The sequence below is a fragment of the Cyclopterus lumpus genome, chromosome 3, assembly GCF_009769545.1.
Source record: "Cyclopterus lumpus isolate fCycLum1 chromosome 3, fCycLum1.pri, whole genome shotgun sequence".
Classification (NCBI taxonomy): Eukaryota; Metazoa; Chordata; class Actinopteri; order Perciformes; family Cyclopteridae; genus Cyclopterus; species Cyclopterus lumpus.
The window spans coordinates 17,935,014-18,150,941 of NC_046968.1; the positions used below are offsets into that span (position 1 = coordinate 17,935,014).

A 215,928-nucleotide genomic window follows, 5' to 3' on the forward strand; every position below is an offset into this window, starting at 1 on the left:
AGCTGCTTTACCTATTCTGAACTTGACCCACTTGTCTTGAAGTTGAATGTTCATATTCAAAACTGTTGATCGGTAGAGCTTCAGGTAATTTCTCAGGTTTGGGTGCAAGTTGATAGCCTGGTAATAATACAGAATTGCTATTTTATTTGCAATGTAAACAAGAAGAGACAATGCAGTACAAAGCACATCAACATAACACCAAAAAAAAGAGGGCGAAAAAAAGATAGAACAGATGACAATAGCTTTATATCACAAACAAGCACATAGTGTTTTATATACAGTTTGAAGTGGTCTCATAAAGTTGCTCTGAGTTTTTCTAGAGTGGAGTGATCTGACAACATACAAAATGGATCAATTTGCTTTATTTTTCCCAATGAGTAACATGCTGCTCTTATCCCCAGATAATGCTATTGATAATGGTTTAGTTTTATAGGAAGAGCAGAACATCACCCATCTGAGATATGGTTGGATAAAGAGGGTTGCTGGGGCGAGGATCTGGGATAATCTACTCTGTACTGAACTGGTGTACAAAGCAGAGAAGGAATGACAGTAAACATGAATTGCATGTGGACTGTGATAGTAATCATCATGGGGTTTCACTTCAGCTAGTGAGTTGTCTTATGAGCTCTGTATGGGGAAGTTTTGTATCTACTTGACAGGGTCTGGAATTGCAAGTTGCATTATAGTATGGCAATTTATGGTGGGATGGCCATTAATCAGTACTTAACTTGCTGGAAAAGATCAGAGATGCAGGTGGCAACTCAGAAGTCTAGAATCTGGATAATGAGCTCTATATAAAAAATGATTCATCTGTTTCATCTAATTTTATGAAGTTGTTATGTATGTGCCCCGTCAAGCTTGCACACTGTTCAAACTTGGTTTGATTAGGACCAGGCTCAGAGTAATTGCTCCTGGGAGAAGTCTGTTTTATAACCTGCACAAGAAAAACATACACCCAATATATCTGTATGTGTACACATACAGACATGCTTTTTATTCATGCCGCTGTGTATATCCTCTATATGTGAACACAGAGGACCAGAGGTGCTAAGATGTGTATCCTGCGTCCTATTTTCAGTTGAAAGTGTCTTGGGTTTGTTTGCCTATCACATTTAATCTTTTCAACTCCTTACATTACTCTTCCTTCTCCCCCTTCTTTGAGCTCCTCCCCCCCCTATTGCCTCCCCACGCCTGACCAAGGCTTGACTCAGGAGAAACAGAGGCAGATGTTTCCTAGGAGCACCACGACTGCCCCTTCTTCCCCACCCCCCCCTCCTCCCCCCCTTTCCCCCCCCCCCCCCCCCCCCCCCCCCCCCCCCCCCCCCCCCCCCCCCCCCCCCCCCCCCCCCCCCCCCCCCCCCCCCCCCCCCCCCTCCCATTTGTACTGGATCAGCAGTTAACCCCCGGAAAGAATTGGCCATACAAGCACGCACACACATACATACAAAGAACACCTCTGCACAAATCTGCACTGGCTCAACAGTTGTCCAACTGAATGAACAACACACACACACACACACACACACACACACACACACACACACACACACACACATACACCAAGTGCTGTCCAAATCCCCTCAGTGTCCCTGATAGTAGCCACCCAGGGGTCAGGCCTGGTGTCAGCGTCCAGGGCCCAGGGTCTCTCTGGGCAGCTGGCCTGGCTAATCCTGCTGCTGGAGGCCACTGGTTCTCAAACTAAAGGCCAAGGACCCCCAGGGGGCCGCAGGGCAGGGATCTCAGGGAGCAGGCAGTGTGCGATTTGTTCAAAAGTTTTTTTGTTTGTTTGTTTGCTTGTTTTTATAATGTTAAACATTATACATTAAATGTCACAGTGAAGCAATACTTAAACTGTGACAATGGGTAATAAAAAAGTGCTAAAGTCATCAACACAAATATGTTTCATCATTACATATTTCTGTTTTAAAACCAAGAGTTGTCCAAAACTAGAAAACATGTAAAACTAGGCACCAAACATCTTGAAATTCACAATTTAATGTAATGTTATAGCCATAAAACTAAATAAATGAATTTTATTAGTTCACTCAATGGCACAACTGCAACTAATGCTTATTTTCTACAAATCCTCTGATTGTGTCAATGAATTTGCTGATGTCTTGAAATTGCAAATGTTGTCTAACTAACAATCTAAAAATGCTAAATAATTTGATTTGACATGACATAAGACAACAGTAAATCCTGTCCTGACATCACAGACACTATAACTAAGTAATGTTTTGCAATTTTGCTTGCTAAATGACTTAAATGATTAATCAGTTATCAAAATATTTGAATATTTGGTCTCAGCTTTCCTCAATAGTAACACACATTTAAAGAAACAGGCAGAATGTGAAAAATGTATTACTATCTGATATTGAAGATACTGCATGTGACATTTAGGAGGAAAGTTGGAACTAAAATGACACAATCTTAATACAGATACATACATATTTTCTCCCTAAACTGACTCCCTATCTTTCATATATCAGTCAGTGTATCATATATGTACTGTAACACAGGTATACTACAAGTTTGTGTCACACATTGAGGCTAACAGGTGGTCTAAGATGCTACATTCCTGACTGGGATGGTAGGTGTCCTCAGGTCTTTGTGGCTCTGATAGGGAGGGGAGGGGACACATAAGTCCTGAGTTTCTGACATCCCAGTGTTGTTGCTGGTGGGGTCTTAGCGGCCCGGCCACACGACTCTACCATTATCATTATAATCAGCGCAGGAATTATCCTCACCTTTATCTCTATCTATCAATCTATCTATCTATCTATCTATCTATCTATCTATCTATCTATCTATCTATCTATCTATCTATCTATCTATCTATCTATCTATCTATCTATCTATCTATCTATCTATCTCTTTCCATCTGTCCATCTATCTATCCATCCATCTAGCTATATATCTATCTATCTATCTATCTTTCCATCCATCCATCTATCCATCTATCCATATATCCATCTATCCATATATCAACACAATGTGATGGAACAAATACATAATGCATGCAATGAATCAGACTAATGAAATAACATAGCAGCACTGGAATTTAAAACACTTGTCTAATTGAATATTAGCCTCTATTCAGCCGCCCTTAAACCCTTTCAGCCGGTGCACAAATTAAATATCTCAGTCAGCACCCCAGCTGATTAAAACCAGTATTCCCTGCATGTGGGAACCCAAGCAGCATAGATGGAGTTACATTTGTTCTGGCTTAAATTGAATGATCCAGAGTCCTTGTGAACTCTAATTTTTATAACTAGCTATAGGCCAAAGGCTGCCATGCTGCAACACTGTGTGTGTGTGTGTGTGTGTGTGTGTGTGTGTGTGTGTGTGCGTGTGTGTGCGTGCGCTTGCGTGTGTGTGTGTGTGTTTGTGTGTGTGTCATCATGTGTTTGTGTGTGGGTAGTTGGTGTGATGGCGATATTGTGGAGGTTCCCACGACGGCCATCCATCCATTTCTTGGCACACACACACACACACACACACACACACACACACACACACTGGCCATATGGCCTGTGGCCACCTCATACTCATTGCATTGCATGCCTCCACTGTGATTTGGCACAGGGTCCCATCAAGCAACTAGTAGCTTTACTCTATGAAGGCATTTGGCCTGTAAATCAGAGGCTGAAGAGAGAAATAAAAGAGGAAGAGTTGGAGGAAGGACATAGAAATGAAAGAAACAGATTAATAGAGTGGGGAGGAAGAATAAAAGGATACAAAGGTGAGACATGAAGAGACTCTATAGAGAGATAGAGATGAGGGAAGACATTTGGTAGTTGGTTGGTGTTGTGGTGTTTGGTGAGCAGATGGCTGGGCTCGAGGAGGGGCGTGTCTTGTCCTCGCGACCCTTCACAAATCACACGGTTTCTCCCCCGAGGGGCTCGCGACTCGCCGTTCAATAAGAATCAATGGGAATTACTTCGCAAGAGAAAGGGATGAATGGGCGGCGGGGCGCGAGACCTCTTCCTTTGTTGTCCCCCTGCGTGTCACAGAGCTCCTGGTCACACACACACACGCGCTCACACGCAGGGACACGTACACACATAGACAATAGGAAAGCACTTCAGTTAAACAATCGACCTCCAGTTAAACAATTTTTTAACCTCACACACGCGCGTGCACGCACACACACACACACACACTCACAAAGAGGGATCAGTTGGGAGGAGTTTCTACTTTCTGCTGTTTCCTTAAGACACAATTAGAGAATCTGCTGGCATAAATTATGTTTTAGGGGAAAATGTCGACTTGATGCTGATGAACGAGAGAGGGGGGTTACTTTCCATCTCACCATGCCTTTCAGTCACGCTTTGGCGGCGTAATCAGAAAATGTGTGCCACGTCATGGTGATGAATGACTGATAGTATATTGGCCTAATACAGAGAGGGAGAGAAAGAGCACCGGGGACCTCTGAAAGTCGGGATGAGTGTAAATAAAAGGCTTCAAGAGAGGGATTTTACGCCACGCCACATAGGAGCATTGTATGCTATTGAGAAGGGGGCTGAAATCAACTGGTTAAATGAAATGAGCAGCTCGGAGCAGCGTCCTATAGCTAAACACACATACGGGTATCTGGGAAGACGGTGGCAGGCACGGATAATAGTGTTAAAGCTTAAGGTTAAAGGCCTTTCAATCAGCCTCAAGGGGTGTAAAGAGCACATCATGGACACGCAACCACATTAGACATAGGCGTCTCGTTTATATATGCATTGACCCTGAGGGAGCTGAGCAGGGTCATCAAACGTATGCAATGGTAGGACAACATCAGCTCTGCACCGCAATGTGCGCTGTGTGTGTTGACATGATATACTGAAAGTTGTCTGCGGGTATAAGATGAATTCATATGAATGAAAGCCTTGTTTAGGGACAGCAGCAGACCAGAGATGCTGTGCAGACACCAGCCTCAATTAGAGTTGTTAATTAAGCCCCCCTCCCTCCTCCTCCCCCCAATGCGCCTGTGTGTGCATGCTCAAACGTGTAAACGTTAGAAGATGCTCTGTAATGTAGCTCTTCAGTGGACTTCACTGCATCACCAAATAAAGAAATCATTCAACTCTCATTTAGCACATTTGGCCGAATTTAACATCTGCAGTTACTTCACAGCCAGAGAAAAGCTCACAACAACATCATGCCAACAAGTGCGAATTCTTGCCCACATTTCTCTACAGATACACACAGTTATGCAAATTAGACAGTGAGTCCATGTGTGGAGTAAGTGTTATGTTCCCACAGTAGCCTATAGTATTCTTTTAGGGACTATAGTGTGCCCACAATAGACCTATGCCTATAATTGTTTTATATATGTTTGATTGTTTGGAACTGTGATATTTTGTTATCAAACATATTGTATTACTGTTTATGCAACCGGCCATGCTCTCTCTCTATCTCTCTTTCGCTCACTCTCTGGTGATGTATTATTGTGGGAGAGCAGGTGCTGCCGGCCCAATTACCATACAGCTGAAAGCACAAAGAAAAAAAACTTTACTCCCTCTATGCCCCCCACCCCCTCCTCCTCATCCAACTCTCCCTCCTTCTCCTCACAAAGTCCCGTAATGACAGCCACGCGAGTGACACACCACCAAGTCTTTTTTATTGCATCTACCAAAGAGCAAGTAAGGGAAATACAGAGAGGCATGCGGTGAAAAAGGTGTTGGTGTGTTGGCCGGCAGCCAGTGTGCGTATTTATGTTGGTGTGTATGCGCACTATACTTGGTTTAGATTGTTCGGCTTCAGAGTATTTGACCTGCATCAATAGAAATCAAACTATATATGTGATTTTGGGAAGTCATCATCATGAACAAGTCATCATCGTTAACATCGAGATTTTTAGAGATGGGGTGATCTATACATCTATAAACCTGTTAATTCTTCGCATAAAGGGATGTTGTTCATTTACATGTTTTTAGGGAAACAGCTCGAATTGATCAATCAAATAATCTTAAATTTTTTTTATATACCATTAAATCTGTAGATCCGAGTAGGCCTACCCACATTTAAATAATGACACATTGAGATAACACACTGTAGAGCCGGACTAGGAGGGTATGGTGTAGGGCATGCAACCAAGAAATAAAGATAAGGTAATAGGAACAAATCGACTTGTTTTGAGGGGTGTGAACATGTGAAAACCTCGGCAGGGGTAACACCATAGGAATGTGGCGGAGCAGATGGTCGTTGTAACGCAGTTGGGGCGGCTGGCAGCCGGCTGGCCATGCAGGGAACAAGCCAGCCAAGCTTTTAGCATATCACCCCAAAAGGCTACGAGCAGCCACCGTCAGACTGCGCTGCTGCTGCGTGTATAAATCACTTAATGCTGAGATGTGGAGGATTTCGTGCAGAGGTTAAAGAATTTGTCGGAATGTAAATGATTCCTGTGTGTTTCGTTGTGGAGGAGGGAGGCATCAGGGGAAGCAAGGGGTTGTTGCACATTTAACAGCTCACTAGCCATTTGGTCTGTCCCTTTGAGAGAAAGAGGGGAGGGGGTGGGGGTGGGAGGGGGGGGGGGGGGCGGGTTTAGAAAAGTTGTGTGGTGCACCCCCCACCCCCCTCTTTCTTTGTGATGGCCCCGGGGCGGACTTGTGGTGGTGGTGGAGGGAGGGGAAGAAGAGGAGCAGAGGGGCTCATTTGCATCTTATTACCCTTCGCCTGCTGGCTCGGTATAAAACCCTGTGCAGGGCAGGAGACTCATCAGACATACGCACTGCTATTCCGAGAGAGGCACAGAGACGAAGACTTAGCATCAGCATATCATTATCTATCAAGTGGGGAAATAAACACGGCCGTCAAGATCAGCCTCTTCACTTCCAACGATTGACTGGAATTAACTATCTTGTATTTCCATCGGGGATTTCATTCACGCTTCTCCAGGGGGATCCTTCTGCTGAGGATTACTTTTCACTGTAAAACTTTTTTTCCTCTCTGTCAAAAACTCGTGCCTCGCATGGAAAAATAGAGGGGCATAAGACAGACGCACCAACGGAAAAGTTTCACCTCATCTTCACTCCTGCGCGTCAAGAGTTCACCTTGACTGTGACATAACGGAGAGACTTTAAAAAAAAACTTCTTCCATGATTGTTTGAGTCGGGCTACACGGACCTGTGGAGCTTTCACTGCTTGTTGAAGGGCTGTCAACACAATGGGGCGCCTGTTTCTGCTCCTGGTTGTCACTCTCTCCCTACTCACCTGCCAGGTAGGTTCAATAAGAGTGCATGATGATATTAAAGGCTATTAAAACGCACGTCGTGTGTGTTTGCATACTTTTATGGCTGTAAAAAAAAGTTTTAAAATACTTTGGATTTAACTTTTTAAACATCATGAAGTTACCTGTTTCAAACACACTGGGCTGATTGTGTGTTTTAGGTTTTGTGCTCCGGTGTGTTTGAGCTGAAGCTGCAGGAGTTCCTCAACAAGAAAGGGATACCGGGGAACTCAAACTGCTGCCCCGGGGGCTCTGCTCATCCGCAGGGCCACAACCAGCAGTGTGAGTGCAAGACTTTCTTTCGGGTTTGTCTGAAGCATTACCAGACTAACGTCTCCCCCGAGCCTCCCTGCACCTATGGCGGGGCTGTGACTCCCGTCCTCGGCTCCAACTCCTTCCAGGTGCCGGAGACCAACGCAGACAGCTTCACCAATCCAATCCGCTTCCTCTTCGGCTTCACATGGCCGGTAAGTGTTTATAAACATCTTATGAGAAACATTATTTACAATAAGGTATTTCTGCCCCAATGATACCACGACAATGACCTTTCCTGCAAGATTATTGAAAAATTATATTTTTTTAAACGGCATTTAAAATGTGTTTTTTTTTGGTGTATATTATTTGTGTCATGTGGTCTTTGATTATGATTGCTGTCATGTTTAAGTAGTAATGGTAACTGTTAGACTGTAAAGTTATTACAGTCTTACTCCATTGGGACATATTAGCTTTGAAGAGTGCAAAACGCAACAGATGCTCACAAACTCAACACTTGTGAGGGTCTTTGTCAGCGCTGTGTGAGAGGGGCTATTGTAGTATTTCTGTGCTCTTTGGTAGGATAACACGGGGAGGGGAGGAGGGCGAGTGTGTGTGTCTGTGAGAAGAGGAGGGGGTGTCACCAAACGCTCCTCTCCTCCGACCAGGCGTGGTGGGAAATTTAACATCCTCTGAGTTGGCACATCATTGGCAGCGCAGCGTGAAATTCCGCCTCGTTTGGTTTTACGGCTGTGTCAGAGTGTGATAGTGGCAGGGTGTGAAAAAATGAGCAGGTAGTAGCCCCTATTAGGACCCTAATCAACACGGGAATTAGACTCTGAAGTTTATTGGGAGGCCTCCTAATGGCCCTCTGCTGCTCTGCGGAGGGAGGGAGACCTCCAGGCCGAGCAGCTGTTGACTCTCTCTCTGTCTCTCCTCAGGGGACGTTTTCACTGATCATTGAAGCTCTGCACACTGACTCCCTGGACGACCTGGCAACAGGTGGGTGACAGCCAGAAAAGGCAGCAGTGTAACTCAAAGACAGGCCAGAAGGCTAATGGTGGCCTGTTTTTTTCACAGTTGCATGTTTTTCATTTAGCGCTCAGTCATTAGTGCTAAACAGGGCATCACAAAGTTAAATGAGTGTTATAGAGCAATTTGCTGACAGTCTTATCAAGAGCAAATTATATACTCTTCTGTCATACATATATTTCAGTAACCTACATAAGGGCATATAAACTTTTTTGATAATAAATAACTTGATTTAAAGACATTTGTTTATTTTTTTTACAGCTGGAGGTTTATTTAACATCATACGATAAAAGCCACCCACAGTTTTTGCAGGTGCCAGTTGAGATTTTCCACTACAGATATTCACTTAATGTGATCTTAATGTCATGCTCTTCTCACTAATGATAACTAACTGACCTTAACATGGGAGTGTGTGTCTGTGATCGTGAAGATAGTGAAAAATCTATCTACAGGATATCTGTAATCTACACTTTATTTCTAAATGAGAAGGCACAATTCACATTTTAAAATGTTTTTATTTTAACTTTATTCAGGCAGCAGCATCCACCACTTTACTGTCTTGGAACCATAACAAAAGTATTATCATTCTGGCATTAAACCCCCGGCCCAAATAAAAAAAATACTAAGATATGTGACTGTCTTTCTATAAAAGGCCAAACAAAGAAATCTTCATTATAAAAAGAATACAGATATCTATCTATAAGTATCATCATTTGACAATGACAAGGTGTCACCTCCCTTGGGCACCTGCAGAACATCATGTGATTAGCACTCAATCATAACACTAACAGTATTAGCATATGACCAATAACAAGCTGCATTGTTGACTTTTGCAGACAACCCGGAGCGTCTGATCAGCAGGATCACCACTCAGCGCCACCTCACCGTGGGAGACGAGTGGTACAAGGATATGCAGACAGCCGGCAGAACTGAGCTGCGTTACTCCTACCGCTTCCTGTGTGATGAGCACTACTACGGCGACGGCTGCTCTGTCTTCTGCCGGCCCAGAGACGATGCTTTTGGGCACTTCACCTGCGGCGAGCGCGGGGAGATCATATGCAACTCTGGCTGGAAGGGACAATACTGCACTGAATGTAAGTGTGTTTGCTTATTAATCTGCCCCAATACACAAGGAATAATAGCAAATGCTTTTCATTAGTATTGGCTCAGAGCGCTGAAGATTGCATTATTTAACTCTCATAACTAAGGAGCTATACATGAACACTTATGAGGGAAAGACTTTCTGGATTTCTGAAAAGCAATTTTCAAAGTTAATCACTTGCCAATCTTTATTGTTGAGGGACTTTTTTCACCTCGTAATGCAGGGCCTGTGTGCAACAGGCGTCAGTTAGTTATCCCATAGCACCAGAGGCCTCAATTCTAATGAGCCGCAGTGGCTCCTCAGTAATTCACACGCCGCGTGCCTTCCATTAGACCACTCGGGCCTCCTCACCCCGAACCTCCTCCCCGATTGGCCAAGTGGGGGTCCTGTATTGTTGCTGCTCAGGCTGGTGATTGGCCGAGCAGGGTTGTGTATTGTTGTGGAGGGGGCAGCTGCTCGGTGAGAGGAGACAATGGAGCAGCTGTCTGGTGGTTAGCTCCACACAGACCAGCTGGCCCTGGAGGGAGGAGGAGGGGAGTGAGGAGAGATGGGAGGAGTGGAGGAGGGAAAGGATGAATTTGGAAGAGGAGTGGAGGAAGAGGAGAGGAGGAGAAAAGAGGGGATAGGTCGATTGAAGACGAAGGGAGGAGGATCAGAAGTAAGAGGGTAGAAAGGGGGGAGAAGAGGAGAGGGGCCAAGGGTGAGAAAAGGGACTTCTGACCCACAGTCAAGGGGAGAAAGGAGGCTTTGTGTGGGATGCTTTTGTATTGGAGAGAAACCATGTTAAAGGAGAGGACTTGTTGGCTGGTTCCCCCATTTGGTGACCAAAGTTGCATGTAGACTGTTGAAGCTAAAAGGTTTACATTTTCATTGAAGAGACCATCACATTTCAGGATGGTCAGGAATGACCTGATGACCTTCAATGTATTATCCTTTCCCACTTTAGCAGCTAAGTTTGGTCCAGTGTGTCTTTAACAACCAAACATGAGCCACTGGGTTTATGAGGCCTCTATGACAAACAGACAGATAGGTGAGCAGGTGAACTAATTGTTGAGACACAGGCCAACAGACAGGCTGAAAGACAGACAAACAGATAAGAAGGTTGAGGCGCCAGCCAGACAGGCAGGCAGCTGTTTCAAAAGGCCCTCTGTGAATGGGAGACTGATGGAGGGCAAACACATGTTTCCAACACTGGATTTCCCATGATTAACCTGTCACTATCTGTTTTCTCCCTACAGCAATCTGTCTTCCTGGTTGTGATGAAGAACATGGCTTTTGTGATAAACCTGGAGAGTGCAAGTAAGTCACGCTGACAATGAAAATCTATTTGTAATATCTGGGAGTTGATTAGATGGATCATGAATAGATAGATCTATTGTTATTAACCATATTTAATAATGTTTGTGTTTCCAGGTGTAGAGTGGGCTTCAGTGGCCGTTACTGTGATGACTGCATCCGTTACCCAGGCTGCCTCCATGGCACCTGCCAACAGCCCTGGCAATGTAACTGCCAGGAGGGATGGGGTGGGCTCTTCTGCAACCAGGGTGAGTTCACTAAGAGATTTACTACTTTGTTTGCACTCAATCTGCTCTCTTTTCTTCTTTTTTTGGCTGTATTATTTATGAATGTTGCTCCTTGTTGATGTTTCCAGATCTGAACTACTGTACACACCATAAGCCCTGTCTTAATGGAGCCACCTGTACCAACACTGGCCAGGGTAGCTACACTTGTACCTGTCTGCCTGGATACACGGGTTCCGGTTGTGAGATCGAGGTCAACGAATGTTCTGGAAACCCCTGTCGCAACGGAGGCAGCTGCACTGTGAGTATCAATCAAGAGATGTCATGACAAAAAACAAGTATATTCACTGAATCAAGCTTGTGTGTAACCACTCTTTCCATTATTTCCATTAAAGGACAACGATAACGGCTATAAGTGCACCTGCCCACCTGGTTTCTATGGCAACAACTGTGAGTTAAGCGCCAATACCTGTGCAGATGGGCCTTGCTTCAATGGCGGGCGTTGTGCTGACAACCCTGAAGGAGGCTACTTCTGTCAGTGCCCGATGGGATACGCTGGCTTCAATTGCGAGAAGAAAATCGATCACTGCTCCTCTAACCCCTGTTTGAACGGTATGTTGTCCTCTTTGTTCTATGTCACCTACAAATCAAACATTAAACCCAGAATTAAAGAATCTCGGGACTAATCCTAGCTCTTTGTTTCAATCCCTCTCCCCGCTGCAGGTGCAGAATGTGTGGATCTGGTGAACTCCTACCTTTGTCAGTGTCCTGATGGATTTTCAGGTCCAAACTGCGAGGACAGCAGCAGCATCTCTGGATACTGTCTGTCCTTCCCTTGTCAAAACGGTGGGACGTGTCAGGAGGAAGTGAATGGCTACACTTGTAACTGTCCCCCAGGTATGAGAGCACACTAATAGTCTTGATAATGTTGACATTATTTGTTTTTTATGAAGCTCCATCATATCTTTGTTCGAGACTCTTAAACTCTGCTTCTTCTTTAGGATATACAGGTGAAAACTGCAGCTCCCCCATCTCCCGCTGCCATCACAACCCCTGCCACAATGGAGCCACCTGCCATGAGCGTGGCGGTCGCTACGTGTGCGCCTGTGTGCCCGGCTATGGGGGTCACAACTGCCAGTTCCTCTTACCAGAGGTTCCCAGGGGTCAGCCGGTGGTGGATGGCCCGGATCGGCGATATTCTTCTCTAGAAAATGAAAATATTGAAGACGAGGAGGATGACGAGCGTGGATTCCCCTGGACCGCTGTGTGTGCCGGAGTCTTCCTCGTTCTTGTGATTCTGATCGGCTGCTCAGTGCTGGTGGTCTACATTCGGGTCAAACTGCAGGAGAGGCACAGTCACCACGGCGACAGTGTCCACAGCGACAGCCACGAGACCATGAACAACCTGACGACCACAAACAATTGTCTCCGCAGTGACAAGGAACTGGGTACTATGATGACAGCGTCAATTAAAAACACCAACAAGAAGGTGGATTACCATTCAGACCTCGATGGGTCACTGGGGGGTCTGAGTGGAATCAGTGGGCTTACCGGGTCAGAGAAGAACGGCTTTAAGACCCGCTACCCCACTGTGGAGTACAACCTGGTTCATGAGCTCCGGCCTGAGGAGCTGTCGCTGTGTAAAGAAGAGGAGCGTGATGAGCCAGAGGTTAAATGTGAAATGTTTGATGAGTCCGACTCGGAGGAAAGATACAGGAAGAGACAAATCAGGTACATACAGAATATACACTTAGATGGGTATACTGCTTGGAAATTTGGTATTGTGCCTGCATTAAACTGCATGGATAAAAATGTTGGCCTCGATGCAAGGATAGCATGTGTTGTGTGAACGACGCCGTTTTTTAATTTGTTTGTGTTTTTCTTCGTCCCACAGTGACGCATCAGAAATGAAACAAGTAGACGAGTCACCAAGCTGCAGCGAAGCAAAATATCAGTCGTCCAGCGAGTTGAACTATCACGCAGCAAGTGATCTTAAATACCAGTCAACCAGCGACGTAAAATACCAGTCAACCAGTGAAGTTGAATATCACAGCTCCAGTGACAGCAGGCACCACTGTGCCAACGGCACCAAATACCAGTCTGTCTACGTCATGTCGGACCAAAAAGATGAATGTATCATTGCTACGGAGGTGAGTACACAAAAATAGAATCATCTGCCCAGCAAATATACAGATTAATTGTAATTTGCCTCAGCACACATGTAAAAACACACTAAAAACAGACCTTTCTTCTCTCTGTATTCCAGGTATGATACCAGTCCAGACCAGATCAGACCCGTTTCCTGTGGTTGATGGCGGTCCACACACACCAGCCCTGAGCAGTAGAGCTCAGCTTGTCTCCAGGAGGTTTTACTCCTGCTGTTTGCTGCTGTTCCCTGGGATTTACCTGAGGACTTTGAGCTAAGGTGCTACTGAGCCAACATGGAGTCAGTAACGACTTGGCAAGGACTTAGTACTACAGTAGTACTACGGGCGAATACTTGACATTGTTGAGCTGCGATGGATGTCTAATGCTGACTCAGTGCTTTGGATGAAGCAACAGAAGACAATGCTCGCACTCGTACAAACTTTGTACAGAAACAGTGCTGAGCAAGTACTCATGCAGCAGTGGAAGAATTACTGCTTGTCCCAGGATGAACTATGGAGTATTGACTTGGATGTTGACCGATGATATTGTAGTACCATGGAGTACTGGTTGAATGAACAGTGTAGTACCTTTTGGAGTACTGAGAAGTGTTTGAAGTACTGTTGTAGTACTGTTATGTGCTGTGGTTTTACGATGCAGTGTAAAAGCTGTTGTGGATATTGGACAGTTCATGTTCTGTGCAGTGCTGCAGAGTAAAGGATGAAGTAATACTAGCAGTACCTGTACTTTGCTAGTACTGCAGCTGTTGCTGCTGCATGTCTATGTATTGTTAAGAAATTAATTTAAATCTCAATTTGCCTGACAAAACAAAAGTAAAAACAGTTTCTGCAGCAGCTGTACATCTTTAGCTTTGCAGCACTGACAGAGACAGTGTTGGCTGAGCTGGTTCTCAGCAGAAAATAGAGAACTGAAGACTCCAGTAGTGACTGCAGATCGATCCAACATGGATCCTGTTGGGCCATACTGGCTCTCTGACCCCTGAAGGTTGTGATACACAGGGCAATGTTTTGGACAGGGCAACTTAGGAACACAACAATCAGAACAAGAGAACGAACGATGAAACAAATCAGACAAAACATAAAGGAAGTGTGATTATACAATTACATCATTTTTTTCTTTTGCCGCAATTTATTGACAAAAGTACCTAAAAGAAGTTGCTCACTAAATCTCCTCCAATGATGCCGTTGTGTTTCCAAGCAAGCCGAGCTATCAAGGACTAGTCTTAACTGCCAAGACCTCATTGCACTATGGAGGTGTGCGTGTGTGTGTTTGTGTCTGTGTGTGTGTGTGCAGTAGAGGAGATGATACCTGCATGTGGTGTCAAATGTATGCACTGCCCACTCCCACTCCCGTCACTCCCAGTCTTCCACTATTAGCCAATTAAAGGACGCCATCACTCTGCCTGTCGTTGGTTAAGATAATTTGCTTGTATTTGATATCTAAAGATGTATTCTTTTAATTTAATAATGTAATTATTGTGTTCCACTTTGTTGTGAATTTTTTTTGTTAAACATGTTATAATTTAAGTTGGATTGTTTTTATTTGGCAGATAATGTATGTATGTAAGAATGTATGTATGCATGTATGTGTTAGGCACTTGAGACCCCTGTGACTGTGTTGTATTTAAGAGAAAAGTCGTATGTACAGAGCCTGTCATTTTTATTACTGGAAATCAGCGCAATATTTTTCCAAAATAAAAGAGGAATGAAATATAGCACGATTGGTGTTGAGTGATTTTCTACTGATGTAAATATGTGGTTGCTTTTTCATAGTGAAGATTACATTTACAAGGAAACCAAATAGAATGATTATGACAGGGGCTTTCCATTACAGTAATATGTTATTAGCTGTATTTAGGAGCTTTTTGTCATGAAAAAAAGACTAAACTATATATTAGTCTCATATGAAGTCTCATATGTGTAGTTCCTTATAGGGCAATTTAAAATGTAACATATTTAAGCTAATGGTTTGGTTGTCTCTAAGTGATAGTGTATTGGTATTTGCATGTATGTACGCGCGTGTGCATATGTGCGTGTGTGTGTGTGTTTGTCTGACGCAGCAGAAGACTGTCTCCTTGTGGAACCACTAAATGAGACAAAGACACACCCCGTAATCATAGACCGCTTAGCCTCCTCTGAGGGCAGAGCCATCTCTTTGTGTGTAAGTGTTTGTGCGTGTGAGTGCAAGGTGTGTGTGTGTGTGTGTGTGTGTGTGTACGTGTGCACTTATATGTGCATGGCTACATATGTATGTTTGTATTAGTCTGTGTGTTGATTTGCTTGTGAATTAATGTTTTTGTTCTCTGTACATAAGCATCAGTGCTTGTGTGTGTGATCTTGTTTTAAGCAGAGGGATATTTATAACTGTAGAGAGAAACCACCAGTCTGGATTTAGTCACGGTTGCCCCTGACTGACTACTCTGTGTGTGTTTGTGCGTGTGCGTGTGCGTGTGCGTGTGTGTGTGTGTGTGTGTGTGCGACCACTGGGAGTGTAGCAGTAGTCATCAAAGAATCTCATCTGGTTTGCAGTCTCATGTAAACACACACACACAAGAAGGTGAAATTGGATGATAGATGATCAAGAAATGTGCTAAAATTACAGAAGCAAAAGTTAATTAAGTGTCGACATTAGAACACTCACTCACTCACTCACAAACACACACACATACACACACACACACACACACACACACACACACACACACACACACACACACATATATATATAAACACATAAACACAGTTTATGGCCTTGCTGACAAAAGTAAATGTATTGGAAAGGATGTCAAGTTAAGATCATTCATTCCTTTATATAATGATACAGAATCACATTATATGAAAGTCTAGTTACAGACTGACATGTTGGAGCAGTGGCCTGTCCAGTTGTTGTAGCCCTACCAAAGACTGCGACTGTGACTGCTCAAAAAGTATTTGCTTGTATTACACAAGCGGCAGGCAGTTGTTAGCACATACCATGCTAAGCTTTTTAACTTAACTTTTTTTCACTGCTACAATAGCTTTTCGCTGAGTTGGAAAATCACAGGAGACAGGCTTAAAGCTGGTCCTTTGTTGTTGTTAGGCTGTCCTCCGGCCCCGAACAGTCGCACACACTCACATCCTCCCTCTTTGCATCGCTCTGGTGTCAATAGTCAGACAAAGCCCTGGTCACTGGCTGCCATATGCGCCCGCTGCACATAAAGCGCAGCACTCTTTGAACTTCTGAGGGGGGAATCAAAACTTCTTCAGAGTAAAATATATATAGCATGAGTGTTATTAAATCAGTCACATATTCACAAAGACGTGTTTTTCATTTCCACGTGGTGCTCAGTTCAGTCAGTTTCCACAGGCTTGTTAGTTTTTAAAATGTATGAATTGTACCATAATTTGTCGTGCAGGATTTAGAATATACTTTATTTAGTAAAGAAAACATGGATGATGTTTAATGTTGGCACCAACAACAAAAGCAACGGAAAATGTGATACACAGATCTGAAAATACGTAAATATGTGTGTTGGATAATATATTGTCTCTTTTACTCTCCACCCTCTTTCTCTCCGCACACACACTTTTTATTCTGACAGGGAGTAGGCAGGACCGTAGCTAATCCAGAAAACAGGCTGTTTAAGTGTGTCTCTGCTATAATCTGATTAATCTGGCCATTCATACGCTCCTCTCCTCTCGCAGATCTGTTTAAATGTATATGTGTGTGTGTGTGTGTGTGTGTGTGTGTGTGTGTGTGTGTGTGTGTGTGTGTGTCAGTGTGTAAGCATACAGGTTAATGATCGTTGGTTTGTGTCTGTGTGTGTCAGTGTGTGTGTGAGAGAGAGAGAGAGAGAGAGAGAGAGAGAGGGAGGGAGATTGCTGGGAAAAGGGCGACAAATGGGGAAGAAGAGAGACGACACTTTGCCACTGACCCTTCTTTCGTCCACACAATGGTCACCTGTTATACACACACACACAAACACAAACACAAACACACACACGTACAAACACACACATGTACACACCAGTACTGTGCAGAATGTTAAAGGTGAAGAAACTGGGGCGCCCTCTTGTTATTGGGGGTTATGGTGCCGGTCATGGACCACAACATCCTTTGTTGCATGTTGTTCCCCATCGTTGGACCCCACTCGTTTCTTGTCAGCCTCTCATGAAGGCATACATATATATTCAGTATATGATATATATTTGTATATTTGTTGAGGTTCAGTACAGAGCATCAGCAGCATCATAGATAGGCAGTTTGATCCCCTCCAGTCCGCATGTAGAAGTGTCCTTTGCCAAGATACCGAAACCCAAATTGGTGTCTGTGTGAGCATTAGTTTAAATCTTGATGAGCAGGTGGAACCTTGTATGGCCATCAGCATATGGATGTGTGCGCGAATGGCTCAATGTTGACATGTCGTCTCGGTGCTTTGAGTGTGCTGAAGACTAGAAGGATGCAATATAAATGCAAGTAATTTACCATTTACTAAACATTTACATAAACAGACATCTATATACAGGGCAGTAGTGTGGGGAATAGTGCAACTAACTATGCAGTGCCCCAACATGGTGAGGGTCAAGAAGCCTTGAATTACATGTTTCACACATAAGAGGGACACACACACACATATTGGTGTGTAGGTTGAACTGAGCTAGCTAACATCACAACAGCTGTCTTGCTGATGAATGTTACCGCCATCTTCTCATGTTGCTGAGGATGTGAGAGAAAGGTGAGCTCATAAGAGATTTATCAAGCAGCAGTTAGCAGCAGTTTACACTGAAAGGGGATTTGCATCAAACATCAAGAGAGAACACACCTTATTCAGCAACAGATTCAGTTTTTGTTTATTATGGAGTAGTCCTTCCTGAAAAATAATCCCTAATCTATGTGTGTATCTATAGTAAAGACCTGAACAACCATGTAGGAAATAATGTTTGACAAGACAAACTCAGTAAACCTCAAAAGTGTCATGGAGTAATAGTTGATTAAATGTGGAATAAAAAGACCCCATTAATAACCACTAAAGATGCAGTTATTTGTACATGTATGAGACTTGATGTATGAAGACATTTTCTGGATACAGACCTGTCTATATAACATAATGTAACAGTATTCATGGTGTTCACACAGGGAATCTGTGATTCTTCTTTTTCCCTCGAGACACAAACTTTGCCTTTCTGTTTCTGGCTGAGCGTGTTGTAATTGCTTTAATTACTAATGTTTGAGATTCTAATTTGAATATGCTACCTGACCACAAAATACACAACGGAAACAGTCTTTCCTACAAGTTAATAGAGTTGTTAAAACACAAAGTACATGTTTAACCTTTTTCTTCTCTTCATGTCTGAAACAGCATCATAACATTGACTCATTGATTTTACATCTCTTATTAGCTTTTCAAATTGTCCCCACACAAACTGAGCATCACTTTTTTGGTGCCAAAGCTTGTGGGAAAACAAAGATTTCTCTCTCAGCCTTCCTCCATTGTTGAGTATGAACAAACGAATCGACCACAGCAGCCCGAGTCACACAATGACAGACAGCTTATTCAGCTACTTCATCTGTCGCAGCTCCCCAGGGATCAGGCTCTGATCTTTTCCCAGAGCTCCATCTCTCTCTTTCACATACTGCTTCTCCCCCTTCTTCTTCTTCCTTCTTCCTCTATCCCTGATTGTCTCTCTCCTCTGACTCTGTTAATATCTGCACAGCATGACTCTATTAAATTTATTTTCCTTTTCTAAAGTTAATGTACATATATTCTTTATTGAAATCATAGTTTGGGGGGTTTGTAATTGGAAAAGGGATAACTTAAAACTGAACACATTCCTCAACTTGAGTAGACGTTAGGACTTTTTTCATTTTCTTTAGCACAGTTATTATTTTATTTGTTGACATTTCTCGCTGGAGGTTAAAGTGGTTGTAAAGACGGAGTAATTCCTTCAGAGCCACCAGCTCCCATCAGCGCCTTCTGGTCATTACTGGTGCATCGTGGGAACAGCTTGGCGAGGACAATGATTGGCTAGAACAAAGAAGCTGGGGGGCAACACAAAGGACACGCCCACTGCATGATGGGAAAGAACAGCGGAGGAAGCAGATGTTGCCACAGTGGACACACAGGAGCAGAGAGAGAGAGACAGCAGATGTCTCTCTCTCTCTCTCTCTCTCTCTCTCTCTCTCTCTCTCTCTCTGATGAGTTTAATTTGTGTTCACCTCTGCAGAAACAGGTAAGAAGACACAACAGCTTTACCTGCGTTACCTTTGCGCTGCTCTGCTGCAGTCGTGCCTCTCGGTTGCTGTGGCGGTGTGGGATATTTCACCAGACAACTACAAGGATCACAATCCTTAACCCTCTAAAGCGCGTCACTTCCCATTTAAATGCCCCTTGTTGACATGAGAACAACACGATAACCACACTGAATGACAATATCACATACAGAGAGTTGACCAATTAAAGGCAACGTCTGAATAAAATGAGTGGAGAAACAAAACAATGAATGATGAGGATGCTTCCCTGATAAACCAAACTAGCTGAACGCCTAAGGGAGATTTTAAAGTGATGTGTGTGTGTGTCATCAAAACTGAGAAACCATTTCTTGGAGAAAGAGCTGACTCATGGAGGCCCGACACCTCAGCCAGACACTTTAGCTTGGTTTTAATCTAATGTGTCTTTCATCTGTTGGTATTCTGTTTCTTCCAACTTGATTGAAGCTTTATGATGCTAACAAGTAGTAAAACATTCAAACTCAAGGCTGCATGTTTTTGTCTATGAACGAACCATCAAATGAAACCTGTAAATGTCTTGCGCATGATTTTAAACACAATTCCATGCATTTTCAGACTGAAATATTCAGTATCATTAACATAACTTTTTTGCTCTCAACTTTGACACATAAAGTACATTTTGTGAATATAATCAGATCAAGTAAAAACTCTTTTTTTCTGAGCTGGTAAACTATTAGTAGCTCTTCTTGAACTTCTGACATGTTCTTTGGTAAACAGGGAGACTTTCTTGGTTCTACATCTCAGGTACCAAAAGTTACATCTAACATAAAGGTGGCAGCTAAAATAAATATGTATCTATGTTATTAACAGTGTTTAGTTGGGATGGCACTAGAAAGCTAAACTTTAAATCAGTCTGCTGAGAAACCAGAGGAAACTGAACTGACATGCAGTCTTGATTGTGTCATTCGTTTTTCAAATGTACCATTAGTAATATCACTTATTTGAGTTGTTATTGCCGTCTCTGGCTCACATTGTAAAAGTGACCTGTCTTTCTATAGTGAGCTTACTATATGGGAGCTGGTTGGACAGTAAGGTGTTGGCATTGATGTTTGATATTATACAGTAAAGGTGTTAAGAGTGAAAATGAATCACTGTTCACACAACAAAAAAGGAAACTCGTGCAGTCTTGTGTCAATATTTAAAATCAAGCTTTTTTGTATGTAATGAATGCTTTTATTTGTTCTTGCTCAGGCTGCAGCAGCTCTGTCCCTTCCTGCCTCAGATCACCCATCTTGAGCTCATGCACAATACAAGGGCTCGGATTGAAACTTAATTCAATTCAATTCAATTCAGTTTATTTTGTATAGCCCAATATCACAAATTACAAATTTGCCTCAGAGGGCTTTACAATCTGTAAAAGATTGACGAAAAGACAAATGAAACAAATGTCAAGATAACTTAAGAAGTGAGACGTGAGGCTTTTAAATGGCATTATCTCATAACCATATCACTTTACAGCTTGTATTACTTCTGATTTGACCCATTTTAAATGACTTATTTTGTGCCACAGTTTCTCTCTGTTTCTTTTGTGCTCTCTGCTTTTTACCTGCCACATTTATTTGACTATTCTTGCTGTTATAACTTTCTTCAATGCAGTAAATCTACATTATGCAATGTCTTTTATTCATTGTCCACAACAAGGCTTGCTGGTTTACCTCTTCACGCTCATTTACACAAGGTATAGTCAGTTCAATAGGCATACACTCTTCTCTTCAATGTGGCCATTCATGATGGCTAGACAGATTAAACAACAAATTCACACAATAAAAAATCCCAATTCATCCCATGAAGACAAAAAAAGAGAACAGCTGATGAGAACAAATGTCTCTGTGTTCACTGACGGTGCCACCAGGGAACAGTCATCACTTAAAGTAAAAAGCAATTGAGACATCACTAGGTTGCCAAATTTGATAGACAAACATTTAGATTGCCAGGTCTGATCCTTTGAGACGAGAGGTGTGGTCGAGACCTACTAAAGTGTGCTGTGGGTTGTTTCTGTGATTAGGCTCTGTGTCTCTGTGTGTATGGTCTTTGTTTTCATCTGTGTGGTGTGTATGTGTGGGAATGGACCCTGGTCTGACTTGTTGATTAATGGCCAGTGTGTGTATGTGTGAAAACGCTCCCGGTCCTGTTTCCATGCTAATGAGTAGCAGCAGATGGGAGAGAGGAGACTGGACCAACAATGAACAAACACACCAGCAGTCGCACAACTTAAAAATCCAAACAGACCCTGCTGTTGGGCTTGTTTCCTCACACACAGACACCCTGATATTATGACTTGGAGCATGTAAACACTGATTACAGTCAACTCTATCCTGGATGTGATCATGGCCATGCTCTCTTAGAACATATTTACAGCCTTTAATAAATGTCCTCTACAAGTTGTGGCTTGTACAGTCTGTTCCAAAATGTTCTTCAAAAAGACTTGAATTAAATGGGTTTTTTTATGTGCAATTTTGAAATGTAATGTGTTTTGCTTATTGTTACTGCACACTTTGTGTGTATAACTTTCACTGTGCAGAATAATGTTACGTGCAGATTTTGATACTCAAAGGTTGTTTTCAAAGTCATCAGCTGAAGGGGTAAACTATCTCTGAGCTGCCTGAAATCTGATGTATGACATCTCAGCTAGTTTGTAAGCCAATCACGGCCCATTATTCAACTTACACAAGTGTGACATGGAAACTTCAAATCTCTACTGCACATGTCTGGAAGGGATCTTTAACGAAAAGACAACAGGGGGTGACAAGCAACATGAGCTGCAATTTTGTTTAACTTTGACAATTTATATAGAGACAGTTTCCTGTCCGTCCCTGTGTTTCAGCTGAGCTATAGATTCAAATATTTGTTTAACTTTTTGTACCTTTAAGGCTAATTCAATTAAAGAGCAGCTGTGGAATTAACTGTGTGGAAACCAAAATATAAATGTAGTACTCCTGTGTGTGTGTGTGCCTGTGTGTGTGTGTGTGTGCGTGTGTGTGTGTGTATTTGTGTGTGTGTGTGTGTGTGTGTGTGTGTGTGTGTGTGTGTGTGTGTGTGTGTGTGTGTGTGTGTGTGTGTTGCTGCCAGCCCTGTGTGGCGGTCCAACCTACTAGACAAATATAAACACTTCCCCTTGTAAGGCAAGATAATACTGCCACTGATTAGCGTGTGTGTGTGTGTGTGTGTGTGTGTGTGTGTGTGTGTGTGTGTGTGTGTGTGTGTGTGTGTGTGTGTTAACACCGCAGGAAACAGTGCCTGTGTCCTGCCAGGAGCCTTTTTTATTTTTCAATCTTTCTTTCTCCATCCTCATTCATTTCCTTCTCAGTCTTTCTGATGCCTCTCACTTACTTGTGCAGCATCAGGCTATGACATTAAACGTTCCCTTTACGATATTCAGGGAATTCATTGAGCACCAAACAGCTGTAAAGATATATTGGAGTCATGTCTACCTGAACAGAGAGTGAAGTCGCTCTCCCTCTGTGTGTGTTGTAACCTAGCTTCTTGTTGCTTTGTTTACATGTCCGGGCCGGCCACATGTGCATGTTAAGTCCCTGTTTGTGTGCCCCACTGGCTAGCTATTAGACGCTGCTGTGCCCATACAGCAATTGTAGCTGATAACATCGTCCCGACCAACAGCATTCACCGTCCGGTTCCCCGAGGTTAGCTATGTCAGCACTATTCACGTTTGCACTGTTTGTGCTGTTAACACAGTTAGCTGCTCGCGGCCGTCATTATGTTGAGAGCCATGTGGAGGCAACCCCTTAATCACAGATCTTCTCTGAATTCTGCTTAGGGCTACTTTAATTATGTGTGTGTGTGTGTGTGTGTGTGTGTGTGTGTGTGTGTGTGTGTGTGTGTGTGTGTGTGTGTGTGTGTGTGTGTGTGTGTGTGTGTGTGTGTGTGTGCGTGTGTGAGTGTACGAGAAAGAGACTCCTAAGGAATGCTCTTAGTGATGTTGTAGTAGCTGTGAACAGGAAATGGATTCCGAGAGACAGGAAGTAACTTCGTTGAGAGAGGAAGTGTTTGCCAGCATCCGCCCTCTGTCTGCTGGATTGGGAAGGAAGGAGAGAGGGTTGCTGTGGAGGGGGAGGGGGAGGGGAGAAAAACGAAATAGAGACTTAGAATAGGATAAAGAAACCTTTTAAAGAAAATACTAAACTAAAATGACACTGTCCTGATGACTGCTGGGGTATTGGACATAATGCACAACATAAACATCACAACCTGCGAAGCAGAGGTCAAGCACAAGTGTAAGATTGGCTTGTAGCTCCGTGAGCTAAACACTCAACAAAGTCACAACTGTTTGCTGTGCTGGCTCCTCAATGGTGGAACGAGCTCCCCATTGACATCAGGACAGCAGAAAGTCTCTACACCTTCCGTCGCAAACTAAAAACACATCTTTTTCGACTATACCTTGAATAGGGAAGGAAACGCTGTAGTAGCACTTCAATAATATTCTGCTACACTTTTGGGAAATACCTTTGTTGTCAAGTCAATTTTATATAACAACATTTCACAAATTAGCCTCAAAGGGCATTCAAATCTGTACAGCAGATGAAGCCCTCCCCAAAAATAAACCTCTAAGGGGGAACAAAATGGGGGGGGGGGGGACTTAAGAAAAGCAATATGGAGGAATGACAGAAATATCTAAAAATCTAATAAATAAAATAAAAAATATATAGAACATATATAATATTTTCAATCTGAATGACAGATTGAAAATATTTAGGACTAAAATAAAACGGTCCTTTCGTTTGGTGCAGAAAAACTTGACTTCAACCCCATCAAACACCTGTCCACCGACTGTGAGCCAGACCTTATCGTCCTACATCAGTGTTAGACCTCACTAATTCTCTCGTGTCTGAACGTGAGCAAATCTCTGCAGACTTGTTTCCAAAATCTTCTGGAGAAAGTGTAAAAGCAGCAGATTAATGCTCATGGTTCATGAATGAAATGTGCAACAGTCTGTTCAGGTGTCTACATACTTCTGGCCATGTAGTGTAGTGTAGTGAGTTACACGACACTCTGAAGTATAGGTCACCTCCTCGTTCTCACACTCCACAGGGAACTCAGTCTTGAGACAGAAGTTGCTGCATGTATGGAGGTTATAACATGTGTCACACTCTTAAAAACTCCCTAAAGACGATAGAGATTGTTTGAGGTGAAAGGTCAGCGGTGTGTGTGTGTTCCTGGATGCATGCCTGTCTTGGTAAGTGGCTGAGGAAGTTTGCAGAGTTCAGAGCAACACACACACACACACACACACACACACACACACACACACACACACACGCAGTCCATCTTTGACACATTGCCTCTGTTTTGTCACCAACATGACTTCTCTGGACTTGTTCCCAACTGTCACTCCGTCTCTAAAGACAAGGAAAGTCTGACTCAGACGAGGTAGAGAGTAAAAGCTAAAGATTATAACTGGAACTTTTACTGTAAACAGCCAACTAACACTAACCCAGTCCGCTAATCGCTCGGTGGAGACGAATACACTGAAAATGAACTTTTGTACTCAGATGAATAGTACACAAAAAGTCAGCTCTGTCGAGGCATGTTGTTTTGAGGGAGAAAGTTTAAAGTGTGCGTGCGTGCGTGCGTGCGTGAGTGCGTGCATGCGGAGATGGCACTCGATGGACAGATGGTCTTTTGTGACTCCTGACACCTGCCAGCTGCTGCTCTGCTCCTCTTCACCTCTTTTTCCTTCTCCTCTCACCTCATCATCTCTTTTCTTCTCTTCTCCTGCTCGGCTCTACTTGTCCTGCCTTTCTTCTTTAACTGCTTAAAGGCTACTGTATGAAGTGGAGCAGCGGTGGTTAGCTCGATGGTAACTAGAGGTCGACGGAATAACCTGCAGCGATAAGGATGTTTTACAAACTTCTTATTGGTGGAACTGGGCTCCAATGGCTGCACCGCCTCCATCAATCACATGGTGACACACATCATCGATTTGATAGGGGCTGCACACAGAAAGTCCATGTGTACCTTACATATATTTGAATGAAAGTTAACTTCAAGATAGCTTCATTCATAAATGATGAGGTTGCTGGTTATAGTATGGCCTCATTAATGATACTGAAAATAACTGCTGTTCTGCCAAAAGCATGCTGTCGCCGTTTAGCTAGCAAGCATGGTCGTTATAATCTGGCTAGCTGTGAAAGCAAGCCTAGCACGACTATGCGCCATATCGGATCATTTGAGGGCCACTTTTGCTGGAAATATGTGTGCGCACGTGATTACCGCTCCAAACCTTTGTTATGATATCGACCTCTAATTGTAACTTCAAGGTTTTAGGTTCAGATTCCTCAACAGTCTTACATTCCCTGAACACCAACCACCTGCTACTGTTGAGCAAGGCACAGCCACCTAGATACCACAGTGTCTGAAAGCAGAGTCGCTGTTGTCACTTTGAGAGGCAGGTTGCACAAAGCACTCAGCCAATCAAAAGAGAGGTCCGTTACACACTAATGTGGCTAAATCTGAAATGTTACAAATGTGTAACCACTAAAAACTGATATTTCTTTCTTTTCAAATGATGGTCTAAAGAAAAGGGTGTTTTGCAATGCTGAGGTTGACAATCATGTGATCACAGGCGTTTGACCAGTTTTTGAGGATCTGGACTTGCCGTCATAGTTTTCTTCTTTCATGTTTGTTCTGTAAACAACAAAGAATGCCAACAAAATAGCAGAAATCTGCTTGGCTGACATTGCACAATGCTGCTGGCTTAGCTTGATTGTGTCTGTGATTTTCAAACATGCAAAGATCTTGCTTTGCATGTCTGAAAATATGTGAATTCAACCTATGCTGATCACAGAAGCAGCATCGCATTTTATATTTCAAGCTAGGGTAACTGTGGCTTATTTTGAATAAACAGGCTGATAATTACACCACGAAACACCATTCACAATGGCAAATAGTAGAACTTAAAGAAACTGCAAATAATATATTATTCTTTTTATCAGAAAAAGACATCAGAACAATGATCACAATGACAGGATATCTGAGGGACATTAGAAAAAAACACCACAATAAAGTGGCCATACAAAAAGATCAGAAACACCTGGGCCCTATTTCTCGTACCTGGCTAACGTAGTTAGCGGGATCATTTTCCGGATGAGATTACACAAGTCAGGGTTTTTGGTTCCTCGTAGCAAGTTTGGCAAAATCACCATAGCAACACATCCAAAAATGTGAACCTGCTCCAGCGGAGACTCATTCAGTCTAGCTGGATAAGCTAGCCACTCCCCCTGAGAGCTATCGATTCTGCCCACAAGGAATCATTAATTAAAGACCTTCTCGAGCCGTACATTGAACACGAAACGCCGCAGCCGGTCTCAGACTGTATGCAGAGCCTTGTGGCACATTGTTCTACAGTGTTTAGAACACATTGTTCTACAGCGATGCAGAACATCGGAAAAGCTGCTGTATGCCGTGGTTTTGGTGAAACTCATGGATGTGTTCATTACGTTCCCTGGCCATGTCCGAGTAAATGCAATAAAGGTTCTATATGGTCATCTCCACATACATGAATATACACATATAATGTATATTATCTACTTGTTCTGAAAGAGTTGAGATAGTTATTTTAGATCTCATAGGATGATGCATGCCATTAAGCCAACTGCCAGCAGGCACATTTAAAGAATGAGGCCGATACATTTTCCCAACACTTATGCTGCGTTCACACCAAAAGCGTTGCGAGTAGATTCCATGAAAGTCAATGCACAGACGAATGGATGCGAATAAAGAGGATTTTCATCCAGTTATCTAACTTGGACGTAGTCTGTGAAAGTCACCGAGCTGTGTGAGCCTAGGGGTGATGTTATGTAAAAATATATATATATATATGATATTAATGTTATGAACCCAAACACGAGGGCCTTTGATGTTCCGACGTTTGTGGGATTTACACAACAAGTATAAAGCAGAAATAGTGGTTATTTCTTCCATGGTGGATGGCGGAAGTTATAACGGTTTCCATGGAGATAAGCCACGCCCCCTCTCCAGCTCATGAATGAATTAACGGGATGGTTTGAGCACGGATCAGCCTTTGAGAAACCGGGATAGCCTGATGTCAGTCATCGTGTTAATTTAAGCTGGCTATTAGGACATTTGATCGACTTAGTTGAGCCACGTACGAGAAATAGGGCCCTGAACTTCAATAAAAGACCAAAACAGAAAAGAAAAAGTACATTTTAGTAGATGTTTCAGCTCTTCTGAGGCTTAACCGCTAAGCTAGATGTGAGGCTAAAGAAAAATGTGACTCTTATTCTGCTGCACCAGAAAAATGACAACATAACATTGTTGTCACTTTATCAGGTTGACACACACATTAGCAAAATAAAAGCGCGAGGGAGGCCACTTTAAGATTTCAGTGATAGAAAAGGAAGACGCTTGGCGTCTGTTAGTTACTGTTTTCTTCACTAAATGGCAGCCAGGACATGTGATCGCTCAGAGCTGTTTAAGGAGAGGAGGGTTTTTTCCTCCTCATTCATGACATCACACGGATCTACAGTTGGAGGAAATGTTTGAAATAGGAAAAGAGGGTCTGCTGCTGGGTGTTGGTTTCCCTGCTGGGTGACACGTGGGTTTAAAGAAGTCCAGACTCACTCTCACAGCCTGAGAAAACATTTCTGTCTGCCCGTCTGACTGTCACTCTCACCTCCTCTCTGTCTCTGTGTGGGACAGTCAGTCGGTGCATGACAGCTGGCCGGCTGAGTGTGGATGCATATCTGTGAATGTGTAGGTATCTGGGTTTATGTGTGTGTGTGTGTGTCGCTCTCTTTGTGTGTGTGTGATCCTCAGAGGTCAGAGGTCAAGCTGTGGTTCACAGAGAGCCACGTTGTTCCCCTCCTAACAGGAAGGGAGGGCACTGTCCATATGCTGTCTTCACTCACACACACACACACACACACATATAGATTCACACTTTCACACACCATACAGATTGGTCACAAATTCCAGCTGGTACACACAAACACATACACACTCTGAGACACAATGTACACACTCATACATTGATGTAAACACTTGATTAACAAATATGAACAACTTCACACCACTCAAATGTCAACACGTGCACAAACACACACAGCAGCTCACACTATGTTGACACTATGCAGGTCAAATCTAATAAACATCTCTCCGTTTTGATCTTTCAGCCCACAAAGTGAATTATTTTCATTTTAACGGTAACGCGTGGTGTTTTTGACCACGAGTTGCACTGTAGAGCAATGTGTTTACAAGTGGTTCCATATATATATACATACATATATATATATATACATATACATACATATATATACATATATATATACATATACATACATATACATACATATATATATATATATACATATATATATATATATATACATATATACATATATATATATATACATATACACATATATATATACATATATATGTATATATATATACATATATATATACATATACATACATATATATATACACATATACATACATATATATATACACATATATATATACATATATATGTATATATATATACATATATATATATATGTATATATATATGTATATATAATACAAGAAGTAATATTAACAGCAGTGCCTCATAGAATAACATTAAAAGTAAGATACATAAAAATTAAAAAAAGGTAAACTAAAATAGAAAAAGAAACCATAAAGGTTGACCTTAGTTCCATAGATCATGTGGTGACAATGGAGCGAAACACTGTGAAATGTACTTAAAAGCTCAAGAAACAGTGGACCTTAACTTCTGGTCACCTGTGTTCACTTCTTTTAAATGGCATTACATCATGCAGCAGGTATTGTTTATTTGTCAGGATGACTATGAGCACATTATACATTCAGATAATTATGAACAGAAACAAAAAGAAATAGTTGAATCAACAAAATCAAGGAAAACTTTATCAAAACAACCTCAAAAGTGTGGACGCATGTGGTTTTCAAATGTAAACAGAGACCACATGAACTCTCAGAGCCAAAGCTGTTCAGGACAGCAGTGTGAACGTTTGGGACTCTGCTGTAAAATGAAGACACTAAACCTTCTGTCTCTGCTGCGTCGCCCTTCAAATACAAACACTTTCACTTCTCCAACACACTCACTGACACTTGTTTGGCTCTCTCTTGCTTATTAGACACTTCCCCTCAGATTACTTTATTCTTTCTGCCAGCAGGATGAAGACATACGCACGAAGGTATGCAGCCAGCTGCATACAGCTGTGTCCTCATATTCTTTGACGACATCTTTTATAGGCTTTAGAAAGTATGACATGCACATAAGGAAGGCAGAGGTTAGGATTCATTGTACGCGAACATAAAAAACAGCTGACAAGTTCACACACACACACACATTGTTAATATACATACAACATAGTAAGTTCTGAGCAGAACATGACGAGACGTGAGTGGGAGTGCATGTTGTGACTCCTAAAAACATAATCCATGGTTACAATCTCCTGTTGTTACTCTGCAACGATGTCTATCAATAGAGACCATATGGTGTATTGTCTTCCTTTGTGTCCTCATCATATCAATTTAAAAGAAATCTACAATGGTCTCATATAAATAAATCAACAGTAAACTGTTTGAGTCAGAGGAAATCAAACAGTAGCTCCACTGGATGCATGTGAATGGTTGTTGTAAAGTAAATAAAGATTCAGCGTCAATCTACTACTTTATTTGGGATAAAACTCATCTATTTATATGTAATACCATATATAGGTGGTAGTTTATCATACAAAACTGAAGTATGAAAAAAACGTCATCATTACATCACGTTTGCTTCTATTTTATTTATTCTAATTGTTCTCAATCTGGCGATAGAGTTGAGTGCAGATTGGATTATCTACACGTGTCTTATCACACGCCAAGAAGTCCTCCCAATACTTCTTACACTGACATAACACAGGATAAGCTCAGCACAGACCATTTGGAAGCTGTCCATGTAAAAACATCTCGATCATAGAAACCACTGAGCGGTGTTTCTGGATTGGATTTATAAATAATATTGGCATAACTGCTTCATTGTCCCTACAACACTCACTGAATAGAGTGTTTTGTGCTTTTGGCTCATTTCAAACAGCACAGAGAACACACACTCTTTAAACTGAACACAACAAATGGTTTGACAAGTTATGTTTGATTCTTGAATCTGCCTCGGTTGTCTTTTGGAGTTTTTATAGCAATACAAACAAAATAAAACTCCAATCAAGCAGTCACATTCCGTAACATCACTATTCCCAAGAAATACTGCTTTACTGGCATACACAAACCAATAAAATAATAGGTTGTTCTCACACCTCCCCATCTGGACCGATCATTTATCACGTTAATCACAACAAGCAGGTGGGAGGGAGGGGGCACACACACACGGAATGTTAAGACAAATGTTTAGTTTACACTGCACCTATTGTTGTTTACGTTCAGTTGCACATGTTGTTGTTTGGGGTAGTAAATCTGACATCAGCAATAACAATTACAGCAAAATTCCTTCTCCATCAAGTTATGGATATGTTGTCCTCAAAAGATTATTCCATATCACAAGGTTAATGGATACCAATCAGAATCTGGTTTATTACCAAGTAGTTTTCATGTATCCACATCGACGCAATATTTTCCCAGATGACAGCGAGAATAAGTCCACGAACAAATACATGTCTCTCACAAATCATTGTTCTGTCTGGAGATACGGTTTGCAAGTAGATATTAAACACATGTTAAACTGCTGTGATGAACTGTGTGCTTCATCATACTGCACAAGACAAATAAATAAACACTAGCGCCCCCAACGGTCTAATCCATGTGGCTGTGAAAACCTGATGTTTTTTAAGTGAAAAAAGTTAAAGAAATTAATCCTGCTTTGTTACATTAAATGATTATGGCATGCAGATATTACAATGTGGAAACACTATCAATCAGATGTATCTGTTGATGGCTTTCTTTCTCCAGATATGTAATTTAGATTTATTATTTAAAAGCAATGATAATTACTTATTTTAAGGAAATAGGAATGAGAATCAACTATACTGTTAGAAAATGTAAACTTCTGACAAACCCAATTCTAACAATATATATTCAAAATCACAACTCTAAAAATAGTTTGCTGTCCATTTATTTGCCTAATTATGCAATGTAAACTAATAGTCTTACTCCTAATTTCACAGTAATTTTGTTTGCACAATGTACAGTCTAGTGAGTGATGTGAACTAGTTCATTTTATTTGGAAAAAAATAGTCAAATCAGAAAACAGAATCATTTATTGGACAAGTACGTTGCCCATAGAAGGAATTTGACTCGGTAAACTGTCATGTAAAGGCTGGATAAAACAGAATTGTAAATTTACTTGTAGGTTCCACCAGTGTCTCCCACTTTGATCTTTTAATTACAAAACCTTGATTCTTAGAGGCCCTTTAAGCATGTTCAGTTGCCAGTTTATCAACTGGATTAGATTGGGTGAGTTACATTAACATGCAGAGAGCGCCCTCTGCTGGGTATCACTGGATCTAAAATCTGTAGATCTCAAGACAGTGAGAACAATGTCATCAACAACTCAATCAAACCCTATCCAGTGAAATCCAAAGAAACAAATATGAACACCTCCAAGGTATGAATCAAGTTATAAGAGTAGGGTTTTTTAGAACATTTAGAGGGATTGAGGTGGGACTGTAGATGAAGGAAACCATCTGAGTATTAAAAATCAGTTAAAAAAGGGACAGAGTTAGATTTATTGGCTTTATTATTTACAGTACATTTAAAAAAGGTAAACTACCAATACTATTAGCTGACGTTGCTGTTGTGTAGTTACTAATTAAATTATGATGGATGCTCAAAAAGCACATTTTGGAATAATTGTCTTTGTCTTCTTTTCACAGGGAATGAACGTTGTATTCTTTACAAACAGCCAAAACTGACTGTCAAAGTACACAAAAAGTCTCAACAGAAGCCTTGGCCTTGAGGAAAAGTTGCTGATAATGTTCTACAATATTTACATAGTTTGTAGCATTAATTCATTAATGATGCATCATCTGTTTATAAAATTAAACAGATTTAAGTTCAGCTTAATGAGGCGCCTTGTTGCAGACCTCCCCGACAGCATCCTGCAGCTTCTTAACGGACTCCATCACTAGCCGGAAACTGTCATGGAAGCTGCCGTTACCTTCCTTCACCCAGGCCGCCTGGAGCTCTTTGACCCATGTCAGAATCCCATCCAGCTGTTTCTGCACCTCTCTCTGCTCCTCCAACTCAGCTAGCAGGGCTTGCCTGGCACATACTTCTGCTTCGTAGGCTCTCTGGAGGTCAGCAATGGACGACTCTCGCCTCAGCACCTCCTTGGGGGAGCAGGACCACAGACATTAGATACATTCCCTGTTTTCAACAACATATGCATAGATTATAAGTATAAATACTATATTTGATAACAAATGCACTGTAAGAATAAACATATAATCATCAATACTGATCAAACCCTAAAAGAACTGGGGCAACAGACACAAATAGGAATACATAAAAAGGTGTCACATTGACATTTAAATCAAGTGAGGAACGTCTTTTGATGCCAACAACAGATACTAAGGTTAGCTTTCAGACATCAGCAGCACAAAGACACAAACACCTGTCATACTTAGGTCATGCGAGACAAACTGAGCCATCTCCCTGAAAGTGAAGTGAGTTAAAATTATTTTGTCAAACTCTAAATACGTTTTTTTGATCAATTTAAAAACTCTTTGATAATTCCTTCTCACTGATCTCAAATATACACATATATATATATAATATATAATGATTTAATAATAAAGCTTGTGACAGAGAGAAAGTATATGTTTTATATATATATACATACATACATACATACATATATACATACATACATACATGTATATATAACGGCATAGAATAAAAGGTGAACGTTTTATGTTCCAATTATTTACAGTAATGTACACTATTTAGCTATGAGTAACGTTCACGTTATAAAGGCTTAATAACAATATGACGAACTGTATTGAACTACTTCTCCACCCACCTGAATGTGTTGGGGGTAGCTCTTGTGTAACTGGTCCTCCGGCAGGAGGACATTCGGCGGCACGGAGAGGCAGCGGTCGGCCAGCAGCGCGTCCATCCGCTCGGATAGCTGCTTGAACCGCTCCTCCAGGAATTGCTGCAGCTTCCGGCTGCACTCCCTGGCCCGGGACCGGAGGAGCTCCTCCGCCTCGGCCGACTCGCCTTTGCTCAGCTGCCTCACGCACACCTGCTCAACGACGAGTAAAATGTCGCACAGGCTTTCCTGGAAGGCGCTGTAGACCCGCAGCATACATGTATGCGGGGTGAAGCCGAAAAACTGTGTCTCGTACAACTTTAAAGTCGACGGAGGCATCCTGTCCGCCTCTTCATCGACCTCTCCGCGGACATCAGTCTCCATCTTTTCCCGGGTTTCCCGCGCGCTGTTGAATCGCTGACGTTTACTCTTCTTCTTCTTCCTCTTCTTCTTCCTCTTCTTCTTGGAACGTTGTAAAACAACGAGGTGGCGCTCTGTCGCCATCTACTGGTACGGAATGGTACCGCGCTTTACAGGAGCACGGTCCAGAGCTAGATGCTGCTTGTCTCGGCCGCATACCCCCCTTTTATTTTATTAAATATTTATTAAAGAACTATTTTCTAAGGCTTTGTGAATTTCTGCTAATTTTATATATATATATATATATATATATATATATATATATATATATATATATATATATATATATATATATATATATATATATATTTCAATCTCACATACCCTGGAGGGCCTTCACGTATACCCCGAGGGGTACAGGTAACTAATCTAGATTTACATAGTGGGGAAGGGAAACATGGTAGTATCTTACCTGCAACTCTGAGACCCATAACATGTTAACATTGTAATACTTGTTTTAGATTACATTACATTTCAAGTCAAACTATAAGTAAGTGCCATTTAAGTGCGACTAAAAAAGTGTATTCAAGATTGTGTCCCCCCCCCCCCCTCCCCATATCCACTAGATGGCGCTGATGTCCTGTCATTAGGCTGTCAAAAAGTTTGACAAGGAGTCAAATATAATTCAATCTTACTTTTTTGGAGATTGGAGGAGCTCAGTTCGATAGCAGTGGTGGAAAGTAAGTACATTTCCACACAAAGTATTGTATTTCAATAGCCCTTTTTGAGTTATTTGTGTTTTTGATACTTTCAATCTTTATTTATATATTAATATTTTTTCTCCATATTAAGATACTTTCTAGTGTACTTCAGAAGGACATATTGCACTTTCTACCCCACTTAATTTATCTGACAGCTATATTGCATTGTAGATGAGGACTTTATTATTATTATTGCTATCATTATTATTGTTATTGTTATTATTTTATTATTATCCTTTCTCTCTTTCTCTCTCCCTCTCTCCCTCCCTATCTCTCTCTCTCACTCTCTCTCCCTCCCCCTCTCTCTCTCCCTCTCTCTCTCTCTCTCTCTCTCTCTCTCTCTCTCTCTCTCTCACACACACGCACACACAGTGTGATGTCATTTGAAGGGGAGTTTGGGACGGGTCTGTCCACTGGTCGACAGAACGGACACAGACTGTAACAAACACCAACGTTAATTTAATCCCCTCTCTTTTGACTTGATTTCCTTAAATTCAACCATGACGCTTGAAATGGACGCAGAGTCCGCGTTGAGTAGAAGTTCAAACTTCTTGTGATCTAACTATGGAAACTAAAAGGAAGCGGACAGCAGCGACAACTACAAAGTCAGTCGACAACCCGCTCCCTCACCCGGCAGATAGGAACGGAAGAATGGACGATGTGAAAACTGGCCCGCACCGGGACTGAACCTCCTGCCCGGGTCTCCTCCGGCTACATGTCCCCCTCCTCTCCGTGCCAGATGCCTCTGCGGGGCGACGGAGGCTACAAGTCGGCCCCGGGGTCCCCCGCGCCGCCCGTCCCACCGAGGAGGGTCAGGGGCTGCGGCAGGACGCGGCGGTCCGGAGCAGGGGCAGCGGGGGCCGGAGCAGCGGAGAGGCGGGTGAAGTGCGTGCTGGTTGGAGACGGAGCTGTGGGGAAAACCAGCCTGGTGGTGAGCTACACCACCAACGGATATCCCACCGAGTACGTCCCCACGGCGTTTGACAACTTCTCAGGTAAAGGAGCTGCTCTCGTGGGTGGTTTTGTTATTGGGTTCTCTCTGTGTTTGCGGTGTAGATACATGAATATCACATAATAATACACATCTGGATACAATACATAATGTTCACAGCTGAGCCACTTTGTTTGTGGACCAGGATTACATGTATTTAATTAGTTAATCTTTTAATCTGTAAAGTCCAATATAATTCACATTTCAGTTCATGTGAGGTTAATAGTTTATTTCAACCACTTTGAAGTGGTGACTAGAAATTGATGACACAATCTGATGACACCAGCTGGTAACTGTTCAGATTGTGTGATTGTTGTAAGAAAGGAATCGGCCATATATGGGTTTTTTCTTCAGCTAATCTTCAGTGTGTGTGTGTGTGTGTGTGTGTGTGTGCGTGTAGCGGTGGTATCAGTGGACGGTCAGCCAGTCAAACTACAACTCTGTGACACAGCCGGACAGGTCAGTGATCCCAACACAAACACACACAGCAGACACTCAGAGGGGGAGCGAGAGCAGCAGCATTTCCTGTTGTTGTTTTACTTGCGTTTGAAACAATGCCTCTAACCGGAGGAAGTGATGGAACTATCCTCTTTCTCTCTTTCTTTCTTTATGGTCTTGGTCTTAAGTAGTTTACCGAAACACAGATTTGTTTTTTATTCTATAATTGACAGTGGAGAGCTACACAGGACACATGGAAAGAGAAAGACAAACTCTAGTTGATACGTTTTTGGTCATGGCAACTGTAAAAATGTTGGTACAAATGAGTTTTCATATAATATTAAGTTTTGCTGCTCTATCCACATCTATTTTTATATGTGGATATATTATATTATTATATTTATATATATAATTGTGACAATTTAGCATGATGTGCAACATGATGTGCATGAAGATAATTAACACATAGTTTAAGATTAGTCCTAAACTAAACATGTTTTACATTGTGTTACATACAATGTTGTGTTACCGTTGCTGGACTCCAGGAAACTGTCCAGGAAACTGTGTGGTTGGTCTTTCCGGGGGAAATTGATCTGTTAAACAGGAAGTGATGCATTTTACATCCCTGTTTATAACAGAAGCAGCTGTTATCTGAAATAAAGGGCAACTGTCTTATCAGAATAAGCTACAGCTGGTTAGACAGAGAGCTAATGCGTACCTTGAAACAATAGCTATCTGATACAACAAATCCAATAATTAAAAATAATTTAGTTCAGCACTCCTTGTATAAACACTCAAAAGCACTCAGAGTCAGAGATGAAAAAAGGGAGAAGGAACTAGTCGTATCTCATAGTTTATTACCAGTAATTAAAACAGAGCACTGTTTTAATTACCAATAATTGAGTCAGAATTATTAGCAGAATGCTGTTGATTGCTGTTTATGCTGCACCAGTAAAACTGTATTGGTCAAATACTCCTAAAATCACTATCACTATTGTGCTGATTTAACAAATCCCTTCATCCTCAACACTTCTCTCTCTCTCTTGAACTTCCCAGGATGAGTTTGACAAGCTGCGGCCTCTGTGCTACACCAGTGCGGATGTGTTCCTGCTGTGCTTCAGCGTCGTCAGTCCCGCTTCCTTCCAGAACGTTCCTGAGAAGTGGGTTTCAGAGATCCGAAGACACGCACCCTTCGCTCCGCTCGTCCTCGTTGGGACGCAGTGTGACCTCCGAGAAGACGTCAAGGTGGAGTACGATCTGCTTTACGGCCCTAAAAAATACCCACGAGCATTAAATAGAGGCTAGACGTCTATGATGATCAAAATGACAATTTTACAGTGCTTTTCCTTTTTAATAAGAAAAGTAGCAGCTCATCTGACATAAAAACACATTGGAGGATTCTTACCAAAAGTCTGAAATTCTAAAATGGTTATTGATGGAAGAACACATGGCAGGTGTACTTAATAAATCAGCAGATACAATATCTCCAAAGGTATATTAACATGTTCTCTTTAGGTTCTTATTGACCTGGCTAAGTACCGGGAGCGACCCGTGGACCCAGCAGATGCCCGTGACTGTGCGATGGATATTGGAGCTGTGTCCTACATGGAGTGCTCTTCCCTGACCCAAAAGAACTTGAAAGAAGTGTTTGACACGGCCATACTGGCCAGCCTGCAGAACTACAGCTCCCATAAGCACCCGAGAGGGAAACAGAAACGGAGAAAAAAGCAAAGGCAGAAACCAGACAAGATGAAGAGTCTGTCCAAGTCATGGTGGAAAAGGTACTGCTGTGTGGCCTAGAGCAGTTTGGGTCTAAGACTCTGAGCTGGGTTTGGGTTCTGCCTGGACTAGCTTTCAGTTTGGGTTTCTCTCTGATGTTGACTGAACCGTTGCTGGGAACCAAAGTAAGACTGTCACGGATCTAATTTTGTAACTTTTTTTTTTTTAAAGTGGGGTTTTAGTCTTATCGTGGAAGAGATTTACAACTGAGCCCAGCCTGGTTCTAACAAAAAAAAACTGGTTTCAATCTTAGCTTGCCTCCAGTATGATCCATCCTGCCTCTCTTGGAATCCTGGTATGCACTAGGACTAGCAGGAGACCCTCTCCATGTCATGGTGGAAGTGACAATGTTGCTCTAGACCGGTCTAGATTTGAACAAGAAAAAGTCTTGTCTGTGGTTAACAAATATAATGGAATAGTCTGGTGTTCTTGTAACAACCTTCACCAACCTGGTATGGATTGATGCTTGTCATGTAACCTGGAACGGAGCTTGACTCACTGAAACTGCATCTGAACTTCCTTCGTCTAACATGTTTGTTGTAACACTCATGATTAGAAATAACTGCTGACTGAAATAGAGCGTCCCTCTGATCAGAAATTGTCCTCATTTACATTATTATAAATGATAGTAATTTAGTATTTTCTGTCATGATCACCAGGTATGATTGAAGTCAGAAATCAGTCAACAACTCCACTTCGAACTTCTTGTTATAACTGGGATCATTGTTGCTCTAATGGAAGATTACGTAGCTAATCATTGGTCACATGCTCAGTTCACCAGGTGCATCCTATAACCTTAATCTGAGACCTGAATCACGGTTTACCTTTTATTTTAGTCTCCGTCCGAACTTTTCATGCAATTGTGTCTGGCTTAGTTTTTAGTGTGGTTTTCTTCACTTCCTGCCACTGTTGAATACCAAACATCACCGAACGTATTAACTGCCTGCTGAATGCAGCCAGACAGTAAACATGTTTGGTGAGGCTGAGATGTAAGGCTCATATTGTGTCTTATTAGAAAATAACTAACGCTGATGTCTTTTCCCTGTTAGGGTAAAACGTGGTCCTCATCCTTACCTATCCTACATTAGTACTGAAGGACTCTGCCGTCTGTGCCTTATTAACATGGCTTGGTTAACCATGTCTGTCCTGTGGTAGACTATAGACTGGCTAGCACTTGACCTTAAGTGGGCAGGGGGACATTTTGACAATTTGAATCTTCTCTTCATCATGATCATACTGTTCCACAAGCCACAGCTTGGCAAGTGACTTCTGCCAACCAGTAAGTAACCAGTAAGTTGCAAGGCAGCTTAATAGACAGTTAAACAGCCTTACTGCAAGTGGGAGCACTTAACAGAATTAGATCAACCAAGTGCTCTTTCAAAGTGACAAAATGGAGTCTGCTGTTTATTTCTGTTGGTTTGTAGCCAGAAAGAAACTCTGAAAAATTATGGGATTTTATTCCTCAGCTTTTCAATGCAATTGTGTATCTAAGACTGTGAAGTTTTAATTATGTACATATTCAGTGAACTCTGTTCTTTGTAGTTATGAACTATAGTTAGATTCATCATGTGTGTTGTTCTGCGTTTGTTCCTTTTACCCAAAATATGCATATTATTATGACAGTTGTAACCATTGATCAATTCTATCTTTCCGCATCCATAATGCTTTAATACTAGACATCCTTTGTCCGTCCTATGTCTTGTATGCTCCAATAGATTCAGTTTCATATGTTGTAAAGCAGAAATAAAAAGACACAAAATATGTGGATGTCAAACAGTCAGCAGCCACACCTTCCTTTGTACATTGTAGATACTAAAACAAGAACAAAACCCAATAATGTATCTACAGTGCCTTCATCTGAATGTCTCTTTGTGTAAGAGCCATTTCAGCAGAACGGGAAAGGGTGCAACCAGGTCTTAGTCCGTAACCAGGTCTTAGTCCGTAACCAGGTCTTAGTCCGTAACCAGGTCTTAGTCCGTAATGAATTCAAGGCAGATCTTCCTAATATAAGCTTTTATATGGATCAGGCACAGAACATTATTTTCATTCTAATATTTCTAAGCCCAGGGACGATCTCAACTTTGACCTAAAGTCCTGTCGAGAAAGAAATCTAAGGACAAGCTAAACCTTTGTCTGATTAGTAAACCAAAGGTTATAAGACAAGGTTAAAGGTTGAAGGTTAACATCTTCGCAGTGTTAACAACATTTCATTTGACCGCTAACATTCTGCTGCTTTTGTTCTAAGTCATTTATGCCAGTTATCTTCCCCCTGTGTTTCTTTTAGTCAATCCTGGGCAGAGAGCACAGTGTAAATCCTGTAAGCTTTACAACATAAGACTGTGTGGTTCAAAGCTACTTCTCTGCTGGTGCTAAATGGAGTGATCTGTGATGTGCCTTAAAATTCAACAAACAATATGTTTTTTAATTGAATGGTACTCAGAAGAAAATATGTTATGTCAAAATTGAAGAAATGTTCACAGTTTGACATTCATGCAATGTTTTCAGTCTAGTAATTGCAAAGTGAGATGAGACTGCCAGAACATGCACAAACATAGTAGAGGATTCGTATGACAGACGTGTGGAATATTTTCAACCATTTATTTACTACTTTCTTTTAAATATTTCTATATTATGCACTGCTTTAGGGCCCCGAGACACTGAACACAACTGCAGCTTGATATTGGCTCCAAAGTTTGGTTCTTACTAGACTTATCTGCAAAAATGTCCTGTAACTCAAACTGATGATTTAGCAACAAGTATTACGTACAGCATCGTTCTCTAGGAGCAAACTGAGAACGTAATCTAAAATGATTTTAGGCCTGAGTTTAAAACTAAGACTCCAGATTAGCAGACAATGCTTTACTGGATCTGTTTGGTAGTTTTCTGCTGAAGACGTTACAACTGCGACTGAATGGGTTCACTGTGTCTCGATGTTTTACTCATGATAGCAAATGCATTGTTTCGTGCTTTGGGGGAAAAAAGCATAATAAGTTGCTTGTCTTGCAGTCTTGGCTAATGTTGGATCTAAGTAGGGTAAAGGTCACACAAACCCTTCTGATAGCTGGCATTTCCTGTCAGGTCGGATCCATTTTACCTACATGTATAATTTATAGAGAGCACATGAGTTTCTCATCACAGTCAGTGTGTTTAAATACAGCATGTGGTTTGGGCCTGTTCAATACAGAGACAAATATAAACCTGTTGTGTCAGTTTATTTCTGTCTAAATACATTATAACAACATAAATGATGACCTGCATGTTTCTGACAAGGATTTGAGGAGGACGCCATCTTTGTTTGGTTCTCCTTTGGTTTCTCCTTCTTTGTGCTTTATCCTCTAACTCCAGGTAAATTACGCATATGCTATAATTCTTAAAAGCGATCCCCTGCTCTTGTCGCAAGTGATTATTAGTTTAATAGTTAAAACAATGTTTTTAACTGAAGTTAGCCAAAGCTACTGGTCATACCAGACCAAGTAAGGCTGCAGCAGTGGAACAATTGTGCTTTTTCAACTTTTTATGTGTAATGTAAGATTTTGTTATTTCCTCTTTCAAAAATGACATTGTTTCTCTTTAATGTTTTAACTGCTTGTCAATACCCAGACTCGGCTTGTTGATCCACAGCAGTGTATGTGTCTGGTATGACAGATGAACGGCTTTGTTATGTTGAACAGATGGTCTCTGAAAGTGAACTATTGTGTTTAAAGAGAGTCAGAGAAGAGACGTGAGGGGGACCGTCCACACTAGGTAGACAAAGTATTGTGCTGCAAAGTCTGTGTTTTGTTGAAGGTTACACAGAAATGTTAATGCTCTGTTTTAGGGACAGGTGCAAAGTCTGTATGTGGATTAGAAATATATAAGTATGACTGCGATGGCTAACTAGCTATTGTGATTAATGTGGGGGTTGGAATTTACAAACCAAATACAAAATGAAACAGTGTCTGTATGTGAATGACCTCGGATTACTGGAAGCAAATCCGTTTTTATAGACTTACTTGTCACTTAATTCCCACACATTGAATACACAACAGTATCCCATATAAAGTCCAGTTTAAACCAAAGCAGACAGCCTGGGGAAACAGACAGAGTGGTTCATTCTTGAGATGTCATTGTTATATTGGAGTTGATACCCCCTAAAGCACACCTGAGCTTACTCACATGGGCCACCAGCTGAGAGCTTTTCACCCCACTCAGCCTGTGTGAAACATCATTTTTCGTGCATGTAAAAACATTGTAACAGAGAGCACGCTGCTGTAATCTGCTCACACTGAATTCTCTGTTTAACCAAGTACGTCAGTCAAAGAAAGACGTGTTTGTACAGAAGTTTTATAGCCTGAGAAATAAAAAATATTTGGTATAACACATGCTGTGTTTTGTCGATTTTGAAGCTTGGCGCTCAGCGGTGGAACTGGGAATGTGTGTGTGTGTGTGTGTGTGTGTGTGTGTGTGTGTGTTTTTGTTTTTGGGACATTGTGAACTTTGAACTTGTTTTTTTTACGTTGTTGTGGCTGAAATAATGTTTTGGAATTGTACTGTGCACTTTGTGATAACAACAATGATGTGCTCAGCTGACGCACATCAGAAGATAGTTGATAAGATGAGAGCGATGTTTTGGGGCATGGTCATACACACACACACACACACACACACACACACACACACACATGCACACACACACACACACACACACAGAAAGTCATCCAACTTCTGACTGGATCATTGTAAACAGACTCTTCAAACAGCTTCCAGGCCCTCATGGTTACGCAAGAGCTTTATTTTGAAGGCTGTCATGTGACATTTTGTTCTTGGCTTGTCTCTGTTCTTGGAGGCAGTGCGTGTGTGGGGGGTGGAGGGGGCATGCCCTGATTAACTCTGTCTGGGAAACAAACTGCTTTGCTCTACCTGACAACACAGAGTTAGTACATAATGAGAAGGACAACTTTGTTCTGGTTAGATTAGTTGTTCTACGACTCAAGCGGTGCCAGGTCCTTATTGATACAAACACTACCGGATGCATAGCTTGTTTTCCCATCATTGTCTTTCAAAACCGAATTATCATGGATTGGAAATCTGCTGGGAAAACAACACCAGAAAGACTTTATCGTCTTGCTCTCCAGTCAGCAGATTTTCAGCTTTTATTTGATACTTTTTGTTTGCAAATTATTAAATAAAAACAGGACATAATCAAATATTTAGGCAGAATGTAATACAATGTCCCCCTAAATAGGTTTTGGATCCTATCAGAACCATGTAATGCAACCTCATAAACTGAGCAGATGTTGATACAACAAATTAAACATATGTAAGACACGTAGCACCAATATGAAAGTTGAAATGTCAGAAGTTTTCTAGAGCTTCTTCCAACATCATTATATGAAGTTGGGGCCTAAGATGTTTGCGTTATTCGATCAAAATAGTTTTCGAAAGCTCTTGTTGTGTGTTTTCACCATGTCATCATGTTATTTAAGTCTTGTTCTTGTTTAGAAACACAAACTTCCCACATCCTGTGTTTGGATGTATATAAGTTGAGTTGTGTCCTTTCCAGACTTATAATTGTGGAAAAACAGCATAAATGCATTATCCAGGGATCTATCATGTTGCAGCTTTATTACCCAAACACATTTACTCAATCAGACAGGTGTTTTATTATTGTGGTGGTATTCACACATGGAGAAACAAGGCAGGAAAGATAGGTTTACAGAGGGACATAACCTATCATTGTAACATACAGTATATTTATGTTTAACTTCTTATTGCGAAATGTTAAAGTCACATGTGCACGCATTCACACAAAGCTGCCAGTACGGAAGGCGGCGGTCTAAGGCTCAGTTCCAGCGCATTTTATAATTTTATAGCCTCTCTCTCTGTCTGTCTGTGTGCATGCGTGTGTGTGTGTGTGTGTGTGTGTGTGTGTGTGTGTGTGTGTGTGTGTGTGTGTGTGTGTGTGTGTGTGTGTGTGTGTGTGTGTGTGTGTGTGTGTGTGTGTGTGCGTGCGTGCGTGCGCGTGTGTGGGGGTTACATAACATAAAGAGGGGCCAGAGTGACATCAGTGCTGAATCTTAACGAGCAGAGCTGAAATACAATCTCCACTTTCCTAACAAGCTATGAACCCAATCAATGTGTGTGTAGACAGCTGCTCCATGTATGCGTGTGAGTGTGTACTCATAAAAGAGACAGTGGTTAAGAGAAAGTGAAGAAAAAAACGTTAAAGGGGGTGACAGACGGAAAGGAGGAGAGAGAAAAATCCTACAAGATAAATGATCTTGTAGAAAGTGACTCAGAGAAAGAAAGAGACACAAAGTTCCACAGATGACCACAACATCAGAAACTATTGCTGCTACATTAATCAGTCTGGGAAGCAGATTTGGGGATTCATGGACAGTAAATGTTCTTGAGTTTTTGACGCAGCAGTTTGATCAGACCTTTAACATCTGTGAAAAGTGAAATAGTTCTTTAGATTCAAACCCTTTCGGTGTAATAATCACTACGTCTAACTCAAACATTTACTGCAGTCCCTAGTGCTGACTTTTTGGGACATTTTCTTTATTGTGTGAAACCATATCTGCAGCTTGACAGGTTTAAGTTTTGACACCTTGTTTTAATTTTTTTACTAAATTGTTTTCAGTTTCAGGGTCTTCATTGTGTGCGTGGTGGTTCACTGTCACACTGGGACACTTGAATAGACCAACGCAGTCTAAATGTCTGATTTAAAAAAATTGATTATTAAATATTTAAGATTCTCTGTTACCTGACCAAGTGAATGAAAAAATAAGTGACCCAAAATAGAGACTATTTGGCTCATGGCACTGGACCAGGAAAGGACTCAACAAGGGAACACTGACCAGACCACTAAGGCATTCACCTCGGCTCTGTTCACTACTGGTCTTAATCCTGAATTGGGATGTGAGTCCTGGAAGTGGGACAGAGTTAACAGATTTCCTTCCTCACAAGCTACTACCTAAACATGACACACACTGTAACTTTTACTGAATGTGCTTTAACGCTCTCTCAACTTTTACTCTCGTGCAAGCACACTCTTTTCCTTCCTTTGCGTATCACTTTTTGATGCTTTTTCTGTATTTTTCTGTCAAAGAGTCTCTTTATCTCACTAGGTCTCTCTCTGTCCTTCATCTTCTCCTCTCATCGCACTACCTCTCAATGACCTGTTGACGACATATGTGTGTGTTTGCATGTGTTCAAAGTTCACAGAGTGTGTCATGTGGCATTTACACAGTTGAGAAACAGTGTGACACACACACAGTTGACACCCCCACAGCTCCCTCCCACTCTCCGCCTCTCCACATACATCTTTCCTGTGGACTGCTAACAACAGCTGACTGCTGCGTTTTCATCAGCACATTACTGTAGATAACACAACACACATCCCAGTCGAGGTCGGCATGCACTACATTTTTCACATCCCAATCACAGCTCTGTACTTATGAATGCACAGAACATGTCAAATATTTCTACGGAATATGTGCTCAGCAGAGTAAGGTACAGTATTTATTTACAACATTTTACATTATACAACACCTCCCAGCTGCTATATTAGGGTTTCTTAGAATAACTGAAATAACACCACACAGAAAATATGTCAAAAACAATCTTACCGCTCAAAATTAAAACACTATTTTAAAATATTTCTTGCAAAAAATACCTGTTTACTTAATTAATAGAACATGTATATTTCTAAAACTAGCTTAAAGGGAAACTTACAAATGTACATGATAATATACAGTTTAATACGTTTGTTTAAATTAGTTAAACCTGCAAACCCACACAGGTGTTTCCACTTATTCTGGCTGATTAGACCTCTGCACAGGTGGACAGAGCTATGATTGGAATAATGAGCAGTTACTAGATTCACCAATAATCTTTATGAAGCCAATATCTCTGCCTGTCTGTCCGTATGTGTGTATATGTGGAAGAGATGTCCTTCGCATCTCTCGACAACCGTTTACTTACCGTAAACCGTTTACGCACTGTTAGCAATGTTCAAGCTGTTAGCACTGTTAGCTGATAGTCGCCATGTTGAATTGTGTGAGGCGTTAATCTAGGTCAACACTGATTGAATAATTATTAATTAAATAAAGTTAATAGTAAAACAAACAGAATAGAGCATTGTAAAAGTCCTGAATTATTATTATTATTTTAATTCCAAGTAAAGAGTGAAAGCGGCATTATCAGAGCAGTGTCTGTTCAAGACATGGTGCTTTCAATTATTTTTTATGCTGGATATTGCATAATATAATAATGCATCATATTTTAATTGAATTTTGTGAATCAAATCTGAATCTGTAATATTTGTCTGTCAGGTAAATGTAATACTCCAATATTATTTTCTCTGAAGTAGCAGTATACAGTATGAGTGATGAGAGACGAAGTAGACTAGTTTTAGCAGATGACTGGTTCAGGTGAAGAGCTGAGTGGCAGGTCTGGAATAAGAAGGGGTGGTTAGCACAGAGTTTAATCAGATAAAACCAGAAGCATAAGAGGAAAGAGGAGGATGAAGAAGCTGCTGCCATGACATTTATCAAATTTAATTCAACAACGCATTTCTCAAGATTGTCATCATCTTAAAATCTTCAAATGTATAATTTCCAGTTTGTTAGTTGTCAGTTGCAATAGTTAAATTTGTGTTTCATCACATGCGTATTGTTTTAAATACTCCTGATGAGGTTGAATTATTAATGTTAATGTGAAAGTTATTTGGATGGTAGGGACCTCATGATCTATCTCTGAGACACACACACACACATACACACATACATACACACACACACACACACACACACACACACACACACACACACACACACAAGCACACTTGTGGGAAACAGGGATTAGTAACTGATACTGAGAGGTGGGAGAAAGCAGCCTCCCTCTGTGGCCTCTTAAACCAGATGTAACCAGCTGGCACACACACACACACACACAAACAGTGACAGGCTATTGGCCAGAACTTTTGTCCTTTTCTCAACTGTGTGAGCTGATGAGAGAGAGAGAGAGAGAGAGAGAGAGAGACAGAGAGAGAGAGAGAGAGCAAGAGACAGAGAGAGAGAGAGAGAGACTTTCAGCTGCGCAGAATTCAAAGACGGAGCTTTCAATGAAATATTGTGTCAGAGGACAACAGCTCTGTGAAGATCTTTAACAGTTCGACTGTCTGATGGTTGAATTAAACATTTGAATCATTATCTTAAAACAGGAATAACAGACAAGTGACTTATCAGAAATCAAATCATCAGATGCAGAGAAAGTGATGGGATGAACTATGAGTGTGTTTGTGTGTTCAGAAAGATGAGAGAATCTGTGACGAGCAGTCAGTGGGGGAGAGAGCGGCTGTGATGTGATGTTGAGGTAGTAACTTCAGGGAGTCAGGTTCATCAGATAAGCTCCATGAGTCATGGGAGGCTGGTCCTGGGAGCAGTGGGAGGATGACTTTCCACAGTTTGTGTGTTTCTGTACGCAGTCTTGATTACTGTAGAAATAACTGTGATTTGTTAAAATGTAATAAGCAGTTTAACTTTCCTGTCTAGTTGAAGTGCCACGTAACAAGGCACTGATTCAGTCATGTTTGTACCAACTAGATAATCTGGCTGGATATAGAAATATTAGGGTATTTCAGTTGCTGTATAATACATTTAAAATTTATATTTTAGGAAAATGCACAGCCACTTTCTTCATGCTCTTCCTGAAACAGCTCACTGATCCTGTATGTCAATACCGCAACTGCTTTGTCCTATTTTAACTCATTAATTGTTTGCTATAAAATAATCTAAAAGAGTGTACAAGGTCACTTTTCTTGGTTAAATAATTATGAACGATGGGTTCGGTCATGAGATATTAAATGTCTGTGATCCAGAGTTGTGCTCCATATACAGTAGACCACAGATCTGTTGTTGCTCTTACTGGAACCGGGGTTTTCAACCCGGTCACAAGATTATTCAGCTGTGGAGAAGCAAGACTTATTCAATCACAAGATGGGCAAGAAATATCTATTTCTAATTTTGTTCAAGTCCCTCTAGTAACCACAGTAAGTGTTGTATTCTTGTTTCAGTGGACAATTAACGAGTGACCCTTGATTGTAAGATAAGATCTACTTCATCGTCCCTCGGAGGATAATTTTGCTCGGCCAACATACTTAACGTTCTCGCTCTGCCTTCATGTTGTGACAGCTGAACAACTTCTTCCAGAAATAATTGAGATAAAGGAACATAAAGGAGCTGTGACATGATCATATGGCCTTTAATGTATTTTGTCAGTATGAAACACTGAAAACCTTAATTGTGGCTGTTGAAAGCAGCATTTCTGGCTTCATTCCTGATTCTGATTTATATTTTGGTTAGGCTGCTATTAGTGTAAAGCAAAGTCATATTACTGTGTGCACACCTAAGCTTAGATAATGTTAAAATAGGAACCAGTGTTTGAATGAGAGAAAACTATCCGTACTTGGTAGGAAAAGGGTAAATATGCTGAATAATCAGCGAAATGTTATCAGGGGAGTTAGTATGAGGTGAATATAATGCTGTGAAAGAGTGAAGATAGATAGAGTGTAACGGAAGAAATGTTCAGTGGTATAAGAGCAGCAGTGTTTGCGCTGATCAGACAGCTGCTTGTTTCCACTTCTCTCTTATCTTTGACCGCACCCTGTGTGTGTGTGTGTGTGTGTGTGTGTGTGTGTGTGTGTGTGTGTGTGTGTGTGCGTGTGTGTGTGTGTGTGTGTGTGTTTGTGTGTGTTTGCCTACTGTACATACTGATGTCCTGATATGTGTGAATCTGTTCTGTGTTCTGTGTTTGTGAATGATCAGCTGTGTGTGTGAGTTTCAGGTCTTGGTATGTGCTGCCTGACTTAATGTTTGTATTTTTAGATTTTGACTTAATTAAACTAATTTCAGGGATGTTTTTAGCAATTATTGTTGTTGTAATTACCTCCGCTAGATGTAAGCCTATGGAGAAGATATGTGTTCAGTCATACGTGTGACTGTATGAGTCCTTATGGTGGTGACTTAGTGAGTGTGCGCCTCTGTGTCTGTCCATGGCTTATCTCGCATTCTGTATTTTGGGTGCCTTATAGGTGCTCAAAAATCTCTGCTTGTTTTGAGTTTGGCAATGAGCAGTTGGTCGTTGCAGACACACCTGGTGGAGATCTGCACTCTATTGAGTGCACCCTTCAAGTTGTTTCACATGTTTGTGTATTGGCTCCTATTTTGATTAGTTGTCTCAGCCTAAAACTTTTGAATAAAGACCTTTTTTAATGTGGATTTGATGCCTTACATAGGTCCATTACTGAAACACTTACTTTAATTGGGGGGGTATGCTGCTAGACCCCCCCTAGATGGTTACTTTTTCCAGCTGGCTTGCTACTCAATATCCCTGGGGAAAGCCACATGATTACTAGCTTTAGATAAAACAGTGTACGTTATAGCTTACAATCATAAAGAACATTTATATTTATATTGATTATATCGCTAGTTATTAGAGCCCAACAAACATCTCTCACAAAGAAGAGATGGAAAAAGAGAGGAAGTGGAGTGAAGAGGCGACAGGAAGTGACAGTGGGTGGAGAAGAAAAATGGGAGGAGGGCTACAAGAGAAGTGAATGGGAAGAAAGGGGGGGAAAAGGATGTGTGGAGCTTTCCTGTTATTCCATCCAACATGCTGAGCTTGATGTTGATGAATTACACATTAACACACACACACACACATATAGAGGATTAGAGGATGTGTCTGGAACTGACATAGTGGTACATCCTCCCAATAATGGAACAGCTGACTGTGACATCTTGTGTGTGTGTGTGTGTGTGTGTGTGTGTGTGTGTGTGTGTGTGTGTGTGTGTGCATGCGCGCGTGTGCATTTTAAGAGCACGACAACACACACGCTCAAGCACATGTACACGCACATGCACTGTTGCAGCCCAGGTCTAGTTGGACTTCTGTGGCTCTCTTCCACAGCCATCAGTCAGGTTGAAGCTTCATGAGACAGAAGCAACTCCCCCAACACACACAGCTGGACAAGGCAGCCATTGAGCTACACAGAAGTAGCCTTTTAGAAACATTTTCGTAGTTGCTGTCGGGAAAAATGAGACTGGAACAGCTACCTACAGTGGCCTTTTGAGAAACAGCCAGACATGTCTTCCAAGAAAACCGTTATAGAAATCAAAACATTATAGGTAACAGCCAGTGTCCATTGACTGGGGAAGAGTGAGTCATGTATCTTATTTTTGGTATGGTAGCCAAGAGCAGAGTAGTTTTAAATGTATTCATTATACATCGGGAAAGAAATAGTGCCGTTATCAACAAGAGAACAAACACCCAGACTAACAGACTTTGCTTGGACCACTAAGCAATTAATCTACATGCAAGAACAAAAAGCATCCTTCCTGTTAAAGACAGGGATAAAATGTGTGTATTCTGGTGTGTGTGTGATGACATTTTTAGATTCCAAGGACAGGGTGTGTTTCCTCTCTTGCTTTCTATTGTTCCTGCAGCAACACTGATCCTCAGGGAGCAGAGCAGCCACAAGGACTGTAGAGTAGCAGCCAATGGCAGAGCAGGACAGAGGCCCAGAGGCTGATGGGAACTAAAGTCTGTCCTCTTTTGCTTTCCTGTTTCTATGGAGATTTAAAGTACAACATGCCCACTGCGTCTTCATGAGAAGGACTTTGATCATGTGCCATGGAGGCAAATAGTCTTTATTTGATTGAAATGGGGTTACTGTCGGGTATGTCCTCTTGGGCTGAAGGTGTGTGAGTCTGTGGAATCAGGGGCGGTGCTCTCTGGTCAGTATGAAACCCTCCAGGCTCTTTGCCCTTGATGGCACGTGGCTACATCATCATCAGCATTATTGGTCCAAATGTCTTTGCTGCCATCTGTAGGACTTTGTGTGAGCACACTGTCCTACAAAGAACAAAGGTCTGTCCAGCAATGTTTGGAGAACTATTGGATGGCTTGTCATGACATTTTAATACTCATATGTATTGACCTCTCAGAATGAATGGTAATATCTTTGGTGATCCCTTAACTTTTCCCCAGGTCAGCATTTTTTATTTAAGATAAAGCCTTCATTCATCCCCAGGGGGAATTCAGCTGTTGCAGCAGCACAAAGACAGAAATAAGTACAGATGAATAGAGAAAAGTAAAATAAATAAGTAAGAGTATATAAAATAAGACATTTAAACTTGTATTATATACATAAAGTGCTGCGATCAGTGTTAGTGTAGTTTTGTTGTCCAATACTTCCCATCAGCCTCGGTTGCTCTTTGTGTTTAGATTTTAGCACGCTAAACAAAGATGTGAGCATGGTTAACTGTATACTTGCTAAACAGCTGATGTTAGCATTTATCTCAAAACACCACTATGCCAAAGTGTAGCTTCACTATATCCTATATGGACAAAGTGAGAGCTACTAATTATTAAACCTGCTTTTAGACAGTTTGATTTTGATGTGATCATTAACTCTTTAACCATAGGTCTCCGGCTCAAGAGATAGTCATACGATTTCTGCAGAGGTGTAAGCATCAGAATATACGTTAGTGTATATGCAAATTAAGATAGAACCAAGCCTGACACAACTGTAAACTTTCAGGGTGAATATCCTTTTGGAACAAAGCAGTTTCAGGCCAAAACCTCTAGCAATCAATATCACAAAATATGAATGAATGTCCTAAACAAAAGCTCATTAAGAAAGAGTTCATCCTTAGAGGAACATGAATGTATAATCTACTAAAATATAGGTTTGTATCTCAGTCTGGCTGGTAGGTGTACCAAAGTGCTATGTGAACAGATGAACATTGTTGCTTAACATTTGCGTTGTATTATCTAGACAACCATGCATTTAAACTATTTTGTCATGTACGATGATGTTCAATAACCATCAAACATATTGAGGATGCTGCATTCTGATTTACTCAAATTTAGTTTGACTGGCATTGAAAAATGATGCCTGATTAAATGTTTCGGTTGATTATATAGAGCAGAATTTCAACAAAACAACTGGTTGTTTTAAATAAACACAGGAATACGGTTCTCATTATTTAAAAAAATGTATTTGTATGTACTTACATACTGGTGTCAAAAGAGTATGCACCAAAAATGTCACATTAACTCACAATTACAAAGAAAGCATTTTCTTTTTCTTCAATTACAAGTATTGAAAAAACTTTGTACAGAAAAAAAAGGGCATGGTGACAAGATGGTACAACAAACGTACAGTCACACAATGTGGTTTTAATGAGGCTTCTGCAAATAAAGACAATTATTCTTAACAGCTACACTGTCTCCGTACTCTGAAGTTCAAATTGTATTTCCACTCAAAGTTGTCCTCCAGTTCAGCGTCAGGGCGTGTGCTCACAAAAATGTTTTGCTTCATAGAAATTAATTGCCAATAACTGGAAATACCCTACCCCCCTTAGGTTAAACACATGTTCTAAAGATGATCTTAAAAAGGTGTTGCAATAGAAACGGGGAGAGTGGAGAACGGTGGAGTCCTGGAGACGAGCTTAGTGTGGAGGGTCAGTCCTGGGCTTCAATCAAAGGCGTACTCTGGATGGACACACAGACATGAAAGGAAACAAGTCTTTGTGTCTCTGCCCGTTTCCCCGCTATCAGATCCTAGACACAAGCTCACAAAACCCTGGCCTTTACTTTGTCTGGAAATGTGCAGATTTTGTGAGACACAAAGCAGGAATGGAGAAAAAGGCTAAAGTAGGTGATTGGGCTGTTGCGTGACCAGCAAGACTGAACAAATTATCCTCATGTGAATGGTGCTAATAGGGGGAAAATATAAAATGGCACACAAGAGCAACAGGACTATTACTGTAAATCCTTCTGTCCCTCTTGTTTACTGAACCAGCGACGCAACACATTCAATGTCACACTGGACGAACAAGCGCACTCTTGCTGCATCTTTAATCTTGGATGTAGGCTACAAAAGACAATAATATCCCCTCATTCAATCCCTTTTTCTACCGTTACACCTTTATACAATGCAAATTTATCTGCAGCCATTTTGGGTCACTAATTTGAGGTTATGATATGGTGTTACAAAAAAAGAATTTAGGATTGTTATGGCACTTTGAGATACAATGAATGCCTTGTAATTTGACCACAACACACAAAGGGCATTGTTGCAAAACTGCAATGGAAATGCACGTGTCAAACCGTAGAATCAATCAGAGGCAGGTCACTACGAGAGCCATCTTCAAACTTCTACTAAAACAACATGGTGAAAATGCCATGTGTGGAAAAAGATCTCAACAGAGCAGTGAATGTCTGGTAGACTGTTTTGTTCTGCAGCTTCCTTTTAGTTACAAAAAAATGGAAAAGTATGTGCTATTCAACATGCCTTAGAGTCGTTTTTGTTAAATTTATGAAGTAAACTTGTGTCCAGCTTCTTTCCAACTTGAGCGAAAACCTAGAAACTGGAGGGGGTGTTAAAGTGAGAATCGGCTGAAAACGAAGGACAAATAACTATACTGATGATCTTAATTCAGCCGATCTAACTTTTAGCAATCGTAATATCTGTTTTAGGGTGAATTCATGTTTGTGAGGTAAGGATTAAACAGAATGCGTCTCTGGATAGCCCAGGACCAGCTGCTCCCTCTGGGACAGTTTCTCTTTGCCGTTAGTCGCTTTTAGCCTTTTTGCCATCGCTTCCGTTCTTCTCTGGCTCGGCTCCCTCTGCCTCATCCTGGTGCTTCCTCTTCTTCTTGTCATCTGGTTGACCAGGGGATGGGTGTGGCCGGAGGGTGATGATGATGCAGGTCATGTTGTCACATCCTGTCCCGTCTCCAGATGTGTCGGGGGCCAAACAGTGGTCCAACAGCTGTCAGGAGGACATATCAGGTTTCAAATTAAAGAGGCACTTGTTTGAGTCAACTAAGGCTACAAGCTAGATAGCATAATGACTCACAACAAGACAAATACAAGCTAAAATACATAACATCTTTTGAACAAATGTCCCATCATCCTCCCTCTTATTGCGAATGTGGGTTCTCTCTCTGGCAGAGGGAGGAGGGGCTGGTTTGGGAGTGGTGTTATGCATGTAAAGCATTAAGTGTGTATTGGGAGCTCTCTTACCTCTTCCACAATAGCTGAGAGGAGTCTGACATTGCCGCTCTTGTCTGGTTTGATCCTCTCGCTAATGAAGTCCACAACCTCCTGACTGCTCAATACATTCCTGCACACAACACATATGGTAACAGGGCTCACCAACAACTACACAACAGATAACAAAAGAAACCTGACATGCGTTAACATGGTAACTGGCATGTGGAAAGCTTTCATATCTAAGACTACGGCTTATTATGAATCATGAATAACCAACTTCAAGGAGAAACTGCCCATGAGCACAAACTCACCAGATTCCGTCGCAGGCAATGACCATGAAGTCGTGGTCCGCGCTAAGAGTCAGAACTTTGACATCTGGCATTGAAGAAATCATCTGCTCCTCTGGAGGCAGAGCCTTGTTCCTCTTGTAGAAGTGATCACCTGAGAGTCAAAGTCACAGTTAGAAACACATTCCGCTTAGAGGAGGCTGTCATCTCAGAGCACAAACATTTTAAATGCCAATTTGAACCCCCCAAAAAATGTATACATTATTGACCTAGAGCTTTTGTTGGGTTTAATTATGCTGCAAAAAAATATGAGCGCTTACAAGGCTAATCCAAAGGTCACAAAGAAAGGCATACCAATAGCTCTAGAGAGGTTAAGTCCACCGTTGACTCGTCCATCCATGGTCACTTTCCCTCCAGCATGTTTGATGCGAGCGAGTTCCACCTCGTCCTCTGGCTTGTGGTCGTACGACATGTCGACAGCCTTGCCTACAGAAACACAGCTCTTACATTTAATACAACATTATTGCGGGGGAATGACGTTTAAACATTTATTTGTAACACCAAATAAGTTGGACCTACCGCGCTCAGACACCACGCAGCGAGAGTCTCCAGCATTGGCCACGATCAGCTGTTTTCCTCGGATCAGAGCCACGACAGCTGTGGTGCCGCTGTCTGAGCCAGGCTGGGAATACATGAACATGGGCGATGTGATGCACTTAAAACCTCCATGATGTTTTACGCCAACAAATCTATCCACAACATTTAACAATCTTTGAATGTTTTTTCATTCCATGACTGAAATGAACGACTTAAAAACGTTCAGACATTTCTCTGCAGGCAGCAATCAAAGCGTCTTCCATTTACAAAAAGTCATCACAAATCGCTAAACTTGGCTTCTGCTGCAATGAGGCTATCCAACACCTATTTATTTGCGTCACAGTTGGAAATTCCAGCTGAGCTCTTTAAATGGCTTAAAACAAATTACTGCTACATGCCCAGCTCTCCAAAAGTAAATTTTTTTGGGATCATGTAGAAAGTGTTAATGTTTCAATATGACCAATTCTACCAATTAATATTCGCACCTGACAACACTTTGCCGTGTTAGAAGACAATTTATATCAAAACTCTGGGACATGTTACCAGTTGAAAGATGTCCTATATTTTAGTGATCAATGTCAACTTATTCAAGAGGTACTCGGAGAGTCCAAACTATGACAACAAATTGACTAGTTTTGATGATACGAAATGTAGTTTCTGTACATTAACTCCATAAACACAGCATTGTTGTTCCCACTCGTAACTTCACCAGGTCACTCAATTACATTTATATTATACACGCAGTCAAATCTATTGTTGTCCATGGATAATATTTAATCCATATTTTACCGTATTGTGCTCTAAACAAACATTGGTGAACATAAGTCTGATGAGTATCACCTTCTACCCCAAACCTAATTATCACACTGAACAAAGGTAAATTAATGTGTAAGCCAATCATCATTATATAAATAGTTATACTCCACCCACAGGACATGTTCACTGCAATTCATCTTTTAACACAACAGCTAAAAAGTTAAGAAGTAAAATCAGCCCATATCCCCAGCACAATTCGTTTCAATCTCCTTTGTACAGACCTCCTCCTTGCCATCCATTCCAGGTAGGCACATCTCCTCCTCCTCCCCCTCCTCATCTTCAGAGTCTTCCTCGCCCTCCTCTGTATCCTCTTCTTCTTCCATCTCACTGCTGTCACCCTCTTCCTCTTCACTGCCCTCCTAATTAAAAGAAAAAAGTGAGAATTACAATTTCAATCCTTTCAAGTCATCAGAGTGAGAGCTTTCCCAACTCAATAGGTCAGATTATTCTGCTCTCACCTCTTCATCACTGCCCTCCTCTTCTCCCTCACCAGACTCCTCACTGTCATCAAAAAATCTGGACTTGGAATCGCCTGCATCCTTAGTGGACAAAGAGGAGCAGGAGGGACCTGCGTCTCCTTCTGCCTTACCAGCCTTTTCTTCTCCATTGGCGCTTCCTGAACCTCCACAGTCACCTGCTGTAGAGAGGACGGTGGTTAAGTGCTCAGATAACGATGGTGTGCATACTCACCTAAACTTTTTTTTAACACAACAGTAAATTCCGAAGATACATTTTCAGTATTTGAGTAGATATTTTTCTCTTTTCACATAAAAGGATACAAATAAAAAAATTCTGCAATTAGTTTTAAACTGGAACAATAACACATACGTTTTTTATTGTTAATTTTTCTTTGAGGACAACAATGTACTTTTTAAAGACTCGTTAATCTCAGTTCCCGTACCTGGACCACTGCCTTCACCTCCTGTTCTCCGACAGGCTCGCAGCTTCGACCCGCATGCCGCTCCTTCGCCTTTTTTCCCCTTCCCATTGCTCTCCTCCACCTCTCCATTTATCCCCTCCTTCTGTTCTTTCCCACCTTCCTCTTTGTCTTCCAAGACCTCAGGCTTCGAAGAGGACGCTTTCTTAGCAGCCGCACTAAGAACAAAACACGAGAAATAAAAGAGAGCCGACCACATCTTAAACTTTAATTACAGTTTGTTTTTTAAAAATACAAGAAATCTGCACTCAGGGTTACTAAAGCCAAGAAATAGGTTCCTGGCGTTCAGTTGTTTGAATTCTTTTAAATTAAAAAATACAGACTACATACAAATGTGTCCAAAGATAAAAAACAATGTAGCCATGTAATACTACCACTAGTTAATTTATGTGATGTATGTTTTATGTTCAAAAGAGGCAAGACATCATACAGTAAGGTAATCAGTTAAACAGCCAGAAAGACACAAACGTTACAAAAATCTCTGATTACTGTAACGGTTGACTTGTTTGAGGTCAACTCGGCATCCTTTTTGAAAAGGAACATTTGCAGGAAGGTTTCACTGGCTATTTGAGGCTCAAACTCCACTTCTTCGTTGACACATTGGGTGTCCTTTTTATGAAAATTCCAAAGAAAAAGTGTGTTTGACTACCTGATGGCAGCGGCATGCTTGACAGCATTGAGGTTCTGGCCATAGCGTACCAGCAGCTCCTCTATGGTCATTGTGGCTTCCTCATGGAGTAAAGCTGCCTCCTCTGTGTCCACTGAAAGGAGTGTAGAAACATGGAAACATTTAGATGTCATTATAATTAGGATTTGACATTCCCGTCATAAAACTACCTGCAGTGTACATGCATACATTTCAGGATGTTTTGTATTCTTGAAGTCATAATTACTTTTCTCTTGGTTTATTACCTTTTGCTGAATGCCAATACTCTCATTCCTTTGTACTATTCAACATCAATGTGCTTGTTACATGTTCCTTACAACACATCGACATCAAACATTACTACATACATCTCATTGTTAGGGGTGTACTCACAATCATCCTCCTCTGCCACCTTTTCAACGGGCGGCGCCTCAGTGGGACGCCCAGCGATCTGGACGAGCTCCTTAATGACATCCTCTGTGGTCATTCTGCGGTCGATGGCCAAAAAGGCTTCCTCCAGAGCCTGGAAACATTATGCAAAAAGGTGTCAGCAAAGTTCAGGAGTCAGTGCAATATTGGTGGATGGGAATCATGTTGCGTTCAGTGTGTATCAGTACTGTGAAACAGAGGACACACTCTCAAAATACATTGCCACCTTAATTGTAACTATGCCACAGTTAAGCAGCAAGCCTCTGGTTGTGACGACATCTGCTCTGTCAAACTTGTTTAAGACAGGTCATGCCATTGAGCCTCACCATTTGAAGTTTGCCATCTTTGTAGGTCTTCTGCTCCTTGATGATGTCAGGAAGGTACTTTGAACAGTATAGAGCCACCTCCTCACCTGAATGGTACAGCAGGTTGAATACATTCTTAGGATAGGTTGGTATACAAAGTTCTCAGAGGTGTGTAAAACAACAAGAAAAAAAATCCTCAGAAACACATCACAGAAATTAAATTGTGATCAAAAAGGGAAGAGAACATTTGGATGTCTGACTGCTGTTTGTGATGCGAAAAAATTTGTGCGCATTGTCCACATTAGGGTTAGGTCAAGACTTGGCTGACGCAAAAATAATTATATATATATATATATATATATATATATATATATATATATATATATATATATATATGCTTGACATGCCGCAAAATAATGTTAACGGAACACAGTGTGTATGTGAGTTACCTCCATGTCCATCATACACAGAAAACATGGCTGTCTCCTCCCCATCAAATTCTGGGATACAATTGTGAGCATCCTGTGGCACAACAAACAGAATAATGCACATTAAAATACAGACAGAAATATCAGAAATACAAACAGAAATATCTCTTCTAGTAAAAAAAGCAACCTCTACATTATAAACCTATATAAATTACCTCATTTTGTATATAATTGAAATGCTTATTGTTGCTCATCTCACTGTTATCAAGCAACAACATGTTATCATTACACAGATCCATACATGTATCTGGTAAGCAACCTTACCAGTTAATGTCTTGTTGAGAGCTGTATTACTGCTAATTAACTGGTTTTCTCATCACAAGTGACATAATATAATGAGGCATTGGCACTGCATTTACAAATGTAGTATGTTGTAATATACGTATCTTTCTTATAAGACCAGACAACGAGTCAAACAGCAGGCATCAATGACATGCTCTCCTGTTGTGGGGGGAGTGATTACAATGCAACTCGGCATACAAAAAAGACCCTGTGGCTTAACTACGGATTTAATCCACCACTACAGCTGATGCTTAGTGAAAAGATAGTTACGGTGTGGCGAACTCTGTCTACTGAAAGATCACAACCAGCCTGTGCAAAGAAACCTCTCCAGAAAGAGGCCTCAAACACCCCCCCCCCCCCTCTTATCCCGCCATTTACAGCTTAAATCAAATTCTCTGTTCGTTGCGTTCAAGAAGGGGCAACATTGTAGTCTTTGATCCGTTCAATGATTTTCCGCCTCACCTCCATGGAGACGCGCCAGCCCTGCATGGCCGAGAAGCCGTAGCTCATGTTGCCGTTGCCGCCATCGGAAGAGGTCTTGGTCGTGTTAGGTTGCGACAGATAAGCCCCCATGGTCGTCGGTTACTATGGCTTCACACCTGGAAAGAAGATGACGCGGGGGGAAACGTCACATTTTAGCTCAACGGACAGAGACGCGACGGTTTTCATTTGTCCCACTTCAACCAGCCTGCTAGCTAGCTAACGTTAGCAACACCACAACAAAAAGTAGACGCACTAGCTAGCTAACATCATGCTAACACAGCTAAACTTCCAGCCCTAACCTCTGCCCCCCTCCCCCCCTACACACACACACACACACGCACACACAAACACACACACGCGCAAGCGGCTGCGCAGTTGTAGAAAGATCCAACAAAAATAAAGATTTAACTTACCTCTTCCGACAGATCAGGATACGTTTTATAACCGTGTTCCGAGGAGAGAGATTCACATAGAAGAGAATGCACGTGTGAAAGCAGAAGCCGCTATCAACACGGGCGGAGCGAGGAGAAGCAGGAGCTGTGGAGGAAGTGAGCGCACGCGCACGTCCCTTTCGTTCGAACTAGGGGGCGTGCCCCAGATGTACGTCGCGCGTCATGATGTCAGTTTTTTTTTTTGTATTATCGATTTTTGTTTTTAAATCAATGAACAAGCTTTACAAAAAACATACAGGCACAAGATACAGAAAATCCTCAAAGCAGGCAAGTAATATAATGTAATCAAAGTCATTTTTGTGTGCAGAGTTATTGCTTTTATGCACCAAAAAGCAACCAATATTCGCAACGCTTTTGGTGTGAACGCAGCATTAGCATTCATAGTGTTACCCCTTTCTACCAGTAGATGGCAGTGTAAGTGTATTTAAACCATAGATTTAGTCATATTTGCCTGTGTCTTTGATACTTAACTAGGTTAATGATACAGATATATTCAATGCCCTTTATTTTCTCTGATATTTAATGTTCATGTTTAATTTGCCACCTAGTTATATACATCATGTATTTACTTGTTATATTTGTGTAATTTTAGAACCAAACATTATTACATGGAAGAGTGAGCATGTGTTGAACACAAGGCAATAAATAATGACAATTAAAAAATAAAGAGACAGTTGGTTTAGTCTTACCTGTGCTTCCCATTTTTACCTTCATTACTATATCATAACTGTTACTGTCATAATCATTCAACATCTAACCTGTTTAGTTCTAACTCTGCTGTCAGTGTCTTCGCCCCTTTGACAAAATCACATCATCATCATGTAGGCAGTTTGGTCTAAAGAATGATATAGCACTGTGCTTGTTTGTGAACATTGTGGTCGGAATTGACTACACTTCACGTTGATTCTTATTATATAAATAGCAATATATTAATTGAGGTAGTTTGCTGTTCCTGTAAAACTGAGCAACAGGGCCATTTGGTTCCCCAGGTTACATGTCGGTCACTAATACATTTACATCAGCAGGTCATGACCTTCCTTAGCTAAGAGCAGTAGTTCACATATACTTACTTCTATCTGATGACATCGGCACACGTCTAGATTAGCAAAGAAAGACAATCTTTGGTATTTTCTAATTCTATATGTCAAGCACAAGTTAATACTCCCCTAGAAGCAGAAACCTTCAGAATTAGTGGTGGCATTGCATTGTGATTACATCCTGTGAAACTGCCCAACTGCAGTGATTTTTTTAACTTTTCATTAACTACTTGATCTAATCTGAGGTTTGGTAGTTTTGTGTTCTTGATTTATATTTAATTTCTGTAATTTATAAATATATGAAGTACAAATTCATATTCACGCATAGGGCTAATAGCCGGTGGTTGACTAACGTTTATTTGATCACCATTATATCGTATTACAGTGGTTCTCAAATGGGGGTACGTGAAGGAGTATGTGTATTTAAAAAAAAAAAATATTTAAAATTAGCATCAATTCAAAAATCCTTTGAAAATTGTTTTAAAATAAATATTCAATAACATAAGTGTAAATTAATAAACTGAATTGTATATATTCTATATTAAATCAGACACTGCTGGCACAGCGATGTGTATTACATTTTAACCTAACATAATCTAACCTAAGCCAATCCTAATCTAACCTAAACTAATCCTAACCTGACCTCATTAACATGTTTTGATATTTGGGTTTAATCCAACGGATGCAACTAACGTTACTACACGATCGCATACTTAGCTACTTACTATAAAATCTGAACCAGTGAATCAGTATAAAGTATAATAGGCTTGCGGAACGAAACACCACATGGCAAGTGTTTCCTTACGGACCCTTTTCTGAACTGCACTCGCATTTCATGTGTTGTGTGGTGAGAGTTTGGAAAATAATCCGTTTATTTTGTATAATTATCTATCTTGACATATTCCTGTGACATACACAGAAACACCCCTGCGGTATGTCCGGTGATCCCAGCCGGTCCTCGGCGGAGGTAGATCTGGGTTTCCTGGAGGAGGCGGAGCCGTGGCGGCTTCTCTCCCCGCAGTTCCCCAGTAAAGTCGGTGGGAAACCGGCGTGGCTCAGCCAGACAGGCCTGCCCACAGTGCCCGAGCTGGAGTGTGACATATGCCGCCTGCCTCTGGCCTTCCTGCTGCAGGTTCGTATCCACGCTGCACGCTGGTCAGTGATAATGTCCCCTTGATGGTGGAAAATATATATATATATATATATGTTGACTTTCTTCTTCTCAGCTGAACCTCATCCAAAAAGTATCATCTGCTGAGTCTGATTTGTCTTCTCTATTATTTCTTGTTTAAAACGGTACAATCAAGACCGGAGTATTCCTAGTCAAATATTTTAACCTTATATTCCCAGAAAACACAGTATCTCACACAACGCATCGTCACATTAAAAGAGTAAAGGTGTAAAAATGGGTTTTAACATTGCTCAGGAGCAGAAACATCATAAATATAATATCAGGCATATTTAGACATATTTATAAGAGACCCTAACTGACAATTGCCTTAATCCTGCAGTAGTTAACTTCTATGTACCCCCTTCGTTATACAACTAAATAAAGTACTAAAGTACCCTCTCCACCTTTCGTGCAGGTGTATGCACCAATTTCTGGTCAGGACAGAAGTTTCCACAGAACACTCTTTGTGTTCTGCTGTAAAACTCGTGAGTGCTACACATGCAACGATAGCCGCTGTGTGAAAGGTAACCTGTCACCTTTATTGTTTCTTTAATGTTTGTCATTCGTCGTGTCACTCTTCAGTCTTTTTGCTCTGCTTCCTCTCCTGTCCACATTTCTTAACACTATTTACTCTTCTAACTATTAAAAAAAGCGTAAATATAATGATGTCAAGTTTTCTGACCGCTTGTGTTCTCTCCTCCTTTCCTTTTTAGTTTTCAGTTGCCAGCTGCCGAGGAGGAATGAGTTCTACCCCTACGATCCTCCAGGTTGGTGTGTTTTGCAGGATGTCAGTAAAAGTATAACTCTTTGTCACCTCCTACTATAAGTAAGAGTTGAGCTAAGAGGTTTCATTTATCAATACTTATACCATATATTTAGTGAGCTGATATACAAGTATTGGTACATTATGTTCGGTATTATGTAATGTGCTTACGCAAGCTTTTTAAACTGATTTGCAAGGGGATTCTTTTCAATTTTAATTTTAATTAAGAATTTATTTTTTAATGCATTTCAACTTTGCTTTGCTATTATTCATTAATTCAATTCAATTCAGTTTATTTTGTATAGCCCAATATCACAAATTACAAATTTGCCTCCGAGGGCTTTACAATCTGTACACATACGACATCCCTGTCCTAGGACCTCACATCGTAAGGTCCTAGGTCCATCATTACTCTTTCTTTTCCTCAGAGGATAAACCCTCCAGCGATTGTGAACCGGACCAGAGTGTGTTGCCTGTCTCTGGAATTAAACTATGCTGGGTGTGTGGTTGTCCCGGCAACAAAGCCTGTTCCCGCTGTCACACTGTAAGCTACTGTGGAAAACACCACCAGACCCTCCACTGGAAACACACACACAAGAGGGAGTGTTGCACTCAAGGTGAGTGTTTTATGCATGTATATTCTTATTCCTGCTTGAGTTTAGAGTCGCAGAGTTTCGGTCAATTTGACTTGATGTCTCTGCTCTGTCTTTGTTTGTCTATATAGAAGCGTCCATTGTCACAACTTCAACCTTCCTCTTCCCTGAGTCTGAGCTGGTCACTGAACTTGAGGAGAAGGAAGACACAAAGAAGGATGTAGAAGAGAAAGGGAGTGAAGAGTGTCCCTCCTTAGCAGACAGTGAGGCTTCAATTATTACTTCCAACTATAACAACATTGGTCACATGAAGTAGTTCACTAATCTCTCCTGTCTCTTCTGACTGACTGTTCTCTATTCAGCTCTGGCAGAGACGGACCTGGAGGATATGGCTATGCATGAGACTGAAGACAACAAAGTGTTCCAGCGGTTTAAAAAGAGGATCGCACCAGAACCACACCAGGTTAACTAATGACTCGCAAGGAAAAAGACATCAATGAAGACAATCGAGTCGAGTCCCTCCTCACACTGACAATGTGAAGTTAGAAAGATCTTACACAGTTTCCTCTGTGAGCGTCTCAAAGTGTTTTGTTTGTGTTCAGGTGGTGCGTTACAGTCGAGGGGGCTCCCCCTTGTGGGTCTCTTTTCAGCAGATCCCTTGCGATCAGGATATCCCAGCATGCACCTGTGGCGCCAAAAGGACTTTTGAGTTTCAGGTAGTCCTTTCTTCTCCCTCGATCTTCTGTTCCCCTGGTTTTCCTTCTTACTCACAAGTCTTAAATGCCAGCATGCTATTATTCTGTGCCAAGTATATAAAGTTGTCTATGCAGGTTTGTGATAAACGTGCCGAGTTAAGCTTTACTTTAATATTAGGAGTGACAAAGTGGACCGAGTTCTGTCTTTTAGCTGTGGAAAGGTTTAGTAATGTCCAACATGACAATAGCAATGGTTGATTTAGTCAAAGTTCAGTCCGACCACTGTTTATCTTGGAAAACTGTGACCAGAGGTTTCTTATCACAGTTCATTGTGAGCAAGAAGAATAACCCCAAAGTCGAAGACGTTTGTGATTTTTATTCATGTGGTGGTTAAATAACTTATATAATAATATCATGGTGGTAATGTGCCAACATTACATTTCATTTAGCTGACACTTTTATCTAAAGTGACTTACAATAAGTGCATTAAACCATGAGTACAAACTCAGAACAACAAGAATCGAGAAAGTACAATTTCTTCAATAAAGTTAAACTACAAAGTGCTATCAGTAAGAGCCATTTAAGTGCTACTACGGCGCTTCCTTACCTATTCAAGGTATAGTCGAAAAAGATGTGTTTTTAGTTTGCAACGGAAGGTGAAGAGACTTTCTGCTGTCCTGATGTCATTCCACCATTAAGGAGCCAGGACAGCGAACAGTCGTGACTTCTTTGAGTGTTTAGCTCGTAGTGACGGAGCTACAAGCCGATTGGCAGAAGCAGAGTGAAGTGAACGAGCTGGGGTGTACGGTTTGACCATGTCCAGGATGTGGACTGGACCCGATCTGTTCGCAGCACGGTACCAATGTTTTGAAGCGGATGCAATATGTATGAAAAAATATATAAAACACTAAATATCTGATGAAAAGGAGAACAAGTTCCTCAGCCTTGTTTGAACAACGCAGGGTGCTGCATTATGTTTGTGTCAATGTCTGATGGTGTGTTTCATACACATGTAATAACCATGCGTGTGTCTTTAGGTGATGCCGCAGCTGTTAAACAGTCTGTGTGTGGACTCGACTGCAGCCAGTATCGACTGGGGGACACTGGCTGTCTATACGTGCTCTGCCAGCTGTAACCATGACGACCAATACCGCCCCGAGTTCATCTGGAAACAGGACTTCAGCTCAGATCACACGCAGATGAAGCCCACATAAGATCTTCCTGCTGCTGGACAGAGTTCAGGGTGCATGTGAAAGAGCAGCAGTGAAGAAACTGTTTTTCATTCGTCGTGATGTTGCTCCCCATTTAGTAGAATGGACATCTGCTGCTGCTCGTCTAACTGATGACACACAGATCAAATTAAAATCAGTGTCATTAAGCTGGCCGAGAGAGGAATCTTTCTAAGACTGTCGAGGACAATAAAGATGTTTTTGGAGTGCAAAAATTCACCATCTATATTAATTCTATTAGAAGTTTAGACAGGATTTATAGTTCTGGTTTCTTAACACTTCCAAATATTTCCTATTATACTTTAAAATTCTTTCTGCTAAGAACAAGGTTTCTGGTGGTATGTCTGACCTAAGTGGTTTGTGGGTTATGTGCTACATACCATACCATACAGTAAGCCTATTGAAGCAAATAGTCAGAAAGACAAACATAATAACAAGCATTCATCTGCTTATTAACATTTTTCTGTTTGTTCGAGACAAACAATTTAAATATTAGCAAAATACTACTTGTCAATTCTATCATAACATTGGTCACAATAGATAACGTTTCCAGTAATAAAAGCTCTATAAATGTCACTGAATGATTTTTCAATACATTTCCAGCAAATATTCAAATTAGTTCATCACAAACATTGAACATCCCAAACGTTATAGAGAGAGATGGCTTTCACTGACAGGAAGAATAATCTATCTATGTAATCTGGTGAGTAACTAGTCCAGCTGAGTACAACAATGAATAATCAATGTGGAGGATTAGCCTGTATAAAGTAAAATACTGGTACTGTGAGTGTGTAGAGTACATGAGTACACACACACACTATACAGGTATTTGCATTGAACAATGGAAAAGAAGTAGTAGCATCACAAGTGTCCTCGGCTCATTATCATGTAGTTTAACTTTATTGAAGAAATTGTACTTGCTTGATTCTTGTTGTTCTGAGTTTGGACTCATGGTTTAATGCACTTATTGTAAGTCGCTTTGGATAAAAGCGTCAGCTAAATGACATGTAATGTAATGTAATGTTAGGCACTGGGCACCAGTCCCCAGACATCTGATAATACTCACATGTGTGTCCTCTGCTCATTGAAGTGTTGGGGGGGAAAGTGTTTGGCATCATATTGGGCACTATCGCCCCATATTATACACTATTGCCCCATGTTATACACTATCGCCCCATATTATACACTATTGCCCCATGTTATACACTATCGCCCCATTTTATACACTATCGCCCCATATTATACACTATTGCCCCATGTTATACACTATCGCCCCATATTATACACTATTGCCCCATGTTATACACTATCGCCCCATGTTATACACTATCGCCCCATATTATACACTATTGCCCCATGTTATACACTATCGCCCCATGTTATACACTATCGCCCCATGTTATACACTATTGCCCCATATTGCCCCATATTATACACTATTGCCCCATGTTATACACTATCGCCCCATGTTATACACTATCGCCCCATATTATACACTATTGCCCCATATTATACACTATCGCCCCATGTTATACACTATCGCCCCATGTTATACACTATCGCCCCATATTATACACTATTGCCCCATGTTATACACTATCGCCCCATGTTATACACTATCGCCCCATATTATACACTATTGCCCCATGTTATACACTATCGCCCCATGTTATACACTATCGCCCCATGTTATACACTATTGCCCCATATTATACACTATTGCCCCATGTTATACACTATCGCCCCATGTTATACACTATCGCCCCATATTATACACTATTGCCCCATATTATACACTATCGCCCCATGTTATACACTATCGCCCCATGTTATACACTATCGCCCCATGTTATACACTATCGCCCCATATTATACACTATCGCCCCATGTTATACACTATCGCCCCATGTTATACACTATCGCCCCATGTTATACACTATTGCCCCATGTTATACACTATCGCCCCATATTATACACTATTGCCCCATATTATACACTATCGCCCCATGTTATACACTATTGCCCCATATTATACACTATTGCCCCATGTTATACACTATCGCCCCATGTTATACACTATCGCCCCATGTTATACACTATCGCCCCATATTATACACTATCGCCCCATGTTATACACTATCGCCCCATGTTATACACTATCGCCCCATATTATACACTATCGCCCCATGTTATACACTATTGCCCCATATTATACACTATTGCCCCATATTATACACTATTGCCCCATGTTATACACTATCGCCCCATGTTATACACTATCGCCCCATGTTATACACTATCGCCCCATATTATACACTATCGCCCCATGTTATACACTATCGCCCCATGTTATACACTATCGCCCCATATTATACACTATCGCCCCATGTTATACACTATCGCCCCATGTTATACACTATCGCCCCATGTTATACACTATTGCCCCATATTATACACTATTGCCCCATGTTATACACTATCGCCCCATGTTATACACTATCGCCCCATATTATACACTATTGCCCCATATTATACACTATCGCCCCATGTTATACACTATCGCCCCATATTATACACTATTGCCCCATATTATACACTATTGCCCCATATTATACACTATTGCCCCATATTATACACTATCGCCCCATGTTATACACTATCGCACCATATTATACACTATCGCCCCATGTTATACACTATTGCCCCATGTTATACACTATTGCCCCATGTTATACACTATCGCCCCATGTTATACACTATCGCCCCATGTTATACACTATCGCCCCATATTATAAACTATCCCGCCATATTATACACTATCTCCCCATATTATACACTATCGCCCCATGTTATACACTATTGCCCCATGTTATACACTATCGCCCCATATTATAAACTATCCCGCCATATTATACACTATCTCCCCATGTTATACACTATTGCCCCATGTTATATACACTATTGCCCCATGTTATACACTATCGCCCCATATTATACACTATTGCCCCATATTATACACTATCGCCCCATGTTATACACTATCGCCCCATGTTATACACTATCGCCCCATATTATACACTATCGCCCCATGTTATACACTATCGCCCCATGTTATACACTATCGCCCCATATTATACACTATCGCCCCATGTTATACACTATCGCCCCACGTTATACACTATTTCCCGTGACACACGGGTGTCCTCAGCTCATTGCAGTGTTAGGGCACAGTGTTCTGTTCGGCACATGTCTGAGAACACACACATTACCAATATATTCAAAGTTGTTGAGCAGTATTTATAGGGCTCCAATGCACAACCACTCAGGGTGCAACTGTTTTTATCTGGCGGTTCCCGTGTCTGACATATTGTCAGATTCCCCTTTAATAACTTTTGAATACATTTGGCTCAAAATGAGAATAGTGTCTTATGTCGCCAGTCACATAATTAACAGGACATTCGGAAGGGGTCATTTATTGGCAGTATGAACATGTCCCGTTCTTACAATTACTGTTGGAGAAACTGTTGGAGCGAAGAAGAAAGAGATTTTATCTGTAGGGTTAATTATACAGTTCATGTAGCTGGATGCCTGTACAAAGCATGCTGCATGAACATTATTGACTGGCCATGTGTGGTCTGTGATGTGCAGCCCAATGTAAGTAGTGGAAAATGAACTGAGGTCAAAGGTCACACGGTTAGGATTAGGCATGAGTTCCAGATGGTGAATACAGTGAGGACCTATGATGGTTGCAAAGTTCAGACTGTCAGGTTTTTTCTAAAATATTTTAAATCCACCAGTATTCAATTTCTACAATGTTGGAACAGCATTAAATAGGGTTTTCTAATGCGTTGCTGAATGGCTGCAAGAATACTATAACTCAAAAGATAAGCAGTCAAACCTCCGAAAAATACATATATAAATAAGGGACTTGACTTTTTTTTTTCAAATTTTGATGCGTTGGAATTAAAATGACCACTGCATTGATGTGTTGCATTTTACTGCTGCAGATGTTTAAAGTGCTGCTACTTTATATGCTGCTGCTATGAGTACCACGTATCTCTAAAGTCAAGTTTTCCTGAGCTTGGAATAACAGATGTTTTCAGATGGTGCATGTTCCAGCTGAGGGACAATGATAGCTTTACAGAAACTAGGAAACAAAGCAGGTTTAACAAGGGAGCTTGTATGTACACATTTATTAATGCACAGTGCAGCACATTAACAATTTCAGAAGAACAATTGCTTTGAAATGCGTGACGGGGCTTTCTGGTCTCCTGCTGCTTAACTCACGAGTCACAGAGGAACGTATTGATTATCCCTTTTGTCTTCTGCTGCCCATACAGACGTCAGGGTGGAAGACGCACGTGGTGAAACTCATGGTCACCACAACCAGCTCACAATGAAGTGCCAAAAATGTTCACTACTTTTTGGAGTGTGTGGCTGAGCACACAGTATAGACAACCGATACACATTTTACAGAAAAATGGGCACAAAAAAAAAAAACTTAACAGAATACAAAAACATGGCAAAACAATGCTTAGTTTATCAGACATCTTTTAGTGCTCCTGAATAAAAGATGCAAGATGTTAAGATAAGTAAAAGAAGAGGCAGTCTAATCAACAGCGTCTTTTCTTCATGTTTTGGTTCTGGTTGATTTATAAGTACAAATGTAGTCCAAACCAGGTGACGCAAAAGTCAAAGAATTAACCAACAACTTTAGTAGCAGGACTTGGATCAATTTAGTTGACTCCTGTCTAATCTAATATTAAGAGCATCCACCTTCAGTTACAGACTAGACTGCATCTCTCATGTCAAAATCTTTGAATGGAGGAAAATCCACTTTAAGCATTCATGCAATTAAAACACCCAAAAAGCTGACAGATTTGGTTTGAGATAAACAGTCACTCAAACTAAAGTCTTGAAAATACTATTAAGAGGAATGTGGGGCTGAACATGTCTTGTTATAACTTGGGGGCAGAGTGGGCAATTTCTAAAAACGCAACGTACAAAACTATTTAAAATGGCTTAAAATAAAAACTTATCACAGTCCTAGTCAGACTGTTTCTCTTCTCATCAGCACTTTTTACATTTCTTTACAATCTTATATACAATCAGGGATGTGAACGGCAAAACAGCAAAATCTGAAATAAACGGGGCAAAAAAAACAGGGCAAAAAAAAAAAAGAACGGGTTTAAAACGAATGGAGGTCTGTGTGAAAAAAAGATACAGCCGGAAAAAAAAAAAAAAGTACAAATCCTGAAAAAAAGCCCTGTAAAAATCTGAAACAAAGAAAAAAAAAAGGAAAAAAAAGTGAGAAATAGACATCCCTGTACAACAGTCCATCTGTAGAGGTCAACATATAGATGATTCTTCTTGTGAATAAAAAAAGAAATAACAGTACAAAGAGTCGGTGATAAAAAGGTACGCAGGTTCTACGTTGTCTTGCGGAAGCCTTTCAGGATGGGATAGATGTTTTCAAACGCTTCATAGATCTCTGCTCTCACCTTGGCACCTTAAACACAAAACCAACACGCATCAATACAACGAGTTATAGAAGAAATCATGATATGCAAAGTTCTGATCATGTCTTTTTGAAGTGGTTGGCCGATAGCTCAACATGGTCAATATATTACAAGGAATTGTTTCTGTCTTTATTGTAACTGAACACAAAGACTTGAGGACATTTAGAAAGTGTTGAAAGTTAATCTTTAAAGAATTCATATCAAAATTATATAATTTTTTACTCTAAAATATTGATTCCACTATGCACCTCAAGCAACCTGCACAGTACAGCTCTGTATGTTTGACCTGAATAGTAGGCATAACCGACAATACTGTCTCCCAAGTACTAAAACTGCATAATGTGTCTCATTCACCGTCTATGAAAACTAAACCTCCATTAACTGCTCCTCCAACAAGGCTGTGATTAGAACACTTTGTTGAGTGTACTGATGAGTGAAGTGAAGCCATTAGCCGTGAGGATCAGGTCTTACCTGTGAGTACAACTTTCCCAGAGACAAAGATGAGCAGGACAATTCTAGGTTTGATCATTCTGTAAATCAGTCCTGGAAACAGCTCCGGTTCATAGCTGAAACAGACAAATTATTTTATAATAAGCATTACGAGTATTAGCTCGGTCATTAAATTAAATCCATTTCAAGTTGAGAAAAGTCCTCTTAACGCTCTACATAATGTCCTTCAAGTTGATGAGAATAAGCCCCATCTAGCCTTTCCTCATGTGCTGGTGCTTTTTCAATGAAGCAAGACAATAAAACCAAAAGAAATTACCTGCTGAACTGCTGATGCGTGAGGACTAATCCTTCCAGACGAATGGGGAACTTCACATCGCAGCTTCCCACCATGTTCTGAATCTTGAAGTCCAGGAACTTAGCAGGAAAACCAAGCTTCTGCACCACACGAGCGTATTTTCTCGCAGCTAACCTCGACTGCTCCTCACTAACGAGAGAAACGAGGCAGAGGAGAACATTTAGTATTCAAGAAAAGAGGAGAATAATTCAGATACAAGGCAAGAAGGTAGAGGAGATTTTATTCAAAGACAGAGCAAGGCCAGCATCCTTCCTAGAAGATACAACTTATCTTCAGGTTATTAAAGGTTAGCAAATAAACAATATTATGACCTCTTGGCTCCAGTGCAGACCATCTTCCCAGAACTGAAGATGAGAGCAGTGGTTCTGGGTTCTCGTATTCTCATGATGACCGCAGCAAAACGCTACAAAAGAAAATAGAGCGGGAATTACAGCCATTAGTCTTTCTACATAAATATCAAGTAGGGCTGGGTAATAATTCAATATAATTTATCTTTCAATGGAATCATATTGTGATGACGTAATATATCAAGGTATCTTTGTACACGATAACTTTGTTTTAATAATAACAAAAGATTATCAAAAAATCTGAATTTTCTGATTATAAAACCATGCGATTAATTCATATGATCAAAATGTGTGCCATAAAAAAAGGTCAATAAAAACTTATCTAGCTAATAATTTTGCTAGGCACACAATCCCAAATTACAAATGGTAGCTGATAAAAGCACATATAATAAATAAACCAACATGCAAGCTGACCTGGATGCAGATCCCTATGCAGTTAGCCTTTGTGGCCATTTCAATTGACCAATTTCAGTGTTTACTGTGGTCACCCTGATATTTGTGGTTTTGCAATAAACCACAGTTCTCTGTATCTCTACAACAGCGGTGGCAAATGCAGAGTTAGCATGACCCATAATGTCACTATAGCAACATTTAAGGGAAATACAGCTGGTTGAAATGAACAGAAATGTTCCCTAAAGCCCTACTGCTAAAAAAGGTAACAATGTTGAACAACAGAGATGATCACAGTAATATGTGGCACTGCAGTCTCACCTTTGGGTTGTACTCTGCATTCCTGGCTCTCAGGGCAATAGTCTTCAAGTCCAGTTTACAGCCCAAATTTACAGTAGATACTATGTTTCTAAAAGTAGGATAATAAAAAATTTTAAAACGCAGAGAGAAAACATTGTAAGAAACGTATAAGAAAACTGTTCAGTTGGGAACTCAGAACTTTAAAATGAAAGTTTAAGGAAATAATGGCAACTTTGGTAGTAAAAAAACAAACAAACACACACACCCTGAAGACGTCTCTGAAACTATATTCATGTTTATGGCTTAAATAAATTCTAAAATCACTGTGAGCACCATTTTGTTCCTTGCATCATTTCCCTATGGCAATTAACATAACATAAAAGGAAAAAGTATGTGTATTAGCTGTATTGATAAACTGGAACTTTGACCATTCTTTGGATAAAAAAAACATACTGTAGCTGCGGTACTATTCCAGAGCTCTCAGAGGCTGGTGTGGCCGGTGTGACGGGGGTCATGGGGGTCAGTGGAGTGCCGTAGAGCGGGGTGTTTCCTGGCAGCGCTGTGGTGGTCGAGCCTGCAACCGCCTGGGAATGATAAAGCTGAGGGGTCTGCCCCGACGTGCCAGGAAGTCCTGGAAAACAATTAATGTATTTTTTTCTATAATATGAACAGATGATAAACATCCACTATGGTTCCATGTTTTCAGAGGAGGACACCAATTCTAGGGATGACATTATGATCTCTCTAGGCTTAGAAAGGGTGGAGACAATTATGGCAGTAGCGAGTGTTGTACCTGCGTTTGCCTGCTGTGCCTGTTGCTGCTGCTGTTGCCTCTGCTGTTCCTCCAGAATAGCCAAACTATTGGTGTTCTGGACGGGCTGGGGTGTCAGGCCTGAGCCATATGGCATCATGGGACTGAATATTGACATGCCTGGGGTCATGGCACCCTGCACAAATAACACACCAACAAAATAAAAACATGAATTTGGGACTGCACAGGAAAGTATGATAAGTATCTAAATACAAATGGTGTATGGGTTGATTTTTTTAGGTTGAAAATGCAGGCTGCACAGCAATGATACATGTGAAAGCAACAGTAGTAGCAGCCATACAACATTGACACAGGTTTGACAGTTAACAAAAGACTGCTTTAAATCATGAATCATTGCAGCCACATGTTTAAGTTTGCTTGCTATTTTCAAATATTCCATGAAATGAATTGTCAATACCAGAAATAGATGTTAGTCAGGGTGTAAGCATCTGTTGCAACCTGTGAGCTCATCGCATCTTGTAAACTTGAAAGATGTGGAGCTATGCCTTGGTTATGTTTGCAGCACCCAGTTGTGGCTCTAACACTTCTCATGCCTGTATGTGACATTATATGCTGGGTCTACAGTGACAAAGCCCATTTAACTAGGCTATGTGTCTCGTACTGGCAGTGAATATAGTCATTAAATACAAATAAGCCGCAACACAGAAGCTAAAGCTGCAGGATGGGAGCTGATGTTTAGCAGAAACAAGCTGGTACCTTGAAGTATAAACCAGATTTACTTGAAACCGGTGTTACCTTCTGGCCGTTCCAAAGTCAAGGCTTAAATCAAAGGGTGACCGTGCTTTTGCCATCAGAGCCCCTCGACTTTGGAACGACCTACATGAGGGGATAAGACTAGCAGAATTAGTAGCTTCTTTTAAATCACTTCTTAAAACCCATTTTTATAGAACTGCTTTTAAGTGATGTCGTCCTTTTTTATGCAGTTTCCCCTTGTTTTAGTTTGTCTGTTCTGCTTTATTTTGTATTTGTAATTTTCTATTCCTCTATTGTGTGCATTGCCTCATGTATTTTCTGAAATGTTTACTTGTATTGATGTTATGTTTTACCTTGCTTATATGTAGAGCACTTTGTAAACTCTGTTTTTAAAAGGTGCTATATAAATAAATGTATTATTACCTGAGGGGAGGCCCCCCCCTGGAAGGGAGGTATACTGTTGTTCTGGTCCATCTCTGAAGCTCCTCACGTTAATTCACTGCCACCCAAGAGCAGGAAGTAACTTCACACAGCAGGTGCCTCAAAGCTGTGCGTGTAGAGTCTATAACAGTAGAAAAGCACCAACAACCACAGCGGACCGGCAGAAACACCCTCTTCTCGTTTCTTCTCCCTGGCAGCTATGTCGTGCCTGAAAAGTGAGACAGAACCCAGGTTTACTCGGATACACACTTTATTACTAGTGAATACACAGCACCGTGCATCCTCCCAAGTTTGAGTGAATAACTTACAAAATGACCTGAACCCAAATGTGTGGCGCGAACACATCCATTGCTGGCTAATCGCCACATTTAGCTTTTACTCATGCATACTTCAGCTCGTTCATTCAATTATGCCCAAAATGTATGATGCATAATTTAAAATGGTACAATGTGCAAAATACTGGTGACAAATGTGTCTCCACCCGAGTACCGTTTGCCTCCGAGCAGGACGTCTTGACAGCCTCCAGCATGATATCAACACATCGGCGAACTGAAGTTAGCTGAAGAGCTAATATTAGCAACACCCGCTAGCATGCACTCAAACGTACTGTGGCCACAGTTAAAGCTTTGTGCGCCAAAAAGAGTTGCAAATAACTTTGGCATTTACCAGTGCACCACAGCTCCTTGCCCGCCCACTCACACTCACACTCTCACAGTTCGGACCCGCACAGGAACCGAAATAATTCAGCTTCTAGTTTGTTTGAGCCGCGTTCTCGTGCTTCGGCGCCTGCGAGCGTCGTCCGGTACTTCTTCTACTTCTTCTTCGTTATTTGCGGTTGGCAAACAACTAAATGGTACACTACCGCCACAAGCTGGTATGGAGTGTGAATCAGAATGTCTGGTACATATATTATTTAAATTAATAAAATCAATGGGAAAATTCCACTAATATAAATTCTACAAAACAAACAGACTGAACTAGCTAACGTTACACTTAAAAAAAACTATTTTTAAAAAGCGTCGTCGGTTACATCCGGAAGAAGACGCTTTATGTTCCGCCGGGTCACAGTTCAACGCAGTTAGAGCAAAGATGGCGTCGCTGAGTGACAAATCAGTTTGGGACGAAGTGGAGGATGGAATCGGCGAAGAAGTATTAAAAATGTCCACAGATGAGATAGTTCAGCGGACTCGTCTCCTCGACAGCGAGATCAAGATCATGAAGAGCGAAGTGCTTCGGGTGACCCACGAGCTTCAGGCCATGAAAGATAAAATCAAAGAAAACACGGAGAAGATTAAGGTGAACAAAACCCTGCCGTACCTTGTGTCGAATGTGATCGAGCTGCTGGATGTGGACCCCAACGACCAGGAGGAGGACGGGGCTAACGTGGACCTGGACTCTCAGAGGAAAGGAAAGTGCGCCGTCATTAAGACCTCCACTCGACAGACCTACTTCCTGCCCGTGATCGGGCTGGTGGACGCCGAAAAGCTGAAGCCCGGAGACCTGGTGGGTGTCAACAAGGACTCCTACCTGATCCTGGAGACCTTGCCCACCGAGTATGACTCCAGAGTCAAGGCCATGGAGGTGGATGAGCGCCCCACGGAGCAGTACAGCGACATAGGAGGGCTGGACAAGCAGATCCAGGAGCTGGTCGAGGCCATCGTCCTGCCCATGAACCACAAGGAGAAGTTTGAAAACCTTGGCATCCAGCCACCCAAAGGAGTCCTGATGTACGGTCCACCTGGCACAGGGAAGACCCTCCTGGCCAGGGCCTGCGCCGCTCAGACAAAGGCCACTTTCCTGAAGCTGGCCGGTCCACAGCTTGTCCAGATGTTTATCGGAGATGGAGCCAAGTTGGTGAGGGACGCCTTTGCTCTGGCCAAAGAGAAAGCCCCGTCCATCATCTTCATCGATGAACTTGACGCCATCGGGACCAAGAGGTTCGACAGCGAGAAGGCAGGAGACCGAGAGGTGCAGAGGACCATGCTGGAGCTGCTCAATCAACTGGACGGATTTCAGCCCAACATGCAGGTCAAGGTAAAGATGCTGCCACCAAAAAACACCTTATATATTTATTTACAATGTCATTCTTAAGTATTTCAAAAGTTATATTTCAGACACTGTTTGGGAGAAATCAGAGTAATTGCTCTGGTTAGTGTTAATGCAAACACCAACATTGTGTTAACATTTAAATATGAAATATAGGCACACACAGTACACCACACTACATATTTGAACAAACTACACATCAACAAGTGTAATGGATGTACAAACAAACTCAAAACAACAAAGTTAAAAAGTTAGTTCTACTTTGGGTGAAATAAGTTAAGCACCAACTTTTTTAATGTCTGTCTTTTTAGTCACCGCTGTGGCATCATGTTACAGAGTGACGACTACAGTATAACTACATGCATTTCTATTTTCCAGGTAATTGCTGCCACCAACAGAGTGGACATCTTGGACCCTGCGCTGCTCCGTTCAGGTCGCCTGGACAGAAAGATTGAGTTCCCAATGCCGAACGAAGAGGCCAGAGCTCGCATCATGCAGATCCACTCCCGCAAGATGAACGTCAGTCCCGACGTTAACTACGAGGAGCTGGCTCGCTGCACCGACGACTTCAACGGAGCCCAGTGCAAAGCTGTGTGTGTGGAGGCTGGCATGATTGCGCTGCGCCGCGGGGCCACAGAGCTGAACCATGAAGATTACATGGAGGGAATCCTGGAGGTCCAGGCCAAGAAGAAGGCCAACCTTCAGTACTATGCCTGAGGACACTTTCTGTGTCTGTATTTGTGTGTGAGAGAGTCTTTGATTATTAAATCAGTTGTTGGGTAAACACTTGTTACAGTTACTGATTAACTTGGGTTAATAAAACATTTTAAAAAGGTATTAACTGTTGTCTCTTCCTGCTGAGCTTTAATATGACAGTCTGTGTTTTCACTCTTTCAGGTGGCGAAGAATAATTGCACTGATGGGAAATTAATAGTTGAAAACTATATGCTTTTGCTCACACTAAAGACCTTTTTCTTGGTACACATTTCAGAAGACAAAGAGCAGGTGTAATTAATACCATTAGAATTGACTGCATTATTTTATTTACATACAAGTTTATTTGACAGGGTCAAAATATAATAAAAATACATTTTAATTGTTGAACTCTAATGCATTATGCAGAGATACAGCAAGAAGCTCATTACCATTAAAGTGTAACAGTTCCACAGTGCTGCTATAGACACTAACTGTCCCAAACCTATATTGCATACTAATCATATCACTGTTTTAGCATTTATCTCAACAGGAAATGGCGAGTGAGGTGAAATGTCAATCAAACTGCAGCATTGAAAAGCCATTTAGATTTCACAAGGATGGATCAAAAATATTTTGTATCCATGATTTATATTTGGAGTTGTTTAAAAATGTTTAAATGTATTAACACTTCAGTTTTGAGCAGCTCTTCCTTGCACATTGCATTGAGGGAGAATAGTATCCATAAACAGCACACTCAAACATCAAAGTATTTAGTATACATTCTGTCTGCTATTCTTAAATGTGTCCACATATATTGTGAACACAACCCATACTGTATCTAGTCTGGATTCAGGAGGTATCTTCTTTTGTTTGACATGTCTTAGCAGGAAATGCACAGATGCAACGCATTCCACTTATGACAGCCTGTCTTCAGCAAGTATCCCAGTAACCCATCCCAGTGAGCCCACTCGCACAATACCAGAGCAGTGGAACTGGAACATCTAAACTGAATGCAGCCATCTTTAATGTTATTAGTTTCAACAGTCAAAATCTAAATGTATGCAGTGAGAGACACCTACGTAGGAGTAATGTTTGATGTGTTTTAATCAAGGGCAAGATGATGTTTCTGCAGATGTTCAACACTGTACACCTGTATGTGCACTGAGATAACCTGCTGTAATACGTGGTAGTCACTTATGAAGCCTGAACATCTGGGGATGTGCATGAATGGATGAAATCAGAGCGGTGCTGCATAATCTCAGGGGCTGCAAGCAGATAGTTTATTGTTGTTCATTTAAATCACCTTGTTGTGCTCACTAGGACAATGCATAAATGAGTCTTCAAAAGTGACAACACAACAAACTAGTACTGAGTAAAAAGAAAGATTCATTAATTTTACTTAAAACTCCCATCATCTCTGACCAGGTTTAATTTGATAAATTATATTCTATGAGATTTTCATGTTGCTAATGTCCAAATGAAACAAACTGTACATTATGAAATGGTTTGTGTTGAGCAAATGTGGGAAGAAATAAACCCCACCATACCTTCCCACCTGCAGTTTGTGTTCCCAACCATATAATGTGATTGAATCATGAATCTCTTATATTGCATTTGATGTCAAATGAAAGTAACTTTGCACTCTCACATGTGGTTAAAGTGTAAAAATAATGCAAAGGAACATATTAAAGTAGTCAGGGCCCTGAGCCTGGCAATACTTTATCAACTCTTTCAAGTTTTGATTGGGCATAAACTTCTCAGATTGAAGATCATGGCTGCAAGAATACTGAAAAATCATCTTCAATACTTGCAGCTTGCAAGATTGTAAAACCTGTGAATGGTTTTCGAATTCAGATCAGTGTGTTGATTTTATCAAGAACCGTGAAACTTAACATGACTAAGAGGTTCAAGTAAATTAAAGTGCAGCCTATCAATCACAACTTTGTCAAATTAAACTGTCCACTTGATGCATATTGTTTGTTGATCTATAACATATTATAGTAGATTTGGGATTATAAAGACTAAATCAGGAAACACTATCCTGAGCAAAGATAGTCTTATAGTAGAAATACTTAAAAATGCCACAATAGCACATATTTAGGGCAACTCTCAGCAGCTACCCAAGCTGGAGTATCAATGTGTGGACAAGCAATGAACAAGACTTTCACTTCTTTACATTTATTAAGAATGTAAAAAGAACAGAGCATCCTTCCAAAACATAATGAAAAATCCAAATAGAGGAAGTCTAGGCATATTGAGAAAGAGTCCTTTGCTTCTTAACAGGAGTGCTGATCTAGAATCAGGTTTCTAGACCACAAACAAGAATGGAACAACAGCAGCAATTGAAGGGGATGACTTTGGAAAGGAGGAGAAAAGTAGATTTCAATTGATGCAAATTGTGAGTGGATATAAAAAATGGAAAATCCTCTTCCCGGGAAAAGCATGACTTAAGAGGGCACAAAAAGCAGATTCTGGATCAACACTCCTATTTTTAGAAACTTGTTGTTTAGGAGCAAAAACCAAAGAGGTGAATGTGGAAACAGACTGAAGAGAAAAACAGAGAAAGGAGAACATTTCCCTCCTCAGTCCTTCCTCAGTGGTACAGTCTGCTCACTGATGCCCTCCTTAGTGATGATGCAGACACGAAGAGCATCTCCGGTGTAGACATCTCTCTCTGCGGCCGAGATGAAGACATCTTTGACCAGCTGAACTGCTTTTTCCTGAGTCAGAGGAACGTGCTGCACACCCTCCATGTTCTTGAAACCAATCTGTATGTGCATGTTGGAAAGAGACCAATATGAATGTACCATGTCCAAAAGCAAGCAAACTTAACTGGCACACTATATTGCCTGCATACTTAAACACAAAGGGATCAATCCATTAAGGAAACAACAGGTCAACCTGCAGTGTGTCATTTACCTGGTTGTCCAGTAGGGGCTGTAGCATGGCACTTGCTGATCCTCCAGCCTTGTAGGTGTCTCTCTGGTAGGAGCCCACTGGGTCGAAGCTGTACACCGCTCCCTTGCCTTCATGCATACGAGTATTGCACATAAAAAAAGTCATTATTTCCATCTCAGACACAACAAAAATAAAAATTACTGTGTGACACAATGAAGCACAATAGAGGCAACAAGCTATTTTTAGCTAGACTAAATATTAAGTTGTCTTGTTAAACTTACACAATCCAGAGCATATACATACAAACGTGATACATTTACTCCACTTAACGTCGGCAGGATTTCTACACCCACCATGTCCAACAAGCTATTTTTAGCTAGACTAAATATTAAGTTGTCTTGTTAAACTTACACAATCCAGAGCATATACATACAAACGTGATCAGTTACTTCACTTAACGTCGGCAGCATTTCTACACCCACCATGTTCATCCAGTCCTCCGATGATGTTATAGACGTAGTAAGGGAAAAACCTCCTGCCGTACAGGATGGTAGACAACATGGCTGCAATGGCGCCGCTGGTCATTGTCTTATTATTTGAGTGTTTGTACATCTGAGAAACAGGCAGGAACATTGTTTCAGGTGTTAACAACTAAGTGACCTGTGAAATCCTCTGTGGGTCTGCAGAACTACACACAGTGAAGCATAAAGAGAGGTAACATAGATAACATCTTTAGTGTTAATTAACTGTGCTGACACAATTAGATTTCTTCTGATTAGATACTTTTTTAGAATAATAGATTGAAAAAAAAAAATACAATTATCTTCATTAAAGACAGCAAGAAACATCAGCCTCATGTCAACCACTAGAATCAACAGACGCCATAGTTTTCAAGCAGCGGCAGGACAGTGAGCCTGTCAGCAGAATAAGATCCTTTTTGAAGATGACTTAAAAGGTGAAACCAGAAGGCTCTGCTGCACCAGCCCACCTTTAGTCTGGCATCAATGATTTTAGTCAGAGTCAAGCAGTCGCCATGGAACCCGCTGCAGCCAACGACGGTTGTGTCTGTCCTGTGAGGGGAAGCACACAAATATGTGAGAATCAAGAGTAGCATATTGTTCATTTGACCTCGATTCATGTAGCAATAACAGATTTTAACGATAGATACCAAATTATGCTTTCATGAGAAGCACTACAGCAAGTCATTGGGCACCAAGCAGGAACAATCTACAGTTCTCATCTTCAGAGATAAGTGGAGTTGAGCTGCAGTGGTCTCACTCCATAGTTATCTGTCTTTCAAAGGGTTTACAAATAACTATGGAAGTAGTATGTGAAGTCACCAGATATAGATTTAAAAGTTGACATGGACTCTTTATACTCCCGAACTTGCCTTAGTTGACTGTGGTGGAAGGTGACAGTGCAAACTTACAGCTTGTAGCATTTTGGAGAGTCGCGGCTGTGGATGGAGTAGCCTTCACTCAGCCGGGTGTCTGACGCTACGATGGCGAAGTCTTCCCCAGCAACAGCTAGTACGGTTCTGAAAAACACAACGCACACTAGTTTACTCATCTTAAAACCCACCAAATCCAGAGGGAGACGTTTCTCCAGACACTTGCTAACGGAAGCTAAGCTACCGTTTCGAAACTGAAACTCTAGTAAACGTTTATCTTTATCTTTCCCGTTATCGTTATTTTGAGATTAAGATGATATTTAATGTCCTGAACAAAGAAAGCCTGCTCTGTTCGCGTACTTTTCCTCAATTCAACCTTTGTTTAGTTTGATATCGCTGAGCCGGTTCGCTAGTTAGCACAGCCCGTTTGTATGTAACGATAGCTAGGAGGCTAACCAGCCCACGGTTTAAAGCACTCTCACCCTCCGTTGAACGAGTAAGGAGAGAAGCGGTGCTCCACCGGACCGGTGTAATGATAATCCCTCATCTTCCCGGGATCTCCAAACGTACTGGAGGAAAGCATTGTTGTTGCGGGAAACCAACGGTGTTGAAGCTTGAGTCGCGTAAAGTCGCTGTATCACCGTAATGTGGCAGCCTCTTCTTTTACGGTCAACACACCGGCGTGTTCGGAGGAAATTTAAGCGAGAGCGCCCCCACAGGCTGTTTGGTGGTGGAGCAGGGCCATCACAGTGAAGGAATGTATTTCAGAATTTAAAAAAGAAAATAAATCTCACATTTACAATTTAGAAATAGGTAATTTTGTTCTGATAACAATTTAACTGCAATATTAATTAAATGATATGCACATTAACTTAACATTAAAACATTCTTTTAACCATTTTTTTAACCATTAAAAGTTTGTCAAATTCATAGAGAATGTAAGAATTTAAAATGTAAGAATAAAAAATACTTCAATACTTTTTATTCTTCTGCACTAACAATTATCTGTTTCTTTGGTATCAAAACGGGGATTCAATTAAACATGGTACACAATAGAGATAAACAGGAGTATTTTCCAATTAGCTTTTATTAGAAGAAAACAAATAAAAAATGGAAACACACAATTCAGTGACTATGACATTATTACGAACAAATATGTCTTAAAAAAAACTCCTTACTAAGGGACAATACAAAATAATATATATTTTTTAAACTTTCAAGCTGACTGCAAACATACCAGTTATCTAATCATTACTGTGGATGTTGAATTTCAATGTCATTACTGTGAGTGGTTACGTTTTTGTACAATGATGAATAGTGGAGGTTTGACAAAATCAATAGGGGAGACACTATCATTCAGTAATCAAGACTGGAAAATAAATACCTGCTGCAGGCATGAGGTCCACTAGCCAGTGTCTGTTACATTTCATTACACTAAATCACAAGCACCATGTCATCATTTAAGACTTAATTTAAATAAGGTTGCTCTTTACTGGCCTGCCTCGTTAAATAAACGTTCATTTAAAGTACCAAAGATACAAAGCCATGCAAACAGTTTTCTATGTAAAGTAAACGATTTACATCAGTGAGTTTGTTTCAGTAGTACCGGATCAAAAGCACCATTTGTTTAACTGAAAAAAATGTCCCACTGTAGAAATGTTGAGACAGAAACTACAATATCAGTTTAATAAAGTAGGAATGCACTGGCGCCGTTAGTGGTGAGCAGATCACAGGAGTTGATGCAGCATGGATTTGACTTACAGTGTTAACATTATTTATGTATGATGTCAATGTCTACCATTACAAAACAAGGGTTGCTCTGCTACAGTTACTGTATAATCTGGATTATGTTGAGCATGTACATTTGAGGTATCGCATACAATATTCAAAGTTTGATTTGGAGATGGCAAGTAAATTCGGTGTTTAACTGATTGTGATTCAAATGATAGGCCTGCCTTGCTGATGTCATCCGAGCGCTCAGAGAAAAGCTCAATACACTTCTTTACTAGTGTTAACCTGTGTATTTACAGACCTGTCACTCAATAAAGACTAGCAGCAGGTTAAGATCTTGTGTTTGAATTGTTGGTATTTGGTAGGAGGGATACGCTTTTGTTTATTTTTTATGTTATTTTAAATGTATAGCTTCTGCAGATGATTGAACAAATGCAATAATGTGTATTTGTGTTGAATGTGGTCAAGGAATCGTGGTTATTTAGGGTGTTGATCATTTTTGAGCCGATTTTGACTTTTTGGGTGTTTTCGCTCCTCCTTTCTTCTTGGGTGTGGTGAAATCTTTGTCGCAAACCTCACATACCCAAAGTCCTGAGGAGACAGAGAGAAGTCATTTATCAAGATGAAAGAGACAAACCAAAAACTACAAACCTACATTAAATAATAAAAAATAAAAAAGGTGAATGACTAATTTTGTGTGTACAAGTCCGCTTTTCTCTCGTAGTGTTTGTGGTCCAGTCACCGAGTGTGTGGTTGCGTATTTGTCTGCCCATATAACAGATTCACTGTATGCTTGTGTTTGTGCCCATCCACTCACCAGTAGGTATGGAATCCATGCCCACACAGAACGTGTGGTACCCTCGGTCACATTTGTCACAGAACATCATCTCGTCCTCATGGTGGGGCTGCTGACACACGATGCACGTCTTACACTCCATACACTGCCATCGGTATGTCTGGATCACACCCACCAGCTCCTTGCTCATGTCCAAGCAGGACGGGTGGCCTAAAGTGTGCGGACACAGAGGCACATGGACAGAAGCAAACATGCATACAGAGCCACACACACACACAAATAATTACACAACGCACAGACATACGTAAGCAAGTCAGACCAAAACACAAGGGACACAAAAACAGACAAAGTACACACACACACACACACGCACACGCACACGTTAAGAATACTTAAACATATATAGGAGTTAAAAGGGTACCCATTGATATTAATCAGAAGCATCTAAAAGCCAATAAATAGCCATTTTCTCCATGTTGTTGATGTATAATAGCAATGATTCATCAGTCAATGATAACCTCTTGTTTTTAGGATTACTGTTTATCTTATAGTAATTATTTTATTCTGGGGAAAAATCGATTATTATAAAAAAAACAAATACACCTGGCATTATAAGTGAATACATTTAGTTGATGTTGTGTATGAAAACAAACAGGGAACGGTCCTTTAAAATCAACAGTGTTAACTTACCGCTGTTATCACATTGGGAGCAGTGAATGAGGGCCTCTGGCTTGCCCCTCTTGTTGGCCTCTTTGCCCTTCTGGCAAATGCCACATATAGCATTGGGAATGACCTTAGGCTGCAAGGGCAGAATAATGCTATAAAAAAACATGTGTATCCTGTAGTCATGGACAATATATTAGTTAAACAAATGTTTAATGCCTGAAAAAAATTACTCTAGCTTGCCTAACAAAGGCTACTCTACATTTGGCGGCCCACTATATGAATTATATGCTGAGTACTTTACTTTATACACAAACTGCATCACATGGCATCAAAGCTGCTGTCTTACTAAGTTTGATTGTTTTAATTGCTACCAAGCTAGTTCATTGTTGTTTTCTTTGTGGCAAGGAACACCCAACAGAACTCTTCACAATAAGTACTGGTTAAGTACCAGGACATTAAAGTATATCTCGTGGTACAAATAGAAGGAAGGTGTAGGGTGCCAAACAAACAACTCTTGCATGCATGTGGCATCTGTAATCTACAGCAGATTTATTGTCACTCTAGTCAAGTGATGGCTTACTTGGGAGCAGATTGAATTAAAAGATCTTGCAGTTGCTTTCTATGCAACTTAGCTTTCAGTTTAACAGGGTCAGAGGAGAAAGATAAGGAGGTGTGGGGACATTTTAAGAAGGATGTCACGGAGACGAACAAGAAACATGCAATACTTTGAACACATGAATTCCTCTGTAGGAAGCCACACAATTAAAACATGAAAGCTTGAGCAAGGTTTTATATTTGGACTGCAACAGTCTTTAAGAGCATACAAAACATTTGTGCTACGGTAAGTGTTTTATGGTTAAGTATTGTCACCAAATATAACCAAATCTGATCTGGGAAATTAACGTTGCTTTCCAGTTAGTCAGGAAGTTATCAGTCCGTTTACTTCGAAAGCCTAAAGACAGTAACATCCTTCATTAAAATGTCTCCTCACAGGAAGTTAGCAGGTTACACTAAACAGCCATAGGTACAACACTTTGGGTCAATAAAGGACGTGGTTTGGAAATGAGGAAAATTCAAGACTTGAAACAAAGCAGAGAACTAAAGTAATAGACAGACAGCAGCAGGAGGGGGGAAAAGAAAAAAGTAGAGCCGTGTAGATTTTCATACATGCTCACGATGCATATGCAAATATATAGTCTCATCTATACTTGTACTTAAAAGTCAACAGTTCACACCTTTGGCCTGCGAGCTGACTCTTGACAACTGTATAAATGTATTTGTGGCCACATGAAATGCTTCCATTACAAGCAGTGTCCAGCCATCATTAAGTGCGATGAGTCTACTTGATGCCTGCACACTCAAAACATTTCTTCAGTGGAAACATCCACACAGAAAAATAGAACAGGAGCAGTTCATGAGGTTGAATCCCGTTTTATTCTAAATTAACTGAATTTGGTAAACACAAGATATGCTGTATTTTATGCACATAAAAAAAACCTGGTCAGAACTCATTTTGCTGTTATAGGAGCTGGTAGCTAGTTTTTATTGCGCCATATAGCTTTAAACATTACGTATAATTCAGACACAGAGGCATACATACTGAGACCCAACTAAGTCAACTAACTTTATAGATCAGCAGATCATATGGTTTAAACATCATGTTTTTACTTTGATTGAGATTTCTGTAAACTGATAAGGTAATGCTAACCCGTTAGCTGTGCCTCACAACTTCCCATATGTGTTGGCCAAATGCACATTATCTAATGAACCTGGACTCTACTCAGCCGTGCAACTCTTAGTGAGAACAATGGACCTCATCAATATCTTTCGCTCAAATCAATGTTTGACATACAAAATAAAAAATATTCTGAGCTCTTTCTAAGAATCAAGCCAGCACTGCACGTTCTCAGGAAGAATAAGAGCGATAAAGTTCAAAAATCTAAATTAATATAGTATTACTTTATGCATCTGTGTAACACATTGAACACAATACTTTTACCTCCAAAATGTCTCCTCTATCTATAAGCTTCAGAAAGGCTGTTGAGCCACAGCTTTTCGAGTGACTGATTTCCTCGAATCACTGAACAACATTAACACGTCATGTTAAATGGTGCAATATATATTTAACATGTTAACATGCAACATGTATCACATTGACACGTTCTGAACAAAATACTGATGAAGAGGCAATTAGTTAAACTAATTCCTTTGTTGTTCAGAATAGTTTTTATTCATGAGCCGTTTATGAAATACCACTCTACTAATCACGAGGTCATCATTAACCACTGCACATACTGGAGATGGTAGTCAGACCAGAGCGAGGTCACGTTAATCAGCTCGCGACCTGCATCACTTACTGGAAGTTTTGCTGTCACATGTGGTGTCTTTTGTGGAGACAACAATAATTAGGCATCCGTAAACCATTAACTTTGAAAACTGGATGAAAACGCTACCACTAAAAGAGTCTGGTACATTCCAACTTTACAGGTATTTTACTTTGGCCGATTTACCAAAGCTACAAAAATATTGATCATAGTTGACTTCTGTATACAGAATTTTCTCAAATTAGAAATGCCTGAAGGGTATTAAATATCTAGGTCCTATTGTGCTCATCACAGAAACAGTACAGGGACATTCTTTTACTGACTAATAGTTAACTAGTTCATTCTGGCTACCAACATGCCATGTCTGCAAGCTCAAAAGCATATATGCAAAATGATCTGATGACTTAAAGTCAAGTCAAACGTAAACACACTGAAACTGGTAACAGACACTAGAAAAGGACCATGCCCACACCACAAAGCTGAGCTGAACTTGACCATCAAACTCATTAACGGTAATATACCTGCATATTTTAGGTATTTTCTTCTGCAAGGTTCTAAAATATAAAAATTGATCAAATATAAGAGTTTCTAGCCCAGTGGGCTGTAGGGAGCAAGTGAGACACTAAATACTCCCCCCCCCACCATCTAGTCATTTGAACATTTAGATTAAATTCAAAGTATTTATTTAAAATGAGTACCAACGACGTGCCATGACTGGTATGAACAAAAGGTAAGCTGATGTGGGGGTTGTCCAGCAGAGTAAAAACCCAGACAGACATCATACAGACTACTTCTAGCTTAGCTCAGCTCAGCAACAGTGTGAACAAGGTCAGCATGTCCTCATCTCTCCAAGATGACATAATAAGGATAGGAAAACTCATGTCAAACAGCTGTTTGATACCTATTAACAGATAAACAGCACATCACATGATGTATAATGAAAGCATATTATAATACCAATACACACTCAAAATATTAGGGTTAAGTGCATTCTACACTTAAGATATAAATGTTAAAAGTCTCTAGTGTTAACATCAACTACTTTTTTTTAAAAGCAACCACAAATTGAATGTGGTTTATATTTTTTATATCAGAGTAACGAGACTTTTCTTTTTAAAAAGGAAAAAGGAAAACTAGCAGCCAAAATATCCACTTACTTGTCTAGGAAGAATCTCTATTTGACAAGTGAGGACAGACAAGAGGTATATTGAAGACATTCAAAATGAAAAACTTTTAAAGTTCAAATTTGTCTTCGCTGAAAAAACAAAAAAGTAAAAGTGCAGTGAAAAAGAAACAAGTGAACTGTTCCTTTAAAATGTTCTTATTGCTTACAGTCTGGTACGAAGAGGGGAAAAAAGCCACCAGGCAATCATAATAAGAACAAAAACTGGAGGGAGGACCCCCAAAGTGTGACTGTGCGTGTGACCGAGTGTGTGTGTGTGTGTGTGTGTGTGTGTGTGTGTGTGTGAGAGAGAGAGTGTGGTATGTGAGTGTGTGGATCAGGTTGTCCCAGCTGAAAAGCTGACCAACGGTAGAAGCCGGAGAACAAAGTGAAGAAAGCTAGGGAAGGGTGGCGGGATGAATGGAGTAAAGGAGTGGTAGTAGTAGAAAGAGGAGGAGGGGGTAGAAAAGTGCTGCTGCTGTTGTTGGAGAAGAGTTCAGGTGCTTTTGTCCTCTACCTTGTACCCTGGGATGGTTTTGTGGGAGGCAGAATGGCGCTGGCTGCTGTCTTTTCCCGGCGTGGACGTCCTGTCTTTGGCTTTGGACTTGGGGCCCAGTTTCCCTGCTCCCTCTTGGCTCTCCACGTCTGACGTGTTGCCTGAAGAACTGTCCTGCAGAGAAACAGAAAAAAAAAAGGAGAAAGAGTGAAGGACAAGGGGCTTACGAGTGAAGTCATGTAGATAATCGAGTCTAGATTAGTCGAGGTAAATCATGCAGTTGCTTGCATAATTGCACAACAGACATCTACCATTAAGCATCTGTACCACTAATCCAAGATGGACTTATTATCCGACACAAGAGTATTTGTACACGGCTGAATGTCTTACAGAAGAGTTCTTGATCTTTGTGTCACCCTTGCCATCCTCGGGATCATCTGAGTCGGGTTCAGAGTCCAGCGCAGGGAGCTCTGGATCCAGCGGAGGCTCAAACAGAGCTGTGTTTAATGGCAAGTATCGCAGCTCATTGGGAGAGTACCTGTCATGCACAAGACATTGTGGCATCAGGGCAAAACATTCAGCACGGTAATATAGAATACAGGAACATAAACTATCCAGTTTCACCCAGAAAAAAGGGAACAGAATGTGGGGTGTGTCATCCTGAATAGTGTGAACTGTACCTTTTGTAGTAGTCTTGGAACTGCCCTGGTATGAGAGCCACTGGGTAAGGCCCCGTCTTTGTCAGCTCTGGAGCCAGCACCTTGAACCTGCCCTGGGGCACCTGGATAATCTGAGAAAACACAAAGATCATGTAAAAACTTTAAAAAAAATCAGAAGTATACAAAGGTCTTTTCTGAATCCAATTTGTGGTTTGACATTTCCACATCGATAGAAATCACTATATTTCCCCAAAAATGTTGTTCAGGCAAATGGGGAAAGTTAGCAGGATGTTAATAAAGCCAGCATAGTCTTAATGCTGCTATGGCTGTACTCGGTCATCAACATATGGCTTTGTGTTTCTTAAACATTTTGTCTTTTAGACCTACTACCCATCAAATCAAAGCCTTTGATTATTTAATAATGAGCACCCAATCACGTTTCTGAATTCATGTATAATCTCAGTTTTTCAAGGTTGGACTTGCATGTGTCTGAAGGTCAAAGTAAGCTCTCCTCTCTTCCATACGCTCCCTGTTGAAGTTACTATTGAACTCCGCAGCTTTTTTAGCTGCCTTCTTAATGTACTCAGGGACCTTGCTGGCCTCCACCTTCTGAGGGTTCTGCTGCTGCTGCATTTGCTACAAAAGACAACAGACAGAGAGCGTAAGAGATGTGTTCACACATGTATGTGGAGGATTATCATTAAATGAATTACTGTAAAATAAAACGTCACAATAATCATCAGCCTTCTTGTATTCCTTTAGCGTGTATACTTACAGAGTACTCTTTAGCTATTCTCTGCCGCTCCCTCTCCTGCAGTATGACCGAATACTCTGAGTGTTTGATGGGATACTCTTTTATCATCAGATCTATCACCTCGTCACTCCGCAGAGCTGTCAGACCTAAAAAGAAACAAAAGATACACTGACACACACACACACACACACAGACATACTGGGACTGCACCAAGATACCGGACTATTTGCACCCAAAATGCACCGGGGTAAGAGAATGTAGTCAAACAATTAGATCTGGTCTCAGAGTGTTTGGTGTGGCTCGTACCCAGAGTGCACTGTGTTTCTGTAATGACATTCTGTTCACGCAGGTGAAGCTTCTCTTTGTGAGACAAGTCTCTTCTCTCCATATCTACAGAGGGACAAAGAAACAACATCACTATCCAAAGGATTGCTTCCTTCATCTGGGAAGAACTTGAGTAAAAAGAGTGACATCGTCATCAGTTGGACACCAGACAAACAGCGCTATATATATATATGTGTGTATATATATATATATATATATATATATATATATATATATATATATATATATATATATATATATAGAGAGAGAGAGAGAGAGAGAGAGAGAGAGAGAGAGAGAGAGAGAACCACTTTTTCCTTGAGCACTTAAACAGTTAACCGTTTTAGATGTTGACTTCAGTCTTACCGGGGTACTTCCTCTTGAAGGATGTGACTCCCAGATACTCGCTGACCTGCTCCTGCAGCATGTAATACTCTCCTGTGTCATCTGGAGGCCACTTGTACTCTGTCAGGTTCTCTGCTGGGAAATAGGTTGGGCTGGAAGGTGGGGGGGTCGAGAATAAAAAACATTTTTCAAAGACCGTTCTTTGGCGGTATCTCATAATTAGGGTTGAGAATATTATCAGAAGCTGAGAGAGACTAAGAGGTTTTCAGCTAGGACAGCAAATTCAACCAAACAGACAAAATACTATGAATAAATTGTATTTTAAAATAATGTATGTTACATCTTTTGGTTTTAACACATATATTATACATCATAATTAGAGGATAACAATGAAACCATGTGAGCCCATAACTTATAATTAAGCAGTGCCAATTTATTGCTCCTTGCCAATGATCAAGCCAACCCACCCAAGGTCTTGACTGGAGGTGTCACAGCTTCGAGAGCTGTCTCCTGAACACATTCTCCTTCTTTTGGGAACGTGGCTGCCATCATTGGACTCCTCTTCAATTGTATCCTCCTACAGAGGAAAATTAAAAACATAATTATTGACATATCTTTTCATGTGATATGTTGAGAAAAAAAATTAAACAGCGAGATCAATTTTTTAAGCCCCCATATCTGTCACTGTTGTATTCATTTTGCTGCTCTTTAGGGGTCACTTTGTAGCTCATTTGTGGTTTGACTTTTTTACAGAAGGTCACCCGATCACTATATCCCAATTTTGCTTTTGTTGTTTGGGTCAAATGGGGCAAGTTCACAGGGTGCTTATTAATAAAGCCAGGAAAATCATAATGTTGCTTTTTCTCTTTTCAATTTAAGTAGAAACATGACTATTTCTTCATCATCTTTATCCGTTGAACCTACAGCCCACACAAGCACAGCTCTTGCTTCTTCAGTAATTAGACAATAAACAGCGATAAACTGTACAGTTGGTTGCCTGTGTCACACACACACATATAAATACATTCTAGCAGTAGAAGACTGAAAGTACAAGAACATTATTGAAACAGATTCATAAACATGCAAACACAATAGTCCGCCATATATTAAAACCGTTGAATGTTGAAGTCATAGACTGTAGATAAGATGTTAAACCATTAAGTAATAAACACACTAAACGTTTTGACATCTTCGGACCTCAGCATCACCTCTCAAGGAAAATGGCATAATTCATATAAGACGTAATAGTATTTTCTTTAAGTATTTTGGTCCAAACGCAAAGAAAAAATGGAATACTTCAAAAACAACAGTAGCTTACATTAAGGTGTTCACATTTGGGGATTTAGCTAGCTAGTTCTCCTCTGTAGGGTTCTGCTTTTAGTTACATCAGAATAAGGATATATCTGGTTACCCATATGGAGCTATTTATTAGGTACAAACAACACATGAATCTGTGAAAAGGACGGCAAATTTAGGGAGGTAGCTAGTAAAACAAATACATGAGCATGTATGTAGAGATGTCAAGGCGGTAACTGGGAAGGCAAAGACACAGACACGCTCACGTTTCCACTGTCAAACCTCTAATATCAACACAGTTTGACTTTGTGAATTCAGAACTGTTAGTGAACACGGCACAGAACAAATAAACCAGCCTGATGTCCAAGGACACACTTGAAAACAAAAGGGCCAGTCATAGACGCAGGGAGCGACCGTCGGACAGATAACGAGCCGTTAGCTGAGGAGCCTTACGTGAACCGAGATCAGTATTATTCGTGTGGTTGTTGTTGCTGTTGTTCGGGGAATATAAATGTTACCTTGATGGATTGTGCTCCAGGAGTAGCGGGATTGCTGTCGCAGGGCGGTCTGACGGGGAGCACAGTAGCCATATTTCCCTAAATAAAGCCTGCAGCGAGGCTAGCCCACTAGCCACTTCTTCTTCTTCTACTTCTTTTTCTTGGAGGTTTATTGGCGGTTGGCACACGGACCTAGCCGCCGCCTTCTGGGCTGGAGAGTAAGTTGTAAGTGAAGTATTTCCTCGCTACATCCTAATGATTGATTAGTATTGCCATTGTATACACAATCATTACATACTTTGTTGATTTTAATATACATTTATGAATATGCGTATCACAAAACTGGAATGGTATTGAAAGAAGTCTGTGTCAGAAGCCTCAAACCGCTGTTCCACTAGCGCCACCCTGTGGCGGTCTGCAGACATTACCTCACTCGGCTCGGCTTTTATTTTGAAGAAGGAAAAAAAAACGAACCACGTACGGGAAGTCGGGGGGGATAATCAGCTGGAATCCGCGGAAATCATCAACAGGAATATTTTCCTTAACTTAGCGAGCTATCCGTCTTGTCCACTTCTATTTCTCATTTCCTTCCCGTTTGCTGTCAAAACGCCAGCCTGGCGATGTCGGAATCATACGGTAAGGAGGCTGTTTGGACGAAGGGCCGCCGTTGCTCATATGTTCGCGTAGCCACAGACACGGGATGAGGCAGGTGTGCCGAGAGAGCTTTTTCTCACCGTAAACAGATAGCAGACAGGCTAACGGAAGGCTACTGGCCTTAAGAAATGGAATGTCAGCCAAAGTAATACCAAAGAGCTTAAACAGTAGATTTCACTCTGGCTGTGCGGATGAAATATTTGGTTGTTGAAGGTTACAACTCCCCACAGAGGTTAGCGGACATCAGGGGAATGATGGACTGCGGATGATGGAGCTGAGATGTGTATCCTGTAGTACAAATACACGAGACGCAGGGGATGCATATCGAGGCGATGCATTGGTTCGTGGGGGACTGGTGTCATAGTTTCAACATTTTACATGAAGATGATCAGGATTTAAGGAAGTGGAGCTACTACTACTATACACAGTCACAGTGTATACGTGTACATACTTAAAGCTGTGTGCCACTATGCTGTATTCTGTTCCTGTCTGTATTAGGACGGCATGGGTATAGATTTTTGAGGGTAAAAGTGATATCCCGTAGCTACTATTTGTATCTTAACACAAACACTCAAAATAAAAATATGGTTATTGAATAATTGTGACCAAGACATGTACTCTGCACAACATGTTACTGTTTTAAATAACTGAAAACAAACTATATAATGGTGACAGTGTTTCTATCTCAAACACATTTCTGACAATTTCTTAATACATATCAGATGGCATGTATACATTGATATCAATATAACTGTGATAAGCTGATATTGTCCAATAATAATGGCACCGCTGTGGCTCTAGGTATGACAATCATGTAAGCTGCAAAAAAACAGACGGATATTGTGTTGGATGTGCACATGATCATTTCTGTGTTTTCTCACCTCAGATTTCCTGTTTAAATTCCTGGTTATTGGGAATGCTGGAACGGGCAAATCCTGTCTGCTGCACCAGTTCATAGAGAAGAGATGTAAGTCAGAAAGATGCAATGTATTGTTCATTATTTATGGTTAACAGACAGTTGGTCTGACCACTATAGTAAGTGCAGTATTGTAGTGTTTAGTAATCAACACATATTAACATGTGAAAATTAGATGGGCCTTTTTCAATGCCAATGTGTTAAATTCCTCACTGAAAAGATACACTGTAGGTTATCACTATGTTTTGCATCTAATAATAAACCCATTTTGTTTTTCAGTTAAGGATGAATCCAACCACACAATTGGAGTAGAGTTTGGCTCTAAGATCATCAATGTGGTCAACAAAATGGTCAAACTGCAGATTTGGGACACTGCAGGACAAGAAAGGTTCAGGTAGGGAAAAATACATAAAAACAACTTCCTATGGCCAAAAGCAAATGTAATCATCTTTAATCCCCTCTTTCTCAACACATTTCAGAGCCTATGCACATCAGTCATTTCTATTCAACCACGTGCATACTGTTCAAATCTAATGTAACACACTTGACTACTCTGGTGAAAGACAGAGATAACAGATACAAAATGTCTGCTTTGAAAAGGGGGGGTTGTTTGTGTTCCAAAGGAAAGAAGGGCATCATGACTCGCTCACCAAGTCTGCTGCTTTTGACTGTTTCAAGCAGTCCTTCAATGACAAATCAGAATGTGGGAACCACTGATGTCTCTCAGGCCTCTTGGCCCTCATGTACATTTTCATAATATCTGACCACATGCTCACATTGACTGTGAGTTTATCTGCGCGTGTGTGTGTGTGTGTGTGTGTGTGTCAGGTCTGTTACCAGGAGTTACTACAGAGGTGCAGCAGGAGCTCTGCTGGTCTATGATATCACAAGGTAAATCAGCCTAGCCAATCCCAGACCATGATTTCAGGTTGCCCCTCTCCTTTCTACAATGTAATCCTTCTGTCTCTGTACACTGCAGTCGAGAGACCTACAACGCTTTGACCACATGGCTGACTGATGCCAGGATGCTGGCCAGTCAGAACATCGTCATCATCCTTTGTGGAAACAAGAAGGACCTGGATGCGGACAGAGAGGTCACGTTCCTCGAGGCTTCACGCTTTGCTCAGGAGAACGGTAGGCTCAACAGTTTATAATATAGTGATGCTTTGATAGTTCCTCTCAAAACCTCTAATCATAACTGGGGAGCTTGTTTCTCTCAGTAGAAGGGAGCTCCAGGCGTTGACCTATTATTGTTAGTGGAAGGATTGTTTGGGCATTTAATCAGCATCTAGATTTTTCTGAAATTATTGCAATTTACTTTGGTTCTGTAAATAATTATGCTGCTTACACTAAATGTGTTTTAAAGATGTCAAAGGACTGAACTGCCATGTGTGTGTTTGTGTGTGTGCGTTAGAGCTAATGTTCCTGGAGACCAGCGCTCTAACAGGAGAGAACGTTGAAGAGGCTTTTGTCCAGTGCGCTCGGAAAATCCTCAACAAGATAGAGTCAGGTAGGAACTGCGATCCTCACCTATAACCATAACCCCGACTCTAAATCCCCTCTTATCCTCACAGGATCAGGCTAATGTATGACTCCAGACTGCACTGTAGCAGTCCTCATCAAGCATTTTCAAAGTTAAAGCCAAAACAACATAATTCATTATTAAAAAAAGGATTATTTGCAAAAAATATGGTTGCGATCCCATCATGAAGCCCAGTCTCTCACGTCTCTGTCCTCACTCGTCTTGTCTGATTTTCAGGGGAGCTGGATCCAGAGAGGATGGGTTCGGGTATCCAGTATGGCGACGCTGCACTACGACAGCTGCGTTCTCCTCGTCGTGGTCAGCCACAGGGCACCCAGGAGTGTGGCTGCTAGTGGACGTGCCCAATAACGCACGCAGACAAGGTGAAAGGGCCAGTGGGCTTGGACTGTGTGTGTACTACGTAAGATGCTGATATTAATTATGCCACATAATAAGGTTTTTCCTTAAGAGTGCCAGAGCTTATGAGCTGCTTGAAGTGACTTGACATTCTGCTCGTTGCTCTCAGCGCTTTGCATCTGCTGCACTCAGCCACTCCTCGTCTGCTGTCGCTCATCTTCAGATTGACCCCAGTCTGAATACAAAGTGGAGGGATGGTTCTTTTTTCTAAGAGCATTTTTAATTTTGTCGAAAACCTATTTATTTTGCTTCATCATGAATAAATGTGAGAGGAAGCATCTTTGAGATGCCCTCATTACAGTTCTTCTGGAAGATTAACATGCCGGTAATCATTTACCAGTCACTGAAAGGATAAGGCTGTATTTATTCTATATTTTGTTTTTTTCAACTAGACCAATACTATTCCCCAGCTTGTCTGGCTCTAAGCTCCATATCCATATGTTGCTATTGAAGACTTAAATCTTCACACAAGAGTACTTATTTCATCAAGTAAGAGGCTAAATACTTTCATAAAACAGCTGGGCACTGTAGACTTTAGGAACAAGAATAAATAGGGTATTTTTAGGGACTATTACCAGCCTCCGCAGCAAACCACCGTCATTATGAAGATGTGTGTCAGCCAGTGCAATGCTCTCTGATATGCTTTAATTGTTTTTGGATCACAATAAAGTCCACAACAGAGAGCAATAAGCTATTCTTCCCCCAATAATGATTTGATAAGAGTTGCTCATCGGGTCAAAATTGTCAATAATAAATCATTTGTCGATAAGTCAAAATTAAGTGATTATGTTTATGTCTCTCTTTGTGCGTGTGACTAGTGTGTTTCTGACGGGTTTGTGAAGACCAGGAGGAGAACAGCCATAAGGTAACCAGGGTTCAGGTTGCTATGCTGGTGACTCCTCTCTGACCTTTGACCTTTCAAACCAATCTTCAGCACCTTTGTTGTTATGGCTGCACCTCCCAGCCCCCCTCAGAACTCTGAGCATCTCCAAGGTAACCAGAGACAGCCCAACCTTCAACTTTCTGCTCCACTATTGGACGAGACCTTTCCTCGCCCTCCAATCAGGATGTGCATTACTGACATGTACGGAACTTCTCTCTCTCTCTCTCTCTCTCTGTGTCTCTCTCTCTCTTTTCCGCCCTTACACCTGCTGACTTCCCATCTCAGTTTTCTCCTGTATCACTATTCCCATATACCTTCAATCTGGAATACTTAAAAGACCAGTGTGTAGGCTTTAGAAAGATCTGTTGGCTCAAAAAAAACTAAAATGAATTATTATGCTTTCAGTATTTTGTTGCAACCTCAAAGCGAGATCTTACTAAATCCTACCCACTTTAAAGGAAAAGGTTCCATTTTTGGGTAAAGAAATATTTTTGTGATTAGACGGCTTTTAAGGCCAACATTGGTAGGTGGATTTTTGAATTGTGGATCTAGCCAGACTAACCTGGTCTGCTTCTTTGCCTCTTGGCTCCAGATGAATACTTGATACATAGACATAAGGTATCAATCTTCTCGCATAACTCTTGACAAGAAAACACATTTTAAAAACTATTTCTTTAACCACATGCATATCCAAAACCCCTCTACTATGGAACTTCTCTTTGCTACCCACCTGCTCTGACTTCCTGCTTTAAACACACCACAAACAGCCTACTGACTGCATCAGTACTCCCTGTATCCTTTCTTACTCACTTACTCTCCCAGTAAAGTATCTCTGAATCTCCTATGTCACCCCACAGCATCTTGTACACTGTACAATGTTTCTGTATATAGAGACTGACGCATGTTTTCTCAAACAAAATATCAGAGTATTTCATTATGAAGAGATATTATATGTATATTAAAGTAGATATCATATCCAACATCAGTTTTATGCTCCACTGTATTAATATCATGTTTAGCCACAATACACTGGCAATTTGTAAGCAGTATAAATGGGCAGTACTGTTTGCAGCAATTATGTTTATTTCTAAATGGGACAAGCTGATGTGGATTACATTATGGACTGTTTTATCAAGCTCATAGATTGCAAAAAAAGATATATATTGTGAGCAATGGTTTATTTAAATAATTTGTGTGAAAGTCACAGCATCTTTTAATTTACAGCATGTTCAGCATTTACCATTCAGTTAAATGACTTGTGTGACAGTGAAACACACTCCTTTACCCAAAAGATTCCAATAATGACTCATTAATAAATGATGCCTGTTTACATGAATACCTCGCCGACTGCTGCCGGCTGTGGGATAACACTAACTGAATGCATTTTAAGTTTGAGCAATCATATGAAACTATCTGATGTGTGTTTGATTTTTATTTGTCCCCAAAGATACTTTATGTTCAGTTCAGCCACAGGAAACTCTCGACACAAAACAATTCAACTGGGGAATTAGATATAGGAGTGTTTTACATAGGTGTGTATTCAAACATCACAACAACACTTTTGTGTTTTTAATCTTTAGAACATTTACGACCCATGACAATTATGCATTACACGTTGAAATCAAGCCCACTTCAAACTGTAGAAATATTTAATATTAGCATTCATCTGATAGTGGCTGCGGCTGCTCCACATCAGGACGCCGTCTTGTGTTTATGTCCTTTGTCTATTTATGGATGTCTGTTTTTCTCTTGTCATTATGAATATCATGGATTTTTAATTTATTGTGTATGATAAAAGCATATGTTTTTAAAATAAAAACTACAACAAATATTGCGTTATTTATATTTTTCTTCAGAGAGATTTAATTTCTTATTTTCTAAATGATATGTGTAATGGTGGAGATGAACAGATGTAAAAAAGTGATTTATTAAAAAGCGTTGCGCCACACCATTTAACTTCAACAGTCTTTTACTCCACATCAAATAAGAAATGTACATAGTCAGTTGAAAGCCTAAAATGTAAACAAAATGTTAAGTAACATCATTTTACATTATTCTGTAATCGTTGCGCCCCTAATGTCATCAATTAAATATGTGAACAGGAGAATCTTTTTCACTAAAGCCAGACTCCACTGTGGAGTTTGTCAAGAGGTAAAACGTACTGTAAGTACTTCTGGTGCTTTATTGGTCATAACCTCTATTTCTTCTTCCTTATGCCTGATTACATTTCTTGAGTAGGATGATCATATGTGATGAATATGTCTTTTCTCAAAGGAGTATTTGGGCTTGATGGATCTCTGCTATACATTGTAAAGAAAACTGAGAAACGCATGTGACAAGAAGGAGGGCTAAATCAACATTGAGATAATCTTAATTTAAAAGTTTGTTCTTAGTACCTAACATTTAAAAAAAGTAAAGTCGGTCTTATTCCACTTCTGCTTTCTGAGACTGTCAAAGTTCACTACATCTAAAAAAACAAACTGGCTTGAAGGCAATTATTCAAAGTATCATAATACTGCATAAAATGTCACATGTTTTGTTTGATTTATATTCCGGTTTAACTTAAAAGCACCGATCAACTAAATCATTACAATAGTGAGGAATGTAATACTTAAAACAATTCTGAGAAAATGTTAAATGTCAACCCTTTTTTTCCGCACAATATTCACATCAATAACATCAATACAGTTGTGCAAAGGAGAAACGGTCTTTTCTCCAGTTTTTATGGAACAGCGCTGATTTGATCATGATTACTGACACGAGGAAACACAGGGATCGGATTCTAGTGGTTTTGATGATGAAAAGGCCAGATCCATTCCACAAAGGATTAAAAGTCCATTTTTGTTTTCTTATGCAAGTACAAATAACATTTTACACACATAGAACAAATGATAGAGATATAAACGACCCGAAAAGCCAAATGGTAGCAAGGAATTCTGTATCTACATTAATATCTACAGATTATTACAGAACGGTCACTATTTATCAAAGTGCTGTGGTGCTCCTGCTTTAGAGTGTATTCTGCTTTAAACAGTAAGCAGTAAATCAGCAATATGTACTCAGGTACTTCTGACGCTCATTTAGCGCCAGCTTAACGTCCATCATTGTTATGGTTCCACTTTTGGTTCTAAAGCATATTCAGAAACAGTAATGATGAAGATTGTGGGCCTCAACAATTGATTGTTATGCTTAGTAGGAACCTGAATTAGCTGTATGACATTTTCTATATTATATCTTTTGTGGTAGAAAGAGTGCCATGACGAGTCAGTATGACAGAAACTCTGCAGTATCCATAGCAACACAGACACAATGTTCAGACGTCCAATGGCTTTGAAAGTCAAACATGTATTTTCACACTGCAATAATGCTAAATAACTAAACTAAAGAACAAATGCAAATGTTGTGATGAGAATATTTGAAATCAATAACACTGTCCGACCACAGAAAAAGCCGGTGAGAAAAACTGTGATTTGACAGAGTTTGACGGAGTGTGATTCACTATTTATCTAAACAAACTCAGTCAGGATTGATCCATGAACTTCTACAAAAAACATTAAACCTACAAGACCCAGGTCACAGAGCTCCAATATCTCAAAGTACAAAGCTGTAAAACTCTTTAACAGACATATTACTGTAAGTGTGTTTAGTTGTGTCTATGTATACATAAAACAAGTGTATGCACATTCTTCATGTTAGTGGTCGCACATTAGATCTCAGAAGCCTTTTTATGAATGTGGTTGAATCTATTCAACCATGTGCCGTCATTACCCCTGTTAGTCCACTGGTTTGATATCCCTGTAGAAAAGACATGCACATGTTTTGTACAGCCTCTGTTTAAAGGGATTGCACTAAAGTATGGCTGTAAAATGCATTTTAGACTCTTCATTCTAATCAAAATAGCTAACAAATCTATTAAGTATACTTACACTTTCAATCCATCTCTTACAAGAGTCTCTTATACCCTGTAAAATGGTTATTGTTGTATATACATAATACAATTGATTTATGTAAAAACATGATAGTACACATCTGGGGGAATAAGCCACACAGTGAATTTCAAAGTGTTGTCAGTTTCCACCTTCAACACATTTAAGAGCCTTTGATTGAATCAATCCACCCATGCTCTATTCTACGGCTGTGGGTATTTAAACTTTAGTGACGGTAGGCAGTAATGGCTTTCATTTTGTATTTTTTTTAAATTTTGAGTGTGTGTGAATGTCCGTGTGTGCGTGTGTGTCCTATCGTGAGCGAGCAGAGAAGCAGCGCATGTACTCTGTGATCCAGGGGTTGAATTCTGGTTGAACCAACTTTCTGTCCTTGTCCAGATCGGCAGACTTGGCTCTCCGGCGTTCAGTCGTCTGGGTCTGCATCTGGTGCTCCACCTCCCGCCTGACCTTAGCACGAAGAGCCGACTCATGGATCTACCGGGAAAATAAACGCCAAGATAAACTTGTCAGTTGCTGTCGTCACAACACATGTTACCAGGTGTAGCTCCTCAGAAAGAAAGAGTACCTCAGTAGTCGAAGCTGCAGGGCCAACATTGTGTGTCTTCCTGCTCGCCATGTCTGCTTCCTTCTCTCCTGACCCGTACAGAGCGAAAGGATGCCTGCGGTCTTTGCTGTCGTCCCTGGGCTGCTGTGTTGGCGCAGGCCTGACCCGCTGGGAGCGCCATATTTGCTTTGAGGATTTGGCGGCTTTACTCTGCTGTGGTCTGGTTCCTCCAGTGTCTCTCTCTACAAATAGAAAAGACCAACAGGTTAAAGCATCACCAAAATACATGATGAAACTGGTGAATAAAAATGTATCGACATAAATTCCTTGGAGAAAGATCATCTGCAAGAAACAAATCATTCTGTCAAGATTTATGAATGAATAGTGAGGCTGTCTTGGATCACTCTGCATATATCCAATTTGATATATTGTATGTTACTTGTTTAACAATGTGACGTTAGTATTGTTAATAGCACAACTTTGCTACATCTCTATATAAAAAGAGAGCATTTGGTGAAACTTCCATGACCTTTCATAGGTTTGTAATAAATCCCATGATCGGTTTTATTGTTTATTTTGATCAGCTGTGACGCTCTTCCTGCACTAGGTGGCACTGTTGTGGTTTTCTTGGTTGTTTGTTGCGGTTGTTTGTTGTTTGTTTGTTGCTGAATGGAGGGTGTCTATATTTGACATGTCATTTTGAGGTTTGCAAAATCATTGATGATTGATGCTTTCCATCTCCACATGGGGAAGTCAGCCTCTGTGTCATCACCCTACTACTCATCACATCTATGTTTGCTTGTTTCTTTCATGTTGACAATGAATCTGACTCCACCTCAGGACTTATGCACATTTACAAGGCACTGACGAATGCACACTAATCAAGGACAGTGCTTTTAATTACCTCGGTCTTGGTTGTGAGCCTGCTCCTCTCTCTCCTCCGGTGCTTCTGTCTCTCTGGCACCTTTAAGCTGAGAGCCTGAGAGGAGTGAATGCCATATGTTACAGATGAGCAGCTTGTAAACATCCCACTATGTTGCACAGTCCCTAAACCACACGTATGGCAGCTCATTGTTACCATGGACGGACACCTTGTCCTCCTTTGGAAGAGGAAGCCTGGATACAGACCCGGAGTCTCTGCTCAGCTGCTCCTGCTTTCGCTCCATCCTCGCCCCCTCACACTCCTCCAGCTGAACCTCCATCCCATCTCTGCTGGTCTCGGGCTGGACCTGGTTCTTACTGGGACGAGGGGGGCTTCTTCCTCCAGATTCTGAATCACTGTCGGTGCCACTCCAGAACCAGGGGTTGTGCGTGTGCTCCAGCAGCCTGCGGGTCAGCCTGTACTTCAGCATCTCCTCGTAACACTTCGTGTAGGTCTCCCATTTGGGGTCTTTGAACTTCTTCATGTACTCCGAGCGCATCCTCTTGGTCACCATCTTGAGCTGAAAGCCATCAACAAACAGACCGCGACGCTGTAAACATGCTCCACTTTCATGAAAAGCTCCCGTTGCTTCACACACATGACACGTCTGCGAGGTGTGTGATGTTAATTTACACGTGCAGTAACAATGTGTTATACGCAGAAGCAACAGCTACGACGTTTTCAGCATCCGCAGGTTTTTGAGCATCGACGTCACCGCCAGACATTTAAACCGTGGAGTTGAGAAAGTGTCAACCAATGGCGGAGCAGCTGGAGGCTCCCCGCGGCTACCAGACCCGCCTACTTCCTCTTCTAGCCGAGGATGGGCTCCTGCGGGGGGACTCGCAAGTCTAGTTTTGAGGAAGTCAATAACTCGGATGTGTACGTATGTGTTCAATCGGCGTTGCACTGTTGAAAATCGGCTGGAATTAAAATCGCCGTCACAACGTTAACAGCAGACATTATTAAACGCGATGACGTAGCGGTCGTTTCCTCCTCTGATTGGCTTCGGCGATCTAAACGACTGTTGAATATTCGGCCCAACCGTAACGGTTGTATTAAAACTCGTCCGGCTATAGATAACTGACAGGCTTACGGTTGTGCTACACATTCTCACAGATGTATTTCAGTATAAGCGTCACTGAAATGCGGCGTTGTTGTGTCCACAAGCTTTCAACATGCGCACATAAAATCGTCGTCATGGATTGTATCTCATCAACTCCGACACCGTAACAGGGTGTCAATATATTGGTTAAACGAAGTGCCCGTTGCTCCCCGTTATACCGTCATCATAACAGATGTGTCCGGGTTAATTATAGATGTGAGCCCATCAATATACAGCACCAATAATCGCATAATAGCGCTTGCAGATAATAGCCACGACGTCATACATCACTCCACAATCCGCCCCCACTCGGCCGTAACAGTGCACGGCTTGACAGCAGACATTCAGAGAGCGGTAGGCCTACGAGTCTAAATGCGTGGACAGTAAATATACTTACACCGGACTCGGGTTTCACGGAAGCGGAGCAGAACAGATGGCGTTCACGGCGCTGCTGTAATCTGTGCTGCGTCCCGTAGCTCCGCCCGCTTCAGGACGCTTTTAAAAAGCCAAACACACCCGCAACAGGTGGCCCGGACCGGGATGTCAGGAATATGTGGCGTTTATGAACGATTTTGCTGATAATTATTTATATTGTTTGGTAAAATATGATGAAAAGACGATTAGTTGTATTGTATTTAGACTCAATGCACAGCTTCGAGTAATAATATAGGTTAATTTAGTAACTTGTCGCTTGTTAAATCGGGCTGCACAGTGATAGGTCAATATTAATAATGTGCGCGCAGGGGGGCACAGGGTGTTGCGCGCCCAGCATACTCCATTGTGCTTTAAGGCCAGACGCAAACCCCACACCCAGTTAACCTAATGAGCTTATATGCATATAAGGGAAGGGCTGCGGGTCCGGTCTTGCCTAAAGATGGTCTGGGAGCCGGAGCTGCTCGGATGGTCGTGCAGGGCAGACAGCTCAACGGGATTCACAGCCGGGTGTCGGGTGTCCCGTGCTTCTGATCCGGGCGGTCTAAAGCGGAGCTGCCGCTCCTGCCCTGGCACATTCCTGGCAAGTCAAACTCCGACTGTCGGGACCTTTCAGGCGTCACCTTTCACTACCTCTGTCGCCCAGAAGCCCCCAGCCAGTAGTGACTGGTGGGGCAGAGAAAGAAACCCTCCCTCCTTCTCACCAGTCCAACTATCGACCTATGAACTTCCCCTGGCACCTGCTCAGCGTTGGTTTATGGGGTAGAGTGTGTCAGGCACACTTGTGCTTAAGTCAATTAAGCCTCTCCCGGATTTAATTGATGTGATGCCTTTTGTTACTCCCCCAAATTAAGAAGATGTTCATGGTTTTGAGGGCAACCTTCATTTTTGAATGGTATACCTTTATGTTAAATCGTCCACATTCCAGTATTTATATTTTCCCAAAGCTTTTGTTTTTCACCCTCTCCCATACCCTCCCTCTAATAGAAAAACAAGCCCAGGGTCGAAAATACCAAATAATGGACTTTAATAAATTATCAATATGTATATACACTTACATTCACATGTATTGGGCAACATGTTGTTATTCTTTTTTATTAAAGTTTTCTTTTGGGTGGATGCATGGTTCAGTGGTGGATTTTCACAGCCGTTTTCCGTGCAACAGACAACAAACAGCTAAACAATATGCACATTTTAAAAGAATAAAAAATGCATATGAATGTCAACAGCGCAGACAGACAGTCCATTGACAGCAGAGTGTTGCTGTGCCGCAGACGTTGATCCTCCTTTTCGCTTGATCTCCAAATAGCTGGTGGTGTAAATAATGGAGAAGCTGCAGATGAAGATTTAGAAGCACTTCCTGTGGACAATGCTGGGACCCGCCTCGTCGTACTCCTGCTTGGAGATCCACATCTGCTGGAAGGTGGACAGGGAAGCCAGGATGGAGCCACCGATCCAGACGGAGTATTTCCTCTCGGGAGGGGCAATGATCTGGAGGAGAGAGAGGGAGACAAAATGGATCAGTAAAGTGCCAGTGCTTCACATTTGTCATGCATAATTATTCATTTAAAATATTTCAATTTGGGGATGAACTGTAATGTTTTTGCTGTCATAATATGTACCTTGATCTTCATGGTGCTGGGGGCCAGAGCAGTGATTTCCTTCTGCATACGGTCAGCAATACCAGGGTACATGGTGGTACCACCGGAGAGCACGTTGTTGGCGTACAGATCCTTACGGATGTCAATGTCGCACTTCATGATGCTGTTGTAGGCGGTCTCATGAATACCAGCAGACTCCATACCTGGTCAGATGAGAAGGACAAGTGTAAAGCGGAGGTGGGTGCCTGGTTTGGCACAATAACTGCGGTGCGTAATAAATAAAGGAGTATCGTTATTATTCTGACGTACCAATGAAGGAAGGCTGGAAGAGGGTCTCAGGGCAACGGAACCTCTCGTTTCCGATGGTGATGACCTGACCGTCGGGAAGCTCGTAGCTCTTCTCCAGAGAGGAGGAGGAGGCAGCGGTGGCCATCTCGTTCTCGAAGTCCAGAGCCACATAGCAAAGCTTCTCCTTGATGTCACGCACGATCTCACGCTCAGCTGTTGGGGGACAAGTTGATGAGAGTTAGTCCGGAGTGACAAACGAAACACAGACACCGTGTGCGCAATTAACTGGGCTGATCTACGAAAGCTGGAAAGCGAATTGTTTGTTTTTCTTAAACACACATCCCGTTTTTACAGAGTCTGTTAATCGACTTTAATAATTAAAAATAATATGCCTAATTTTCAGCATTATCGGGAACTGTGTAGACGATGTGTTGCTGGTCAAATAAAAAATAGAGTTTGATGATAATTTAGATTCCACTCTGTCTGCCTAAAAGCCCTATGGATTGCTTCTTTCTTTCAGCTGCTTTGTTTTTGGAGTAGACTGAGTTCCTTACCGGTGGTCACGAAAGAGTAGCCACGCTCAGTCAGGATCTTCATCAGGTAGTCGGTCAGATCGCGACCAGCCAGGTCCAGACGCATGATGGCGTGGGGCAGGGCGTAACCCTCATAGACTGGGACGTTGTGGGTCACACCATCACCAGCATCCAGCACAATACCTAGGGAGAGCCACGGTGAGAGTTTAGTAGAGTCCAGGCGATAACAAGGTCCACAAACATATTAGGTTTGAGCGTAAAAGTGTGCCTAAAGGGGGTGCTTGAATGAGAATGTACAAATACACACTGCAGGTATATGTCATAAGAGAACCTAAACAGTCCCAGAAAGGCTGTCCGACTGTGCGTAAAAGCTGTGCGTAAAACGGGCACCATATTATGTGTTGCAATTGTTATATACTTGTATCAGTTGCACAAGTCAGTTATATTGTATGTTCTATAATAAAGGCGACTTTCTTTTTGTATTATGTATATGTATGGTTGTCAGTCTTACCGGTGGTACGGCCGGAAGCGTACAGGGACAGCACAGCCTGGATGGCCACATACATGGCGGGGACGTTGAAGGTCTCAAACATGATCTGGGTCATCTTCTCTCTGTTGGCCTTGGGGTTCAGGGGGGCTTCAGTGAGCAGGGTGGGGTGCTCCTCTGGTGCCACTCTCAGCTCGTTGTAGAAGGTGTGGTGCCAGATCTTCTCCATGTCGTCCCAGTTGGTAATGATACCGTGCTCGATGGGGTACTTCAGAGTCAGGATACCCCTCTTGCTCTGGGCCTCGTCGCCGACGTAGGAGTCCTTCTGACCCATACCGACCATGACACCCTGAAAGCAAGATAATGGAAAAGTTACGTCAAATTATCCAAACAGAGGTATGACCTTCTTCTGGTCAGATTAAAGTCTTTACTATGTGATGCAAAAGGCACGTTGACAATTGCGTGGATGTGCCAAATGACAGCTTGGGTCACAGGGACAGACAGAGAGCAATTGTATGACTGTCAGTACACGTGTGACTAATTTAGTCTCAAAGAGTCAAAGGCCACATTGCTGGTGGTAAAGGGAGCCACATTTACACGGCTCACGAAACGTAATGCCACGCGTTTATCATCTAATATTATTATAACAGCGCAAAATAACTACATTTTGATACTAAAATATCAAAATCTCAGCTAAATTAATTAACACTCCTATAGGAGTCTGTAGTCAAAAGAGTGTATAACTGCCTGTAAGAGTGTATTATAAATGTATTACATTAAGAGTACAATATATTTTTTTATGTAAAGTATACTGTTCACCGAATTGTTTTTCTATATTGGAAGAATTGTGTAATTATTCCAGTAATTGTTGTTTTTTTCTTAACCTTTTCAGTTAGTCTCTTCTATTAATATATAGGAGGATTTTTTCTGCTGTTTACCTGGTGACGGGGGCGGCCGACGATGGAGGGGAAGACGGCCCTGGGGGCATCATCTCCGGCGAAGCCAGCCTTTACAAGACCGGAGCCGTTGTCGCACACAAGGGCGGTAGTCTCCTCGTCGTCACACATGTTGGATTCTTTAAGAGAGGAGGGAGAAGAAAAAGAGTTCAGCTCACTCAATCAAATCCACGTGGTGAAAGAAATTAATCTCAAACTTATGTTTTGGTTTACTCGTTTCTCGTTTCCTACAAGCTCACACCAAGTGTCTAACATTTTGATACTAAAAACATAATTTATTAGGAAATAACGAACATTTACTGGAGCATGAACCTGGTCAGACCCATGCCTCACGCTAAACGTGTCCATAGCACACTGACAGCAGGCCATTACGCCGGGATAGAAATCACATTGAAAGTAAACAATTTGTAACTTCTCTATTTGTTGTCCTTCAGACATGTTTCTGAATTTGTGTCGACTAATATTCTGTCATTTATGTATATATATTATTCTAAATGTCCCTGAAGCAAAAAGTGTGTTAAAGTTCAGGTAAATCTAAAAGCATTTTCTCATTATCAACTTTCTCAGGTCCGCTATCCTGCTTTTTAATTGGTCTGAAGGTGCATCGCATCTTGCTGCATCCGCACCTTCTCCGGATTCAGTGTTACATCTATAACCAGTCAGTCTACTTTATCTATCGACCTATTAATTTAACTATTTAAAAAAATGTCCCAGCAGGACAGTTCAGATTAGAGCTTCTCCTGCCCAGCACTGTATTTCTATTCTACTGCTCAGACTATATTTACAAAAATGTCCCTTCTTCTTCTCCAGCACCAAGCCTCTCCTATCAATCCTATCCTCCAGTGGAGTTGCCCATGTTGGCTCGAGTGGTATCTGGTCCTAGGCGTCCTGTCGCTGGCAGTCCTGCCTACGCTCCATGCTCCATAGCTGTTCTGGTAAAGGCCTATAGTCTTGTGTCCCAACCTGGATGGGAGACTTCAGGAGTTCTAGCAGGGTCTTACCTTAGGGGGGTGTCTGCGGCTCGGAGAGAAAGACCCAACCAATGCGATTGCTGAACCAGCTACAATCTTCCTTGCTTGCAGGTCCACCTTATATACCCAACCTCCACCATTCACAAACCTCAGCACCGGACCCAATCCCGGCCCTCTGCCATATTAGGATGCTGACAGGCCGAGGGTGAGGAGTGGGTGGGGTCCAGCGCGGAGGCGGAGGGAGGGGATCCATTAGGTTTGAGTAGAGGGTCCGGACTGACGCTGCGCGTGCCCGACGAGGAGAGAGCGCGCGCCATATATGGAACTGTCGCTTTGACCTCCCATCAAGCCTCGCGGTCCCACCTCGAGGGCCGTAAAAGGAGCGCGCGGTTCAGTGGGGGTTTTCTCGGGGAGACGCCAGTTGTTACCAACCAGGGTTGTAGATTTGCTGCTAGTAGGCCTCATCCAGCCTTAAAATGGGAAAATGCTGCCCTCATCTGAACAGATTTAGACCAGGGTGAGAGCCAGCCCCCGATCTATGACTGACACGTCAAAAATGGCCCTGCAGCCGGAAAGTGCCAATTAAGAGTTCAATGCACGTTATGGTGATCAATACGAATTGACACAAGTCATTTGATCAGACCTGAGATTGAAGATTTGGTGTGTAAACAGTTAATATGTGCTGCTTCATTATTCCAGTCGTGACAGTTCAGTAATAATAACAATTTAAGAAGACTATTTGTAATTGATTGCACTAAATGCTGCAGCCTGATTAACTGAGCCCAATATGGCACAGGAAATCAAAGGCCTTTTTGCATTTATAGATTGTATGTATTTGTATTTATTTAGCATGTTATGACCAAAAAAAAGGTGAGCGTGTGTGCATAGACAATCTTGTTCTTCTAAATTAAGAGATTGCAAACTTGAATCCCTTTTCTTAATTATGCTCTACTTTAAACAATTGGTTTAATTCAAACTGTGCTATTGTGCAAACCACATGGTCTCATATTCACACAGGTCCACACAGTCTTATTGAATAAATAAGGAGAGAACCCCCGAAACAGCCAACAGCTGAAACCATATCTGCAGGGGCTACGCTGCTCTGTCACTGGAGCAGTTGGATTAATTATAACTCTAATGGAGGAGGGGGAGCTAGTGTTCATGTGCGTGTATGTGTGTGTGTGTCTGTGAGTGAGTGTGCATGTCTGAGTGAGAAATGGAGTGTGTGTACATACATGCACATGTATGTTTGTGTGTGTTTAGTGGCATGAGACATAACGAGGAGTGAAAGAGGAGGTGCAAAATACCTTATAATACACTCAATGGAAGTGAGGAATGACAGAGGAACAGTGTGAAGTATAGAGAAAAAGACAGGGACACATCTAAATCTGATTTGGTAGATGAACAGCAGAGGCACAGAGAGAGAGACAACTAATGACACCTGGGGACAACTGGGGATTCCTTAAGCAACTAATGTCCCAATGTATTCATACAAAGTAAGAATCTATGCAAATGAATACTGCTGGAACTTCATGTGCATAACAAGAGATATTCAATTTTTTTTTCATATTTTTGTCACAGAAAGGAAAATGGGAAAGCATAAAAATGGGAAAGCATACAAAAATGTGTGGAAAAGTGCTTCTCGTGTTGGTTTCAAACACATGCATTATTATTTTGCTCTCATGCCATAACCTAACGCTGGATTTATGTGGGAGCAGATAAATGTTAACATGTAACATTTCATGGCCTGAACCTGGAGAGAAAAGTTACTAATAGGCAAAGAAGTTACATCTTCTGTGCTTCTTATATCAGCAGGAATTGTTAGTTGTAATGAAAAGTTGCCTTAATTGGCTCTGGGGGTTTTCAGAGAATATTGTTTCTGTGGTGTGTGTATTTTTGTGTGGGTGTGTCTTTGTGTGTGTGTGTGTGTGTGTGTGTGTGTGTGTGTGTGTGTGTATGTGTGTGTGTGTGTGTGTGTGTGTGGTGGGAGGGCGTCAGGGAGTGGAGGGGCGGCAGAGCAAGGTACAGCTACTTTTATGCACTTGTTGTGAGCCGTTTCGGACCCGAGGGCCTGTGAAACGCCTAAAATGTAAAGGGGATGGCAGTTGTCAGGCAGTGGGAGACGGAAGGGAGGGGAGTGGAGGTCAGAGGGGCCGAGGGGGAGGAGAGTCCAGGCAGTCTCCTGGAAAGTCTGCTACGGGGGAGGACAAAGAGGGAGGTGAAAGGGTGTGTGCAGCAGGTGGGATAAAAAAATAGTTCAGTTTGTCAGAAGATATGTAACCCAGCCAGCTGAGCGACTTTGGACAAACAGTGTATTTCTCAGTGTTTTTTAGAAGTACAGTTTGTTTTTGAGAGTGTCTGATAGTGGTTACACGTCAGTTTAAGTACAAGACAAGAGAGAGAAGTGGAAAGGTAGAGAGACACATGGATGTTTTTTATTTTTATTTTTTTGTTAGCGCATGCTCAGTCTTCCACGTTTCTACCTACTCAGTTAGATTTGTATTTCAGTCAACACACTGTGTCTCTCATGAGAGCACAGAGGGTCAGAGTGACAGAGAAAGGGTAAGAATAGCACACGCCTCGGCATTCAGTCGCTGGAACCAATACATTTGCTGTACACAAGTGTCCTACCTTTTTAAGTGTGGCAGTGTGCTCAACGACAGAGGCTACCGCGGTGCATGTACAGTACAGAACCCACAGGAGGCGTGTTGGAGATTAGTTATCTCAGGTGATACACTGAAGAAAGTTTGTGGATACTGATACTACTGATACTACTGATACTCAGGATATTGTAAATAGAAAGGTAAAAGTACTTCAGGGAGAGTTTTAAAAAAAAGTTTGTTGAAAATAATATCCTTAAATAAGTAGTACAAATTGTGTGATTTGATCTCATGAAGTTTAATTCTGCTTCCTGTTTAGCCTCATTTTGTTTGTGATGTGCTGCGCAAATCAGCTCCTTGCTAGGCATGCACTGCTTTCTAATGCTGCTTTCTATCCTCCTGATGAACAAGACTCCTCGTCTTCTGCGGTGTCTATCTGTTCAAAAGTTTCCTGAAGTGAATTAATCATTTTAATGTAATTTGTAGAAGAAGGTGCTTGGTTTTTGCCTCAAGAAAAAGTGGCAGTAGTATTTCACGAGAAAGGCAGAACTGGGAGAATGATGACTACTGATCAGTGAGACTATCGGGCAAAAAACACAAGATACTACTGCGCCTGTGAAGTGCAACTTGTTTCAAAGTGGTAGGATGTCTGATATTGACAGTCAATTTGTTATAAAATAATGCTTAATGTGCTTTATGAGACTCTGCACCATTAAACTTCTGCATGGTCTCCTACCAACCGCGATGGTGTGTTATGGTTGAGCTCAACTGAAATGCAACACTTACAAAGATGAATTTTATTTGGATATTTATTTTCCTATCTATTGCAAGACTTTGAGCCAGATTTTTCTAGCGAAAAGCAAAGAAATTATATAATGTTTTTGTTATGGAAGGCTGAAAAGGGTCAGAACCTCAGTTCCTGGAGTTCTTCAAATAGCCCGGGCCAGATACAGTGAAAAGCGAAGGGAGCTGCAGCACATAGAGCTGGAATTGGAAACCCTTGCAAGGCTGAGCAGCACCTGGTGAGCTGCATGAGCCAGCTGAGCCGTCCTCTGCAGAACAAGAACAACTGCTGGAAACTCTGTTTAGTTTTAAGAAGACACATTTTACTGATCACAGAGAGATCACAGTGTCTGAGAATCTAGTGAGAATAATCTTTAGAGCCAAGATCAAAAGTCCTACACCATATATACCGTTACCAAAAGGTCCAGAATGAACATGTCTAAACAGGAAGTTTAATTCAGTTTATATATTTTCAGAATGTATTTTCCTCTTTGATGCCTCTACTGTTTTGACATCACTTTTCCATCATATCAAACATGCGGCTGATCTTGATCCAACTAAATTGGTTAGTTGAAGTTTACTCAATTGATCTTGATATAATCTTAACCTATCCCACAAGAGCAACAATCACGTAGAAGCAGAGATAAATCAATTGATTGCATTCATTCAGGGCTTTGCCAGGACTCGTCTATGTGCCAGCAGATGGGACAATGTGCAGAGTCTACTTGCATGAGAAGCTCACAACACGGTCAGCACAACCTGCAGCAGCTGAATAAACACCACTCATTACCAGGAACATTTATTTTGGTATGATGGATTGAATGAACATTGATCCCACTAACCTGCAGGGAGCAGTGCACACTTGTATGAAGCAACAGCACCACCTACTGACAGCATTGACATGTTAATTTGTGAGACAAAAAACACACTTTTACAGTGAATACTGAATGAAAATGTCAAGTTGAATGAGGAAACGTGATCTGGTGCAAGCCATGAAATAAAGTCTACATTTAGCAGGAGATAGGGCATAAGTGGGTCTCCTCTTCCTCTCATTTGTGTGTGGTTCTGTAGGGGACTGGTGATCTTTTTTAAATATACAAAATATAATATATGGATATAGGCAACCCCTTGGAACTTCACAAAAATCCACATTTTATAACTCATTTGAATATGTTGGATGAAATACTAGTGTACACTTTATGAGCCGACACAGACCAACACAGCTTAACAGACAAACATCCACAGACAAAATCTTCCCACAAATAAGAACTATCAATATCTCACTTTATTTACCTTTACATAGAAGCATAGTAATTTAGCAAACACAAAAATAAAAAAATCTATCATACATAATTTTCGGTCATATTATTTATGACATGGATCCATCATTAATGCACAGACTTTCAGTGTTTACTTTATAAAGTAAGTGGTGAGGAGATCTTTTAGAAAACATGATGTTTCTATTAAATTTGAATGGGAAGGGTTTGGTAATATCACCAATGTTCTTTCACACAGGAACCACAACACAAGTCTGGACATAAGATGTTCAAGGCATCATATGAAAATTACATTTTAGTTCAAAATGAAGATGTACATGTTGTGAAAAAATGAAAATATTTTGTGATCACTCAAATTATAACAAGAAGCAAAAGGAAAATAAAGAGCATGCAAACTTTCTAATGTTGTATTCATGAATCTCTTTTTTTTAAAATATTGTAGAGTGAGTAATTCAGATGTCTGTAACATGCCGTTGTTACTGTGACACTGTTTCAGAGTCTCTGTGCGTCACTGAGTTATATTCACAAAAATCCCCTGTAAAAAACATACAAATAAGTCCTAGAGAAATGCACACAGGTGCAATTAGATCAAATTAATGTGACAGAAAGCTCCTCCAACATACTATCTGACCTCTTTTTTTGAAATAGACAATACAAATATAGGAAACATAGTTTTGGATAGAGACCTGACTTAAATGTTATGTGATCACTTGTAAATTAGAGCTTCTCTTCTAGTTGTTTCTCACAAGCAAACCATCCGATCCACAGTCCCTTTTGAATTCAAGTTAAGCTTATTTGCATGTTGGGTGTAACACTCTGCTCCACGGTTCCCCTGAGCAGTGAAGAGGGCTTTTCACATGCCTCTCTGCCAGCTATAATAGTAAGCTGGCTCAACAGTGCTAACATGCATGTGGTTTTGAGTCAGGAAGTTGTAATGTTGCTTTTTTGTTTTTACACCATGAAAGTTGACTGGGATTACAAGACAAGATATAAGACCTCTGACTTTGATGACTTGTCTCCTGCACCCACCCTCCCCGGGAACAGCAGAACTACCAGAAAAGACACTGTTTAGACACTTCAATAAAATTTCCCAAGTAACTGTGCACATTTTATTTAGTTTGACATATAAAGATTGATGGAAGATGAGCTGTTCCTGGGCAAAGCAAGAAAAACGAATTGAACCTAAACATATTGGCAAACCCATCCCATTGAAATGTGTTTAACTGAGACCAAATCCTTGGAAATAATGTTTTTATATGTGTAGCTGTGAATTACAGGATTACTCATATTTTTCATGGCAAATGTGCATACAGAGTGTTCAGTCCAACAACACAAATAGCTGCTTCATTTGGCTTCAAAATGGACTGTAAAAAGTCTCTGCATGGATGCTTCGAGTTTTAAAAATCAATGTTACGTGGAAACAAATACACATTTAGCAGTTTTGTATACATGACACTGGACTGTTTTTTTGGTTTGGTTATGAAAATTGTGACATGATAACAAACTACAAAAAAGGAAAGTCATTCAAACCATCACATTTTCATTCTGCACACTTACTAAGGTATGCATTCACGATATAAAACAGGATTTGGGCTTTTTCCCAAAACTATGGTTTAAAAAAAATGACATGTAGGCTATGAGCTTCCTGTGTGTATTCATCATTTCTCATTTTCACTCTCATTCAGTGTTGAATTAGATAGTTAAAAAATATAGCATCTCTATGAACTCTCCATCCATGTTTCAGTTCTGAGGTCTGTTTCATGTCCAAATGGTTCTCTATGTTGTGCTAAATAGTCACTTCAGAGAGAAAACATTGAAGAAAACCCATTTAATGTTTCTCAATGGTTTACATTCTCCTCCTTCTCTGGTGTCCATCTGTAGTCCTGTAGAAAGCTCAGCTTTCTTTCAGCTTGTATCCATCTCTAGTTCTTCTTTTCCCCCTCTGCTCCCACCCTTCTGGAGCAAAGGCACTTCTTCCCAGGCACTGCCCCCTACAGTTCTGAGATCTTCCTCATCCACTCGTCTTTACTCCCTGTGCTCTCAGCGAAGTGCTTGTTGCTGCTCATCTTGGAGAAACGCCTGCTTCTCCATCAGTTTTCTGAACAGCCCTTGCCTGTTGCCCAGCAGCTCAGTGTGCTGCCCACACTCAGCAATACGCCGCTGGTCCAGTACAGCAACGGCGTTCGCATTCTGGATGGTGGACAGACGGTGAGCGATGATTACGACTGTCCTCCCTGTTGATCGGGTGAGAAGGGCAGAACAAAATAAGTTGCGAGAAACAAAGAGTGGCATCGATGCACCAGTACTGAAGCTTTATCGTGAAATGAAGACAGAGACGTCTACCTTCCATCAGACGCTCCAAGGCCTCCTGGACCAGGAACTCATTCTCAGCATCCAGTGCACTAACGAAAGATGGTTATTTAGGGTTTTCTTCAACAAGAAAAGGCAGTGTTATCATCATCATTTTCACAGCTCAGTGCTGTGCAGAAGCGTTTATAAAGGCCAACAGAGTAAACAGTAAAAGTATTGTAAGTAAAGCTGTTTTGCTAGCCGATCAACAACAAGTCTTTAGTCTCACTCTTTCTCACCTGGTAGCCTCGTCTAACAACAGGATCTTAGGATTCTGTTGAGACAGAACACAAATAGAGTTATACAATCTAAATCAGGTTTCACAGAAAAAAAGAAGTGTAGATCATGGTTCCACTTTATATTTTAAAGTTATTTGTGGTTGAGTGAATATGATGATTAGACACAGATGAAAACAGTCTGTGAGCAATGACAGGAAAAGCCAGTCCTGGTTACAATAGATTCCAAATGTTATGTGCTGATGTGGATACACTGTAAATGACCATGTTGTTGCACTCACTTTGATCAGAGCTCTGGCTATTGCTATCCTCTGCTTCTGCCCTCCTGAGAAGCAAACACACAAGTTAAACGTGTCCGGACTACGCCTAAACAGACCCAAATGTCTCCTGTATGCACGCTGCCATGAGACTTAATAGAGTTGTTCATTGACAAAGTATGAAAACACACTAAATACTCAGTAGAACAACTTGGAAACAACATGTGGTGTTGTCTCTTAAAGATGTAAAACAACCATTTATTTTGTTAATCGAGACTTAAAGGAAATGTCTTAAAAGGACTAAATGAGCACACTCAACATATATTTACAACCATATGAGAGTGACTACCAGATGAAAAAGTTCTCATTACACGGCTCATTAAACAAAAATCACCCTCAGTATCATCAGCCCCCCTAACTGCTTTCTTGCTTCCCCAGTTTCGTACATTTTGTGATCATGACTGTGTGCCTGCCTCTGTTCCTCACCTGACAGCAGCACTCCTTTCTCCCCCACTATAGTGTCAAAGCCCTGAGGAAAATCCTGGATGAAATTAAAGGCGTTGGCCACTCTGGCTGCTGTGTAGATGTCCTCTGTGGTCACAGCGTCTGGGTCCACTGCGCCATATGCAATATTATCTCTTATGGAGCAAGAAAACAGCACTGGCTCCTGGGAGAGAGGTGGGAAGACGATCTTCACTCAAAGGCTCACAGGCAATATTGAATGTCTGCTCAGTCTATGTGCGTACAGGAACATAAACAAATTAAAGATGAATTCATTACCTGGCTGACAGTTCCTATGTGACTCCTGAGCCAATAGGGATTCAGTTCTCTGATGTCATGACCATCTATAGTGATGATACCTGCAGAAAAGAGTTCATTCTTAGGAGGTAAAACAGCCATCTGACAGAGGCTTGAACTTTTAAGTTGGTGCCTGATTAAGTATTAGACAGAATAAGCTCGCTCTCACCCGCTTCGGGGTCGTACAGCCTGAGCAGCAGTGAGACCAGGGTTGATTTTCCAGAGCCACTAGGTCCCACCACAGCCATGATGGTACCAGCTGGGACCAACAGACTGAGGTTCTGGAAAATAGGAGCCTCGTTACGGGTCGGATAGGCAAAGGAGACATCAGAGAACTCCAACTGACCCTTCAGCTGGTCTGGAGGAAGCACAAGGCCTTCTGTGGAGAGGGACACATAGATAGAAACATTATTTAGATGAACTGCTAGATTGGAGAAATGAAATCAACATAAATGAACAAGGAAAAAAAACAAAAAACGTCCTAGATTATTTATCTTAAATTACAAATTGTGCATTGTTAACTAACTGGGCAGAAATAACAAACAACAAGCAGTAAGTCTTTATAGTTAGTTACATAAAACAGCTGACAGTGAATATACATCTAATTACACAGAGAGAACTTTGAGACTATTGATGTGAAATTCCCCACCAGGCACAAAAAACAACAACAAAAACATTATTGTTTTCTGGATACATAATTCCAAGAATGATAATGATGGGTTTGAAGGACAGCATTGAGAGAGAGAGAGAGAGAGAGAGAGAGAGAGAGAGAGAGAGAGAGAGAGAGAGTGTTCTGACCATTTAGAGGAAACTCAGGCTTCCTGTCCAGCAGCTCCCACAGTCTGGTTCCTGCTCCAAACCCCTTCATCAGCTCAGAGTAGAATGAACTCAGACCTACACATCAAGCCGAAAAACATAACATAAGCCATCTTGGACACACACACACATACACGCAGTATGCACAGATGTAAAGAGTACAGATAAGGAGATTTGTATACTAGGAAATAGCACATGCATGTATGTGTGTATATTACCTGCAATGCTGATGCCCACCCAAAAGGTGTACATGAGGAACGACGACAGCTCTCCCACCGTCATGTGCTGGCAGGCCATTAAGAGGCCTCCTTTGTACAGCACTGACAGGATCATGATGTTACCACTGAGTCCAGTCTGAAACCCACACACACACACAGAAACACACACCCCTGGTTATTTGATTACCACAACATCTGGCATCACTGCTACTCCCTGACACAGCACTGATGATACTGATTACAGTCCATTTGGAAACCTGCTCTTGATATCTGAACTAGACTTCATTGAGCGTGGAGTGCATTATTTACTTGATAATATTTAAAATAGAGAGAAACCGCCGAGGAGTTGGAGATGCAGGAAAAATGACACAAAGAGCTTATTTTTCACCGACAGACTGAGCCTTCCTGACAAATACTTTCTCATAACAAACAACAAACTAAAAACCCATAATATATGATAACATTATACTTTCTCATACAGTAAATGTTTTTTATACACACTGTTTTAGATAGGTGTTTTAAAAGCTGATGTTTGTGGTTCTGATGAATTGCACTACATTATATTCCAACTTAACATGTGAAAAACGCACACATAAGTTCAAGTGTTAAAGAGATAAAAAGAAAATACTTGTTTAAGAGCTGTAATCCAAGTTGTTTCAACACTGTCTTAACCTTTTAGAGTCCATAGATGGGTTTATGTATTCTCTGAACTTGTATGGATATCTCAGTACTTTTTTTCTGTGAAACATCCGATGTATATCGCTATGTCAGTTACTGTGGAGATGTGACTAAACAGGGGAAAAAAGCAGAAGCCTGTGTGTAATGTTTTATTTCCAAACTGCTGGTTTGTTTTGCTTCACTGACAGGACACACTGACAGGACACACTGACAAAACACACTGACAGGACACACACACACACACACATACCACTCCAAAGAAGCCCGCTCGTAGTACAGCTTCCTTCCGGGCCAGGCTGAGGACCTGGTCTGTCTTCTGTGTGTACGCGTTGACTTCTGACAGCTCTTTACCAAAAGCTCGGACCGTCCGCAAGTTGCTGATACGCTCCTCTGCCAACTACACACATGCAAACAGCTTTATCTATTGTAAATAAGATATTAACATAGCAAATGTATTCTATCTGCAGATTTAATTAAGCTACCACAGGCAGTGCAGCGTTTATATCAGACAGTATGGCTTCACTAACCAATCATATAAACTGCCATGTTCAGTATAGAGCTTCACTAAAATCATATAAAAAGGCAAAGAGACTGGCTTGATTGACATATAACATTTGCAATTAAGTTTTGTCACAGCTTCCTTGTTTTATAACCACATCCTCAAATAATGTCTTCAGGCACATTAACATCAAAATGTGATTTTGAAACAAAAAATATAGAAAAGAGTACGACACAACGTTCAAACCATTTAACTTTATTTGTGTGTTTTTGTGCGCTGTACCTGTGTGGCTTGAGCGAGTGCGTCCTGTGTGCATTTGGAGATGGAACGAAGGTATCGGCCATAGACTACAGCCAGACCGGCCACAGGAGGAACAATCAGCAACACAAAGCTCGCAAGACTGGGAGAGACGTAGAACTATGAGAGCAAAGATAAAAGTAAAAATACAGCAGTTATTGGAAATAAAATGGTAGCAAAGAAAGGAGGAGGGAGTGAGGAGGAAGGTAAAAGAATGTGGACACCCAACGACAGCAATTACAGCAATGACTTCCATTAACTTTTATGTTTATTACACCAATAAATAATTGAGCATGCATTTTGTTTTATGGTTTTCTTTGTGAGAAAATACAGTTGAATGGAAGTTAAAGGAAGTTAAAGTTGGTCAGCAAATCTCCGATCCATGCAGAAAATTAGACATAGAAATGTTGAGACTGGTGACAGAATGTAGTCAGATGAGTGTAATTTAGTTTACTAGCTCTGAGAGAATTAGTATCAATTTAAGTGTCTGTTCGTCAATACTGAATATCAGTGACTTTCTCCACTACCCACTGTTTTGTGGCTCCGGGTGCGGCAGGCATTAGAATCTACTCACTGATATCGTAAACCTGTTTCACAAACCGTTTGCGGTAAAGCTCAGCTCACATACCAGCTCGAACATAATGGAAAGAACAAACAAAGGATGCAAAGAAAATCCAAACTACTTCCTTGTACTGAGTTGCAACATGCAGCACACACACACCTACACCTGAAGGAAATCTGTTGAGTCCTCATTCAAACCTGTTCCACAGCAGACATCTCTGAGGGACGTACTTACCATCATACTGACGCCAGCAGCTGCCTGGGCGACGGCTCTCAGTCCATCGGATAGGTTGTCAGTGATGGAGCGGCCCACCACGCCTGTGTCAGCAGAGAGGCGGTTGATGAGCTCGCCGGTCCTATTCCTGTCAAAAAATGCCACTTCCTGTCTGAGGATGGAGGAGAAGACGGCGGCTCGGAGATTGCGAACAATCTGTTGGCCTGAAGAGAGAAGACAAAAAGACTTTAGTGAGGAAGTTAGAGATAAGAGACTGTTGCAATGAGACTTTCAGTTAATCGTCACAAAATGAATCAATTCCGTCTTTTGTGAGCGAATCATCGTTTCAGACATTTCATTAAAAATAAAAATAGTGCTGTTGGTTACAGATTGAGAAATGTTGATAGTTGCACACATTTAATAACATGTTTGAAGACATTACATTAGGCTTTGTAAACTTGTGATGGGCATTTGTCATTATATTTGTCATTCTGTAGAAAATGCAATAAAAACTGCTGCAGCCGGCAGGCAGTTAGCATAGTTTATCTCAAAGACGGGAGACGGGTGAAAACAGCTTGCTGGACTTTGTCCAAAGTTAACAATAAACCCAACCTGCATCTCTACAGCTCACTCACTAATTAACATCCTGTCATTTTAATCAGAACATAAACATAGATGTTGCATCCATAAGGTTTCCAAGAAGTTAATGTGGATGGCCACTAAAAGATAATTACAGCCACATCTTGTTGCTGCTCGTATCCGGATTAAAGAAACAAGATCGATCATGTTAGTTAATGATCTTCTGAGGTGCTGGAAGGTGTTTTTTTAATGTATTTTTTAACAGTCAAGTTTAACCTGATTCTAGTTTATATGTTAAACTAAACAGACCATCTCTTGACTCTAGCTTCATGTTTAACACACAGAAACAAGAGGGAATCAAAACGCTTATGAACATTTTCACCAGTCTTTCAGAATATTTCTGCTCATTGACTCAGACATCAGTGAGTTTGTGTTTAGTGCTGGCTGTGTGCACAGGGTTGTGATTATCTCGGTGTGTATGATGCCTGTGTTTCTTCAGCTAACCTGAGGTCTGCATGAGGTAGACTCTGGCAGCATTGGCTGCCGCACCACACAGGAACACTCCCGTCAGCATGATACATAATGATGTCAGGGAGGCGGTCATTGTCTCTGTGTCCGTTCCAGTAGTGTAGATGGTGTCAATCACTTTACCCAGGAGGAATGGAGCTGACATGGTTACAGCACTGGAGACCGTTAGGAAGCCCAAAGCAGCTGACGTGGATACAAGAAAAGACAGGAAAAAAGAGAATGTTAATACAAACAAATGATTGTGGAAAGCAGGCCTACAATCTATGAAAGGAAGTTTTAGCATTACATTTTGATGGTGTTATTCAGCCAAATCTGATGAAATAAACTGTTTTTCAAAGCTTAAAAGTAATTCATGTAATTTGACTTAATGCTGAATATTTAAATCTGGGACAGTCTTGAAACAAGGTAAGATCCGACTACAATGCAACTCACAGTTACTTAAGTCACATTTTGGAGGGAGGCTTGAAAACAGTTGTGACTGATAAGAAAAACTAAGAAATCATGGCTGTACACAAAAGTACAAAGTCTACATGTCTCCTACATTTTTACTTTTATCTAATATATATCGTATATGAGACAAGTTGGAACAAGCAATCATATCATTTTTCCTGTGTGAATTTAGTCAAAAACTTCTTTATGCATGGTATTGGAAAATGATGATGCAGAAAGTTCCCTCTAATATTTAGACCAGGTGCAAGAAAACAGATCAATTGAAGGAAACAATTTGCATGCTAGATTAAAGCTCCAACATCATTATTGGACTGACTACCGTATATGTCCACAATATATATATATTTTTCCCTACAATGGGAAAAACATAATTTACCGTTTGGAGACCTTTTGTGATGATCTAATCAGGGATACATCTTAAAAAGGTAATAGAACTTAAATTGGTGAGTCAATGGTTATTGGAGATGTGCTGTGGATTTGTTACGGCCATGGTGAGACAAGGGGACAGGTACATGTAAAGGGGCTCTCAGTACACACAAACAGTTTACCTGCCAGGCTCCATCTCTCCGGGTGAGCAAGTTGCAAAATCCTTTTCACATCATCCAGGGGGACCGTGGTCGGCGTTTGGCCGCTCTCCGTGTCCGTCTGGGTCTTCACTGATCCGGCTGACGAGGTGGCAAAGGCAACAGGTGTGTGTGTGACTGGTCGGCCTGTCGGTGTGTGTGAACGGAGTATGGAGAGACCTCTGAGTGGACTGCAGGGCCAGACAGACACGAAGGGGCCGGAAGAGGAGAGCAGGAAGGCAGGTGTCGGGCTGCCTGACGACGTGACCCCGGTCGACAGCCTCTTCCTCCGGAGGGCAGCTGAGGGAGTCGGACGGTGCTGCAGCCACAACGTCCTCGGCTGCGTTGGCTTGAGTTTGGACACATGCGCTCCATGCGAGCACCTCGACAAGCAAATTAAGAGCTGCATCGTCCGAGTTGAATTGTTGATAACAGCTCAACAACAAGTCACAGGAAGTATAAGTATTGGCCTATTGTCCTTAGTGGTCAATGAGATTCAGTTCAGTGTGAACTGTTAAGTCCACTCGGAAAAAAACATGTTAGCCTTTCCACGGGGAGGTCAACGCACCGTGTCCATGGCTGAGCAGCTGCTGGGCTTCTTAACGCTACATTTTCCAGTTTAGACCGTTAATATCCGTTTTATCTGCGCCTGACAGCCGCCTTCACCCAGTTTATCTCTTATCGCTGAACAGCTAACAACACCCTGCCTGTCACTGTCATCTGTCGCTGAATATCGGTTTGGGCAGGCAGGTGAAGTGGAAACATCAGCTGCCAAAGACCCACTAACACCAAACGCGCTCTGATGATGCCACCTTTTATCTCAGGAAAGAGACAAAAAGGGTAAAAACAAGAAAGGTGACCCTGGTTTGGTTCTCATGTAACGTTACACACGATTCCTCCTCTCCACAGGAGAATCCAATGGCTGACGATGTAAGCAAACTTTCCCAGGCATAACCAAACACCCCCAGATCGTCATTACGATGTAACGTCTTTAGTGAAAGAGCTTTGAAAGGTTAACAAGCAAAATGTCTCTCCCCCCCCCCGGTCTGTATGCACTATATACGAACACTATTAGACACAAGTCTAATAGTGTTCGTATATAGTGCATACAGACACAATAACAGGATGCAACGGATATTAGCTCCATTATTGTTTCGACGAGTTTTCTCGACAAACTGCATTTTCATTTATTTTGAAATCCACTGCAATTATAATGATCAGAAAACCATAGAGGAAAATCATCCATTAGATATTTTTCTCCCAGGGTCTGCGGTGAGTGAATGGTGAAGACAAAAAGCACAAGGCCGATACGTTAACTCCTCTATCGATTGCTTCTGCCTCACCGGCAGGGTGAAAGTTTAAAGTTCGTCCACATCTGAAAACAGGAGGCACGTGCGGGTTAAAAAGTCGTAAGTCTAACTAACTAAGTGATCACAAGTGTGTGTAACTGCCCTTAGACAAGGAACACTGGAGACCAGGGATGGGTTGCTTCCGTCTGGACAAGAACAAGCTCCAGTATTAGCTGACGTTACTTTGAGTACAGCAAGAACATGCTATGTAGCTAGCTAGGTTAACTGACGGAAGCTAAGCGAGTCAGTTTGTTAAAGCCGCTATATGAGGAGGGGTGACGCTATTAGACCGACTGGAAACGATCTGTGTTAACGTTTTACCAATCTCTAGTTGAAAAGTTGTGTTTTTTAAGAGGTTACTGCCGGTTACAGAGATATGTACATATTTACAGTCCTGGGTGGGTGTTTGCGCATGCTTTTCAATGTAAACACCTCCAATGTCCATTGCTATATGAATACAGATTCTTTTAACCTCTTCTCTAGTCTGACCCATTTAGTGTATCACTGTTAAATTAAATGAATACCCACCAACACTATTATACTAATAATGACTTTATTAGGGCAAAAGATAAGATCCATATAATACTAAAAAACTTACAATTATTCACCTTTGACCCGATGTTGTGTTACCTCCTAACTCCTCTTCTCTATCCCCTCTCCTCAGGCTCGGGCTGCAGCGATGGCTGCCTTTTACTCAGGTATCCATCTGAAACTGAAGAGTTCTCAGACTCCATGGGAGGACAAGTTAAAGCTGGCACGTTTTGCCTGGGTCTCCTCTCAGTGCTTGCTACCTAACAAAGAACAGGTAACCACTGAAGTTGTGTAACAAAGATGGTTGTGTCCTCATAGAATGATAATGATTATGTTTGCCTGAAACCTCAAGCCATGAGTAGTTGTAGATGTTCTGTATTCAGTTGCCCACCGTAGTTTTTCACTATATGACTTAAATCCAGAATGTAGACCAATACCATTGTCTGCACTTAAATTACAGACATTAGTCTTGTTGATTATTTAATTAACATTGGCTGTAGATATTATGTATCCAACACTCTTTCTTCTAAATTAAAGCCTTCACAGACTTGTATTTGCATCAATCTTGGTGCATGTAACTTGATTCTTTTTTTTACACCAAATGTAGTCTTCAGGATTTGTACATAGCTATCTTTTCGACTAGTTGATTGCTGTTCATTCATTTGAGAAGTTTATGAAAAAAAACATCAGTGTCATTTCTGGAATAGGAAAAAAGTAACATAGTCTACCATCTGTCATGTCTGTCTTGACCCTCTTCCACTGTAGGTGCTGTTGGACTGGTGCACTCACGCCTTGACACGGCGGTACAATCAGAAGGTGGAGTTTTCTCAGAATGTTCTGGAAGGACTGTGGTTTTATCTCGACGATCTGCTTCACAGCCGAAAGCTCCACTCTCTTCTCAAGCAGGGAAAAACCATCAGCCTGAGGCTCAACATGGCACAGGTGTGCTCCAATACTGCAACAACATTGTTTTTTCCTTTTGTGATTATCTCATATTGGACTAGTATTTTCGTTATAGTACATATTCCCAAAAGAGGGTGCGTTGACATTAATATTTGAAGGTTTTACTGACACCTCTTTTCTTTGTATGCCTCTAGCTGCTGCTGGACCGTCTCCAGGAGTGTGCACGTGTTGGCCCTAAGAATATGGTGTCTGTGTCCACCATACTCAGTGTGTGTCAGGGCCTTCTCTCTTCTCCTGTGCTCTCATCCGTCTTCACCACCCAGTATGAACTCATTGTCGATCTCCTGGTTAAGCTCTGCACTCTGGCCTGCCGTGAGCTACAACAGCCATTGCTCACAGAACCCCTGATGACTGAGTCCATTACACGGCAAGATGAGGTGATGACTGAGTGTCTTCAACCTCAGCCTACTAGCGATTTGGACAGTTCCCAAATTGAGCTGATCATTGAAACTTCTCCAGATCAGCCAGCGTTGGATGCTAATACATCCCCTCCAAGGCCAATGGAGAACATCCGTTCAGCTAATTTGTTTGAGGTCTTGCTTCAGGTGCTGTCATGTTATTTGTCAGTTCAGCGACAACAAGCCAATCCCAACAGAGTCTTTACTATGGTAACCAACCAGCTGATCCAACCTTTAATCCTACTCCGACACCTGCTGACCTCTGGGGAATTTGCAACCTCTCACACACATCTGGGCCTCCGTCAGCAGCTTTCCAGAGACATCCGAATCAAGATAGACGCCATCCTTCAGTTAGCTCTCTTTCCCTCAGAGCACCTGACCTCGTACACGGAGGAGCTCCTTCCATCTAAAATTGATTCTGGGAAACGTGGTCCTAGAGGGGCTAAAGGCACCGTGAAGCCAGTCAGTGCCATACTATCCAAACTGAGTGCTCTGGGCTACTGTGAGCTGCCTCTACACTACGCTGTGAAGTCAAACACACTGTCTCTGCTGTATAAGCTCTTTCTGGAAAGCTATGCAAAAAAAAGAGGAAGTGAGGAGGCCCACAGGATGCTGTGCTTTTACTTCCTCACCAGGTTGGTCCCGGCCTTGGAAGTATGTCTTGATGGACAGTCACCCTCACCTGCCAATGCAGACCAGCCAGTCTCTGTGTCCCCTGGGCAGACGTCTCCCCCACTCTCCCTCTGTTCCCCAGAGAGCTGGAGCCTGGCTCTGCTCGCTCTGGAGTCCCTGCTAAGCCAGTCGCTGTCAGCAGATATTTACAATGTAGCAGCAGACAAGATCAGACATGAAGAGGTCCAACTCAGATTTTACAGAGCTTTGGCACAAACGCTCTTCAACCAGGTCCAGCCAAGGTGTGTGTGTGTGTATATTCTGAATAATCTTAATGCTTTTTTGTGTAACCTATTTCTTGGTCATACAGTGAAAACATTTCTTGTCTTGTTCTATAGCATCCCAGCGTGGTACCGCTGTTTAAAGATGCTGTTGTGTCTCAACCATTTGATTCTTGAACCAGACTTGGACCAGCTGTTATCTTCAGCCTGGGTTAATTCCGAATGCATCGAAGCACGAGTGCAACGGGCCAGACAGGTAATGATTTGAATCCTCAATTGCGTTCTGTAATTATAAAAAAATCTACTGAATAAAATACTTGCAAATGCAGAATTTAAAATGTGTAGAAGACTAGTTTTGACTGAGACAAAATGTTTGTTTCCCAACAGCTCATGGTGTGCAGTCTCCTCCAAACGTACACTAAGCTCCGTCAGCTGCCTCACCTCTTCTCTGAGCTCCTCTCTGTGATCTGTCAGCCAGCACTGGATGACCTACGACCTCTTCTGCTATCTGAAAGCGTCTCCGCCTCGCTCAGGACTTGTCTTTTGGACACTCCCGCTTCCCAGAGCCTAGAGATCTGCTCATTAGTGTTGGAGAGCATCAAGAGATGTATACTACCTGGACTGGTGAGGGAGGCAGAGAATATGGAGATTGATGGGGGAGGAAATGATAAAGTGGAGAATAGAGAAATAAAGGTAGACCTAGAGAGAGATGATGCATCTATGAAGCTATTCTCCCTCAGCCATATGCTTCATGTTGTTTTGTTTAGTCTGAAAACTCTAGACACTGCCTCACCTCTTACTATAGTCAGGCAGAGTCAAGGTTTGATGGAGGTGATGCAACAGGTAGCTATGGAGTTACTGCATCTGCTGTCAACAGAAAAGAAGGCTGGACAAACTAATATAAGGTTAGCTAAAAGGACACCAGGGAAAGGCAAAAAGAATTTGGTGCCCAAAGAGTCAGAGACGGCCTCAGAGTTTAAAGTGGGAGCACTGTGGGAGCAGAAGACTCAGGAGGCTGCTCTCCTCCTCAGATACACCTGGGTGGAAGTAGACACGCTCTTTAGTATCCACTGCAGCAAATACAGATCTCTCCAGACAGCACCAGCAAGTCAGACTGAAGACGGTGCTCCTGTCCTAACCCAAATAAAAAGTCTCCTATCTGGTGAGGTTGTTCCAGCATGTTTACTGCCGTCTCGCAGACCCATGAGCTGTTTGCTCCTGAAACTCCTCACTTTGCAACAGATGAAGAAAGCTTTGTTAGATACCTCCTTACTCTCTGAACCCAGCACTGCAGCACTGCTAAACACAGCAGCCCAGTTTATTTTAGCGAAATCAGAGTTGGAGGCGAGTCTGGATGGCGAGCAGGTATGGGACGGTCAGATAGCAAGTGTGAACGCCAACTCCAACCATGTAGCACACTGGCATCTTGTCACATCCAATTTGCCTTTGATTGTTCCTTACCTGAGTGGAGAAGATGTGGGCTGCGTAGCAGACAAGCTTGTCAATTCACTGCTCAACAGACAGACCAATGGAGGGAAGGCCCGGCCGACCGTCTGTCTTACTGTCTCGCTCATATCTTCACAACTTCTCCAAAGTCCCGTTCTTGCTGAGTTGCCTTCACTGTTCTCTGCCACAATGTGTTCCCTCACACAATGGATTGTCAGTGTTCTCAAGGCAGCTCATGTAGCCAAGGCTTGTCCTACACTCCTGAAGTTTCAGGAAAAAGGATTTGGAGCTAACACTTCAGAGAGTGATGCCAGTCAGCCTCCTATGTCCACACACAGAGAGGCTATAGTTCAGGATATATTGGCATCCTCAAAGACTGGAGAGGCATTTGTATTGCTGACTGCCGCCCAGAGCAAAGAGCTGGTAGACATACTCCAAATCTTAACAAACCTTAACCCAGATGGGATGAACTCTGAGGATCTCTCCTCTATTTTCCTCCTCCTCCTCTTCATGCTCGCCTCCACCTCTAGTCAGTTAGACCAGATGGCCGTGGACCCTGCTGGATCTGGAGATGATGCCCTCTTCCTACTGAAGCTGCTCAAGATTATGACTTGTCTTCTGGAGGGTAGAAACTTCCAAAGTGTTTTGAAGCTCATCCATGGTGGTACTTTGCTGCAGGCCTCTGTGTCCTCTCTCCTCTGGCAGAGCAGCAATGGACGATTTCAAGCCACAAGCAGCTCTGACTGGTTGGATTTTATCAAAGCAGTGCAGAGCTTCATCAGGTCCTTGGTCCAATTGATTATAAACAGAAACAGAAGTGTTCGACTTAACCTAGAGCAGTTTGTCTCCTATCTTACCAGTAAGGAAATGGCAAAGGTGCAAATTGTGGCATCCAGTTCAGCTGTGGCAGATAAACCAGGAGCGTCTATTTCGTCTGTTCATATCCTGCTGGCATCGCTGACCTCTTTCTCCCAGGCAATGACCTCTGCCCTGGGGAGAAGTAAACCAATGGATCAAACTTTAACTCAAATGCTCACAAGAATGACTGCTTCACTGGGACCAGCTGTTGAATCCGTCCTACAGCCCCAAACGGTCAGCCAGTCAGTCATCCAACCAGCCTGCATCCTCGGTCAAGCCTTTATGGTCGATGTTGTTACTGTCATGTTGCACTGTGAACTTTCCTCACATTCAGTGGAGGATGAGAACAAGCAGAATGACACCCAGCTCGCCCTGAGTCATATGACCCTCTATCGGGGCTTCTGCCACCAGATCCTCAAAGAAATAAGTTGTGCTCACAGGCCGTTGGACTTCCTGGTTTCCTCTCTCCATTTCCTGTCCGCTTTCTACAAAGCAGTGGAGAAGACGAGAGAAGAGAGGGATGAGGAGCAAGGAAAGGAGAAGGCAGAAAAGGAGTTGAATGAGCTGTACATGCAGATACTACAGAATGTCCACAGACTGCTGACAGGTACATGGACTTTATTAAAGAACAAACGTATACCTGTGCTATCAGTCAGTGTTTTTTTAAATATTAATTACATCTGCGTGTTGCATATATTGACTTAAGTTTACAACTGATTACATCTAGTGTATTCTATGACAGCTGTTTTGGATAATAAGTGTTAATGTTGAAATAGTCTATAGAGTTCTTTTCAAAAGGAGACTTAATATTTCACAAACAACTAAAGCTTATAAAACAAAAGTCTCATTGCCGATCTTACTGGATGGAGATTTGCATTTCAGTTACGTGTCATCCTAAATGTGACACATTTTTGCTTTCAGCTTCTTGGCTTTCTGAGAATGATGTTTGTGAGCTGGAACCAGCTGTGCAGGAGCTGCTACGCCACCTGGTGGAGAAAAGTACGACAGGACGATTCAACCTGCTGCTGCTGATGATCAGAGAGGGACTGGTCACTGGCAAGCTAAGGGCAGGAAACTACAGGGTGAGGCTCACTCCTGATCACTTTTACATCTTGTTGTCTGATGTTTAAATACCCCAGAACTGTTTAAATAGATTTAAATTGAATTTCATTTTGGGATGCAATTACAATGTTTTACCTGAGCAGATCTCTCACTTATTGGGAGGGAAGTTCTGCCTTGTTTTTTTTCCACAATTAATCATATTTGCTGTGACATTGAATATCTAGTATATAAACTGTTTTCTCTGTCTCCCTTTTCTCCGCCTGTTCTCCAGGAAGTGCTATCTGCTGCAATCATCACTAAGCTGGTGTCCTGTTGTCAGTTACCTGAGCCCTGCGCTAAAGCTCTGTGGCTCATTGCACCACAGATTATATCTGCTATGGTGGTGAGAAAAACACACACACACAAACACAAAGTAGAATGCTGCATACACATCAAATAATTTGTGTGTGTGTGTGTGTGTGTGTGTGTGTGTGTGTGTGTGTGTGTGTGTGTGTGTGTGTGTGTGTGTGTGTGTGTGTGTGTGTGTGTGTGTGTGTGTGTGTGTGTGTGTGTGTGTGTGTGTGTGTGTGTGGTGTGTGTGTGTGTGTGTGTGTGTGTGTGTGTGTGTGTGTGTGTGTGTGTGTGTGTGTGTGTGTGTGTGTGTGTGTGTGTGTGTGTGTGTGTGTGTGTGTGTGTGTGTGTGTGTGTGTGTGTGTGTGTGTGTGTGTGTGTGTGTGTGTGTTTGCGCGCTGTCTAAATGCCCTTTTTCCAAAGACAGACCATATCACGTTTGAAATCCCTGAATTGAGGATGTAAGACAGTAATATTTGTAAAACACACCTTTTTTTGAGGCTTGCTCTGTACATGTTTTAGTCAATTCTTTGAGAAAATGGAGTGAGTTGTCTTAATAGTGCACTTTCTGGATAGAGGTATTCCTGTCATTACATTTTTATAATCTTGTGATTTAAAATATTTCTTCCATGTGAAGACAAAAGGTAGATCATAAAGCACACATTCTCCCTATGACTTGCACAGGAATGTTGAGAGGGGGACAGTAACACGCTAAGTATTTTACAGCATGTTCTTAAAACGGTAATCATTTTAGTGACAGTGTGCTGGAAGTACATGTGAAAGTGGTCTTGAGTGACTCAGTCAAATAACAATCCCAGTCTGCTGATTTACGTTGGAATGCCTGTTCATTGTAAATTCCACTGAGGCTCTTTTTGGTCAATGTGTTTTCCATCAGGCCTTCTGGTGGGTGGAGCAGACAGACAACACAGCAATCTGCTTAACTACACACACACACACACAAACTCATGAGCCCCCCGAGGCTTACATCTGCCAGAGATTTAAAAAAAAAAATGGTTGCCTGTTGGTGGTGTTAGTTTATTCATTTTTGTATTGAATTTGATATGAATTACTTTTAGAAAGCTTTAAACCTGTCTGAAATTACAGCTACTTTCTCTCTCAGTTGTATCTGAAAATGTTTCCCTCTTCTAACTCTGTGTGTGCATATCTCTCTTTGTTACAGTTCCTCGTAAAATCATCCACTCAGGACGCCTCGCTGACCCTTCCCTTTACTGTTCCTACGGTGACGTCAATGACCTCACTGCTGCGCCAGGGGGAGGGGCTCATCAGCAACCCTCATCACGTCACATTGGTCCTTGGAGCGCTCCAGTTGTTGCCCCTCGACCACTTGACCCCATCCGTCTACCAAGCTGCGTTCCTGGCAGTTCATGAGGCGCTGTTTGCCATCATCCAGTGTCATCCTCAGGTATGAAGAGGTAGATGGGCGGGGGTGAATGGGTGATGAAGCAAAGCAAGAGGAAGTGACAGGAGATGAATGTAAATGTAAATATGCACCGTGGAGCCATGAGTGTATTAGAGAGCATTACAGAGGACGGAGAGACCGTTTAAAAGAATGATGGCACATATCTACACTCAGTGCCCGTTTCTTAGGTACACTTAGCTCAAACTACTGTGGTGTAATCCTGCAGACCTGTAATAAACCTTCATGAAGGTTTTAATGTTCAGTTTTTGTTGAAACTGAAAGAGCAGTGTTCATTCAACTGTATTGTCAGTTTGGAGGCTGTAGTTTGTGATGCAGTTGGTTATTATTATGTGTCATACTGAGAAATGTTTCTACTATTATGTGCCACCCATTTCCATTTATATCGTCGAGGGTTGGCTGAACACTTCTCTGTGTAATGATGTCCATAAGTCCAAGATAATGCATTCAAAGATGGTTCTCTTTGTAGTAAAGATACTACATTATTTATTGAGTACTATAAGAATATCTGAACCCATTGTGGCCCTCCACTTATGAAACCAAACGTAACTCTTCTGTAACGAAATTCATTATAGCTCAAGGCTTCTGGATTGACTACCTGCTTTGAAGAAAATGTGGTTTGAAACTTTGCTGCTCAGCCCACAGGATGCCTCAGAGGAATGTCGCTTTTAAATAAAGGATACTGCAATTCACTAGTCATGCTCCAGCTACACGAAAACCTTATAAAGTCTAAAAAACCTTTTCTTTATAGAAAGACATTTGACTAGAAATGCTAAACATTTAAATTGGAATCCACATTCCAACACACGCACACCTTTGCTCTGTTTATGCGTTGCACTTATGTTACGATAGTGTTAAGGTGATCATTTTTTGAATCTTGACACTTCTTTTGGTTCAGAAACAAAGAAATGATACGGCTGAAACGGGACAGCTGCATTGAATCAAACGGGCAAGAATCCGCTAACTGATATCAGATGTTTGTGGACAAAAGACTGCGGTACAGGAGAGGAGACGGGGTGGGGGAGATAAAACCGAGAAGAGGGTACATTCATAGAGGAAGATTGGGGCATGAAAATGAATGGTGAAGTCGTAGGCCGAGAGCAAACGACAAGATCTGATTTGAATGCGATGCACAAGGGAAGTTTCTGGAGAAAGTAGAAAAGCAGGGGAGTAAACTGGAGAAAGGAGGCGTGATGGGACGGGGGAAGGATAGAGGAGAGCAGAGGTAGGGGAGCTGGCAACGGTGGTTGGCATGGAGCTGGTTTAAGTCAATGGAAACCATTACCGAGGCCCAATTAGAGCTGTGACATAATTTCCCCTCTTTTATATTCTCTCTCTCTCTTCATCCCTCCACTGTCGGCCTTGAATAGAGAACAGAGGGAGAGGTGTGGACAGAAATGCAAACGTAGCTCTTGTGGGAATCCAACTTTTACCTCAGTCATTTATTGGACTGTAAGTTTATGGCGGTTATCACTCAAGCAGTGCAAATGATGCAATTTGCTGACGTTGCAAAGTGGTTTTTTTTAAGTGGACGTGTTCTGCAAGTCTTCTGTACAATTTTCTACAAATTGCCCTGTAATCTAACCTACATATTTGTTTTCTTTTAAAATAATCAAATCTCCTCTACAATATAAAGTGATGTCATGAGAGTGTACAATACTCTAGAGCTACTTTATTTTAAGAGATGGGAGATGGAGAAGTTGGTGTGGCAGAGTGGTATTCATGTGAATGTGAAGTCATACTGTAGTCAGTCGGATGTCCTCAACAAAGAATTTGTACATCCGTCTATATAATTGAGATTTTTCATTCATAAACAAATTTTTTTTTTGTGGCCTTTTATTGATAAATGAAAATGCAGAGGCAGGCTGGGCACCGAGGGGTGAAAGAGGGGAACCCAATGCGACACAAGTCACATGCCCTGTAACCATTCAGCTGCAGAGTTGCTCCATTGGTCAGCTTTTCTACCATTTGTCATGCCTGTGACCACATTTGAGCAGATTTGCAGGCTTCAAACAGAGAAGAAAACTAACAACTCTTCAACACGAGTGGTTTATTCCACTCATTTCTACTACAAATGTTTTACTGTATATATTTATTGTATGTTTCCTTCTCGGATGTCTAGGTGATATTGAACGCAGCTCCGTCATTCTTAAATGTCTTCTATCGTCTGGTGGCGTCCATCATGCAGGAGGGTCGGCAGAGAGGAGACAGTGACACAGGTGACACTTACAGACTCTATTAAAGACTTGTTATATTACGATACAATAATGTGAAGAAAAATGTTTGGAGCGAAACACTACTTCGAAAAGCAGGTAGTTTTCTCTTAAGAGTACCCAATGCTTTTCCAAGTAGGCTGAGCGAGAGTAATAGGAAAGTTTATTAAAGTCCAAAAAGCCCTGGTGGAATAAACCCTGAAGTTCTTACATGCTAACAAACATCTACTGTTCAATCTGGGTCTGGCTTGTGTTTGATGTCCTGTAACAAATTGCACTATTCAATTTCTAAATAAATAACTGGAAAGTAAGTTTGATGCTTTATAAAGTCTTTCTAATTTTTGTTCCTGTTACTGGAAATTACTGTTACTGCAACTAGTCGGTAGTAGCCTTCCAGGAATAGACAAATGTTATAACGGTTAGTCTTTTCATTATAAATCCACTGTAAACTGCAGACATCTGTTGCATAAATCTCTACTTGGTTAACACACACAATTATAATAATAAGCTAATCAGTATGCTCTTTTTGCAAGTCTGTGAAGAGTATGTGCAGCCTATTCTGTGCTCCTCTAATCACCTCATTTCTTCATGACTTCATCACATGTAAGCTGTAGTAGTTCAATTCATGTGTTGTATGAGCAACATTGTAGACACATGCTACTGAAAAGCCAGTCCAATGAACAAAGTCCAAGCTGTAATTCCTCTTCTATACCTGGGAGTGATATCTAAATTGACAAACCATATTTGTATTTCTTTCAAATGAAAACTCTGAACATCAATTTCTGTTTCCTTTAACGTCCAGAAGGTGACGTTTATCTCCAGTGCTCCAGGTTGATCGAGAGGATGTACTCTCACATTGCTGCTACAGCTGAGAGCTTCACCAAACTGTCGGCCTTCATGGTGGCTCAGTATGTCACAGAGCTGCAGAAGGTACACACACACACACACACACACACACACACACACACACACACACACACACACACACACACACACACACACACACAGTCATTGTATCATCTAGAGTCAACATGGTTCCTAACCCTTCTCCACAGCCATGCACACACACACACACATGAATGAATGAGGCAGCAGGATCTCAGCTGATCCTTTGATCCAGCACAGTTTGTCTGGTGGTGCTTGTTGAGCTTGCGGAGTGACAAGAGATGCTGACGCTCAGAAGCAGAGAACGATGGTATTTCCATTGGCCAGATTGTGAATGTTCACAAATCTGAGTGAACTTACTGTAACTCCATGTGCTTTATGCTAAATATTCCCACAGAGCAGTGAGTCACGTCTGGTCGGTGAACGTGGCTCCTCTCTGCTACGAGACGGTATTTAACATGACGCCAACCTGACGCAGCAGTTTCCACATTGAGAGGAAGACAAGAAAGTGCTCAGACAGACAGATGGACAGAGAGACAGACCGAAATAAACTGTGAGGAAGAGGTGTTTGGGATCCTTTTGAGCTCATCTAATAATCCTAAAATTGGATTTCTATTGTGCTTCTAATGGGGATTTTCAAAGATATGGACCTCTTTGAAAGTCTGAGTAATTTAGCCATCTCTGTGTCAGAGCTGTTTCTCATGGCTCTTAGCCGAACTGAACCGTCTGTGCAGCCGCCAGGTGTTATTAAACCAGAGAGCTGCAGTTAGAAAAACAGTTTTTATGCTGGTGGAGTTTGTGAATCTAGGGATTTGTCTCACGATGGACTTGCTATTCTATTGAAAACCCTATTTTTTATATATATATATATATATATATATATATATATTTTTTATTTTTTTTTTATTTCAGACTCATAAGTCCATATAGCAACAAACACAAAAACAAGAAAAAGCCGTCAGAATGAAAAAAAGTAAGTAGCAATGCTACAAAGTAATCATAGAAATACAGAAGCAGCGGAGATAAACTACAGAGGATTTAATGTACAATATAACAAAATGTATCATACGTGCTAAGTATAAATTATCAGCTGCTGCTGGACCCTGGTTCTCTTCAGGTATCGCAGGAAGGTCCGATAACAACACCCGGGATCTAGATAGTTGGCGTATCAGTCACCAGCACAGAGAGTTCTGTCACACGGGTAGAATTGGAGTGTGTGTGTGAACATTTTCTGAACCTCAACATGTTTTTAAAATGAAATCGTCCATTTTTCAGTCTAGTTCAGAGCAACCATCACAAAAACAAGAAGAGTGAATGATAACTATAAAGTTAATACCACATCGAGAGTACAGAAGGATGAAAATAAGCACAACGACAATATGGTGATGATATTTTATTGAGCCTCTTTAGGACGTTTTTCTTTCTGATGACCCCGGGGTTTATATCCAGGTTCATGGACTATTTCTTTATAACCAACCCTCTTCTCCGTTTGCCTCATTAAATATTTGATGTTCCTGCTCCAAACGGGAGTAATTAATTGATGATTAGTCTCGTCCCTTCGGAGTTCTGCTCTTAACATTTGAATTAATGTTTTGCCAGGATAGATGTTGTCTGTCTTTTAATGCCATTCAAATTGAGACTCATGCTTATGAAGCTGGATGTGAGACTTAAATTAATATTCAACTATTGTGGCACATAATTTGTGGCTTGATAGGTTTGCCTCAGGCGGTCCCTCTGGCTGTGTCTCATGTTGCCAGTGATAAAAACGTGATCCGGTTAAAGTGTATGTGGAAGAAGAGATGAGCCGCTGCCTGGTGTAACTAGGCACATGGATGTTGGAACAAAGCTATTATTAAGGAAATGGATTATGAACATGGTTTGACCTCACCATTTAAACCCCTGTCTTTCCTGTTTGTCTCCTCTGCTCTCTTCTTGTTCTTGGCCTCTTCAGGTTACTCTGCGACCAGACGTTAAGCTGCATCTAACTGAGGGCATCTATCGGATACTAGACCTGTGCGGGGAGCAGGATATCAAGTTTCTGGTGGCCGGACTGCAGATGGGAGTCCGAGTGGTGTTCAATGAGCTCTACACCAGCTACACCCACTACCACAAAGCACAGAGGCAAGGAGAGGAGAAGTACACCGTTTGAACTCAAGCACAACAAGCACTCTCCAAATTTACTTTAGATTTGTATTTGATTCAATTAGAATAAATGTTCTTGCTATGAAAATACTGTGTTTATATTCAATTTCTGCTTTGAATGGGATGAAATCTTGGGGTGGGATGAATATTTTGACTTGAGACATGGCAGCTTGTGGATAAAATATAATGTACACAGTTTAAACACAGTTGTCACCAGTTTTTTAAATTGGTAAATGATACATCCGTTTATTGTTTTGAATTCTGCACATAAATACAATAATCAATAAATACAGTGGCATCCCAAAATTAAAGGTTGTTTATACCTTCACTTATTTGAGTATTTTAATACATAAAGCTGAAAATGGTTCAAAGGAGGCATCCAAAATTGCTCCAAAATGTCTTTTTAGTTTGATTTAACCACACCCGTAGGCATCATCACTGCCTGATCATCAGTAACTGGTTCATATTTGTTGCCTGCAAACACAAAGTTATCAACTCTTTGGTTACACCTTCAACATACAGCCCACGGCTGACTGGAGGAACAGCCGTTAACTAGAGGAACAATGGGAAGAATGACTCGCTGCATCCATGACAAATGGTGTGTGAAATATTGTGTTTTATAATTTAAAGATAGTTTTATTTCATAAAATGTCTTTAGAAAATATGGATATATGTGAATTATGCTTTATGTACTGTATATTTCTGCCCATTGTTTTTATTAAAACTTAATGATTTAACACACCATTTGAAATTCAAAGCAGTCTCGAGCGTGTTTATTTGCCTATAAGATCAGAAAGGAACTGTGTGGGACGATTTTAAAAAGGACAATATGGGAAGTATCCATCTTTAACTGGCATGTCCACTGTGACAACATCACAGGATTATGATTTTTATTTCTAGTAAAGAGGCAGACGAAATGAACTGTTTTTCCTTAGACACAAAACAAGACCCAAATGATTAATTAGGATAAAGACTCACAGCTCTGTTGCTGTAAAATAACTAGAGGAAATTGTATTCAAGGAATGATGTATCAGATAAATATAGTGAAGTAGAAAAATATGAAACGGCCACTATGCCTGCATGCACAATAAATGCTTCGTAAATAAGGTTTTGATCATACCAGCTGAAATATTTCTTACAGGTGACAATGTTTCACCTCAAGGTTTATGGAAAAATGCCTGGAAATGGAAAGATTATAACTTTACAGAATAACGTTATCAAAGAAAAGTGCACACCTTGTTTCCCCGAAGAGCATCTTTGCCTCAGTAAAATATTCTCAACTGAGGAATTTCAGACAGGAAATGGCTTTAACATACCAGCTGTCAGAAATGCTGGATACCTTTTTGTTCTGACTCGTCTGTTCAGTTCGTTCCTTTATAAACTCTGAAGTCTGAGCTGAAGACTCAACGGGTTTTCAGTCGACAGTTCACTCTTCTTTTGACAGTTTTTGCAGAAAATGGAGGCTTGTTTTTTTTAGGGTTAGTCACGAGGTTATGCCAAACAGCAGTGTAACCGCCATTGACTTCATAGTATAAAACAATGTTCAGAGATCTTTTATATGTGACATCTGACAAGCTGTCTCAGACCTTGTCATCGCCTGTGTCACAGCAGTTTTCTCTTTGCTTTTGAAGTCTTTCTCTCTATTTAAAGGATAAAGTAAATGTATATACGCTTTGTGTTTATACAGCGATAATAAACACACCTGTTAAATGTAGTTGACAGAAAATGTATAAAGAAGAATATTAATCTAAGACATTTCAAGCAGGATAGGTGGAATTGTACTCATGTCTTGGTTTTATTTTCTTTCTGACTGTTTTGTGCAGTTACATACAAAATTAAACTTTCACACTGATGTTTCCAAAGCCTGAGATTTAAATTACTCAGCTAGCACGCATTTGTTGTTTTCTGCTGAAATTTGATTAATGAATAAGGTCTCTTTTGCACTTCTAGCGCGAATGTTTAAATGTTCCTTCCTCATAGTTTGTCTGATGTTTTAAGAATCCATTTAATTTAAATGTACAAGATTTCAGTTTTAATCTAAACAACAAAGCTGATTTCAATTTAGTTATGATTATACTATTACACCAGGAAAGATGGTTATGAAATGCATGCATGTTAATCTTATTTAGAGTAACTAATTACGGCCATGACATTACAGTTAAGATGGCCGTCAAGCTCACAGCCAACAGGCAAACTTGTTGCCTCTCTTCTATTTCTGGAAGAGCAGAAAGCCAAACTGAGCCATTCAGGGGGAATGTGAGACACTCGTAAGAGTTATTCAGGACGACCAAGGCAAAGGGTTAAAACTATTTCACCTCTGCTGCTAACTTTGCACATCTGTTTCGCTGCTTCTTACTGCTCCACCTCTCTGACTTTGGTTTGACTTCCATCCATCCAGGCTGTAACACTACTGTAGGTAACATAAACACACACTCTTCAGGCCACTAGCAGCAATGAATATGTGTGTGTGTGTGTGTGTGTGTGTGTGTGTAATACTACTGGGACACTCTTTGGCGTTACAGCATAAAGCGTGTATTGATAGCTCTTTTTTTTTACTGTGCTCTCCGATCAAAAATGACATTTTGTCACCATTTAAATAATAAATGTCAGAGGCAGATTGAACCACGCTGAACACGAACGAGACGTTTTATTTTGGCCAAAGGTGATCCGGCTGAGCTCTGTGTGTCACAGAACATATGAATATCAAGTGGTTTGACGATGAATGGCTGACTTAAATGTCTCACAATATTTATTTTATTTCACAGATGCTTCATGCATATAAATAAAGGTTATGACATTTTATGAAAGTCCATTTCCCGCAGCTTTAAGGGGCCCTAAAATCTGTTTATTATTTTTTTAATCAGCTTTTTATGATGGTGGAGAAGTATACACATAATTTACTTAAGCACAAGAAGTAATGCCACACTCAGGAAATGCTCAATTACAAGTATAAGCCAATAAAAGTACAAAGGTATTATCATCTAAATCTGCTCAAAGTATCAACAAGGTGATACTTCCACACATGGCTGTTCGGCAGTTTTAAGAGTTGATCTCTTGATAAATAATGACTTGCTATTTTTTTAAACATTGGGTTTGATTGTCGCATATTTGATACTGCTTGTTTTGTCTGGGGTCCATTCCAAAAGATACAAACAAAAGGAGAGAGAAGGGGAGAAATAAAGGATCGAAGAATTGAGACAAGGACGGAAGGAAGACAGTGAGGAAAGAAAAGAAAAGGAGACGAAACTTGTACTCTTCCAGCTTTTCCGGTTGTATCTAACTTTGATAGCCTGGTTCAGAACCAGAGAAGACAAAGGAAAGGAGGCGACAAGGAGACGAAGGAAGAATGGAATGAAGAAAGAAACAAAGGGATGAAGGAACGGTAGAACTGAGGAAAAAAGTAAAGAAGGGAGGAGGAAACGCAATAAGGCAGGAGGGAAGGGTGGAAGTAAAGAATTGTGAACTAGGGAGGGAAGGATAGAACATTCAGGAAAGAACGAAATGAGGAATGGGAGAAGGAAGGAAGGATAGAACATTCAGGAAAGAAGGAAATGAGGAATGGGAGAAGGAAGGAAGGATAGAACAGAGGAAGGGTGAAATGAAGAAATAGAGGGATGAAAGGAAGCACCAGGACCAGTGAAGATTAAAAGAAGAACCAGAAGATAAAGTATTTAACTCGGGTTAAAGTGTCTCTGGCGCCCCTCGCGTCTCCTCGCAGCCCGTGCAGCTCCACACCAGACAGTGACTCAATGTATAACGGTGATCATAGATGTTTCTCCCAGCTCCCGGAGCCACATAACTGGGATTTTACAACAATCATTTTCTACTAGGACTGCCCCCGCCCCCTCCACTCGGGTTTAGCACGGAACCGCACGGCACGGCTCGACTCGCTGTCAGCCCCGGCCCTCCTCCAGGGCTGCCTGAGCCGGCGTTTGATTGGATTAGAGTCGGCTAGCCTTTGCCCTCTAACCCCGCTGATGTTGGCTGGGTGCTTCCTGCTCCCTCTGACCGACTGACGAAGCTCGCCGAAGCCGCACGGCGAAGCGCCCTGCACGGACACAGCCGACCGGGACGAGCCGCTACACCCCGACCAGACAAGAGTACGAGTCACGCAACGCACCGGCAGGCGGACGGAGAAAACGAGGCAGCCATGCGGAGGAAATCGAGGATATTGTTATGCTTTGCGGTGCTGTGGGTGCTGGGGATAGCCTACTACTTCTACTCGGGGACAGTGTTGAGTCGAAAGGTAGGATTTCCGTTCCTCGATTGCTTTTTTTTTTCTCCGGAGACGCGCTCCGTGTCGGTGTCCGTGGGGAGCTTTTCTCCCCGGACAAAGCGAAGATGGAGCGGTGTGCTTCGGCTGCTGTTGTGTTTCTTTTCGGGGGCTCCGTTTCTGCAGCTGCACCGATGCTGTGAGGAATGTGATAAAGGGCCTGCTAGTATCAGTGGGCAGGCATTGATTCGCTGGAGATGAGTGTCGACAAGGGCAGCAGGGTAGCCGGGCTGGCTGGTCGGCGTGCATAGACCTCCCGCTGCGCCGGCGATTGCCTGCTGGTGGAAGTGGGAGAGGAGCCCGTCCACGCCGGGCAGCCTGTCAACCACTTCAACGTTGTTAATGTGACAGCTGAATAAAGGTGAAAGCATGCATAGTGATTGTTATGAATATTAGGCTGCTGGCCCTGCTCACAGGGCCGGGGGGCGGGAGGGTGAGCCTGTAGAGCACGTCAGCACTAACTGCTGCTCCCAGAAATGAGCAGAGATCAGGAAGTGTGCAGATTAGGGACGAGTTAAATCACTGATACGCCATGCTGTCGGGATGGGATTTAACAAAAAGGCTTTAAATCTTTCTCCTGGTGTTTCTCCTGTGGGAAGAACCGAGATTCAGTTTAACCGGATTTCTGTGATGTCCAGATGTTATGGCCCAGCTGTGTCGTTTCAAATGCCAGATGTGTTACAACACAAAGTTTAATTTAATGCAATCTTTAATGTTTTTATGATCTGCAGTTTTTGTCCGAGCTTTTTTTTAAATACGGCATTACGTTTCTAATATATTGTCTCCCCCATTAATATAAGTGAATGACTAAATATTATAGCTGGAACAATTGATTAGTGAAAATGTGTTTATAATTTAAGTAATTTCTCAACCAAACGATGACAATCAGTACATTGTTCCAACTGATCAGAATTAGCTTATTTTCCCTTTTTATTAAAATATATTAAACTGAACATCTTTGAAAGAAAAAAAAAAAAAAAACAGACATGAAGAAGCCACTTTTTACATTTTTCTGACGTTAAACCTAAAGATCAATCAAGAAATAACCTGGCAGATTAATCGATGATGCAAATAATTTGTAGTTGCAGCCCTATTAGTACCAATTATAACTCTATACAGTTCAACAGCACCACTGACAAACTACATCCTCCAAACTGACAATGAAGGTGAATCAACATATATCTACAATAAAAATGGAACATTATAACCTTTATGAAGGTGCAGGACTGTATTAGATTGCATTAGTATTAGGGAGGTGTAGTTTTATATACTATGTAAGCCATTGCTTTATGCGGAAACACAACATTAAGTGTAATATGTGGCTACTTATTGTTCCTGTGTGTTTCATGTAGTTGGTTTACAACAACTTCTTACATTAGTCAGCCTTCATGGTAAAACTACAGGACTCTAAACCGTAACTGGTAATGGACTTTGTGCATGTAAAGGCCTGGATTCCATTGACGAAATACCAGGTCTGTACATGCAGTAGTATGTTATGTGAGAAATTTAAGTTAAATCTCCTGTAGATTAAGACATGTTCCCTGTGTGTGTGTGTGTGTGGGTGTGTGGGTGTGTGGGGTGGGGTGGGGGTGCGGAGAGAGACTGCACACGGTCACTTATTTGTTGGGGCAACATCCAGCTTGGATTTATTGCGTGTGTCTGTCTGTGCTAATGTAGGCCAGTGTATCCATGTGTGTGTGTGTGTGTGTGTGTGTGTGTGAAGTGCTCTATGTGGGTGGCTGTGTGCACAGTACACTCCCTATGTTACCCCTTTTTAGATTTGGTTGGATGTGTGTGTGTGTGTGTGTGTGTGTGTGTGTGTGAACTCCCTGTGTACACACACGTCCACCTGTCTCTTGTCTTGTACTATCTGTCTCTCTATGTTTGCTTTGTTCCAGTCAACCAGAGCAGACCTTTTACTTTTCCATTAGGCCGATAGCTGTGTGTGTCTGTGTGTGATTATGTGTGTATATTTGTGGTTGTTGAGGGGGTCAAAGGGACACTCCACGATAAGCAACTTTTACTGGAGTTGGATTGCAGGCAGCATTAACATGGTGTCTTTACACAAAGTGAGGTTTAATCTGTGAAAACAAAGGTGGAGATGCACAGGTTAAGTGCTGTTTTCCATCACATCTTCATCCCCATTGAAAAGTAGAGGCTTTTAATAATTTCTCACTGCTGCCATGACACAAACTTTGTAGCTGTAGGTTAGTGAATTTTTCAAAAGCACTCAAGATTCACACAAAAATAGATAGATGGACTAAATCTACTGAACCGAGGACTATGAATGTATAGTAAATTAAAAACTTTGAATTTGTAGTTTGTGGCTTATGAGCTGATTTGGAATATTGATTAATCTGCAGATAATGTATTCTATTAATTGTTTAGTCTACAAAATGGTCTTGCAATAAGGAAATGAAATGTGTGTCAGAGGTTTTGAGCAAACCTTCCGCACACAATGTTCCTCATATCTTTGATCAAGAATTTACTGGAAAAGTTAGTCTTTCTTTTGTTCTTGTATACAGTGGTACAGTGTTCATGAGCATTTCTCTGGTTTACTGGCCTGACTCCCAGTGTAAACTGAGAGGATAGGAGCAGAGACTTGAACTGACCTATATTTCAGGTTTACCTATCCTTCAACAACATGCAACCACATTTTGTAAGTACTTAGAAATATATGGAAAATGTAAAAATGCAGCAAAGGCCCGTGTTTTCTTATAAAAACATGCCTTTTGGCGTCTTTCTACAGTCTTGTATAATACACAGTACTTATTCTTGCAGGGTGTAGTTTATGGATGGAAATTAAGTTTTCCCTTTTTTTTCTTTTTTTCTTCCATACACAATAAACAGTATTTAGAAAGACAGGAAATGTTGGGAGGCACCCAGCAGCCAGACTCAGTACAAACATGTGCCTGTATCTGTATTGTTGTACACAGGAGGGTAATGTTGCAATCATGAGCCTGCTGGCTCCCCAGGATGCCCCATTAAAGTCTTCCTAGTTGGACAGACCTCAGAGGGCTTATCCTGCCAGCTCTTGAGAAACCACTGTTGAGTCCACTTTGCTGCTAATCAGCGGCGTGAGAGGGAAGCTAAATGGCAGATAGTGAAGGGTGGCACCGAACCACAGGAAAAACCAACAGACTTGGTAGGAAAAGTTATCAGCCGTTTGATTAAATCTGCCGACAAACGGCAATTGGATTTATCAAAGTGGTAAAACAGTGAGTGTTTTTTAAATGGTTCAAACCTTTATTGCATGTCTTTTCATAAGAATGTATCAGTATAATGTAATAATGATCTTAAATATAAGAAACTGCGGTGAACACAGTCATGCACACACTTTTAACTGTTGATATGGAGCTCAGCTCTCACCCAATGGGGGATCGCCGCAGTAGAAGTATTTCTCAGAGTGTTGTGATTAGCCAGAGGTTTGGATTAGTTTCTAGTTGGTGGGAGAGGGCGTAGAAGGGAGTTCGGTGCAGCAAACAGCAGAGAGGCACACACATAAACGGGGATTCAGGGAGCTTTTAACGCTGGCTGTTCCACAGCTTGCGAGTGAAAGTTGCAGTCTTTGTTATATGCAGCTCTAGGCCTCCAGCTTCAGCCTGTCCGTGCATGTCTTAATGAACGGCTTTATCAATACATCTGTCTGCACCGACTGAGCACCTCGCACTCTGTCAGGGTGAAGGTGATAATGGTGCATTATTAGTGTGTGTTTGGTCTTTGCCAGGTTATTTAGTGGGAAGTATTATATGGAGCGAGGTGGACACTGGCCTCTGCTCCTCAACACAGAAGCCCGCACTGTCTGTGTTGAGGAAGACGCAACATCATCATCAGCGCTCACAGTTGCAGCAGTGCAGCTATAATCTTTACAGTCAATCCTTTATTGTATTTGCACGTTAATGTGCGCACACACTGCTTTTCGCATAACACTGATTACATGTGTTAGAGTTCCTGCTGTTGTGTAACTGCAATACAATCATCAAGCTGAATGAGCTGTGGCTTTAACGCTTAAACGCCACTTGAGACCTCACAGTTCAATATGTTTATAATGCCAAAATACAGTGTCATGTCAGTCCGCAGATTATTACAAACTGACTAAATGCAATTCTACTGTGTGTGTGTGTGTCATAGGTGTGTCGGGGGGGGGGGGGGGGGGGGGGGGGGGGGGGGGGGGGGGGGGGGGGGGGGGGTCCTGTTGAGCTTTCTTATCATACTTATAAGATCAGGGCTAACTGGTTCTAAACTGCACTACAAAAGCATTGCCTCTTTATTTCCATATCTATGTGGATCATCAGCTGCACGGTGAGAATTTATGTAGCTTAAGTCTTTTAGCAGCATATCACGTAGCCATAAAGTCCATATTTAAGAGCCTTTTAAAGGTTTCTTGTTTAATACAAGTCATGGAAACAGTAAAATATTTTATTTTCCACTAGTCAGAAGGAATTAGTCCAAATCTGTCAGCCCTGAACCCCAGTGACTGACTGCCGAGAACATATGGACAGCTGGGCAGTTATCAGGAGATATAGATTGAGACATCACCACGAAACTTAGTTTAGTTCATGGCACCATAAAGGGGGGCGTTTAAAAGAGCAGTTTATATCTGTGGATTCACTACATCCTGATCAGTGGCATGAGAACTCTTTATCTCTTTTATTTATTCTGAACGTCTGTCTTTTGTATCCACCGATCTTTGTCTCGGGTAGTTTCCTTGTGGTTAAACACAACATCATGTTGCATCTGTGCGTGTGCTCTCGACTGGATTATTGTCTTCTTATGAGGATTTTCTTCCCTGGCAGACGATGAGCATTCATGGGAAAGTTGAAAGGGATGAGGATATTCATTGTTCATGGGACCAGCGCAGAGGCAAGAGCTTTTTCAAAGATCTGTTTTTTATTCAGACATCAAGAGAAAACAGAGCCACTCTCTTTCATTCAATTTGTCACTGAGAAGCAAACTGTTGTATCTGCTTCACTATGTTGACATTTTCAGAAATAAAAAGTGAAGCAAATGGTCAGGTCAGCAGTAATCTGTGCTCCCGCTATACAGCTTAACTATTCAAATGGGCCTGATATGGAGCGCAGGTGGCCATGATGTTTTGCCTGTGCCCTCTTTGTGGCAAGGACATTCAAATCTCTAAATAAAGGGCAGCAACCACCCAATACATCTTTTTCATTGAGTTGGTGCATTTTCAGTCACTGCTACAGGACTGTGTACTGCTGTAATGCAAATGCTGCTCGGTTCTTTCTGTGACTGGAATAACGAAAAGGATGTGCATGATTTTTGAGAATGAATCAGAAAGATTTATCTCTTCAAATGTAAACGTTTTGCTATTTTGTCTTTTCTTATGTAGCTGCACTTGCAAACCAACTGACATTACTTTATAAGGATTTACAATGTTAATATTATTTTAACCACCTGAGGAACAAAGCACTGCACTTACATGATGTCAGAAGACTAAGAAGTTGCGCAATCTATGATGGGCAATTCAAGGGCAAAGACAGTTGTGTGTTTTCTGTTTTTAAGTTGTATCAAAAGACTAATAGTCTGTATCGTCATATGTGTTGATTATTTAGAGAGGACACAACATCTCTGTCTAAATATCTGTTTGTTGCTGCCGACTTACAAAACAAATACAACGCAGTGCGGATTGAGGTGCATGCAAACAGGCCTCCTGGCCGCCCACGTCATCCTCAGAAAACACTCACAGTAGACGTGTGCAGATCCGTCACATTTGGGTCACAGAATCCTGATGCTGACAATGTGCATCGGCCTCAGCCTCGAATGAGGTGCAGATGTTTCTTTGTTTTGTTTAACTTATCTTTTCTGAACAGAATTTCTGTGCCTTACCATCACAATTTATACTTTAGTATGTAATGGCACCAGCTGAATGGAAAATCATGTTGATTAGTAAAATCCATTTTCAATTGAAGTAATAAGATTCTCTAATTAATTAAAATATGTTGAGGGTGATTGTATTACATCATTCAGAAGACAATACTGAAATTAGATGGTCGAGGCCAGTCTTTCCGTGTTGTTTGTAGAACGGCTTCAACGGCAGCTCAGCAAAGGCCCCTCTGTCTTGAAACTCGGCAGCCTCGAGCAACTGATTTATTTTTTCTTTATGGAAATAAATGTCCAAATAATGTTTGACTATCTGCCAAAGTGGTGGGTTGATAAACATTTTTTAACACTGGTCTGGTGGGAAGTGTTAATTTCTCACCCTGCATCACATCATGGCCATTCAAAAACCAGCCGACATTTGTTTCAGCTTTACTCTGTAAAAATGTCGCCCAGTAGGAAAATAATTCACCAAAAACATTCATAGTAATGTAAAAACAGCTATTAATGAAGAACTTTTATCTATCGGATGTTTCTTAAAATGATTAATCTGCTTTAATTAGTCTCACATTCATGCTTTTATTGTCTCATTACGTTACATGTTTTTGGCAATGCTCAGCCCCGACTGCACTCTGACTGTTCATTGATATTTGGATTAAGAGCTACACAAACTTAACTAAACTAATCTGCCTTTTTTGTTCTGTAGTGACATCGATGGTAAACATCCGCATTTTGCACTGATTGTCAACAATTTACACCGGGGGAAATAGATTCATGTATAACCAATGTTTCCTCTGACAGCACTTTAATGCAGTTATAAGACTGCTTGTGTTTCATTTTGGTGCAACCCTCAGACATGCTCTCTTGAGGTTGCCAGAAGTAACTCTGGGAATTGTAGGAAAGAAAGTAATTGCAGGAAAGAGGTGCAACAACAACGTAAAATACAACCCATAATATATAAAATAGTGCCCATCATATGTGGAATAAAGGTTGACAAAGATGTTTCAGGCACACAAACACCCATAAAACGGGAAAGGAACCAATTCCACAGTAAAGTTTGTTATTGGTCAATAATAGTAAAGAAAAAGTGTCTTTTTAAAGTATGTTGAAATGTTTTTCAGGAAGCAGAGGTGCTGACTCGGCTTTACCGGCTTTTTTCAGTTGAAATGAGGGAGAATCAGACTGACTGCTGAAATAGTTGGAAACTAAAGTGACCAATTTATGCTCAAGCTTCCATTTACTGCGTGTGTGTGCGCGTGTGTGTGGGCGGGCTTTTTTTCTTTGGGCTCTCCTCTCAGGGACACGTCAGCAGATTTAGTGCTTTTGTGTTTCTGTCTCAGACTGTCCCGTGTTTAGATACCAACTTATAACACAATTTGGTCAAACAGAAATGTTTTTTTTTTTTCCCACTCATCCTTTCAAGTCAAGTTGCCGTGTCTGACCTGGATGGCTAAAAAAAGCAGTAAAAAAGCAGCATGAACAGAAGTCATCTGTCCAAGTGGTTGAAATACTGAAGGAAAAAGTCTTGAGTAAGACTCTGAGACAGCACAGCTAGTCTAGAGCTAAAAACAGACTTCTACGGTTTGGTATATTCCTCTGGTAACAGAAACCTTAGATGGCGGTGCTGTAAAAATAGATGCATGCATTTATACGTTTAACATGATGCCTCTGTTTTAACATAAACCCTCTATTTTAACATAAACCCGCCCTGCCTTTCCTATCAGCAGAGGTTTTTGTGTAACGCCAGAGTTCTGCTGCCTCAGCACTTTACAGTCTGTGCCAGCTGTAATTGTATGAGTTCAATTACAATGATTCATGGGAGGAAATTCTTTGTTACTCCAAATAAGCTGCCGAACCAGTCTGGAATACCAGCAGTTTGTAACAGAGTGGCAACTATTGAAACAGATTGTAGGCTCTTTTCTTAGATGTAGCATTATTTATTAAGAAAAGTCACTAAAGTGTTTAGGTTCCCTGTAGGTAATAAATATATAGGCTGACCGTTGGCTACATAATAAAAACAGGAGTAGAAGTGTAAGGAATGGATTAAACTGTCTGCTGTAATGTAAAACCAGCGTTTTTTTTCCAAGGCATGGGGCAATTCATACTACATCATTTTATGTTTTTTTTTAACTTAAGCACATGTGTGCGAGACGCTACTATATCAGAGTTTAGGCTAACATTAGTAGCTCCTTTCTGTTGACGTTTACCAGCAACCGAAGCAAACAAGATCAGTGCAGTGTCTTTATTTCCCTGTCTTCTCTATGGATCATTACCTGCTCATGATACTGACTTTTTGCCTCTGTCTTTTAGCACAATATGATGACTGTAGCCTTTGTGTACATATTTAAAACCCCATTATAGGGTTCTTGTTTTCAAATGAGTCAGCTGGAAATTTAAAAAAGCGACTAACTTTCCCTGACTCAGGAAATCATTCAGTGTGCGTTGATGTTAACTCTTCACGTTCTGTCCTATCGGCCATATGGTAATAATTTCTTCTGGTTCTGGTTCTGCTCCCCCTGGTTCTGTTTTCATACTTTTAGTTTGTTTCTTTTATTCAGTGTGTTTGTTCTGATTTAAGTAGGTCATAAATTCAGTTGGTCACCCTGGGGGCCAATTATTAGCCGATTTATCTGTGCTCTCAGCTCGGTGGGGGTGGAGCAGATGTGATTGTGTCAGGCCCCATCAAGACGGGCTAAGAATAGCTAAAACTATCTAATACCATAGCTCAGGTTGTTTTTAAATGGTTTGTTTTACACCCGCTCTGCTGCATGTTATCATGGAGTCTAACATCATGTTGGAGACGAGGCCAAATGTGCCGCTAACACACAGTTCACAGAAGCAGGTACGGCTAGCTGAGGCCAAGTAGTTGGAGTACTACGGTTGTGTTAGACTTTTAGACGGTGTATTTGTACTACCCTCTCTGTTTGTGAATACTTGGGGACTGTTTCATTATCCCTCTGCTGCCGTTCATTAACAACATGGCAGCTGCAGAGTGTGTGATGCTCTGACAGATCAGAGTTCACCATCCCACCCTTCCTGACAATGATTGACCCAACGGTGTGTAACTACAACAGAACCAGGATCTGCTGCCATAAATTGCAAGCAGAGGCTGTGTGTGGCTCCTGTCAGCTGACTCATTAAAATGTATGAACACAGCTAAATGAAATTACACTTTCAAAACTGTAATGGCGGGATTGAGATTGTGGTTGCAGAGGATTTGTATTCCGGCTGGACTGCTGTGTCCGCTGTTTCTTTTGTTGGCTGATTACTGAGCTCTCTCACTCTATTACTCACTGTTCTCACAGTTCCTATGAACACACTAGAAATCAAATATCACGTAGTTATTGCTCGCAGTAGGAAAATTGTGTGTGAAAGTAAATGTCTGTCCACTGCAACATGATCTGTTTATCGAATACTTCAATTTGTGGCTGAATTTCTAGACAGGAGCCGATTTTTTCCTGTATGGTCACAGCATCGTATCCTCTAACAGCTTCAGTCAGTCTCGGATCGATTCATCTTTCAAATGAGCAAATGTCCGTGGGGGAAATAAACCACAAACATTTGTCTCAAAGGACATTGAAAAAATATATGAGACCAGTTGCAGGTGATGTATTTGTGCCACTGAATCGGTTATGGCCATCCAGGGCAGTGCAATACATTGTTATGATCATAAACTAAGGGTCTAAGAAAATATACACTCCGTATTGCAATATTATTGTTTTCTGATACTTCATTGATTCCCAAAAACTGTTTCGGTTTTTAATTAATAGCTTACATGCACATATTTGTGGTAAACAGTGGCTCAGATTGTAATACAAGTATTATCATGATGTTGGCTGTGTCGGGGACTAAATGTGATGAATCCACATGCAGATTCACTCTTATGATTGGCACAAAAAAAGTGTTTTATAAATATTTTGGTGTGTTCTTTATATTATGACAGTTTTTCTAGAATTAGATAAAACAATATCACAATGTATTGCCTTGCATACACTAATGCAATTATAACTCCTGTATCATAATTGTATACAGTCTTTCCAAAACACAGCCCTCGCTTTAACTAACCGGTTAGCTGATGAGAACAAGCTGATCTGTTGTGATTCATTGTGGCATGAGTTATTTCAGCTGCATTGTTGGACAGTTTTCAGATCAAAATTTCTCAATAATATGATCATGTAATTAAGTAAGTTTGTAACTTCGGTCACTAACCGGGTATTCCAATCTAAATTATACTTTCCTCACTTCAAGAAGTACATTTCGTCATTTGCCTGCAAACGTCTGCACAGTCAAAACATGTTGGGCTGAGTGGAAATCCTCGCATAGGGGCCCTGTACTGGCACAGTTGAGGGGAAAAAGCAAAGATTGACCCAATGCGTTTACATTACATACCTCCGATTGCTGAGTTGTAATCGTTGATAACTTGACGGATGAACAGGAGATGCATAATGTTCTGCAGGTTCATTGGACCGACCTTTATCAGCCTACCAGTTTGTCTGCTCTTCAGTGAGCTGTAACGTTCACACCTCTGGATATGATTCAGCAGCAGCAGCAGCTGCTTCATGTTTCAAATGAAGACATTAAGTTGTACTTGCTGTTTGCATGTCACAGATGTGATGAAATGATTAGGACTCTTCCAGCCGCTTTTTGAAATGGACGATGGCCCAAATGTTTGAGTAACTGAAACCAACTGTGAACAACACTGCCTAAAAGGCCTCTAAACTGTCAGAGTAGCTCATTAAAATGGCTTTATTAAGGTCCTGCAATATGTCACTGCCTGGTTACTGAAACTTACAGGTCATAATTTAAATGAGATGACTTCTTCCCCCGGGCAGAGCTGCATGATGAGAGTAGCAATTTGTTTCAAAGGGCCTGTATCCCATTACAGGGAGAACAAAAAATCTCCTTTGAAAACGGGCGATAGACACTTTCCCCATTGCCAGTAGACGACTGTGCCTTTTTCTGGCCATGGATGCTCCTGGAAAACAGGGTTAGTTAACAGAGAACATTTTATAGTTGTTACTACTATTTTAAATCAGTTTCTTGTTCAGTCTTTCTTACAAACACTGAATCCCTTAATGTGCGTTGCATAGCATCGTGCCAGAAAAGGGCTGGAGGAACAATCATCTCTGACTGTGCTGCTTGGGTTTGACCACCTGCATGTGATTGAGCTCAGAGAGGGATACAAAAAACAAGGACTTTGGTTGAATATGCTTCCATTTCAATCTCGATCGCCTCAGGACTCCATACAGCAGGTTGATGTTTACATCATGTCGCCCTCGTTGTACATTAATGTTGGATTTGATCAGATTTGAGCTGCTGATGTCATTGGGCACTCTGCATTGTGTAATGTCTGTGTGTAATGACAGAAAGGCTGCTTTGGTACTTTTGAGAGGATTTATGCAGTACACGCACAACTACATACTGTAGACATCTTGGCTTTGGTTCAACCTAAACACACACACACACGGATCGACATACACACATTACCCACCTCTATGCACACATACATACGTGATACCCATTCATGAAAACACACACCTTCTTCTGCTGACTTACAGAAAACGTTTCTCCTTGTATGGGAAAGAACATATGTATAGACTTAAAGCCCCTACAACCCCCCCCCCCCCCCCCCCCCCCCCTCCTACTGTAAATTAATCCAAAACCTTACTAAAACAATTTTCTTCTTTTTAGAGCAAAACTTCACTTCATATGCTCTTAAAAATTAAAACCACAAGCTGCAAGTTTAACAAATCACGATAATTTCTCGTAGCAATCCACAACATTGCCGGTCGTCTTAGCGAGAAGGATCATTTCTGGTGGTAGTAATCTCAGGACCGTCGCTGTGGCCGAGGAGGGGACAGCCATTTACTGTTGGCAGTGAGGAGGGGGAGAGGCATATAGAAAGCTGGGAGGAAGAGGAGCTGTAGGGAAAGAAAAGGGATGAAGCAAGTTGTTGATGAAAGAGTTTGTACAACTGAATTAGGGATTTTTACACATACACACACAATTCACTCCATCTCCCTCCCAGCTTCGTCCCTCACCATTTGTCTCCCTCGCACCATGTCTTTCGGCGTCTCCCACAGCGCCTTCCCTCTCATTTGTTCAAAATAATTCTCTAACTCAGTGGAGAACAAGCAAGCGTTCACAATACTGAAGATAATCATTACCACCTGGTGAAAATCTGACATTTTAAAAAGATTGTTTTTAGACTGATGTCAGTTTTTGACTCTAGTGTGTTATGACTCCCTTGAGTGCAACTCAGTCGGCACATAAATGATCATCTTTAAATTCACGCAGAGGGATGTAGACCACATAGTTTTACATGATAACAGAGATGACTCAGTCTGGTGTCGCGTCCCTTTCTCGTTCATCGGCCCTCTTGATTCTCACAGATCTCTTCACTGCTTCTGTCATTGTCTGTAAATCAAGTGTACTCTCCAGCTTTCTTTCCTGCTCTCTTTCTCACTTTTTATGTCCCGCTTGTGATGCTCTTTCATGTCCTCCTGCAGTCCAGTAACACAGAAGATCAAGTCTCTGACCCGTTTCTCTCAACATGAAAAGACTTGTTTGTGTGCGTCCTCAAAGGCATGACTACTGTGCTACAACAAAAGATGTAATGGACACCATGACACCATGAACCTGAGCTCAGTTAATTGTGTCTGTTGGACCGTCACTGACCCGACAGACAGACAGACAGGTGAACGGATGGTTAGTGGTCCTGGCAACAGAATACAACAAACAAGTGTTTGGTATATTGGCCTCGTCATTTATTTTATCAGGAAATTGCTGTCATTAACAGATAAAGGAAATATATCAATGGACAGTACTTTCACTGTTTGCATTAGAGGTTCATATGGTGTTTAATGGCAGTAGAGGTGCATTGATCCAGGTATTTTGATCAGTCAACCGTCATTATTAAACACTCTATACCCAGGTTTAAGCTTGGCATATTTTCTTCTACCCACACTCTTGCTGAGTAGATGATTAACATATGTAGTTTCTGCTTTAATCCAATGAAATATTTTCAACTTTAATAAAATAAAATCTTACAGCTGCATCAATCAATTAACTGTTTGTTTCACGTCATGTTTTGCTCGTTTTGTATATATTAATTTTTTTCCTTTCTGTGGACCCCAGAAAGATTAGCGGCCGCTATGGCATCAGCTAATGGGGATCCAGTTAATAAACTAAACTAAACAAATCAATTGTTGAATAGTGATTAATGGATCATTTAGGTAGTTCAAAGAAATAAATAATTGTATACATATTGTGTTCATCCTCCAATCACGTTTGGAAATTCTTATAGGAAGCTGCAATGATGAAATGTTTGGCATATTTGACTGAAAAATTACTTTGAACAATGAATTAATGATCTACAGTGTTGCAACTAATCATTACAGCTTGAGTGAAACTAAAGCTTCCCTGTGTGGAACTGTAACCAGAAGTCCACTCGCTTCCAGTGTCGTTAAGCTGCAGCTGTGCAGAATCACTGCAGCAGACGGCATAAATGCGTAAAACTGATTTCCCCCTGAGAAATGCGCCAACAGCGCATTTGTCTTTCTCCCCAGTGGAGTTGTGGCGCAGTGGAAGATATCTTACAGTCAAACAGAACATTTGAATTTTTCCTGAATGTTCATGTTGTGGTTTAACTTTGCCCGTTCACCAGTTGGTCGCAGGTTAAGAGCTAAGAAAGTCTCTTATTAGACGTGTGTGTGTGTGTGTTGCAGATGGGGTTTTGGAAGGGGGCCAGCAAACACATTGCTTCATTGAGCAAACTTGCATCCCCCCAAGGCGCTCTCTTTCACTCACTAGCTCACACACCCTGGTGAGACTTGTCACAGTTTGCTCAGTGCAGTCTGAGTGAAGTCGAAGGGACGTCAGGGTTGAAGTCTTGTCGATTTTACAAATGGCCCCTTCCTCCCGTCTTCGTTTTGTTCTGTTCATTTATAGAGGTTTTATTATTTTATAGTAAGCCTAATAAGCTCCTCTAAGTGTTTGAAGTGTGTGTGTGTGTGTGGAGAACTTTCCTTCTCTATTAAACGTCATGGAGATGGACAGACGGAAAGCAGCACTGTTCTTACATCGTCACAGAAAGATTTACTCTCTCATCCTGTCCTCGCTCTGTGTGTCCTCCTTCATATGGTTCGCATGAATTCTTTATTTTTAATGTTTTATAATCGTACACATGTCGTTGGATGAAAGTTTACATCCAATAATGTAACAGCTTAATGGTTGATTGAGGTCACTACTGTGCATTGTTTAGAGAAGTAGCGAGAGGAGACGGGAGGAGATGCCGCCACATGACAAAGGAGGAGAAAGGAGATGAGATTCAAATGAAATGAAGTTCGAAGATGTTGGAAAGATGTTGCTGCAGAGGAACAAAAACAGGTTAAACTTCAACACAGCATTGCTTTGAAGCTCTGCTGAGGCAAAAGAAAAACGATCGCAAATGCCTAAAAAAAAACCTCCATCTGCTTCATCCCTCCTCTTATAACCTTGCTCTCCTCCTGCGAGGAATGACATCCCAGTTATGGCTCTTAACACTTTTCAGCAACAAGCTTCTTTCACTCCTCTCATCCTTTGATGTTGAACTAATGACAGAATATGTGTCTGTGCACGTGGCCCGAGGACACAGTCTTTGATTACAGAGGAAGAAAAATGTTGACTTGTTTTTAGATTCTTGAATAAACAACTTGCCGTGCGAGGCCAGGGAGGACAGTCCGAATCACAGATATTAACATAGTTATAATATAAGTGTCTCTTGCAGATTCATACCATGTCCCCAACTTTGTTCCCTGCTCAATACATTGAGGGTTGGATACCGAGCTGGCGTGTTGCAAACCTAAATTTAGTTTGTCCATCTTGTTCGTTGTCGTCTAGCAACCACTGTTCGTCGTGATTGGCCACGAGACATTTACTCGGTCACATCTTCACAGGCCTGCATTAACTACAAAAATTTCAGGAACTGCAAAAAAGAAATCCCTCGGGCAAGTTTGCTTTTTAATTGCTTTATCTGGAAAACTGGGGTTTTTCTTTGTTTGATAATGACTCTGATACACGTTGGTAAAATTTACTTTGTGTTTAGTGCGCATTAACAATTACAAGCTAACACGCATAAACTAAGATTGTGAACATTGGAAACATTTTACCGAAATAAAGTCTCTCGGAGCTGTGAGCAAGTGGACTTCGTCTTTGCAATAACTCAAATGATGGATTCTCTATTCCAAAGAATTAAATGTGTCCATGTGACTTCATGGTGAAACAAATGATGCGTTTGTGTGTGTTCTACCTCCTTTTTCTTCTTCTGTGGTTATTTGTTCTTGATTTTGACTTTCCAGGTCAAGTCTGAGGAGGTTAAAAGCATCCTTCTGCTGATGAAAAAATCTACATACAATTTACATTAATGCATAGACTGGTTATTGCTGGGTATAAATTCATTATTAAGATCAATGAATTATTTTATTCTTAGCCATTGCTGCAGTTTAGTGATCTGATCTGGGTTCAGTGTCTTGGTTAAGGACACTTCAGCAGATGCTAGCTGTCAGTAGTCGCACGCCCTCTGGCTAAAAGCCTGCAAGTGGCATATGTTGCACAGAACAACATACTTAATAGAAAACCAGTTGCATTGCTTTCTGGGTTTTGGTGACATTAATGAGTAGGAGACATGAGATATAACATTTTTAATTTCTAAAATCTGCACTAACGTGAGGGGTGAAGAGCAAAATGCATGTTTATTTATTTAATGTATTTTTAGCCTTGCTCGTGGCATCACTTTGATGTCGGTCGGTTCACTACTTTGGTCTAGACTGCAATATCACATCAGCTATGAGATGTATGGATATGTTTTTTTTAATCAAACATTCATGTTCCCCAGAGGATGAATCCTAAAGACTTTGGTGATCCTGACTTTTCCATCATTAGGCTGCACTTTTGGTCTTAAGTGAACATGTCTCAACAAATATTAAATGGATTTTCTTTCAATTTGACAGACCTTTATGTCCACTCAGGATGAATTGTAATAGCTTTCATGATACCCTGACTTTTCATCGAGCACCATCATCAGGTTAACGGGTATTTTATATATCGTAGAACAAAACTTTAGAATCGCTTGCATTAACCACAGACCTCATTTCAGGCATCTAACCAAAAACTTCCAGATGAGAGAACCAGAAGTGCTAAATGTTCACTCATTTCCGGGTTTTAGGACTAATTGCTGCAGCACCTAACCTGCAAAACTTCGGCCTCAGCAGTACGTTTAGTGATGATTATCATGCTACACTGAGATGGTGAACATGGAAACCTACTAGCCCTGCTTGGCATCGACATGATAGCATGTCACTGTGAGCATGTTAGCATTCTGACGTTAGAATTTAGCTAATACTGTAGCCTCACAAACTCCTAATCCGCTTTAGTAATAAATTAGTTTCCTCACTAATTTAATTGTGTTTTGCACAGTCTAAAATCAGAAGGCACTTCCTGTTTTCAGGTCTCCAGGCGTACAACCACAAGATGTAGCCTAACAGTGTAATACAAAACAGAGAGACGGGTTTAATTTAAACACTGTTTTAAATAATGACAACCTTCAGCAGCATATTGCTCCATCACTGCGTTTCCTTGCCTACTCTCTACGCTGCTCTTAATGATGATGCCCTGCAGCGGACTGTACTTAAGCAATTGAGCTCCTATCTATCTATCAATCAGTGGGTGTGATCAGATTACTGTGGATTATACTCTAACTGTTAGAGGCTTGACCAAGATTGGCTCAAACACAAACAAACAGACACCATGCGTGTGACCAGAATGACACACTAATGCATGTGAGCTCAAAAACCCTACATACACAAATTTGAGCTGACACTGATTTGCACGCACACACGCACGCACGGACAGACGCATGGACACACGGTCTCATCTCTTGGGTGTTTAAAGTCCATCCCATTACCAAAGAAGCAGGTCTGAGAGCTATTTTGTAGATCTTCCAGTTGGGAAAATAGTTTATTTGGGCTTGTGTATTTCATGTATATTGTATGTTAAATACATTTTGTGGATTTTGTGGTCTTTTCCATTCATGTACATTCTTGAATGATTTGAGTCTGTAACGTAATTATCTTGAAGACACTGGAGGAGAGGTTGAGAGGAGCAGCATTCAGTTCTCTTCAGAGTTCATATGAAGTCACGACACGTAGAGCCAGAGAGGCGTTCAGCACAGTCGGGAGTAAAATGCAAAATAGAAATTGCTATTTTTGACGTGTGCAACAGAAAGACTCTTTTGACATGATCCGACTAAAAATTGAATATTGAAATTAATTCTGGTAGGCTCAGTGTTTGCTCACTGTTTATAGTTAGTTGAGTGCAGGTGCTTTGACATGCAGTATGTCGTTGATGACCTCTCAGGTGACTTTTTCTCACTGGCCCTTAGTTTCCTTTCACCCTGCAGCATGACATAAAAAGCCCCAAAATGGTCTTGATTGCACCGTGTTCAGTAAGCCGCTGCCGTACATAAACCAACAACGAAGTACTGAGATAAACACACACACACACACTGCAGGGACAGGAACACCCACGAGAGTTGTCAGGGGGCTCAAACCGGGGAAAAAACAAAAACGCTACCGGAGACAATCATAAAAAAGGCAGATTAAATAAGACTAAAGGATAACTAAATGTAAATAAGCTATACCTAGCCTCGCATATATTTAAGACCGCCCTTTACATGCCTTTTATAACATAATTTTTTCGCAGTGGAGCATTTACGAGATTAACTTCAGCTCTTCTCTCACTGACCAGAGAGCTGGACATAAACTGACTTTACACCACAGTGACAGACTGTAACTGTCCTCCTCTGAATGAGCACAAGTGCGTCTGTTTGTTTTTTAATTCAATGTGTGTACAAAGTGTTTTTTTGCCTGTATGTGTCATGACCATCTGTTAGATGGCATACTAACCAAACGGTTGCCAAAGTGACAAAAAGATGTGAAGGACGGAGAGAAGAAAGGGATGAGGTACAGAAAGATGGACGGAGAGATGAGAAGAAGAAAGTTCAGAGCTGTGCTTGCTGTTTCCCGCTATTTCTAGCAGTGATAGATAAACTAAACGACTGCTGGATGTAGCTTAATTTCGGGCTGTAAACAAACAAGCGGATTTTCCTAAAATGTCTAATGTCTATTTCTTTAAACACTGACCAGCTAATGGGTCGGCCATTAAAAACTAATGCTGTGCAGACAAAGTTTGTTCATGTAGTTGGTTTAACCCAAACAACGATCTCCTAAACCTAACTAGTTGTTTTGTGTGAAGACAGAAGTTTATTTTTAAAAGACCGTATGCATGCAACGAGCGGACGTTGACAGATGGCGCTGTCTTTTAAAGGAAAATGCACCAAAATGAGGAGTACCTTTTTGTTAAATATCATACAAACTGCTATATGAGGATATGTTTATTGATACATTGCCCAGGCTTAAAGGCGCTACAGAATATATGATGCTGTCAGACACCTGAAGGGGAAACTGGATGTGAAGGGGTTAACAGTTGCTCAAAAACTGTGCTGTCTTCCAACATCTCTGTCTGTAGCTCATGTTGTGAGTTTATTGTGTCTTTTTGTGTGTGTGCACAGTTTTAATCAATCATGTTTGTGTTTGGAGAAAAGGCAGATACCAGCTGGCCCATTATCACTAAGAGGTTTTCAAAGCAATTCATATGATGTGAGTTAAAATAATATCTCTCCTACATCGGGTCTCTACACTTTTTATATTATGTTTCAATCAGCAATACGTCATATTTATAGCAGCAACCATTGGTTGACCAATCATGCCTACGGGTCCTTACGGCACTGCATTGTTGTCATCTTCTGCTAATGCTTTCTTTCTTGGTACGATCTGTGATGGACTGCAATACCCATAAATCACAGGAGGGGTTACATGGGAAGAAAGCAGCACGGATGCAGATGTACTTTCTCTCGCATTACTTTTTTTAATTCCCTCTTCTTTCCCTTTTGTTCCATCATCAGCTCCAGTTTCTTGTTTTCTATCGTCGCCTTGTTTTTCTCACCTGTCTGATCATTAAAAAAAAAAAAGAAGCTATATGATGTAGTTAAAAGTGGAACCTAGAACAGCAGTCCGAAAATAAATATTTGGCATTTACAAGCACAGCAAGGAAAAGTACATGTAATTTAACTCATTAACAATTTTTACATATTCATATGATGTTTTAAATCTGTGCAGTCGTCAAGAGAAAAAGAAACTGAATAGAAAGTGTGCAAGAGAGACTAAAAATACAATACTAGATATTCAGCAGGCTGTTGTATGCTTGTTCTGCCAGCTGTCTGTCATTTAAATGGTCTTCTCATGAATTTATTGTAAATTGAGAGCAGCTGCTCAAACTATCGTACCTATCAAAAGCCTTTTTTTGGACCGTCAGCAGGTTGGAGTTACACAGAGCTAGTTCGTTTGAAGTAAACTTAGGTTGTTGCCTGAATCCTAATAATGTTGACAGAATGTGATCATATTATGGATTTATATTAGTTTAGACTTTAATGCAGAATTAAAACAATGCAGTTCTCCCATGTAGCTGATATGCTTCTTTAATAGAGGACATTCTGACTTGTCGAACAAACACAGGTGTTACTAATAACATTAATTACATCTAAGTGTGCCAGCTGCAGGATTGCTGTTATGGCCTATATATATATATATATATATATATATATATATATATATATATACACACGTTTGTTTAATGCCACAGCAGGACAAGCAGAGGTGTAAATAACCTACTTAATGATGGCTGAACTGTAGAGACGTGTTAAGAAGCTTGATTAGGATCAGAGGAAACGGACGACATGACAAATGTGATCAACCTGATCTGATAGACAGAAACATACACTTTAGCTGACTTAATCAGAAAGACAAAACAGCCCAAGTCCAAAGCCAATTTTGAGAATTATTTCACTTGAAAACATATCCTGTTTTTCCCTCAGAGCCTGTCATACTGTATTTTTCACAGAAAATGTACTGTCAGCTTTAGTTTTCACCCTAAACTGAGCATTACCATTTGACTGTTCACTCAGTTGTCATGAAAACATAAATACATTTTTATGTAGTGTCTTTATAGTAGTTGTAGGTGTTGGACAATCTAATCTTTTTTCAGTCAATGAAAAGTGGGTATATTTTAAAGCAGCTTGACTCACTCTCCACAGTAGATGAATGGAAAAGCTGGCACAGAGTGACCTGATGTGAGAGTCACAGTAAAAACAACAGCAGTTTCTGTGTGACTAGAAATGCAAAAGCTTAACAGGCATGAAAACAAATTGTGTTTGCTTCTCTCAGGTGTAGAAATGAAGTGTTGAATAGTGTTTGTGGTGGTCTCTAAAGTGACACTGTCATTGGCAGACAGCGTGAACACCGATCAATAAAGCCTTTTGGAGAGGCTGAAGGTGAATGGGAGCTACAGAGCAAATGGAGTTGGACAATAGTTTTCTAGTCAAGGGCAGCAGCCTGGACGGGGAATGAATGGCACTAATTACTCTGCCTCCACTGTATCGATCCAATGGGAACACGGTCATCTGTCTTTGGGTAAATGGAGAGGGCATGAACTGTGCTCTCTCAGAGGACTGGTGGAGTGGATGAATGAAGACCTGATGAAAGGACATGAGCAAGTGCAAGGAAACAATAAGAGTGAGCGTAAGAATGGATGACTTGGTCTGCTTCCAGACTCACTGCACACATCTTCAATGATGAATGGTGAATGAAGTGAAACTAAATATTTGTATTCAGTCTGATTATCTGGCAGTGGATCAGTAAATCTATGATTTGAATGGCATTAAAACTTGTATATAAATTGATGTATTAATTCAGTGCTTTGCTCGACAATTTGATTTGTTCTTGGGACGATAAAATCACATTCGTTAGGCAAATGATAATCCCAATTATTTTGTATGTTGAGATAACAATTATTTATCATGTTTAATAATGATGATTTTTAGGGCAAAACATGTGTATTGTACTTTCACATATAAATAAACAGAGCTTTCCCTTTCATGTTTAGCTATGTTCCTGCTAATGCCCAAATATTTGGGTCAAAATAAGACTTCTCCTCCTGAATTCAGTGCATTTATGTTTCTCTACAACAGAGAGCAAACTCGCAAAACTAGTAATACAGTTTATTACTCTTCTACTCCGGACTGCAGCCACAACATTCAGGAAAGGAGTGGCTGGCCGTTAGTTCAGGAAGCGCTTGATTTGATATGCAGTTTTCTATAAGTGGAGCAAGCAATTTAAATGTCAATATTGCAGTCAAGTACGTTAAATGAATTGTGGGAAGCTGAAATCAAGATGCAGGTCAAATTCAATTAACTGTGCAGCCCTAAACCTGTGTGGACTCTATAGACTCTGGTCTAATGTGATTTTTCTTATTATGAACAGAAACAACGTATCTGAAAGAGAAAGTTTCCATCATGTTAGTGCTCTTCAAACGAACAAAAAACAGAATGGTCAGAAGAGTTAAAATCATGTGAAACTTGTATCTTTACATGAAGCAAATGAAAAAAGATTAGTTTGTGTATGGTGTTTTACAGTCTAATAACCTTCACAATACTGAACTTTGTACAGCCAAAATGCTCTAATTGATATCTTTAGAAAATAAGATGGGTCTCAGCTCTCTGTTTGTTTGCTTTCAGATTAAACTGTGTGCATCATTGCTTATCTGTTTGTGTGATGATGTGTTTGCTCTGGTTGTTTCAGGATGATTGGGGCTCCAGTGACTCGTCCATTAGGAGCAAAGCTCACATGTCTGACGACAAGACTCACGGCTTGGAGACTCTGCCACCAGGTAGGAAGCTTCACTTCCCATCATGCACTCCAACCAAAGATGCTTTATAACAAAGCATTACAAGCTCAGCCAATAGTTGGACATGATATACACTTCCTGTCTCCTCAGTGGGAACAACTCCCACACCTCATTTAGAGGTGGTGTGAACATCGTGTGGATGGATGAAAGCAGATTGGGTTATTCTTGCATGATGTATTTATATTTTCTTTGACCAACCATAGATATGTACACAGCTAACAGCATTACAAAAAATACTTATCTCAAGAGTTTGCCAACTTGTGTTGCGAGAGAGTATGTTGCTGAGACGGAGAAAGTCTGGATCATAGGTAATTTTGTTCTGATTTGGGTGTTTGAACATTTCAGTGTCGGAATATTCTAAAGATATTTGGCTTGTAAAAAATTGGGTCCAATATTTATTTTGGTGCCAGTGGAACAAAAGAATTGGTCATTGGAGTCGATCGACTGAGGACCTGCTACTAGTCTTCTAAAGGGGCGGGGCAGTGGTGAAACCCACGTGACAGTTACAGGAAACCAAACTGTCATCTACAACCACTTTAACTACATGATGCCGTTAATGTCGCAAATGGGTGAAATACTACTTCTTAGGATATTTGTTTGAGTATTTTAAGGGAAGGAGCTAATCAAATATCTTTTTTCATATTCAAAGTCAGGATATTTGACCAGACCTCAGGGTCAGTTCTGTACCTCCATTGTTTCTGCTTGAGATTATACTTGAGGAAAAGGACGAATACATCCCAGCTGTAAATCCTGTGCATGGTTAACACTGAACACCACAGTCATGTATGCAAAAAGAATTCCACATGCTCCTACAACCCAAATAATTTCCTCTTTTGAAATGTGGTAACACAGTGGTCTAGTTTTATCACCAGTATAGCATGAACACCCTCTTTAACCATGTCTAAATATCCACAGAGGAAGAGCAGATAATTTAACACGGCAAACAGTGTGATTCAAATTCCAAACGTTGGATCTGTCCAAAATAATTAATGTATTCATTTTAATCTCGTCACAAACCCAGCTATGCGTCTCCTCCCAGGCTTTGAGAAGCACCGTCTCAGAGTCGGTAGTGTAGAGCAAGAGCAGGACAGTCAAAGCAGACGGAGCATCTGAGCCGGGATTTCTCATTCAGCTTTCATCCTCATCCCGACTCAAAGCAGCCGCCCCCCTCACAAGCCTGTGACCTGCGAAAGCTGAACACACTCTTATCTGATCCAACGCTGGAAGTGGAATCCAATTTGAATGTTGAAGTGGGTGCAATTCAACTTCAGGGTGACTTTACACGATTACAAAACCGTAGCGTATCACAACATCACCTTCAAAACACACACACACACACACACACACACACACACACACACACACACACACACATACAAGAAGAAGAGGGAGAAGAAGAAGAATGGGAGAGTGAAGGATACAAAAAGATTGAGTATAAAGTCATGAAAGAAAATGGTGGCAGGGAGCGTGAAGGAGTGAAAGCTCAGGAAGCGCATCAAGGCTCTTTATAATACAGTCACCAGAATATGTGCATGTCTCCAGTTTCTGGTTCTGTGGCACTTAATAAAAAACAATTTCTCAAATCTTCCTTTTAAAACATTTAAAACATGGCAATGCAAGTCGATTGTAAGTCGCTTTGGATAAAAGCGTCAGCTAAATGAAATGTAATGTAACAAATTGACTAATCTATTGATTGGCTAATCATTTCAGCTCTTCCTGTGTTTAGATTGTTTTGTCAAATTCCAAAACTGCACCGCCTGAAAATCTAATTTGTTGACCTCCAATGGTTTGACTTCTCACTTTGCTGCAGTGATGTAGAAATGTACCCCGGGACACTGTGACATCACTGTTGGGTGTAGCTACATGTGTGGAGAAGCACACCTCTCAGCACACCCATCAATTATTCTGTGTTTGCAGCATGTTCAATTGCTCTTCAAGGTTTTGTTTGGATAATTGTGTGTGTGACCGCGTCAAGGGATTTCCAGAACGTGTTGCAACAAACAAGACTACACATTTGACCAGTACAACAAACCACAAGATGGGTCTGGGTGACCTGCTAAATAGAGTATTGGAAAAATGTGAGTCAGGACCGTTAATCTGTGTTGAGGGGTTCAGCAAACAAAAGAAAAGGAGGCTTGAAAGGGATAAGATCTCAGGGGTAAGACAAGACGTTCAAAGTCTGAGCTAAACACTCTAGAATAATTTAACTTCATTAATTGCTTGTTACCACTAAACATAGATATCAGCAAGGACATCACACACCCTGACACGTACAGCAATGTCTCAGACGCCGTTCTACAGTTGCTGGCGGATCATTGCAAGCTTCAGCTAATTAACATGCCAGACACATTCACATGCTGGCACGCACACTCCACCTCGTCAGGCTCCGTTTCTCTGAGTCTGTCTGTCTGTCTGTCTCTGCCTGTCATACACACACTCATCCATACTGAGAGGTAGTGTAATCTCACACGGCCATATGCTTAACACAAGTCATTAGCACAGCAGCTGCACCCGGCTAATTGGTTGCATTATTATTCGTGTGTGTCTGTCTCGGTAGTCAATGATAAAGTGTGAAATTAAACATGACGACTTCCTCTGTTGAGTGCGCAATGATCTACATAATCTGGACAGACAGACAGACAGACAGACAGACAGACAGACAGACCGACCAACAGTGTAGTGTGTGTGTGTGCATGTACGTTTGATAATGGTTCATGCTTTCCAAATGTATATTTTAGGCTGCAGTAAATGGTTACATTGAGTAGGATTTATTCTCTAACTCAGTGCAGTGTATAGAAAATCTTCTTTTGTGTATTCTAGCTTTACTAAAGTAGTCTGGCCCTGTCCTTCTGAATTCTCTTCTCCACAGCTCCTCATACAGTATATGCAGCATCAGTCTCACGTCAGCTTTCCTCATTGCCATGTTGCCGCCTTGTCAAGCAGCAGCTTGAAGCAGCCGGGTTTCCTTCCCATCAGTCGTGAAGGATTCTTGCATCAGCCAGGCTGCTGCCTACATTTCATATTCTCACTGATGTATAATCCCATTCATTCCTGAGACACATTTGTTCAGCCTTTGTGAAGGTTTAAACTTCATGTTTGGTGGCAGCTTTTATTTTTGGATTTGCTCTGTTTATTTATTATGTAGTTCACCAGACTCACACTAAGAATGTGTCTTCTTATTAAAACAATTTGTTTATCTGAAAGTTAAATGAGTTTATTTTTCAACCAGTGTGCTCATTATCTACGTATTCGACAATAAAGGATAAAAAGATGTATAAATTAATCCTGGAACCTGTCAACTTTAAGGTCAGCGACATGGTACAATAATGTGTTTTTGTTCACCAAATGGTCTGTTTGTTTTTTCCAAATAGCACATGGTGATCATGAAGTCTGGAATTACTGAACCTTTCCATCTCTGTTAAACCACAAATGAATGAAACGAACAAGGCAACACTGAAATGGTGTGTGCATTCAACTTCTATGGACATGTATTAGCTGTTTATTCAATGTGTATGTGTATGTGTGTGTTTGTGTGTGTGTGTGTCTAGGTAAGGTGCGCTGGCAGGATTTTGACCAGGATCTATATGTTGGCGCCACAGTGGTCCGACCGGGTCAGGATCCATACGCCAGGAACAAGTTCAACCAGGTGGAGAGCGACAAACTCCGTATGGACCGAGCGGTGCCTGATACGAGACATGACCAGTATGTACCTCTGTCATTACACTGACTGTCTGCGTCATTCTGTCCTCAGCTTTTATGGTTGCATGTGAAATTGCAGGGATTCGTCTGTACATACCATCCTTTGCTGTTTGTCTATTGAACTAGTTGGTGCTAGACCGGATAGAAACTCCCTCTATTGTCGGCTTCCAGATAATAACGTGGATGTAGCAGCAGAGCAGACGTGCACTGTTCACCGTCTGCTCCATAAATAACAAAAAAACGTCTCCCAATGGCTGTAGAGTGGTTTGTTGGTTAAATGGATGAGGAGGCAAAAACAAATGATGGCACAATATCTATTGGATCCTTTATTAGAATAACATTTTAGTTTGATTCTTATTTCTGAAACAACATTTTCTTTTTTCCTTCCTAATTATTTTCCTAATATGAAGGATATTGGTCATGCTCAACAAATTAACTGCCTATTTTTAATCAATGATGCCATTTACTTCAATATAGTTTAGCCATAAATCTAAAATCTGCAGAACCATACTTTTTGGGGGTTTCTTGTCCCTCTTCGTGGTCTTCTTTGATACAGCTAAAATCTGTTGATGTACATTCCGGGCAAATGGTTGTGAATGCAGCAGTGTGTTTCTTTAAGAAACATTTTAAATAATTCCTTGACCAGACCATGAGAACAAGGTGGTGTTGTCTAATTTTGAGTCTTACCAAAACGAGATTGGGAATGTCCCCAAACAAGTTGTGGAAAGTGACTAAGTGTGAGCTAGCGTGTGAACTAGTTTTCTGAGTAAGAGGAAATGGTCCCTGCTGGAATGGGCTTTTTATGTTGCGTACATTGAACCACAGAAAATCAAATTTGACGCAAAATCTTAAGGCCTTAATCAGAATGAATTAGGAGTATAGATACAATACCAAAATTCACTAAAATAAAGACAAACTAATACATCTCTTTATGAGTGGTGATTTGACTTTGTGATTTGAAAGTTCAGCTGTCCATCAACTTTACACACAAAGAAGTGAAAGTGTTTATGTATAAATATTTATGTAAAGGCTGTGGTCTGGCCCCTCTCATATAATAACCTAACTTAGACAGCTAGAGCCATTAGCCAGCTACAAGAGCAGGGATGTGTCTCTTATTGATCCGGTAGTGATGAGTCATCTGCACGGCATTCAGCAGCACTGATTTGTGAAGGTTTTACAGAAAGAAACAGCCTTTTTGTTTTTCTTTCAGGCCGGGGCTGCTTCATTAGTGCTTTCAACTCGAGAATAAAAAAAAATAATAGGTGTAATTCTGGTATGTATTGAAGCCTCTAAGGCCAAACTCTCTGCTGATGAAGGTTAATTTCCTAAAACAGGATTGTGGATTATTTTTACACACACACACACACACACACACACATCTGCTCATATATGTATAGCGTGTACAGGGCATTACTACAGAATGTATTCATCCTCCCCTTGGATCCTTGTGTCTTGTATCATCCATGTTCCTCACTTTTAAGTCGAGGCAGGATTTGTCTCCGTTCGACACACACAAACATACGCAAGTACACAATCTCATGGGATTTCTGCCCTGCGGTCCTCAAAACCCACTGTCAGTCCCAGCTTCAGCAGAGCGTGTGCGTGCGTGTGTGTGTTATTTCATGTATTCAGAATCTGTTTAGAGAGCAGTTCCAGCTCGCAGCTTTGCTCACACATTCAGCTGTGTGCTTCTGTGCGTAGGAGTGTTTGTGCATTTGTACACATTTCTGCTCTTCTGTATTTTTTTTATTCCTAATTGCGATGGTTTCTTGTGTGTGTGTAGTTGCAGACATAAACAATGGAAGTCAGACCTGCCGGCCTCTAGCGTCGTCATCACCTTCCACAATGAAGCTCGCTCTGCTCTGCTGCGGACTGTGGTCAGGTAGGTGAATGGTGTGTGTGCTGTCCACTTAAGAAACATTTCCCATTTAGATTTTTTGACATTATGTTATATACATTATGTACATATGTTATATGTTTTATCTTCCTATAAATTGTCTCTCCCCCCGGTTTAGTGTCCTGAAGAAAAGTCCTTCTCACTTAGTCAAAGAGATCATTCTGGTTGACGACTACAGTGATAATTGTGAGTAATTCACACCAACAAATTGTACAACGAAACAAACCTAATAGGTTCAGTGAGTATTTACAGACTGTGTGTGTTTCAGCGGAGGATGGAGCGCTGCTGGGGAAGATTGAAAAAGTGCGTGTGTTGAGAAACGACCGCAGAGAAGGTAGCTAAAAGAAGAAAGTTTTATGTCATTAAAAAAAAAGAACATCTCGGCGCTGTTTGATGAACGCAATTATTCCCCCGTGTTGATGGTTGGGGGTGAACTCATTCTAAATGTATATTTCCCTCAGGACTGATGCGTTCAAGGGTTCGTGGTGCAGATGCCGCCACGGCACCCGTCCTCACCTTCTTGGACTCCCACTGTGAATGTAACGACCACTGGCTGGAGCCACTGCTGGAGAGAGTGGCTGAGGTACACACACACACACACATATACATACATATATATATATATATATATATATATATATATATATATATATATATATATATATATATATATATATAAATAAATAAATACATTAAATAAAAGACACACTTTTTTAAATTAGTAAAGTATATTATTATACATACAAATAAAGTAAAAGATGAATGAGTCCAACCAAATCAACAAGCAAAGGATTTTTAAGGTTGTGATGTTAACTTGGACTTCTTTTTACATTCCCATTTGTCACTTTGATACAAAAACAAGAGAAAATAGGGTTCTCGTTAAAAAAGAAAATGAAGTTGCCCTTTTTAAGCGTGACCTTTGAGCCACAGTAGTCTTTAAAAGGTCAAAGTGTCTGATACTATAAGTCTGTAAACACAGACCCTCTAGAGCAGCTCGCCATTTGGTGACTTCACTCTGATTTGACCTCCTTCTTCGTCTAAACAGTTTTAGATTAGTTTTATTTTCTTTTGCTTCTCAGGCATGTTTTTGTTTTTTTGTTTTTCAGTGAAGATATAATACATGACAGTAGTTTTTTGTTTTAGCACCATTGTAACTTTAAAACGATGTGACATCATGTAGTTTGACTTAAGAAAACAAACAAAAATGGAATTGTTTTCAAGATGCTTGTTTCTTGAACAGTCTTTTGATGTTGCTTCACAATGTCGATAATTCATATTTGTATGTAAATTGTAAATTAGCTTTTTCCTTCACTCTTTCACATAGAGGTCAGGGTCAACTACAAAGCAGCTCCCCTGGAGCTGGTAGTCAGTCAGTGTCTTGTTAAAAACAAGGAGCGCATGACTTCAATAAAACAGGAATGTTTGGACCCCTTCAGTATAAAAGCACATTTTTACAGCTTCAAAAGTTCACATTTTCTTTTTCTGACGTGGTTAAAATGTCCTATGATTCAGTAGATCATAACTTGCTGATGTTGACCTTTTTTATTTGATTTATTTTAGGAAAGAGAAAGTAATCATCAGTCAGAGCTCAGAATTATACATGAAGATGTCAGTCAGCATTTACTCCCAGGATCAGTACAGTCTTATAGAAAAACAGTTTTTCCACCAGGTTTGTTGATTCAAAACAGCGAGCTGTAAAATGAATTTGCTCTGACAGAATAAACATAAACTCCATTAAAGATTAAGTGTGTTAAGTCATTCAGTAATGACTTGAGAGGGAATCTCTTTATTAAATGTAATCTCAGTCTGAAGTGGGACACTGTGTAAAATGGAGGTTGTTCTTTAAATATTTATCTAATATGACTCAAATACTCTAATTGTGTGTTTGATCCTCCCAAACGCAATGTGTTGTTGTTCCCTAGTTAATAAACGCCTCGAGCCAAATCGAAAACATTTCGCTGTCAAAGTAATCGACTTTGCTTCTGTTCGCTTTAGTTGCACCTCTAAATAATGAATCACTCAATTCAAACAGAAAAAGGGAAAAAGGCAGTCTGTGTGGGTGAAACCTCATGTGCCATATCAAAAGGTTTCAAACCAAAATAAATAAACTAACTCGGTGCCTGTGAGGCCTGTTTCTGTTTTTGTCATTCTGGTCACAGGCCTTTCTCTAAACTGCTATAAGATGTGACGCTGTGGGACTCATTTATTGTAGAAAAGACAGCTTTACTTTCAGCTCTCTTTCATAAACACAGAGATAAACTAAACATGTGAGTCATTGGGTGTCGAGGGGAATATTGAACTTCTCTACTTTACTTGCCTTGACTTTAGTACATATTTATTGTTGAGCCAGATTTCCTGTTATTCCCATTCTGAGTTTGTTCAGGACAAATTGATTATTTTCATTCTCAGGACAAGACCAGAGTAGTGTCTCCTATCATTGATGTCATCAACATGGACAACTTCCAGTATGTTGGAGCCTCGGCCGACCTGAAAGGAGGTACGGTGCACACGATGACGTTCTGTGTGTTTTGGTACTAGAACCTCTAATACCTGCCGTTCTACTTTATTAACAGTTTTCACTTGAGGCTGTTGTGTCTTTTTCTCACACACAGACACACTCCTGCTAAGTACACACACAGCATGTTTAGTTTGACCGCTTACTGCACATCAACTGTGTCTTCCACACTGCATGCTAAGTGAACTGGATTTGTATTGAGAGAATTACTTTTTTTTCCCCCCTCCTTTGCTTTCTAGTATTACAACTTTATACTGTACATTGTCAGGTTTAGGAGTTGTACTCTCTGTGCTGACACAGCGACATCAGGCAACTGCCACCTCATCTCAAGGTCATAATTGGAGTTGTCCTTTCGTGTGTGTTGTGTGTGTGTGTGTGTGTGTGTGTGTGTGTGTGTGTGTGTGTGTGTGTGTGTGTGTGTTGTGTGTGTGTGTGTCGTTGTGTGTGTGTGTGTGTGTGTGTGTGTGTGTGTGTGTGCATGTGTGTGTGTGTGTGTGTGGTGTGTGTGTGGTGTGTGTGTGTGTGTGTGTGTGTGTGTGGTGTGTGTGTGTGTGTGTGTGTGTGTGTGTGTGTGTGTGTGTGTGTGTGTGTGTGTGTGTGTGTGTGTGTGTGTGTGTGTGTGGTGTGTGTGTGTGTGTGTGGTGTGTGTTAATGTCGTTAGGTTTTTGACTGGAATTTGGTGTTTTAAATGGGACTATATGACTCTGTATCAGAGACGAGCCAGACAAAGCAAACCCATCGCTCCCATTAAGTAAGTCATTCACACTCACACATCCACTCCAGTGATCATACACGACAGACACACTTTTGTTTGCCAGTTTCCACTACTCCTACTGATCTCGCTCTTTTCCTTGCTCCATCCACCTGCCCCCTCTCTTCTCTGCCCCTGCAGGACTCCAATGATAGCAGGGGGTCCTATTTGTCATGGATAAAGATTACTTTGATCTGCTGGGAAAGTATGACATGATGATGGACGTATGGGGAGGAGAAAAACCTTGGTGAGTGCTGCTAAAGTCTAAATGCAAATTCAGTTGAGTCACAATGGAGCATGAAGTCAGTAGAATAACCGTAGTCAGATGATGGTGGTTAGAAGATGAAAATATGCAGATGAATTGTAATTATACAGGTGAGTGAAAGAAACAAAGTGTGATTTAAAAGCGGCAGGTATAGAAAATTAACTGTCAGTCTTTACTACAACACTTCTCTGCTGTAATGTGTTGCACCCTAACTGTCTCTGAATTCCCGACTATCTGCTTCTAAACATGATTGATGTGACAGGAGTTTTTACCAGAGGCATTAAAGAAATAGTCTAACATTTTGAGAAATGCAATTTTGAACCTGCTTGCAAGAGTTAGATGATAACATTGACACCAGAGGTCTCATGTCTGTACTTTTAATATGAAGCTGCCGCCAGTTAGCTTAGCACAAAGACTGGAAACCATGGAAACAGCTTGCATGTCTTTGTATAACAGTAACAAAATACGTGCACACTTTAACACGAAGCATCGCATTCATATAATCCCACCAAAAACAAAAAGGTTAAAATAACAAGGGGGCTTGTCTTTTTGACTATTTCTTAAGTGCAGGCTGGTAGCACTAAATGCTTCCCTCTGTTTCCAGTCTTAATGCTAAGCTAAGATAAGTGACTTGTAGCTTCGATCTTTTCATCTCACTCAACAAAAAAGTAAATAAGCGTATTTCCCAAAATGTCAAACTATTCCTTAAGTCTTAAACGGGCACTTTTGTAACTTCTTTCTTTTGGCTTGAAAAACAACAGATTTTTTGTGATGCGTCCCATGCTGTGATTATTTTGGGTTTGTGTGCAAGAAAATCCTTTAGGAGACTCTTTTACCAAGAAACAACAACTAAATTACTAGACTAGAGTTGATCTTTAGAAAATTACAGTTTTAATGTGGTAATAACTATAGTGCACACAATGGAGATCTTTTGCGAACAACTTAATGAGAAAATAACAGGTGTGTCTCACTGTTGCTTTTGTCTGAATTCAACTGGGAATAATCAAGAATAAAGAAAATGATTCATGCTTCCCTCGAGACGGCACAATGATTCCGAGCTGGATTGACAATGAAGATACTAATTTACTTGTGTGCTCATTTAAACAATATGTATTCAATGCAGACAATGTTGGAGAGGGAAGCTTACTATCAGCAGACAAAAACCTTAATGAGGTGCAGACGTCCTGAGTTAACAACCCCACAAGACGTCTACATACTGCTCATAATAATCCACTGTGATATTATTATAGAAACAGTTTGTTGGAACGTGTGTGTGTGTGTGTGTGTGTGTGTGTGTGTGTGTGTGTGTGGTGTGTGTGTGTGTGTGTGTGTGTGTGTGTGTGTGTGTGTGTGTGGTGTGTGTGTGTTTGTGTGTGTGTGTGTGTGTGTGTGTGTGTGTGTGTGTGTGTGTTTCAGAAATCTCATTTCGTGTGTGGCAGTGTGGTGGCAGTCTGGAGATCATCCCCTGTAGCAGAGTTGGCCACGTCTTCAGAAAGCAGCATCCATACACCTTCCCTGGGGGCAGCGGGACTGTGTTTGCAAGGTAACACACACACACACATGCACACACCATTACTAAAGAACAGTATGTCCCATTCACACATGTTGCATTGCTGCTATATTTGTTTAGTGTGTACTGGATATCTAGTGCGTCCTCAATATTAGAAAATGTAGAGCTCTGATGCATGTCACAACATAGTCAGTGAACAGTAGTAATGGGAAACTTGATCCATGGAAAGATATGGATCTCTGCTTTGAAACTGTCTCCAACCACAAGTAACCACCCTGGAAAGGAGCTCGACAAATTACGATTTGATTACGAACGTCAACAAACGAATAACAGGGAATTTAAAGTGGCTGCGGTTCCCCGGCTTCCACATAGCACGGTGGAGCAAACAAGAAATGAAGGGCGTCATAAACCAACATGGTGGAGTATCTTTGGAATTAGCTCACCTGGATATTAAGTTGGTGTCTGAAATAGTCACTCTGAGATGCTGAGGGACATTTCTGATGCCAGCTGCAGATGAAAATGACTGAATGTTTCCTGACGGCTAGTAACCAACAGTAAAGTAAGAACAACTCTTTAAACCACTAACATACTGAGGTCATTCTTCTGAATTGTGAATGGACCCTAAGCTGGATGAATCCAATCCTGTGCATATAAACTTCAACATTAGATCAAACCGTCTCAGAGCGTATTATATCGAGCTGGCTGTCGATGTGGCTCTGCCATTTCAGCTAAGGTCTTAAAAGTAGTTGCATAGCCCTTTCCCACATTTCCAAATATAATGTATTAATGGGTGGAGCGGCGTTCTCTTGTATCAGCCTCAACAACAGTGACTCGCCATGCAGAGCAGCTTCATCTGTGCTTTGAGGCTGCTTCAGTTCATCTTCTTGCCCTTCAGTCTTGAATAAAGGCTGAAAGCCTCCACTGGCGGTGACCCTGTGGAGCTACGAGACGGCGCCTGTTCTGCCTGCTTGGATGGCTTTAGAGTTGTTCTGAGAGCAGTAATTCCTAAATATAAACTTCAATACAAAGACTTCTGCATAAGGTGACACTAGTTGCATGCTGAAAATAGTAAATACTGTCGGGGTGACGGCCCCACCATCAGAATTTTGAGTTTACTGATGTTCAGATGCCAGTGTTGATGTTTTTGGGGTCTTTTAGTTTAGTAAATGGATGTTGTAAACATCTGGATATTCATTCAGGCAAAACTACGCCTCAATGTTTGAAACTGAGACATTCACTGGACCAGACGTCACTGTGTTGATGAATCATTACATCCGCTCTGAGTAACAAAACACAGTTTCAGTGCTGGCTTGTTAGTAAGAATTAACATTTTCTATTGATTACACTATAGTCAGTTATTTGTCTTGTGCCACAAACAAAAGCAATGCACGCAGCTTCCCTTAAACGTGTGTCACCACAGTGCCTCGCCCTTTACTTGTCTATATTTATGACGAATCCCGGATCATAACACCTGTCAGTCTTTGCAGTCACAACTTTTTCAGATGTTGTCAGCTGTCTCATGATGTACTATTAATAAAGATAAGAGCTGGAACTAACAATAATTTTCATCATCGATTTAATCTGACAATTACTGTCTTGATTAATCGTTTGGTCTAGAAACTGTCCGACAATGTCTATCGCAATTTAACAAAGCCTAAGTTCACGTCTTTGGATTGCTTGTTTTGTAGAACTGGCAGTCGAAAACCCAAAGATCTTCCATTTATCATCAGTAAAAACAAAAAAAGCATCAAATCAAAACTACTCAAACATCAAATTGTGATTTATTCTGTCCTCGACCTAAGAAATATTTAGTCAACTAACTTAGTTTCATGAAATTAAGACATTCAGCATGGAAAATGCATTACAAAATGGCTAATCTTAGACGACTAAGGCCAAACCAACAGCAGCCCCCCACAGCTCCCAAGCAACTTTGTCTCAGTCCGCCATGAACCATTCTCTTAAATCGGCCTCTCTGTCCCTGTTCTTCCTCTCTGTCTCATTCTCTTCTTCTATCTCTCTCCTGCTCCTCATATCTTCTCACCTACTCTCGGTTTAATGTCTCTTTTTTGCTGTCTTCCATCACACCTCTCCCCATTATCTTCCTGTCCATCCCTTCCCCTCATATTTCTTTTCCCACCTGTCTCTCAGGAACACGAGGAGAGCAGCAGAGGTGTGGATGGATGAGTTTAAAAACTTCTACTATGCTGCCGTCCCCTCAGCGAGAAATGTCCCCTACGGAAAGTAAGTACCATGAAGTATGAGCCCCACAGGAGTCGGACAGCATAATGTAGCTGGATCATAAAACTACAAAACCAGCCATGTGAATGGGCGTATTAATTGGATTGCCAATTAGCAGCATGTCAGCTGTGAAAGAAGTCAGTTACTCCTTTCATTAAAGTGACATGAGGTAGTAAATCTGGCTTAAAAGAAGGAAAAAGTCCAAAGACTGACGTATTATTTGACGCACGTCGGGATTTGTGTTAGATTGTCAAAGCAAAATAAAATTATGGACATGCAACGCATTGTTAAAGAGGAGCCAGGATCCATAATAACCAGGCTAGTTATCGAGGGTTTAGTCATGCCATGCAGGACCCTTGTTGTATTCTTAATCTTCTCCATGATCGTTTTTGTTTTTCTACTTTATTATACTTTTATCTGTTGGCCAGCTGACCGCTGCTCTGTGGCTTTTTGCCCTTTTTCCATTTTTCTCAGAATAGGCCACACAACAATAAGTCCTCACATCCATGCAGTGCAGCTGGACTAAGATAACAATGCTCATTTTGTGACCTTGTGGAACACTCTTGTCATCTCCCTCCAGTGCCAGCCGAAGCAGTTATTTTCCCCTCGGTCTCCACTATCTGCCCTAACAGAGAGGCTGTAACTTAATCTCTCTCTCTCTCTTCTCTTCTCCTCTCTCTTCTCCTCTCTCTTCTTCTCTCACTCTCTCGCTCAGTATCCAGAGTCGTATGGAGATGAAGAAGAGATTAGGATGCAAGCCATTCAAATGGTACCTGGAGAATGTCTACCCTGAACTGCGGTAAGAAAATTGGAGCGTATAATATGATATTATGAAATAAGACTTAAATGGCATTTAAGAATACCTCCCACCTGAGTTTCAGTAATACAAGGGCTTGGTTTGAAAGAGGCCACAGCTCTGCCATGAGTTTCTGAGTGACTGTGATCTCCTTTGTGCTCTGATCTAATGTTTCATGCTTTAATAAGACTCAGGAATGACTGACACTAATGACTAACCCATACGAGCAATTATGCCTCTGGCACATTATTAAATTTTGTCTGGTTTGCAATTTTTCACTTGTATGAATGAGATTAATAATGTATAAATGTAACCTATCTTAATAATGTCTGATGTAATTAGGTTGTATTCTCCTATTTGTCAGAAGAAAATGGTACCAAAACATTGTTCTCTCCATTTAGCTCACCCTACTTCTGTCCTCTTTGGTGTTACCTTCCATTATACACTATTACATAATGAAGCCTTAATATCTTTACAGATTGGATACAGTCATGATAGAGTAATAAACCTGTTAACAACACTGTTTGTGTGTGTTCAGAGTCCCAGACCACCAGGACATAGCATTTGGAGCGTTGCAGCAGGGAGGGAACTGTCTGGACACCTTGGGTCACTTTGCCGACGGTGTGGTCGGCGTCTACGAATGCCACAACGCCGGAGGAAACCAGGTAGCGTTACTTCGACGACACACACAGGTCAGCTTGTCAAATTGTTTGCTCTAAAGACACCTTGGTGGTAAGTGGTGGCACTACTGTTGAATGTGGAGGATTTACAATATGTGTGTGTGTGTGTGTGCATAGACTTGTATTTGTGTCTGCAGTTTCTCAAATAGTCCCTTTCTCAAAATAGAATGACAGGCGTAGTGAGTTTTCTTACTTGGGAAGACTGGAGTCACATAAAGTTAACAGGTTTACCCCCATCATACTTGCATTATTGCAAAAAAAATCGAGCTTGAAATTAATAGACGCTCTTTTTAATTGGACATGTAATTGACAATGCAGCTCTTTAGGCAATATTCGAGGAGGCATGTCTTGATGCTCACTAATAATTATTTCTGTGGGTGTCAGTTATGCTGTAGAGGACAATATGACACAGATACCGACATAAAGTTACCCAACCTCTATTATCTATTGCAGTTTGTTAAATCAGTGCAGGCTGTAAGATAAAACATCAGATATTTTGATTAGATTGGCCACGACTAGGATCATTGCTAGCACAGGACTTCCCTAACCCCAGTATGTTTGCATGCAGGAGTGTGTTTATACTAATGTTGTTATTCTTGTTTGTAAAGGAGTGGGCCCTGACCAAGGACAAGTCAGTCAAACACATGGACTTGTGTCTGACTGTTGTGGACCGAACGGCTGGCTCCCTCATAAAACTACAAGCCTGTCGAGAGAACGACAGCAGACAGGTAAAAATACACACTTTGCTTGGACTGTTTACCAGAGCTTTACTCTCACCTGCTCATGTCGTGACATTGTTGTGTATCACCAGAAATGGGAGCAGATTGAGTCCAACTCCAAGCTTCGTCATGTGGGCAGTAACCTCTGTCTGGACAGCCGCAGCGCCAGGACGGGCGGACTCACTGTGGAGGTCTGCAGCCCGAGCCTCAACCAACAGTGGAAGTTCACCCTCAATTTACAATCATAGGGGGCGCTACCAACCCCAGAAGAGCTGGATAGAGACACCAATAGACTCTGAAACACGATAAAGAGATGGACACAGACTTGAGGAGAAAGACCAACTTGATGGATAAATGGATCCTTCTCGCTCCTCCTACTCCTCCTCAGAGGTGCAGCCAGTCGTCTATACACCTCTCCCCCACCCTCACCCCTCCCAAGATAACCAAGAGCCACACCTACTGGGGGAGGGACTTGTAGACCATAATGGAGTAAACAGGAAACTGACTGTTTTTGGTGGATGGATTGTGACAGTGATGATCATAATGAGGATAAACGCGATGAAGAGGCTTTCCATCTAAACTACATACCTCAGTGTTTTTTCATTGATGGTTCCAGAGGCTAATTTTGTTCTTTTACTTTCTTTAATGCTGGTGAGGTAGAACTCTTTTTACTTTGTAATTATTTTATTTTATTATTAATATTTTTTATTTCTTGCTGTTAACTCTTTGCGAAGGTTTCGTAGGAGTTTTCTTCGTTCTTGAAAGAATGGCTCGAGCTCGGGCCGAGAGCGAGAGTCTGTACCGGCAGATGGAGGCTTCAGGTTGTGATTTGGGTGAGGTTTGGGTGTGGAGGGACGTGAAGGGAAGAAATGGACTCGAATCTTTGAGCTGTTCCTTTTTACTCATTTGTTCACAGGATCAACAGAGAAAATAGAGGCAGAGGGGAGAGAAGAATGCTGTGATTTCTGCTTTAATTTCTACACAGTTTTTCTACAGCTTGTGTCTTGGGGCGGGGGTCCAGGGAATAGCTTCTCTGCTTTGGATGTGGCCTGACATCGATTTGGTTTGGCCGACCAGGAAGTGTCTTGAAGCCACCCCTCAGGATTTACTGTTTGTCGTCCGACTGTAGCACTGGCTGCCACAGTATCTTCACTTCTACACCATTATGTCTCTAAAGAAACAATACACAGAAAAAAAATCTCTTAACAAAAATCTCTTTTTTGTTGTTTACTTTTGTCAAAAAAAGATGGAAACCAAATTTCAAATGGATGTTTTTGTGTTTCAGGAATACCAGATGAGTGATTAAAAGATTTTTTTCTTTACTTACTCTCGCTGCTCTCTAACTGCTCCCTGTGGAGCAGCTCAGTTTATACATCTTCTTTTCCTGCACCAATATATTTCTTTGCCTGTGTCTAATATTGCCATTGTAGGAAGGTTACGGTCTAACAATCACACCCAAACAGGAGTCAATGTTGCAGCTTTTCCCCTAAAGGTAAACGGGGTGTTGCAAAAGGATAATTGTAACATTTATAATACACTTTCAACATTCACCTGCCCGCTCTTGCATGGCAATAGAAGGAAACACTAGCGCTAATATGTGGCTACTATTTCGACACGGTCCCACTTGTTGACAAGAGTAAAACCTTGCTTATTCCAGTCTGTGAACAGATATGCAAAAAGAAAACGGTTTTCTGGCTGTAGTCAAACTGCAGGAAATGTGCATGCACATGTGTTCTGAAAAGCTCCTTCTAGCTGCATGCATCAGCTCCCACTCGGTTAGAAGTGGTTCCCATCAACATGGTTTTTTCTTTCTTCATTGGCCTGTTCGATGAGCCATCTGTTTAGAAGTTTGAAACTGCAATAAACAAGGTTTTACTGTTTGTCCTCACTCTGTTCCTGCTAGAAGTGAGCAGGTTTTTCTGATGGCACTAGCAGGACTGCGCAGTTGTGGCTGATACACAGTACCAATAAGAACACTTCTCATTGGTAAGATTTCAGTGTCCCCAAACAGCATTGTGCCACGTTTTTTTGTTCCCTCAAAGGGTTACTGATACCATTTATCTGTTTGCTATAATTCATCACCTGATGCCTGCTCTGCATCTTTGCAACACTAGTTTTTCCTGGGCTTCAACATGGGTTTGTCTTAACTGCTATGATCCTCTGTATTGTTAGTCAAGGATGGTGTAGTTTGATGAAATTGGTTCTGATTAAATTTGGAGCGACTCATCACTTGGCAGCGACGAACACTAAACATCTTTGACTGGATATACAGAAATGGCTTATAAAAACCACGTAATCTATTTCTGGGTTTATTTAAGTAAGAAGTTGCAGCCTCAAGTGTTCTTTAATGTCAAATATCCTCGCTGTTTTTCAATATGTCTCTCCATCTCTCACATTTCCATCTTTACCTGTAAATGATTTCTTTGATTTACTGTGTTACTGAAACTGACAAAGACAGCTGTTCATGCTTGATGTGCTGTCTGATACTTTTTCATTCTCTGTTCCATCACTTTGTTAGTTTGTTTATTTGCCATTGTGTTCCTTGTACCTGATGTTTGCCTTGTCTTGAACATTCACATGACTTTAGGCAGAGTTCGCGGAGTTGAGACTGCAGCTGGTTGAAAAGCCTATCCTGTGACTTGACAGGCCGGTACGATGAGGCCAGAACCGAGGGTGAGCCTGGATGTGAGGAACGTTCCTGTAGACATGGTGACCAGACTCAAGGGCCCAAATCTGATTTACGCCTTCAGTTAGATTGTATGTGAAGCAGGAGGTGGAGTTTCCACTGAGAACTGGAAATGTGTTTTTGTTTGTTTGCCATTCTTTTGAGAAACTGCAGAAAAATTATGAAACACTCCACTGTCTTAATTTCTTAAGAATGTTGCAAATCACTAATTTTAAAAGCTGATTGATATGTATGGTATACATGTTCTTCAATTTAGCATCCAACCAGTATTTGCAGTCACATCAGAGGCTTTGGTGAACAACGGCACATGACACACACATGTTGTAGATCAAACAGCTGTTTGAGCCTAATGGGTGTAAACTTGATGCTGATTTATAGGGCAGGTCTGAGGTTTAGGGTTTCTTCATGTCCGTTGGGTGTACTATGATTTTTTTTATTAATTATTCCTTTACGTCCCCTTGATATTTTAGATAAGGGTTTGTCAGGACCTGACCTGGTAATGGGGTACATACACAAATGTTGGCTCCTAACTTGATTTCTTTTTGACATCAAACTGTTTGGCAATTCTCTAGTCTTAACATTTGTCATCAAATTTTGATGCCTAAATGTTCTTGATGAGAACCTCATACTAGACGGTCTTAGTTTTCCAAGTCCCTTGTCCCTGTTGCGTTTCTTTTGTGTGGAGTACAGCGCCCTCTATTGTAACACTTTGTGTTAATCAGTAAAGAACCAGAACAGGAAAGAAAAAGGGTCTCAAGGTAGTAAATATCTGATGCATAAAGCACAACTGAGAGTTTCAGACCTTTTTTTTGTCTTGGTTCTTTCTTGTCATTCAACTGTAAACAGGCAGTACAAACTGAGCAAGCATGAGAACCAAACTGCACACAGCTGAGAAACCATGGCATGTCTGCTACAACGGTTCAGATATGTCTAAATCATTTAATTTTTAAACCAATCTTATTCTTGTGAAGTTGAAAAGATTGCTATTTTACTTTTTATTATTTATATGTTTTGCGCAGAGGAAATTACTGTAATAATGAAGTAGTCCAGCGCCTCGTTTTGATTGGATTATTAAATGTTTACATCTTTAGCACAACGTGCCAAAGTTTTCCTTCCGGTTCTCTGTGTGAAGAAGAATGAAAAGGGTTAAAAGTCTTTGGAAATGCAGAATGAGACGCAGAGAACTCTTTGCACATTGGCGGATCATATATGTTGTGTATTTCATTCTTCTTCCATGTCTCAGTTAGACCTGCAGGACATGTGAGGACATCCCTTAGCTGCTGATCTGATGTCCATCTTATATACGGGCGTCTTCATCAGCATTAAAAGGGGACGTATAACTGAACACCAGTCAGTGAACAAGAGCGTCTTCCCCGCTGAGCCTGTACTGTTCTCCATACTCATTGTGTTTTGAAGGAAAACAATCAATGGCTTAATTTGATGGACTTTAACAAGAAAGGAGGTGTAAAGGTCAAGCTTTGTGTTTCCCTAAAATCAAGGAGCATAGTTTTTTCATGATTTGTCCTAACAAGAGGTATGTCTTCCCCCTTCAGTCCACCTTAAATCCCCTTTTAGGATTAACAGAAGAGCCCTCTCTGATACGTGAAAAGCCCTGCTGAGACATCCGGCTCAGAACTGCTTAAGCTCCTCCATCTTTTGCTACTAGTGACTGTAACGTTGTGTGTGTGTGTGAGTCGGGATATGAGAGAAACTTTACACGCACATGACACAAAATACTGTACAAGTCTCATCAACCAGTCAAGATGGATAAAAAGGTGAAATATTAATCAATGGTTTAAAGGGGTGATTATGTGTTTTATAAGAGGAGAGTGGCTCCTTTGAACGACAGTGGTGGGGGATATGGCACGAGGGGTCACACATGTAAAAGTGTATATTTTTGTATATACCTACATCAGTGTGTGTACAGTATGTACATATTCACAGTGTACTCGGCTGCAGTTCCTAGTTTTGTTGTCAGACTGTACAGCGCTTCTAGCTGTTCCGTTTTATAGATACTGCAGAAATTCAACTTTGAATGAGGATAAATGATTAACTTAAATAAATGCATTTCTATATAAATATATATATAAAAACTGAACAGTGTCGAGTATTTTGGTTCGCTTCAGTGGTCAATGGTGGGAGCTCACGATGGATGCTGTACAAAAACACAAACATACCCAGAGAATATTTTGACGCGTCTGTCAAATATCGATCTGGTTTGGTTCTTATGAGTGAATGGCAGCCTAACGTCCAAACGTTATGTGTTAATTCTGCAGCATTATGGGCCTTATAAAAACCATGGTAGACCAATTAATTAATTAATTACATGGCATCATATTGTGGTCCTCATGCCCACATAATACACTGTACACTATTCTGTAATGACTAATCTAAGTATCTGCTAAGCCCTAAATATGAGAACAATTCAGTTGGGTAATATTACCTCTGGAAGAGACGCTTTACTGGGCAAAAGCAATATAGTTAATGTGACACATTTATAGTGCATTGTGAATTTTTGGTCCCAAATAGTGTTTTGTACCAACTGGAGAAGACCAGCTGTGGTTCTGTACCGAATCAGGTTGTTCCTCTGAGATAACATGAAAAACCAACGTATGTGGACATCACTTTATGTAATTGTTCAACATGTCTTTTTCCATGCTGCTATAACAGTTTGCACTCTTCTGGGAATGTTTTCCAAAAGACTTGGTAACCTGGCTGCAGAGATTTGCCTCATATGTGCATTAAGGTTGGACACTGATGTTGGGCAAGGCCTGACTCCCAGTCAGTGTTCCAGTTCATCCCATAGGTGTTGGATGACAACACTAACACTATAAACAATTTTAATATGTTATCTAGATTGAAGATTCTGCTGCTGGAAGCAGCAGCCATGGGCCCCAGAGCCAAGATAAGACTCAGGGCCACACAGTATTTAGGACAGAAAAGTATTGCATGTACTTAAGTACAACTTCCGTGTGTGCCATTTTAGTACAAAAAAGTACACTTAATATATTAAAGTACAACTTACGGTACACTGTAAATTACACTTTAATATACTAGTATCAAAATAGTGTATTTTAATTTAGCTTATTTACTTATTTAATACACGTTGAGTGTACTAACCAAATGTGGAAGGTTAAGTACAAAAAAGTATACTTAGTACACTTACATTTAATGTACTTAAGTGTATTTTTTTTCCACCTGGGGTACTAATACTAAATACTACCATAGTTGTCTGCTGTGTCAATTGTTTAACATACTAACATAATAATCCCTATTTACCACTCATGTAGGCTGAAGATGACAGAGACAGGGATAGCCAAGTGCATGATGACACAGAAAGTGAAATCCAAGATTTTGATTATTTCACCAGGCCGAAGTCAGACACATTAGACCTCTTCTTCCATTTTCACCGCCAGCAGAAGACAGACAAGGCTGTAGTGCAGACATACACATAGGTTGCGCTGAGGCATATTTCCTCAGATCCTCAAGAAGCACGATCCAGGACCTTCTCATGGGACCTCAGATGTCGCTTCACAGAGAGCAAGTCCGCAGGAGGCGACAAGTGTTGGAGCGCATTATAGATGTGATGAAGCTCATCGGCAAAAGAGGTTTGAGCTACAGAGGCAAGCAGGAAGAGACAGCATACACACTTGATGACGACGCCATTGACCATGGTAACTTTTTGTTTTACTGAGAAAGGATGAATTTCTGGGAGAAGGAGAGCAAAGACCCAAGACGCAGACTTCTCGCCTCAATAGGAGAAATGCGCTGGTGGTCCAAAGATGCAGCTGTGACAAAGATGTTTGTCTCTTTTGGAAAGCCAGACGGGGCCCTGTATGTTGATGTCCTCCACACCCTCTCAGCCATTCAAGATAGAGAGACCATCAATGCCACGGCACGAGTCAATGCACAGGGATACATCAGTCAGCTTCTGAAGTATGAGACTATACTTACAACAATCGACTACAGGAGCAGAGTGAGGAGACTGAGCTGGAGGTGGAGACCACTCTGCCACAGAAACGAGGAAGAAGGAAGAAATCCATGCATGGAGAGATGTCCCGAGATGAGGCTGTGACTGATGCCGAAGCATCATACAAGATTGAGGTCCACAATAGAATCATGGACACAGTCGCAGGAAGCATGCACCAGCGTTTCCTCAAGAATGGCACTTTGTATGCTGATCTGGCACTTCTGGACCCGAGAAACTTCAGCCAGTAACATCTTACGCCGATAGTTTCCCAGAGGCACCACTCCAAGAGTTGAGCAAGTGTTTATTGCCATTTGATGACCAAGCAACAGTGGCCGAGTTACAAAACCAGCTCAAAAGTCTGGCATGACAGTGGGATAGGCTGAAGGCATCGGTATTTGAGGAGTACACAACCAAGACAACAGAACCCGGGCCGGAGGATGCTGAAGATGAGGCAGAGATGGTTTGCAGAAAGTGCTCATCTTGCAAGGACTGTCCAATCTGTTGCTACCGAGTTCTGAAGCAGTACAACCTCCTGGCAGATGGATACCACATCATGGGCCGTGCATGCAGGTTCATGCTTACCCTCTCTGTCACACAGGTAGCATGTGAGCAAAGCTTTTCAACGCTGAAATATATCAAAAACAGGCTCAGGAGCTCACTCTCTCAACAGCACCTGGAGGCTTTTATGTTGATGGCTACTCAGACAGATGCTTTGCAGATGTTGGAGGGTGAGAAAATCATAGAATGTTTTGCAGAAAAGAGTGAGCTGCTGCAAAAACTACTCATGTAGTGAGGTAATAATAACACAAGAGTATACTGATATTGTTTTTTTATTACCATGCGACTATAATGCACCTGGGCCGGCAGAGTTAGTTTAAATTCTGTTACTTAACTTATTGTTTTGTTATGCACATTCAACAGCCCTACACACACACACACACACACAATCACACACTCAGCATGCAACACTACTGATACCACTGATGTTCACACCCCATCGTATTTTTTCCATGTGTCCATCCACGCAAATTGGTGGATTCAAATGTTATTAAAAAAAACATATATGATGTCATTTCTTTGTATTCAAAATAATGTTAATAATGTTAAGTGTATGGGTATTTTTTCAGGTAGGCCACTGACTGGTCGATATGTGCGATGCATTGAGTGGGCCGGTCTGACAGTAACTCCCGGGCCCCAGTCCACCCCTGCAGACAGCTAGTGGACAGTGGTGGAATGTAACTACATTTAAGTGTTCCTATATGGTTTGAGAAAACTCCTTAAGATAAATAAACAATTAAAAAAACTCTAACAGTAACAGAACCTAAATGCATTACAAAGCTGAAACTGGTCTGTTTTCTTTAGCAACATACACATCAATGCAAAAGTAATATTAATACAGAAACACCATGTATAATTGTGGAGAGGCACCATTTTACTGCACAATGACTACTTCTCATACCTTTAAGTACAATTGCTAATAATACTTTTACTTAAGTAGGGGTTTGATTCCAGAACTTTTACTTAGTGGAGTATTTTCACTGTGTGATACAAGTACTTCTACTTCATTCAAGGATCAATCCATCAGTAGACCTGCATTCCCTCTTGCTGCACTTTACTATGCACACCGTGTTGACTCCTCTCCAGAAGGGGGCGATGAGAGCTACACCGGACAGAGAGGATCAGAGAAGAAGACGGGACTCGGGACAGAAGCTTGGAGCTCCCAGCAGACGACTCAGGTGGTGCTCGGTATTATCCGAGCGAAGACCCGTCCACAGAACCGTGAACCATGAAGAACGAGGGAATGGAGGGGACGGAGAGGTTCCTGAGCCCGGGCAGTGGCAGAGGCCTGCGGGCGATGAGGCACTTCGCGTTGGGGGAGCTGGTGTTCGCCTGCCCTGCCTACTCGTACGTGTTGACAGTGAATGAGAGGGGAGCGCACTGCGAGAACTGCTTCACCAGGTAACAGTTTACCTTCTCTGACACAGCTGGAAAAACACACACACACCAACGTGACAGTTAACCTGTCTTCAGGCTGGTGTGTTTTATTTGTAGCCGAGCTCAAAGTGGAGCAAACAGGAGCGGCTCATCTTCTCCCCGAGCTAGGCTAGCCTGTGAACCTCTGGACGTCTACCGAGCGGGTGCAGGCATCATTTAAATGGTCAGTGCGGTGAGGCGGATCACCGCACTGACGCTGCTGCGCTACTTTGTTGCGTTCACGTGCAACAGCCTGCCTGGCGGTGTCAAAGAACCATGCTTTCCTAGTGTCTTCCCGATGAGTCTATTAATATGCTAGCATACAATCTTAAAGAGGCTCCTCATAATCACAGGCAGAAGTATTCAGATTTTTACTTGGGTACAGGTAGTACAACAGTGTAGGAACACTCTGGTACACGTATTGCATTTACAATTACACTCAAGTTAAAGGATAAATAATATAGTTGATAAAGGTGGATCTCATTGTATTTACTCTGTACACTGCTGTGTATCATAATTTGTTGACTTATATTTTCTATTAATCTGCAATGCAAAGAGTAATTACAAGTTTACAATTTAAATAAATGTAAGGGAGTAAAAAGTACAACATGTCCCTAGTGAAGTATGAATTAGCATACAATGAAATTCTTGAGTACAGAGAACAAATACCTTGTATTTTTACCTAAATACTTGAGTAAATGTACTTACTACTGATCATAGGTATTGTGCTCATTCAAAGGAGCACTTTCATACACACGTGCCTCCTTCTCGAGCTGCAGTTAAGGTTTTTAGAGCAGTGAAAGGTTATGGTGCTAATTATAGTTGTCCATGTGTCTCGAGAGTGAAGGAGCCAAGAGATGAGAAGGCCAGGGGTGCATGTGTGTATTGGGTGGAGGGCGTGTGTACATTTGCTCATGTACAGTCAGAAACACGCGGTCTCTTTTTGTAATAGAGTTCTTTAATCAGACTTCTTTTGACAGGAAATGCTTATCGAGTTAGCGAGGAATGTAATTGGAAAGTCTTCTTCTCATGCACATGGAGTGATTACGAAATAAATTAACTAATTAACTTCTGTTGGTGTTTGAGCTTATGTTTTGCGTCTCATTGACCGTCAGTTTAATAAATAAATAATATATTATTTAATATAATAAATATACCTTGTATCTAAATATAGTGGGACAAGAGTTATGTCAGTAAAAAAAGTTACATTTAGTTCCACGTAAATCAAGTGAAAAGCATCAGCTAAAGATATCTCTCCAGATGAAGATGTACATCCTGTTATTTCATGCAGATAAATACTATTAAATCCTACTGACAAAATGTTCCACCGGTGCACTGATCTCACTTGTAATGGAGGAACGTTTTGTGTCTTCATGTCATTACAGGAGAGAAGACCTTTTTAAGTGTGGCAAATGTAAGCAGGCCTACTACTGCAATATTGACTGTCAGGTAAGAGTCTTTTCTGCACTTTCATGGAGGTCTTGTAGTTGTTGCGTGCTAGTATGTGTGCCATTTGATCTTATTCCTGCTATTTTCCAATTGAAGGACAAAGAGAATTAGGATAGGCAAAGACCAAGCCTGATTATTTTTAGACTTTTCTGACTTATTTTTGGATGTCTCAGTGAGTCTTTTGTTTGCATCCATACGTGTAGCGACTAAAGAGGAATATTTTGCTTCACCGGTACCATAGTACATTCTATTGTTCTTGTGACCCACCTTGGGACATTGGACCACAAATTGAGAACCACCCCAGCAGAGAAAAATGCAGGAGGCAGCCAGCAAGAGACAAAGGGGATCACGCGGTCATGCTGCTGTTGCTATGACAATTTGTCTGTTCTGCCTCTGTCGAGTTTTAGTTTTCATGCCACAAAACACACTCGGTCCACTGCAGTAAAACTGAGGTTTCTTCTTGTGTACGTGTGAGATAGAGGGATATAATGGGATACGTGTGGCAATAATTGATGGATGATTTGCTTTGCAATGATGAAGTAATTCATCATCCATTGTGTTCATGATATCTTTTCTTCTCACATTCTTGCTTTTTGTCTCCCTCATGTATTGTCCTGTTGAATGGGATCACTTGCTTTAATATTGGAGGGTTTACTAATTGTGTGTGTGCGTGTGTGTTTATACAGAGAAGCGATTGGTCCATGCATAAGCTGGAGTGTGTAGCTATGTGTGCCTACGGGGAAAACTGGTGTCCATCAGAGACTGTCAGACTGGTGGCTCGAATCCTCATGAAACAGGTAAATGTTTAAACATGACATGTGATAATGTGAAGGTTAACACAAAGTTCAATACATTTAAACAAACGTGGCTGGCCTGCTAAGGTAATTTTATGAGCGAGACCATATTTTATGCAATCAACCAGCTGTGAGCTGCAAGGACATAACTCATCTCAGTTTCATTTGTATGTATTTGCATGAGTAGTGTCATAGGATTATCATGGTGTCATGTTTTTGCTAGTCATGTATTACTGTTCAGAAAGGTAATATCAGCTTTGGCCACAAATATCAACAAAACTCTACTTTTGCAATGTCAACATGTTGCTCATGAAGCCAGTGCTGCCGTCAACCCTTTGTGCTCAGCAGCTGCCGTACTGGTCAAGCGTTTTAATGACTTCTTAACTGGCCTGAAAGTCATTAACAAAACCATTTGCTATAATAAAATAAATGTTGAGAAAGGAAACTTATGTTATTTCTTTTAATGTTCATGACTTTTTGACTAAAATGACTCACGTTGCAGAGAGTCACAACAGAGCGCACCCCTTCAGAAAAGCTGCTACTGCTCACAGAGTTTGAATCCCGTAAGTAGATGTGTGTGTGTGTGTGTGTATATATATATATATATATATATATATATATATATATATATATATATATATGAATAAATAAATACATGAGCATGTATGTTTGGTTGCATCTGTGTGCATTTTTAGTTACACAGTGTGTAATTTTTCTATGTCTATTAATATCCTCCGCTGTAGCCTCCAGTCCTGATTCTGTCTCATTTTATTAACTCAAAGTCTGCAGAGCTCTGGGATTTAAATCCCAAGATTCTGGGTGCTGTAATTTCATGTTCTCTACCCTCCTTTAAAAACTGCTGCCACTGTGCCCTTGAGCAAGGCACGCAGCCCTCCTCTCTAGGAAACTGAGAAACTCTGAAAAGTTAACATATTTACTGCTTAAATACTAAATTACTAAACCAAATACTTAATCGGCCCAGATTTAGCAACAAAGAAACTAACATTTCAAATGTATACTGTATGTATTGTACTCATATACTGTAAATTGATAAGAGTGTATTTGTCAAAACACACAAAAACAAGTCTGCTCCATGTAAGTGAACACAAACTCTATTCTCTGCTCCATTTGGTATTATCATTTAGTCTGAGCTGTTGTTTCAGAGGATTGTCACCGAATTAACCTTCACACCTGTCTCATGCACACAGTGGCCAGTTGCTGCCTGCTGCCACCAGAGAGAGAGAGAGAAAACGACACATGGCTTATAGCAGTGCTATATTCTACACCTGCTGCTAACACTGAATGGTTCTTCTATGAAGCAACAACAATACAAACCATACTGATACAATTCTGGACAAATAGTCAACTTTATGTGTTATCGCTTGTCTTTTATTGGATACCTGTGTCTTTTGTTTTTTGTTGTCTCGTCCTCATTTTCAGTTTAGTAATCCCTCTTCTCTAAAATGGAAGTACTTCCTCCAACACAAACTAAAAGTCTTCACTCCAGCTAGTGGCTCGATAAAGCTCCAATGTTCAGCACAACCAACCAAACTCTCTTTTTGTTCTCTCTCTCTTCCTTTTTGGTCTTCATTCTTTCTATTCAACCCTGTATGTAATTATTGTCTCTTATTCTTTTATTGTCGGTCTTTGATTGCCTTTTCCAGATTTAGATAAGATGGACAGTGAGAAGGACGAGTTGAACCAGGCAGACATTGCAGCGCTGCACCACTTCTACTCCAAACACATCAGTGACCTTCCTGATGAGCAGGCTCTCACTGAGCTATTTGCACAGGTACAACTGGATAACACTACGTCCTTCCCACCTAGAAATCCTCTGATGAAAACATTTCCGTTCCAAGAAGGGTCCAGGATCTTAGGTTGGGTGTGTTCTCTTACTTATGTGATCTGATCCAGGATCTGTATCACACACAAACGCACTGGTCCTGTGTGTTTTTAAGTCTACAGCTCTTTGATCTGATCTGTCTGTCAGTGCTGCTGTCACCTTTCATCTCTGAGCTACGCAAACAGCCTCGTTGGCATCTCATCTCACAGCTACATTTCATCTTCACTACCGGATTTCCTCCTCCTCCGAAATGGAGGGGGTGTTCTAGCACATGTTTGTGGAGGGTCATAATATCATATTACTCACCATGCTGTCACTGTCTCCACCTGTTTGTTTGTGTCTTCCATTATTTCTTACTTGCTCTCTCTCCTTCTCCATGTTTTATTTCCTTTGTGTATCCAGGTTAACTGTAATGGATTCACTATAGAGGACGAAGAGCTCTCCCATCTGGGATCAGCTGTTTTTCCTGAGTAAGTAGTCCATGTCAAGACATCATTGTCATTCAATAGTTCAATCAAATCAACTGATAATGTGTTGCCGTTCCTCCTCCTTTCCTCGGTCTGTCTCCTTACATGCATACTCTTTATTCCTCAGTCTCCTCCTCAGTCCACTTACTTTCCCTCTCTCATTGTTTAGCATTTTTCAATCAAGCTATGTTTTATCACAGTTTTCATTTCAAAATTAGTTTATTAACCTTCTGTGATTCTCCTCCTTCCTTTTCTTCCTTCTAGTGTAGCACTGATGAATCACAGCTGCAGTCCTAATGTCATAGTGACCTATAAAGGCACATTGGCTGAGGTCAGAGCTGTCCAAGAGATCAACCCCGGAGATGAGGTATGTAACCACTGGACTCATCTAGTAACGAAGATGCTTCTCAGTGATAGCAGCTTTTGAGACCACATATAATCATGAAGAAATACAGAAGCTTATTACAGTTATTTTGATTGATGCATGGTTATCTTCCTCTCTCTTTGTAGGTATTCAACAGCTACATAGACCTGCTTTATCCAACAGAGGACAGGAAAGAGAGGTTGTTAGATTCCTACTTCTTCACATGCCAGTGTACTGAGTGCACCTCCAAGTCTAAGGTACTGTTGGCTTGTCTCTCTGAAGCCTGGACACCTTCCATTTTAAATGACTTCATTATATAGCTTGTGGGTCACTTTTATGCATTGTTGATGTTGAGGAATATACAAGAAAATGTCTCATCTGCATCAGTCTGTGCAGTCTGTTTGAGAAATACTGCAATTTCATATCTTGTTTGTGTCTTCACTGTGTCCTCAACAGAACCGATGTGGTGGTGTTGTTGTTGTGCATCTGCCTTTTGTTTGTTTGAAACAATGTCTTACACATTCAAGCAAACCGAGTAGCCGTGTCCCAATTCCATACTACATACTAATATGTGTACAGCATATGCGATTTATATTTAGCAAAGGCTGTGGAAGGTAGACGCTTTGAAGTCTGTCCGAGCCACGCAGTTGGTCTCAACTGTGTGATTTGGATGAGGATGAGAAGGAAATGCACTTTATATTCTACTGTCTGCCGAACGTCCCAATCTGTTGAACATGGCAGAGGAATGTTTATTACAATACGTGTTTACACACAAGGCGTTTAACTTAGCTCTGCTTGGATGCTGAAATGCTGCCACATCAGCAACGGAGGCACTCTGTTGTCAGGTTGTCTGTCTGATATTTCAGGAACGCCTGAAAGAAAATGTCTATAAATGTGGCACAATCGTGCACCTGGACTCAAGGGTGAGCTGATTCGATTGGTGGTCAAAGCTCACTGTGACCTCACAAAACATGTTTTGGGCCATAACTATGACAGTTTCACACAAAGGACTAATGGGATAAAATAAAAAAAATAAAAGTGCTGACCTTTTTGGATGTAAACTGCAACATGACTGGTTAATTTGTGAGTCGGTAATTCATCAACATATGAGAGTGTTGTATGTTTACTTTGTTTATCTGTCAAAATAATCAGTTTGATGCATGTATTCAGTTTCCTTTTGTGTTCTCCTCCCCTGTATGTTGTGTCTTGTACACCCAAACAAGCTTTAATGGTTAAATTAAAAATAAACATAGAAATTAATTTTCCATTCTCTATAGTATCTTCTTTTGACATTAAATAATAACAGACATGTGCCCACAAACAAATTCTAGAATATGTATAATACTACATAATGATCAGGATTGGTGTGTACAGTAGTATGAAATTTGCACTTGGCAAATATTAAAACTGTTATTAAATATATGCAAATATTATTACATTACTCCCATAAAGCTTCAGAGTATCTTGTTACCGGACAACTGGTCCTTATGTCATTCCGCTCCATCTCTTTCCAGGACAAAGCTAAAATGGAGATCAAAAAGCTGAGTTCTCCAACAGAGCCAGAGGAAATCCAATCTATGGTCTACTACGCCAAGAATGTCATCGAGGAGTTCAGGAGAGCCAAACACTACAAGAATATCCTCTTCCTCTGTTTATACTTGTATTGTTCACTTGTTTCTGTTTTCTCACCTTTTTAGTATTTGCACCTTTTCAGTCTGTTAGTTTGTCTAACACTTCCCAGACTACTCTTCTTTCTCCACAAAAGTGTGTCACTATTCCTTCACTCTCTGGCACCCCCCAGTGAGCTGCTGGAGATATGTGAGCTTAGCCAGGAGAAGATGGCAGCTATATTCGCAGACACCAACGTGTACATGCTGCACATGATGTATCAGGCCATGGGTGTCTGTCTCTACATGCAAGACTGGGACGGAGCTATGAGCTACGGAGAGAAGATCATTCAGCCGTACAGGTGAATTGATCCGTGCAGGGAGGCAGTAATTAGAATGTTTACAATGATTACAATAGATAAATTAAATCAATTGTTGAACTATTGTCAGACAATCCCAGTACAGATGTGGTTAATAAAGTATTATATATTATATGCTCATAATATATATCTTTTTTTTAATTTTATTGGCTTCATAGTTTACAAAATACAGTATATTTTATTTTCCCATGAAGTGTTTTCTGTACCAACTTCACTTCAATATGTTGTATTGTGTTCCTTCAGTGAACTTTCACTTGCACTTTCACTAAGTGGTCCACAACAATCTGCCACATTTACTATATCTTATTTATATTGTTGTATTTTGAAGCTGGACATATTTTAAACCTTGGTCGCACTACAAAACCCATGGTAGCATTAATTATCGATTATCTTGCTTCTACTCACATTTACTGCTTGGCATGTTGTATGAATCACATTCTCTCTATAGTGTTCACTACCCAGCCTACTCTCTGAATGTGGCGTCTATGTATCTGAAACTGGGACGTCTGTATCTGGGGCTGGAGAAGAAGACACAAGGAGTCAAAGCTCTAAATAAAGTAAGTTTACAGACATCTGGCCTTTTTAGGTGGCAAAGTGAAGGCAGAAAATACTGCACGCTCTAAAGAAATGGTAGCAGGAGATAAGTACGCTGCAAAAGGCATCTGCAGTCAGAAGTTTAGTGGCAGGAAGTGAGTCAGTTGCTTGTTCATTTGCACTTTGATAACGCCAAAGAACTACTAAAAATGATTTTACAATACATTTTGTTTCTGTCTTCAGGCAGTTGCCATCATGGAGGTGGCTCATGGGAAGGATCACAATTATGTTGCAGAAGTTAAACGAGAAATTGAGGAGCAGAAGTAAACGACGTGCAGCAGGAGAAGCAAAACGATGACAGGGAGAATTTAGGAGGAGCCCTGGATTGAGCAGACTCTCCTAAAGCAACAAACATACACATCACAACTGCATGCCATGCTTCTGACTGCCCTGTGTTTTTTTATCGCCCACTCTTTTTGGTTTGTTTTTCATGCCTTTTTTTGTAGGCAGTTTCTTTTTCCATGTCTACATGTTGTGGGTGAGGAAGACCACGTTTTGTACTTGTAGCAGCCCCGGTGTTAAAAGCAGACACATTAGGAATTACACTTTTTTGGGGTGGGGGCGGGGGGATGAAAATAAAACAAAAGACTTGAATACTTTCTGTGTGCTGAAGCTCATAAAACCCATTGAACATCCTTACTGTTATTTAAAACAAATCACATTAATGGATAAAAGACGATAAAGCTTTCATTTAACAGCTACGCAAAATCCTTTTTCTGATGTAAGAGGCTCAGTTTTTCTTTCCTTGTGAATTCATTCACTGTGTTCTCTCGGCCAAACAACAGACCATGTTTTCATCATCATGTATGTCTTTGTAAGCAGTTGTATTTTCACATCTGGGCCTTCTGTACACACTGGTGAGTAGTTGATATGAAGGGCATTACTTTTTCCCAGCCAATGTATTTTAACAGAGTTTCATGGCTACATTAATTCTTGGAAACTGAAGAAAATGTGATTGACCATGCATCAGGTACTCTGTAGCAACGGACAAGAGAATGCAAATAACTATTCCTGAATGAATAACCAGTCAAGTGATTGGCTTGTCTTACAGTATATTGGCTTGTTTTAAAGAACCAGAAAACGTGATGCATGTTTATGTTATGCATGTGAGGCTTGTTGACCAAAGGGGCCAGAGGTTTAACTGATAGGGAACCAGCTATAATTCTCTATTTGCTGTATATTTTAACGGGTGCTGATCTGAGGCCAGGGTGACTACTAAGTCACAGTGAAGACATTGGTACTGCGACCTGACCGACGATCCTGGGTCAGAGCCCCTATGCTCTCAGGAAAAAGGCTCAACGCTGTAGCTGTTGTTGCCTTTTGTCTTGAAATGCATTATTCTACCTTTTGGGATTTCTTAGAAGCCTTGTAAATCCAGATGGTCATTTCCCTGGGACTGAAATCACTTAAGCAGAGTGGTGGGCAGAATATTAACATGCAGTATAACCTGGTAGGATTACCTTTTACTCGCAGGTGATGCCATTTTTAACTTTATAATCAAAAAGAATGAATGCACCATATCTTAAAAAGGGGAATGCATCTTCCTCTAATCTTTGTTTCAGTGCCACCATCATTTTGCAGTTTTACTTTCAGTTTCAACTATAATATATAGCAACTTATACCAACATGGCAACTCTTAATGTCGTAAAAACGTTTTGACAACAAGGTTGGTCAAATTATGGAAGAGTTGACTGTATTGATTAAAAGAACCCAATCCAAAATCATGAGGATCAGTCACAGGTCGGTGTATAAAGAAATCTAAGACTAAGCATGCAGTGTGTGTGTAAAAGGCTTTAAAAAAGTTATTAACCTGGGCCTTAATCGAGGGTTCTTGTTGCACTCAAATTCTGTATATTATTTGTGATAAAATTATGTCAAAATGATAAACCTGTAAGCATTCTTTACCAGTTTTAGTGGACAGTTGGCCTGCCTGCAGTCTTCAAACCACCAGAGAAACTACAGTCATATCTAATAAGTATGTTTAATGCCTGTAGCTTCTCCCTCTTGTTTACTAGGGATGCAGTTTTATACACAACATGAATGTGAGTTGCCTTTGTTATGAGTTGCATGTGGTCATATTTGTAGCAACTCATGCATGGGTGACTGGCTGACTGAGTAAGAAACACTGACTGAGACAGTGACTGACTGATTGAGACAGTGGCTCACTGACTGACTGACTGACTGACTAACTGACAGAGACTGACTGACTGACAGAGACTGATTTAAAGAGACTAACTCACAGAGACTGACTGCAACACTGACAGACTGACACAGTGACTGTCTGACTGAGACAGACTGACTTACAAAGACGGACTGAAAAAGACAGACTAACTGGCTGAGACAGTGAATGACAGAGACTGACTGACTGACTGACTGAAACAAAGACTGATTGACAGACAGTGACTGACTGATTGAGGCTGACAGACAGACTGACAGAGACAGTGACTGACGGAGACAGAGCCTGACTGACTAACATAGATACTGACTGACAGAGACTGACTCACAAGAAACTGACTGACGTACAGAAACTGACTGAGTGAGACATAGAGGCTGACTCAGAGACTGACTGACAGTGACTGAAAGTGACAAAGACTGACTGATAGAGACTGACTGAAAAAGACAAAAACTGACAGACTGAGACAGTGGCTGACTGACACTGAGACAGAGACAGTGGCTGACTGACTGAAACAGTGACTGACTGACTGAGAAAGAGACACTGACTATCTGACTGAGAAAGAACCTACTGACTGAGACAGAGAAACTGACTCACTGATAGAGACTGAGAGACAGGGACTAACAGTCTGACTGGGACATAGACAGACTGACTAACAGAGACTGACTGACAGTGACTAACTGAAAGAGACAAAGACTGACAGACAGAGATTGACAAGCAAAGACTGATTGACTGACTGACTGACTCATAGAGACTGACTGACAGACAGAGAGTGACTGTTTGATAAACTGACAGTGACTGAGACAGAGACTGACTGAGACAGACAGACTGACACATTGATTGACTGACGATAGAGACTGACTCAGAGACACACTGGCTGACTGAGACAGTGGCTGACCATGAATAGAGGTGCATTACATTTCAAGCGGCGGCTTACATGACTGAGTATCCGCGGATGCCGGCCCACATGACCGCAGTACTAACGAATCCTATACTTTAGGAAAACAACGAGTCGGACAGGAAGACTAGGCGCTTCAACGAATAGATGTCTGTCTATTGTCACCGCTTGGTGGCCCTGAGACTACCACAAGTAAACCAATCGTGTGCGTTGTATGGCTGACGTCATTTAAACCAGCCAATGAGCAGGGCGCTGAGGGATGTGCGGTTTGCTCCGGCGGAGTTTGAATTTTCAAGGAGAAAACCCCAAACAGTTTGTTTGTGTGTGATACGGAGCATCGCGCGCAAAGTAAGTTAATCTATTTCAACGTTTGTAGCATTCATTTGAGTCTTAACGCTTTTAAGTGTCATTTCACAAAAAGCATTTCGTTAATTGGTGGATTTTTTTGCTTTAAATAAAAATGAACGTTTGCTAAAACCATGTTCAACGCAGCTAACGCTAACGTGAGGTTAACGTTAGCTAGTTAAGTCCAACAGAAACAGTTGACGCTAACGTAAAGTTAACGCTAAATTCTGATCATCTGAGACGTATGTTTATCTGGCGTTTACCTCAATTCACTAACGTTAACGTTAACTTCAGCTAAGTGCAACAACGCCAATGTGGTAACATCAACGTCTCAAAGATGAGCTACATTAACGTTACCGTCTCTTTACAAATGAGGGGACATGGATGCAAAGTCTTACAGACGGTTCTTGTTGTAAATTAACTAGTTCACGCTTACGTGTAGCTAAAACGTGACGCAGTTAATTGTATTAACATTCATTTCATTGTATAAAAAAGCAGTGTTCAGTGTTGTCCTCTCGATGTGATAAAACCATTTGTTGTCGTCACATGGTAATACAGAACTTAGCAGGGACAGTAACGTTACTAACTTGTCTTCATATCATATGTCATTAATTGATATCCGGTTATTCAGGTTATAAACCATGAGCTGGGCGGTGGAGGAGTGGAAGGATGGACTTCCAGGGAAAGCCCTGCTGAAGATCCAGGAGATGGAAGGCCAGCTGGACAAAGTGAAGAAGGACCGGAACCAGAAGCAGTTTCAGCTGGACTCCTTAGAGGCCGCCCTGCAAAAACAGAAACAAAAGGTGAATTTTTAAGGGAAATGTGTGAGTGGAGTGTTGATAAATTAAACTGTATTGGATCCTTTGGTGAAATTACTTTTGCATTGTCTTAACATAAGTTAAAATTCTACCAGAAAAAAAAATACAGACACAGTAAATAAATTATTGCTATTGTAGAAATCAGTTTATTAATGATGTTTCTCTTTCTCCAGGCGGACAGTGAACGTTCTGAGACCTCTGCTTTGAAAAGGGAGAACCAGTCTTTACTAGAGTCCTGTGACTCTCTGGAGAAAGCCCGTCAAAGGGTTGTCCATGATCTCGGAGTCAAAGAGCAGCAGGTCAGTTCCTGATTCGAGCTTTTTTAGTTTGAAATTCATTCAATCAGTACTAGGGGACAGAACTAAATGTTGTTCTTAAACCCAGGTAAGCTATCTGGATGGCCAGCTTAACTCCTGTAGGAAGACCATAGAGCGACTGGAGCAGGAGCTGAAAAAGTGAGTTCAGTGTCTGTTGATAGACATTTTTATGTGAAGAGAGAAAGTAGAGTGACAATGTAGCTCGTGGGACATGTTGCTTTGTCAAGTACTGAGTAAGTCATGATTAATATGAATGGATATTATAAACTTTTTGACCTGATGGAAAACACTGCTTTATTTGTTGTCTTTCCATGTGCTCAGGTACAAAACTGAACTGGATCGTTCGCAGTCTGCGGGCTCTTCCTCCTTGTCGTCCTCCTCCTCTGAGCTTCAGCCCTACACTACCCCACAGAAAAGTTTCCCTACCACAGCTCCCATTGCAGCCTACAGACAGCAGGGTATTTCAGTTTATTTTTAACCTGTGTTTCAAGTTCCTGCTGTATGTGTCATGTTTTTTATTTGTATTCATATTTTTACTTCTACTTCTTCTTTGGTTTCCAGAAGTATGCTTATGTCAGGGTGGTATTAATGCACATTTTAGTTATATTGCTGCTTCTCATCTACTTATGTATCTGGCTTGTATGCAAAAAACAATATGTATCTGAATGACTATGGACAAGTTTGTCAGTTTGCCCTAACATGATGATTGTATTTGTGTTCCATAGATAACAGAGTAGATGAGCTTCAGGAGAAATACAGCCAGGAGGTAGAAGAAAGAAAAAGGCTGGAGACTGAACTCAAAGTCATGCAGGTCAAGGCAAGTACATAACTTTATTATGTTGGGTTTGTTTCTTTGTAATTGTTGATGTTAATTTAACTCTTTTCTTGTAGCTGTTGAATCAGTCCTCGGTCACTGTAAGCCACAAGGACATTGCTGCCCGCCAAGCTGGATCTTCCATATTCCCATGGCAACCCCAGGATCAGGCCCACAGTCGCCAGTCTCAGGATGCAATGGAAACGCCTCTGAAGAGGCGGGGCACATCCCTATGGGAAGCCCATGAGGAGACACCCATTAAAACCAGCCAGCGGATGAGCTCTTCCAGAGCACTGCAGAGTCCCTGTGGGTCCTCTCAACAGATGGAGCAGCTGAAGAACCTCAACCAAGGTAGACTGTTTTATAATTTGTTTTGGAATTCATACTGTATAAAGTGTTTAATATCTTTCCTGTGAAATATTAGGATGCCTTTTATTATTTTGCCAATCTACTACCACTGTAAAATGTATTTGGATCCTTTTGAGTGAAATATCCTGATCATGTTCAGCCACAGCACTTAAATGTTTACTCTTTCTTCATCAGAGCTGCGTGGCCGTGTGTCAGAACTGGAAAATAATCTTTCCACTCAGGAGAAGGAAATTCGTAACCAAGCCTCCAAGCTGCAGGAACTACAAACTCAACTGTACCAGGCCCGCAAAGAGCTGACTGAACGGGACAGAGACCTGGCCAAGACCAGCCACGAGCTGAGTCAGGCCACAAATGGACATCAGCAGGTTGTGGCCAAGGTAGGTGTCCATGATTGGTACATAAAGACTTTATTGCTATGGAATGTATTGTTTTTGTTCTATTTCTGCTTGATTACATAGTTAAAGAAGGCAATATGGGTAAACACATTTGTAAATGATAACTATTCTCCTTATTGTTCTTTAGTGTTCCTCAGTTGAGCAGAAGCTGAAACAAGTCTCGGAGGAGATGAGCTGTCAGAGGCACAATGCTGAGAGCTGCAAACGAGCCCTTGAGCAGAAACTCAAGGAGCAAGAGAGAGATAGTCAAAAGGTGCCACAACTTGGATACATCACTTTATTAGACGTTAATAGTTTGAGCATTCTAATCTAAAAAGGTTTGTCTCTGACTAATTGTATGTAGGAACTAGCCCAGCTGCAGACTGCTCACCAGGCTTTGGAACAGCAGCTGAACCAGAGCAGAATCAAGCTGACACAAGAGATTCAACAGTCCAAAAACGACTACAATGTACTGCAGGCTGACATGGAGAAGGTAACGTTGTCTTTTATATTGGCTATCTTAATAATATTGTTACTGTCAACATATTATACACAGACCCAGAGTACATTTTATGATGGCTGTGAGAAGAGTGCAATATAGTTCAAGATGTAGTGGAATCATCTACTTCTGCTTCTCTGCAAGGCATGCCACCTGCCCGCAATGCTGACTGTTATCTGCAGTTCACATTTGCTGATAGATGATGGCATGTTGAAATTCAGTAGTAGCTCCAGCTTTTGCCTCATCTGTCTAAGGGTTTCGGGCACTTGACATTTGTATCACACTTCTCACTTTCTGCTCCTGTGTATATACTTCTCATCTTAACTTTTTATCTCCTCTTGCTTCTTTCCAGATGGGCTTCCAGAAGAGTCAGATGGAGAAGGAGGTAGAGGAGCGGAAACAGAAATTGCTGAGGTCAGAGCAGAGCCTCCAGGCGAGCCAGACCAAAGAGCAGGACCTCCGCAAAAAAATGGAGGTGGGTTGCTTTGCTTTTACTATGCTGGTTACTGCCCTTTTGGCCTTGATGCTGAGATTCCCAGTCCCTCTCTCTTATCTGTCAGTATCTTTAGCTGCCATTCATGTTCTCTGCATTTTTTTTTCCCCTCCCAGGAGCTGCAGAAAGAGAAGAACAGTGCGTCTGTCCAGCTGGACCAGAGTAGCCGGCTTCTGAGTCAGCTGGAGGAAGAGAAGAAGAGTGCAGACCAGAGTTTCAAACGCACCCAGGGATTACTAGATGACCTTAAAGGTAAATTAGTTGTAGGACTGGCAATAACGGCAGATATTTTCAAGAATGATCTCGGTGTTTAATTATTTTTTGTCTATTTGCTGTTCAGCCAAATCAGAAGGACAGGCGGATGAGCTGAAGAGACTTAAGACTAAACTGGAGCAGCAGGCTCAGGCTTCGTCCCGGGAGCTGGAACACTTGAAGAAGACATTTTCTGATGCAGAGGCCAAAAATGACAGGTAAGCATAGTTTTACTGTAGAAAAGAAGAAAGTTCAGTCACACTCAGAAAAAGTAAAAAGCGTAATATACTATGATATTTAACATGCTCTTCAATTATTGTCAATTTATTTATCACACTAGAAATCAGAGTGAACTGCAGAAACAGAAACAAGAGACAGAAAATCTGACCAACAAGTTGACGGTGAAAGAGAATGAGCTGAAAGAGCTGAAATCCAATCTCACAGCGAGTCAGAATGAGAGTAAGGAACTGAAACAAGAACATCAAGCTCTGCTGGAGTGGAAGAAAGAAAAGGAAACCTTGATTAATGAAACTGAGGCTGTGCAAAAAGACCTCACTGACAAAATTGGCAACTTGGAGAACAGCCTCATCTCGCTGAATGATGCTAATGATAATGTTACGGTAAGGCACTGTGGTTTCAATTATATTCACTTAAATGATGGATTAAATTGTGGATAAATTATTAGATTGAAGGTTTGCTTTGAATTTACAAATGATTTATTTATAAAAACAAAGTTAGAAAGCATAAATAGCACAAAGTCTATTAAGTCTATTTAATGTGAAAATCTTCAACCTGTGTTGACAAGTGCATTGTAGGATGTGTCGTATTGTAATTCTTGTCTTTAATTCTGTCGGCTGATCCATTTCCACTTGCTCTTGTAGAAGCAGCTCCTGAGTGTAGAGGGAGACAAGGCCGGCATGTCTACTCACATTGATTCCTTGAAGGGAGAACTCCTCAACAAGTGCACAGAGTTTGAAGAGAGGGAGCTTCAGTACAAGGAGCTCCAGTCTACATTCTCCGAGGTCAGACAGAAGCACACCAAAGACCTGGAGAATGTTGCGGTGCAAGTGGCTCAGCTTGGGGCACAGGTGATTTATTGTATTTATTTATTTATTTACAATTTTCCAGTAAACTTTTTCTTTAATGTAATTGAAACAACAGGGCATGCCTCCTTCCTATTTTTTGGGGGGGGTTATGGAATTGGATGATAAACATTTTATCTGCATCAGTGACATAGAATGTACTTTTTAAATTGAGATGTTGGTCTTGGTAACAGCCGCAATAACATTTTAAAATATAACTAGACCTAAAGCAATACAACTAACAGTCATTGATTAAACTTGCCTTTGTGCGTATTCTTTAATCTGAATAGGTCAAAGGTCTGGAGTTCCAGTTGCAAAAGGAAATTATTCGAGCAGAGCAGGCCGAGAAGACCAACACCGAGCTGCAGGACGAGCACCAGGCAGCCTGCGACCTGGCTCGCTCCAAAGACCAGCTCATCGAGTTGGGCCAAGCGGAGACCAGGCAGCTAAGGGAGAGCCTCGCTCAAGCTACTGCACAGCAAGAAGAGCAAACTACCAGGTGGGAGTTTTATTTGTGGTTTAGTTAATATTTTCGAATGGACTCCTTGTGACAGCGTTGTGATTAATCCGACCGTTGCCAACTTTATAAAGTTTAGTATTTGTTCAGACTCCGACACTTTGCCACAAGAAAATACTGGAGGATGCTTTAGTGTTTTATGATATGAATACAGTGTCCCTATTATTTCCTTGGGGAAACAATAACTAGCTTGCTTTTAACATGCAATTCTCTTTTCTGTGTTGTCTGAACTCCACCAGGTTGGCAGAGGAGAAGGCCACCCTGTTGAAGCAGTGTGAGGAGAGTGTTTCAGCAAAGGTTGATGAGAAGGAGCAGCTTACGCTTCAGTTGGAGGAGACGAAGCAAGAGCTGCTGCTCACCAAAAACCAGGTATGTTATACTGTACTGCAACATCTTTTTATATATGTAGCAGTCGTTTGTTTACACATTGTCATTTCTTTTAGAGTTAATTAACATGTATTGGCATTTTTGGCTGACTTTAGTGATGAACTGATTGTAATCTATTGTAAAATACACAATAATCTTATGACCAATGAGTACATTATGATCAAAGTATCTTTGCTGTCACAAATGTAATTTTTACCAATGTTATATCTGGCACTAGAATCATTTCATGAGTGGTTTAAATTTCAGTAACAGATTGAATCTATTTATCTGATTTGGTAATGTTATGCCCCATGCTTTGACATTATGTTGGGTATTATTCCTTACTTTAGTTTGAACCAGTAAAAGCTAACGTTGTTCTGTTTGTATTCAGCTCAGTTCAGCGGATCAGTTCCTGAAGGTCCAGGAGCAACTGAGAGCTGAGCTGCAGAAACAAATAAAGACGATGTCAGACAATGATGAGGAACACAAAAAGTTGCATGATAAGAAATCCGAAGAGCTTAAACAGTTGGAGGATGAACTAAAGGATCTGCAGAGCCACACACAAGAGCAGGAGAAGCAGTTCAGAGAGGCTGAAGCTCAGATTTTGTCTCTGGTAAAACAAAAGGCTGAGCTGGAAAATGCAGTTCAAGAGACAAAGAAAGAGGCTGAGGTAAAATATTGCACTAAAAAGTGAGTTTTACATATGTTCTAATACTGTGCATATCATGCTCTGTATAATAAACTTATATTTCTTATAAAGAACCTCCAGCAAGCTCACACTGAGAAGATCAACAACCTTCTGGAGCAGATAGCTTCGTTGGAAGAGGAGTTAACGGCTAGCAAAGATGCAGCAGAGAAGCTTCCAGTCTTGAAGAATGAACTGGCAGTGGTCATCCAGTCCCATGCTGACCTTAAGAAGCATCTAGAAACTCTTGAGGCGAGTCACTTCTCCATGATTGAAATCAAGTGCACTTTGGAGAACACCCTTGCTGAGAAAATCAATCTGATCTTTACATTGGAGAAAGAAATCAAAGAGCTCACAGAGAAGACGATGTTGGATGTTGAAAACTTCCTCAACAAAGAGAAGATCCTCAAAGAGAAGCTTGAAGCCGCAAAAAAATCGGTGACTGCTGCTAAAACAGAATCGAGTTCTCGACGGGAGCAGATCAAGACCATGAAGACGACTCTGTCGGCTGCGTCACGAGGCTTAGAAGAGAGAGACGGCTCGATAAAGAGTCTGAAGGAGAAGCTGAATAAAGCAGAGGCAGAGCAGGTCAAAACATCAGATCTCCTGAAGGAGAAGATGGTTGCCATGAACAAAATAAAGGTTGGTTACCGATTGATTCTTGGTTATGTTTTTGGCCTTATATGTCGACAATCTTTTTACATATAGTAGAAAGGGTACAACGTTACGTTAGTTTTGTCTGGAGTATTGTACCAAATGGGTAGGTCAGAATAGGTAGACTTAAAATGAAGTTTGGAGAGTTGTTTTCTTAGATAATTTTCTGTATTTGTGTCATTCTTCACATTAAGGTTCAGCTGGAGATGCTGCAAATGGACCTGGAGGACAACGAGACAGTCATGAACTCTTTTGAAAGTAAGGTAGAGGAGCTAAAGGAAGCCTTGGAGTCATTGGAGGCTCAGCTAGCTCACAACCAAACTCAGATGTTTGCCATGGAGGCCAGGCTGGAGGACAGCAAAGCCCAGGTAGAGCACTTTGTTTCACAAAAGTTTATCGAAATCATTTGTGCCACAGAGGCTAGATTTAATGTTGAGATTAATTTCAGTCATTCTTTGGAGGTCAATATTTTAACACATTCCTTGTGTCTTGTTATTTAATTAACTAAACTTCAGGCAGCAACGTTCTCATCATTGTTACTAGCTCCTCTTGCTCTGTAGTGAAGAAATGTCCCTGATTAAGCTCTCACCTTTTCAGGTCTCTGTCTTGGAAACCCGGTTAGAGGAGGTCCAGTCGCAGAACTCCGTGCTGGAGACACAGTATGTCACAGCTAAGGAGGAGCTGATGGAGAGGAGCTGGGAAATAACTCGTCTGGAAGAGGACGCTGTTGAACAAAAACAGCTGGAGGAGAATGTTGCTACTTTAGAGTCTAAACTCGGCCAGACCACAGAGGAAAATATCAAGTTAGTGACAACGCTCAGGCAGACAATCGAGGACAAAGACCGTAATCTTAACCAGTTACAAGAGGAGAAAAACAACCTTGAGACTACTTTGACACAGTTAAGAAATGAAAAAGAGCAAGTAGAAACTGAAGCGATTCAAGTCAATGCGGAGAAGAAACAGCTGGAAGCCAGTTTAGACAAGCTGTCTGAGGAGAACAAACAACTGCAGACCAACATTCAGCAGTTAACTCAAGAAAAGCAGAAGATTGATCAAATGACTGTAGAGAAACAGGAAGCTGAATCGACCCTTAGACAAGTTATGGAGCAGAAAGCCCAAATAGATATTGCGCTCAATCTGATAAACGAGGAAAAATGCCAAATCGAGGCTAAACTAACTGAGCTAGTCATTAACTTGAATCAAGTAGTTGAGGAAAAGCTTCAGCTGGTGGGTAACTATAAGGAGCTGACTGAAGAGAACATCAAACTACATTCTAGTGTTAATCAAATAACCGAAGAGAAGCTGCAGTTACAAGAAATAATAGAAAAACACGAAGAAGAGGCAGCTTCACGTAAAGAGCGGCTCGAGGGGGCGCACCGAGAGAGGTACCGTTCATACACATTTAGTTTTTATGAGTCACTGTAGCTAATATTTTTAGTATCTTTTTTAAATCCTGTATTGCAGGAAATATTGTAATTGTTTTGTTTTTACTTGTAATATTAGCTAGAACTATAATAGCATTTCCTTCATATTGACATTTGACAGGATCCAACAGTTTGAGGCAGAGCAGGCAGAACTGCATCAGAAGTTGTCGGGCTTACAGGAGGAGCTAACTGTGTTCAAGCAGCAGTACGACTCGCTGCTGGAGCAGGTGGGCCAACAGCACCGCCTCATACAGCAGCTCTCAGAATCACAGGGAACCCACAAGGTCCCTGCAGACAAAATCAGCCACATGGAGACTCAGGAGACAGATATTGGTGGTGAGTGTAAACCAAAACTAGATTATCCTAAATCATGAATTTGAATGAATTGATTCATCGGCCAGGTCTAATTTGAAAAACTAAATTAAAAAAATGGGAATTTTCAAAAAATATGTAATTGCAAAAAATTTCCCAGCAGAAGCAGCAGGACACTCTGACTTAGAGCCAGCACTTGATACAAGCATCAATGCTGAATGCCTTCCAGTAAAGGGACAGCTGTCCCCAACAGTAGCTGAACTGGGTGCACCTTCCCACCAGTCTGACGAGGCATTCGGGTATAATGAGTTTTTATAATATGCACAATTATGTGCTTTTGTATGTTTTTATGTGATGAATACATTTAAATCTCTCGCAACTCTGGCAGTGAGACAGAGCTGGTGTTCAAGGAGGACGTCGTTGAACAAGAGACGGTCCAACAACTGGACGTGGAAAGGAAGGAACGTGCGGCCGCTACGATGGGTGGCGAGGAGCAGCATCAACAACAACCCTTCGATCAGGTAGAACATTATAACTCTATATTTGTCTTTCAGTCATGATGCTTTTGTGCGTTTAAATTTGGGATACTTCATTTATGTAACCAGTAAACTTGCTAGTTGGGTCTAATGGTTATCTACTTGAAAGGCATGTTTTGCTTTGAGCATTTTGTTCCAGGTAGATTTGACAGTTTTGATTTTGTCTTTCTTGCTAGTTTTCTGAAAACAGCAGTAGTCCTAAAGATGTTCTTGGAAGTAATCCTGAAATATTCAATATTTCTCTACCATCTTCCTCTGTTGGGGAGACCAGACAGTTAGAATCCTCTGGTGAGTATTTTATGGGTTGTTTAATTTGCTTTACACTGAGCTGCAACCATAGACTCATGATTTCAACATTTCTTCTGCAAAAATACTTAAATAATTTCCTCTTGCTAGTTATAATAACAGTTGTGATTCAAGGGGATCCAACATTTATTTTCTTTTTTGTTACTTTAACAATACAGATACAGGCTATTGCTTACAGTATACACATCACACCCTATTATTCACTTCAAATTACTTAGAATTGATGCTGATTTAGGAAGTATTGTTTTAAATCTGATCAATTTAGTTGAAATAACTTTCCTATATTCGATCTGTCTGTCAGCAGCAGAGTCATTCCAGGAACAAGATGACCTCAACCACTTCACGGAAATTATCTCAAAGCAAGAACTCCAGACCTTACGCTCTGAGTTTGAGCTGCTTAGTTCTGACCTCACACTGAGAATGGAGTTGACTTCTGAACTGGAAGTCCAAGTTCAAAACTTAGAAACTAAAGTTCATGCAGCAGAGGAAGAGGCACAGGGTTCAGCAAATAAGCTGAAGATTGCTTTGGAGGAGAATAAAGTTGTTGCTGACCAGGTTGGGGAAAGAAATTACCGAATGCAAAATACCACTTAAATAATACATTTAATTGTTACACTGACACTTCAGTTCAACTGACACTAATATTGCATATTCAATTTTAGATGGCTCAACAGTCAGAAGAAAGGGAGACATTAAGTCTGCAGCTCCAAACGGCTAAATTCCAGTTGGATGATCTTATGGAGATGCTGGGAGGATTGGAAATGGCCAACGGTAAATATTGCCCCAGCTTACTGCATATGAGGGATTCAGTTTGTGCAAGATTATTTTGACTGATTTCGAACATTAGTCAAACAGGGTGCAAAATGTTAAGTATGTGGCTGTGAATACCTTCAAATAAAATACAAGCATAGTTTGAGTTGATATATTTAACAGCAGCTTAAACGTCATGGCACAGTATGATTCATGAATGAAGATCTGTGCAATGTTATTGCATTTTGGATTCTCACATATATTTTCTTTGATTCTGTAGGTGGCTGGGACGAGAAATTCCTTCAGCAGGAGAGTGAGCTGAGGAGAGTTCGCTCTGAGAAAGCCAACCTGGAGCAGCACATCCTGGGCATGGAGTCTGAGCTGGAGACCTTACAGGGCGAGAAGAACAAACTGGGGGATGAGATGGAGATCCGGAGGAAGACTTGTTCCAGCATGGAGCAGCAGATACAAACAATTACGAAGGAGGTGAGGACTTTTCAAGAGCTTGTGACCTAAAACATCAAAATATGTATCAGGGATTTATCAATTAAAGCACCATTGGCTCAAGCATTTTATTATAAAAAAAAATTAAAAAAAATAGTTTAGGCTTACTGATCAGTGTACCATAACTGTTCTCAATATTTCTATTTATCCAGACAACCCAACTAAGGTCTGAACTTGTGTCCTGCACTGAGGAGCGAGATGACCTGAACCAGTCTTTGGGCCAGTGGAGAGAGAAAGTTCACAGTCTGGAGAAGACTAACTGTGACACCAGAAACCTGATTTCCATCCTGGAAGATGACATCAGAGCAGGGAGGAAGGAGTATGAAGCCCTGCAAAGCCGCATGGAGAAACTGAAGACCGAGAGGCAACAGGTATGTACGTGTAACGTTCAGGGTCTGGGACTTGTGCACAGTTCCGTAATGTGATACGGGTGAAAATAGGCTTTTAATTAGAGTTGGTTTTCATTGATGACAAAGAAATGTGCAAGTCTTCTTCAGGCCAGTCAAGGAGGCACAGAGTCCTCTTTTTGCTTTTTGGTTTTCAATTCAGAACATGGCAACATGGATGGATAAAAGCAGAAATGCCTCTATGATTCTATTGGCTTATGAAAACTAAAACGTATTCATCAATTTTAAGTTGCAAATAGTTCAGACTGAACTTTTCTGCACATTCTTATCTTTATCCTAATTATAACTGCAGCTAAAGGTATGTTAATAGTAAAAGTGAACAATTTATAATTGTTTCTGATGGGATCTCAATCCGAATAATGTATTGTCAAATATACAAGGTATTTGACTCTATTGCGCATGACAATAAGCATTGTGCATAGAAGAAGATAATGGTCAGATATGTTAATATTGCAATTAACAACAGGATTAGTCAGTTAATTCCCCTTTTCTCCCTCTTTTTCTTCTCATTCTCGAAAGCTTCTGGAACAGATGAAATCACTGGAACAGGCAATATCCCAACAGAGTGAAGAAAGACAAGAGCTTATCAGCCAGCTGGACAAGCTCACAACAGACCACACCTCGGCCAATCATGACTCTGAGTCCATGGTCGGCAAGATCCAGGTGAGGGGGTTATAACTTATTGAGGTCGAGTTTCCTTTGAGAACCTGTTTTCACAAAACTTTCCCTTTTTATCTTGTTAGTTTAAAACAATGTAAAAAGTATGTGTTTTTTAAAAAGCATTTAAAGTTGGCACACTTTTAGAAAAGAGTGCTTGGACCAGTAAGCCCTCGGATGATTCAGATGCTCTTTAGTTTCTAATCCTCCTCGTCTTTCTTCAAGGCTTTAGAGGGAGAAGTTTGCCGTCTCTCACAGTCTCTGGAGTCTTCTCTACTTGAAAAGGCAGAGATCGCCTCTCGTCTGAACTCGACACAAGACGAGGTCCGGCAGATGAGGACGGGTATTGAAAAGCTCCAAGTCCGCATAGAGTCGGACGAGAGGAAGAAAAAGAAGATGGGAGAGCTTCTCAAAGGTGGCGCTTACCATCCACTGAAATAATATACCCTCTAGAGTTTTGTGAGTTGTTGTCAGTCTAATTGTGACTTTACTTTTTTTTTTAGCTGCCCAGAGGAAGTCCGACTCACTGCAAGATCGCATTGATGCTCTGGAGCGAGAGAAGGAAGACGAAGAGCAAAGTCTAGAAGAAGCTGTGTTACAGGTATTCTGTTGTAAACATGTATCTGACAAAAATAAGCACTTCAGTCTTGCGTTGTAATGGGTCATTCTTTACCATTGCCCATTTGACTGGTTTTAATAAAAGGTCAGCATCTGCTCCGATTGCATTAACTAAGTGTTTTATGCTCTTACCACAGGCCGAAACAGCCAAAGATGAGCTAGAGGAGGAAAGGAGAAAGGTACGTTCTTATTTATCTATGTTTGGCGATCCGATTCCCGTTGCTATGCATATTATGTTTTTTTTCTCTTTATGAGCCAATAATAAAGTTGTTGTAAAACACTTAATATAATATTCCGATTTGTCTTTCTCTCATGCTGCTCTTTTCCTCTCTATACGTCTCATACACCGTGTCTCATTTCACACAAACTGCTGCTATTTTCCTTAAATGTCACCACCTTCTGACCCGCAGGTGGCGGAGGAGAAGAGAGAGCTCAGAGAGAAACTATTGGAGCTCTCTGCCAAGCTGGAAAACCTTAGATCTGAAAAAGAACATATGGAGAGGGAGCTGGAAACAAAAAACAGAGAGATAGAAGAACTGAAGGCCGTTAAGGAGGAGCTGGAGAGGGGGTTGGAGAGGGCTGAGGTGGATAGAAGAGAGGAAGACGAAAGACAGAAATGCAGGGTAGAAGAGCTGAAGAAAGGAATGAAGGAGGAAGCAGAAAGGCTCACGAGTCAAATGGATGACCTCCAGGCACAGTTATTGGCCTCTCGGCAGAGAGAGATCTCCCTTGAACAAAAGAGTGCAGAAACGGAAGGGGAGAAAGGGCAAATGCAGTCTGTTCTGGTCAAGATGGAGAAAGAAAAAATAACTCTGCAATCTTCTCTGGAGGAGTGCGAGACAGTGCTCCGCTCTCAGGGAGAGGAGTGGAAGAAAGAGAGAAATACCCTGAGGACCAGTATTGTGGCTTTGGAAGAAGAAATGAAGAAGCTTGAAACGCTCATAAAAGCTAAAGAGGAAGCGAGAGAAATGTTGGAGAGGGAGGCAAATCAGAGAGACGCCACAGTACAATCCATCTTGTCTGTCATGGTGGAAAAAGAACAGATAAAAGAAGAAAATGGAAGACTGGCGGAGGAGAAAGAGAAACTGCAGTCAACCCTGTTTTCAGTAGAACAGGATCGAGATAATCTGCATTGCACTCTTGCATCTGTTGAGGAAGAGAACGAGAGACTGAAGCAAGAGAGGGGGATGCTAGCTGATGAGAAGGAGACGCTCCAGTCTAGTCTCTCCTTGCTAGAAAAGGAGAAATATAACATGCAACAAACTCTTTCTTCATTAAAGGAAGAAAAGAAAAGAATAGAGGAGCAGAAATGGATGTTAGATGCTGAAAAGCAAGACTTGCAGTCTTCCCTTTCTTTGATTGAAGTGGAGAAAAATAACCTATCTTCAGCTCTTTCTTCACTGGAACAAGAGAAGCAACAAGCAGAAGAGGAGAAAAAGAAAGTTACAGAAGCACGAGAGACTCTTCAGTCTACAGTGGCCTCTACAGAGAAGGAGCTGGAAGCATCTAAAGTGTCTGCTGCACAGCTCAGTGAGCAGGTAAACGGACACATGTAGATATGTTAAGGTCTAAAATGTCAACACATGCACTCAAATATGTAATTTCACCCGGTAGCTTTAAAGAATAATGATCAGCTTACTTGTACTTGTTTGTCGCCTTCAATCCCATCACAAAAAGTTCCAATAATTTCTTTGCCACAAGCGGTCTCTTCAGTATATGCTTGTGTTCAACACAACAGATTCTCAATGTCAATGCAGCAGTTTTCACAAGCGGTTCTTCAATAATTCTTGTAAACAACCGCAACCTTAGATGAGGCCTTAGAACCATGCGGTTGCGGGCAATATAATCTAAAAACAACACTGACATCCTGTGAACAGGAGTTGTGTGGTCTACTAGACAACTACTTGACAACACTCGGCATGCATCACAAAATGTTGATAAACTAGGGTATTTCTGATTTGTTATTTCCTTATGACTAAATCTTAACCCTTTCTGTCCACTCACTTAAGGTGTCAAAGCTAACATCTCAGGTCGCTCGTCAGTCTAAGGAGAGGGACTCTGCCCTGAGCAAGATGGGTCTTTGGATGAAGACCTGCAAACAACTGGAGCAGGAGAAGCAAGAGATGTTAAACCGCTCAGGTGTAGTATTAACTTTTTTTTTTTCTTTAAAAAAAAAAAAATGCATCTAAGATTGGAATAATTCCAGACAAAGGCCAACATTATGAAAAGCATATTCGATCATGTGAAACAACAGGGCTATGATAGCAGTGTCAGACATTTCAGGCAGTAGTTTTGTTTACCAAGATGTTTTGAAAGGCATAAAGAGATCAATGCCAATCTCTGTGTTGTAAACAGTCAGATTAAATAAATTTACTTGCATTTTGCCCTGAAAACATAGAGATTAAATCCCTAGACTGACTAATCTTTCTATTAATGTCATTTTGGTCACAGGTGATGGAAAGAGCAGTGAAGCGGTGCAGACTGAGGGAAACCAGCTGAAGATGGAGGCAGAGAAGAGAACGAAGGAAATGGAAGAGCTGAACACTGCCCTGCAGCAGAAGAGTGTGGAGGCAGAAGAAAAAACTATGGAGGTGGAAGAACTTGAGGCTGCCCTCGATGGAAGGAAGAAGGAGTTGGAAGAGAGAAACTCAGAGCTGGGGATGATGAAGAGTGAGTTGGATGAATTGAATAAACTCCTGGAGGAGAAAAGCAGGGAGGCAGATGAGAGCGTCGATAAATACTGCGGTCTGATGGTTAAAGTCCACAAACTGGAAGAGACTAATGATGCACTGACAACCCGGCTGGAGCAGCTCACCGCTAGCCACCGCGTTAACGAAGCTAAAGTCCCCACGAGCAGCACTGGCGATACTCGCCGTCGGCGGTCAGGAAGGAAGTCTTCCTCCAACCACCAGGAAGAACTGGATAACAACACTGAAAACATTTCTCCTTCAACACCTCAGAGGTCTCCTCAGGGTTCCTCTTCAGTGAAAAGGGGACACCGTGACATCAGTAATAAAGACAGTGCGCAGGAGGCCCTGCACAACCTGACAAAGAAGATCAAAGCCAACGCCGTGACGACACCCAAACCAAGAACTGGACAGGAAGATGAGTTCAAACCAGAGGGACTTCCTGAGCGGGTGCAGAGAGGTACATTTTGTCTGGTGATCCAATATAGCCTCAACTGTCGTTAGTTTTCTGTGCCAGTGTGTCCTAGTTTGTCATAGATGGAGATCATTTAGTTTTTACAAGTAATAAGCACCAGTAACATGCTCTGCTCTACTTTTGTATTGGTTTGAAATACTGTTTAACACCCTCAAGCTGTTTGTTTTTAGATTTCTGCTGATCTTTAGGAACTTATGACGTACTTAAGTGTGTGTGTAACATTAACTGTATAGTCAACAAAAATGAGGCATCACTGGGTGAAATAGTGGGCAGAACAAAGCACATCATTACTTTTCATTCTCCATAGAGCAAAAAACTCAAATGAAGTCATTATTGGTACTGTAACAGGTTTTGCTGACATTCCTCTGGGGGAAGCCAGTCCATTCATCATGAGGAGAACCACAGTGAAGCGCTGCAGTCCTCGACTGGCTGCCAAGCAGACTGCTCACACACCTGCATCTGACGGCACGGTGAGCAGCAGCAGCCATCTCTCACTCCCACACACAGTGCGCACTCTGTCAGCATGGGCCGTCTATGCCCAACAGCCAGCAACACACAATGAACACACTCGCTTGTCATTATTGACACCGCCTTTTAAAACTGTGAATAATGTTGCTGCATTATACATTATAGTCATTACTTTAAGCACCCCAGGATAAAGCAGAGTATTGTCAAGTCAACCTGTATTTCCACAGGAAACTCACTAGTGTGTTTTTAAATTCAAAATGAGTTCTACTTTGTTGTGTTTTTCTCTTTTATTCTCTTAATCTTGTCATCTGTCTCGTCTTACTCTTCATCCACAGACTTTGGGGTCCACATCCCTCCGGAGCCCTTCCAACAGGAAGTGTGTCTCCCCAAGTGACGAGGATGAACCTAAGACACCGGAGCAGAAAGAGAGACAAGAAGACAACTGTCATGTCCAGTAGATTGACGTTCACGCACGCGCACACACACAGTCACATAGACGTTGTATTTATTTTTAATATACACATGCACAAAATAATCTTTTCTTTTTTTGGGACACATTTATTTGATCATTAAACACTTAAAATGCACCTTTTCTTTCATTGGTTTGGGAGGCTGTGTGTGAGCGAGCGTGTCACTTGTTTTTTTTCTTCTTTTTTCCTGTTGGTATCTTAAAGTCATGAGAAATACAATAAATTACTAACTAAAGTACGATGACGAGGCAGGTTGAAGATGAGTGGGTTACTCTCAAAGCACACTTTTTTATTACGCTATATTCTTTGAAATGTTTTAGGTCTTTTTAATGTTTTACAGTGAATAAAACCCTGATTGTTTTGTGATGCCTCCAGAACGTAAACAATCCACGTTTGTTCCTCTTTCTTCATGACTTTACTTTGTACCAGTTTATTTAATACTGCCTTACTGGTTGTACTTTGTTTTCCTTTGTGCTTTTTACTGTTCTGTAAGAGATGTCTTGAACTTTGTACATGATAGATGACATACAGCAGCTACGCGTCCTCAGCTATCAGCCCTTGAACATATCAGCTAATGGCAGCTAAGATTGTGTCGATTTTGGTATCTTCTAAATATTTTTATTTTATTCTTAACTTTTTTTCTTTCTTACTAATGTTTGCAGAAAATATTGAATGCAGACTTGCATTTTGTGTCTGTTTTAGTGGAGTTGAATGTTAATGATCATTGTGTGTGTATATATTCATTGCCCTTTTTTTATACTAAACCGTAACTGCGTCATAACTTGTGTGGTCTTTTTGTTGTGTATACATGGGAGTCTTGACTTTGCTATTATGTGATAACTTTTCAAAAAGGAAATTATAGGAGGTATAGTAGTAAGCGCACACTAATATGTATGTAGCTGCAATACAAGTACACTGTAAACTCTGTTACCACAAGGTGGAGAACCTGAGCCATATGGAGAGTGCAGTGCAGGATACACCTCAGGCTGGTAGTGAAGGAAAATGTAATGATAAATGAGGCAGATGTATATTGTTCCTCAGGACACTAGAAACAAGTTTTTAAACTGAATTAAAAGTGAAAAGCATAAATTCAGCTCTAATTCATGAAAGAAATGTTACGTTTTGGTCGTTTTTTGGAATGCCAAGTTGCCTTTACCTTATCCAGAAACCTGTTTGATCCACATGATAATGATACGGTGGGAATGGCCATTTTACTTTTATTGAGAAAGTTTAGAACAAGCCTTTTATATATGCAGCATAAACATCAAGTTGCCCTACATGTCTATTTGATGATGTGTAATAGAAAGTACACTATTAAAACTTCACTTATCAGTCAACATACAATCTTCCAGTCCACCTTTACTGACTCCATGTCCTGCGGGACATGGGGCCAGTCCACCTAAACATCTGGTTAACATAATGGTGTCGCTGAGGAGGATGCACCAGCAGCTCTCAGCCTTTTTAATAATGCAGCTCCTCATGCAGACATCAAATTAATAGAATTTGCTCAGAAAGGACACAAGGAGGTGTATTGTGTAATATT

At 41.1% G+C, this 215,928-nt stretch overlaps 17 protein-coding genes across 30 annotated transcripts; 9 read left to right on the top strand and 8 right to left on the bottom strand.

Annotated features, from left to right (window-relative positions):
- Positions 1 to 7,120: 7,120 nt before the first annotated feature.
- On the top strand, positions 7,121 to 13,397 carry dld (deltaD). The gene is made up of 12 exons (XM_034563590.1): positions 7,121 to 7,210; positions 7,381 to 7,686; positions 8,413 to 8,473; positions 9,340 to 9,597; positions 10,844 to 10,904; positions 11,019 to 11,149; positions 11,257 to 11,426; positions 11,521 to 11,737; positions 11,849 to 12,022; positions 12,127 to 12,856; positions 13,020 to 13,275; positions 13,392 to 13,397. The coding sequence occupies exons 1-12, from the start codon at positions 7,157 to 7,159 to the stop codon at positions 13,395 to 13,397; spliced, it is 2,424 nt and encodes an 807-aa protein (XP_034419481.1). The 5' UTR covers positions 7,121 to 7,156.
- A 10,058-nt stretch (positions 13,398 to 23,455) lies between these two features.
- mis12 (MIS12 kinetochore complex component) lies at positions 23,456 to 34,038 on the bottom strand. Of its 2 annotated transcripts, XM_034525520.1 has the most exons (3): positions 33,579 to 34,038; positions 32,715 to 32,886; positions 23,456 to 23,616 (listed from the first exon to the last, which is right to left on the bottom strand). In XM_034525520.1, the coding sequence occupies exons 1-3, from the start codon at positions 33,972 to 33,974 to the stop codon at positions 23,474 to 23,476; spliced, it is 711 nt and encodes a 236-aa protein (XP_034381411.1). In that variant the 5' UTR covers positions 33,975 to 34,038; the 3' UTR covers positions 23,456 to 23,473. The 2 variants fall into 2 exon arrangements, with proteins under 2 accessions (XP_034381411.1, XP_034381419.1); XM_034525528.1 differs by lacking the exon at positions 23,456 to 23,616 and having other exon boundaries at positions 32,277 to 32,886.
- Positions 34,039 to 34,672: 634 nt separating this feature from the next.
- On the top strand, positions 34,673 to 40,889 carry rhoua (ras homolog family member Ua). The gene is made up of 5 exons (XM_034560159.1): positions 34,673 to 34,690; positions 35,084 to 35,706; positions 36,103 to 36,161; positions 37,197 to 37,385; positions 37,656 to 40,889. The coding sequence occupies exons 2-5, from the start codon at positions 35,427 to 35,429 to the stop codon at positions 37,938 to 37,940; spliced, it is 813 nt and encodes a 270-aa protein (XP_034416050.1). The 5' UTR covers positions 34,673 to 34,690; positions 35,084 to 35,426; the 3' UTR covers positions 37,941 to 40,889.
- Positions 40,890 to 51,948: 11,059 nt separating this feature from the next.
- ppm1g (protein phosphatase, Mg2+/Mn2+ dependent, 1G) lies at positions 51,949 to 59,815 on the bottom strand. 2 transcript variants are annotated; one of them, XM_034526566.1, is made up of 14 exons: positions 59,650 to 59,815; positions 59,216 to 59,352; positions 58,433 to 58,505; positions 58,005 to 58,090; positions 57,643 to 57,772; positions 57,253 to 57,364; positions 56,568 to 56,761; positions 56,125 to 56,303; positions 55,888 to 56,025; positions 54,833 to 54,935; positions 54,608 to 54,739; positions 54,278 to 54,407; positions 53,997 to 54,096; positions 51,949 to 53,742 (listed from the first exon to the last, which is right to left on the bottom strand). In XM_034526566.1, the coding sequence occupies exons 2-14, from the start codon at positions 59,324 to 59,326 to the stop codon at positions 53,542 to 53,544; spliced, it is 1,689 nt and encodes a 562-aa protein (XP_034382457.1). In that variant the 5' UTR covers positions 59,327 to 59,352; positions 59,650 to 59,815; the 3' UTR covers positions 51,949 to 53,541. The 2 variants fall into 2 exon arrangements, with proteins under 2 accessions (XP_034382457.1, XP_034382465.1); XM_034526574.1 differs by having other exon boundaries at positions 52,810 to 53,742; positions 56,125 to 56,300; positions 59,650 to 59,808.
- A 1,705-nt stretch (positions 59,816 to 61,520) lies between these two features.
- pdcd2 (programmed cell death 2) lies at positions 61,521 to 65,752 on the top strand. Its single transcript, XM_034525719.1, has 8 exons — positions 61,521 to 61,857; positions 62,312 to 62,420; positions 62,610 to 62,663; positions 63,088 to 63,276; positions 63,384 to 63,515; positions 63,615 to 63,715; positions 63,855 to 63,968; positions 64,985 to 65,752. Exons 1-8 carry the CDS (start codon positions 61,660 to 61,662, stop codon positions 65,159 to 65,161), a joined length of 1,074 nt encoding a protein of 357 aa, XP_034381610.1. The 5' UTR covers positions 61,521 to 61,659; the 3' UTR covers positions 65,162 to 65,752.
- Positions 65,753 to 69,354: 3,602 nt separating this feature from the next.
- Positions 69,355 to 75,823, bottom strand: tbp (TATA box binding protein). 4 transcript variants are annotated; one of them, XM_034562015.1, is made up of 9 exons: positions 74,993 to 75,823; positions 74,486 to 74,711; positions 73,331 to 73,484; positions 72,991 to 73,168; positions 72,559 to 72,646; positions 71,812 to 71,903; positions 71,462 to 71,629; positions 71,167 to 71,261; positions 69,355 to 70,685 (listed from the first exon to the last, which is right to left on the bottom strand). In XM_034562015.1, exons 2-9 carry the CDS (start codon positions 74,534 to 74,536, stop codon positions 70,606 to 70,608), a joined length of 906 nt encoding a protein of 301 aa, XP_034417906.1. In that variant the 5' UTR covers positions 74,537 to 74,711; positions 74,993 to 75,823; the 3' UTR covers positions 69,355 to 70,605. The 4 variants fall into 4 exon arrangements, with proteins under 4 accessions (XP_034417906.1, XP_034417916.1, XP_034417925.1 ...); XM_034562025.1 differs by having other exon boundaries at positions 75,209 to 75,568; XM_034562034.1 differs by having other exon boundaries at positions 75,203 to 75,500.
- On the top strand, positions 75,561 to 77,386 carry psmc3 (proteasome 26S subunit, ATPase 3). Its single transcript, XM_034561994.1, has 2 exons — positions 75,561 to 76,537; positions 76,928 to 77,386. Exons 1-2 carry the CDS (start codon positions 75,593 to 75,595, stop codon positions 77,264 to 77,266), a joined length of 1,284 nt encoding a protein of 427 aa, XP_034417885.1. The 5' UTR covers positions 75,561 to 75,592; the 3' UTR covers positions 77,267 to 77,386.
- A 2,021-nt stretch (positions 77,387 to 79,407) lies between these two features.
- psmb1 (proteasome 20S subunit beta 1) lies at positions 79,408 to 82,209 on the bottom strand. Its single transcript, XM_034529304.1, has 6 exons — positions 82,016 to 82,209; positions 81,573 to 81,680; positions 81,132 to 81,213; positions 80,626 to 80,755; positions 80,165 to 80,271; positions 79,408 to 80,013 (listed from the first exon to the last, which is right to left on the bottom strand). Exons 1-6 carry the CDS (start codon positions 82,114 to 82,116, stop codon positions 79,828 to 79,830), a joined length of 714 nt encoding a protein of 237 aa, XP_034385195.1. The 5' UTR covers positions 82,117 to 82,209; the 3' UTR covers positions 79,408 to 79,827.
- Positions 82,210 to 82,602: 393 nt separating this feature from the next.
- On the bottom strand, positions 82,603 to 92,833 carry phf10 (PHD finger protein 10). The gene is made up of 12 exons (XM_034563543.1): positions 92,605 to 92,833; positions 91,258 to 91,367; positions 90,812 to 90,942; positions 90,428 to 90,511; positions 90,143 to 90,267; positions 89,851 to 90,003; positions 89,389 to 89,498; positions 89,099 to 89,246; positions 88,730 to 88,882; positions 84,751 to 84,859; positions 84,082 to 84,270; positions 82,603 to 83,855 (listed from the first exon to the last, which is right to left on the bottom strand). Exons 1-12 carry the CDS (start codon positions 92,674 to 92,676, stop codon positions 83,758 to 83,760), a joined length of 1,482 nt encoding a protein of 493 aa, XP_034419434.1. The 5' UTR covers positions 92,677 to 92,833; the 3' UTR covers positions 82,603 to 83,757.
- Positions 92,834 to 93,052: 219 nt separating this feature from the next.
- Positions 93,053 to 98,804, top strand: rab4a (RAB4a, member RAS oncogene family). Of its 2 annotated transcripts, XM_034529332.1 has the most exons (8): positions 93,053 to 93,219; positions 94,124 to 94,204; positions 94,433 to 94,547; positions 94,982 to 95,044; positions 95,133 to 95,287; positions 95,568 to 95,663; positions 95,913 to 96,058; positions 96,911 to 98,804. In XM_034529332.1, exons 1-7 carry the CDS (start codon positions 93,204 to 93,206, stop codon positions 96,026 to 96,028), a joined length of 642 nt encoding a protein of 213 aa, XP_034385223.1. In that variant the 5' UTR covers positions 93,053 to 93,203; the 3' UTR covers positions 96,029 to 96,058; positions 96,911 to 98,804. The 2 variants fall into 2 exon arrangements, with proteins under 2 accessions (XP_034385223.1, XP_034385222.1); XM_034529331.1 differs by having other exon boundaries at positions 95,913 to 98,804.
- Positions 98,805 to 98,926: 122 nt separating this feature from the next.
- Positions 98,927 to 104,052, bottom strand: ccsapb (centriole, cilia and spindle-associated protein b). The gene is made up of 5 exons (XM_034529330.1): positions 103,888 to 104,052; positions 102,545 to 102,908; positions 102,371 to 102,445; positions 101,488 to 101,708; positions 98,927 to 101,396 (listed from the first exon to the last, which is right to left on the bottom strand). Exons 2-5 carry the CDS (start codon positions 102,900 to 102,902, stop codon positions 101,214 to 101,216), a joined length of 837 nt encoding a protein of 278 aa, XP_034385221.1. The 5' UTR covers positions 102,903 to 102,908; positions 103,888 to 104,052; the 3' UTR covers positions 98,927 to 101,213.
- Positions 104,053 to 105,002: 950 nt separating this feature from the next.
- On the bottom strand, positions 105,003 to 108,838 carry acta1b (actin alpha 1, skeletal muscle b). The gene is made up of 7 exons (XM_034529329.1): positions 108,789 to 108,838; positions 107,770 to 107,906; positions 106,856 to 107,180; positions 106,366 to 106,527; positions 105,833 to 106,024; positions 105,545 to 105,726; positions 105,003 to 105,413 (listed from the first exon to the last, which is right to left on the bottom strand). Exons 2-7 carry the CDS (start codon positions 107,896 to 107,898, stop codon positions 105,270 to 105,272), a joined length of 1,134 nt encoding a protein of 377 aa, XP_034385220.1. The 5' UTR covers positions 107,899 to 107,906; positions 108,789 to 108,838; the 3' UTR covers positions 105,003 to 105,269.
- Positions 108,839 to 113,408: 4,570 nt separating this feature from the next.
- abcb10 (ATP-binding cassette, sub-family B (MDR/TAP), member 10) lies at positions 113,409 to 123,434 on the bottom strand. Its single transcript, XM_034529493.1, has 14 exons — positions 122,447 to 123,434; positions 121,425 to 121,631; positions 120,363 to 120,565; positions 119,552 to 119,686; positions 119,021 to 119,167; positions 118,093 to 118,228; positions 117,857 to 117,952; positions 117,228 to 117,437; positions 117,041 to 117,120; positions 116,747 to 116,927; positions 116,285 to 116,328; positions 116,007 to 116,041; positions 115,762 to 115,820; positions 113,409 to 115,652 (listed from the first exon to the last, which is right to left on the bottom strand). Exons 1-14 carry the CDS (start codon positions 122,868 to 122,870, stop codon positions 115,459 to 115,461), a joined length of 2,151 nt encoding a protein of 716 aa, XP_034385384.1. The 5' UTR covers positions 122,871 to 123,434; the 3' UTR covers positions 113,409 to 115,458.
- Positions 123,435 to 123,778: 344 nt separating this feature from the next.
- Positions 123,779 to 137,726, top strand: urb2 (URB2 ribosome biogenesis homolog). 3 transcript variants are annotated; one of them, XM_034529490.1, is made up of 12 exons: positions 123,779 to 123,870; positions 124,475 to 124,615; positions 125,107 to 125,283; positions 125,439 to 126,616; positions 126,713 to 126,851; positions 126,983 to 129,506; positions 129,821 to 129,981; positions 130,233 to 130,343; positions 131,472 to 131,714; positions 133,852 to 133,948; positions 134,745 to 134,872; positions 136,779 to 137,726. In XM_034529490.1, the coding sequence occupies exons 2-12, from the start codon at positions 124,490 to 124,492 to the stop codon at positions 136,974 to 136,976; spliced, it is 5,082 nt and encodes a 1,693-aa protein (XP_034385381.1). In that variant the 5' UTR covers positions 123,779 to 123,870; positions 124,475 to 124,489; the 3' UTR covers positions 136,977 to 137,726. The 3 variants fall into 3 exon arrangements, with proteins under 3 accessions (XP_034385381.1, XP_034385383.1, XP_034385382.1); XM_034529492.1 differs by lacking the exon at positions 123,779 to 123,870 and adding an exon at positions 123,895 to 123,976; XM_034529491.1 differs by lacking the exon at positions 123,779 to 123,870 and adding an exon at positions 123,985 to 124,208.
- A 2,850-nt stretch (positions 137,727 to 140,576) lies between these two features.
- On the top strand, positions 140,577 to 180,903 carry galnt2 (UDP-N-acetyl-alpha-D-galactosamine:polypeptide N-acetylgalactosaminyltransferase 2). Its single transcript, XM_034561901.1, is given in 18 exon segments — positions 140,577 to 141,215; positions 162,812 to 162,899; positions 166,466 to 166,619; positions 168,400 to 168,498; positions 168,632 to 168,699; positions 168,782 to 168,847; positions 168,975 to 169,096; positions 170,923 to 171,015; positions 171,690 to 171,710; positions 171,712 to 171,779; positions 171,921 to 171,942; positions 171,944 to 172,020; positions 173,456 to 173,587; positions 175,703 to 175,795; positions 176,508 to 176,591; positions 177,127 to 177,253; positions 177,877 to 177,996; positions 178,080 to 180,903. Coding segments are annotated over 18 exon segments (1,686 nt in total). The 5' UTR covers positions 140,577 to 141,119; the 3' UTR covers positions 178,236 to 180,903.
- A 5,411-nt stretch (positions 180,904 to 186,314) lies between these two features.
- smyd2a (SET and MYND domain containing 2a) lies at positions 186,315 to 196,017 on the top strand. The gene is made up of 12 exons (XM_034529414.1): positions 186,315 to 186,602; positions 188,003 to 188,066; positions 188,753 to 188,863; positions 189,363 to 189,423; positions 190,525 to 190,652; positions 191,106 to 191,173; positions 191,435 to 191,537; positions 191,681 to 191,791; positions 193,049 to 193,169; positions 193,329 to 193,503; positions 193,970 to 194,078; positions 194,299 to 196,017. Exons 1-12 carry the CDS (start codon positions 186,430 to 186,432, stop codon positions 194,380 to 194,382), a joined length of 1,308 nt encoding a protein of 435 aa, XP_034385305.1. The 5' UTR covers positions 186,315 to 186,429; the 3' UTR covers positions 194,383 to 196,017.
- A 1,097-nt stretch (positions 196,018 to 197,114) lies between these two features.
- Positions 197,115 to 215,166, top strand: cenpf (centromere protein F). Of its 6 annotated transcripts, none has more exons than XM_034557484.1 (38): positions 197,115 to 197,534; positions 198,163 to 198,334; positions 198,523 to 198,648; positions 198,734 to 198,804; positions 198,988 to 199,124; positions 199,392 to 199,483; positions 199,558 to 199,831; positions 200,024 to 200,226; positions 200,372 to 200,497; positions 200,588 to 200,716; positions 201,075 to 201,197; positions 201,332 to 201,467; positions 201,556 to 201,685; positions 201,808 to 202,087; positions 202,349 to 202,555; positions 202,840 to 203,048; positions 203,306 to 203,435; positions 203,824 to 204,102; positions 204,193 to 204,759; positions 204,966 to 205,139; positions 205,369 to 206,156; positions 206,317 to 206,531; positions 206,668 to 206,806; positions 206,896 to 207,028; positions 207,220 to 207,331; positions 207,651 to 207,904; positions 208,012 to 208,120; positions 208,380 to 208,585; positions 208,756 to 208,974; positions 209,530 to 209,673; positions 209,893 to 210,082; positions 210,171 to 210,268; positions 210,423 to 210,464; positions 210,696 to 211,823; positions 212,295 to 212,424; positions 212,737 to 213,432; positions 213,796 to 213,917; positions 214,251 to 215,166. In XM_034557484.1, exons 2-38 carry the CDS (start codon positions 198,173 to 198,175, stop codon positions 214,371 to 214,373), a joined length of 8,403 nt encoding a protein of 2,800 aa, XP_034413375.1. In that variant the 5' UTR covers positions 197,115 to 197,534; positions 198,163 to 198,172; the 3' UTR covers positions 214,374 to 215,166. The 6 variants fall into 6 exon arrangements, with proteins under 6 accessions (XP_034413375.1, XP_034413390.1, XP_034413384.1 ...); XM_034557499.1 differs by having other exon boundaries at positions 197,292 to 197,534; positions 207,654 to 207,904; positions 214,251 to 215,164; XM_034557493.1 differs by having other exon boundaries at positions 197,292 to 197,534; positions 206,671 to 206,806; positions 214,251 to 215,164.
- The last annotated feature ends 762 nt before the right edge of the window (positions 215,167 to 215,928 follow it).

Coding starts and splice junctions, on each gene's coding strand:
- dld (XM_034563590.1), top strand. CDS start 7,157: ATGGGGCGCCTGTTTCTGCTCCTGGTTGTCACTCTCTCCCTACTCACC. Junction 8,474..9,339: donor CCTGGACGACCTGGCAACAG/GTGGGTGACAGC, acceptor TGACTTTTGCAG/ACAACCCGGAGCGTCTGATC. Junction 11,150..11,256: donor TGGGCTCTTCTGCAACCAGG/GTGAGTTCACTA, acceptor TGATGTTTCCAG/ATCTGAACTACTGTACACAC.
- mis12 (XM_034525520.1), bottom strand. CDS start 33,974: ATGGAGACTGATGTCCGCGGAGAGGTCGATGAAGAGGCGGACAGGATG. Junction 32,887..33,578: donor GCTACCCCCAACACATTCAG/GTGGGTGGAGAA, acceptor TGCTCCCCCAAG/GAGGTGCTGAGGCGAGAGTC. Junction 23,617..32,714: donor GGCGGCCTGGGTGAAGGAAG/GTAACGGCAGCT, acceptor CCCCCTCCACAG/CAACCCTCTCTCCTTCCTTC.
- rhoua (XM_034560159.1), top strand. CDS start 35,427: ATGTCCCCCTCCTCTCCGTGCCAGATGCCTCTGCGGGGCGACGGAGGC. Junction 35,707..36,102: donor GGCGTTTGACAACTTCTCAG/GTAAAGGAGCTG, acceptor GTGTGCGTGTAG/CGGTGGTATCAGTGGACGGT. Junction 36,162..37,196: donor TCTGTGACACAGCCGGACAG/GTCAGTGATCCC, acceptor TGAACTTCCCAG/GATGAGTTTGACAAGCTGCG.
- ppm1g (XM_034526566.1), bottom strand. CDS start 59,326: ATGGGGGCTTATCTGTCGCAACCTAACACGACCAAGACCTCTTCCGAT. Junction 57,365..57,642: donor GGTGGCAGAGGAGGATGATT/GTGAGTACACCC, acceptor CACTCCTTTCAG/TGGACACAGAGGAGGCAGCT. Junction 56,026..56,124: donor AGGAGGGCAGTGATGAAGAG/GTGAGAGCAGAA, acceptor TCTTTTAATTAG/GAGGGCAGTGAAGAGGAAGA.
- pdcd2 (XM_034525719.1), top strand. CDS start 61,660: ATGTCCGGTGATCCCAGCCGGTCCTCGGCGGAGGTAGATCTGGGTTTC. Junction 61,858..62,311: donor CTCTGGCCTTCCTGCTGCAG/GTTCGTATCCAC, acceptor CCTTTCGTGCAG/GTGTATGCACCAATTTCTGG. Junction 63,277..63,383: donor GAGGGAGTGTTGCACTCAAG/GTGAGTGTTTTA, acceptor TTGTCTATATAG/AAGCGTCCATTGTCACAACT.
- tbp (XM_034562015.1), bottom strand. CDS start 74,536: ATGGACCAGAACAACAGTATACCTCCCTTCCAGGGGGGGGCCTCCCCT. Junction 71,262..71,461: donor ACGCATCAGCAGTTCAGCAG/GTAATTTCTTTT, acceptor TGTCTGTTTCAG/CTATGAACCGGAGCTGTTTC. Junction 70,686..71,166: donor TGGGAAAGTTGTACTCACAG/GTAAGACCTGAT, acceptor TTTGTGTTTAAG/GTGCCAAGGTGAGAGCAGAG.
- psmc3 (XM_034561994.1), top strand. CDS start 75,593: ATGGCGTCGCTGAGTGACAAATCAGTTTGGGACGAAGTGGAGGATGGA. Junction 76,538..76,927: donor AGCCCAACATGCAGGTCAAG/GTAAAGATGCTG, acceptor TCTATTTTCCAG/GTAATTGCTGCCACCAACAG.
- psmb1 (XM_034529304.1), bottom strand. CDS start 82,116: ATGCTTTCCTCCAGTACGTTTGGAGATCCCGGGAAGATGAGGGATTAT. Junction 81,681..82,015: donor CCTTACTCGTTCAACGGAGG/GTGAGAGTGCTT, acceptor TGTGTTTTTCAG/AACCGTACTAGCTGTTGCTG. Junction 80,756..81,131: donor TCATTGATGCCAGACTAAAG/GTGGGCTGGTGC, acceptor CCTGTTTCTCAG/ATGTACAAACACTCAAATAA.
- phf10 (XM_034563543.1), bottom strand. CDS start 92,676: ATGGCTACTGTGCTCCCCGTCAGACCGCCCTGCGACAGCAATCCCGCT. Junction 89,499..89,850: donor ACTTTGACCTTCAGACACAT/GCAAGTCCAACC, acceptor GTGTTTTCTCAG/ATTATCCAGGTGCCCCAGGG. Junction 88,883..89,098: donor CAAAGATCAAGAACTCTTCT/GTAAGACATTCA, acceptor GTTTCTCTGCAG/GACAGTTCTTCAGGCAACAC.
- rab4a (XM_034529331.1), top strand. Junction 94,205..94,432: donor CCAGTTCATAGAGAAGAGAT/GTAAGTCAGAAA, acceptor TTTGTTTTTCAG/TTAAGGATGAATCCAACCAC. Junction 95,664..95,912: donor CCTCAACAAGATAGAGTCAG/GTAGGAACTGCG, acceptor TCTGATTTTCAG/GGGAGCTGGATCCAGAGAGG.
- ccsapb (XM_034529330.1), bottom strand. CDS start 102,902: ATGGTGACCAAGAGGATGCGCTCGGAGTACATGAAGAAGTTCAAAGAC. Junction 101,709..102,370: donor GGCTCACAACCAAGACCGAG/GTAATTAAAAGC, acceptor TTCTATTTGTAG/AGAGAGACACTGGAGGAACC. Junction 101,397..101,487: donor CTGCAGCTTCGACTACTGAG/GTACTCTTTCTT, acceptor TTTTCCCGGTAG/ATCCATGAGTCGGCTCTTCG.
- acta1b (XM_034529329.1), bottom strand. CDS start 107,898: ATGTGTGACGACGAGGAGACTACCGCCCTTGTGTGCGACAACGGCTCC. Junction 107,181..107,769: donor TCGGCCGCCCCCGTCACCAG/GTAAACAGCAGA, acceptor TCTTGCTTTCAG/GGTGTCATGGTCGGTATGGG. Junction 106,025..106,365: donor CTACTCTTTCGTGACCACCG/GTAAGGAACTCA, acceptor GTCCCCCAACAG/CTGAGCGTGAGATCGTGCGT.
- abcb10 (XM_034529493.1), bottom strand. CDS start 122,870: ATGCAGCTCTTAATTTGCTTGTCGAGGTGCTCGCATGGAGCGCATGTG. Junction 121,632..122,446: donor GGAGAGATGGAGCCTGGCAG/GTAAACTGTTTG, acceptor TATCCACGTCAG/CTGCTTTGGGCTTCCTAACG. Junction 115,653..115,761: donor CTTGGAGCGTCTGATGGAAG/GTAGACGTCTCT, acceptor CCCGATCAACAG/GGAGGACAGTCGTAATCATC.
- urb2 (XM_034529490.1), top strand. CDS start 124,490: ATGGCTGCCTTTTACTCAGGTATCCATCTGAAACTGAAGAGTTCTCAG. Junction 129,982..130,232: donor TAAGGGCAGGAAACTACAGG/GTGAGGCTCACT, acceptor CCTGTTCTCCAG/GAAGTGCTATCTGCTGCAAT. Junction 134,873..136,778: donor ATGTCACAGAGCTGCAGAAG/GTACACACACAC, acceptor TGGCCTCTTCAG/GTTACTCTGCGACCAGACGT.
- smyd2a (XM_034529414.1), top strand. CDS start 186,430: ATGAAGAACGAGGGAATGGAGGGGACGGAGAGGTTCCTGAGCCCGGGC. Junction 186,603..188,002: donor TGCGAGAACTGCTTCACCAG/GTAACAGTTTAC, acceptor ATGTCATTACAG/GAGAGAAGACCTTTTTAAGT. Junction 193,170..193,328: donor GAGAGCCAAACACTACAAGA/ATATCCTCTTCC, acceptor ACTCTCTGGCAC/CCCCCAGTGAGCTGCTGGAG.
- cenpf (XM_034557484.1), top strand. CDS start 198,173: ATGAGCTGGGCGGTGGAGGAGTGGAAGGATGGACTTCCAGGGAAAGCC. Junction 199,832..200,023: donor GCTGAAGAACCTCAACCAAG/GTAGACTGTTTT, acceptor TTTCTTCATCAG/AGCTGCGTGGCCGTGTGTCA. Junction 200,498..200,587: donor AAGAGAGAGATAGTCAAAAG/GTGCCACAACTT, acceptor AATTGTATGTAG/GAACTAGCCCAGCTGCAGAC.